The sequence below is a fragment of the Convolutriloba macropyga genome, chromosome 9 (genome assembly GCF_964194025.1).
Source record: "Convolutriloba macropyga chromosome 9, txConMacr16.3, whole genome shotgun sequence".
Classification (NCBI taxonomy): Eukaryota; Metazoa; Xenacoelomorpha; order Acoela; family Convolutidae; genus Convolutriloba; species Convolutriloba macropyga.
Genome location: NC_134476.1, coordinates 58,806,651 through 59,080,016, shown reverse-complemented (window position 1 = coordinate 59,080,016; position 273,366 = coordinate 58,806,651). Strand labels below are relative to the sequence as shown.

Genomic DNA, 273,366 nt, shown 5'->3' with positions numbered 1-273,366 from the left:
CCTAAAGTTTTTTGTATTGGGGCGCCATAAATTGTATTGGGGCGCTGTCTTTTTGTTAAGATCTGTTCAGATTTTCATGAATTTTGAAGTCAAATTGGAGTAGTGATTTTGGTCACGCCAAAAACAGGAAATGGAGCGAAAAAGCGAGTGGGTTTTGCGGCGTGAAATTTTTTCGCTCTAATTTTAAAATAGAGTGAGCAAACGGTGTTTGAATAAAAATTCGCTTTCTCGCTAGTAGTTTTTTGTTCACATGCGGCAATTTCACTTTGGTTTTTAAAGTTTTTTCAATTTTTTTGATCGAATTTTTTTCTAAATGGTTGTTTCAATCCATGCATAGTTATTTGTAGGCCAAATTTTTTTTAGAATCAAATTTAATTTTCTCGTTAGTGGTTTTTGACATTGATTTTCTGTTTTTTTTAATCGGATTTTTTTTCAGAAAAGATTTTCCCAATTCACTCATAGTCCGTTCTAGGTCTGGTTTTTTGTTTAGTCAATGAAAATTCTTTGAATTGTACGTCAGGACTCGTCCTGCTATGTTTTTTTTTACTTCGTCGAATAAAACTTTTTCGCTTTACCTAATTTTTTCGTTTTACCTCATTTTGCCGCCTTTTCGACATTTTTGCCGAAAATTATGGCTGAAATAGTTATTTCGGGATCTCAATTTATGACAAAATTTGATATGACAAAATTTGATCAGATTTTTAATCATATTTTAACAATTTGATTTTCTTGTTTTTTTTTCTTTTTTGTTTTGTGGTTTTGTCTGAAGATAATCATAAACTAGTGGAGGCACGGTTTGTGTGATGAGTAGTTGGATGGAGTGTAAATGGAATTCTACTCCGAGTCGTTTCCGGAATTCTTCCGGCTATGTTTTTAAGATCTGCTCACACATTTTTAAGATTTTTGAAGTCAAATGGTTTTCGCAATTCGCTCATAGTTGATTCTAGGTCTAGTTTTTTGTTTAATCAATGAAAATTCTTTCAATTGTACGTCAGGACTTGTCCTGCTATGTTTTTTTTACTTCGTCTAACAGATTTTTGTTTTGTCTTACCGTGACTTCTTGAAATTGACTTTTTCAATGACTTACCTCACTCAAAAAATGACTTCTGAGCTCGCTTATGAAACTTTTTATTTTATGAACATTTACTGATTAAAGGTCAATAGTGTGCATCTAAGTAGTGCCAAACATATATGCCCTAATTCTTGATTATTAGAGTCTTGAGTTTTTGATTTCGAATATTAATTTTGAAGAGCCCTAATAGGGCCTTCTCCTTATAGAGCTTATGTGTCTCATAAAAATGACAGCCCGAAACTAACCCATTAAGTCTAGTGGTCCATCAAAGGACTGGTGGTCGATCTGTCTATTTGATACGCCACAAGCGTCTATCGCGGCTATTTTCCGGCAACCTGCCGGCTATGTTTATGTTTTTACTTGATCTTTATTCTTCAGGTAATTCCTGGCACCATTGATACACCCAAGAATTTGTGATATTTTTGTGAAGTATGGATTAGGTAAGGCTGCTTGCTTATGTTCTTATTCAGTCCCTTGACTCATGTTATGATATTTTAAATCTGATATTTAGACTATATATTTTTTTAATAGCCACCTCAGCTTCTCCTTGTTTAGCGCTCCTAATTTTTTATACAATTCAAAGAATTTGAATTGTATTGGTGCACTGTTTTTTTTAAGATCTGTTCGCACTTTTTTTGGCTTTTTTACGTCAGTGAGAATTCAAATTAGAGTGGTGATTTTGTTCACGCTGAAATAGTAAAAAAAAGCAAACAAACCCAGTAGCTTTGAGGCGCGACTTTTTCAATACACTTTGAAGGTGGAATCAGAAACTGGAGTTTGAACAATTTTGGTGGTTTTTGAGGTGGATTTTTTCAGATGCGTCAATTTGATTTCTGTTTTCAGAGTTTCCTCTACTTCACTGCCTTTAAGACGTACATATGTGTTCTAATTGTGCATATTTGCCTTTACTTGAACTTTTTGTTGGGCAGCTAAAAACTTTATAACTTTCTCAAACACTTTAAGTGAATTTTACAGTTCTGCAAATGTTTATGTACTTTTTGATGTCTCATCATTTAATCTCATTGGGGACAGGTCTCTCATAATGCTAACATGGTACTTTGCATGCTAACATGGTTCTTTAATGCTAATTTATTGTCTTAACTTAGTTCGAAGAAACAGGTCTTATTGGTTGCTAGAAAATCTTTAATTGAAGGTAGTCCTTTCAGTTCATGGCTTTTGATTTTTTTTTTTGACTTATACGCTTGTTCGTTTTTTAGAAAATCTTAGTGATTTTTTAGTCTTGCTAGTATTTGTTTTCCTCATTGCTGTCTTATCACTTAATCTCATTGATGACAGGTCTCAACGGTGGTCATTGAGGACTCAAACAATTGATGTAAATGTATCCTTCAGTAGCTGTTGCGTTATGTTGCGTTGCATTTTCAAAAATTTTCGGCAGCTTTTTTTGCGAATTTTTGTTATTTTGTCTGATACATTAGTAACAGTATTAGTGAGAGGATTGATCGACATTTAATGACATGTTGCTAATGAAAAACATAGGAATGTATTTGGCAGTTTGAATTGATAGAAGTTGTTCTTTGATGTCTGTAAAAAATAAAAGTTGAGTTTTTAGTCTTGCTCGTTTTTGTTGTTCTCTTGTTGTTTTATTGCCTAGTCTTACCACTAACAGCTCTCAGTTGTCTTTTAGAGCCGAGTTAATGATTGTTATGTCATTAATTGTGACAATTCTTTCGATTGTTTTTCAGGACTTGTCCTGCTGTGTTTTTACAATTCCAAGAATTTGAATTGTATAGGGGCGCTATCTTTTTTTAAGATCTGTTCACACATTTTCATGAATTTTGAAGTCAAATTGGAGTGGTGATTTTGGTCACGCCAAAACAGGAAATGGAGCAAAAAAGCGAGTGGTTTTGCGATGTGAATTTTACTGCTCTAATTTTAAATTAGAGTGAGAGAACGATGTTTGAATAAAAATTCGCTTTCTCGCTAGTAGTTTTTTGTTCACATGCGGCAATTTCACTTTGGTTTTTAATGTTTTTTCAATTTTTTTGATCGGATGTTTAGCGTTTCTGTGACCGGCATTAGGTAGCTTACTAATCGAGAAGAATTTGTAATAGTTTTCCTGGAATAATGATCGAGAAGTTTTATTTTAACTTTTTAAAAGGAATTTTAAAAAGTTTTTTTTAAGATCTGTTCAAACATTTTCATGATTTTTCAAGTCAAATTTGGGTAGTGATTTTGGTCATAACAAAACAGGAAGTGGAGCGAAAAAAACGAGTGGTGATTTTGCGGCGTGAGTTTTTTTTACTCTAATTTTAAAGTAGAATTAGAAAACTGTGTTTGAACAAAAATGCGGTTTCTCGGTAGTGGTTTTTTGTTCACATGCGGCAATTTCACTCTGATGTTTACCGTTTTTTCAATTTTTTGGATCGGATTTTTTTCTAAATGGTTTTCCCAATCCATTCACAGCTCATTTCAGGCCTAGTTTTTTGTTTGAATTAAATTTTCATTAATCGCTAGTGGTTTTTTTTGTTCACATGCGGCATTTTGATATTGATTTTCTGTTTTTTTCTTATTTTTTATCTAGTTTTTTTAAAAATGGTTTTCTCAATTCACTCATAGTCTATTCTAGGTCTAGTTTTTCTGTTTAGTCAATGAAAATTCTTTGAATTATACGTCAGGGCTTGTCCTGCTATGTTTTTTACTTCGTCGAATAAAAATTTTTCATTTTACCTTAGTTCACAGCTTGTTCAGCATTTTGCATGAAATCTTTTTGACTTCTCAAGGCTAATTTTACTATTCTCGCATTATGCTAAACGTGTTTTTAGACAGTAGTTGCTCAGCAAAGCAATTAAAAATGAACAGAGTCAGTATCATAAAACGAAATCAGAAATAGAAACGGAATAAAACCATAAAGCCCAATTTTAGATGCCCGTTACTAGAATTTTGTTCTTAGTTACCATCTCTAATTTTTATTGGTATTAATACTAGCCCATGTGTGGTCTCACTCCGGAACAGAAGTATGTTCAGCTCCAAAATGACATCAAAATAGGTCGCAATTTAAAATTGTTTGTACAAAAATCATTTTTTCCCTAGTTTTTTCTCTTTTTTCAATCCCAATCTTTGTTATGGGAAACAACGGCGGGTATTTTCCGGCTATCTGCCAGGTGTGTTTATTTTTTCTGCTGTGTTATCACCTAGTGTCTTCAATGGCAGTATCACTGGTTGATAACGAGGTATAAATGAACCTCATTAAGTGTTAGAGATCGAGACTGGTGGTTTTATGACCTCTGTATTATTTGTTCTCAAAAGTTATGAGTGTATTCGTTGTGGTTTTTGTTGTCTTATCAATGTATCCCTATAGGAACAGGTCTCTTAGGTTGCTAATATGAATTATTGTAACCGATTTAATTGTTCAACTGATTTAATTATTTTTAACTTGAAAAAATCCAAAGAATTGAATAAAAGTTTTAGAACGACTGTATCTGAGCAGCAGACAAATTGAACACGGACAGCCAAAACGACAGAGTTTTAAAAGTTAAGAGAAACTACATGAATCAAACAAAAAAAAACAAAAATATAGTTATTGCTAAAACTCTTTAACCTTTTACCTTAAGGCCAAATTTGCTCCATTTACATAAACACAATAAGCCTCGCTTAAACTTCGAAATGCGTTTATTGGCCAATGAAGAGGTAAAAAAACTCGAGAAATATTACAAATTTTTTAGAAATAACTGAGAATCGCCATGTTTATTCATAAGTTTATATTTTTGTTTATTTATTCTGTGAATTGTAGGTCCGTTTTAGGTCTAGTTTTTTGTTTAGTCATTGAAAATTCGCTGAACTGTACGTCAGAACTTGTCCTGCTATGTTTTTTTACTTCGTCGAATAAATTTTCTTCGCTTTACCTTAGCTCACAGATTGTTCAACATTTTGCGTGAAATCTTTTTGCTTCACTTTTTCTCATTCTGCTCAAAGTGCTTTTAGACAGCAGTTTCTCAGCAAAGCAATTCAAAATGAACAGAGTCAGTATCTAAAAAACAAAATCAGATATAGAAACGCGATAAACCCATCAAGCCCGATTTTAGATGCCCGTTACTCGAACTTTGTTCTTAGTTACCGTCTCTAAGACTTATTGGTATGTATACTAGCCCCTGTGTGATCTCACTACGAAACTGGAGCATGTTCGGCTCCAAAATGACGTCAAAATAGTGCCCAATCTAAAATTGTTTCTACAAAAATCATTTTTTGAATTGTTTTTTTCTCTTCTTTCAAATCCAATTCTGGTTATGGGAATCAACGGCGGTTTTTTTTCCCGGCAATATGCCGGGTATGTTTTGATTATGCAAACATTTACGTAACCAAAGGCATGTGATCGGTCCCCTTGCGGCGCCTTGTATTTAAACCATGTTTTGATTTCCCCGAGTTACGGCAGTGGTACTGTGCTCTGTCTGGGCTGATCGGGTTTGGTCTAGTTCTTGTGGTACTTAGCTATGGTACTTATTACTATATGAGCTATGGTACTTACTACTATGTGGTATTCATTACTATATGAGTTTTTTGTCGATTGATGAACATGCATTTCGCAATTGGTGGAGTTCTTATACAGATTTCACTAAGTTAATTTATGCGTCGATGGATATAGTTGAGGATATAGTCTTCTTAGGCGTGAGTTTTTTTTTCATCCGCGTTCATTTGGCTTTAGTTTTCTGATATGTCGGATGCTGCACGTTTTTCTAAATGTAGAAGCATGCTTTGGTTTCTCATGCAAACTTTTAGGAACGATTTCTCTATCAGTTTGGGGCAAAATATGACAAGTATGGATTAATTGTATCGATCCGCTAGCTGTTCTTTTTGGTGCCAACGTTGACAATACTATGCTTTATTTGACTATGTTAGACTTTTTAACGCCATATTGGAATTTGTCTACCATCAAAATAGCCGGTGAACAATCGGCGGACTAGTTTAATAGCATAGTGGAGTTTTGACACTGATTCACAAAAGAACACGTTTTTGATCTCATTGGGTTAATAAATTAAATTAATGATAAATGATTTGAGTTAATTGGCTTTGTTTTCGCATTTTCAGTGGTAATTTTTGGATAGGGGATTTTTGATTTGCTTGCAGCCTTTTTGTCAGAGTCATTTTAAATAAACTTTCCATCTTTTTAATCTAACTCTTTCCATCTTTTCAACCTGTTACGACGTCTTTGTCTATTTATATTTAATGAGGGCACTAATTAATGCTTGAACCGTTAAATATCTACCCAGAGAGTGATCTGCAAAAATCTACTGTGGCCCCTTAGCCAATTTCTAAATTATTTCGGTCAAAATTTTAGTTCAGATTTATACAATTTGGACGTGCAGGTCTCACAGGTAATGCAATTGCAAACGTAACACATTCAATGTCAATTCGTTGATTTTAATATTTTTATTCTAAATACAATTTCTAATGACTCTCACTTGTGCATGATATTATAGGGCCGAATAAAAGTTCCCAAAAAGCAACTTGCACTGTCCCTCTAGCAATTAAAGAAATCTGACAAGCCTTTCCAACTGATCTAATTCTGGTAAAGATCTCGTATGCAGCTTATAATATTGGATGGCACTTGAAATCTGTTTAACTTGATAACAAACTTGCTAATGTAATAACTCCTTAAATTGTCGGAGACATGATCAAGTTAAACAGATTTCATGAGAACTGAACTCAGTTTCTGAAAAATGACAATCTTCTATCTGAATTTTCTCCGTTGCTATTTCTGACATAGTCTTACAAATTTAAGTATTTAAAGTTCTCTCCATATACAGTCGATTCATATTAAACTCAAAACAAACGTGTTGTTACCGTAAATTAATGTGTTGGTACTACTTGCATTATGCTGAAAACAGACAATATATATGGTAAATTTTGTGCGTTTATGTTTGTCAATGAGTGTATATGATATAATGAAAGTAATTTGAATTGCAGATGGTTTCTGGCTAGGATTTGTCTATATGCGCCAGACAATTCTTGTCAGTGGCATTCAACTGCAGGATCCTTACTACGGTAGTGTAGAAACATACCTTCCAATGCCTGAAATGACTTGGAATACAAAACATGATGACACCGATTGTGTAGTTGGAGACAGGTACCTAAATAAAGGAATATGGCGCGACCCATGTGGCGAGACAAGAGGATATGTTTGCCAAATGGATTTTGACACATACCAGTAATGAAGCTGAACTGCAATAGTATAAACCAAAGGAACAAATGCTTAATTAACATTCGTCAAAGTTTCATGTTTTCTTTGATAGATAACTCGCATCCAGGAATGAACAACAAAAAATACAGCTAAAATTTCGTTTCTCAATGCTTCTCGGTGGCTATATCAAATTGTCAATGATTTTAGGAAATCTTAGAAGATACTATGACCAAATACAGAAGATACCCGTCAATATCATACTCAATATCATTTACACAATGAATTCTCAATAAACATATATGTGATCAGAATTAAATTAGTGAGTATGAACATTGCACTTCAGTAGGAGTGTTGGTTACTAATCATTTTACTATATCCTTAAATGGCAATTTTTATTTTTATTTTTATTTTTAAAAAAGTAAAACGGAAGAAATCTGATCTCAACAACAATCCAAAGATCTGAGGTATGGGTTGTCATGCAAAGGTCAACAAGGAGGCTCGGTAATGTGCGTATGCACATAACGTTCCGACCCCGTTCATCCACATTCTTGACTTAATTGGCTACCAATTGATGAAGTGATAGAAAACTTTCAAAAACATACATCGTTGAATAAACAACCAATGAAATAAGATAATGCCACGCTAGAGGGCCGACGAAAATTGCTGATAATATGACTACTAGAAAGGACAATAATAAAAATCAAACAACAAAAATTTTTTACAACTAAAACTCGATGTCTATAATAAAAAGATAACAAAGTGACGCTCGCATCAGATAAAAACCAAAACAAAATAAATTAACCTTTACTTCATTTAAAAGAGATGAGATCTGTCCCCAATGCAACTGGTTAACAGGTCGGAAAAAGAGCAAATAGGAGCAAAAAATTTTTTCCACTTTTGAAAACAATTAATTTCAGTTATTAATATCATCAGATTTCAACTAAACCACTAAAATCTACATGGGAAGCAATTGAGACATATCATGAGCCAATTTCCGATTACGCAAAATTTCAAAGGCCAATGGGATCAACGATTATTGTTATAACTTAAACAGAAACCAAAATTAGTTTGAAATGTATAAAATGTACAAGTAAAATCTAACATTATATGAAATCTCGGAGTAACGGTAGTAACAAAGCCGAAACCCAAAATTTGAAGCTAAAACCGTTATAAAGATTAAATTATAGCTCACGGGAAACGGGTTGTGAGCTGTGCTTACAGGGACTGATCTACTAATCCACCGAAGAACTCATTAAAAAGGAAGCTCAAAAACTCAAATTTATTTCTAAAAACATATATTTTCAGAAGGATAAAAAGTTAGGATTACAACAAATAGCAATGCATTAAGTGTCAACACCTCAGGGAGCCAATTGGACCTACTATTAATCAGACTAAGTCACATAACCCACAAAAACAAATACATAAAAAGCCAAAACTTTTAACAATTTTACGACATGACACTGTTCAAGGCACTAAAAGTAAATATAAAATGTTACCTACAAGAACTGTAAATCATTTTTCTACTTTCATCTAAACATCAACGAGACTTCATTATACAATGACTACTTACACATGACAACCAAAAGAAACCCAAAAATTGAACAGTATAGAGATCTCGAAAACTTTATCTGTCGAAGCAATCAGTCACAACGTATAACCAAGCGCCAAAACATTGTTTGAATCCACAAAATTAATTGAGGCTTGTAATGAATGAGATTGAGTTACTTGGCGATGAGTTACGTTGAGTTGTACGTCTTGTGGAAGTAATTAAATTCTATTGATATCTGGTACATGGTGCACAACAACGAGAAGAAAAACAAAAACAGGCAAAATAAAAAAAAACAAAGTTTTGCGTTAAAACTGTTTCCAGCCCAAAGAACATAAACTATTCAACAAAAACAGTTAACATATCCAGATACAACTTTATCTGACGTTGTGATTTCTCCCTACAATGCCTTCCTGTAATTGGACTCTTCAAAAATGTGGTAATTCTACAGGGAAACGAAATGAACTCATAGAGTATGCAATTATGACCAAAAATAAAAGAAGTACCAAAATAAGAAAACGCGTAGTACCAAAATAAGGAAACCATGAGTTGAAGATAAAACCGTTACCGACATTAATCTACAACTCACAGGAATATTTTCAAAGTCAAAACAGACATTAGATAACAACAGAAAAAATGTCTACGTTCTTCTATACTTTCTAAAACCCAACTGGATCTTTGATTGGGGACGCAAAGCCATTGGGCTACAAAAAGTATAAGAATTGAAAACAAAACGAAAGAAATCCATAAAGTTGTTAAGAAAAAAATTTGTCAGAGCCATAAAAACCATATGCTTAACACTGAAACCATAATGTAATCTCGTTAGGTCTTGTTTATTGTAAAGAGTATCTGTCATTAATTGAGCCTTGATTAGAAATTCTTGTCCGTAATTTACATAAAAACCTTTTACTTAGCGGAAATATTTTGAAAAAAATGTCGCGCCCCATTAAAATCTGAGAAGTTTTTTTTTATAAGGATCCATAGTGAGATCAATATCAGCCGCGATGTTGCTGCGCGTCCAACAAGACATTCAATTGTTGAAATGGTTGCAAAATAGATCAATTCTATGCAAAATTTTTTGATTTGTCAAAAAATAAATGATGCGTTTTGTATAATTATCGAGTTTGAATTTGCAAAAAAATAGCAAAATTATATTTCCACAAGACTCTTAAAGCCAGCGGGAGTACAATTATCTCTTTTTTGAGCTTACACAGAATATGGCCGCAGTGTTAAGCTGTCTAGTTCCAACAATTTTAAAGGAAGTGGGCTAAAAATGCAAATTTGGTCCCATTTTTGACGAAAGAAGTCTGATTTTTGAAAAATTTAGCATGAATTCTAGCCAAAAATCCCGGATGCAACAATTCAACAACACTTCTATATCTTTAAAGTTAAAATCTACAACACTAAAGTTAACAATTTTAACATATTTCAGACAAAATTAACAAAAAGTTGGTCAAGATTGACGAAAAAATGGTAAAAATTGTGAATAAAACAGCTGAAGTACGTCTAATATTCAAAAAATTTTAAATCAGGGTAACTCACTTGTAAAAGCGAAAGTTTAGAAAATTGTTTGAAATCCACATTCTACGCTAGAGGGCTTTCTAATGACATCACTCACAACTCTCTATGATTATTATATCGATCGGCCAAAATTGTTTGAACAATAAAAACCCATTTGAGTATTGAACAATTAGATAATTGTTCCATTGTTCCGACTAATTGTTCCGAACCCTCAAGAGAGGTTGGAACAATTAGATTCACAAAGGACATTGCAGTCATGAAAAAGATAAACTTACTATGTATTGAATAAAACGCACAAAATTTAGATGAAATAAACCATTCAGCACGTGTTTAATTCAAATAAAAAGGCATGTTTGCTTGTTTCTGACTTTTTAAGCAGTTAGGCATTGGTTTCGGGTTGTAGAAGAGGAGCAACGTATAGAGATTAGGAATAGAGTAGTAATTGATTAAACAGTAAAAATTTAAGGTTTTTTTTTAATATATCAGAAACTTTTTACTCAATTACTATTTACTATTTTTTTAATATTTAACCGTACAAATGGTAGGAATGACTTAACTTTTACGTTATTCTCAATTGAGTTTTTTACTTAATGAAAAAATTTTTATCTATAGGTTATGCAGAATCATTTCTAAGACTAGGTTTTTCAGTTTCTAATAATGTAAGTCACATGTACTTGAAATTTATCCAGAAAGATTTATTGGTGTAATAAGTGATAAAAAATTGACTTACTATTAGGATTTTCTTTGAATATCTTTTTAAATGATAATGTTTGATTATAGATAACGAAATACCAAAATTTATGTTTTGTTCGTTTCTTTTTAATCATAAAAAGCGCTCAAAGTTTTAATTCTAAGATAATATAAGAATATATGATGAAGGGATATGAAAATTGTAAAAACATACACATCATTGAATAAACAACCAATGAAATACGATACTACCAAGCTAGAGGGCCGATGAAAATTGCTGATAATTTGACTACCAGAAAAAAAACAATAATAAAAATCAAACAACAAACATTATTTACTGCCAAAACTCTATGTCTATAATAAAAAGATAACAAAATCACGCTCGCATCAGATAAAAACCAAAACAAAACAATTTTACCTTTACTTCATTAGGAGAGATGAGATCTGTCCCCAATGCGACTGGTTAACAGGCGGGAAAAAAAGCAAATATGTGCGAAGTTCAAAAAAACTTTTCCACTTTTGAAAACAATTAAATTACACAGTTATTAATCTCATTAGATGTCAACTGAAACCACTATAATGTTCATTTATATCTACATAGGAAGCAATTGAGACATATTATTAGCCAATTTCCGATTACAAATAAATTTCGAAAGCCAATGGGATCAACGACTATTGTTATAACTTAAAAAGAAACCGAAAATAGTTTGAAATGTGCAAACATGTAAAAATCTAACATGATATGAAATTTCGGAGTAACAGTAGTAACAAAGCCGAGAGCCAAATGCTTGAAGCTCAAACCGTTATAAAGACTAATTTATAGCTCACTGGTAACGGGTTGTGACCTGTGTTTACAGGGACTGAGACATATCATTTGCCAATTTCCGATTACGCAAAATTTCAAAAGCCAATGGGATCAACGATTATTGTTATAATTTAAAAAGTAACCAAAAATATTTTGAAATGTACAAACATGTAAAAATCAAAGGAGGCTCAAAAACACAAATTTATTTCTTAAAACATATATTTTCAAAAGCCATAACAGATTAGATTTAGGATTACAACAACAAGCAATGGGTTAAGTGTCAACACCTCAGGGAGCCAAATGAACCTACTAATAATCAGATTAAGTCACGAGCCTACAAAAACAAATACATAAAAAAGACAAAACTTCTAACAATTTTACGACAAGTTACTCTTCAAGGCACTATAATGTAAATATAACATGTTACCTACAAGAACTGTAAATCTTGATTTTACTTTCATCTTAACATCAACAAGTCTTCTCTATATAAGGACTACTTACACATAACAACCAAAAGAAACCTAAAAATTGAGCAGTATAGTAGTCTCGAAAAATTTTTTCTGTCGAAGCAATCAGTCACAACGTATAACCAAGCACCAAAACAGTGTTTGAATCAACAAAAGTAATTGAGACTTGTGAGATTGAGTTACTTGGTGACGAAAAAAAGCAAAAAGGAGAAAGAGGAAAAAAATATTTTTCAAAACTTAAATTGAAAGGTATTAAAACAAACAGGTTTAAAGTGAAATCTTTAACTAGGTTGCGTTATACGCCTTGCGGAACCCGTTAAAATCTTTTGGTGTCGGTTACATGGCGCACAACAACGAAAAGAAAGACAAAAATAGGCAAAACAAAAAAAAACACACAAAGTTTTGCGAGATAACTGTGTCTCAGCCCAAAAAGCACAAACTATTGAACAAACACAGTTAACATGTCAAGATACGACATTTTCTATCGCTTTGATATCTCCCTACAATGCCTTCCGTTAAATTTATTCTTCAAAAAATAATAATTTGACAAGGAAACGAAACAAACTCATAGAAAATGCAATTAGTATCAAAAATCAAAGAAAAACGGAAAACGCGTAGTACCAAATTAAAGAATCCATTAATTGAATATAAAACCGGTACCGATATTAATCAAAAACTCACAGGAAACTCATTTCCTTCTTTTTTTATTAAGAGTGCGCCCGAAGTTTACAGAAATAAGGTAAAATAGTGGCAAAGTTCAGAAATTCACCGATGTTTTCTCAAAACAAATTTATTCCAGGTCATAATGGACATTAGATAACAACAGAAAAAAACCTCTACGTTCTTTTATACTTTCTAAAGTCTAACTGGATCTTTAATTGGAGAGGCAAAGTCATTGGGCTGCAAAAAGTATAGGAAATGAAAGCGAAACGAAAAGAAAATCATAAAGTTTTTAAGAAAAAAAATTTGTCAGAGCCATAAAAACCATGAGCTTAACAGTGAAACCATAAGATAATCTCGTTAGGTCTTGTTTATTGTAAAGAGTATCTGTCATTTATCGAGCCTTGATTTGAAATTTTTGTCCGTAATTTACATAAAAAATATTTACATAGCAGAAATGTTTCGAAAAAAAGATCACGCCATATTAAAATATGAAAATCTTTTGTAATAAGGATCCGTAGTGAGATCAAGATCAAACCCAGATGTTGCTGCGCGTCTAACAAAATACTCAATTGTTAAATGGTCGCAAAATAGTACAATTCTATTCAAAAATTTTCATATCGTCAAAAATTAAATGATGCTTTTTATATAATTCTCGAGTTTGAATTTGCAAAAAATTGGCAAAATTATAATTCCACGAGACTCTTAAAGCTAGCGGGATTTCAACTAGCACTTTTTTTGATCTTACAAAGAATATGGCCGCAGTGTTAAGCTGTCTAGTTCCAACAATTTTAAAGGAAGTGGGCTAAAAAAGCAAATTTGGTCCCATTTTTGACAAAAGAAATCTGAATTTTGAAAAATTTAGCATAAATTCTAGCCAAAAAAACTCGGATCCAACAATTCAACAACCCCTCTCTATCTTTAGAGATAAAATCTATAACACTACAATTAACAATTTTAAAATATTTTAGACAAAAATGCCAAAAAGTTGGTCAAGATGACGACAAACTGGTAAAAATTGTGTATAAAACAGCTGAAGTACGTCTAATATTCAGAAAAATTTAAATCTGGATAACTCACTTGTAAAAGCGAAAGTTGAAAGAATTGTTTTAAATCCATATTCTACGCTGGACGGGCTTTCTAATGACAACACTCACAACTCTCTATGATTATTATATCGATCGGCCAAAATGGTCTGAACAATAAAAACCCATTTGAGTATTGGACAATTAGATAATTGTTCCATTGTTCCGTCTAATTGTTCCGACCCCTCAAGAGGGGTGGGTCGAATCAATTAGATTCACAGAGAACGTTGCAGTCATGATAAAGATAAACTTACTATGTATTAAATAAAACGGATAAAATTTAGATGAAATAAACCATTCAGCTCATGTTGCATGTTGCATCCAGCACAAGTTGAATTATTATAGAATATGTCACTGCAACTATTTTTTTAAAAAATTTACCGCATTTTCCAAGTTTTTGTTTAAAACTCAAAAGGCATGTTTCTAAATGTTTATGCAAGTAAGCGTTGGTTTTGGATTGTAGAATAGGAGTAACGTTTAGAAATTAGGAATGGAGTAGTAATTGATTAAACAATAAAAATTTAATGTTTTTCTTTAATAAATCAAAAACTATTTACTCAATTACTATTTACTATTTTTTTAAGATTAAACTTTTGAAATGGTAGAAATGACTTAATTTTAACGTTTTTCTCAATTGATTTTTTTTATTTTAAAAATCATTTTCATCTATAGGATACGCAGAATCATTTTTTAGACTAGGTTTTTCTGTTTCTAATAATGTAGGTAAAATTTACTTGAAATTTATCCAGAAAGATTTTTTGCTGTTATAAGTGTTAAATTATGAAAAAACTAGAAACACTATCAAAATTAAATAATTTGAAAAAAAGAAACAGATATGCAATAGAAGATAAACTGAAACAACAATAATTTTATAGTTACATACAAGAATTGTCTGATCCATTAACGAAATCATTAATTTCATAAAGTGATACACTAATAGAAAACAATGTCTACGTTCTTATATACTTTCTAAAATCCAACTGGATCTTTGATTGGGGACGCAAAGTCATTGGGCTACAAAAAGTATAAGAATTGAAAACAAAACGAAAGAAATCCATAAAGTTGTTACGAAAACAATTTATCAGAGCCGTAAAAAACCATGGGCTTAACACTGAAACCATAATGTAATCTCGTTCGGTCCTGTTTATTGTAAAGAGTATCTGTCATTAATTGAGCCTTGATTTGAATTTCTTGTCCGTAATTTATATAAAAAACATTTACATAGGGGAAATATTTTGAAAAAAATGTCGTGCCCCATTAAAATCTAAGAAGTTTTTATTATAAGGATCCATAATGAGATCAAGATCAGCCCAGATGTTGCTGCGCGTCCAACAAAACATTCAATTGTTAAAATGGTTGCAAGATAGATCAATTCTATGCAAAACTTTTCAGTTTGTCAAAAAATAAATGATGCGTTTTGTATAATTATCGAGCTTGAATTTGCAAAAAAAATAGCAAAATTATAATTCCACAAAACTCTTAAAGACCACTGGAGTACAAGCTCTTTTTTGAGCTTTGAAAGAATATGGCCGCATTTTTAAGGTGTCTAATTCCAACAAATTTAAAGCAAGTGGGCTAAAAAAGCAAATTTGGTCACTTTTTTGACGAAAAAAGTCTGAAATTTGAAAAATTTAGCATAAATTCTAGCCAAAAAACTCGGATCCAACAATTCAACAATCGTTCTGTATCTTTAGAGATAAAACCTATAACACCACAGTTAACAATTTCAAAGTATATTAGACAAAATTGACGAAAAGTTGCTCAAGGTTGACGCAAAATTGGTAAAAATTTTGTATAAAACAGCTGAAGTACGTCTAATATTCAGAAACCTTTAAATCTGGATAACTCACTTGTAAAAGCGAAAGTTGACAAAAAATTGTTTTAAATCCATATTCTACGCTGGACGGGCTTTCTAATGACACCACTCACAACTCTCTATGATTATTATATCGATCGGCCAAAATGGTCTGAACAATAAAAACCCATTTGAGTATTGCATAATTAGATAATTGTTCCATTGTTCCGACTAATTGTTCCGACCCCTCAAGAGGGGTCGGAAAAATTAGATTCATAATGAACATTGCAGTCATAAAAAAGATAAACTTACTATGTATTAAATTAACTGGATATAATTTAGATGAAAAAAACCATTCAGCTCATGTTGCATGTTGCATCCAGCACAAGTGGAATTATTATAATATTTTCTTACTGAAACTATACCTTTTAAAAATTTACCGCATTTTCAAAGTTTTTATTTAAAACTCAAAAGGCATGTTTCTAAAGGTTTATGCAAGTAAGCATTGTTTTTGGTTTGTAGAATAGGAGTATCGTTTAGAAATTAGGAATAGAGTAGTAATTGATTAAACAATAAAAATTTAATGTTTTTTTTAATAAATCAAAAACTTTTTACTCAATTACTATTTACTATTCGTTTAAGATTAAACCTTTGAAATGGTAGAATTGATTTAATTTAGACGTTCTCTTCAATTGATTTTTTAAATTTAATAATCATTTTCATCTATAGGATATGCAGAATCATTTTTAGATAGGTTTTTTTGTTTCTAATAATGTAGGTAACAATTACTTGAAATTTATCCAGAAAATTTTTTTGCTGTTATAAGTGTTAAATTATGAATAAACTAGAAACACTATCAAAATTAAACAATCTGAAAAAAAGGAAACAGAAGATATGCAATAGAAGAAAAACTGAAACAACGAAAATTTTATAGTAACATACAAGAATTGTCTGATCCATTAACGAAATCATTAATTTCATAAAGTGATACACTAATAGAAAACAATGTCTACGTTCTTCTATACTTTCTAAAATCCAACTGGATCTTTGATTGGGGACGCAAAGCCATTGGGCTACAAAAAGTATGAGAATTGAAAACAAAACGAAAGAAATCCATAAATAGGTTAAGAAAAAAATTTGTCAGAGCCATAAAAACCATATGCTTAACACTGAAACCATAATGTAATCTCGTTCGGTCCTGTTTATTGTAAATAGTATCTGTCATTAATTGAGCCTTGATTTGAATTTATTGTCCGTAATTTACATAAAAAACCTTTACATAGCGGAATTATTTTGAAAAAATTTCGCGCCCCATTAAAATCAAAGAAGTTTTTATTATAAGGATCCATAGTGAGGTCAAGATCGGGCCAGATGTTGCTGCGCGTCCAACAAAACATTCATTTGTTAAAATGGTTGCAAAATAGATCAATTCTATGCAAAATTTTTCAATTTGTCAAAAAATAAATGATGCGTTTTGTATAATTATTGAGTTTGAATCTGCAAAAAATTGGCATATTTATAATTCCACAAGACTATTAAAGAGAGCTGGAGTACAACTAGCTCCTTTTTGAGCTTAGAAAGAATATGGCCGCAGTTTTAGGGCGTCTACTTCCAACAAATTCAAAGCAAGTGGGCTAAGAAAGCAAATTTGGTCCCATTTTTGACAAAAGAAATCTGAATTTTGAATAAATTAGCATAAATTCTAGCCAAAAAAACTCGGATCCAACAATTCGACAACCCCTCTCTATCTTTAGAGATAAAATCTATAACACTAAAGTTAACACTTTTAAAATATTTTAGACAACATTGACAAAAAGTTGGTCAATATTGACGAAAAATTGATAAAAATTGTGTATAAAACAGCTGAAGTACGTCTAATATTCAAAAAATTTTAAATCTGGATAACTCACTTGTAAAAGCGAAAGTTTAGAAAATTGTTTGAAGTCCACATTCTACGCCAGAGGGCTTTCTAATGACATCACTCACAACTCTCTATGATTATTATATCGATCGGCCAAAATTGTCTGAACAATAAAAACTCATTTGAGTATTGAACAATTAGATAATTGTTCCATTGTTCCGACTAATTGTTCCAGCTCCTCAAGAGGGGTCGGAACAAAAAGATTTCTAAAGAACATTACAGTCCTGAAAAAAATAATCTTACTATGTATTAAATAAAACGGATAAAATTTAGATGAAATAAACCATTCAGCTCATATTGCATGTTGCATCCATTACTTGAAATTTATCCAGAAAATTACTTGAAACAATTACTTGAAATTTATCCAGAAAAATTTTTTGCTGTTATAATTGTTAAATTATGAAAAAACTAGAAACACTATCAAAATTAAACAATCTGAAAAAAAAGAAACAGAAGATATGCAATAGAAGAAAAACTGAAACAACGAAAATTTTATAGTAACATACAAGAATTGTCTGATCCAATAACGAAATCATTAATTTCATAAATTGATACACTAATAGAAAACAATGTCTACGTTCTTCTATACTTTCTAAAATCCAACAGGATCTTTGATTGGGGACGCAAAGCCATTGGGCTACAAAAAGTATGAGAATTGAAAACAAAACGAAAGAAATCCAAAAATAAGTTAAGAAAAAAATTTGTCAGAGCCATAAAAACCATATGCTTAACACTGAAACCATAATGTAATCTCGTTCGGTCCTGTTTATTGTAAAGAGTATCTGTCATTAATTCAGCCTTGATTTGAATTTATTGTCCGTAATTTACATAAAAAACATTTACATAGCGGAATTATTTTGAAAAAATGTCGCGCCCCATTAAAATCTAAGAAATTTTTATTATAAGGATCCATAGTGAGGTCAAGATCGGGCCAGATGTTGCTGCGCGTCCAACAAAACAATCATTTGTTAAAATGGTTGCAAAATAGATCAATTCTATGCAAAATTTTTCAATTTGTCAAAAAATAAATGATGCGTTTTGTATAATTATTGAGTTTGAATCTGCAAAAAAAAGCATAATTATAACTCCACAAGACTCTTAAAAAGAGCTGGAGTACAACTAGCTCCTTTTTGAGCTTAGAAAGAATATGGCCGCAATTTTAGGGCGTCTACTTCCAACAAATTCAAAGCAAGTGGGCTAAGAAAGCAAATTTGGTCCCATTTTTGACAGAAGAAGTCTGAATTTTGAAAAAAAATTAGCATAAATTTTAGACAATAAAACTCGGATCCAACAATTCAACAACCCCTCTTTATCTTTAGAGATAAAATCTAAAACACTACAGTTAACAATTTTAAAATATTTTAGACAACATTGACGAAAAGTTGGTCAATATTGACGAAAAATTGATAAAATTTGTGTATAAAACAGCTGAAGTACGTCTAATATCAGAAAAATTTTAAATCTGGATAACTCACTTGTAAAAGCGAAAGTTTAGAAAATTGTTTGAAATCCACATTCTACGCTAGAGGGCTTTCTAATGACATCACTCACAACTCTCTATGATTATTATATCGATCGGCCAAAATTGTCTGAACAATAAAAACCCATTTGAGTATTGAACAATTAGATAACTGTTCCATTGTTCCGACTAATTGTTCCAACCCCTCAAGAAAGTCGGAACAAAAAGATTTCCAAAGAACATTGCAGTCCTGAAAAAGATAATTTTACTATGTATTAAATAAAACGGATAAAATTTAGATGAAATAAACTATTCAGCTCATTTTGCATGTTGCATCCGGCACAAGTGGAATTATTACAGATTATTTCTACTGCAACTATATTCTTTATCGCATTTTCAAAACTTTTATTTAAAATTCAAAAGGCATAATTCTAACTGTTTAAACAAGTAAGCATTGGTTTTGGGTTTTGGGTTGTAGAATAGGAGTAGCGTTTAGAAATTAGGAATAGAGTAAGAATTGATTAAACAATAAAAATTTAATGTTTTTCTTTAATAAATCAAAAACTTTTATTTACTCAATTACTGTTTACTATTCGTTTAAGATTAAACCTTTGAAATGGCAGAAAAAACTTAATTTTGATGTTTTTCTCAATTGATTTTTTAAATTTAAAAATCATTTTCATCTATAGGATATGCAGAATCATTTTTAGACCAGGTTTTTTTGCTTCTAATAATGTAGGTAACAATTACTTGAAATTTATCCAGAAAATTTTTTGCTGTTAAAAATATTAAATTATTAATAAACTAGAAACACTATCTAAATTAAACAATCTAAAAGGAAAAGGAAACAGAAGATCGAAAATAAAGGAAACAGAAGATATGCAATAGAAAATAAACTGAAACAACGAAAATTTTATAGTAACATACAAGAATTATCTGATCCATTAACGAAATCAGTAATTTCATAAATTGATACACTAAAAGAAAACAATGTCCACGTTCTTCTATACTATCTAAAATCTAACTGGATATTTGATTGGGGACGCAAAGTCATTGGGCTACAAAAAGTATAAGAATTGAAAGCAAATCGAAAGAAGACCATAAAGTTTTCACGAAAACGGTTTGTCAGAGCCATAAAACATTGAGCTTAACACTGAAACCATAATGTAATCTCGTTAGGTCTTGTTTATTGTAAAGTGTATCTGTCATTTATTTAGCCTTGATTTGAATTTCTTGTCCGTAATTTACATAAAAAACATTTACATAGCGGAAATATTTCGAAAAAAATGTCGCGCCCCATTAAAATCTAAGAAGTTTTTATTATAAGGATCCATAGCGACATCAAGATCAGTTCAGATGTTACTGCGCGTCCAACAAAACATTCAATTGCTGAAATGGTTGCAAAAAAGATCAATTCTATGCAAAGTTTTTTGATTTGTCAAAAAATAAATGATGCGTTTTGTTTAACTATCGAGCTTGAATTTGCAAAAAATTGGCAAAATTATATTTCCACAAGACTCTTGAAGCCAGCAGGAGTACAATTAGTTCTTGTTTGAGATTAGAAAGAATATGGCCGAAGTGTTAAGGTGTATACTTCCAGCAAATTTAAAGCAAATGCGCTAAAAAACCAAATTTGTCCAATTTTTGACGGAGGAAATCTGATTTTTTAAAAATTTAGCTAAATTGTAGCCAAAGGACCCAGATCAAACAATTCAACAACCCTTCTCTATCCTTAGGTTTAAATTCTATAACACTACAGTTAACAATTTTGACATATTTTAGACAAAATTGACAATAAGTTGGTAAAGATTGACGAAAAATTGATAAAAATTGTGTATAAAACAACTGAAGTACGTCTAATATTCAAAAAACGTTAAATCTGGATAATTCACTTGTAAAAAGGAAAGTTTAGAAAATTGTTTGAAATCCATATTCTACGCTGGAGGGCTTTCTAATGACACCAATCACGATTCTCTATGATTATTATATCGACCGACCAAAATTGTCTGAACAACAAAAAACCCATTTGAGTATTGAACAATTAGATAATTGTTCCATTGTTCCGACTAATTGTTCCAAACCCTCAGGAGGGGTCGGAACAAAAATATTTCCAAAGATCATTGCAGTCCTGAAAAAGATAATCTTACTATGTATTAAATAAAACGGATGAAATTTAGATGAACTAAACCATTCAGCTCATGTTGCATGTTGCATCCAGCACAAGTGGAATTATTATAGAATATTACTACTGCAACTATATTTTTTACCGCATTTTCAATACTTTTATTCAAAATTCAAAAGGCATGTTTCTAACTGTTTAAGCAAATAAGCGTTTGTTTTGGGTTGTAGAATAGGAGAAGCGTTTAGAAATTAGGAGAGCAGCGTTTAGAAGAGTAGCGTTTATGAGTAAAAATTGATTAAACAATAAAAATTAAATGTTTGTCCCTAATAAATCGAAAACTATTTACTCAATTACTATTTACTATTTGTTTAAGATTAAACCTTTGAAATGGAAGAAATGACTTAATTTTGACGTTTTTATCAATTGATTTCTTTATTAAAAAAATTATTTTCATCTATATGATATGCAGAATTATTTTTTAGACTAGGTTTTTCTGTTTCTAATAATGTAGTTAACATTTACTTGAAATTAATCCAGGAGGATTTTTTGCTGTTATAAGTGTTATATTTCGGATAAACTAGAAACACTATCAAAATTAAACAATCTGAAAAAAAGGAAACAGAAGATATGCAGTAGAAGATAATCTGAAACAACGAAAATTTTATAGTAACATACAAGAATTGTCTGATCCAATAACGAAATCATTAATTTCATAAAGTGATACACTAATAGAAAACAATGTCTACGTTCTTATATACTTTCTAAAATCTAACTGGATATTTGATTAGGGACGCAAAGTCATTGGGCTACAAAAAGTATAAGAATTGAAAGCAAATCGAAAGAAGACCATAAAGTTTTCACGAAAACAGTTTGTCAGAGCCATAAAACATTGAGCTTAACACTGAAACCATAATGTAATCTCGTTAGGTCTTGTTTATTGTAAAGTGTATCTGTCATTTATTTAGCCTTGATTTGAATTTCTTGTCCGTAATTTACATAAAAAACATTTACATAGCGGAAATATTTCGAAAAAAATGTCGCGCCCCATTAAAATCTAAGAAGTTTTTATTATAAGGATTCATAGCGACATCAAGATCAGTTCAGATGTTACTGCGCGTCCAACAAAACATTCAATTGCTGAAATGATTGCAAAATAGATCAATTCTATGCAAAGTTTTTTGATTTGTCAAAAAATAAATGATGCGTTTTGTTTAACTATCGAGTTTGAATTTGCAAAAAATTGGCAAAATTATGTTTCCACAAGACTCTTGAAGCCAGCAGGAGTACAATTAGTTCTTGTTTGAGATTAGAAAGAATATGGCCGAAGTGTTAAGGTGTATACTTCCAGCAAATTTAAAGCAAATGCGCTAAAAAACCAAATTTGTCCAATTTTTGACGGAGGAAATCTGATTTTTTAAAAATTTAGCTAAATTGTAGGCCAAAGGACCCAGATCAAACAATTCAACAACCCTTCTCTATCCTTAGGTTTAAATTCTATAACACTACAGTTAACAATTTTGACATATTTTAGACAAAATTGACGATAAGTTGGTAAAGATTGACGAAAAATTGATAAAAATTGTGTATAAAACAACTGAAGTACGTCTAATATTCAAAAAACGTTAAATCTGGATAATTCACTTGTAAAAAAGAAAGTTTAGAAAATTGTTTGAAATCCATATTCTACGCTGGAGGGCTTTCTAATGACACCAATCACGATTCTCTATGATTATTATATCGACCGACCAAAATTGTCTGAACAACAAAAAACCCATTTGAGTATTGAACAATTAGATAATTGTTCCATTGTTCCGACTAATTGTTCCAAACCCTCAGGAGGGGTCGGAACAAAAATATTTCCAAAGATCATTGCAGTCCTGAAAAAGATAATCTTACTATGTATTAAATAAAACGGATGAAATTTAGATGAACTAAACCATTCAGCTCATGTTGCATGTTGCATCCAGCACAAGTGGAATTATTATAGAATATTACTACTGCAACTATATTTTTTACCGCATTTTCAATACTTTTATTCAAAATTCAAAAGGCATGTTTCTAACTGTTTAAGCAAATAAGCGTTTGTTTTGGGTTGTAGAATAGGAGAAGCGTTTAGAAATTAGGAGAGCAGCGTTTAGAAGAGTAGCGTTTATGAGTAAAAATTGATTAAACAATAAAAATTAAATGTTTGTCCCTAATAAATCGAAAACTATTTACTCAATTACTATTTACTATTTGTTTAAGATTAAACCTTTGAAATGGAAGAAATGACTTAATTTTGACGTTTTTATCAATTGATTTCTTTATTAAAAAAATTATTTTCATCTATATGATATGCAGAATTATTTTTTAGACTAGGTTTTTCTGTTTCTAATAATGTAGTTAACATTTACTTGAAATTAATCCAGGAGGATTTTTTGCTGTTATAAGTGTTATATTTCGGATAAACTAGAAACACTATCAAAATTAAACAATCTGAAAAAAAGGAAACAGAAGATATGCAGTAGAAGATAAACTGAAACAACGAAAATTTTATAGTAACATACAAGAATTGTCTGATCCAATAACGAAATCATTAATTTCATAAAGTGATACACTAATAGAAAACAAGGTCTACGTTCTTATATACTTTCTAAAATCCAACTGGATCTTTGATTGGGGACGCAAAGTCATTGGGCTACAAAAAGTATAAGAATTGAAAACAAAACGAAAGAAATCCTTGAAGTTGTTACGAAAACAATTTGTCAGAGCCGTAAAAAACCATGGGCTTAACACTGAAACCATAATGTAATCTCGTTCGGTCCTGTTTATTGTAAAGAGTATCTGTCATTAATTGAGCCTTGATTTGAAATTCTTGTACGTAATTTACATAAAAACCATTTACATAGCGGAAATATTTCGAAAAAAATGTCGCGCCCCATTAAAATCTAAGAAGTTTTTATTATATGGATCCATAGTGAGATCAAGATCAGCCCAGATGTTGCTGTGCGCCCAACAAAAGAATCAATTGCTGAAACGGTTGCAAAATAGATCAATTCTATGCAAAATTTTTCGATTTGACAAAAAATAAATGATGCGTTTTGTATAACTATCAAGTTTGAATTTGCAAAAAAGTGGCTAAATTATATTTCCACAAGACCTTTGAAGCCAGCGCGAGTACAATTAGCTCTTGTTTAAGACTAGAAAGAATATGGCCGCAGTGTTAAGGTGTATACTTCCAGCAAATTTAAAGCAAATGGGCTAAAAAACCAATTTGGTCCATTTTTTGACGGAGGAAATCTGATTTTTTAAAAATTTAGCATAAATGGTTGCCAAAAGACCCGGATCAAACAATTCAACAACCCTTCTCTATCCTTAGGTTTAAATTCTATAACACTAGTTAACAATTTTGACATATATTAGACAAAATTGACGAAAAATTGGTAAAGATTGACGAAAAATTGGTAACAATTGTGAACAAAACAGCTGAAGTACGTCTAATGTTTAGAAAACTTTAAATGTGGATCACTCACTTTTAAGAGCGAAAGTTGAAAAATCGTTTTAAATCCATATTCTACGCTGAACGGGCTTTCTAATGACACCACTCACAACTCTCTATGATTTTTATATCGATCGGCCAATATTGTCTGAACAATAAAAACCTATTTGAGTATTGAACAATTAGATAATTGTTCCATTGTTCCGACTAATTGTTCCGACCACTCAAGAGGGGTCGGAACAAAAAGATTCCCAAACAACATTGCAGTCATGAAAAAGATAATCTTACTACGTATTAAATAAAACAGAAAAAAAATTAGATGAAACAAACCATTCAGCTCATGTTGCATGTTGCATCCAGCACAAGTGGAATTATTATAGAATTTTTCATCTGTAACTATATTTTTTACCTCATTTTTAAAATTTTTATTCAAAATTCAAAAGGCATTGCTTCTAACTGTTTAAGCAAGTAAGCATTGGTTTTGGGTTGTAAAATAGGAGTAGCGTTTAGAAATAAGGAGAGTAGCGTTTAGAAGAGTAGCGTTTATGAGTAGTATTTGATTAAACAATAAAATTTAATGTTTTTCTTTGTTAAATCAAAAACTATTTACTCAATTACTATTTACTATTTATTTAAGATTAAACCTTTGAAATGGAAGAAATGACTTAATGTTGACGCTTTTATCAATTGATTTTTTCAATTAAAAAAATCATTTTCATCTATATGATATGCAGAATTTTTTTTCAGACTAGGTTTTTCTGTTTCTAATACTGTAGTTAACATTTACTTGAAATTTATCCAGAAAGATCTTTTGCTGTTATAAGTGTTAAATTACGAATAATTTAGAAAAACTATCAAAATTAAACACTATCTGACAAAAAGGAAACAGAAGATATGCAATAGAGGATAAACTGAAACAACGAAAATTTTATAATAACATACAAGAATTGTCTGATCCATTAACGAAATCATTAATTTCATAAAGTGATACACTAATAGAAAACAATGTCTATGTTCTTCTATACTTTCTAAAATCTAACCGGATCTTTGATTGGGGACGCAAAGTCATTGGGCTACAAAAAGTATAAGAATTGAAAGCAATTCGAAAGAAGTTCATAAAGTTTTTACGAAAACAATTTGTCAGAGCCATAAAAACATTGAGTTTAACACTGAAACCATAATGTAATCTCATTAGGTCCTGTTTATTGTAAAGAGTATCTGTCATTAATTGAGCGTTGATTTAAAATTCTTGTCCGTAATTTACATGAAAAACATTTACATAGCGGAAACATTTCGAAAAAAAATGTCGCGCCCCATTAAAATCTAAGAAGTGTTTATTATAAGGATCCATGATGAGATCAAGATCAGCCCAGATACTGCTGCCTGTCCAACAAAACATTCAATTGTTGAAATGGTTGCAAAAAAGATCAATTCTATGCAAAATTTTTCGATTTGTCAAAAAATAAATGATGTGTTTTGTATAATTATCGAGTTTGAATTTGCAAAAAAAAATGGCAAAATTATATTTCCACAAGACTCTTAAAGCCAGCGGGAGTACAATTAGCTCTTTTTTGAGATTAGAAAGAATATGGCCGCAGTGTTAAGGTGTATACTTCCAGCAAATTTAAAGCAAATGGGCTAAAAAACCAAATTGGTCCAATTTTTGACGGAGGAAATCTGATTTTTTAAAAATTTAGCATAAATTGTAGCCAAAAGACCCGGATCAAACAATTCTACAACCCTTTTCTATCCTTAGGTTTAAATTCTATAACACTAGTTAACAATTTTGACATATTTTAGACAAAATTGACGAAAAATTGGTAAAGATTGACGAAAAATTGGTAACAATTGTGAATAAAACAGCTGAAGTACGTCTAATAATTAGAAAACTTTAAATGTGGATAACTCACTTTTAAGAGCCAAAGTTGAAAAAATTGTTTTAAATCCATATTCTACGCTGAACGGGCTTTCTAATGACACTACTCACAACACTCTATGATTATTATATCGATCGGCCAACATTGTCTGAACAATAAAAACCTATTTGAGTATTGAACAATTAGATAATTGTTCCATTGTTCCAACTAATTGTTCCGACCCTCAAGAGGGTTTGGAACAAAAAGATTCCCAAACAACATTGCAGTCATGAAAAAGATAATCTTACTACGTATTAAATAAAACGGATAAAATTTAGATGAAATAAACCATTCAGCTCATGTTGCATATTGCATCCAACACAAGTGGAATTATTATAGAATTTTTCATCTGCAACTATATTTTTTACCGCATTTTCAAAACATTTATTCAAAATTCAAAAAGCATGCTTCTAACTGTTTAAGCAAGTAAGCATTAGTTTTGGGTTGTGAAATAGGAGTAGCGTTTAGAAGAGTAGCGTTTATGAGTAGTATTTGATTAAACAATAAAATTTAATGTTTTTCTTTGTTAAATCAAAAACTATTTACTCAATTACTATTTACTATTTGTTTAAGATTAAACCTTTGAAATGGAAGAAATGACTTAATGTTGACGCTTTTATCAATTGATTTTTTCAATTAAAAAAATCATTTTCATCTATATGATATGCAGAATTATTTTTTAGACTAGCTTTTTCTGTTTCTAATAATGTAGTTAACATTTACTTGAAATGTATCCAGAAAGATCTTTTGCTGTTATAAGTGTTAATTTACGAATAAACAAGAAAAACTATCAAAATTAAACACTATCTGACAAAAAGGAAACAGAAGATATGCAATAGAAGATAAACTGAAACAACAAAAATTTTATAGTAACATACAAGAATTGTCTGATCCATTAACGAAATCATTAATTTCATGAAGTGATACACTAATAGAAAACAATGTTTATGTTCTTCTATACTTTCTAAAATCTAACTGGATCTTTGATTGGGGACGCAAAGTCATTGGGCTACAAAAAGTATAAGAATTGAAAGCAAATCGAAAGAGGTTCATAAAGTTTTTACAAAAACAATTTGTCAGAGCCATAAAAACATTGAGTTTAACACTGAAACCATAATGTAATCTCATTAAGTCCTGTTTATTGTAAAGAGTATCTGTCATTAATTGAGCCTTGATTTGAAATTCTTGTCCGTAATTTACATAAAAAACATTTACTTAGCGGAAACATTTTGAAAAAAATGGCGCGCCCCATTAAAATCTGAGAAGTTTTTTTTTATAAGGATCCATAGTGAGATCAAGATCAGCCCAGATGTTGCTGCCTGTCCAACAAAACATTCAATTGTTGAAATGGTTGCAAAAAAGATCAATTCTATGCAAAATTTTTCGATTTGTCAAAAAATAAATGAGGCGTTTTGTATAATTATCGATTTTGAATTTGCAAAACAAAATGGCAAAATTATTTTTCCACAAGACTCTTAAAGCCAGCGGGAGTACAATTAGCTCTTTTTTGAGATTAGAAAGAAAATGGCCGCAGTGTTAAGATGTATACTTCCAGCAAATTTAAAGCAAATGGGCTAAAAAACCAAATTGGTCCAATTTTTGACGGAGGAAATCTGATTTTTCAAAAATTTAGCATAAATTCTAGCCAAAAGACCCGGATCAAACAATTCAACAACCCTTCTCTATCCTTAGGTTTAAATTCTATAACACTAGTTAACAATTTTGACATATTTTAGACAAAATTGACGAAAAATTGGTAAAGATTGACGAAAAGTTGGTTACAATTGTGAATAAAACAGCTGAAGTACGTCTAATATTTAGAAAACTTTAAATGTGGATAACTCACTTTTAAGAGCGAAAGTTAAAAAAATTGTTTTAAATCCATATTCTACGCTGAACGGGCTTTCTAATGACACCACTCACAACTCTCTATGATTATTATATCGATTGGCCAATATTGTCTGAACAATAAAAACCTATTTGAGTATTGAACAAGTACATAATTGTTCCATTGTTCCGACTAATTGTTCCGACCCCTCAAGAGGGTTCGGAACAAAAAGAATCCCAAACAACATTGCAGTCATGAAAAAGATAATCTTGTTACGTATTAAATAAAACGGATAAAATTTAGATGAAATAAACCATTAAGCTCATGTTGCATGTTGCATCCAGCACAAGTGGAATTATTATAGAATTTTTCATCTGCAACTATTTTTTCACCGCATTTTCAAAACTTTTATTCAAAATTCAAAAGGCATGCTTCTAACTGTTTAAGCAAGTAAGCATTGGTTTTGGGTTGTAAAATAGGAGAAGCGTTTAGAAATAAGGAGAGTAGCGTTTAGAAGAGTAGCGTTTATGAGTAGCAATTGATTAAACAATAAAATTTAATGTTTTTCTTTATTAAATCAAAAACTATTTACTCAATTACTATTTACTTTTTGTTTAAGATTAAACCTTTGAAATGGAAGAAATGACTTAATGTTGACGCTTTTATCAATTGATTTTTTCAATTAAAAAAATCATTTTCATCTATATGATATGCAGAATTATTTTTTAGACTAGCTTTTTTTGTTTCTAATAATGTAGTTAACATTTACTTGAAATGTATCCAGAAAGATCTTTTGCTGTTATAAGTGTTAAATTACGAATAAACTAGAAAAACTATCAAAATTAAACAATCTGAAAAAAAGGAAACAGAAGATATGCAATAGAAGAAAAACTGAAACAACGAAAATTTTATAGTAACATAAAAGAATTGTCTGATCCATTAACGAAATCTTTAATTTCATAAAGTGATACACTAATAGAAAACAATGTCTATGTTCTTCTATACTTTCTAAAATCTAACTGGATCTTTGATTGGGGACGCAAAGTCATTGGGCTACAAAATTATAAGAATTGAAAGCAAATCGAAAGAAGTTCATAAAGTTTTTACGAAAACAATTTGTCAGAGCCATAAAAACATTGAGTTTAACACTGAAACCATAATGTAATCTCATTAAGTCCTGTTTATTGTAAAAAGTATCTGTCATTAATTGAGCCTTGATTTGAAATTCTTGCCCGTAATTTACATGAAAAACATTTACATAGCGGAAACATTTCGAAAAAAAATGTCGCGCCCCATTAAAATCTAAGAAGTGTTTATTATAAGGATCCTAGTGAGATCAAGATCAGCCCAGATGTTGCTGCCTGTCCAAGAAAACCTTCAATAGTTGAAATGTTTGCAAAAAAGATCAATTCTTTGCAAAATTTTTTGATTTGTCAAAAAATAAATGATGCGTTTTGTATAATTAAAGAGTTTGAATTTGCAAAAAATCGCAAAATTATATTTCCACAAAACTCTTAAAGCCAGCGGGAGTACAATGTACAATTAGCTCTTTTTTGAGCTTAGAAAGAGTATGGCCGCAGTGTTAAGGTGTATACTTCCAGCAAATTTAAAGCAAATGGGCTAAAAAACCAAATTGGTCCAATTTTTGACGGAAGACCCGGATCAAACAATTCAACAACCCTTCTCTATCCTTAGGTTTAAATTCTATAACACTACAGTTAACAATTTTAACAAATTTTAAACAAAATTGACGAAAAGTTGGTCAAGATGGACGAAAAATCGGTAAAAATTGTGAATAAAACAGCTGAAGTACGTCTAATAAAACTTTAAATTCGGATAACTTACTTTTAAAAACGAAAGTTGAAAAAATTGTTTTAAATCCATATTCTACGCTGGACGGGCTTTCTAATGACACCACTCACAAATCTCTATGATTATTGTATCGATCGGCCAACATTGTCTGAACAATAAAAACCTATTTGAGTATTGAACAATTAGATAATTGTTCCATTGTTCCAACTAATTGTTCCGACCCCTCAAGAGGGGTCGGGACAAAAAGATTCCCAAAGAGCATTGCAGTCATGAAAAAGATAATCTTACTACGTATTAAATAAACCGGATAAAATTTAGATGAAATAAACCATTCAGCTCATGTTGCATGTTGCATTCAGCACAAGTGGAATTATTATAGAATATTTCTACTGCAACTATATTTTTCACCGCATTTTCAAAACTTTAGTTCAAAATTCAAAAGGCATGCTTCTAACTGTTTAAGCAAGTAAGCATTGGTTTTGGGTTGTAAAATAGGAGGAGTAGCGTTTAGAAATAAGGAGAGTAGCGTTTAGAAGAGTAGCGTTTATGAGTAGTAATTGATTAAACAATAAAAATTTAATGTTTTTCTTTAATTAATCAAAAAAACTATTTACTCAATTACTATTTACTATTTGTTTAAGATTAAACCTTTGAAATGGAAGAAACGATTTAATTTTGACGTTTTTATCAATTGATTTTTTTATTAAAAAATCATTTTCATCTATATGATATGCAGAATTATTTTTTAGACTAGGTTTTTCTGTTTGTAATAATGTAGTTAAAATTTACTTGAAATTTATCCAGAAAGATCTTTTGCTGTTATAAGTGTTAAATTACGAATAAACTAGAAAAACTATCAAAATGAAGCAATCTGAAAAAAAGGAAACAGAAAATATGCAGTAGAAGATAAAATGATGAAACAACAAAAATTTTATTGTAACATACAAGAATTGTCTGATCCATTAACAAAAACATAATTTCATGAAGTTATACAATAATAGAAAACAATGTCTACGTTCTTCTATACTTTCTAAAATGTTACTGGATCTTTGATTGGGGACGCAAAGCCATTGGGCTACAAAAATTATAAGAATTGAAAGCAAACCAAAAGAATTCCCTAAAGTTTTCACGAAAACATTTTGTCAGAGCCATAAAAACATTGAGCTTAACACTGAAACCATAATGTAATCTCATTAAGTCCTGTTTATTGTAAAGAGGATCTGTCATTAATTGAGCCTTGATTTGAAATTTTTGTCCGTAATTTACATGAAAAACATTTACATAGCGGAAACATTTCGAAAAAAAATGTCGCGCCCCATTAAAATCTAAGAAGTGTTTATTATAAGGATCCATAGCGAGATCAAGATCAGCCCAGATGTTGCTGCCTGTCCAACAGAACATTCAATTGTTGAAATGGTTGCAAAAAAGATCAATTCTATGCAAAATTTTTTGATTTGTCAAAAAATAAATGATGCGTTTTGTATAAATATTCAGTTTGAATTTGCAAAAAAGGGCAAAGTTATATTTCCACAAGACTCTTGAAGCCAGCGGGAGTACAATTAGCTCTTGTTTGAGATTAGAAACAATATGGCCGCAGTGTTAAGGTGTATACTTCCAGCACATTTAAAGGAAATGGGCTAAAAAACCAAATTGGTCCAATTTTTGACGGAGGAAATCTGATTTTTTTTTAAATTTAGCATAAATTGTAGCCAAAAGACCCGGATCAAACAATTCAACAACCCTTCTCTATCCTTAGGTTTAAATTCTATAACACTAGTTAACAATTTTGACATATTTCAGACAAAATTGACAAAAAATTGGTGAAGATTGACGAAAAATTGGTAACAATTGTGAATAAAACAGCTGAAGTACGTCTAATATTTAGAAAATTTTAAATGTGGATAACTCACTTTTGAGAGCGAAAGTTGAAAAAATCGTTTTAAATCCATACTCTACGCTGAACGGGTATTCTAATGACACCACTCACAACTCTCTATGATTATTATATCGATCGGCCAATATTGTCTGAACAATAAAAACCTATTTGAGTATTGAACAATTAGATAATGGTTCCATTGTTCTAACTAATTGTTCCGACCCCTCAAGAGGTGTCGGAACAAAAAGACTCCCACAGAACATTGCAGTCATGAAAAAGATAATCTTACTACGTATTAAATAAAACGGATAAAATTTAGATGAAATAAACCATCGAGCTCATGTTGCATGTTGCACCCAGCTTAAGTGGAATTATTATAGAATATTTCTACTGCAACTATATTTTTTACCGCATTTTCAAAACTTTTATTCAAAATTCAAAAGGCATGCTTCTAACTGTTTACGCATGTAAGCATTGGTTTTGGGTTGTAAAATAGGAGTAGCGTTTAGAAATAAGGAGAGTAGCGTTTGGAAGAGTAGCGTTTATGAGTAGTAATTGATTAAACAATAAAAATATAATGTTTTTCTTTAATAAATCAAAAACTGTTTACTCAATTACTATTTACTATTTGTTTAAGATTAAACCTTTGAAATGGAAGAAATGACTTAATTTTGACTTAATTTCTTTAATAAATCAGAAACTTTTTACTCAATTACTTGTTACTATTTTTTTAAGATTTAACCCTACAAATTGTAGAAATGACTTAACTTTTACGTTATTCTCAATTGAGTTTTTTTTAGAAGAAAACATTTTTATCTACAGGTTATCATTTCTCTATGATTATTATATCGATCGGCCAATATTGTCTGAACAATAAAAACCTATTTGAGTATTGAACAATTAGATAATGGTTCCATTGTTCTAACTAATTGTTCCGACCCCTCAAGAGGTGTCGGAACAAAAAGACTCCCACAGAACATTGCAGTCATGAAAAAGATAATCTTACTACGTATTAAATAAAACGGATAAAATTTAGATGAAATAAACCATCGAGCTCATGTTGCATGTTGCACCCAGCTTAAGTGGAATTATTATAGAATATTTCTACTGCAACTATATTTTTTACATTTTCAAAACTTTTATTCAAAATTCAAAAGGCATGCTTCCAACTGTTTACGCATGTAAGCATTGGTTTTGGGTTGTAAAATAGGAGTAGCGTTTAGAAATAAGGAGAGTAGCGTTTGGAAGAGTAGCGTTTATGAGTAGTAATTGATTAAACAATAAAAATATAATGTTTTTCTTTAATAAATCAAAAACTGTTTACTCAATTACTATTTACTATTTGTTTAAGATTAAACCTTTGAAATGGAAGAAATGACTTAATTTTGACGTTTTTATCAATTTATTTCTTTATTAAAAAATTATTTTCATCTATATGATATGCAGAATTATTTTTTAGACTAGGTTTTTCTGTTTCTAATAATGTAGTTAACATTTTCCTGAAATTTATCCAGAAAGATCTTTTGCTAATATAAGTGTTAAATTACGGATAAACTAGAAAAACTATCAAAATGAAACAATCTGAAAAAAAGGAAACAGAAGATATGCAGTAGAAGATAAACTGAAACAACAAAAATTTTATTGTAACATACAAGAATTGTCTGATCCATTAACAAAATCATTAATTTCATGAAGTTATACACTAATAGAAAACAATGTCTACGTTCTTCTATACTTTCTAAAATCCAACAGGATCTTTGATTGGGGACGCAAAACCATTGGGCTACAAAAAGTATGAGAATTGAAAACAAAACGAAAGAAATCCATAAATAAGTTAAGAAAGAAATTTGTCAGAGCCATAAAAACCATATGCTTAACACTGAAACCATAATGTAATCTCGTTTGGTCCTGTTTATTGTAAAGAGTATCTGTCATTAATTGAGCCTTGATTTGAACTTATTGTCCGTAATTTACATAAAAAAATTTACATAGCGGAATTATTTTGAAAAAATGTCGCGCCCCATTAAAATCTAAGAAATTTTTATTATATGGATCCATAGTGAGATCAAGATCAGCCCAGATGTTGCTGTGCGTCCAACAAGACCTTCAATTGCTGAAATGGTTGCAAAATAGATCAATTCTATGCAAAATTTTTTGATTTGTCAAAAAATAAATGATACGTTTTGTATAGTTATCGAGTTTGAATTTGCAAAAAATGGCAAAATTATAATTCCACAAGACTCTTATAGCCAGCGGGAGTACAATTAGCTCTTTTTTGAGCTTAGAAAGAATTTGGCTGCAGTGTTAAGGTGTATACTTCCAGCAAATTTAAAGCAAATGGGCTAAAAAACCAAATTTGTCCAATTTTTGACGGAGGAAATCTGAATTTTTAAAAATTTAGCATAAATTGTAGCCAAAGGACTCGGATCAAACAATTCTACAACACTTCTCTATCCTTAGTTTTAAATTCTATAACACTACAGTTAACAATTTTAACATATTTTAGACAAAATTGACGAAAAGTTGGTCAAGATGGACGAAAAATTGGTAACAATTGTGAATAAAACAGCTGAAGTACGTCTAATATTTAGAAAACTTTAAATGTGGATAACTCACTTTTAAAAACTAAAGTTGAAAAATGGTTTTAAATCCATATTCTACGCTGGACGGGCTTTCTAATGACACCACTCACAAATCTCTATGATTATTGTATCGATCGGCCAAAATTGTCGGAACAATAAAAACCCATTTGAGTATTGAACAATAAAATAATTGTTCCATCGTTCCGACTAATTGTTCCAAACCCTTAAGAGGGGTCGGAACAAAAAGATTCCCAAAGAACATTGCAGTCATGAAAAAGATAAACTTACTATGTATTAAATAAAACGCACCAAATTTAGATGAAATAAACCATTCGGCACATGTTTATTTAAAATAAAAAGGCATATTTATGACTGTTTAAGCAGGTAAGCATTGGTTTTGGGTTTTAGAAGAGGAGCAACGTATAGAGATTAGGAATAGAGTAGTAATTGATTAAACAGTAAAAATTTAAGGTTTTTCTTTAATAAATCAGAAACTTTTTACTCAATTACTTGTTACTATTTTTTTAAGATTTAACCCTACAAATTGTAGAAATGACTTAACTTTTACGTTATTCTCAATTGAGTTTTTTTTAGAAGAAAACATTTTTATCTACAGGTTATGCAGAGTCATTTTTTAGACTAGGTTTTTCTGTTTCTAATAATGTAAGTCACATGTACTTGAAATTTATCCAGAAAGATTTATTGGTGTTATAAGTGATAAAAAATTGACTTAATATTAAGATTTTTTTGAATGGCTTTTTAAATGATCATTTTTGATTATAGATTACAAAATATCAAAATTTTTGTTGTGTTTGTTTCTTTCTAATCATAAAAAGCGCTCAAAGTTTTAATTGTAAGATAATTTAAGAATATATGATGAAGGGATAGAAAAACTTCAAAAACATACACATCGTTGAATAAACAACCAATGAAATAAGATACTACCACGCTAGAGGGCCGATGAAAGTTGCGGATAATATGACTACCAGAAAAAACAATAATAAAAATCGAACACCAAACATTATTTACTACCAAAACTCGATGTCTATAACAAAAAAGATAACAAAATCAAGCTCGCATCAAATAAAAATCAAAACAAAACAATTTAACCGTTACTTCATTAGGAGAGATGAGATCTGTCCCCAATGCGACTGGTTAACAGGTGGGAAAAAAAGCAAATAAGTGCCAAGTTCAAAAAAACTTTTCCACTTTTGAAAACAATTAAATTACAGTTATTAATCTAATTAGATGTCAAATGAAAACACTGAAATATTCATTTATATCTACATAGGAAGCATTTGAGACATATCATTAGCCAATTTCCGGTTACAGAAAATTTCAAAAGCCAATGCGATCAACGAATATTGTTATAACTTAAAAAGAAACCAAAAATAGTTTGAAATGTACAAACATGTAAAAATCTAACATTATATGAAATCTCGGAGTAACAGTAGTAACAAAGCCGAGAGCCAAATGTTTGAAGCTAAAACCGTTATAAAGATTAATTTATAGCTCACTGGAAACGGGTTGTGACCTGTGTATACAGGGACTGATCTACCAATCAACCGAAAAACCAATTAAAAAGGAAGCTCAAAAACACAAATTTAATTCTAAAAACAGATATTTTCAAAAATCATAACCGAGTTACAATTACAACAAAAAGCAATGGATTAAGTGTCAACACCTCAGGGAGCCAATTGGACCTACTATTAATCAGACTAACTCACGAGCCCAAAAAAACAAATACATAAAAAAGCCAAAACTTCTAACAATTTTACGACATGACACTGTTCAAGGCACTATAAAGTAAATATAATATGTTACCTACAAGAACTGTAAATCATCATTTTACTTTCATCTTAACATCAACGAGTCTTCCTTATATAAGGACTACTTACACATGACAACCAAAAGAAACCTAAGAATTGAGCAGTATAGAAATCTCGAAAAATTTTTCTGTCGAAGCAATCAGACACAACGCATAACCAAGCGCCAAAACAGTGTTTGAATCAACAAAAGTAATTGAGACTTCTAATGAGTGAGATTGAGTTACTTGGCGACGAAAAAAATCAAAAAGGAGAAAGAGGAAAAAAAATATTTTTTAAAACTTAAATTGAAAGTTATTAAAACAAACAGGTTTAAAGTGAAATCTTTAACTAGGTTGAGTTATACGCCTTGGGGAACCCGTTAAAATTTTTTGGTATCGGTTACATGGCACACAACAACGAAAAAAAGACAAAAATAGGCAAAACAAAAAAACACAAAGTTTTGCGAGATAACTGTGTCTCAGCCCAAAAAGCATAAACTATTGAACAAACACAGTTAACTTATCAAGATACTACATTTTCTATCGTTTTGGTTTCTCCCTTCCGTTAATTTTATTCTTCAAAAAATAATAATTTGACAAGGAAACGAAACGAACTCATAGAAAATGCAATTAGTATCAAAAATAAAAGAAAAACGGAAAACGCGTAGTACCAAATTAAAGAATCCATTAATTGAATATAAAACCGGTACCGACATTGATCAAAAACTCGCAGGAAATTCATTTCCTTCTGTTTTTATTAAGAGTGCGCCCGAAGTTTACAGAAATAAGGTAAAATAGTGGCAAATTTCAGAAATTCACCGATGTTTTCTCAAAACAAATATATATTCAACGTCATAACAGACATTAGATAACAACAGAAAAAATGTCTACGTTCTTCTATACTTTCTAAAACCCAACTGGATCATTGATTGGGGACGCAAAGTCATTGGGCTACCAAAAGCATAAGAATTGAAAGCAAAACGAAAGAAGTTCATAAAGTTTTTTATAAGAAAACAATTTGTCAGAGCCATAAAAACAATAAGCTTAACACTGAAACCATAATGTAGTCTCGTTAGGTCCCGTTTATTGTAAAGAGTATCTGTCATTAATTGAGCCTTGATTAGAAGTTCTTGTCCGTAATTTACATAAAAAACAATTATATAGCGGAAATATTTTGAAAAAAATGTCGCGCCCCATTAAAATCTGAGAAGTTTTTTTTTATAAGGATCCATAGTGAGATCAATATCAGCCCCGATGTTGCTGCGCGTCCAACAAAACATTCAATTGTTAAAATGGTTGCAAAATAGATCTATTCTATGCAAAATTTTTCGATTTGTCAAAAAATAAATGATGCGTTTTGTATAATTATCGAGTTTGAATTTGCAAAAAACTGGCAAAATTATAATTCCACGAGACTCTTAAAGCCAACGGGATTTCAACTAGCTCTTCTTTGAGCTTAGAAAGAATCTGGCCGCAGTTTTATGGTGTCTAGTTTCATCAAAATAAAAGGAAGTGGGCTAAAAAAAGCAATTTTTGTCCCATTTTTGACGAAAGAAGTCTGAACTTTTAAAAATTTAGCATGATTTCTAGCCAAAAAACCCGGATCCAACAATTCAACAACCCTTCCCTATCTTTGAAGATAAAATCTATAACACTACAGTTAACAATTTTGAAATATTTTAGACAAAATTGACGAAAAATAGATAAAAATTGTGTACAAAACAGCTGAAGTACGCCTATTCCGAAAAATTTAAATCTGGATAACTCACTTTAAAAAGCAAACGTTGAAAAAATTGTATTAAATCCATATTCTACGCTGGATGGGCTTTCTAATGACACCACTCACAACTCTCTATGATTATTATATCGATTGGCCAAAATTGTCTGAACCATAAAAACCCATTTGAGTATTGAACAATTAGATAATTGTTTCATTGTTCCGACTATATGTTCCGACCCCTCAAGAAGGGTCGGAACAATTAGATTCACAAAGAACATTGCAGTCATGAAAAACATAATTGTACTACGTATTAAATAAAACGGATAAAATTTAGATGAAATAAACCATTCAGCTCATGTTGCATGTTGCATCAAGCACAAGTGGAATTATTATAGAATATTCTTACTGCAACTATATTTTTTTAAAAAAATTTACTGCATTTTCAAAGTTTTATTTAAAATTCAAAAGGCATGTTTCTAACTGTTTAAGCATGTAAGCATTGGTTTTGGGTTGTTGAATAGGAGTAACGTTTAGAAATTAGGAATAGAGTAGTAATTGATCAACAAAAATTTAATGTTTTTCTTTAATAAATCAAAAACTATTTACTCAATTACTATTTACTATTTGTTTAAGACTAAACCTTTGAAATAGCAAGAAATGACTTAACTTTGACGTTTTTCTCAATTGATTTTTTATTTAAAAATAATTTTCATCTATAGGATATGCAGACTCATTTTTTAGACCAGGTTTTTCTGTTTCTATTAATGTAGGTAACATTTACTTGAAATTTATCCCAAAAGATTTTTTGCTGAGATAAATGTTAAATTATGAATAAACTAGAAACACTTGTTATCGACATCGATAATCTTCTTATTGATTGGCGCTAATTATTTTACCGCAAAATTGTCATAATCCTTGTAAACTAACAAACATTGATTCATAACACAAGAAATTTGAACCCAAAGGGGCACGTGACAACAATGTAATTAAGGTAATTTTGAGGACTAAGGTTTTGAAACATCAAAGAACAGAGTAGAAAAATCCGAAAGAAGGCAAGTCGACGCCCCCCAACCGAGCACCAAACGATCCCCCCAGGAGGCATCGACATTGTCATTTGGCGCTTCAAACGAACAGATCCTACCCGAACAGCAGAGCAACCTCCTCTGTGGACAAGTTGGTCAACACAGATGCTAAAGAGGGTGAAAAGGAAGCTACATTGAAAAAGAAATACGTGGAATGTTGGCATTATGGAAGTGTCTCGTGCAGGTGTTCTGTGAGAAGAAATGACAAATCAGATAAGCTTTGAGAACTTATATATTTTTTATATCACTCCATTTATTGGTTCTCGGGGCAAATAACACCCCCCCCCCCTCCCTGAAGAGGCGTAGTCACCAATTATCAACAGGGTTTGCGTAACTATAACTCAGGATTTCTCCTTTCTTTGAAAAAAAACAGGTTCTCAGCTAAGCGATTGTTAAAATTATTAGCAGTTCAAATTGTTATATTATAAAACTCGGGTCCGGTGAAACTTTTGCAAAGATTACATTAACCCAGCAGCCAGCCAGCGCGATCCGGCCAACCGGAAGTCTCTACAGCCTCAACCAGCCGACTTCATTGTTCCACCAGTGGAACATCCAAGCCGTAGACGACAACTACACCAACCCAGCAGCCAGCCAGTGCAATCCGGCCAACCGGACAACTCTGCAGCCTCAACCAGCCGACTTCATCGTTCAGCCATTGGAACATCCAAGCCGTAGTCGACATCTACACCACCCCAGCAGCCAGCCAGTGCAATCCGGCCAACCGGACATCTCTGCAGCCTCAATCAGCAGACTTCATTGTTCCACCAGTGGAACATCCAAGCCGTAGACGACATCTACACCAACCCAGCAGCCAGCCAGTGCAATCCGGCCAACCGGACTTCTCTGCAGCCTCAACCAGCCGACTTCATCGTTCCGCCAGTGGAACATCCAAGCCGCAGTCAATATCTACACCAACCCAGCAGCCAGCCAGTGCAATCCGGCCAACCGGACATCTCTGCAGCCTCAACCAGCCGACTTCATTGTTCCACCAGTGGAACATCCAAGCCGTAGACGACAACTACCCCAACCCAGCAGCCAGCCAGTGCAATCCGGCCAACCGGACATCTCTGCAGCCTCAACCAGCCGACTTCATCGTTCAGCCATTGGAACATCCAAGCCGTAGTCGACATCTACACCACCCCAGCAGCCAGCCAGTGCAATCCGGCCAACCGGACATCTCTGCAGCCTCAACCAGCCAACTTCATTGTATCACCAGTGGAACATCCAAGCCGTAGTCAACATCTACACCAACCCAGCAGCCAGCCAGTGCAATCCGGCCAACCGGACATCTCTGCAGCCTCAACCAGCCGACTTCATCGTTCACCCAAGGTCATAAAAGGGCCCCCCAACGTCGCCCAAAGACCCAAGGTCGCCAAAAGTGCCCCAACGGTCACCAAGAGTGCCCCCCAAGGTCACAAAAAGGCCATCAAACGTCGCCCAAAGGCCCCCCAAGGTCACCAAAAGTGCCCCAAAGGTCACCAAGAGTGCCCCCCAAGGTCACAAAAAGGCCCCCCCAACGTCGAAAAAAGGCCCCCCATAGTCATCAAAAGTGTCCCAAAGGTCACCCAGAGTGCTCCCCAAGGTCACACAAAGTGCCCCAAAGGTCACCCAAAGTGCCCCCCAAGGTCATCAAAAGTGCCCCAAAGGTCACCAAGAGTGCCCCCCCAAGGTCACAAAAAGGCCCCCCAACGTCGCTCAAAGGCCCCCAAGGTCACCAAAAGTGTCCCAAAGGTCACCCAGAGTGCCCCCCCAAGGTCACACAAAGTGCCCCAAAGGAAACCCGAAGTGCCCCCAAAAGTCACACAAAGTTCCCCAAAGGTCAACCAGAGTGCCCCCAAGGTAAAAAAAAGGCCCCCCAACGCCGCCCAAAGGCCCCCCAAGGTCACCAAAAGTGCCCCAAAGGTCACCAAGAGTGCCCCCCAAGGTCACAAAAAGACCCCCCAACGTCGCTCAAAGGCCCCCCAAGGTCACCAAAAGTGTCCCAAAGGTCACCCAGAGTGCCCCCCAAGGTCACACAAAGTGCCCCAAAGGTCACCCAAAGAGCCCACCAAGGTCATCAAAAGTGCCCCAAAGGTCACCAAGAGTGCCCCCCAAGGTCACAAAAAGGCCCCCCAACGTCGCTCAAAGGCCCCCCCAAGGTCACCAAAAGTGTCCCAAAGGTCACCCAGACTGCCCCCCAAGGTGACACAAAGTGCCTCAAAGGTCACCCGAAGTGCCCACAAAGGTCACACAAAGTTCCCCAAAGGTCAACCAGAGCTCCCCCCAAGGTCACCAAAAGTGCCCCAAAGGTCACCAAGAGTGCCCCCAGAGGTCACCAAAAGTACCCCAAAGATCACCCGGAGTGCCCTCTAAGGTCACACAAAGTGCACCAAAGGTCACCCAAAGTGCACACAAAGGTCACACAAAGTGCCCAAAAGGTCAACAAGATTAACCCCCAAGGTCACAAAGGCCCCCATGGTCACCCAAAGTGCCCCAAAAGGTCACTCAGAGTGCCCCAAGGTCACAAAAGGGCCTCCCAACGTCGCCCATAGGCCCCTCCAAGGTCACCAAAAGTGCCCCAAAGGTCATTCAGAGTGCCCGCCAAGGTCACACAAAGTGCCCCAAAGGTCACCCAAAGTGCCCCCAAAGGTCACACAAAGTGCCCCAAAAGGTCACTCAGAGTGCCCCAAGGTCACAAAAGGGCCTCCCAACGTCGCCCATAGGCCCCTCCAAGGTCACCAAAAGTGCCCCAAAGGTCATTCAGAGTGCCCGCCAAGGTCACACAAAGTGCCCCAAAGGTCACCCAAAGTGCCCCCAAAGGTCACACAAAGTGCCCCAAAGGTCACCAAGAGTGCCCCCCAAGGTCACAAAAAGGCCCCCCAACGTCGCTCAAAGGCCCCCCCAAGGTCACCAAAAGTGTCCCAAAGGTCACCCAGACTGCCCCCCAAGGTGACACAAAGTGCCTCAAAGGTCACCCGAAGTGCCCACAAAGGTCACACAAAGTTCCCCAAAGGTCAACCAGAGCTCCCCCCAAGGTCACCAAAAGTGCCCCAAAGGTCACCAAGAGTGCCCCCAGAGGTCACCAAAAGTACCCCAAAGATCACCCGGAGTGCCCTCTAAGGTCACACAAAGTGCACCAAAGGTCACCCAAAGTGCACACAAAGGTCACACAAAGTGCCCAAAAGGTCAACAAGATTAACCCCCAAGGTCACAAAGGCCCCCATGGTCACCCAAAGTGCCCCAAAAGGTCACTCAGAGTGCCCCAAGGTCACAAAAGGGCCTCCCAACGTCGCCCATAGGCCCCTCCAAGGTCACCAAAAGTGCCCCAAAGGTCATTCAGAGTGCCCGCCAAGGTCACACAAAGTGCCCCAAAGGTCACCCAAAGTGCCCCCAAAGGTCACACAAAGTGCCCCAAAGGTCACCCAGAGTGCCCCCAAGGTCACCAAAAAGTGCCCACAAAGGTCACACAAAGTGCCCAAAAGGTCATCAAGATTACCCCCCAAGGTCACAAAAAGGCCCCCCAACGTCGCCCAAAGGCCCCCCCAAGGTCAGCAAAAGTTCCCCAAAGGTCATCCAGAGTGCCCGCCAAGGTCACACAAAGTGCCCCAAAGGTCACCCAAAGTGCCCCCAAAGTCACCCAAAATACCAACTACGATCACCCAAAGCCCCCCAAAGGTCACCCAGAGTCCACTTAAGGCCAATAAAAGCTCTTCAAGGAGCCCCCGAGTTCACTCAAGTTGATCTCACTCAACCCTCGAAGAAACGCAAGGTGCCCTCCAAGCTCACCCCAAAATTCGCCACAAAACTATCCGTGTGTCCACCAACGTCATCCAAATTGACATATATCAACCCCCTAAGGTCAGCAATTTATCTCCTTAAGCCCCCAATAACATCCTATATTATTGGATTAAGAATTCTAAATTTACGAACTTACCCCTCAAACAGACCAAAAGATATAAAGAGCAACAAAAAATGAAGACAACACTAACAAAGAAATCAAAATTCGGAAATAGCAAGCAAAGCATAAATAGCACTGTCAAGCTTTTCCACCAACGCTTTAAAAACGCGCAACTGCTTGAGAGTGAAATAAGGAGGCAAATATCAGACAATCTTGATTCAGAAAAAGTTTCTCAGACGTTTCAGGAATTCATCCGAAATGTCGAACAAACAGAAAAAATCGTGGAGGTAATGGCCCAGTCCGAAAGCAGTCAAGTCTTGGAACCTCTTGAAGAGGCAGAGAAGCTAACTACAACGAAAATTGAAATAATGCAAATTGTCAAGCAACACGAAATTTCGATGAGAAAAGAAACCTCCAGAGCAAGTAGCAGATCATCACTTAGAAGTCGAATGTCAGCTGTTTCAAGCACTTCGAGGAAAAATCAGCAAAAAACCACTGGAAGCAGGCATGTTGACAACCAAAACAACACACTTTTTTCTTCGAAAGACACTGCTGAATCCTCAGGAGGAACGAAAATCCAAACCAAAGAAACTGAAACAACAACAACGATTGGCAAACACAATTTGCGGAACAGAAGCATACCAAAATTGGGCGCATGCACGGGTGGAGAAGCAGATTTTGACCCACAAACAGCTCTCCCAAGTCAGAACGTCATTTCACAAGAAGAGGAATCTGATAACAACGATGTAAATCATCTAGGCGGATCTGGTGATCATAATTGGACAACCGAAAATCCCATTTCCATTGTTCCTAATAACCTAAGAAAATACGACGTGCAGCCCAACTACACACGAAACCCTGAGGGAATATACTTGCCTTCTAGGCAGAAAATGCTACAAATTAAGACGCAGAATTGTCTGAATAGTCAGCAACAACGAGAATCCTATAACATATTGCGTCAAAAGACACCAGAACCTTGTCTCCTACCGAAAGAGGGCCGTGGAATCACGGAGATGGTGGCAAGCTTACAAGAAAGTCAAAACGTTGCATGCCAATTCAGAGAAATCTTAACAATATCACACGCCAATAGCAATGCATATCCTCAACAAATCGGTTCAACCCAACTTTCTACATCAATCCCATTATCAACTCCTGACATAAACCAGCATTGTAGCTATTCGCAACCAATCGGCAGCCTCAGCAGCAACCTGGGTTTTTCAATTATGAACCCCGAAACAAATGGTCCTTTAATTCATCATCGCGTTGCGCAAAACATCCTTCCTGCACAAAGCCATACACATTTTCAACCGCGCCACAGCACACAGCATCTCACAAAGTGGAAGGAAAAAAATCGCTCAACTCACTTGGCGTCGTAAATAACTGGCCTGAAAGTCTTGGCCAAAACCACTTGGCCTGAAAGTCTTGGCCAATAAACCAAAATTACTGCCAAGAGGGTTTCGTACCCCCTGCAACTCAGCAGATGATACATCCACCAGGCCTCCATCAGCAACTGCCAACGGCACGTGAACAATATGTTCAACCTAATAACTGTACAAACCGTCAACAACCCTCTTCGGAAAATGTAAATGGTCACCAACAACCAATCCACAATGGAAATAATGCTAATCAGCAAACTGCGCGTCCACAATACTCCGACAGCTGTCATCATCAGCCATTCTTTCGAAACAACTATCGCTCAGTGAAGCTGCCAGACATACGAATACAAAAGTTCGATGGAGACCTACTGAAGTGGAATGAATGGTCCTGCATGTTTTCCTCAGCTATTCATCAAAACCGTGACATAACTGACATTGAAAGAATGAGCTACCTGCAAACATTGGTGGTTGGACCAGCAAGAGAAGCCATTTCGGGATATCTCTGTAACCCCGGATTCTATCATGATGCCTTATCGGAACTTGAAAGACGCTTTGGAAATCCTCAACACGTTGTCGCCGCCCTCACCAAAGAACTCGAACTTTGGCAGAGACCACAAGCAAGCGACCACGCAACATTGATAAGCTACGCTTCTTTCCTGAGAAAACTAGTCCAGACATTTAATGCACATGGTTTTTACGCAGACTTGAATTCTACCTATTTAGTCCGGATCGCCCGAGATAAGCTACCATGGTCATTGAAAAAGAAATGGAGTGAACACCTAGTCGACAATGGAAGTCCTTTTCCAGGATTGGAGGACCTCTCGATATGGATGGATAAACAGGCTAGAGCCTGTGAATATTTACAGGACAACAGCTTTTCCAGCAACGAAACGAGCAACGGAAATCACGACAAGAACGACCGCAATAGAGGTAAATTTAACCATAAATCTACTTTCAGGCACAAAGAAAGAAACGGAAACCAAAAATTTAGCCAATCCGGCTACAACAAGAACCACCACAACCAAAACCCGAACAATAATAACCAGAACGCAAACGAACATCATAACAACAACGCTAACAGAGCAAAAACATTTGAAAGCAACAACAGTAGTTTTGTTCACAAACCATTCAATCCAAAGAAACACGAGTCTCAACAAAACAGAAGTACAAACTGTCCGGTCGATCAAGGAGACCATTACATAGGGAAGTGTCCAAAATTTCTGCAAATGTCACCGTCTGAACGTAATGCTGAAGTCAAGAAGAATTTTCTTTGCTACAATTGTCTTAGCTCAACCCATACCGCAAAAACATGTCCATCAAAAGTTTCATGCAGACATTGTTCACGGAAACACCACTCAATGCTACATGACAACAATTACGTCTCACAGCAAAAAACAAACGCTACTCAACACGAATTATCACTATGCGAGTCCTTTGACGAGATCAGCAAAGAAACGAAATCACCAAACTACACGCCAGTTTTCCCTCGAAAAACTAAAAATCAGCTTCCAATGGTTCCCATTAAACTTTACGGTCCCAACGAAACATGCGAATGTTATGCTTTACTTGACAGCTGCAGCACGATATCTTATATTTTCGATCCCATGGTAACCAAACTCAATGCTGCACGAAAGAGCCCAGAATCAACTCTGAGCGTTTCAACAGCCTTTGGTGATTCCTCAATGGAAGCCAAACTTGTACAACTTGATATTGGACTCTTTAACAGCAACAAACCACTGTTTCGCTTGAATTACGTTTATTCAATTAACAATTGGCATTTTGATGGTGCCCCTGTTTCAGAACTGAATGATGTTTGCAGCAAACATCCCCATTTGCAACACATCAGTTTTCCCCAACTGGAAAACAATCGCATCCAAGTATTACTTGGAATTGACGCAAAACAGTACATCCTCGAAAGAGAGTTTTTACAGGGACCCAAAAACACGCCATTTGCAATCAGAAATCTGTTAGGCTGGACTATAACTGGTCCAATCAAATTCGGCCATGAGGAACAACAAAGAACCAACTTCCTTTCTCTTAGCTATGAAGCATTCGACAGAGAATTGACGCTCACAACAATCGAAGATCCTCTGGCAGATTATATAACCAGCTTCTGGAAGATAGATTCATCGGGAACGGAAAATGAAAATGAAACGCCTTTGTCAAAAGATGACACCAGAGCACTTAAAATACTGAATGATACAGTGCGTCACACAGGCGAGAGGTACGAGATCGGTCTTCTCTGGAAAGAAAAAGTAAATTTGGAGAACAACTATCCTGTAGCCAAGGCACAAATTCAAAGCCTCGAAAAGAAACTAAGCAAAGATCAGCTGCCTAAAGAGATGTATCAGAAGACACTCGATACAGACATCGAGAAGGGATATGTCAAGCCAGTTATTTTTTCGAGCATCGCCCCTAGCCGCGTATGGTACCTACCACATCACCCACCCAGTCACCAACCCCAATAAGCCTGGAAAGGTACGGCGAGTTTCAAATGCTGCATCTGATTTTAAAGGGAATTCTCTGAACAGTAACCTTTTGAAAGGCCCAGACCTGATCAACAATCTGGTTGGTCTCCTGCTTCGTTTCAGAGAAAATCCAGTTGCAGTCAGCGCCGATATTGAGGCGATGTTTATGCAAGTAGGTATAATTGAGAAAGACCAGCCTTCAATGAGATTTCTCTGGCCCACCAATCACAGTGTGAAGCAATTCCAGTACACCCGTCTCATTTTTGGCGCTCGATGCTCACCATCAACAGCTATTTTCGTCCTCCAGAAAACGACAGCAGATTTTGCGCCGAACCAAACGATTCAAAATCTTGTTAAAAATAGTTTTTACATGGACAATTTTGTACATTCTTTCGAAACGGTGGAGATTGCACAAGAAGCCGCAGTGTCGCTGAAGAATACCCTCATGAGAGCCGGTTTTAACTTGACAAAGATTGTCTCCAATGAGCAAACAGCCATAGACAATGTCAGCGATGCTGAAGAAAATAGCGAGGACTGTCACCGCGTACTTGGTGTTCAATGGAATAAATCAACTGACAAAATTTTTCCATCAGAAACCATCAAAATTTGAAACCAACGCAGAGAATTACACGGTTCGAAAACTACTATCTCTAATCGCATGCCTTTTTGACCCACTAGGGATTATAGCGCCCGTAATCATCACTCTGAAAACTATACTACAAGAGATATGGAAAGAGGGTCTAGCATGAGATGACAGCCTGCCAAAGGAGAAGATTAAATCAATTCAAACATGGATAGACAATTACATCTGCTCTCCCCCAATTGAAATCCCTCGCTGCCTAACACTAGACGTAGCGACCAGAAAAGCCTATGAACTACACGTTTTTACGGATGCTTCTCAACTAGCCTATGGTGCCGTTGCTTATGCCCGAATTATCTCTGAAAACGGCGTATCTTGTAGTTTCCTAATGAGCAAAGCCAAAGTTGCTCCAATCAAGCAGCTAAGTATCCCAAAACTCGAACTTCAAGCCGCCGTCCATGGAACCCGTTTATCTCACTTCATCAAGAAACACCATACTATAGAGTTCAAAGATACCACATTTTGGTGTGACAGCATGGCTGTCCTGGCTTGGATCAAAAACTCAGAAAAACTTAAAGTTTTCGTGGGCAACCGAGTAAGCGAAATTCAAAGTCAATCGCCAACCAGCAGCTGGAGACATATCAGTGGGGAGAGCAATACAGCCTATCACGTTTCTCGAGGTATTCTTCCTGCTGTCATTAAAGAGCATTGGCTAAGCCCACCAGCATTTTTGTTCAAACCGAAAGAAAGCTGGAGCACTTTTCTCAACACCGAGAAGACAAACACCACAATGGCACGACAAACAATTCAGCCAGTGGTTGCAGCAAAAAATTTCTCAAAATGGACGAAGTTGCTAAAAGCAACAGCCCAAGTGTTTCGGTTTATCGAAATCTTGCAAACTAAATCCAAAAGAGCACTCAACATCAACGATGTAGAAAACGCCAGGAACCACCTTATTCAAGTATCTCAGCAGAATTCATTCGGTCCCTCAATCGCTCTCTTGAATAAAAACAAGAATTTGCCATCCAAAGACAAACTTCTGCCGCTCTCACCCTTTCTGAAGGATAATATTTTAAGAGTTGGTGGCAGAACAAAGAAAAGTACTTTGGGATATAACACAAAGCATCCAATTGTCCTTAACGCAAAGGAATCAATCGCCCGACTATTCCTGGAGAAGTGCCATGAAATCTGCATGCACTTTGGAACAGAGTATGTCATAAACTTTGTACAGCAAAGTTACTATGTTTTCGCCTAAGAGACTCCTTACGCAGCATTTCATACAAGTGATTTGAATGTAGACGTTTTAAAGGACAAGGTCTTCAGCCACCTATGGCAGATCTGCCTGATGCCCGATTTCCAGAAATCGAATCACCCGTAACCTTCACGAATGTAGGACTTGATTATATTGAGCCCTTCACCGTTATTCAAAGAGGCAAAGAAGAGAAGGCCTATATCTGTCTTTTCAACTGCTTAGTGACTCGAGCAGTACACCTGGAAGTGACAGAAGATCTGACAACATCAACTTGTATGACAGCCATCCGCAGATTCATTGCTCGACGGGGACAACCACGGCTCTTACTCAGTGATAACGGAAGCAACTTCCTGGGAGCCAGAAAACAAATCAGAAGACAAAATCTGCAGTTGGACCACGACTTTATCAAGAACAACTTGTTGAACCAGTCAGTTGAATGGCGCCTCAACCCTCCATCTGCTCCTCACTTTGGAGGCGTGTGGGAGAGGCTCGTACAGATAGTAAAACGAGCTCTTCTTCTGAACTTGGGTTCTGCCAAATTGACTTGGGACGTCTTCACAACAATTGTCGCAGAAGCAGAATGCTTAGTTAATGCACGCCCCTTGACCCACGTCAGAAGCGACAACGAAGACGAAGATCATTTCCTTATTGGTCGAGCTTTCCCTAACATACCAGCCTGTGTGTTCAATGAGAACCCTTCACTGAAGACGAAAAGTTGGACGCAGATCAGACAACGATTGGAAGCAATATGGAAGAGGCTGGTTCGAGAATACTTGCCTACCCTGAACACCCGAAGGAAGTGGACCAACCCAGAATCAAAGCTTGAAGTCAACGATATTGTTTGGGTACTGGAAGAGTGGACTCCCAGAGGAATTTGGCCCCTAGGACGCGTGACAAGGACGTTCACCGGCCCCGACCAAACTGCTAGATCTTGTGAAGTAAAAGCCGCTCTAGGTCTTCTAACCCGTCCAGCTGTGAGATTAGCACATGTTTTCCCGAAACCAATCCAACCAGGTTAAGTAAGGCAGGCCCCGAGAATGTTATCGACATCGATAATCTTCTTATTGATTGGCGCTAATCATTTTACCGCAAAATTGTCATAATCCTTGTAAACTAACAACCATTGATTCATAACACAAGAAATTTGAAACCAAAGGGGCACGTGACAAGAATGTAATTAAGGTAATTTTGAGGACTAAGGTTTTGAAACATCAAAGAACAGAGTAGAAAAATCCGAAAGAAAGCAAGTCGACGCCCCCCAACCGAGCACCAAACGATCCCCCCAGGAGGCATCGACACTGTCAACACTATCAAAATTAAACAATCTGAAAAAAAAGTAAAGAGAAGATATGCAATAGAAGATAAACTGAAACAACGAAAATTTTATAGTAACATACAAGAATTTCATTTATTAATTTCATAAAGTGATACACTAATTGAAAACAACAGAAAAATTATCTGAAGCTGTACAATGAAATGCTGATTCAATTTATGCACCAGCTTTTAAAGACACCTTATCAAACGGTAGAATATTTAACAAAAGCAAACTCTCAGAACAATAGTCAAATGAGGATAATACCAACAAGAGGTATTTGCGAAGGTAAAGGTGTAATAATGGCGTTGAAGCTCAACTATTGTCAGAAGGGAATCATGATAACAGGTAATTGTTATATATTCATACAAAAACTTACCATATTTTTATCTTGTAATAGTTTGAAACTTGATTATGCAAAAGGAGAAAAAGATAATAATGCAAACTTCCTTATAGATAGGAAATGTAATTACAATACAGGTGATAGGAAAACCAATAGACGCAAACCAATAAAACTGTTTTAAAGAAACCTATGGTATTAGCATCAGGGTTGACCAATCCATTTGACTCAGCAGAAGGACCAGCGTTTTATACTGGAAAAACCCTTGGAGATGATGGATTAAACAATGGCATAATCCAAACGAATAATACCAACAAAAAATATCCCTCAATACAACTAGATAATTTTGTTTTTATTTATGTTAAATGACACTCCAACAACAACAATAAAGAGCAAACGAAGTGCTCTTTCCATAAATAAAAAAGTTTAGAAGTGAAAAAATTAAACCATTATATAAAGATGAAACACTGTCTGCCGAAACATTGTCGGATCACAAATCAACTTTGAGGTAAACAATAATTCTCAAAGAATATAATTATGATTTAAAGATATTTCCAACAAATATGTTTGGACTATACTTTTTGTGAACAAACCTGCTATATCTATAAATAATTGTTTTGAAATATTTTTTCTACCAACACGCAGCGAGCATTTATTAAATGATAAAATTAAAGCACGAAAAAAATTATAACTATTTTTTCCATATTAATGATATTATAATCTATCATCAAACTGAAACATTGACCTCAAAAAAAGACATCGAGTAGATATCAAACTTATAATAAATTAGCCGATATAACCGTATTTGTTTCAACATCAATAGCAACGACAGCAACATTAGCATCAGTTGCACTAACAGGTATGGGCTTACCTTATTAAATACCTGGAAAAACCATTGGAGATGATGGATCCTTTTTATACTGGAAAAACCATTGGAGATGATGGATTGAACAATGGCATAATCCAAACAAATAATACCAACGAAAAATATCCTTCAATACAACTAGATAATTTTGTTTTTATTTATGTTAAATGACACTCCAACAACAACAATAAAGAGCAAACGAAGTGCTCTTTCCATAAATAAGAAAGTTTAGAAGTGAAAAAAATAAACCATTGTATAAAGATGAAACACTGTCTGCCGAAACATTGTCGGATCACAAATCAACTTTGAGGTAAACAATAATTCACAAAGAATATCATTATGATTTATAGATATTTTCAACAAATATGTTTGGACTATACTTTTTGTGAACAAACCTGCTATATCTATAAATAATGGTTTTGAAATATTTTTTCTGGAAGGTAAAACCCGAGAAAAAATTAGAGTGGATAGAGTTACAGAAAATTTAAAAAAAAAAACAAATAAATTGTTATTTAGATAACATAAAATGGAAGTATGCTCGACATATTGCGACCTAAATGCAAAGATTATAAAAAGATTTAATAGAACATTACCACGCATGACTAAAAAATATGTTTATGAAGGTTGATTGTAATTAAATAACGGATGGTTCTGTATAATATAACATAGATATACTCAACAATCAGCCGGTTTATGCATCAATCCTGAAAATGTTATATAAGTTGTTACATATAATAAAAAACAAAAGCTAAGTTGGTGATTACGTAAGAAATTCTAATAAACTTAATATATTTTCAAAGGGATATACATCTGATTGGACTAGAGAATCATTTAGATTTAAAGAAGTTCTATGAAAAATGACTCAACCAACAGCACCAAGTGATACTTTACTATACTGAAATCTACCAACACGCAGCGAGCATTTATTAAATGATAAAATTAAAGCACGAAAAAAAATTATAACTGTTTTTTCCATATTAATGATATTATAATCTATCATCAAACTGAAACATTGACCTCAAAAAAAGACATCGAATAGATATCAAACTTATAATAAATTAGCCGAGATAACCGTATTTGTTTCAACATCAATGGCAACGACAGCAACATTAGCATCAGTTGCACTAACAGGTATGGGCTTACCTTATTAAATACCTAGGAGCATATGCAATGGCAGCTGTTCGTGAATCACTATTAAAACATATCAATAGTAAAGCAAGAAATAAAATTGTAAAGTATTTGTAGATCTACATTCTAACTAAATACTGTAGTGGCAAGTTTAATAGCTATACACTGTCAATGATTATACAAGTCAATGATTGATGATGAAATAGATAATAATTAGTGTGGTGGAGGATTCCATCTAAAGCAACCAAGCATACCAACTACTATTATAAACACTGTTAAACTATATACATATTTATTTACATCTTGTTACCTCCAACCGGAGATCATACTTCTTTAGTTTCATATTGCTACTTGATGCTTGTTAACACCTCACCATTTAGAGAGGATTTGTAGATCTTGAGTGTTAGCTTTGTTAGCCGTTAAACACAAACCCAGCACGACAAAACCCATGGTTCGAGAAAATACAACTTATAAAACACCAAAATAGAGTGCGCATTCTCCCAACACCACAATCTGGACAAATACAAGACTGCCGACGATGTGGAAATAAATTCCTACCGGGCCACCTAAATGTATGCCCCGCAAAGAACGAAGCCTGCAGAATATGCAAAAAGATCGGCCACTTTGCAAAACTCTGTAGATCAGAGATGCCCCCACGATCACAATACAATGCACAACAAAGACGACAACAAAACTACACGAGCCAACAAAACTACTCAGGCCATCAACAACAAAATAGAAACAACCAACTGGTTACAAGAAAAACAACACAAAGAATGCGAAACATAAACGAAGAGGAATTCGAAGACGCACCTGAAACAGCAGAAGAAACAATCGACCCAGAATCGACTTGCTATATCAGGGAAATGATGGAAGATTGGCAAAATACAACCTATTTTTTTCAATCAATCAACTTCACAAATGAAAAAGTCACCGACATTAAAAAGACCAGAAGAGGAGAATTTTGGCTGAAAACAAACACCAACAAAAATCAAACATATTGGTTAGCAGACACAGGAAGCCCCAGGAGCTTCATGAACTTACAAACTGCCCGTAGCCTACTGGTCGATAACAACACAAAAATCCAACAGCCCAACAAATCACTAGGAGAATTCAGATGTTTCAACAACAACAAGATCAATATACTCGGCACGATCCAAGAAGTGGACATTACCTCAGGTACATGTACCGCGAAAAACTGCAACGTACTACTGGTAGACACAAACACAATAAACATCATGGGAAGAGACATTATGGACAAACTTGGACTACGCCTCACAATGACACCCCCACATTCACAAGGTGAGAAAAAATTACTCAATATATCCAATACACACCAAAGAATATCCAAATGGATATTCCAAAAATACCCACACCTATCTACGAGACTAGGTAGATCAAGAAATGACGTAGCAAAATCAACATTCAAAAATGATTTCATCCCAACACAACACAAGGGTAGACGAATACCACTCCATTTAACAGAAAAAGTAGAGAATGAACTCAAAAAATTAATTGAAGAAAAACAAATTAAAAAACTAACTTCATGTTCAGACGAATACTTCATAAGTCCAGTAGTAATAACAGTCAAATCAGATCAATCTATCAAGATAGCATTGGACTCAAAAATACTCAACGACGCAATACACAAGAACAAATATCAAATGCAAAGTATAGACCACCTATTGGACAAAATAGCAATGAAAATATCTGACCTCAAAACAACTGAAGGAACACTATATTTCAGTAAAATAGACCTCAAATACGCATACAGTCAACTACCATTACACCCCGACACACAAAAACACTGCAACTTCAACATTTTAGGAGGCAACGCAACCGGAATGTACAGATTCCTTAACGGCTTTTACGGCCTAACAGACCTCCCAGCAACATTTCAGAAAATGATAGACACAACACTAAACGGAATAAACTCAACAAACGCATTTCTAGACGACAAAATAATAATTTCTAAAGGAACTTTAGAAAAACATGAAAACGAAATAGACAAAACATTAAAGAGATTAGACAGAGAAAATCTAGCAATCAGCTTGCACAAATGCGAATTTGGCCTAACAGAATTTACATGGTTAGGATGCAAAATTAACTCTGAAGGAATCACACCAACAAAACGCAAAACAGACGCAATAATCCAACTGGAAAACCCAAAAACACTAAAACAACTGAGATCATTCATGGGAAGCATTCACCACTTGGTTAAATTCATACCAAACCTAGCGACATTAAGTGCACTCCTTCGACCACTACTAACAAAATCTACACAAAACACACCCAAAAAACTAGAATGGGAGGATAAACACACCTCTGCATTTAACAGAATAAAAGAAGCGATTAAAACAATAGTGGAAAAACACTTCAATATTAAATGCCAGACAAGAGTAAAAAGTGACGCAAGCAAAGAAGGCCTAGGCGCATGCCTAGAACAAAAACAAAATAACACATGGCAACCTATCGCGTATGCCAGCAGATCTTTAAACACAATTGAACAAAGGTACAGCATAAATGAATTAGAATTACTAGCCGTCGTTTGGTCACTTGAACATTTCAAATACTACCTCTTTGGATCACATTTCACTCTCCAAACGGATCACCAAGCACTATTATCAGCCCTGAAAAACAGCAGAGGCAATAAAACAAACCAGAGTAGATTAACAGATGGGTAGACAGACTACTACCATTTCATTTTAAAGTAGAACACATCGCTGGCAAAAACATGGGATTCGCGGAATATCTGAGCTGCCATCCGAGCTCACAACCAAGTGTTGAAAATATTGACAAGAATCACGTTATAAATACTATTGAAGCAATACACTACACATTACACACAACGCACAGAAAATTAACCAATCAAATCGCACGCAAGCGAAGGACATTAAATGACGTCACAAATCATTCCAATCTGAACAAAACAAAACAAAACTCTTTTTGCCATTTACACGCCACCAAACAGTTGTCTTCTCTTACGTTGAATAAATCAAACAATACACAATTAATCCAAAATCATATCACCCCAAATTCAATCAATACAAATCATCTTTATAAATCATCCAAATCCTATTTTCCACATCATTCATTTAAATCATTATCCATTAGAAAAAATTCTTTATTTAACAATTTATTTAGCAGAAAGGTACACGTCACAACAAGAAATAAACCCCAATTAAACACTTATACAGTCCCAATCAAAAAACGTCATCGAGGACCAAACAGAAAGAAAACAGAAAACATGTCAACCCCACAAGAAACAAACACCATTGCCACACAAACTGAAGAAACATCCAACATAGGACAAGGACGAAAACCCCTCACAGATATGGAACACTTTAACCCCCTTCCAGAAATAAACCACGAAAACTCTCCCGACTATTTGAAACAACTATACAGAGTATTCGGAGAAAACTTTATAGCAGAAGCCACCAGGAGCGATCCGCAGAGCAAAAACTTATTCCAAATAATTGATGAAAAGAACTGGGACACATTAAAGTTTTTCAGTAGATACTGGCACTCCCTCAAAAGCGACCTCAGCACGACACCAACTGGTTGTATACTCTACAATGGAAAACTTTTCATACCCACACAATTACGCAAATTTTTTATGAATTCAATACACCGCAACCACCCTGGACAATCGGGAATGATGCATCTCGCAAATCTCATATGGTTTCCGAGAATCCATAGAGAAATCGTTACTTTGACACAGAACTGCCAACCGTGCATCAAAATCGGTAAGAACTTAAAACCAATAATTCCCAAATCAAAAATAGCAAACCTACCACCACTCTATGAACCAAATGAAGAAATCCAATTGGATTTCGCCGGTCCCATAACTGACGAACAACAGAAGGACTCATACATATTAGCAACAGTTGACAGATTCTCACGATATCCACACGCAAAAGTCTACCACAATTGGGACACAGACACAGCAATAGAATACTTAGAAAAATGCATAAAATTTCATGGAATACCTAGAAACATAAGATGCGACCAAGCCCAAGCGTTTAAATCCAGACAATTCGAAATTTTTGTAACAACCATAATATTAGACTTATTCTAGCTCCAGCTGGAGACCACAGAGCAAACGGTATGATAGAACGGTTAATGCAAACAATGGAACGACGCCTCTCAGTTCTAAACACCGACCCCAAGCGGTCAAAAATTAAACTTGCTGATAAAATAGCCGAAAAAATTCAAGAAATAAAAATAACCCCAAACACTACAACAAATATATCACCATTCACTGCACACTTCGGCAGAAAACACACTACACCGTTATCAAACATCACTACACAAACTTCAACAAAAAACCTATCATACAACGATATAACAAAATTCTATTTAGATAAGAAGAGAAGACTGAAGCAACCGATGCTGAAAGCAGACACCATCTGGAACCTTGAATCAGACTCAGAACCAGAACTAGACATCCAATTACACCCGCCAATCGAAGGAGAAGAATCATCAGACCAGTCAACTTTACAAAACGAAAAGCCATCAAACGTAAGAATACTTCACCAATAAAGATAATACCTGATAAATTAATGCTCACATTTGGTGATAAAACAAAAACAATAACAAACACCAGAAAACAAGTAGCACGAAAAACACTCGCATGAAGAGCACCTGAACCACTTGGCACATTAAAACCATTATGGAATATTATACCCGACGGTACTATCACTAACTACTCACCTACAACATTAACACTTGACACAAACACCAGAAAAAAACACAGTAATAAGAAAAAATGATTTGGCAATAGTAAACGAAACCAAACCAAGACTAATGCAATTCGTAGCACGTAAAACCGTACGAGAGTACAATAGAAACCAAGAAAAAATAAAACAATTTTTTTAACAGAAAAAAAGCAAGCCAAACAATCACAGCAGAAACACCAACTGGAGAGACCCAGATGAAGAGACAACGTGAATGACATACACTACAACCCACAACCATGACCGTCGCACCAACCGGACATCCCAGGACCCAACAAGATGAAACCACAAATACGCAAACGAAAACAGAAGCCCATCAAACGACCCCAAAAACCCATCAGCGATTTCGAGAAAAAATCAAAGGAAGCAGCAATCGCCCAATCAAAACTCAATAAAGCCAAGGAACGCCAACGCCAATTGTCTCAATCCCCAAGGATCCAACTGGACACAACAAAGTTACAAGCAAACAAATCAATAGAGGTCATAATTTTGATCTCAGACTCCTCGCAAGGCAGCACCATTAAGATCTACACCTCGAACGATCCAACGGCCTTCATGACAACTCCAGCAACAAAAAATACAAAGATCCCGGAACGAGTGAACAGAAAGATAGACAAAATCATCCACCGTATAACCCACTCACCAAAGAAACAAAACCAGGAACATGAACCACAACTTATCTCCATCACCCCAGCGGACAATACGAGCCCACGCACTGACCTCATATCTATAATCCCAGCACACCAATCAAACCCCAGTAGAACCACAACTACACATCATAGCGACCACCTCACAAGATAACCCAAAAGACGACACTGCAAACAACAACCAACTGGTAACAAACAAACAACCAATCAACATTGACTCTGACACACCATCCGGAGTTTGCCAACTGGTAGAGCAACCAACAAGAGACTTAAACAAAAAAATTAAGATAGACAACCAAGATAAGCACAAAGACATGCCGGAAGAACGCGACAACATCGACGAACCCGTCGAAATAGTACACATGGAAGAAGACAACTGCGACTCCGCGACAATTAGCTCGATATCTTTTCTGAATACGGAAGATATAGCCGTCCCCGATAAACTCTTTGGTTAAAGCCAAAGAATAGCAGAGGATTCCACCTAAAGCAACCAAGCATACCAACTACTATTATAAACACTGTTAAACTATATACATATTTATTTATATCTTGTTACCTCCAACCGCAGATCATACTTCTTTAGTTTCATATTACTACTTGATGCCTGTTAACACCTCACCATTTGGAGAGGATTTGTAAATCTTGAGTGTTAGCTTTGTTAGCCGTTAAACACAGTACCATTTGGTACTAGTCATTGACCGATAGGTGTAAAAACACACAATCGCAGATCTGCCTGAACGTGATAAAAAACAGTTGCGTAGAAATTCAAGATTCTCTCTTGCTCTTTTTACTTCTAAACATTCTCTATACAACAATTAGTATAAGGACTTAACTAATATATTTGAAAATTATAAAAAGAATAGGAATAATAAAATTAGCGCTTCTTTAAACTAAACAAGTTGGTATTTTGTGAACAAAATAGTTTTAGTCTCACTAAAATAGTAATAAAATTGTTAGATAATCTAATACCAATATATAGGTCTAACAAAATATGCAAAGAAAATATAAAAAAGATAAATAAAACCGTATTTGTTCTACGTATTTGTAGGTAGAATTAAACCGCTACATGATTGTACGGCCTAATATATTCACCAGTAGTGAAAAACTTACTGAAATCAAGGGTTGATTATAAGACACTGCTTGTTTGATGCTATTGATATACCAATTTTACTAGCTCACTCTAATATTTTGCTGAATTTTTAGCAACTTTCTTGCCAAAGTTAAAAGCTGCTGTGCCAACAGTTTTAAAGAAATTGTTATACCTTGTGCTTCAATAACAGTATCAGATACTGTCACTGAGTGGTCTCCTTTACTTTGTGTTCATGCATTTTTAGCATTTTGGTACATTAAACTGAAGCATTAACATGAATACTAGTAGTACCAGACTAACGTCTACCAGCAACAATACTTGAATTTTGGCTCTTGTTTAAACGAAATCTACATTTTGACGAATCCTAAATCTAAATCCAACCCTTACCCTCACCCCATTTTTGATTTATCTCTGATCTTGTTTCTAAACCTAGTCCTCATTCTATTACTATTCTTAAATTCACTCCGTCTAATGAACAGAAACTTGATGTTATTTATTCTGAAAGTTTTGTTTAACTAGCTTTTAGTACAAAAACCGAAAGATAACCCTATAATCGTTTATACCCATGCCATCAAATGGATCTATATAAATTTTACTTTGTTCGTTTGTTTCATTATCATGTTTACTGTTATCAATAATTTAGTTAGTCAGATACTGTTCCTTCAAATTTTTTATAGCTTTCTCATAGGCATCAAACGGAACCTGTTGCCTCTTTGAAGTCTTAGTTATATATTTTATTTTTTCTCAATGGTTTTTTCAACAGTGAATTAACAATAGGGTTAAGTTCTATTGAAATATGCAATTATTATATAATCATCTGTTATCTTTTTTTTCATTTTACTTAAATTTTAATACGTGAAATGCCATCAATATTTTCTATCGCTTTTTCATTAGTGCCACCAATCAAAATCATAATATTTATAAACAAACTACTGTCATTAGTAATTTGATAAATACAATCTAATTATCTCTCAAGTAGTCATTAATAGCTTTATACATAAACAACTTAGCTTTTTCTTGAATTACAAAACCTATATATTTGTTTTTACCTAACTTTAACATTACCTCATGTTTTAGGTAAAGCAACAAAATGGTACATTATACTTAAACTAATATTCTCAATTAATTTATTATATCTATTATATATTATAGAAGCATTAACATTTTCTAGAGCTTGACTGCTATATTTATTCTCAATAGTTTAACCCTAAAGTGCTATATTCTTTAACTTAACAAATACATCACTAAATATATCACCTCTAGCTTCATTCATTTTTAACTCTTTTCTGAAGTTCCAACCTAATAAAAAATTTTAAACTATCCCTGTTTTCATGTATTATTATTTCGCTGATTGTTTTAATTTCTAATGTTATTCGATGATCTAAATACCAATCTAACATCTCATTGTCAATAACTTAATCAAATTTATTTGTCATTTTTAACGTTTAATTTATATTAGGTTTGTAATTACTCATATCTAGTATCTGATACTCAGTAAATTGACTCTACTAGATGTATTCCTATCAACAGAGAGATAATACATATAACCAGTGTTAATAATCGATTGCATAATTTCTAAGCTATCAAAAGCATATATGTCAGCAGAAGCTAAACACTGAAACATACATGATGAATTTAATTAGTAGAATTTTGAAGATTTGAGAAAACTTTCTTCACCAGTATACCCTGGTAATACATTCATCAATATCTTGTTTATAATCACTATCAGTGATATGACTTTCTTTCAATTTAGGATAAAAACTCTCTTTATCAAGTAAGGGTTTATCATTCAATTTACCTACATTATCAAACCATTCAGAAAGAAATATAAATTCTCCTCCTTTTAACCCATGTCTTGTTTTATCAGACATTCATTATCGCTTAATGTCTTACTAAACAAAGTGAATGGAGGGTGTGATACGTATGGATACCTAAATATATATTGAAACCTTTATATGTACTAAATTATTTATCCTCTATATCTATAATTATATCATGTGTTTTTATAACTAAAAGTTATGACTTCTAGTTATTCACCTATATTAATATTCCCGTTAGTCTACTAAATTATTTCATATTTTGTTCATGCTAATTTATTATAAGTATTCATAATTTCATTTAGTCAATCTGAATTCAAGTTACTCTGCAAACGCTCTTCATATTTCTGAGTTAGACTTAGCAGCGGATTCGCACCGCGTTTCCAATAATCAGAATTCGTAATACACAATTAGTTGTGTATTCGCTCAGCAATTCCTAACACATTCTTGAGACAAAGTATTCGCAACGCGAATCCTAAACTATTCAATAAGATAGAGTATAACATGGCGCAGTCAGCGACAAAGGACAGCGGCAAATCCCCACTTGGAATTCAACCCTTTTGGGAAAAGGCGACACTAGAACCCCCAATTCGCTGGGAGTTTTGGAGAATACAATTGAAATTCGCAATACTCGCCCGAGAAGGAATTGAAGTGGACCTCCTCTTAGTGGACCCTCCAGAACATGTTCTCTTACCTCCTGAACCAACATATGAGGACGCAGTTGACAACCCGACGGCACAATCAGAGCGAGATCGACGTACCCGCAATGAGCAGGCAAAAACAGCGTGGAAAAATCAATGTCAACGTGTTATAGCAGTCGGTATACTTTGCGGTGACAAACCGTGGAAGTTATGTGATCGGAAAGCATCTTCTTTGATGTACTTGAGCTTAGGCATGGAAGGGCGGTGCGTATTCAACTCAAAGAATTCAACCGTCAATCTCGAAACAATCTCAACGAAGGATCATTGGGATGTTCTAATTACAATTTTCATTCGGATCCATAATATAACCTTCGATAGATACCTCTTCCTCACACGAAAACAGCAAAAGGGAGAACCTATTGAGAAGTTCTATGGACACCTCAAAGAACTTTCAGAAAACTGTGATCTAGAAGATAAAAGAGACACTATCATCCGGGACCTCTTTATCGCGAACATGCAAAATGAAGACATTCAAAAGGTGCCTCTTAAAGAAACAGTAGACCCAGAAAAAGCATTGGCAATAGCAATTAATATCGAGATGGGTACGCTCAACCAACTAAAAATGAATGCAAGTAAAACCGAGTCACATTCAACTGTTAACCAAGTACAACGGATGCGCATCGCGAATGCTACCCTTTTCTCCAATATGAATACAACAGCACGGAAAAAGCCTACAACCTGTCATTTCTGTGGATCTAGTTGGACCTCTGACCACCGTAATAAATGTCCCGCTCGAGGAAAAAGATGCAATAACTGTGGTATTGAAAACCACTTCGCAAAGGTTTGTCGCAAACCTAAAGATCCCAATTCGTACCCAAAACCTAAGCCGCGGGTCAATAATGTAGAAAAAGATGATCAAAATGAAGATGTCAATCAAATTTCGGCCAATTTTGATCCTGATTTGGAGTCAAACTATTCTTCAGATGAAGATAATTGTGGAGCAGTACTATCTTCAACAGATTCCACAACTTCGGTGGACGCAATCAATCTTCCTGTAATTTTCGGCAATACATCACCAATTTTTTTGGTGGATTCGGGCAGCGTATGCACAATAATAAATGAATCCTTGGCGAACTCCATCATTTCCCATGACTCAAAATCGAAGTGGATACGCGAAGCGAATCCTAAACAATTGAAAACATTTTCAAACGAGCCTATTCATACGGTTGCCATTCTCCAAACTTCAATTCAAAGCAGCAATTGGTACGCAAATCCAATAGAAATCCAAGTAGTGGCGGATGGACATCGTTCTCTATTGGGTAGAGATTTGTTTCCAGCTCTTGGACTCTCAATACATCAATCAAATAATCATATAACAATCAATCAGCTAGATCAAGAATATTGCCCAATCAAAAAACAGATTGCTATTGATTATCCTGACGTAATCTCCAGAATTGGTAAGTCCAAAATACATACAGTTCGTTTAAAATTCCACAAACATTATACTCCATCACACCAAAAAGGCCGCCGTGTTCCTATAAATTTATTAGACAAAGTATCCACTGAGCTAAAGAAACTTTCTGAACAAGGACACATTGAAAAACTACAAGAATGTTCGGATAAAAACTTCAGTTCTCCCATTGTAATTACGGTCAAAAAGGACAAATCTGTAAAATTAGCTCTTGATTCGAAAATATTAAATAAAACGATTCACAAAAACAAGTATCAAATGCCAAATATAGAGAGTCTTATCGATTCAATTTCACAACATATTAATAATTCAAATCTGGGATATAACGGCTATTTTTCAATGATCGATCTAAAATATGCCTATAGCCAACTAAAGCTGCATCCGGATACCGCACGTCATTGTAATTTTAATATCATTTGCGGCGAAGCAACAGGAACGTATCGTTTTAAAACAGGATTTTATGGCCTTACGGATATGCCGGCCGAGTTTCAAAAGGCAATGGATTACACATTGGTTGGGCTGACTAACACATACTGTTTTCTGGATGACATACTTGTACTTAGCAAAGGCACCAAGGAATCGCACCTCAAATACGTGTACAAATGTCTCCAAAAACTCGAAGCGGATAACCTTAGAATTAATTTAAGCAAATGTCACTTCGCAAAACATCAAATAAATTGGCTTGGCTTCACATTCTCACAAAGTGGTGTTAAACCTATAGAATCTAAAACAGCGGCAATTGCGGAAATCAAAGCTCCAAAAACATTGAAACAATTACGGTCATTCTTAGGTAGCGTTCATCATTTAAGCAAATTTATACCTAATCTTGCCAAAAAATGCCACCCTCTTCGGCCTTTATTAAAGGAAAACGAAAAATTTATTTGGAATGAAAATCATCAATTACATTTTGAACACATCAAAACTGTTATTGCAAACGCCACAGAAAATACTCATTTTAACCCAACACTGGAAACGCGAATCAAATGCGACGCATCCTGCCATGGCTTAGGCGCTGCGCTTGAACAATTAGATTGTGAAGGGTGGAAAACAGTAGCTTTTGCATCTCGTTTTCTTAATAGTAATGAAGAACGCTATAGTATAAATGAACTCGAATTACTTGGAGTGGTTTGGGCCATTGAATATTTTAAATATTATCTATTTGGGAAAACTTTCACAGTTTTAACAGATCACAGAGCACTTCTTTCAGTCTTAAAATCACACCGTTCTAATAAATCCTACAATAGTAGATTAACACGATGGATTGACCGTTTGTTACCATTTGATTTTAACATCGAACATATTCCTGGTACTAGAATGGGCTTATTGATTATATTTCGCGACAACCAAATCAAAACGCTAAAAGTGTCAATCAATACGATGAGGAATTCATGGTAGCAACAATTTCCCGTATTCGCGACGCAATTACATCTTTATTTAGTCACGCGAATAAAATTCCTTTCCAAAAGCGGCACATAACCAGTAATTACAAGCAACAAGAAAATAAGACGCGCGTCCACTTTTGCAAAACTGCTAAAATTAAAACGAATTATTCAAATGCCTCAATTAATACACTCATTCCTCGAGCCCAAGTAAACAATTACAATTCTGAATTCATTTCTAACTTTAATTGCCGTGCAAATCAATTGCTTAAATCTGATACCACATTCGCATCGCGAATCCAGTCGCAAAATTTTAATTGTCATTTAATAGCTAAGTCCAAACAGCAAATACTCCACAAAAAAATGTCAGCAAAAGAGGCACCACAAAATAATCCACCCACTTCACCACAAACCCCAAGAGTGACATTCGGTACTCAGTCTACCCCCATCTCATCTACAAGAGCCGGATCCAGCAACACCCAAGCATCATCATCACCCGAGGAATATGACATCGAGCTATCCCGGGAAGAGGTATTTGAAAATAACCTCAACCAGCTCTTCACCAAATCCTTTCTGGCGGTCCTCACTAGTAAGGACGCGGTGTTGAAAGAGATCCGCGACTGTGTACTACAGGATGATGAGGCCCGTTGTAAAGAAGTGAGCACGTACATCCACTCCTTTTGGAAGGACCTACATGTGAAATCTGGGTGTCTGTGTGTTGATCAACGCGTGGCCATTCCAAACTCTATTAAGGAGGCGGTGCTCGAATCCATCCACATGACGCACCCGGGTAGTTGGGGGATGATCTCTCTCTCCCAATATGCATGGTGGCCCTACATGCATAGGGAAACTTTAGCAAAAACATCTGATTGCGTCCCGTGTACAGATATTGGTAAGAATCTGAAACCTATCATACCAAAGTCTAAATGACACCCACACAAAGCTTGTTAAAGAACCAAACGAAGAAACACAGATTGATTTTGAGGGTCCGATAATTAATGATAAAGATAAAGATATTTATTTCTTAACATGTGTTGACCGTTATTCCAAATATCCAACAGTTAGAATATTCGACAATGCTAATGGGGTAAATGTAGTAAAATTTCTTCGTGATTATGCATATACTCATGGAATCCCGCGAACAATACCCTTAGACCAAGCAACTTGTCTTGTAGGTAAACAAGTTACAAACTACTGTAACGAAAATAATATCGACATTCTCGACGCTCCGGTCGGTGATCATAGAGCTATTGGATTAGTGGAGCGAATGATCCAAACAATTAAAAGACGTTTATCTTGCATGAAAGCCGAAAATAAAGATACATTTTCCACAACTAAAGCGATTAAACAAATAGTCTCTGATTTACGATTAACTAAACAGAAAACAACAAAGATAACACCTTTTGAAGCTCATTTCGGTCGTCCCGCAAATACTCCTTTAAGGAATATTAGCACACTTCCATCAAGTCTAAATCTAACTTATGAAAAAATTGTAAATCACTATTTAGATGCTGAAACAGTTTCTTCGGAGGACTTGCTGGACGAAGCTGGATGGATCAGTGCCAACAGAAGCGATATCGAAATCGAACAAAAGATGTGTCAGGCCTCTTTAGATGCAAGTCAGCGCTATCGGGAATCAGACAACAAAGAGTCCCGTTTCATTACACATCCGCAGATTACGGATCCTATACCGAGGACAGAACAGTCCCTTAAAGTCAAACTGGCCCGAAAACTACCACCCAAGAAACGAGCAAAACGACAGTTGGCGGGTCTGTACGAAGTACTTAAGCCTGGATCTTTCGTTACAAAGTCGTCACTAACAACGACGATCATCAACGAGCCTTGCAGAGCCCCAGTAAAGGTTCGAGATAGTGATCTCGCAAAATTTGGGACAAAAGCTGAAAGATCCACCAATTTGTGGGTATACGCTCAACGACGCCCTGCTCCTTACGAAAAGACCACAGAATTTAAGATCGCAAAACATAGTAATGATCTTAAGAAACAGAAGAGGGGCGAAATAAAAATCAGACACCGCCAACGGGATACTACATCGGTAGTATCATCTGTAAATTCGAATGTATCGCGTGCGCTAACGGTACGCAAACAGACAAAACCGCAGCTCAAAAGACGCCAGAATGTTATCGCAGATGATCTGCACGAAGATGTGTCAGCTCAAGACCAACCATTAATTTCGATTGTACCGGCTCCACCTGCACCTGCATCACAAAAACCCCCCGCACAGGACGATCAAACAACAGGCCGCAAGCGCAATCGACCCCAATTTTACGGATTCACAGATGCGGATATTTCCCCAACAAGTTTCCTGGCTTCATCAAGTTCAGCTAAACCAAAGAAGCGAAAGAATAAAAAAGACGAGAAAGCATCAAAACAAGCAGATTCGGTAGTAGCTCTTATCCAAAATGCCGAACAATCAAGAATCCCGTCACCACCCCGAACCGACTTTCAATTGGGGCAAGTTTCACCACCGGACCACAGAATTAGATATTTCGAATATGAGCAAGAACGGGAAATGTCGGTTTGGGATGCAGAAAAGGAAATTTAAGCTAAAAACTCAGCAAAACTGCCATAAACTACAATCACTTATTTAGTCTTGTCCCCGCTTCTTTAATCTAATTTTAATGTTAACTTTGCTTTTAATTTATTACAGTTGCTCTTCAATTGTCAGTTTTAAATTCATTCAAGTATTCGCCTTGCGAATCCATTTATTACTGTGTGTGCACTTAAATTATTCAGTGTAATGTATTCAATTTACATGTTGAGAATTTGAAGCGTATTCGCTTTACGATTCCAAAATTATTGGACAATTAGAATTTTATGTGCTGTAATTGTCTGTCAAGTGGTGATAATTTACATTCATTAGCATACACAACCCATGTGCAATTGAAAGTCCTCAGACTCATAAGCCTCGCATATACTTAAATTTTGATCGTCGTTATTCTTAAATTTAACACTTGGAGTACCTCTACAATTTTGAGTTAAGTTATGTTCATCCCACTCGTTTGCATGTTTTGTGTTGATTCTAAAAAATTGTAAAAACATTAAAATTTTTTTTGTCACGAGGGAAATGTGATACGTATGGATACCTAAATATATATTGAAACCTTTATATGTACTAAATTATTTATCCTCTATATCTATAATTATATCATGTGTTTTTATAACTAAAAGTTATGACTTCTAGTTATTCACCTATATTAATATTCCCGTTAGTCTACTAAATTATTTCATATTTTGTTCATGCTAATTTATTATAAGTATTCATAATTTCATTTAGTCAATCTGAATTCAAGTTACTCTGCAAACGCTCTTCATATTTCTGAGTTAGACTTAGCAGCGGATTCGCACCGCGTTTCCAATAATCAGAATTCGTAATACACAATTAGTTGTGTATTCGCTCAGCAATTCTTAACACATTCTTGAGACAAAGTATTCGCAACGCGAATCCTAAACTATTCAATAAGATAGAGTACAACAGAGGGATCGAAACATATATAAACTATACAATTATGTTTCACGTCAATTTTGGCTTACATTTTCATCTTTTTATTTTTTTAACGAGGTGCTTTATATAAGTGATCATCACAATTAGACCCATTTAGGAGTAAAATGGTAAAAACAAGTTCTGGGCCAGTAGATTACATTTATTGTAAGAAAATCCTCTAAACTCATTTTTAATTTCATCGTGATCTTTAGCACAGTTACGGCCCACTGTTTGTTTTCAATAAAAACATTCATCACTGGTAATTTCCGAACAGTACTCCCATCTAATGGTACAATTTTTAAAATAAAACTTTACTAGATCTTTGTAATGATTAATTCTTTCAACAAATTTTCGAACTCTATTAACGAAGTTGCCACTACACGAATCAATGCAACAATTCTGATATTTATCTTCTGGAACCTTTTCATAATTATCCATAACATAAATTCCATCAAGAGTAGCTTCATTTTCTTTATCGTAGTCTAAAAATCACAAACTAGCAAGAATGGTACTCTAATCTTGAAACGGTACTCTAGCAAGAGGGATACTAAGGGTTAAGGCAAATTCTGAGTTTCCCTAAAAATACAAGAACAAGGACAACATCGAAAAATCCGGAATAGGAATTTTTGAAAAAGAAATTGATACCAGACGTAAATATGAGTTGTTATTGGCTGAATATTGTATATACGGAAAAAAGTTTTGGGATTTAATTTTTAAGATGATATCTAGAATTGTTAAAATTGTGGTCTCAAACAAATGTATACATATTCATTTTTATCCTTTAACAATGTGTGAAACCCGAAGACAAAAATATTTATTTTAAATATTAGAATAAATTTTAGTTTGACAAATTAGTTTCTTCTACGTCGATCAGAGACTTGCTCTATAAACTTCAATGATACCGTCATTTTGTTTTCGTGGAGTAAGAGCTAATAAATGCAACCAACATTAACAATGGAGTTGTTATGTATATACACCACAGTATTTCATTTGAAGGGATTCAGGAAGGACATAATGCTTTTAGTAGTATAATCTTCAAAATCAAACGTTTATAAAAGCATGCCCAGGTCGAGGTGGCCAGACTGAAGTGACCCATGTCTGCGCTCGAATTATCTGGGCTCGGTCTGGAAGTTTTCTGATCAGGGGTCACTTCGGTCTGGGACGGTCTCATCAGAGGCATTTTCGAACGCACTTTAGTCTGATCAGAGGACGTTCCGAACACACTTTTGTCTGATCAGAGAGACGTTTCGAGCGCACTTTAGTTTGATCAGGGACGTTTCGAGCGCACTTTAGTCTGATCCGTATGGAAAAATTCCGTATGAAAACCCAACCATTTTCCTAGGCAAGCTATACCAAAAATTCTTCTTGTTTTACACTCTAATTACACTGGTGATACTCCATAACGAGTTTGGTTTGGTTTGGACTACTCCTTGACCCGATAAAAAAGACCTACACAAGCTATACCAAAAAAAATTTTTTGATTCACACTCTAGCTACACACGGGATAATGCATAACGAGTTTGGATTGATTTGGACAACACCTTGACCCAATGAAAAAGACCTATTTGTGAAATTCGCCAAACTTATATCAAAAAATGTTACAACTTCTTAACAACAAAAGAATTGAGGTATTTAAAGAATCTTGATTTTTTCGTGAGTCCTCATAAGCTTCTTAAACTACAAGGAAAAACAGTTTTGACTGTTTTTCTTGCCGAATAAGCAAAAACGGAGGCTCTTTTTTTCCAAGACATGATTTATATAGTTAAAATCCCAGATAGGCCAGGAATAAAATAGCACATCATGAAAGCAAAGACACAAAGCACAATTAAAATGTATGGGTAACATTGTAGAACTCCTTGACTCTGAAGGACCCCTTACATTTTTTAAACAAGTTTGACATTTTGAGAAATACTTGACTAATTTGCAAATACTGACTTGATATATAACTAATCTTGATTCTCTTTAAATCATGGCCAACGTTAGCCTTTCACAAGTTTGTTTCATCACTTTGAGCCGCCTAGACCCAATAGTCGAGAAACCAGAAGACATTTTACATAAAAAGCAGACGAATTTTTTGCGTTTCCGAACTTTAATTTTTGTTGTTTCACTTCTTCAAGTATTGATCCCAAAGCAAAAATTTCCGGTTTATAACCATCCAGTTGAATGGTAGATTCTTCGAAATTAGTAAGGACAACATTCAACAACTCCTCGGCCCATAGGGTCACATCCTATTTTTGAAATACGAAACGACTTTAGAGAAACATTTGAAGAAATGGCAAAACAGGACTTCATTTATCACTAACCTTGAATTTCTTCAAACCATGGCCCACATTAGTCCACCACATGTTTGTTTTATCACTTTGAGCCTCCTAGACCGATTAGTCAAGAAATAAGAAGACAATTTACATAAAAACAGACGAATTTTTTGCGTTTTCGAACTTTACATTTCTAATGTTTCACTTTTTGAAGTACTGACCCCGAGGCAAAAATTTCCAGTTTAATAAAATTTATTTGAATAGTAGATACTACGAAAATAGTATGAGCAACATTCAACAACTCCTGGACTCATAGGCTCACATCATATTTTTGAATTACGAAACGACTTTAGAGAAACATTTGACAAAATTGCAAAACTTGACTTCATATATCCCTTATCTTGCATTTCTTGAAATCATGGCCGACATTAGCCTAAAACTTTTTTGTTTTATTACTTTGAGCCACCCAGATTTGATAGCCAAGAAATAAGAAGACATTTTACTTAAAAAACACAATTTTTTGCGTTTCCGAACTTTACGTTTTTAATGTTTCAACTTTTCAAGTTTTGACCCCAAAGCAAAAATTTCCAGTTTAAAAAAATCCATTTGAATATTAGATCCTACAAAAATAGTTTGAGCAACCTTCAACAACTCCTCAACTCATAGGGTCGTATCATATTTTTGAAATACGAAACGACTTTAGAGAAACATTTGACGAAATTTCAAAACTTGACTTCATAAATCACTAATCTTGAATTTCTTTAAATCATAGTTAACGTTAAATTGCTGCACGTTTGTTTTTTCAATCTGAGTCGCCTCGGCCCAATAGCCGAGTAATAAGAAGATATTTTACATAATAAGAATACGAATTTTTTGCGTTTCCGAACTTTACTTTTTATGTTTCACTTTTTCAAGTATGGATCCCAAAGCAAAAATTTCCTGTTTATAACAATCCATTTGAATGGTAGATTCTACGAAAAGAGTATGAGCAACATTTAACAACTCCCCGACTCATAGGCTCACTTCATATTTTTGAAATACGAAACGACTTTAGAGAAACATTTGAAGAAGTTGCAAAACTTGACTTCCTGTATCACTAATCTTGAATTTCTTTGAATCATGGTTAACGTTAGCCTTCCGCATGTTTGTATTTTTCACTTTGAGCCACCTCAACTCAATAGCCGAGAAATAAGAAAACATTATACATAAAAAGAAGACGATTTTTTGCGTTTCCGAACTTTACTTTTCTAATGTTTCACTTTTTCAAGTATTGACCCCAAGGCAAAAATTTCCGGTTTAATAAAATCCGATTGAATAGTAGATACTACAAAAAACTTATGAGCAACATTCAACAACTCCTCGCCCGACAGGGTCACATCTTTTTTTGAAATACGAAACAACTTTAGAGAAACAATTGAAGAAATTGCAAAACTTGACTACATAAATCACTAATCTTGAAATTCTTTAAATCATAGTTAACGTTAAATTGCCGCACGTTTGTTTTTTCAATCTGAGCTACCTCGACCCAATAGCCGAGAAATAGGAACACATTTTACATAATAAGAATACAAATTTTTTGCGTTTCCGAACTTTATTTTAATGTTTCACTTTTTCAAGTATTGATCCCAAAGCAAAAATTGCCTGTTTATAACAATCCATTTGAATGGTAGATTCTACGAAAATAGTATGAGCAACATTTAACAACTCCTCGAGTCATAGGGTCACTTCATATTTTTGAAATACGAAACGGCTATAGAGAAACAATTGAAGAAATTGCAAAACTTGACCTCATATATCACTAATCTTGAATTTCTTCAAACCATGGCCAAAGTTCAAGCCTGCCATACGTTTGTTTTAGCACTTTGAGCCGCCCAGACTCAATAGCCGAGAAATAAGAAGACATTTTACTTAAAAAGCAGGAGAATTTTTTGCGTTTTCGAACTTTACTTTTCTAATGTTTCACTTTTTCAAGTATTGACCCCAAGTCTCCTCGACTCATAGGGTCACATCATATTTTTGAAATACGAAACTACTTTAGAGAACCATTAGACGAAATTGCAAACCTTGACTTCATATGTCACTAATCTTGAATTGCCTTAAATCATGGGCAACATTAGCTTGCCACACGTCTGTTTTATCACCTCGAGCATTCTAGACCCAATAGACGAGAAATAAGAAGACATTTTACTTTAAAAACAGGCGAAGTTTTTGCGTTTTCGAACTTTACTTTTTTAATGTTTCACATTTTCAAGTATTGATCCCAAAGCAAAAATTTCCTGTTTATAACAATCCATATGAATGGTAGATTCTACGAAAACAGTATGAGCAACATTTAACAACTCCCCGACTCATAGGCTCACTTCATATTTTTGAAATACGAAACGACTTTAGAGAAACATTTGAAGAAGTTGCAAAACTTGACTTCATGTATCACTAATCTTGAATTTCTTTGAATCATGGTTAACGTTAGCCTTCCGCATGTTTGTATTTTTCACTATGAGCCGCCTCAACTCAATAGCCGAGAATTAAGAAGACATTTTACATAATAAGAATACGAATTTTTTGCGTTTCCGAACTTTACTTTTAATGTTTCACTTTTTCAAGTATTGATCCCAAAGCAAAAATTTCCTGTTTATAACAATCCATATGAATGGTAGATTCTACGAAAACAGTATGAGCAACATTTAACAACTCCTCGACTCATAGGGTCACTTCATATTTTTGAAATACGAAACTACTTTAGAGAAACATTTGAAGAAATTGCAAAACTTGACTTCATGTATCACTAATCTTGAATTTTGTTGAATCATGTTTAACGTTAGCCTGTCGCATGTTTGTTTTTATCACTTTGAGCCGCCTCGACCCAATAGCCGAGAACAAAGAAAACATTTTACATAAAAAGAAGACGATTTTTTGCGTTTCCGAACTTTACTTTTCTAATGTTTCACTTTTTCAAGTATTGACCCTGTGATACCTGATGGTATATTTATTCATTTTATTTAATCATTGCAGTAAAATTTATTTGATGCCTTAAACTAGTTCAATTACTTTCACCTCCATTAATTTGTTCAATTTGTTTATCTTATCATTTCATTCCGTTGTCTGATAGTTTCCCGCTTCGTGATCAGACATGTCTGATCACGTATTCATGCTGTGCCCAAGTGGCTCCAATCTGTTTAATTCATTCCTCTCAATTTATGCAATTCAATTCAGTTTGCAAAACTGCTTCATGTTCTCCCGCTCCGCAAGTAAGCGAAACAAAAGTTAAAGTAGATTTCGCTCCGCAAATCGATCATAAACATTCCGTCTGCATACTCGCAACGCGAATCACCACAGCAAAATAATAAAGTACGACATGGCGCAGTCAGCAACGAAAAGAACACCTCTTGGAATCGACCCCTTCTGGGACAAACCGACACCGGACCCACCACTTCGCTGGGAGAAGTGGAGAGTTCAATACAAATTAGCGCTCTTAGCCAAGGAGAATATCATCTTGGACACACTACTCGGCCCGAAGCCTGAAATGGTGGAGCTACCCTTGGAACCCATCTATGAAGAGACGATTGTGGGTGCATCTGCACAATCAGAAAGAGAACGGAACGCGCGCAACGCGCAACAAAAAATGAATTGGCAAAACAAATGCCAAAGACTCATCGAGATAGGCATAATGTGTGGCGATAAACCGTGGTCGTTGGCGGATCGAAAATCAGTATCCCTCCTCTACTTGAGTATTGGAATAGAGGGACGCCGTATCTTGAATTGTAAGAACCCACACATTATGATAGATACACTATCAACTCTTAACTTCTGGAAAATCGTAGAAGAAGCATTTATTCGGCCGCGTAACATAACATTTGATAGACACGTCTTTCTGATCACAAAACAACTCAGGGGGGAAACTGTCGAACATTTCTACGGCAAACTAAAAGAACTGGCAGAAAACTGCGACTTCGAGAACAAAGAAGAAACTCTGATACGCGATGTGTTCATCACAAATCTGATCGACCCTGAGATCCAAAAAGAGCTACTAAAACAAACTGTGGAACCGCGTCAAGCATTGGATTTGGCAATCAATATGGAACTCGGGATGCGAAATCAACACCAAATTCAACAACATAATAAAATTGTTGTCCCGGCGAACGTAAATGCCGTACAGTTCAATAACAATTCACGAAGGCCGTATTGGCAGAACAACAACAACAATGCTGCAAGACAGAATAATAGATCAACACTCAACTGTTCCAATTGTGGTGGAGTTTGGCTCCCAAATCATCGCGAAAAATGCATCGCAAAAGGAAAGACGTGCAATAATTGCGGATTATTAAACCACTTTGCGAAGGTCTGCCGCAAACAACAAAAGATCATCAACTCAAAACCACAAGATCCCAAGAAAAAGATGGTTCGGGTGGTGGAAGATGACCCACACCCAGAGGACTCAGTAAACTTTGTTCAACCGCCAAAACTCTATGAATCTGATTACAGCAGCGGCGAAGAAGACAACACAGTTGCCATGATTGACTCCACAGTAGAGAAAGTTGAACCCCTCAATATGCCACTCAAGATTGGAAACATTAATACAACTCTACTCGTGGACTCCGGGAGTGCTTGTAGTATATTGCATGATTCACTCGCGTCGCAAGTAGTTCAGAACAGCCCCCGCGCTTTCTGGATCCACGAATCATCACCAACACAATTACGAAACTTCTCCAACGAGCCAATACAGGTACTGGGAAAAATCCAAGCTCCGATCACAAGCAAAGGATGGGTATGCAACACAGCAATCTTCACTGTTGTTGCTGACGGCTTAAAGTCCTTAATTGGTCGTGATTTGTTCGACCAACTTGGACTTGCAGTAACGCAATCAACACTTCAAAAAGGTAATTCTGTCAATAACATTGCGTCATCGGAATTTAAAGAGCAAATAGCCACAAAATTCCCTGGGTTGGTATCACGCATCGGAAGATCAAAAAGTCATGTAGCAAAATCTAAATTTCACAAGAACTTCCAAGCTAGACACCAAAAAGGTAGACGAATTGCTATCAATCTCCAAGACAAAGTTAATACAGAACTTCGGAAATTACTAGCCAAAAAACATATCATAAAATTGTCGAGTTGCCCAGATAATTATTTCATTTCACCTATTGTGGTAACTGTTAAAAAAGACCAAACGATAAAGCTTGCATTGGATTCAAAAATTTTGAATAAAGCTATCCACAAAAACAAATATCAAATGCCGAATATTGATACGCTCATTGAATCAATCTCTCAACAAATAAGCGCTCCCGCCTCGCAAAACACAACTTATTTTTCTACGATCGATCTGAAATACGCTTACAGTCAATTGAATTTAGATGTTAACACAGCTAATCATTGCAATTTTAATATAATTAGTGGTGATATGACTGGCACATATAGATTTCAAACAGGATTTTACGGACTTACAGACATGCCAGCAGAATTTCAAAAAGCTATGGATTATACTTTAATTGGATTGGAAAATACATATTGCTTTTTGGATGATATCTTAATTGTTAGCAAAGGTTCTCTGAATAGTCACAAAAATTACGTCATGAAGTGCTTACAACGTTTAGATGATGAAAACCTTAGGATAAATTTACCTAAATGTCACTTTGGAAAACTGGAAATTGACTGGCTTGGGTATCATATATCACAAGAGGGTATCTCGCCGCTCGAATCTAAGACTGCGGCAATTTTGGCTCTTGATGCACCGAAAACATTAAGGAAACTCCGTTCATTTCTGGGATCCGTTCATTATATTGGTAAATTTATCCCAAACTTAGCCCAAATAAGCCACCCCCTTCGTCCGCTATTGAGAAAGTCTTCCAAATTTATTTGGACGACCGAACATGAAAATTGTTTTCAAGAAATAAAAACCCGCATAGCGAACGCTACGGCGAATAGTCACTACAACCCGCAACTCGAAACACGCGTGAAATGCGACGCATCTCGGTCAGGTCTTGGTGCGGCTCTTCGAGCAACTAACTGTAGATGGGTGGAAACCGATTGCGTTCGCGTCTAGATTCCTAAACTCATGTGAGGAGCGCTATAGCGTAAATGAACTTGAACTTTTGGGTGTAGTCTGGTCTACAGAATATTTCAAAAATTATTTGTATGGAAAACAATTTAAAGTAATCACTGATCACAGAGCACTTCTCTCAATTATGAAAGAACACCGATCTAATAAATCCTACAACAGTAGATTAACCCGATGGGTAGATCGTCTTCTTCCTTTTCAATTTGATATTGAACACCTTCCGGGGGCAAAAATGGGTTTGGTAGATTATATTTCTCGCAATTCATCTCAAAAAGCTAAAAAGGTCTCCACATACGATGAAGAATTTATAGTCGCAAAGTTGAAACTCATCTCGAGTTCAATTAACACATTAGAATTAAAAACTAAACACCCCACATCACGTTTACACCAGTTACTAACAAATCATTCACTTGACCCGCAAAACACACCTAAAATTGAGACACATATCTCTGCACACAAATTTACACCAAAATTTGAGTCCATTAATAGGTCAATAAATTCAATTAGCACACGCGCTACGCAAGTATGCGAACATGTATTTAGCCATTCACTCGCCCCGCGAGATCATACCTCAAATAGTAGTTACCAATTAAACAATTTAAAATATGCACCACTCGCGTCTCAAAATCCACTTAGCACTTCTCTCGCTCTGCAAAACACCAGTAATAACAAACAATTAATCCAAATTAGGAATAAAGTGGCATACGCACAGCACAAGCATCAAATTACTCAATTACAAATCCCGCCAATCGAATCACATTCCGCAAATAACTCAAAAAGTCACCACCCAGAAATCAAATCAGTGCTTTTTGCCCCTTGTCGATCCAGAATTCAGTTGCATTCTTCTACTCTCAAAAACTCAACTAAAACATCATCCATAATTAAAGATATCAATTTAATAGCTAACAGTATGCCGTCAAAGAAAAGGATAACCCGAGTGCGATTCAATGATACACCCCGCGCAGCGGATCAACCATCAACTAGTGAAAACGTCACGCGCACCGCGAGTACGCGATCAAATTCAACTTCTACACCCCGCTCAGCAAATCAACGCCCGCAAAACATTAGTAGTCCGCCGACAACAAGCATGGCCCACAACATAACCCCAACATCCCCTACCCATTCTTCAAACGCTAGTACACCGTTAACGCCGAGCCCGCACGTCCCCACGTTTGATTACATAGTATCAAAGATCTTCAGTAAATCTCTCATCGCTTCCCTCACTAGTAAAGATGCCGTCCTAAAAGAAGTCAGGGATTGTATACTGACAAATAACGAAGCCCGATTAAAAGCCATCAACCCGTATATACATTCGTACTGGAGGGACCTTCACGTGCGCTCGGAGTGCGTATGCATAGACGAGAAGGTAGCTATCCCCAACGTACTTCACGAAGCACTTACAGATGACATTCATGCCAGTCATCCAGGTACATGGGGCATGATTTGTATGGCAACACATTGCTGGTGGCCTTACATGCATCGGGAGCTAATAGTCAAGGCCACTGAGTGTAAACCGTGCACAGCAATTGGTAAGAATCTGATTTTGGGGGACCAATTTTTGATGAAAAGAACAATGAAGTATATTTTTTGGCAGCAATTGATCGTTTTTCTAAATATCCAACTGCATATGTGTATGAAAAAGCTAATGGACCCAATGTTCTAAAATTTTTGGATATGTACATCGAAACTCACGGAATACCAAGATCTATTCGTTTAGACCAAGCTAAATGCTTAATTGGACATCAAGTAAAGACTTTTTGCAATAAAAACAACATTGAAATTATTGAAGCGCCTGTAAATGATCACCGTGCTATTGGGTTGGTGGAACAATTAATTCAAACAATTAAGAATAGACTTGCATGTATCAAAGAAGAGAAATTAGCTGCACACGCCTTTCATGTAAAGCATGCATTAAAGATAATCATTCACCAATTGCGAATATGTAAACAAAGAACAACAAAGATCTCGCCCTTCGAAGCACATTTTGGGAGAAAACCTAATACTCCGCTAAGCGTGATTACAACTAAACCGAATTTAATGAATTTGTCGTATAAGGGTATTATAAACCACTATTTAGACGAAGAAACAGTGATGCCGGAGGAAATATTGCCCGATGACAAATGGATCAGTGGATACAGAAGCGACATAGAAGTTGAAAAGGGCATGACACGCGCCACAACGGAAGCAAACGCAAGAGAGATAGAGAGCACGGATGGCGAATCCCGATTTCTGAAAACGAAAGCAATCCGCCCCATTCCCCTAAAAGAACGATCGGTCGAGCTAAACTTGGCTCGCAAAATCCACGGCAAAAGACGATCCAAGAAGAAACTTGAAGGCCTCTATGAAGTTCTCGCCCCAGGATCGCACATCTTAAAAGTAAGCCCGACTACATCGACCATCAAGGAGCCGGGCAAACAAATTGTCACCGTCCGCAATAGCGATATTGCCAAATTCGGCACCCATCAGGAGAGACAGACTCCATTAAAAGTTTATGCCGACAGACGCGGGCCACGTGCTGGGGAGAAGATAGTTGAAGAGCTGATCCACAGCCATATTAAGGAGTTCACCCGAAAGCAAAAGGGTGATAAAAAGATGAAGCATAGGAAGAGAGAGCCGGGCAGCGGAGTATCTTCACAACGCTCCAACATTTCTCGCGCAATGCGGGGGCGCGTCCCAAAATTACCAAACTTCGCTGCGATCCGAAACGCTCAACCTCCACCCGAAATCATCGAACCAACTACAAACGCGCCCACTGATCCACCCGCAACAGCATCTTCCAAACGATCTTCTGACCGTAATAGGCGAAGCCCGTCATATTACGGTTTTGAAACGTCACCCCAAGGATCAGACATTCTACCACCACCTAAACGACCCCGACGAGCGGGTGATGTCGAAAATTTTGCACCCCCTGTCACCGTTATCGAATCGGTGCAACAAATTTTGGAGACACAACCCGAAGAGCGAAACGTGTCACCACAAATTGGTTCTGTCTCGCCTCCCGCGGTACGAAATGTACCTTTACTAGAAACGGACACCCCGACATTGGCTAGATCTATGACTGCTCATGATGCAGAAGAACAAGATCAGGAAAATGACGATTGGACCATGTAAAACTCAAAAAACTGAAAAGACACTTTATATTGTATTAATCACCGTATTTTTAGTTATGATAACCAGCAAATATATTGATATTATCTATTTAACCGGGGACCTTGTATTAATTTGTAAATATTGTTATTATTAGGTATATTTGAAAAATTGTATATTACAATTTTTCTTCTTGCTGCGAAGGGTATGTGATACCTGATGGTATATTTATTCATTTTATTTAATCATTGCAGTAAAATTTATTTGATGCCTTAAACTAGTTCAATTACTTTCACCTCCATTAACTTGTTCAATTTGTTTATCTTATCATTTCATTCCGTTGTCTGATAGTTTCCCGCTTCGTGATCAGACATGTCTGATCACGTATTCATGCTGTGCCCAAGTGGCTCCAATCTGTTTAATTCATTCCTCTCAATTTATGCAATTCAATTCAGTTTGCAAAACTGCTTCTTGTTCTCCCGCTCCGCAAGTAAGCGAAACAAAAGTTAAAGTAGATTTCGCTCCGTGAATCGATCATAAACATTCCGTCTGCATACTCGCAACGCGAATCACCACAGCAAAATATTAAAGTACGACAGACCCCAAGGCAAGACTTTCCAGTTTAATAAAATCCGTCTGAATAGTAGATACTATAAAAATATTATGAGCAACATTCAACAACTCCTCGACCCACAGGGCCATTTTTTGAAATACGAAAGGACTTTAGAGAAACATTTGACAAAATTGCAAAACTTGAATTCATATATCACTAATGTTGAATGTCTTTAAATCCTGGCCTACGTTAGCCTGCCACAGGTTTGTTTTATCACTTTGAGCCGCCTAGATCCTATAGTCGAGAAATAAGAAGACATTTTATTTAAAACAAAGACGAAGTTTTTGCGTTCCCGGACATAACCTCTCTAATGTTTCACTTTTTCAAGTATTGACCCCAAGTCTCCTCGACTCATAGGGTCACATCATATTTTTGAAATACGAAACGACTTTACAGAATTATTTGACTAAATTGCAAAACTTGACTTCATATATCACTAATCTCGAACTTCTTTAAATCATGGCCAATAATAGTCTGCCACAATTTTGTTTTATCACTTTGAGCCGCCTAGATCGAATAGTTGAGAAATAAAAAAACAATTTACTTAAAAAACAGACGAACTTTTGCGTTTCAGTAATTTACATTTCTAATGTTTCACTATTTCAAGTATTGACCCCAAGGGAAAAATTTCCGGTTTAATAAAATCCGGTTGAATTGTAGATACTACAAAAACATTATGAGCAACATTCAACAACTCCTCGACCCACAAGGTCACATCTTTTTTTTGAAATACGAAACGACTTTAGAGAAACAATTGAAGAAATTGCAAAACTTGACTTCAAAAATCACTAATCTTGAATTTCTTTAAATCATAGTTAACGTTAAATTGCCGCACGTTTGTTTTTTTAATCTGAGCCAACTCGACCCAATAGCCGAGAAATAAGAAGACATTTTATTTAATAAGAATACAAATTTTTTGCGTTTCCGAACTTCACTTTTAATTTTTCGCTTTTTCAAGTATTGATCCCAAAGCGAAAATTTCCTGTTTATAAAATTCCATATGAATGGTAGATTCTACGAAAATAGTATGAGCAACATTTAACAATTCCTCGACTCATAGGGTCACTTCATATTTTTGAAATACGAAACGACTTTAGAGAAACATTTGAAGAAATTGCAAAACTTGACTTCATGTATCACTAATCTTGAATTTCGTTGAATCATGGTTAACGTTAGCCTGTCGCATGTTTGTTTTTTTCACTTTGAGCCGCCTCGACTCAATAGCCGAGAATTAAGAAAACATTTTACAAAAAAAGAAGACGATTTTTTGCGTTTCCGAACTCTACTTTTCTAATGTTTCACTTTTTCAAGTATTGACCCCAAGGCAAGATTTTCCAGTTTAATAAAATCCGTTTGAATAGTAGATACTATAAAAACATTATGAGCAACATTCAACAACTCCTCGACCCACAGGGCCACATCTTATTTTTGAAATACGAAAGGACTTTAGAGAAACATTTGACGAACTTGCAAAACTTGACTTCATATATCACTAATGTTGAATGTCTTTAAATCCTGGCCTACGTTAGCCTGCCACACGTTTGTTTTTTCACTTTGAGCCGCCTAGATCCTATAGTCGAGAAATAAGAAGACATTTTACTTAAAACAAAGACGAATTTGCGTTTTCGAACTTTACTTTTTTAATGTTTCACTTTTTCAAGTTTTCAACTCAAAGCCAAAGCAAAAAATTTCCAGTTTATTTCAAACCATTTGAATAGTAGACACTACGAAAAGTGTAGGAGCAACATTCAACAACTCATCGACTCATATGCTCACATCATATTTTTGAAATACGAAACGACTTTACAGAAACATTTGACTAAATTGCAAAACTTGACTTCATATATCACTAATCTCGAACTTCTTTAAATCATGGCCAATGATAGCCTGCCACAATTTTGTTTTATCACTTGGAGCCGCCTATATCGAATAGTCGAGAAATAAGAAAACAATTTACTTAAAAAACAGACGAACTTTTGCGTTTCAGTAATTTACATTTCTAATGTTTCACTATTTCAAGTATTGACCCCAAGGCAAAAATTTCCGGTTTAATAAAATCCAGTTGAATTGTAGATACTACAAAAACATTATGAGCAACATTCAACAACTCCTCAACCCACAAGGTCACATCTTTTTTTTGAAATACGAAACGACTTTAGAGAAACAATTGAAGAAATTGCAAAACTTGACTTCAAAAATCACTAATCTTGAATTTCTTTAAATCATAGTTAACGTTAAACTGCCGCACGTTTGTTTTTTTAATCTGAGCCAACTCGACCCAATAGCCGAGAAATAAGAAGACATTTTATATAATAAGAATACAAATTTTTTGCGTTTCCGAACTTCACTTTTAATTTTTCACTTTTTCAAGTATTGATCCCAAAGCAAAAATTTCCTGTTTATAAAAATCCATATGAATGGTAGATTCTACGAAAATAGTATGAGCAACATTTAACAACTCCTCGACTCATAGGGTCACTTCATATTTTTGAAATACGAAACGACTTTAGAGAAATATTTGAAGAAATTGCAAAACTTGACTTCGTATATCACTAATGTTGAATGTCTTTAAATCCTGGCCTACGTTAGCCTGCCACACGTTTGTTTTATCACTTTGAGCCGCCTAGATCCTATAGTCGAGAAATAAGAAGACATTTTATTTAAAACAAAGACGAAATTGCGTTTTCGAACTTTACTTTTTTAATGTTTCACTTTTTCAAGTTTTCAACTCAAAGCCAAAGCAAAAAATTTCCAGTTTATTTCAATCCATTTGAATAGTAGACACTACGAAAAGTGTAGGAGCAACATTCAACAACTCATCGACTCATATGCTCACATCATATTTTTGAAATACGAACCAACTTTACAGAAACATTTGACTAAATTGCAAAACTTGACTTCATATATCACTAATCTCGATCTTCTTTAAATCATGGCCAATGATAGCCTGCCACAATTTTGTTTTATCACTTGGAGCCGCCTAGATCGAATAGTCGAGAAATAAGAAAACAATTTACTTAAAAAACAGACGAACTTTTGCGTTTCAGTAATTTACATCTCTAATGTTTCACTTTTTCATGTATCGACCCCAAGGCAGAAATTTCCTGTTAAATAAAATCCAATTGAATAAAAGATGCTACGGAAAAAGTTTGAGCAACATTCAACAACTCCTCAACTCATAGGGTCGTATCATATTTTTGAAATACGAGACGACTTTAGAGAAGCATTTGAAGAAATTGCAAAACTTGACGCCATGTATCACTAATCTTGAATTTCGTTGAATCATGGTTAAAGTTAGCCTGCCGCATGTTTGTTTTTTTCACTTTGAGCCACCTCGACTCAATAGCCGAGAATTAAGAAAACAAATTACATAAAAAGAAGACAATTTTTTGCGTTTCCGAACTTTACTTTTCTAATGTTTCACTTTTTCAAGTATTGACCCCAAGGCAAAAATTTCCGGTTTAATAAAATCCGTTTGAATAGTAGATACTACAAAAACATTATGAGCAACATTCAACAACTCCTCGACCCACAGGGCCATTTTTTGAAATACGAAAGGACTTTAGAGAAACATTTGACAAAATTGCAAAACTTGACTTCATATATCACTAATGTTGAATGTCTTTAAATCCTGGCCTACGTTAGCTTGCCACACCTTTGTTTTATGACTTTGAGCCGCCTAGATCCTATAGTCGAGAAATAAGAAGACATTTTATTTAAAACAAAGACAAATTTTTTGCATTCCCGGACATTACCTTTCTAATGTTTCACTTTTTCAAGTATTGACCCCAAGTCTCCTCGACTCATAGGGTCACATCAAATTTTTGAAATACGAAACTACTTTAGAGAACCAATTGACGAAATTGCAAACCTTGACTTCATATATCACTAATGTTGAATTCCCTTAAATCATGACCAACATTAGCTTGCCACACGTCTGTTTTATCACCTCGAGCATTCTAGACCTAATAGACGAGAAATAAGAAGACATTTTAATTTAAAAACAGGCGAACTTTTTGCGTTTCCGAACTTTACTTTTCTAATGTTTCACTTTTTCAAGTATTGACCCCAAGGCAAAAATCTCTGGTTTAATAAAATCCGTTTGAAATACGAAAGGACTATAGAGAAACATTTGACGAAGTTGCAAAACTTGCCTTCATATATCACTAATGTTGAATGTCTTTAAATCCTGGCCTACGTTAGCTTGCCACACGATTGTTTTATGACTTTGAGCCGCCTAGATCCTATAGTCGAGAAATATGAAGACATTTTATTTAAAACAAAGACGAATTTTTTGCATTCCCGGACATTATTTTTCTAATGTTTCACTTTTTCAAGTATTGACCCCAAGTCTCCTCAACTCATAGGGTCACATCATATTTTTGAAATACGAAACCACTTTAGAGAACCAATTGACGAAATTGCAAACCTTGACTTCATATATCACTAATCTTGAATTCCCTTAAATCATGGCCAATATTAGCTTGCCACACGTCTGTTTTATCACCTCGAGCATTCTAGACCCAATAGACGAGAAATAAGAAGACATTTTACTTTAAAAACAGGCGAACTTTTTGCGTTTTCGAACTTTACTTTTCTAATGTTTCACTTTTTTAAGTTTTCAACTCAAAGCCAAAGCAAAAAATTTCCGGTTTATTTCAAATCATTTGAATAGTAGACACTACGAAAAGTGTAGGAGCAACATTCAACATTTCAACGACTCATATGCTCACATCATATTTTTGAAATACGAAACGACTTTACAGAAACATTTGACTAAATTGCAAAACTTGACTTCATATATCACTAATCTCGAACTTCTTAAAATCATGGCCAATGATAGCCTGCCACAATTTTGTTTTATCATTTTGAGCCGCCTAGATTGAATAGTCGAGGAATAAGAAAACAATTTACTTAAAAAACAGACGAACTTTTGCGTTTCAGTAATTTACATTTCTAATGTTTCACTATTTCCAGTACTGTCCCAGCGCAAAATGTCCGCATTTTTAAAATCCACTTGAATAGTAGATGTTACGAAAATAGTATCTGCAGCATTCAACAACTCCTCGACTCCAAGGGTCACATCATATTTTTGAAATACGAAACGACTTAGAGAAACATTTGACAAAATTGCCAAACTTGACTTCATATATCACTTATATTGAACTTCTTTAAATCATGGCCAACTTTAGCCTGCCACATCTTTGTTTTACTACTTTGAACCGTCTAGAACCAATAGTTGAGAAATAAGAAGACATTTTACATTAAAAAGACGAATTTTTGCGTTTCCGAACTTTATATTTTTCATGTTTGACTTTTTCAAGTATTGGCCTCAAAGCAAAGATGTCTGCTTTCTTACTTTGCATTTGAACAGTAGATACCGCGAAAATGGTATGAGCAATATTCAACAACTCCTCGAATCATAGAGTCACATCATGTTTTTGAAATACGAAACGACTTTAGAGAACCATTTGAAGAAATTACAAAACTTGACTTCATATATCACTAATCTTGAATACCCTTAAATCATAGCCAACATTAGCTTGCCACACGTCTGTTTTATCACCTCGACCATTCAAGACCCAATAGACGAGAAATAAGAAGACATTTTACTTTAAAAACAGGCGAACTTTTTGCGTTTTCGAACTTTACTTTTCTAATATTTCACTTTTTCAGGTATTCAACTCGAAGCCAAAGCAAAAACTTCCGGTTTATTTCAAATCATTTGAATAGTAGACACTACGAAAAGTGTAGGAGCAACATTCAACATTTCAACGACTCATATGCTCACATCATATTTTTGAAATACGAAACGACTTTACAGAAACATTTGACTAAATTGCAAAACTTGACTTCATATATCACTAATCTCGAACTTCTTAAAATCATGGCCAATGATAGCCTGCCACAATTTTGTTTTATCATTTTGAGCCGCCTAGATCGAATAGTCGAGGAATAAGAAAACAATTTACATAAAAAACAGACGAACTTTTGCGTTTCAGTAATTTACATTTCTAATGTTTCACTATTTCAAGTACTGTCCCAGCGCAAAATGTCCGCTTTTTTAAAATCCACTTGAATAGTAGATGTTACGAAAATAGTATCTGCAGCATTCAACAACTCCTCGACTCCAAGGGTCACATCATATTTTTGAAATACGAAACGACTTAGAGAAACATTTGACAAAATTGCCAAACTTGACTTCATATATCACTTATATTGAACTTCTTTAAATCATTGCCAACTTTAGCCTGCCACATCTTTGCTTTACTACTTTGAACCGTCTAGAACCAATAGTTGAGAAATAAGAAGACATTTTACATTAAAAAAGACGAATTTTTGCGTTTCCGAACTTTACATTTTTCATGTTTGACTTTTTCAAGTATTGGCCTCAAAGCAAAGATGTCTGCTTTCTTACTTTGCATTTGAACAGTAGATACCGCGAAAATGGTATGAGCAATATTCAACAACTCCTCGAATCATAAAGTCACATCATGTTTTTGAAATACGAAACGACTTTAGAGAACCATTTGAAGAAATTACAAAACTTGACTTCATATATCACTAATCTTGAATACCCTTAAATCATAGCCTACATTAGCTTGCCACACGTCTGTTTTATCACCTCGACCATTCAAGACCCAATAGACGAGAAATAAGAAGACATTTTACTTTAAAAACAGGCGAACTTTTTGCGTTTTCGAGCTTTACTTTTCTAATATTTCACTTTTTCAGGTATTCAACTCGAAGCCAAAGCAAAAACTTCCGGTTTATTTCAAATCATTTGAATAGTAGACACTACGAAAAGTGTAGGAGCAACATTCAACAACTCATCGACTCATAGGTTCACATCATATTTTTGAAATACGAAACGACTTTAGAGAAACAATTGAAGAAATTGCAATACTTGACTTCATATATCACTAATCTTGAATTTCTTCAAACCATGGCCAACGTTCAAGCCTGCCATACGTTTGTTTTTTCACTTTGAGCCGCCTCGACTCAATAGCCGAGAATTAAGAAGACATATTACATAAAAAGAAGACAATTTTTTGCGTTTCCGAACTTAACTTTTCTAATGTTTCACTTTTTCAAGTATTGACCCCAAGGCAAAAATTTCCGGTTTAACAAAAATCCGTTTGAATAGTAGATACTACAAAAACATTATGAGCAACATTCAACAACTCCTCGACCCACAGGGCCACATCTTATTTTTGAAATACGAAAGGACTTTAGAGAAACATTTGACGAAGTTGCAAAACTTGACTTCATATATCACTAATGTTGAATGTCTTTAAATCCTGGCCTACGTTAGCCTGCCACACGTTTGTTTTATGACTTTGAGCCGCCTAGATCCTATAGTCGAGAAATAAGAAGACATTTTATTTAAAACAAAGACGAATTTTTTGCATTCCCGGACCTTACCTTTCTAATGTTTCACTTTTTCAAGTATTGGTGCCAAGTGTCCTCGACTCATAGGGTCACATCATATTTTTGAAACACGAAACGACTTTAGAGAACCATTTGAAGAAATTACAAAACTGGACTTCATATATCACTAATCTTGAATACCCTTAAATCATGGCCAACATTAGCTTGTCTGTTTTATCACCTCGACCATTCAAGACCCAATAGACGAGAAATAAGAAGACATTTTACTTTAAAACAGGCAAACTTTTTGCGTTTTCGAACTTTACTTTTCTAATATTTCACTTTTCCAGGTATTCAACTCGAAGCCAAAGCAAAAACTTCCGGTTTATTTCAATCCATTTGAATAGTAGACACTACGAAAATAGTAGGAGCAACATTCAACAACTCATCGACTCATAGGTTCACATCATATTTTGAAATACGAAACGACTTTACAGAAACATTTGACGAAATTGCAAAACTTGTCTTCATATATCACTAATCTCGAAATTCTTTAAATCATGGCCAATGCTAGCCTGCCACAGTTTTGTTTTATCACTTTGAGCCGCCTAGATCAAATAGTCGAGAAATAACAAAACATTTTAATTGAAAAACAGACTAACTTTTTGCGTTTCAGTCATTTACCTTTCCAATGTTTCACTATTTCAAGTACAATCCCCAAAGCAAAAATGTCCGCATTTTTACAATCCACCTGAATGGTAGATGTTACGAAAAAAGTATGTGCAGCATTCAACAACTCCTCGACTCATAGGGTCACATCATATTTTTGAAATACGAAACTACTTTAGAGAACCATTTGACGAAATTGCAAACCTTGACTTCATATATCACTAATCTTGAATTCCCTTAAATCATGGCCAACATTAGCCTGCCAAACGTCTGTTTTATCACCTCGAGCCTTCTAGACCCAATAGACGAGAAATAAAAAGACATTTTACTTTAAAAACAGGCAAACTTTTTGCGTTTTCAAACTTTACTTTTCTAATGTTTCACTTTTTCAAGTATTCACCACAAAGCCAAAGCAAACATTTCCAACTTATTACCATCAATTTGAATAGTAGACACTACGAAAATAGTAGGAGCAACATTCAACAACTCCTCGACCCACAGGGTCACATCATATTTTTGAAATACGAAACGACTTTAGGGAAACATTTGATGAAATTGCCAAACTTGTGCGTTTCCGAAAATTTACATGTCCGAACCTTACATTTCTAATGTTTCACTTTTTTAAGTATTGGACCCAATGCAAAAGTGTCTGTTTTCATACAATGCATTTGAATAGTAATACCGAGAAATTGGAGTGAGCAATATTCAACAACTCCTCGACTAATGTCTCCCTCGACTAATGTCAGATCATATTTTTGAAATACGAAACGACTTCAGAGAAACAATTGACAAAATTGCCAAACTTGACTTCATATATCACTTATAATGAATTCCTTCAAATCATAGCCAACGTTAGCCTGCCACATTTTTTTGTTACTTTGAGCCAACTAGATCCAATAGTCGAGAAATAAGAAGACGTTTTAGTTGAAAAACAGACGAATTTTTCCGTTTCCGAACTTTACATTTCTAATGTTTCGCTTTTTCAAGTATTGGCCCCAACTCAAATGTTTCTGCTTTCTTACAATGCATTTGAATAGTTGATAACGAGAAAATAATGTGAGCCACATTCAACAACTCCTCGACTCCTAGGGTCACATCATTTTTTTGAAATACGAAACGACTCTAGAGAAATATTTGACGAAATTGCCAAACTTGACTTCATATATAACTGACATTAAATTTTTTAAATCATAGCCAACGTTAGCCTGCCACATTTTTTTTATTACTTTGAGCCGCCTAGGTCCAATAGTCAAGAAATAAGAAGACGTTTTAGTTGAAAAACAGACGAATTTTTCCGTTTCCGAACTTTACATTTCTAATGTTTCACTTTTTCAAGTATTGGCCCCAATGCAAAAGTGTCTGCTTTCTTACAATGCATTTGGATAGTTGATAACGAGAAAATATTATGAGCCACATTCAACAACTCCTCGACTCCTAGGGTCACATCATTTTTTTGAAATACGAAACGACTTTAGAGAAACATTTGACGAAATTGCCAAACTTGACTTCATATATAACTGATATTGAATTTTTTAAATCATAGCCAACGTTAGCCCGTCACATCTTTGTTTTATTACTTTGAGCCGCCTAGATCCAATAGTCGAGAAATAAGAAGACATTTTGCTTAAAAACAGACGAAATTTTGCGTTTTCGAACATTAATTTTCTAATGTTTCACTTTTTCAAGTATTGGCCCCAAAGCAAAAATGTCTGCTTTATTACAATGCGTTTGAATAGTAGATACCACGAAAATGTTATGAGCAATCTTCAACAACTTCTCGACTCATAGTGTCAGATCATATTTTTGAAATACGAAACGTCTTTAGAGACACATTTGATGAAATTGCAAAACCTGACTTTATATATCACTAATCTCAAATTTTTTTAAATCATGGCTAACGTAAGCCTGCCGCATGTTTCTTTTATCACTTTGAGCCGCCTAGGTCCAATAGTCGACTATTAACTCAAAAAACCGACGAATTTTTGCGTTTCCGAACTTTACTTCTCTAATGTTTCAATTTTTCAATTACTGGCCCCAAAGCAAAAATGTCCGCTTTATTACGATTCATTTGAATAGCGGATACTACGAAAAGAGCATTAGCAACATTCAATAACTACTCGACTCCTAGGGTCACATCATATTTTTGAAATACGAAACGACTTTAGAGAAACATTTGACGAAATTTCCAAACATGACTTCATATCTCACTTATATTGAATTTCATTAAATGATGGCCACTTTCAGCCTGCCACATCTTTGTTTTATTACTTTGAGACGCCTAGATCCAATAGTCGAGAAATAAGAAGACATTTTACTTAAAAAACAGACGAATTTTTGCGTTTCCGTAATTTAATTTTCTAAAGCTTCAATTTTTCAAGTACTAACCCCAACGCAAAAATGTCCACAATATTACAATCCGTTTGAATAGTAGTTATAAAGAAAATAGTATGGGCAACATTCAACAACTCGACTCCCGGGGTCACATCATATTTTTGAAATACGAAACGACTTTAGAGAAACATTTGACGAAACTACCAAACTTGACTTCATAAACCACTTATATTGAATTTCTTTAAATCATGGCCAACGTTAGCCTAACAAATCTTTGTTTTATTACCTTGAGTCACCTAGATCCATTAGTCGAGAAATAAGAAGACATTTTACTTAAAAAACAGACGAAATTTTGCGTTTTCGAACATTAATTTTCTAATGTTTCACTTTTTCAAGTATTGGCCCCAAAGCAAAAATGTCTGCTTTATTACAGTGCGTTTGAATAGTAGATACCACGAAAATGTATGAGCAATCTTCAACAACTTCTCGACTCATAGTGTCAGATCATATTTTTGAAATACGAAACGTCTTTAGAGACACATTTGATGAAATTGCAAAACCTGACTTTATATATCACTAATCTCAAATTTTTTTAAATCATGGCCAACGTAAGCCTGCCGCATGTTTCTTTTATCATTTTGAGCCGCCTAGATCCAATAGTCGAGAAATAAGAAGACATTTTGCTTAAAACAGACGAAATTTTGCGTTTCCGAACATTAATTTTCTAATGTTTCACTTTTTCAAGTATTGGCCCCAAAGCAAAAATGTCTGCTTTATTACAATGCGTTTGAATAGTAGATACCACGAAAATGTTATGAGCAATCTTCAACAACTTCTCGACTCATAGTGTCAGATCATATTTTTGAAATACGAAACGTCTTTAGAGACACATTTGATGAAATTGCAAAACCTGACTTTATATATCACTAATCTCAAATTTTTTTAAATCATGGCCAACGTAAGCCTGCCGCATGTTTCTTTTATCATTTTGAGCCGCCTAGATCCAATAGTCGACTATTAACTCAAAAAACCGACGAATTTTTGCGTTTCCGAACTTTACTTCTCTAATGTTTCAATTTTTCAATTATTGGCTCCAAAGCAAAAATGTCCGCTTTATTACGATTCATTTGAATAGCGGATACTACGAAAAGAGCATTAGCAACATTCAATAACTACTCGACTCCTAGGGTCACATCATATTTTTGAAATACGAAACGACTTTAGAGAAACATTTGACGAAATTTCCAAACATGACTTCATATCTCACTTATATTGAATTTCATTAAATGATGGCCACTTTCAGCCTGCCACATCATTGTTTTAATACTTTGAGACGCCTAGATCCAATAGTCGAGAAATAAGAAGACATTTACTTAAAAAACAGACGAATTTTTGCGTTTCCGTAATTTAATTTTCTAAAGCTTCAATTTTTCAAGTACTAACCCCAACGCAAAAATGTCCACAATATTACAATCCGTTTGAATAGTAGTTATAAAGAAAATAGTATGGGCAACATTCAACAACTCGACTCCTGAGGTCACATCATATTTTTGAAATACGAAACGATTTTAGAGAAACATTTGACAAAACTACCAAACTTGACTTCATAAACCACTTATATTGAATTTCTTTAAATCATGGCCAACGTTAGCCTAACAAATCTTTGTTTTATTACTTTGAGTCACCTAGATCCATTAGTCGAGAAATAAGAAGACATTTTACTTAAAAAACAGACGAAATTTTGCGTTTCCTTAATTTACTTTTCTGAAGTTTCACTTTTTCAATTACTAGCCCTAAAGCATAGATGTCCATATTGTTACAATCCGTTTGAATAGTAGTTATTACGAAAACATTATGGGCAACATTCAACAAGTCCTCGACTCCTAGGGTCACATATTTTTGAAATACGAAACGACTTTAGAGAAACATTTGACGAAACTACCAAACTTGACTTCATATATCACTAATCTTGAGTTTCTTTAAATCATGGCCGACGTTAGCCTGCCACATTTTGGTTTTATTACTTTGAGCCGCCTAGATCCAATAGTCGAGAAATAAGAAGACATTTTGCTTAAAACAGACGAAATTTTGCGTTTCCGAACATTAATTTTCTAATGTTTCACTTTTTCAAGTATTGGCCCCAAAGCAAAAATGTCTGCTTTATTACAATGCGTTTGAATAGTAGATACCACGAAAATGGTATGAGCAATCTTCAACAACTTCTCGACTCATAGTGTCAGATCATATTTTTGAAATACGAAACGTCTTTAGAGACACATTTGATGAAATTGCAAAACCTGACTTTATATATCACTAATCTCAAATTTTTTTAAATCATGGCCAACGTAAGCCTGCCGCATGTTTCTTTTATCATTTTGAGCCGCCTAGATCCAATAGTCGACTATTAACTCAAAAAACCGACGAATTTTTGCGTTTCCGAACTTTACTTCTCTAATGTTTCAATTTTTCAATTATTGGCTCCAAAGCAAAAATGTCCGCTTTATTACGATTCATTTGAATAGCGGATACTACGAAAAGAGCATTAGCAACATTCAATAACTACTCGACTCCTAGGGTCACATCATATTTTTGAAATACGAAACGACTTTAGAGAAACATTTGACGAAATTTCCAAACATGAATTCATATCTCACTTATATTGAATTTCATTAAATGATGGCCACTTTCAGCCTGCCACATCATTGTTTTATTACTTTGAGACGCCTAGATCCAATAGTCGAGAAATAAGAAGACATTTTACTTAAAAAACAGACGAATTTTTGCGTTTCCGTAATTTAATTTTCTAAAGCTTCACTTTTTCAAGTACTAACCCCAACGCAAAAATGTCCACAATATTACAATCCGTTTGAATAGTAGTTATAAAGAAAATAGTATGGGCAACATTCAACAACTCGACTCCTGGGGTCACATCATATTTTTGAAATACGAAACAACTTTAGAGAAACATTTGACGAAACTACCAAACTTGACTTCATAAACCACTTATATTGAATTTCTTTAAATCATGGCCAACGTTAGCCTAACAAATCTTTGTTTTATTACTTTGAGTCACATAGATCCATTAGTCGAGAAATAAGAAGACATTTTACTTAAAAAACAGAAAAAAATTTTGCGTTTCCTTAATTTACTTTTCTGAAGTTTCACTTTTTCAATTACTAGCCCTAAAGCATAGATGTCCATATTGCTACAATCCGTTTGAATAGTAGTTATTACGAAAACATTATGGGCAACATTCAACAAGTCCTCGACTCCTAGTGTCACATATTTTTGAAATACGAAACGACTTTAGAGAAACATTTGACGAAACTGCCAAACTTGACTTCATATATCACTAATCTTGAGTTTTTTTAAATCATGGCCGACGTTAGCCTGCCACATTTTTGTTTTATTACTTTGAGACGCCTAGATCCAGTAGTCGAGAAAAAAAAGACATTTTACTTAAAAAACAGACGAACTTTTGCGTTTCCGTAATTTACATTTCTAATGTTTCACTTTTTCAAGTACTGGCTCCAAAGCAAAAATGTCCACATTATCACAATCCATTTGAATAGTAGATATTACGATAATAGTACGGGCAACATTCAACAACTCCTCGACTCCTAGTGTCACATATTATTTTTGAAATACGAAACGACTTTAGAGAAACATTTGACGAAATTTCCAAATCTGACTTCATATATCACTTATATTGAATTTCTTTAAATGAAGGCCAATTTTAGCCTGCCACATCTTTGTTTTATTACTTTGAGACGCCTAGAACCAATAGTCGAGAAATAAGAAGACATTTTACTTAAAAAACAGACGAAACTTTGCGTTTCCGTAATTTATTTTATAAAGCTTCACTTTTTCAAGTACAAGCCCCAACGCAAAAATGTCCACAATATTACAATCCGTTTGAATGGTAGTTATAATGAAAATAGTATGGGCAACATTCAACAACTCCTCGACTCCTGGGGTCACATCATATTTTTGAAATACGAAACGACTTTAGAGAAACATTTGACGAAACTACCAAACTTGACTTCATAAACCACTTATATTGAATTTTTTTAAATCATGGCCAACGTTAGCCTGCCACATCTTTGTTTTATTACTTTGAGACGCCTAGATCCAATAGTCAAGAGATAAAAAGACATTTTAATTAAAAAACAGACGAATTTTTGCGTTTCCGTAATTTACATTTCTAATGTTTCACTTTTTCAAGTACTAGCCCCAAAGCAAAAATTTCCACTTTATTACAATCCGTTTTAATAGTAGTTATTACGAAAATAGTATGGGCAACATTCAACAACTCCTCGACTCCTAGGGTCACTTATTTTTGAAATGCGAAACGACTTTAGAGAAACATTTGACGAAATTGCTAAACTTGACTTCATATATGACTTATATTGAACTTCTTTAACTCATGGACAACGTTAGCCTGCCACATTTTTGTTTTATTTCTCTGAGCCGACTAGATCCAATAGTCGAGAAATAAGAAGAAATTTTACTTGAAAAACAGACAAATTTTTGCGTTTCCGAACTTTACATTTCTAATGCTTCACTTTTTCAAGTATTGGCCCCAAAGCAAAAAGGTCTGCTTTCTTACAATGCATTTTAATATTAGATACCGCGAAAATGGTATGAGCAATATTCGACAACTCCTCGACTCCTAGGCTCACATCATATTTATGAAATACGAAACGATTTTGGAGAAACATTTGACGAAATTGCAAAACTTGACTTCATATATCACTGATCTTGAATTTCCTTACATCATGGCCAACGTACGCCTGCCACATTTTTCTTTCAATACTTTGAGACCCCTAGATCCAATAGTCGATAAATAAGAAGACATATTACTCAAAAAACAGACAAACTTTTGCGTTTCCGTAATTTATTTTTCTAATGTTTCATTTTTTCAAGTATTGACCCCAAGGCAAAAATTTCCAGTCTAATAAAATCCATTTGAATAATAGATGTTACGAAAAAAGTTTGAGCAACATTCAACAACACCTCAACTCATAGGGTCGTATCATATTTTTGAAATACGGAACGACTTTAGAAAAACATTTGACGAAATTGCAAAACCTGACTTCATGTATCACTAATCTTGAATTTCGTTGAATCATGGTTAACATTAGCTTGCCACACGTCTGTTTTATCACCTCGAGCATTCTAGACCCAATTGACGAGAAATAAGAAAACATTTTACATAAAAAGAAGACGAGTTTTTGCGTTTCCGAACTTTACTTTTAATGTTTTACTTTTTCAAGTATTGATCCCAAAGCAAAACCTTCCTGTTTATAACAATTCATTTGAATGGCAGATTCTACGAAAATAGTATGAGCAACAATTAACAACTCCTCGAGTCATAGGGTCGTATCATATTTTTGAAATACGAAACGACTTTAGAGAAACATTTGACGAAATTTCAAAACTTGACTTCATGTATCACTAATCTTGAATTTTTTTTGAATCATGGTTAACGTTAGCCTGCCGCATATTTTTTTGTCACTTTGCGCCGCCTCGACTCAATAGCCGAGAAATAAGAAAACTTTTTACATAAAAAGGAGACGATTTTTTGCGTTTTCGATTTTTACTTTTCTAATGTTTCACTTTTTCAAGTATTTACCTCAAGGCAAAAATTTCCGGTTTAATAAAATCCGTTTAAACAATAGATACTACAAAAACATTATGAGCAACATTCAACAACTCCTCGACCCACAGGGTCACATCTTATTTTTGAAATACGAAACGACTTTAGAGAAACAATTGAAGAAATTGCAAAACTTGACTTCATATATCACTAATCTTGAATTTATTCAAACCATGGCCAACGTTCAAGCCTGCCATACGTTTGTTTTATCACTTTGAGCCGCCCAGACCCTATAGCCGAGAAATAAGAAGACATTTTATTTAAAAAGCAGGAGAATTTTTTGCGTTTTCGAACTTTACTTTTCTAATGTTTCACTTTTTCAAGTATTGACCCCAAGGCAAAAATTTCCAGTTTAATAAAATCCATTTGAATAATAGATGCTACGAAAAAAGTTTGAGCAACATTCAACAACTCCTCAACTCATAGGGTTGTATCATATTTTTGAAATACGAAACGACTTTAGAGAAGAATTTGACGAATTTGCAAAACTTGACTTCATGTATCACTAATCTTGAATTTCGTTGAATCATGGTTAACTTAGCCTGCCGCATGTTTGTTTTTTTTCACTATGAGCCGCCTCGAATCAATAGCCGAGAATTGAAAAGACATTTTACATAATAAGAATACGAATTTTTTGCGTTTCCGAACTTTACTTTTATTGTTTCACTTTTTCAAGTATTAATCCCAAAGCAAAAATTTCCTGTTTATAACAATCCATATGAATGGCAGATTCTACGAAAATAGTATGAGCAACATTTAACAACTCCTCGACTCATAAGGTCACTTCATATTTTTGAAATACGAAACGACTTTAGAAAAACATTTGAAGAAATTGCAAAACTTGACTTCATGTATCACTAATCTTGAATTTCTTTGAATCATGGTTAACGTTAGCCTGCCGCTTGTTTGTTTTTTTTCACTCTGAGCCGCCTCGACTCAATAGCCGAGAATTAAGAAAACATTTTACATTAAATGAAGACGATTTTTTGCGTTTCCGAACTTTACTTTTCTAATGTTTCACTTTTTCAAGTATTGACCCCAAGGCAAAAATTTCCAGTTTAATAAAATCCATTTGAATAATAGATGCTACGAAAAAAGTTTGAGCAACATTCAACAACTCCTCAACTCATAGGGTCGTATCATATTTTTGAAATACGAAACGACTTTAGAGAAGAATTTGACGAAATTGCAAAACTTGACTTCATGTATCACTAATCTTGAATTTCGTTGAATCATGGTTAACTTAGCCTGCCGCATGTTTGTTTTCTTTTACTATGAGCCGCCTCGAATCAATAGCCGAGAATTAAAAAGACATTTTACATAATAAGAATACGAATTTTTTGCGTTTCCGAACTTTACTTTTATTGTTTCACTTTTTCAAGTATTAATCCCAAAGCAAAAATTTCCTGTTTATAACAATCCATATGAATGGCAGATTCTACGAAAATAGTATGAGCAACATTTAACAACTCCTCGACTCATAAGGTCACTTCATATTTTTGAAATACGAAACGACTTTAGAAAAACATTTGAAGAAATTGCAAAACTTGACTTCATGTATCACTAATCTTGAATTTCTTTGAATCATGGTTAACGTTAGCCTGCCGCTTGTTTGTTTTTTTTCACTCTGAGCCGCCTCGACTCAATAGCCGAGAATTAAGAAAACATTTTACATTAAATGAAGACGATTTTTTGCGTTTCCGAACTTTACTTTTCTAATGTTTCACTTTTTCAAGTATTGACCCCAAGGCAAAAATTTCCAGTTTAATAAAATCCATTTGAATAATAGATGCTACGAAAAAAGTTTGAGCAACATTCAACAACTCCTCAACTCATAGGGTCGTATCATATTTTTGAAATACGAAACGACTTTAGAGAAGATTTTGACGAAATTGCAAAACTTGACTTCATGTATCACTAATCTTGAATTTCGTTGAATCATGGTTAACTTAGCCTGCCGCATGTTTGTTTTCTTTTACTATGAGCCGCCTCGAATCAATAGCCGAGAATTAAAAAGACATTTTACATAATAAGAATACGAATTTTTTGCGTTTCCGAACTTTACTTTTATTGTTTCACTTTTTCAAGTATTAATCCCAAAGCAAAAATTTCCTGTTTATAACAATCCATATGAATGATAGATGCTACGAAAAAAGTTTGAGCAACATTCAACAACTCCTCAACTCATAGGGTCGTATCATATTTTTGAAATACGAAACGACTTTAGAGAAGAATTTGACGAAATTGCAAAACTTGATTTCATGTATCACTAATCTTGAATTTCGTTGAATCATGGTTAACGTTAGCCTGCCGCATGTTTGTTTTTTTTCACTATGAGCCGCCTCAACTCAATAGCCGAGAATTAAGAAGACATTTTACATAATAAGAATACGAATTTTTTGCGTTTCCGAACTTTACTTTTCAAATGTTTCACTTTTTCAAGTATTGACCCCAAGGCAAAAATTTCCAGTTTAATAAAATTCGTTTGAATGGTAGTTATTACAAAAACCTTATGAGCAACATTCAACAACTCCTCGACCCACAGGGCCACATCTTATTTTTGAAATACGAAAGGACTTTCCGAATAAGAAGACATTTTATTTAAAACAATGACGAAGTTTTAGCGTTCCCGGACATTACTTTTCTAATGTTTCACTTTTTCAAGTATTGACCCCAAGTCTCCTCGACTCATAGGGTCACATCATATATTTGAAATACGAAACTACTTTAGAGAACCATTTGACGAAACTGCAAACCTTGACTTCATATATCACTAATCTTGAAGTGCCTTAACTCATGGGCAACATTAGCTTGCCACACGTCTGTTTTATCACCCCGAGCATTCTATACCCAATAGACGAGAAATAAGAAGACATTTAACTTTAAAAACAGCAAAAGGGTGATAAAAAGATGAAGCATAGGAAGAGAGAGCCGGGCAGCGGAGTATCTTCACAACGCTCCAACATTTCTCGCGCAATGCGGGGGCGCGTCCCAAAATTACCAAACTTCGCTGCGATCCGAAACGCTCAACCTCCACCCGAAATCAGCGAACCAACTACAAACGCGCCCACTGATCCACCCGCAACAGCATCTTCCAAACGATCTTCTGACCGTAATAGGCGAAGCCCGTCATATTACGGTTTTGAAACGTCACCCCAAGGATCAGACATTCTACCACCACCTAAACGACCCCGACGAGCGGGTGATGTCGAAAATTTTGCACCCCCTGTCACCGTTATCGAATCGGTGCAACAAATTTTGGAGACACAACCCGAAGAGCGAAACGTGTCACCACAAATTGGTTCTGTCTCGCCTCCCGCGGTACGAAATGTACCTTTACTAGAAACGGACACCCCGACATTGGCTAGATCTATGACTGCTCATGATGCAGAAGAACAAGATCAGGAAAATGACGATTGGACCATGTAAAACTCAAAAAACTGAAAAGACACTTTATATTGTATTAATCACCGTATTTTTAGTTATGATAACCAGCAAATATATTGATATTATCTATTTAACCGGGGACCTTGTATTAATTTGTAAATATTGTTATTATTAAGTATATTTGAAAAATTGTATATTACAATTTTTCTTCTTGCTGCGAAGGGTATGTGATACCTGATGGTATATTTATTCATTTTATTTAATCATTGCAGTAAAATTTATTTGATGCCTTAAACTAGTTCAATTACTTTCACCTCCATTAACTTGTTCAATTTGTTTATCTTATCATTTCATTCCGATGTCTGATAGTTTCCCGCTTCGTGATCAGACATGTCTGATCACGTATTCATGCTGTGCCCAAGTGGCTCCAATCTGTTTAATTCATTCCTCTCAATTTATGCAATTCAATTCAGTTTGCAAAACTGCTTCTTGTTCTCCCGCTCCGCAAGTAAGCGAAACAAAAGTTAAAGTAGATTTCGCTCCGTGAATCGATCATAAACATTCCGTCTGCATACTCGCAACGCGAATCACCACAGCAAAATATTAAAGTACGACAGACCCCAAGGCAAGACTTTCCAGTTTAATAAAATCCGTCTGAATAGTAGATACTATAAAAATATTATGAGCAACATTCAACAACTCCTCGACCCACAGGGCCATTTTTTGAAATACGAAAGGACTTTAGAGAAACATTTGACAAAATTGCAAAACTTGAATTCATATATCACTAATGTTGAATGTCTTTAAATCCTGGCCTACGTTAGCCTGCCACAGGTTTGTTTTATCACTTTGAGCCGCCTAGATCCTATAGTCGAGAAATAAGAAGACATTTTATTTAAAACAAAGACGAAGTTTTTGCGTTCCCGGACATAACCTCTCTAATGTTTCACTTTTTCAAGTATTGACCCCAAGTCTCCTCGACTCATAGGGTCACATCATATTTTTGAAATACGAAACGACTTTACAGAATTATTTGACTAAATTGCAAAACTTGACTTCATATATCACTAATCTCGAACTTCTTTAAATCATGGCCAATGATAGTCTGCCACAATTTTGTTTTATCACTTTGAGCCGCCTAGATCGAATAGTTGAGAAATAAAAAAACAATTTACTTAAAAAACAGACGAACTTTTGCGTTTCAGTAATTTACATTTCTAATGTTTCACTATTTCAAGTATTGACCCCAGGGGAAAAATTTCGGGTTTAATAAAATTCGGTTGAATTGTAGATACTACAAAAACATTATGAGCAACATTCAACAACTCCTCGACCCACAAGGTCACATCTTTTTTTTGAAATACGAAACGACTTTAGAGAAACAATTGAAGAAATTGCAAAACTTGACTTCAAAAATCACTGATCTTGAATTTCTTTAAATCATAGTTAACGTTAAATTGCCGCACGTTTGTTTTTTTAATCTGAGCCAACTCGACCCAATAGCCGAGAAATAAGAAGACATTTTATTTAATAAGAATACAAATTTTTTGCGTTTCCGAACTTCACTTTTAATTTTTCACTTTTTCAAGTATTGATCCCAAAGCGAAAATTTCCTGTTTATAAAATTCCATATGAATGGTAGATTCTACGAAAATAGTATGAGCAACATTTAACAATTCCTCGACTCATAGGGTCACTTCATATTTTTGAAATACGAAACGACTTTAGAGAAACATTTGAAGAAATTGCAAAACTTGACTTCATGTATCACTAATCTTGAATTTCGTTGAATCATGGTTAACGTTAGCCTGTCGCATGTTTGTTTTTTTCACTTTGAGCCGCCTCAACTCAATAGCCGAGAATTAAGAAAACATTTTACAAAAAAAAGAAGACGATTTTTTGCGTTTCCGAACTCTACTTTTCTAATGTTTCACTTTTTCAAGTATTGACCCCAAGGCAAGATTTTCCAGTTTAATAAAATCCGTTTGAATAGTAGATACTATAAAAACATTATGAGCAACATTCAACAACTCCTCGACCCACAGGGCCACATCTTATTTTTGAAATACGAAAGGACTTTAGAGAAACATTTGACGAACTTGCAAAACTTGACTTCATATATCACTAATGTTGAATGTCTTTAAATCCTGGCCTACGTTAGCCTGCCACACGTTTGTTTTTTCACTTTGAGCCGCCTAGATCCTATAGTCGAGAAATAAGAAGACATTTTATTTAAAACAAAGACAAATTTGCGTTTTCGAACTTTACTTTTTTAATGTTTCACTTTTTCAAGTTTTCAACTCAAAGCCAAAGCAAAAAATTTCCAGTTTATTTCAAACCATTTGAATAGTAGACACTACGAAAAGTGTAGGAGCAACATTCGAAACGACTTTACAGAAACATTTGACTAAATTGCAAAACTTGACTTCATATATCACTAATCTCGAACTTCTTTAAATCATGGCCAATGATAGCCTGCCACAATTTTGTTTTATCACTTGGAGCCGCCTATATCGAATAGTCGAGAAATAAGAAAACAATTTACTTAAAAAACAGACGAACTTTTGCGTTTCAGTAATTTACATTTCTAATGTTTCACTATTTCAAGTATTGACCCCAAGGCAAAAATTTCCGGTTTAATAAAATCCGGTTGAACTGTAGATACTACAAAAACATTATGAGCAACATTCAACAACTCCTCAACCCACAAGGTCACATCTTTTTTTTGAAATACGAAACGACTTTAGAGAAACAATTGAAGAAATTGCAAAACTTGACTTCAAAAATCACTAATCTTGAATTTCTTTAAATCATAGTTAACGTTAAACTGCCGCACGTTTGTTTTTTTAATCTGAGCCAACTCGACCCAATAGCCGAGAAATAAGAAGACATTTTATATAATAAGAATACAAATTTTTTGCGTTTCCGAACTTCACTTTTAATTTTTCACTTTTTCAAGTATTGATCCCAAAGCGAAAATTTCCTGTTTATAACAATCCATATGAATGGTAGATTCTACGAAAAGAGTATGAGCAACATTTATCAACTCCCCGACTCATAGGCTCACTTCATATTTTTGAAATACGAAACGACTTTAGAGAAACATTTGAAGAAGTTGCAAAACTTGACTTCATGTATCACTAATCTTGAATTTCTTTGAATCATGGTTAACGTTAGCCTTCCGCATGTTTGTATTTTTCACTTTGAGCCACCTCAACTCAATAGCCGAGAAATAAGAAAACATTATACATAAAAAGAAGACGATTTTTTGCGTTTCCGAACTTTACTTTTCTAATGTTTCACTTTTTCAAGTATTGACCCCAAGGCAAAAATTTCCGGTTTAATAAAATCCGATTGAATAGTAGATACTACAAAAACCTTATGAGCAACATTCAACAACTCCTCGCCCGACAGGGTCACATCTTTTTTTGAAATACGAAAGGACTTTAGAGAAACATTTGACGAAGTTGCAAAACTTGACTTCATATATCACTAATGTTGAATGTCTTTAAATCCTGGCCTACGTTAGCCTGCCACACGTTTGTTTTATCACTTTGAGCCGCCTAGATCCTATAGTCGAGAAATAAGAAGACATTTTATTTAAAACAAAGACGAAATTGCGTTTTCGAACTTTACTTTTTTAATGTTTCACTTTTTCAAGTTTTCAACTCAAAGCCAAAGCAAAAAATTTCCAGTTTATTTCAATCCATTTGAATAGTAGACACTACGAAAAGTGTAGGAGCAACATTCAACAACTCATCGACTCATATGCTCACATCATATTTTTGAAATACGAAACAACTTTACAGAAACATTTGACTAAATTGCAAAACTTGACTTCATATATCACTAATCTCGATCTTCTTTAAATCATGGCCAATGATAGCCTGCCACAATTTTGTTTTATCACTTGGAGCCGCCTAGATCGAATAGTCGAGAAATAAGAAATTAATTTACTTAAAAAACAGACGAACTTTTGCGTTTCAGTAATTTACATTTCTAATGTTTCACTTTTTCATGTATCGACCCCAAGGCAGAAATTTCCTGTTAAATAAAATCCAATTGAATAAAAGATGCTACGGAAAAAGTTTGAGCAACATTCAACAACTCCTCAACTCATAGGGTCGTATCATATTTTTGAAATACGAGACGACTTAAGAGAAGCATTTGAAGAAATTGCAAAACTTGACGCCATGTATCACTAATCTTGAATTTCGTTGAATCATGGTTAAAGTTAGCCTGCCGCATGTTTGTTTTTTTCACTTTGAGCCACCTCGACTCAATAGCCGAGAATTAAGAAAACAAATTACATAAAAAGAAGACAATTTTTTCCGTTTCCGAACTTTACTTTTCTAATGTTTCACTTTTTCAAGTATTGACCCCAAGGCAAAAATTTCCGGTTTAATAAAATCCGTTTGAATAGTAGATACTACAAAAACATTATGAGCAACATTCAACAACTCCTCGACCCACAGGGCCACTTCTTATTTTTGAAATACGAAAGGACTTTAGAGAAACATTTGACGAAGTTGCAAAACTTGACTTCATATATCACTAATGTTGAATGTCTTTAAATCCTGGCCTACGTTAGCTTGCCACACCTTTGTTTTATGACTTTGAGCCGCCTAGATCCTATAGTCGAGAAATAAAAAGACATTTTATTTAAAACAAAGACGAATTTTTTGCATTCCCGGACATTACCTTTCTAATGTTTCACTTTTTCAAGTATTGACCCCAAGTCTCCTCGACTCATAGGGTCACATCATATTTTTGAAATACGAAGCTACTTTAGAGAACCAATTGACGAAATTGCAAACCTTGACTTCATATATCACTAATGTTGAATTCCCTTAAATCATGACCAACATTAGCTTGCCACACGTCTGTTTTATCACCTCGAGCATTCTAGACCTAATAGACGAGAAATAAGAAGACATTTTACTTTAAAAACAGGCGAACTTTTTGCGTTTCCGAACTTTACTTTTCTAATGTTTCACTTTTTCAAGTATTGACCCCAAGGCAAAAATTTCCGGTTTAATAAAATCCGATTGAATAGTAGATACTACAAAAACCTTATGAGCAACATTCAACAACTCCTCGCCCGACAGGGTCACATCTTTTTTTGAAATACGAAACAACTTTAGAGAAACAATTGAAGAAATTGCAAAACTTGACTACATAAATCACTAATGTTGAATGTCTTTAAATCCTGGCCTACGTTAGCTTGCCACACGTTTGTTTTATGACTTTGAGCCGCCTAGATCCTATAGTCGAGAAATAAGAAGACATTTTATTTAAAACAAAGACGAATTTTTTGCATTCCCGGACATTACCTTTCTAATGTTTCACTTTTTCAAGTATTGACCCCAAGTCTCCTCAACTCATAGGGTCACATCATATTTTTGAAATACGAAACCACTTTAGAGAACCAATTGACGAAATTGCAAACCTTGACTTCATATATCACTAATCTTGAATTCCCTTAAATCATGGCCAACATTAGCTTGCCACACGTCTGTTTTATCACCTCGAGCATTCTAGACCCAATAGACGAGAAATAAGAAGACATTTTACTTTAAAAACAGGCGAACTTTTTGCGTTTTCGAACTTTACTTTTCTAATGTTTCACTTTTTTAAGTTTTCAACTCAAAGCCAAAGCAAAAAATTTCCGGTTTATTTCAAATCATTTGAATAGTAGACACTACGAAAAGTGTAGGAGCAACATTCAACATTTCAACGACTCATATGCTCACATCATATTTTTGAAATACGAAACGACTTTACAGAAACATTTGACTAAATTGCAAAACTTGACTTCATATATCACTAACCTCGAACTTCTTAAAATCATGGCCAATGATAGCCAGCCACAATTTTGTTTTATCATTTTGAGCCGCCTAGATTAAATAGTCGAGGAATAAGAAAACAATTTACTTAAAAAACAGACGAACTTTTGCGTTTCAGTAATTTACATTTCTAATGTTTCACTATTTCAAGTACTGTCCCAGCGCAAAATTTCCGCATTTTTAAAATCCACTTGAATAGTAGATGTTACGAAAATAGTATCTGCAGCATTCAACAACTCCTCGACTCCAAGGGTCACATCATATTTTTGAAATACGAAACGACTTAGAGAAACATTTGACAAAATTGCCAAACTTGACTTCATATATCACTTATATTGAACTTCTTTAAATCATGGCCAACTTTAGCCTGCCACATCTTTGTTTTACTACTTTGAACCGTCTAGAACCAATAGTTGAGAAATAAGAAGACATTTTACATTAAAAAAGACGAATTTTTGCGTTTCCGAACTTTACATTTTTCATGTTTGACTTTTTCAAGTATTGGCCTCAAAGCAAAGATGTCTGCTTTCTTACTTTGCATTTGAACAGTAGATACCGCGAAAATGGTATGAGCAATATTCAACAACTCCTCGAATCATAGAGTCACATCATGTTTTTGAAATACGAAACGACTTTAGAGAACCATTTGAAGAAATTACAAAACTTGACTTCATATATCACTAATCTCGAACTTCTTAAAATCATGGCCAATGATAGCCTGCCACAATTTTGTTTTATCATTTTGAGCCGCCTAGATCGAATAGTCGAGGAATAAGAAAACAATTTACTTAAAAAACAGACGAACTTTTGCGTTTCAGTAATTTACATTTCTAATGTTTCACTATTTCCAGTACTGTCCCAGCGCAAAATGTCCGCATTTTTAAAATCCACTTGAATAGTAGATGTTACGAAAATAGTATCTGCAGCATTCAACAACTCCTCGACTCCAAGGGTCACATCATATTTTTGAAATACGAAACGACTTAGAGAAACATTTGACAAAATTGCCAAACTTGACTTCATATATCACTTATATTGAATTTCTTTAAATCATGGCCAACTTTAGCCTGCCACATCTTTGTTTTACTACTTTGAACCGTCTAGAACCAATAGTTGAGAAATAAGAAGACATTTTACATTAAAAAAGACGAATTTTTGCGTTTCCGAACTTTACATTTTTCATGTTTGACTTTTTCAAGTATTGGCCTCAAAGCAAAGATGTCTGCTTTCTTACTTTGCATTTGAACAGTAGATACCGCGAAAATGGTATGAGCAATATTCAACAACTCCTCGAATCATAGAGTCACATCATGTTTTTGAAATACGAAACGACTTTAGAGAACCATTTGAAGAAATTACAAAACTTGACTTCATATATCACTAATCTTGAATACCCTTAAATCATAGCCAACATTAGCTTGCCACACGTCTGTTTTATCACCTCGACCATTCAAGACCCAATAGACGAGAAATAAGAAGACATTTTACTTTAAAAACAGGCGAACTTTTTGCGTTTTCGAACTTTACTTTTCTAATATTTCACTTTTTCAGGTATTCAACTCGAAGCCAAAGCAAAAACTTCCGGTTTATTTCAAATCATTTGAATAGTAGACACTACGAAAAGTGTAGGAGCAACATTCAACATTTCAACGACTCATATGCTCACATCATATTTTTGAAATACGAAACGACTTTACAGAAACATTTGACTAAATTGCAAAACTTGACTTCATATATCACTAATCTCGAACTTCTTAAAATCATGGCCAATGATAGCCTGCCACAATTTTGTTTTATCATTTTGAGCCGCCTAGATCGAATAGTCGAGGAATAAGAAAACAATTTACTTAAAAAACAGACGAACTTTTGCGTTTCAGTAATTTACATTTCTAATGTTTCACTATTTCAAGTACTGTCCCAGCGCAAAATGTCCGCATTTTTAAAATCCACTTGAATAGTAGATGTTACGAAAATAGTATCTGCAGCATTCAACAACTCCTCGACTCCAAGGGTCACATCATATTTTTGAAATACGAAACGACTTAGAGAAACATTTGACAAAATTGCCAAACTTGACTTCATATATCACTTATATTGAACTTCTTTAAATCAAGGCCAACTTTAGCCTGCCACATCTTTGTTTTACTACTTTGAACCGTCTAGAACCAATAGTTGAGAAATAAGAAGACATTTTACATTAAAAAAGACGAATTTTTGCGTTTCCGAACTTTACATTTTTCATGTTTGACTTTTTCAAGTATTGGCCTCAAAGCAAAGATGTCTGCTTTCTTACTTTGCATTTGAACAGTAGATACCGCGAAAATGGTATGAGCAATATTCAACAACTCCTCGAATCATAGAGTCACATCATGTTTTTGAAATACGAAACGACTTTAGAGAACCATTTGAAGAAATTACAAAACTTGACTTCATATATCACTAATCTTGAATACCCTTAAATCATAGCCAACATTAGCCTGCCACACGTCTGTTTTATCACCTCGACCATTCAAGACCCAATAGACGAGAATTAAGAAGACATTTTGCTTTAAAAACAGGCGAACTTTTTGCGTTTTCGAACTTTACTTTTCTAATATTTCACTTTTTCAGGTATTCAACTCGAAGCCAAAGCAAAAACTTCCGGTTTATTTCAATCCATTTGAATAGTAGACACTACGAAAATAGTAGGAGCAACATTCAACAACTCATCGACTCATAGGTTCACATCATATTTTTGAAATACGAAACGACTTTAGAGAAACAATTGAAGAAATTGCAATACTTGACTTCATATATCACTAATCTTGAATTTCTTCAAACCATGGCCAACGTTCAAGCCTGCCATACCATACGTTTGTTTTTTCACTTTGAGCCGCCTCGACTCAATAGCCGAGAATTAAGAAGACATATTACATAAAAAGAAGACAATTTTTTGCGTTTCCGAACTTAACTTTTCTAATGTTTCACTTTTTCAAGTATTGACCCCAAGGCAAAAATTTCCGGTTTAACAAAAATCCGTTTGAATAGTAGATACTACAAAAACATTATGAGCAACATTCAACAACTCCTCAACCCACAGGGCCACATCTTATTTTTGAAATACGAAAGGACTTTAGAGAAACATTTGACGAAGTTGCAAAACTTGACTTCATATATCACTAATGTTGAATGTCTTTAAATCCTGGCCTACGTTAGCCTGCCACACGTTTGTTTTATGACTTTGAGCCGCCTAGATCCTATAGTCGAGAAATAAGAAGACATTTTATTTAAAACAAAGACGAATTTTTTGCATTCCCGGACATTACCTTTCTAATGTTTCACTTTTTCAAGTATTGGTGCCAAGTGTCCTCGACTCATAGGGTCACATCATATTTTTGAAACACGAAACGACTTTAGAGAACCATTTGAAGAAATTACAAAACTGGACATCATATATCACTAATCTTGAATACCCTTAAATCATGGCCAACATTAGCTTGTCTGTTTTATCACCTCGACCATTCAAGACCCAATAGACGAGAAATAAGAAGACATTTTACTTTAAAAACAGGCGAACTTTTTGCGTTTTCGAACTTTACTTTTCTAATATTTCACTTTTCCAGGTATTCAACTCGAAGCCAAAGCAAAAACTTCCGGTTTATTTCAATCCATTTGAATAGTAGACACTACGAAAATAGTAGGAGCAACATTCAACAACTCATCGACTCATAGGTTCACATCATATTTTGAAATACGAAACGACTTTACAGAAACATTTGACGAAATTGCAAAGCTTGTCTTCATATATCACTAATCTCGAAATTCTTTAAATCATGGCCAATGCTAGCCTGCCACAGTTTTGTTTTATCACTTTGAGCCGCCTAGATCAAATAGTCGAGAAATAACAAAACATTTTAATTGAAAAACAGACTAACTTTTTGCGTTTCAGTCATTTACCTTTCCAATGTTTCACTATTTCAAGTACAATCCCCAAAGCAAAAATGTCCGCATTTTTACAATCCACTTGAATGGTAGATGTTACGAAAAAAGTATGTGCAGCATTCAACAACTCCTCGACTCATAGGGTCACATCATATTTTTGAAATACGAAACTACTTTAGAGAACCATTTGACGAAATTGCAAACCTTGACTTCATATATCACTAATCTTGAATTCCCTTAAATCATGGCCAACATTAGCCTGCCAAACGTCTGTTTTATCACCTCGAGCCTTCTAGACCCAATAGACGAGAAATAAAAAGACATTTTACTTCAAAAACAGGCAAACTTTTTGCGTTTTCAAACTTTACTTTTCTAATGTTTCACTTTTTCAAGTATTCACCACAAAGCCAAAGCAAACATTTCCAACTTATTACCATCAATTTGAATAGTAGACACTACGAAAATAGTAGGAGCAACATTCAACAACTCCTCGACCCACAGGGTCACATCATATTTTTGAAATACGAAACGACTTTAGGGAAACATTTGATGAAATTGCCAAACTTGTGCGTTTCCGAAAATTTGCATGTCCGAACCTTACATTTCTAATGTTTCACTTTTTCAAGTATTGGACCCAATGCAAAAGTGTCTGTTTTCATACAATGCATTTGAATAGTAGATACCGAGAAATTGGAGTGAGCAATATTCAACAACTCCTCGACTAATGTCTCCCTCGACTAATGTCAGATCATATTTTTGAAATACGAAACGACTTCAGAGAAACAATTGACAAAATTGCCAAACTTGACTTCATATATCACTTATAATGAATTCCTTCAAATCATAGCCAACGTTAGCCTGCCACATTTTTTTATTACTTTGAGCCGCCTAGATCCAATAGTCGAGAAATAAGAAGACGTTTTAGTTGAAAAACAGACGAATTTTTCCGTTTCCGAACTTTACATTTCTAATGTTTCGCTTTTTCAAGTATTGGCCCCAACTCAAATGTTTCTGCTTTCTTACAATGCATTTGAATAGTTGATAACGAGAAAATAATGTGAGCCACATTCAACAACTCCTCGACTCTTAGGGTCACATCATTTTTTTGAAATACGAAACGACTCTAGAGAAATATTTGACGAAATTGCCAAACTTGACTTCATATATAACTGACATTAAATTTTTTAAATCATAGCCAACGTTAGCCTGCCACATTTTTTTTATTACTTTGAGCCGCCTAGATCCAATAGTCAAGAAATAAGAAGACGTTTTAGTTGAAAAACAGACGAATTTTTCCGATTCCGAACTTTACATTTCTAATGTTTCACTTTTTCAAGTATTGGCCCCAATGCAAAAGTGTCTGCTTTCTTACAATGCATTTGAATAGTTGATAACGAGAAAATATTATGAGCCACATTCAACAACTCCTCGACTCCTAGGGTCACATCATTTTTTTGAAATACGAAACGACTTTAGAGAAACATTTGACGAAATTGCCAAACTTGACTTCATATATAACTGATATTGAATTTTTTAAATCATAGCCAACGTTAGCCCGTCACATCTTTGTTTTATTACTTTGAGCCGCCTAGATCCAATAGTCGAGAAATAAGAAGACATTTTGCTTAAAACAGACGAAATTTTGCGTTTTCGAACATTAATTTTCTAATGTTTCACTTTTTCAAGTATTGGCCCCAAAGCAAAAATGTCTGCTTTATTACAATGCGTTTGAATAGTAGATACCACGAAAATGTTATGAGCAATCTTCAACAACTTCTCGACTCATTGTGTCAGATCATATTTTTGAAATACGAAACGTCTTTAGAGACACATTTGATGAAATTGCAAAACCTGACTTTATATATCACTAATCTCAAATTTTTTAAATCATGGCCAACGTAAGCCTGCCGCATGTTTCTTTTATCACTTTGAGCCGCCTAGGTCCAATAGTCGACTATTAACTCAAAAAACCGACGAATTTTTGCGTTTCCGAACTTTACTTCTCTAATGTTTCAATTTTTCAATTACTGGCCCCAAAGCAAAAATGTCCGCTTTATTACGATTCATTTGAATAGCGGATACTACGAAAAGAGCATTAGCAACATTCAATAACTACTCGACTCCTAGGGTCACATCATATTTTTGAAATACGAAACGACTTTAGAGAAACATTTGACGAAATTTCCAAACATGACTTCATATCTCACTTATATTGAATTTCATTAAATGATGGCCACTTTCAGCCTGCCACATCTTTGTTTTATTACTTTGAGACGCCTAGATCCAATAGTCGAGAAATAAGAAGACATTTTACTTAAAAAACAGACGAATTTTTGCGTTTCCGTAATTTAATTTTCTAAAGCTTCAATTTTTCAAGTACTAACCCCAACACAAAAATGTCCACAATATTACAATCCGTTTGAATAGTAGTTATAAAGAAAATAGTATGGGCAACATTCAACAACTCGACTCCTGGGGTCACATCATATTTTTGAAATAAGAAACGACTTTAGAGAAACATTTGACGAAACTACCAAACTTGACTTCATAAACCACTTATATTGAATTTCTTTAAATCATGGCCAACGTTAGCCTAACAAATCTTTGTTTTATTACTTTGAGTCACCTAGATCCATTAGTCGAGAAATAAGAAGACATTTTACTTAAAAAACAGACGAAATTTTGCGTTTTCGAACATTAATTTTCTAATGTTTCACTTTTTCAAGTATTGGCCCCAAAGCAAAAATGTCTGCTTTATTACAGTGCGTTTGAATAGTAGATACCACGAAAATGTATGAGCAATCTTCAACAACTTCTCGACTCATAGTGTCAGATCATATTTTTGAAATAAGAAACGTCTTTAGAGACACATTTGATGAAATTGCAAAACCTGACTTTATATATCACTAATCTCAATTTTTTTTAAATCATGGCCAACGTAAGCCTGCCGCATGTTTCTTTTATCATTTTGAGCCGCCTAGATCCAATAGTCGACTATTAACTCAAAAAACCGACGATTTTTTGCGTTTCCGAACTTTACTTCTCTAATGTTTCAATTTTTCAATTATTGGCCCCAAAGCAAAAATGTCCGCTTTATTACGATTCATTTGAATAGCGGATACTACGAAAAGAGCATTAGCAACATTCAATAACTACTCGACTCCTAGGGTCACATCATATTTTTGAATTACGAAACGACTTTAGAGAAACATTTGACGAAATTTCCAAACATGACTTCATATCTCACTTATATTGAATTTCATTAAATGATGGCCACTTTCAGCCTGCCACATCTTTGTTTTATTACTTTGAGACGCCTAGATCCAATAGTCGAGAAATAAGAAGACATTTACTTAAAAAACAGACGAATTTTTGCCTTTCCGTAATTTAATTTTCTAAAGCTTCAATTTTTCAAGTACTAACCCCAACGCAAAAATGTCCACAATATTACAATCCGTTTGAATAGTAGTTATAAAGAAAATAGTATGGGCAACATTCAACAACTCGACTCCTGGGGTCACATCATATTTTTGAAATACGAAACGACTTTAGAGAAACATTTGACAAAACTACCAAACTTGACTTCATAAACCACTTATATTGAATTTCTTTAAATCATGGCCAACGTTAGCCTAACAAATCTTTGTTTTATTACTTTGAGTCACCTAGATCCATTAGTCGAGAAATAAGAAGACATTTTACTTAAAAAACAGACGAAATTTTGCGTTTCCTTAATTTACTTTTCTGAAGTTTCACTTTTTCAATTACTAGCCCTAAAGCATAGATGTCCATATTGTTACAATCCGTTTGAATAGTAGTTATTACGAAAACATTATGGGCAACATTCAACAAGTCCTCGACTCCTAGGGTCACATATTTTTGAAATACGAAACGACTTTAGAGAAACATTTGACGAAACTGCCAAACTTGACTTCATATATCACTAATCTTGATTTTCTTTAAATCATGGCCGACGTTAGCCTGCCACATTTTTGTTTTATTACTTTGAGCCGCCTAGATCCAATAGTCGAGAAATAAGAAGACATTTTGCTTAAAACAGACGAAATTTTGCGTTTCCGAACATTAATTTTCTAATGTTTCACTTTTTCAAGTATTGGCCCCAAAGCAAAAATGTCTGCTTTATTACAATGCGTTTGAATAGTAGATACCACGAAAATGGTATGAGCAATCTTCAACAACTTCTCGACTCATAGTGTCAGATCATATTTTTGAAATACGAAACGTCTTTAGAGACACATTTGATGAAATTGCAAAACCTGACTTTATATATCACTAATCTCAAATTTTTTTAAATCATGGCCAACGTAAGCCTGCCGCATGTTTCTTTTATCATTTTGAGCCGCCTAGATCCAATAGTCAACTATTAACTCAAAAAACCGACGAATTTTTGCGTTTCCGAACTTTACTTTTTAATGTTTCAATTTTTCAATTATTGGCTCCAAAGCAAAAATGTCCGCTTTATTACGATTCATTTGAATAGCGGATACTACGAAAAGAGCATTAGCAACATTCAATAACTACTCGACTCCTAGGGTCACATCATATTTTTGAAATACGAAACGACTTTAGAGAAACATTTGACGAAATTTCCAAACATGACTTCATATCTCACCTATATTGAATTTCATTAAATGATGGCCACTTTCAGCCTGCCACATCATTGTTTTATTACTTTGAGACGCCTAGATCCAATAGTCGAGAAATAAGAAGACATTTTACTTAAAAAACAGACGAATTTTTGCGTTTCCGTAATTTAATTTTCTAAAGCTTCACTTTTTCAAGTACTAACCCCAACGCAAAAATGTCCACAATATTACAATCCGTTTGAATAGTAGTTATAAAGAAAATAGTATGGGCAACATTCAACAACTCGACTCCTGGGGTCACATCATATTTTTGAAATACGAAACGACTTTAGAGAAACATTTGACGAAACTACCAAACTTGACTTCATAGACCACTTATATTGAATTTCTTTAAATCATGGCCAACGTTAGCCTAACAAATCTTTGTTTTATTACTTTGAGTCACATAGATCCATTAGTCGAGAAATAAGAAGACATTTTACTAAAAAAACAGACAAAATTTTGCGTTTCCTTAATTTACTTTTCTGAAGTTTCACTTTTTCAATTACTAGCCCTAAAGCATAGATGTCCATATTGTTACAATCCGTTTGAATAGTAGTTATTACGAAAACATTATGGGCAACATTCAACAAGTCCTCGACTCCTAGGGTCACATATTTTTGAAATACGAAACGACTTTAGAGAAATATTTGACGAAACTGCCAAACTTGACTTCATATATCACTAATCTTGAGTTTTTTTAAATCATGGCCGACGTTAGCCTGCCACATTTTTGTTTTATTACTTTGAGACGCCTAGATCCAGTAGTCGAGAAAAAAAAGACATTTTACTTAAAAAACAGACGAACTTTTGCGTTTCCGTAATTTACATTTCTAATGTTTCACTTTTTCAAGTACTGGCTCCAAAGCAAAAATGTCCACATTATCACAATCCATTTGAATAATAGATATTACGATAATAGTTCGGGCAACATTCAACAACTCCTCGACTCCTAGGGTCACATATTATTTTTGAAATACGAAACGACTTTAGAGAAACATTTGACGAAATTTCCAAATCTGACTTCATATATCACTTATATTGAATGTCTTTAAATGAAGGCCAATTTTAGCCTGCCACATCTTTGTTTTATTACTTTGAGACGCCTAGAACCAATAGTCGAGAAATAAGAAGACATTTTACTTAAAAAACAGACGAAACTTTGCGTTTCCGTAATTTATTTTATAAAGCTTCACTTTTTCAAGTACAAGCCCCAACGCAAAAATGTCCACAATATTACAATCCGTTTGAATGGTAGTTATAATGAAAATAGTATGGGCAACATTCAACAACTCCTCGACTCCTGGGGTCACATCATATTTTTGAAATACGAAACGACTTTAGAGAAACATTTGACGAAACTACCAAACTTGACTTCATAAACCACTTATATTGAATTTTTTTAAATCATGGCCAACGTTAGCCTGCCACATCTTTGTTTTATTACTTTGAGACGCCTATATCCAATAGTCAAGAGACAAAAAGACATTTTAATTAAAAAACAGACGAATTTTTGCGTTTCCGTAATTTACATTTCTAATGTTTCACTTTTTCAAGTACTAGCCCCAAAGCAAAAATTTCCACTTTATTACAATCCGTTTTAATAGTAGTTATTACGAAAATAGTATGGGCAACATTCAACAACTCCTCGACTCCTAGGGTCACTTATTTTTGAAATGCGAAACGACTTTAGAGAAACATTTGACGAAATTGCTAAACTTGACTTCATATATGACTTATATTGAACTTCTTTAACTCATGGACAACGTTTTTCTGCCACATTTTTGTTTTATTTCTCTGAGCCGACTAGATCCAATAGTCGAGAAATAAGAAGAAATTTTACTTGAAAAACAGACAAATTTTTGCGTTTCCGAACTTTACATTTCTAATGCTTCACTTTTTCAAGTATTGGCCCCAAAGCAAAAAGGTCTGCTTTCTTACAATGCATTTTAATATTAGATACAGCGAAAATGGTATGAGCAATATTCGACAACTCCTCGACTCCTAGGCTCACATCATATTTATGAAATACGAAACGATTTTGGAGAAACATTTGACGAAATTGCAAAACTTGACTTCATATATCACTGATCTTGAATTTCCTTACATCATGGCCAACGTAAGCCTGCCACATTTTTTTTCAATACTTTGAGACCCCTAGATCCAATAGTCGATAAATAAGAAGACATATTACTCAAAAAACAGACAAACTTTTGCGTTTCCGTAATTTATTTTTCTAATGTTTCATTTTTTCAAGTATTGACCCCAAGGCAAAAATTTCCAGTCTAATAAAATCCATTTGAATAATAGATGTTACGAAAAAAGTTTGAGCAACATTCAACAACACCTCAACTCATAGGGTCGTATCATATTTTTGAAATACGGAACGACTTTAGAAAAACATTTGACGAAATTGCAAAACCTAACTTCATGTATCAGTAATCTTGAATTTCGTTGAATCATGGTTAACATTAGCTTGCCGCACGTCTGTTTTATCACCTCGAGCATTCTAGACCCAATTGACGAGAAATAAGAAAACATTTTACATAAAAAGAAGACGAGTTTTTGCGTTTCCGAACTTTACTTTTAATGTTTTACTTTTTCAAGTATTGATCCCAAAGCAAAACCTTCCTGTTTATAACAATTCATTTGAATGGCAGATTCTACGAAAATAGTATGAGCAACAATTAACAACTCCTCGAGTCATAGGGTCGTATCATATTTTTGAAATACGAAACGACTTTAGAGAAACATTTGACGAAATTTCAAAACTTGACTTCATGTATCACTAATCTTGAATTTTTTTTGAATCATGGTTAACGTTAGCCTGCCGCATATTTTTTTGTCACTTTGCGCCGCCTCGACTCAATAGCCGAGAAATAAGAAAACTTTTTACATAAAAAGAAGACGATTTTTTGCGTTTTCGATTTTTACTTTTCTAATGTTTCACTTTTTCAAGTATTTACCTCAAGGCAAAAATTTCCGGTTTAATAAAATCCGTTTAAACAATAGATACTACAAAAACATTATGAGCAACATTCAACAACTCCTCGACCCACAGGGTTACATCTTATTTTTGAAATACGAAACGACTTTAGAGAAACAATTGAAGAAATTGCAAAACTTGACTTCATATATCACTAATCTTGAATTTATTCAAACCATGGCCAACAATCAAGCCTGCCATACGTTTGTTTTATCACTTTGAGCCGCCCAGACCCTATAGCCGAGAAATAAGAAGACATTTTATTTAAAAAGCAGGAGAATTTTTTGCGTTTTCGAACTTTACTTTTCTAATGTTTCACTTTTTCAAGTATTGACCCCAAGGCAAAAATTTCCAGTTTAATAAAATCCATTGGAATAATAGATGCTACGAAAAAAGTTTGAGCAACATTCAACAACTCCTCAACTCATAGGGTTGTATCATATTTTTGAAATACGAAACGACTTTAGAGAAGAATTTGACGAAATTGCAAAACTTGACTTCATGTATCACTAATCTTGAATTTCTTTGAATCATGGTTAACGTTAGCCTGCCGCTTGTTTGTTTTTTTTTTCACTTTGAGCCGCCTCGACTCAATAGCCGAGAATTAAGAAAACATTTTACATTAAATGAAGACGATTTTTTGCGTTTCCGAACTTTACTTTTCTAATGTTTCACTTTTTCAAGTATTGACCCCAAGGCAAAAATTTCCAGTTTAATAAAATCCATTTGAATAATAGATGCTACGAAAAAAGTTTGAGCAACATTCAACAACTCCTCAACTCATAGGGTCGTATCATATTTTTGAAATACGAAACGACTTTAGAGAAGAATTTGACGAAATTGCAAAACTTGACTTCATGTATCACTAATCTTGAATTTCGTTGAATCATGGTTAACTTAGCCTGCCGCATGTTTGTTTTTTTTCACTATGAGCCGCCTCGAATCAATAGCCGAGAATTAAAAAGACATTTTACATAATAAGAATACGAATTTTTTGCGTTTCCGAACTTTACTTTTATTGTTTCACTTTTTCAAGTATTAATCCCAAAGCAAAAATTTCCTGTTTATAACAATCCATATGAATGATAGATTCTACGAAAATAGTATGAGCAACATTTAACAACTCCTCGACTCATAAGGTCACTTCATATTTTTGAAATACGAAACGACTTTAGAAAAACATTTGAAGAAATTGCAAAACTTGACTTCATGTATCACTAATCTTGAATTTTTTTGAATCATGGTTAACGTTAGCCTGCCGCTTGTTTGTTTTTTTTTCATTTTGAGCCGCCTCGACTCAATAGCCGAGAATTAAGAAAACATTTTACATTAAAAGAAGACGATTTTTTGCGTTTCCGAACTTTACTTTTCTAATGTTTCACTTTTTCAAGTATTGACCCGAAGGCAAAAATTTCCAGTTTAATAAAATTCGTTTGAATGGTAGTTACTACAAAAACCTTATGAGCAACATTCAACAACTCCTCGACCCACAGGGCCACATCTTCTTTTTGAAATACGAAAGGACTTTCCGAATAAGAAGACATTTTATTTAAAACAATGACGAAGTTTTAGCGTTCCGGGACATTACTTTTCTAATGTTTCACTTTTTCAAGTATTGACCCCAAGTCTCCTCGACTCATAGGGTCACATCATATATTTGAAATACGAAACTACTTTAGAGAACCATTTGACGAAACTGCAAACCTTGACTTCATATATCACTAATCTTGAAGTGCCTTAACTCATGGGCAACATTAGCTTGCCACACGTCTGTTTTATCACACCGAGCATTCTAGACCCAATAGACGAGAAATAAGAAGACATTTAACTTTAAAAACAGGCGAATTTTTTGCGTTTTCGAACCTTACTTTTTTAATGTTTCACTTTTTCAAGTTTTCAACTCAAAGCCAAAGCAAAAAATTTCCGGTTTATTTCAATCCATTTGAATAGTAGACACTACGAAAAGTGTAGGAGCAACATTGAACAACTCATCGACTCATATGCTCACATCATATTTTTGAAATACGAAACGACTTTAGAAAAACAATTGACGAAATTGCAAAACTTGACTTCAAAAATAACTAGTCTTGAATTTCTTTAAATCATGGCCAACGTTCAAGCCTGCCATACGTTTGTTTTATCACTTTGAGCCGCCCAGACCCAATAGCCGAGAAATAAGAAGACATTTAACTTTAAAAACAGGCGAATTTTTTGCGTTTTCGAACTTTACTTTTTTAATGTTTCACTTTTTCAAGTTTTCAACTCAAAGCCAAAGCAAAAAATTTCCGGTTTATTTCAATCCATTTGAATAGTAGACACTACGAAAAGTGTAGGAGCAACATTGAACAACTCATCGACTCATATGCTCACATCATATTTTTGAAATACGAAACGACTTTACAGAAACATTTGACTAAATTGCAAAACTTGACTTCATATATCACTAATCTTGAACTTCTTTAAATCATGGCCAATGATAGCCTGCCACAATTTTGTTTTATCACTTTGAGCCGCCTAGATCAAAAAGTCTAGAAATAAGAAAACAATTTACTTGAAAAACAGACGAACTTTTGCGTTTCAGTAATTTACATCTCTAATGTTTCACTATTTCAAGTATTGACCCCAAGGCAAAAATTTCCGGTTTAATAAAATTCGGTTGAATAGTAGATACTACAAAAACATTTTGAGCAACATTCAACAACTCCTCGACCCACAGGGTCACATCATATTTTTGAAATACGAAACGACTTTAGAGAAACAATTGAAGAAATTGCAAAACTTGACTTCAAAAATAACTAGTCTTGAATTTCTTTAAATCATGGCCAACGTTCAAGCCTGCCATACGTTTGTTTTATCACTTTGAGCCGCCCAGACCCAATAGCCGAGAAATAAGAAGACATTTTACTTAAAAAGCAGGAAAATGTTTTGCGTTTTCGAACTTTACTTATCTAATGTTTCACTTTTTCAAGTATTGACCCCAAGGCAAAAATTTCTAGTTTAATAAAATCCATTTGAATAATAGATGCTACGAAAAAAGTTTGAGCAACATTCAACAACTCCTCAACTCATAGGTTCGTATCATATTTTTGAAATACGAAATGACTTTACAGAAACATTTGACTATATTGCAAAACTTGACTTCATATATCACTAATCTTGAACTTCTTTAAATCATGGCCAATGATAGCCTGCCACAATTTTGTTTTATCACTTTGAGCCACCTAGATCCTATAGTCGAGAAATAAGAAGACATTTTATATAAAAAAAGACGAAATTTTTGCGTTCCCGGACATTACCTTTCTAATGTTTCACTTTTTCAAGTATTGACCCCAAGTCTCCTCGACTCATAGGGTCACATCGTATTTTTGAAATACGAAACTACTTTAGAGAACCATTTGACGAAATTGCAAACCTTGACTTCATATATCACTAATCTTGAATTCCCTTAAATCATGGGCAACATTAGCTTAACACACGTCTGTTTTATCACCTCGAGCATTCTAGACCCAATAGACGAGAAATAAGAAGACATTTTACTTTAAAAACAGGCGAATTTTTTTCGTTTTCAAACTTTACTTTTTTAATGCTTCACTTTTTCAAGTTTCCAACTCAAAGCCCAAAGCCAAAGCAAAAAATTTCCGGTTTATTTCAATCAATTTGAAGAGTAGACACTACGAAAAGTGTAGGAGCAACATTCAACAACTCATCGACTCATATGCTCACATCATATATTTCAATACGAAACGAATTTACAGAAACTTTTGACTAAATTGCAAAACTTGACTTCATATATCAGTAATCTCGAACTTCTTTAAATCATGGCCAATGATAGCCTGCCACAATTTTGTTTTATCTTTTTGAGCCGCCTAGATCGAATAGTCGATAAATAAGAAAACAATTTACTTAAAAAACAGACGAACTTTTGCGTTTCACTAATTTACATTTCTAATGTCTTACTATTTCAAGTACTGTCCCAGCGCAAAAATGTCCGCACTTTTAAAATCCACTTGAATAGTAGATGTTACGAAAATAGTATGTGCCGCATTCAACAACTCCTCGACTCCAAGGGTCACATCATATTTTTGAAATACGAAATGACTTAGAGAAACATTTGACGAAATTGCCAAACTTGACTTCATATATCACTTATATTGAGCTTCTTTAAATCATGGCCAACTTAAGCCTGCCACATCTTTGTTTTACTACTTTGAACCGTCTAGTTCCAATAGTTGAGAAATAAGAAGACATTTTACTTTAAAAAGACGAATTTTTGCGTTTCCGAACTTTACTTTTTTCATGTTTGACTTTTTCAAGTATTGGCCTCAAAGCAAAGATGTCTGCTTTCTTACTATGCATTTGAACAGTAGATACCGCGAAAATGGTATGAGCAATATTCAACAACTCCTCGAATCATAGAGTCACATCATATTTTTGAAATACGAAACGACTTTAGAGAACCATTTGAAGAAATTACAAAACTTGACTTCATATATCACTAATCTTGAATACCCTTAAATCATGGCCAACATTAGCTTGCCACACGTCTGTTTTATCACCTCGACCATTCTAGACCCAATAGACGAGAAATAAGAAGACATTTTACTTTAAAAACAGGCGAACTTTTTGCGTTTTCGAACTTTACTTTTCCAATATTTCACTTTTTCAGGGATTCAACTCAAAGCCAAAGCAAAAACTTCCGGTGTATTTCAATTCATTTGAATAGTAGACACTACGAAAATAGTAGGAGCAACATTCAACAACTCATCGACTCATAGGTTCACATCATATTTTTGAAATACGAAACGACTTTACAGAAACTTTTGACGAAATTGCATAACTTGTCTTCATATATCACTAATCTCGAACTTCTTTAAATCATGGCCAATGCTAGCCTGCCACAGTTTTGTTTTATCACTTTGAGCCGCCTAGATCAAATAGTCGAGAAATCACAAAACATTTTAATTGAAAAACAGACGAACTTTTTGCATTTCAGTAATTTACTTTTCTAATGTTTCACTATTTCAAGTTGTGTCCCCAGAGCAAAAATGTCCGCTTTTTTACCATCCAATTGAATAGTAGATGTTACGAAAAAAGTATGTGCAGCATTCAACAACTCCTCGACTCCTAGGTCACAGCATATTTTTGAAATACGAAACTACTTTAGAGACCCATTTGACGAAATTGCAAAACTTGACTTCATATATCACTTATATTGAACTTCTTTAAATCGTGTTCAACTTTAGCCTGCCACATCTTTGTTTTAATACTTTGAGCCGCCTAGATCCAATAGTCGAGAAATAAGAAGACATTTTATTTAAGAAAAGACGAATTTTTGCGTTTCCGAACTTTACATTTTTAATGTTTCACTTTTTCAGGTATTGGCCCCAAAGCAAAGATGTCTGATTCCTTACTATGCATTTGAACAGTATTACCGCGAAAATGGTATGAGCAAAATTCAACAACTCTTCGAATCATAGGGTCACATCATATTTTTGAAATACGAAACGACTTTAGAGAACCATTTGACGAAATTGCAAAACAAAACTTCATATATCACTAATCTTGAATTCCCTTAAATCATGGCCAACATTAGCCTGCCACACGTTTGTTTTATCACCTCGAGCCTTCTAGACCCAATAGACGAGAAATAAGAAGACATTTTACTTTAAAAACAGGCAAACTTTTTGCGTTTTCAAACTTTACTTTTCTAATGTTTCACTTTTTCAAGTATTCACCCCAAAGCCAAAGCAAAAATTTCCGATTTATTACCATCAATTTGAATAGTAGACACTACGAAAATAGTAGGAGCGACATTCAACAACTCCTCGACCCACAGGGCCACATCATATTTTTGAAATACGAAACGACTTTAGAGAAACATTTGACGAAATTGCCAAACTTGTGCGTTTCCGAAAATTTGCATTTCCGAACCTTACATTTCTAATGTTTCACTTTTTCAAGTTTTGGCCCCAAAGCAAAAATATCTGCTTTATTACAATGCGTTTGAATAGTAGATACCACGAAAATGGTATGAGCAATCTTCAACAACTTCTCGACTCATAGTGTCAGATCATATTTTTGAAAAAAGAAACGTCTTTAGAGACACATTTGATGAAATTGCAAAACTTGACTTTATATATCACTAATCTCAAATTTCTTTAAATCATGGCCAACGTAAGCCTGCCGCATGTTTCTTTTATCACTTTGAGCCGCCTAGATCCAATAGTCGACTATTAACTAAGAAAACCGACGAATTTTTGCGTTTCCGAACTTTACTTCTCTAATGTTTCAAATTTTCAATTATTGGCCCCAAAGCAAAAATTTCCGCTTCATTACAATTCATTTGAATAGTGGATACTACGAAAAGAGTATGAGCAACATTCAACAACTCCTCAACTCCTAGGGTCACATCATATTTTTGAAATACGAAACGACTTTAGAGAAACATTTGACGAAATTGCCAAACTTGACTTCATATATCACTAATCTCAAATTTCTTTAAATCATGGCCAACGTAAGCCTGCCGCATGTTTCTTTTATCACTTTGAGCCGCCTAGATCCAATAGTCGACTATTAACTAAAAAAAACCGACGAATTTTTGCGTTTCCGAACTTTACTTCTCTAATGTTTCAATTTTTCAATTATTGGCCCCAAAGCAAAAATGTCAGCTTTATTACAATTCATTTGAATAGTGGATACTACGAAAAGAGTATGAGCAGCATTCAACAACTCCTCGACTCCTAGGGTCACATCATATTTTTGAAATACGAAACGACTTTAGAGAAACATTTGACGAAATAACCAAACTTGTGTTCATATATCACTTATTTTGAATTTCTTTAAATCATGGCCAACGTTAGCCTGCCACATCTTTGTTTTATTACTGTGAGCCGCCTAGGTCCAAAAGTCGAGAAATAAGAAGACATTTTACTTTAAAAAAGACGAATTTTTGCGTTTCCGAACTTTACTTCTCTAATGTTTCATTTTTTCAAGTCTTAACCCCAAAGCAAAAATATTACCTTTATTACAACCCATTTGAATAGTGGATACTACGAAAAGAGTATGAGCAGCATTCAATAACTCGTCGACTCCTAGGGTCACATCATGTTTTTGAAATGCGAAACGACTTTAGAGAAACATTTGACGAAATTGCAAAACTCGACTTCATATATCACTAATTTTGAGTTTCTTTAAATCATGGCCAACGTTAGCCAGCCAAATCTTTATTTTATCACTTTGAGTCGCCTAAATCGAATAGTCAAGAAATAAGAAAACATTTTACTTAAAAAACAGACGAACTTTTGCGTTTCCGTAATTTACATTTCTAATGTTTCACTTTTTCAAGTCCTGGCCCCAGAGCAAAAATGTCCACGTTATCACAATCCATTTGAATAGTAGATTTTATGAAAATAGTACGGGCAACATTCAACAACTCCTCGACACCTAGGGTCACATCATATTTTTGAAATACAAAACGACTTTAGAGAAACATTTGACGAAATTTCCAAATCTGACTTCATACATCACTTATATTGAATTTCTTTAAATGATGGCCAATTTTAGCCTGCCACATCTTTGTTTTATTACTTTGAGACGCCTAGATCCAATAGTCGAGAAATAAGAAGACATTTTACTTAAAAAACAGACGAAATTTTGCGTTTCCGTAATTTACTTTTCTAAAGCTTCACTTTTTCAAGTACTAGCCCCAACGCAAAAATGTCCACAATATTACAATCCGTTTGAATGGTAGTTATAATGAAAATAGTATGGGCAACATTCAACAACTCCTCGACTCCTGGGGTCACATCATATTTTTGAAATACGAAACGACTTTAGAGAAATATTTGACGAAACTACCAAACTTGACATCATAAACCACTTATATTGAATTTCTTTAAATCATGGCCAACGTTAGCCTGCCACATCTTTGTTTTATTACTTTGAGAAGCCTAGATCCATTAGTCGAGAAATAAGAAGACATTTTATTTAAAAAACAGACGAAATTTTGCGTTTCCGTAATTTACTTTTCTAAAGTATCACTTTTTCAAGTACTAGCCCCAAAGCAAAAATTTCCACTTTATTACAATCCGTTTGAATAGTAGTTATTACGAAAAAAGTATGGGCAACATTCAACAACTCCTCGACTCCTAGGGTCACTTATTTTTGAAATGCGAAACGACTTTAGAGAAATATTTGACGAAACTACCAAACTTGACATCATAAACCACTTATATTGAATTTCTTTAAATCATGGCCAACGTTAGCTTGCCACATTTTTGTTTTATTTCTCTGAGCCGACTAGATCCTATAGTCGAGAAATAAGAAGACATTTTACTTGAAAAACAGACGAGTTTTTGCGTTTCCGAACTTTACATTTCTAATGTTTCACTTTTTCAAGTATTGGCCCCACAGCAAAAAAAAGTCTTCTTTCTTACAATGCATTTTAATATTAGATACCGCGAAAATGGTACGAGCAATATTCGACATTTCCTCGACTCCTAGGCTCACATCATATTTATGAAATACGAAACGATTTTAGAGAAACATTTGACGAAATTGCAAAACTTGACTTCATATATCACTGATCTTGAATTTCTTTACATCATGGCCAACATTAGCCTGCCACATTTTTCATTCAATACTTTGAGACCCCTAGATCCAATAGTCGATAAATAAGAAGACATATTACTCAAAAGCAGACGAACTTTTGCGTTTCCGTAATTTATTTTTCTAATGTTTCACTTTTTCAAATACTGACCCAAAAGCAAAAACGGCACATTATTACAATCCATTTGAATAGTAGTCATAACGAAAATCGTATGGGCAACATTCAACAACTCCTCGACTCCTAGGGTCAAATCATATTTTTGAACTACGAAACGAATTTAGAGAAAAATTTGACGAAATTGGCAAACTTGACTTCATATATCTTTTTTATTGAATTTCTTTAAATCATGGCCAACCCTAGCCTGCCACATCTTTCTTTGAATACTTTGAGCCGCCTAGATCAAATAGTCGAGAAATGAGAAGTCATTTTACTTAAAAATCAGACGAATTTTGCGTTTCCGAACTTTACATTTCTATGGTTTATCTTTTTCAAGTTTTGAACCAAAGCAAAAATGTCTGCTTTATTACATTATCTTTGAATAGTAGATAATAAGAAAATAGTATGAGCGACATTCAACAACTCCTCGACTCCTAGGGTCTCATCATATTTTAAAAAAAAAACAAAACAACTTTACAGAAACATTTGACGAAATTGCAAAACTTGATTTCTTATATCACTAATATTGAATTTCTTTAAACCATGGCCAACGTTAGTCTACCACATTTTTGTTTTATCACTTTGAGCCGCCTAGATCAAATAGTCGAGAAATAAGAAAACATTTTACTTAAAAAACAGACGATCTTTTGCGTTTCCGGAATTTACCTTTCTAATGTTTCACTTTTTCAAGTACCGGCCCCGAAGCAAAAATCTCCACTTTATTAGAGTCCATTTGAATATTAGATATTACGAAAATACTATTAGCAATAATCAACAACTCCTCGACTCCTAAGGTCACATCATATTTTTGAAATACGAAACGACTTTAGAGAATTATTTGACGAAATTGACAAACTGGACTTCATATATCACTTATATTGAATTTCTTTAAATCATGGCCAACGTTAGCCTACCACATCTTTGTTTCAATACTTTGAGCCGCCTAGATCAAATAGTCGAGAAATGAGAAGTCATTTTACTTAAAAATCAGACGAATTTTGCGTTTCCGAACTTTACATTTCTATGGTTTAACTTTTTCAAGTATTGAACCAAAGCAAAAACGTCTGCTTTATTACATTGCCTTTGAATAGTAGATAATAAGAAAATAGTATGAGCGACATTCAACAACTCCTCGACTCCTAGGGTCTCATCATATTTTAAAAAAAAACGAAACAAGTTTACAGAAACATCTGACGAAATTGCAAAACTTGATTTCTTATATCACGAATATTGAATTTCTTTAAACCATGGCCAACGTTAGTCTACCACATTTTTGTTTTATCACTTTGAGCCGCCTAGATCAAATAGTCGAGAAATAGGAAAACATTTTACTTAAAAAACAGACGAACTTTTGCGTTTCCGGAATTTACATTTCTAATGTTTCACTTTTTCAAGTACCGGCCCCGAAGCAAAAATCTCCACTTTATTAGAGTCCATTTGAATATTAGATATTACGAAAATAGTATTAGCAATAATCAACAACTCCTCGACTCCTAAGGTCACATCATATTTTTGAAATACGAAACGACTTTAGAGAATTATTTGACGAAATTGACAAACTGGACTTCATATATCACTTATATTGAATTTCTTTAAATCATGGCCAACGTTAGCCTACCACATCTTTGTTTCAATACTTTGAGCTGCCTAGATCCAATAGTCGAGAAAAAAGAAGACATTTTACTTATAAATCAGACGAATTTTGCGTTTCCAAACTTTACATTTCTAAGGTTTAACTTTTTCAAGTATTGAACCAAAGCAAAAATGTCTGCTTTATTACAATGCCTTTGAATAGTAGATAATAAGAAAAAAGTATGAGCGACATTCAACAACTCCTCGACTCCTAGGGTCTCATCATATTTAAAAAAAAAACAAAACAAGTTTACAGAAACATCTGACGAAATTGCAAAACTTGATTTCTTATATCACTAATATTGAATTTCTTTAAACCATGGCCAACGTTAGTCTACCACTTTTTTGTTTTATCACTTTGAGCCGCCTAGATCAAATAGTGGAGAAATGAGAAAACATTTTACTTACAAAACAGACGAAATTTTGCATTTCCGTAATTTACATTTCTAATGTTTCACTTTCTCAAGTACTAGCCCCAAAGCAAAAATTTCCACTTTATTAGAGTCCATTTGAATTTTAGATATTACGAAAATAGTATGAGCAATAGTCAACAACTCCTCGACTCCTAAGGTCACATCATATTTTTGAAATACGAAACGACTTTAGAGATTTATTTGACGAAATTGACAAACTTGACTTCATATATCACTTATATTGAATTTCTTTAAATCATGGCCAACGTTAGCCTACCACATCTTTGTTTCAATACTTTGAGCTGCCTAGATCCAATAGTCGAGAAATAAGAAGACAATTTAATTAAAAAATAGACGAATTTTTGCGTTTCCGAACTTTACTTTTCTAATGTGTCACTTTTTCAAGTATTGGCCCCAAAGCAAAAATGTCTGCTTTATTACAATCCATTTGAATAGTGGATATTACGAAAAAAGTATGAGCAGCATTCAGCAACTCCTCGACTTCGAGGGTCACATCATATTTTTGAAATACGAAACGACTTTGGAGAAACAATTGACGAAATTGCCCAGCTTGTCTTCATATATCACTAATACTAATCTCAAATTTCTTCAAATCATGGCCAACGTTAGCCTGACAAATCTTTTTTTTATTACTTTGAGACTCCTAGATCCAATAGTCGATAAATAAGAAGACATTTTACTTAAAAAACAGACGAACTTTTGCGTTTCCGTAATTTACTTTTCTAATGTTTCACTTTTTCAAGTACTGGCCCAAAAGCGAAAACGCCACAGTATTACAATCCATTTGAATAGTAGTTATTACGAAAATCGTAAGGGAAACATTCAACAACTCCTCGACTCCTAGAGTCATCTCATATTTTTGAAATACGAAACGAATTTAGAGAAGCATTTGACGAAATTGGCAAACTTGACTTCATATATCTTTTATACTGAATTTCTTTAAATCATAGCCAACCTTAGCCTGCCACATCTTTCTTTGATTACTTTGAGCCGCCTAGATCAAATAGTCGGGAAAAAGGAAGACATTTTACTTAAAAAACAGACGAATTTTGCGTTTCCGAACTTTATATTTCTTATGCTTAACTTTTTCAAGTATTGACCCAAAGCAAAAATGTCTGCTTTATTACAATGCCTTTTAATAGTAGATAATAAGAAAATAGAATGAGCGACATTCAACAACTCCTCGACTCCTAGGGTCTCATCATATTTTTAAAAAAAACGAAACAACTTTACAGAAACATTTGACGAAATAGCAAAACTTGACTTCTTATATCACTAATATTGAATTTCTTTAAACAATGGCCAACGTTAGTCTACCACATTTTTGTTTTATCATTTTGAGCCTCCTAGATCAAATAGTCGAGAAATAAGAAAACATTTTACTTAATAAACAGACGAACTTTTGCGTTTCCGGAATTTACATTTCTAATGTTTCACTTCTTCAAGTACCGGCCCAGAAGCAAAAATGTCCACTTTATTAGAACTCATTTGAATAGTAGATAATACGAAAAAAGTATGAGCAATAATCAACAACTCCTCGACTCCTAAGGTCACATCATATTTTTGAAATACGAAACGACTTTAGAGAATTAATTGACGAAATTGACAAAACTTGACTTCATATATCACTTATATTGAACTTCTTAAAATCATGGCCAACGTTAGCCTACCACATCTTTGTTTTAATACTTTGAGCTGCCTAGATCCAATAGTCGAGAAATAAGAAGACATTTTACTTAAAAAACAGACGAAACTTTGCGTTTCCGAACATTAATTTTCTAATGTTTCACTTTTTCAAGTACTGGCTCCAAAGCAAAAATGTCTGCTTTATTACAACCCATTTGAATAGTAGATAATACGAAAACAGTACGAGCAATATTCAACAACTCCTCAACTCCTATGTTTACATCATATTTTTGAAATACGAAACGACTTTAGAGAAACATTTGAGGAAATTGCTAAACTTGACTTCATATATCACTTATATTGAATTTCTTTAAATCATGGCCAACGTTAGCCTACCACATCTCTGTTTTATTACTTTGAGCCGCCTAGATCCAATAGTCGGGAAATAAGAAGACACTTTACTTAAAAAACAGACGAACTTTTGCGTTTCCGTAATTTACTTTTCTAATGTTTCACTTTTTCAAGTACTGGCCCAAAAGCGAAAACGCCACATTATTACAATCCATTTGAATAGTAGTTATTACGAAAATCGTAAGGGAAACATTCAACAACTCCTCGACTCCTAGAGTCATCTCATATTTTTGAAATACGAAACGAATTTAGAGAAACATTTGACGAAATTGGCAAACTTGACTTCATATATCTTTTATACTGAATTTCTTTAAATCATAGCCAACCTTAGCCTGCCACATCTTTCTTTGATTACTTTGAGCCGCCTAGATCAAATAGTCGGGAAAAAGGAAGACATTTTACTTAAAAAACAGACGAATTTTGCGTTTCCGAACTTTACATTTCCTATGCTTAACTTTTTCAAGTATTGACCCAAAGCAAAAATGTCTGCTTTATTACAATGCCTTTGAATAGTAGATAATAAGAAAATAGAATGAGCGACATTCAACAACTCCTCGACTCCTAGGGTCTCATCATATTTTTAAAAAAAAACGAAACAACTTTACAGAAACATTTGACGAAATAGCAAAACTTGACTTCTTATATCACTAATATTGAATTTCTTTAAACCATGGCCAACGTTAGTCTACCACAATTTTGTTTTATCATTTTGAGCCTCCTAGATCAAATAGTCGAGAAATAAGAAAACATTTTACTTAATAAACAGACGAACTTTTGCATTTCCGGAATTTACATTTCTAATGTTTCACTTCTTCAAGTACCGGCCCAGAAGCAAAAATGTCCACTTTATTAGAACCCATTTGAATAGTATATAATACGAAAATAGTATGAGCAATAATCAACAACTCCTCGACTCCTAAGGTCACATCATATTTTTGAAATACGAAACGACTTTAGAGAAACATTTGAGGAAATTGCTAAGCTTGACTTCATATATCACTTATATTGAATTTCTTTAAATCATGGCCAACGTTAGCCTACCACATCTTTGTTTTAATACTTTGAGCTGCCTAGATCCAATAGTCGAGAAATCAGAAGACATTTTACTTAAAAAACAGACGAAACTTTGCGTTTCCGAACATTAATTTTCTAATGTTTCACTTTTTCAAGTACTGGCTCCAAAGCAAAAATGTCTGCCTTATTACAACCCATTTGAATAGTAGATAATACGAAAATAGTACGAGCAATATTCAACAACTCCTCAACTCCTATGGTCACATCATATTTTTGAAATACGAAACGACTTTAGAGAATTAATTGACGAAATTGACAAACTTGACTTCATATATCACTTATATTGAACTTCTTTAAATCATGGCCAACGTTAGCCTACCACATCTTTGTTTTAATACTTTGAGCTGCCTAGATCCAATAGTCGAGAAATAAGAAGACATTTTACTTAAAAAACAGACGAAACTTTGCGTTTCCGAACATTAATTTTCTAATGTTTCACTTTTTCAAGTACTGGCTCCAAAGCAAAAATGTCTGCTTTTTTACAACCCATTTGAATAGTAGATAATACGAAAATAGTACGAGCAATATTCAACAACTCCTCAACTCCTATGGTCACATCATATTTTTGAAATACGAAACGACTTTAGAGAAACATTTGAGGAAATTGCTAAGCTTGACTTCATATATCACTTATATTGAAATTCTTTAAATCATGGCCAACGTTAGCCTACCACATCTCTGTTTTATTACTTTGAGCCGCCTAGATCCAATAGTCGGGAAATAAGAAGACGTTTTAGTTGAAAAACAGACGAATTTTTCCGTTTCCGAACTTTACATTTCTAATGTTTCGCTTTTTCAAGTATTGGCCCCAACTCAAATGTTTCTGCTTTCTTACAATGCATTTGAATAGTTGATAACGAGAAAATAATGTGAGCCACATTCAACAACTCCTCGACTCTTAGGGTCACATCATTTTTTTGAAATACGAAACGACTCTAGAGAAATATTTGACGAAATTGCCAAACTTGACTTCATATATAACTGACATTAAATTTTTTAAATCATGGCCAAATTTAGCCTGCCCGATTTTTTTTGTTACTTTGAGCCGCTTAGAACCAATAGTCGAGAAATAAGAAGACCTTTTACTTAAAAAACAGACAAATTTTTGCTTTTCCGAACTTTACACTTCTAATGTTTCAGTTTTTCAAGTATTGACCCAAAGCAAAATGTCTGCTTTATTACAACCCATTTGAATAGTAGATAATACGAAAATAGTACGAGCAATATTCAACAACTCCTCGACTCCTAGGGTCACATCATATTTTTGAAATACGAATCGACATTAGAGAAACATTTGACGAAATAGCCAAACTTGACTTCATATATCACTAATCTCAAATTTCTTTAAATCATGGCCAACGTAAGCCTGCTACAGCTTTTTTTTATCACTTTGAGCCGTCTAGATTCAATAGTCGATAAATAAGAAGACTATTAACTATAAAAAAAATGACGAATTTTTGCGTTTCTGAAATTTAATTTTCTAATGTTTCATTTTTTCAAGTGCTGGCCCCAAAGCAAAAATGTCCACATTATTACAATTCATTTGAATAGTAGATATTTCGAAAATAGTAGGAGCAATATTCAACAACTCCTCGACTCCTAGGGTCACATCATATTTTTGAAATACGAAACGACTTTAGAGAAACATTTGACGAAATTGCCAAACTTGACTTCATATATCACTTATATTGAATTTCTTTAATTAATGGCCACTTTTAGCCTGCCACATCTTTGTTTTACTACTTTGAGACGCCTAGATCCAATAGTCGAGAAATAAGAAGACATTTTACTTAAAAAACAGAAGAAATTTTGCGTTTCCGTAATTTACTTTTCTAAAGCTTTCCTTTTTCAAGTACTAACCCCAACGCAAAAATGTCCACAATATTACAATTCGTTTGAATAGTAGTTATAAAGAAAATAGTATGGGCAATATTGAACAACTCCTCGACTCCTGGGGTCACATCATGTTTTTGAAATACGAAACGACTTTAGAGAAACATTTGACGAAACTACCAAACTTGACTTCATAAACCACTTATATTGAATTTCTTTAAATCACTGATATTGAATTTCACTTATATTGAATTTCTTTAAATTATGGCCACTTATATTGAACTTCACTTATATTGAAGTTCTATAAATCTTGGCCAACGTTAGCCTACCACATCTTTGTTTAATTTTTTGAGCCGCCTAGATCCAATAGTCGAGAAATAAGAAGACATTTTACTTAAAAAACAGACGAAATTTTGCGTTTCCGAACTTAACCTTTCTAATGTTTCACTTTTTCAAGTATTGGCCCCAAAGCAAAAGGTCTCCTTTATTACAATCCATTTGAATAGTAGATTTTACGAAAATAGTATGAGCAACATTCAACAACTCCTCGACTCCTAGGGTTGCATCATATTTTTGAAATACGAAACGACTTTAGAGAAACATTTGACGAAATTGCCAAACTTGACTTCATATATCACTTATCTGAAATTTCATTAAATCATGGCCGACGTAAGCCTGCTAAATCTTTTTTTTATCACTTTGAGCCGTCTAGATCCAATAGTCGATAAATAAGAAGACTATTATCTATAAAAACGACAATTTTTTGCGTTTCCGAAATTTACTTTTCTAATGTTTCACTTTTTCAAGTACTGGCCCCAAAGCCAAAAATGTCCACATTACTACAATTCATTTGAATAGTAGATATTACGAAAATAGTTTGAGCAGCATTCAACAACTCCTCGACCCCTAGGGTCACATCATATTTTTGAAATACGAAACGACTTTAGAGAAACATTTGACGAAATTGCAAAACCTGACTTCATGTATCACTTATATTGAATTTCTTTAAATCATGGCCAACGTTAGCCTACCACATTTTGGTTTTAGTTTTTTTGAGCCGCCTAGATCCAATAGTCGAGAAATAAGAAGACATTTTACCTAAAAAACAGACGAATTTTTGCGTTTCCGAACTTTACTTTTCTAATGTTTCGCTTTTTCAAGTATTGGCCCCAAAGCATAAGGGTCTGCTTTATTACAAACCTTTTGAATAGTAGATTTTACGAAAATAGTATGAGCAGCATTCAACAACTCCTCGACTCCTAGGGTCACATCATATTTTTGAAGTACGAAACGACATTAGAGAAACATTTGACGAAATAGCCAAACTTGACTTCATATATCACTAATCTCAAATTTCTTTAAATCTTGGCCAACGTAAGCCTGCTACATCTTTTTTTTATCACTTTGAGCCGTCTAGATTCAATAGTCGAGAAATAAGAAGACATTTTACTTGAAAAACAGGCGAATTTCGGCGTTTCCGAACTTTGTTTTTCTAATGTTTCACTTTTTCAAGTATTGGCCCCAAAGCAAAATGTCTGCTTTATTACAATCCATTTGGATAGTAGATTTTACGAAAATAAGAAGACTATTAACTATAAAAAACAGACGAATTTTTGCGTTTCCGAAATTTAACTTTCTAATGTTTCATTTTTTCAAGTGCTGGCCCAAAAGCAAAAATGTCCAAATTAAAACATTTCATTTGAATAGTAGATATTACGAAAATAGTATCAGCAACATTCAACAACTCCTCGACTCCTAGGGTCACATCATATTTTTGAAATACGAAACGACTTTAGAGAAACATTTGACGAAATTGCCAAACTTGACTTCATATATCAATTATATTGAATTTCTTTAAATCATGGCCAACGTAAGCCTGCTACATCTTTTTTTATCACTTTGAGCCGTCTAGATTCAATAGTCGATAAATAAGAAGACTTTTAACTATAAAAGACAGACGAATTTTTGCGTTTCCGAAATTTAATTTTCTAATGTTTCATTTTTTCAAGTGCTGGCCCAAAAGCAAAAATGTCTAAATTATTACAATTCATTTGAATAGTAGATATTACGAAAATAGTATGAGCAACATTCAACAACTCCTCGACTCCTAGGGTCACATCATATTTTTGAAATACAAAACGACATTAGAGAAACATTTGACGAAATTGCCAAACTTGACTTCATATATCACTTATATTGAATTTCTTTAAATCATGGCCAACGTGAGCCTACCAAATCTTTGTTTTGAATTTTTGAGCCGCCTAGATCCAATAGTCGAGAAATAAGAAGACATTTTACTTGAAAAACAGGCGAATTTCGGCGTTTCCGAACTTTGTTTTTCTAATGTTTCACTTTTTCAAGTATTGGCCCCAAAGCAAAATGTCTGCTTTATTACAATCCATTTGGATAGTAGATTTTACGAAAATAGTATGAGCAACATTCAACAAGTCCTCGACTCCTAGGGTCACATCATATTTTTGAAATACGAAACGACATTAGAGAAACATTTGACGAAATAGACAAACTTGACTTCATATATCACTAATCTCAAATTTCTTTAAATCATGGCCAACGTAAGCCTGCTACATCTTTTTTTTATCACTTTGAGCCGTCTAGATTCAATAGTCGATAAATAATAAGACTATTAACTATAAAAACCAGACAAATTTTTGCGTTTCCGAAATTTAATTTTCTAATGTTTCTTTTTTTCAAGTGCTGGCCCAATAGCAAAAATGTCCAAATTATTACAATTCATTTGAATAGTAGATATTACGAAAATAGCATGAGCAACATTCAACAACTCCTCGACTCCTAGGGGCACATCATATTTTTGAAATACGAAACGACTTTAGAGAAACATTTGACGAAATTGCCAAACTTGACTTCATATATCTATTATATTGAATGTCTTTAAATCATGGCCAACTTGAGCCTACCACATCTTTGTTTTAATTTTTTGAGCCGCCTAGATCCAATAGTCGAGAAATAAGAAGAAATTTTACTTAAAAAACAGACGAATTTTTGCGTTTCCGAACTTTACATTTCTAATGTTTCACTTTTTCAAGTATCGGCCCCAAAGCAAAAATGTCCACATTATTAAATTTCATTTGAATAGTAGATATTACGAAAATAGTTTGAGCAACATTCAACAACTCCTCGACTCCTAGGGTCACATCATATTTTTGAAATACGAAACGACTTTAGAGAAACATTTGAAGAAAATGCCAAACTTGACTTCATATATCACTTAAATTGAATTTCTTTAAATCATGGCCAACGTTAGCCTACCACATCTCTGTCTTACCACTTTGAGCCGCCTAGATCGAATAGTCGAGAAATAAGTAAACATTTTACTTAAAAAACACACGAATTCTTGCGTTTCCGTAATTTACTTTTCTAATGTTTCACTTCTTCAAGTACCGGCCCAGAAGCAAAAATGTCCACTTTATTAGAACCCATTTGAATAGTAGATAATACGAAAATAGTATGAGCAATAATCAACAACTCCTCGACTCCAAGGGTCACATCATATTTTGGAAATACGAAACGACTTTAGAGAAACATTTGAGGAAATTGCTAAACTTGACTTCATATATCACTTATATTGAATTTCTTTAAATCACGGCCAACGTTAGCCTACCACAACTCTGTCTTACCACTTTGAGCCGCCTAGATCAAATAGTCGAGAAATAAGTAAACATTTTACTTAAAAAAGAGACGAATTTTTCCGTTTCCGAACTTTACTTTTCTAATGTTTCACTTTTTCAAGTATTGGCCCCAAAGCAAAATTTCTGCTTTATTACAATCCATTTGAATAGTAGATTTTACGAAAATAGTATGAGCAACATTCAACAATTCCTCAACTCCTAGGGTCAAATCATATTTTTGAAATACGAAACGAATATAGAGAAATATTTGACGAAATTGCCAAACTTGACTTCATATATCACTAATCTCAAATTTCTTTAAATCAAGGCCAACGTAAGCCTGTCACATCTTTCTTTTATTACTTTGAGCCACCTAGACCCAATAGTCGATAAATAAGAAGACTATTAACTATAAAAAACAGACGAATTTTTGCGTTTCCGAAATCTACTTTTCTAATGTTTCACTTTTTCAAGTACTGGCCCCAAAGCCAAAAATGTCCAGATTATTGCAATCCATTTGAACAGTAGATATGACGAAAGTAGTTTGAGCAACATTCAACAACTCCTCAACTCCTAGGGTCATATCATATTTTTGAAATACGAAACGACTTTAGAGAAACATTTGAAGAAATTGCCAAACTTGACTTCATATATCACTTATATTGAATTTCTTTAAATCATGGCCAACGTAAGCCTACCACATCTTTGTTTTAAATTTTGGAGCCGCCTAGATCCAGTAGTCGAGAAATAAGAAGATATTTTACTTAAAAAACAGACGATTTTTTGCGTTTCCGAACTTTACTTTTCTAATGTTTCACTTTTTCAAGTATTGGCCCCAAAGCATAAAGGTCTGCTTTATTACAAACCTTTTGAATAGTAGATTTAACGAAAATAGTATGAGCAGCATTCAACAACTCCTCGACTCCTAGGGTCACATCATATTTTTGAAATACGAAACGACATTATAGAAACATTTGACGAAATAGCCAAACTTGACTTCATATATCACTAATCTCAAAATTCTTTAAATCATGGCCAACGTAAGCCTGCTACATCTTTTTTTTATCACTTTGAGCCGTCTAGATTCAATAGTCGATAAATAAGAAGACTATTAACTATAAAAAACAGACAAATTTTTGCGTTTCCGAAATTTAATTTTCTAATGTTTCATTTTTTCGAGTGCTGCCCCAAAAGCAAAAATGTCCAAAGTAATACAATTCATTTGAATAGTAGATATTACGAAAATAGTATGAGCAACATTCGACAACTCCTCGACTCCTAGGGTCACATCATATTTTTGAAATACAAAACGACTTTAGAGAAACATTTGACGAAATTGCCAAACTTGACTTCATATATCACTTATATTGAATTTCTTTAAATCATGGCCAACGTGAGCCTACCAAATCTTTGTTTTAAATTTTTGAGCCGCCTAGATCCAATAGTCGAGAAATAAGAAGACATTTTACTTGAAAAACAGGCGAATTTTGGCGTTTCCGAACTTTGTTTTTCTAATGTTTCACTTTTTCAAGTATTGGCCCCAAAGCAAAATGTCTGCTTTATTACAATCCATTTGGATAGTAGATTTTACGAAAATAGTATGAGCAACATTCAACAACTCCTCGACTCCTAGGGTCACATCATATTTTTGAAATACGAAACGACACTATAGAAACATTTGACGGAATAGCCAAACTTGACTTCATATATCACTAATCTCAAAATTCTTTAAATCATGGCCAACGTAAGCCTGTTACATCTTTTTTTATCACTTTGAGCCGTCTAGGTTCAATAGTCGATAAATAAGAAGACTATTAACTATAAAAAACAGACGAATTTTTGCGTTTCCGAAATTTAATTTTCTAATGTTTCTTTTTTTCAAGTGCTGGCCCAATAGCAAAAATGTCCAAATTATTACATTTGAATAGTAGATATTACAAAAATTGTATGAGTTACATTCAACAACTCCTCGACTCCTAGGGTCACATCATATTTTTGAAATACGAAACGATTTTAGAGAAACATTTGACGAAATTGCCAAACCTGACTTCATATATCACTAATCTCAAATTTCTTTAAATCATGGCCAACGTAAGCCTGCCACATCTTTTTTTATCACATTGAGCCGCCTAGATCTAATAGTCGATAAATAAGAAGACTATTAACTAAAAAAACGACAAATCTTTGCGTTTCCGAAATTTACTTTTCTAATGTTTCACTTTTTCAAGTACTGGCCCCAAAGCCAAAAATGTCCACATTACTACAATCCATTTGAATAGTAGATATTACGAAATTAGTTTGAGCAACATTCAACAACTCCTCGACTCCTAGGGTCACATCATATTTTTGAAATACGAAACGACTTTAGAGAAACATTTGAAGAAAATGCCAAACTTGACTTCATATATCACTTGTATTGAATTTCTTTAAATCATGGCCAACGTTAGCCTACCACATCTCTGTCTTACCACTTTGAGCCGCCTAGATCGAATAGTCGAGAAATAAGTAAACATTTTACTTAAAAAAGAGACGAAATTTTGCGTTTCCCAACTTTACTTTTCTAATGTTTCACTTTTTCAAGTATTGGCCCCAAAGCAAAATGTCTGCTTTATTACAATTCATTTGAATAGTAGATTTTACGAAAATAGTATGATCAACATTCAACAATTCCTCAACTCCTAGGGTCAAATCATATTTTTGAAATACGAAACGAATTTAGAGAAATATTTGACGAAATTGCCAAACTTGACTTCATATATGACTAATCTCAAATTTCTTTAAATCAAGGCCAACGTAAGCCTGTCACATCTTTCTTTTATTACTTTGAGCCACCTAGACCCAATAGTCGATAAATAAGAAGACTATTAACTATAAAAAACAGACGAATTTTTGCGTTTCCGAAATTTACTTTTCTAATGTTTCACTTTTTCAAGTACTTGCCCCAAAGCCAAAAATGTCCAGATTATTACAATCCAATTGAACAGTAGATATGACGAAAGTAGTTTGAGCAACATTCAACAACTCCTCCACTCCTAGGGTCACATCATATTTTTGAAATACGAAACGACTTTAGAGAAACATTTGACGAAATTGCCAAACCTGACTTCATATATCACCAAACTCAAATTTCTTTAAATCATGGCCAACGTAAGCCTGCCACATTTTTTTTATCACATTGAGCCGCCTAGATCCAATAGTCGATAAATAAGAAGACTATTAACTAAAAAAACGACAAATTTTTGCGTTTCCGAAATTTACTTTTCTAATGTTTCACTTTTTCAAGTAATGGCCCCAAAGCCAAAAATGTCCACATTACTACAATCCATTTGAATAGTAGATATTACGAAAATAGTTTGAGCAACATGCAACAACTCCTTGACTCCTAGGGTCACATCATATTTTTGAAATACGAAACGACTTTAGAGAAACATTTGAAGAAAATGCCAAACTTGACTTCATATATCATTTAAATTGAATTTCTTTAAATCATGGCCAACGTTAGCCTACCACATCTCTGTCTTACCACTTTGAGCCGCCTAGATCGAATAGTCGAGAAATAATTAAACATTTTACTTAAAAAACAGACGAACTCTTGCGTTTCCGTAATTTACTTTTCTAATGTTTCACTTCTTCAAGTACCGGCCCAGAAGCAAAAATGTCCACTTTATTAGAACCCATTTGAATAGTAGATAATACGAAAATAGTATGAGCAATAATCAACAACTCCTCGACTCCAAGGGTCACATCATATTTTGGAAATACGAAACGACTTTAGAGAAACATTTGAGGAAATTGCTAAACTTGACGTCATATATCACTTATATTGAATTTCTTTAAATCATGGCCAACGTTAGCCTACCACATCTCTGTCTTACCACTTTGAGCCGCCTAGATCGAATAGTCGAGAAATAAGTAAACATTTTACTTAAAAAAGAGACGAATTTTTGCGTTTCCGAACTTTACTTTTCTAATGTTTCACTTTTTCAAGTATTGGCCCCAAAGCAAAATGTCTGCTTTATTACAATCCATTTGAAGAGTAGATTTTACGAAAATAGTATGATCAACATTCAACAATTCCTCAACTCCTAGGGTCAAATCATATTTTTGAAATACAAAACGAATTTAGAGAAATATTTGACGAAACTGCCAAACTTGACTTCATATATCACTAATCTCAAATTTCTTTAAATCAAGGTCAACGTAAGCCTGTCACATCTTTCTTTTATTACTTTGAGCCACCTAGACCCAATAGTCGATAAATAAGAAGACTATTAACTATAAAAAACAGACGAATTTTTGCGTTTCCGAAATTTACTTTTCTAATGTTTCACTTTTTCAAGTACTTGCCCCAAAGCCAAAAATGTCCAGATTATTACAATCCAATTGAACAGTAGATATGACGAAAGTAGTTTGAGCAACATTCAACAACTCCTCAACTCCTAGGGTCATATCATATTTTTGAAATACGAAACGATTTTAGAGAAACATTTGACGAAATTGCCAAACTTGGCTTCATATATCACTTATATTGAATTTCTTTAAATCAGGGCCAACGTTAGCCTGCCAGATTTTTGTTTTATTACTTTGAGCCGCCTAAATCCAATAGTCAAGAAATAAGAAGACAATTTACTTAAAAAAAAAGCGAATTTTTGCGTTTGCGAACTTTACATTTCTAGTGTTTCATTTTTTCAAGTACTGACCCCAAAGCAAAAATGTCTGCTCCTATAACAATGCATTTGAATAGTAGATACTACCAAATTGGTATGATTAACATTCAACAACTCCTCGACTCCTAGGGTCAAATCATATTTTTGAAATACGAAACGAATTTAGAGAAATATTTGACGAAATTGCCAAACTTGTCTTCATATATCACTAATCTCAAATTTCTTTAAATCATGGCCAACGTAAGCCTGTCACATCTTTCTTTTATTACTTTGAGCCACCTAGACCCAATAGTTGATAAATAAGAAGACTATTAACTATAAAAAACAGACGAATTTTTGCGTTTCCGAAATTTACTTTTCTAATGTTTCACTTTTTCAAGTACTGACCCAAAAGCCAAAAATAAATGTCCAGATTATTACAATCCATTTGAATAGTAGATAATACGAAAGTAGTTTGAGCAACATTCAACAACTCCTCAACTCCTAGGGTCATATCTTATTTTTTTGAAATACGAAACGACTTTAGAGAAACATTTGACGAAATTGCCAAACTTGACTTCATATATCACTTATATTGAATTTCTTTAAATCAGGGCCAACGTTAGCATACCACATCTTTGTTTTAATACTTTGAGCCGCCTAAATCCAATAGTCGAGAAATAAGAAGACATTTTACTTAAAAAAAGACGAAATTTTGCGTTTGCGAACTTTACATTTCTAGTGTTTCATTTTTTCAAGTATTGACCCCAAAGCAAAAATGTCTGCTCCTATAACAATGCATCTGAATAGAAGATACTACCAAATTGGTATGAGCAACATTCAACAACTCCTCGACTCCTAGGGTCACATCATATTTTTGAAATACCAAACGACTTTAGAGAAATATTTGACGAAATTGCCAAACTTGACTTCATATATCACTTATATTGAATTTCTGTAAATCATGGCCAACATTAGCCTGCCACATCTTTGTTTTATTACTTTGAGCCGCCTAGATCCAATAGTCGAGAAATAAGAAGACATTTTACTGAAAAAACAGACGAATTTTTGCGTTTCCGAAATTTACTTTTCTAATGTTTCACTTTTTCAAGTACTGACCCGCAAGCCAAAAATAAATGTCCAGATTATTACAATCCATTTGAATAGTAGATAATACGAAAGTAGTTTGAGCAACATTCAACAACTCCTCAACTCCTAGGGTCATATCTTATTTTTTTGAAATACGAAACGACTTTAGAGAAACATTTGACGAAATTGCCAAACTTGACTTCATATATCACTTATATTGAATTTCTTTAAATCATGACCAACATTAGCCTGCCACATCTTTGTTTTATTACTTTGAGCCGCCTAGATCCAATAGTCGAGAAATAAGAAGACATTTTACTGAAAAAACAGACGAATTTTTGCGTTTCCGAAATTTACTTTTCTAATGTTTCACTTTTTCAAGTACAGACCCGAAAGCCAAAAATAAATGTCCAGATTATTACAATCCATTTGAATAGTAGATAATACGAAAGTAGTTTGAGCAACATTCAACAACTCCTCAACTCCTAGGGTCATATCTTATTTTTTTGAAATACGAAACGACTTTAGAGAAACATTTGACGAAATTGCCAAACTTGACTTCATATATCACTTATATTGAATTTCTTTAAATCAGGGCCAATGTTAGCATACCACATCTTTGTTTTAATACTTTGAGCCGCCTAAATCCAATAGTCGAGAAATAAGAAGACATTTTACTTAAAAAAAGACGAAATTTTGCGTTTGCGAACTTTACATTTCTAGTGTTTCATTTTTTCAAGTATTGACCCCAAAGCAAAAATGTCTGCTCCTATAACAATGCATCTGAATAGAAGATACTACCAAATTGGTATGAGCAACATTTTATTTAAAACAAAGACGAAGTTTTTGCGTTCCCGGACATAACCTCTCTAATGTTTCACTTTTTCAAGTATTGACCCCAAGTCTCCTCGACTCCTAGGGTCACATCATATTTTTGAAATACCAAACGACTTTAGAGAAATATTTGAAAAAATTGCCAAACTTGACTTCATATATCATTAATCTCAAATTTCTTTAAATCAAGGCCAACGTAAGCCTGTCACATTTTTTTTTATCACTTTGAGCCACCTAGAACCAATAGTCGATAAATAAGAAGACTATTAACTATAAAAAACAGACGAATTTTTGCGTTTCCGAAACTTACTTTTCTAATGTTTCACTTTTTCAAGTACTGGCCCGAAAGCCAAAAATAAATGTCCAGATTATTACAATCCATTTGAATAGTAGATAATACGAAAGTAGTTTGAGCATCATTCAACAACTCCTCAACTCCTAGGGTCATATCTTATTTTTTTTGAAATACGAAACGATTTTAGAGAAACATTTGACGAAATTGCCAAACTTGACTTCATATATCACTTATATTGAAATTTTTTAATTCAGGGCCAACGTTAGCCGACCACATTCTTGTTTTAATACTTTGAGCCGCCTAAATTTAATAGTCGAGAAATAAGAAGACATTTTACTTAAAAAACAGACGAATTTTTGAGTTTCCGAACTTTACATTTCTAGTGTTTCATTTTTTCAAGTATTGGCCCCAAAGCAAAAATGTCTGCCCCTATAATCAAATGCTTTTGAGAAGTAGATACTACCAAATTGGTATGAGCAACATTCAACAACTCCTCGACTCCTAGGGTCACATCATATTTTTGAAATACCAAACGACTTTAGAGAAGCAATTGACGAAATTGCCAAACTTGAATTCATATATCACTTATATTGAATTTCTTTAAATCATGGCCAACGTTAGCCTGCCAGATTTTTGTTTTATTACTTTGAGCCCCCTAGACCCAATAGTCGATAAATAAGAAGACTACTAACTAAAAAAACAGACTAATTTTTGCGTTTCCGAAATTTAATTTTCTAATGTTTCACTTTTTCAAGAACTGGCCCCTGAGCAAAATGTCCGCATTTTTAAAATCCACTTGAATAGTAGATGTTACGAAAAAAAGTATGTGCAGCATTCAACAACTCCTCGACTCCTAGGGTCACATCATATTTTTGAATACGAAACTACTTTAGAGAACCATTTGACGAAATCGCCAAACTTGTTTTCATATATCACTTATATTGAATTTCTTTAAATCATGGCCAACGTAAGCCTGCTACATCTTTTTTTATCACTTTGAGCCGTCTAGATTCAATAGTCGATAAATAAGAAGACTTTTAACTATAAAAGACAGACGAATTTTTGCGTTTCCGAAATTTAATTTTCTAATGTTTCATTTTTTCAAGTGCTGGCCCAAAAGCAAAAATGTCTAAATTATTACAATTCATTTGAATAGTAGATATTACGAAAATAGTATGAGCAACATTCAACAACTCCTCGACTCCTAGGGTCACATCATATTTTTGAAATACGAAACGACTTAGAGAAACATTTGACAAAATTGCCAAACTTGACTTCATATATCACTTATATTGAACTTCTTTAAATCATGGCCAACGTTAGCCTGCCACATGTTTGTTTTATTACTTTGAGCCGCCTAGATCCAATAGTTGAGAAATAAGTAGACATTTTACTTAAAAAACGGACTTTTTGCATTTCCGAACTTTATATTTTTAATGTTTCATTTTTTCAAGTATTGGCCCCATTGCAAAAATGTATGCTTTATTACAATGACTTTGAATAGTAGATACTACGAAAATGATATGAGCAACATTCAACAACTCCTCGACTCATAGTGTCAGATCATATTTTCGAAATACGAAACGTCTTTAGTACCACATTTGATGAAATTGCAAAACTTGAATTTATATATCACTAATCTAAAATTTCTCTAAATCATGGCAAACTTAAGACTGCCACATATTTTTTTCATCACTTTGAGCAGCCTAGATCCAATAGTTGAGAAATAAGTAGACATTTTACTTAAAAAACGGACATTTTGCATTTCCGCACTTTACATTTCTAATGTTTCATTTTTTCAAGTATTGGCCCCAAAGCAAAATGTCTGCTTTATTGCAATGCATTTGAAGAGTAGATACTATGAAATTGGTATGAGCAACATTCAACAACGCCTCGACTCATAGTGTCAGATCATATTTTTGAAATACGAAACGACTTTAGAGAAACATTTGACGAAACAGACAAACTTGACTTCATATATCACGAATCTCAAATTTTCTTAAAACCTGGCCAACATAAGCCTGCCACATCTTTCTTTTATCAATTTGAGCCGCCTAGATCCAATAGTCGATAAATAAGAAGACTATTAACTATAAAAAACATACGAATTTTTGCGTTTCCGAAATTTACTTTTCTAATGTTTCGCTTTTTCAAATATTGGCCCCAAAGCCATAAAGGTCCACATTATTACAATCCATTTGAATAGTAGATATTACGAAAGTAGTTTGAGCAACATTCAACAACTCCTCAACTCCTAGGGTCATATCATATTTTTGAAATACGAAACGACTTTAGAGAAACATTTGAAAAAATTGCCAAACTTGACTTCATATATCACTTATATTGAATTTCTTTAATTCAGGGCCAACGTTAGCCGACCACATCTTTGTTTTAATACTTTTAGCCGCCTAAATCCAAAATTCGAGAAATAAGAAAACATTTTACTTAAAAAACAGACGAATCTTTGTGTTTCCGAACTTTACAATTCTAGTGTTTCATTTTTTCAAGTATTGGTCCCAAAGCAAAAATGTCTCCCCCTATAACAATGCTTTTGAAAAGTAGATACTACCAAATTGGTATGAGCAACATTCAACAACTCCTCGACTCCTAGGGTCACATCATATTTTTGAAATAGCAAACGACTTTAGAGAAGCAATTGACGAAATTGCCAAATTTGAATTCATATATCACTTATATTGAATTTCTTTAAATCATGGCCAACGTTAGCCTGCCAGATTTTTGTTTTATTACTTTGAGCCCCCTAGACCCGATAGTCGATAAATAAGAAGACTACTAACTCAAAAAACAGACTAATTTTTGCGTTTCCGAAATTTCCTTTTCTAATGTTTCACTTTTTCAAGAACTGGCCCCTAAGCAAAATGTCCGCATTTTTACAATCCACTTGAATAGTAGATGTTACGAAAAAAGTATGTGCAGCATTCGACAACTCCTCGACTCCTAGGGTCAAATCATATTTTTGAAATACGAAACGAATTTAGAGAAATATTTGACGAAATTGCCAAACTTGACTTCATATATGACTAATCTCAAATTTCTTTAAATCAAGGCCAACGTAAGCCTGTCACATCTTTCTTTTATTACTTTGAGCCACCTAGATCCAATAGTTGAGAAATAAGTAGACATTTTACTTTAAAAACGGACTTTTTGCAATGTATGCTTTATTACAATGACTTTGAATAGTAGATACTACGAAAATGATATGAGCAACATTCAACAACTCCTCGACTCATAGTGTCAGATCATATTTTCGAAATACGAAACGTCTTTAGTACCACATTTGATGAAATTGCAAAACTTGAATTTATATATCACTAATCTAAAATTTCTCTAAATCATGGCAAACTTAAGCCTGCCACATATTTTTTTCATCACTTTGAGCCGCATAGATCCAATAGTTGAGAAAAATAAGTAGACACTTTACTTAAAAAACGGACTTTTTGCATTTCCGCACTTTACATTTCTAATGTTTCATTTTTTCAAGTATTGGCCCCAAAGCAAAATGTCTCCTTTATTGCAATGCATTTGAATAGTAGATACCACAAAATTGGTATGAGCAACATTCAACAACTCCTCAACTCCTAGGGTCACATCATATTTTTGAAATCCCAAACGACTTTAGAGAAGCAATTGACGAAATTGCCAAATTTGACTTCATACGTCACTTATATTGAATTTCCTTAAATCATGGCCAACGTTAGCCTGCCAGATTTTTGTTTTATTACTTTGAGCACCCTAGACCCAATAGTCGATAAATAAGAAGACTACTAACTAAAAAAACAGACTAATTTTTGCGTTTCCGAAATTTAATTTTCTAATGTTTCACTTTTTCAAGAACTGGCCCCTGAGCAAAATGTCCGCATTTTTAAAATCCACTTGAACAGTAGATGTTACAAAAAAAGTTTGTGCAGCAATCAAAAACTCCTCGACTCCTAGGGTCACATCATATTTTTGAAATACGAAACTACTTTAGAGAACCATTTGACGAAATTGCCAAACTTGACTTCATATATCACTTATATTGAATTTCTTTAAATCATGGCCAACGTTAGCCTGCCACATCTTTGTTTTATTACTTTGAGCCGCCTAGATCCAATAGTTGAGAAATAAGTAGACATTTTACTTAAAAAACGGACTTTTTGCATATCCGAACTTTACATTTCTAATGCTTCATTTTTTCAAGTTTTGGCCCCAATGCAAAAATGTATGCTTTATTACAATGACTTTGAATAGTAGATACTACGAAAATGGTATGAGCAACATTCAACAACTCCTCGACTCATAGTGTCAGATCATACTTTCGAAATACGAAACGTCTTTAGTACCACATTTGATGAAATTGCAAAACTTGAATTTATATATCACTAATCTAAAATTTCTCTAAAGCAAGGCAAACTCAAGCCTGCCACATATTTTTTTTTATCACTTTGAGCCGCCTAGATCCAATAGTTCAGAAATAAGTAGACATTTTACTTAACAATCGGACTTTTTGCATTTCCGCACTTTACATTTCTAATGTTTAATTTTTTCAAGTATTGGCCCCAAACCAAAAATGTCTGCTTTATTGCAATGCATTTGAATAGTAGATACTACGAAAGAGGCATGAGCAACATTCAACAACGCTTCGACTCATAGTTCCAGATCAAATTTTTGAAGTACGAAACGTCTTTAGAGACACATTTGATGAAATTGCAAAACTTGACTTTATATATCACTAATCTCAAATTTCTTTAAATCATGGCAAACCTAAGATTGCTACAAATTTTTTTTATCACTTTGAGCCGCCTAGATCCAATAGTCGAGAAATAAGAAGACATTTTACTGGAAAAACAGACGAATTTTTGCGTTTCCGAACTTTACTTTTCTAATGTTTACTTTTTTCAATTATTGGCCCCAAAGCAAAAATGTCTGCTTTATTACCAATCATTTGAACAGTAGATATTACGAAAAAGTATGAGCAACATTCAACAACTCCTCGACTCCTGGGGCCACATCATATTTTTGAAATACGAAACGACTTTAGAGAAACATTTGAGGAAATAGCCAAACTTGACTTCATAAACCACTCATAATGAATTTCTTTAAATCATGGCCAACCTTAGCCTGCCACATCTTTGTTTCATTACTTTGAGCCACCTAGATCCAATAGTCGAGAAATAAGAAGACATTTTACTGGAAAAACAGACGAATTTTTGCGTTTCCGAACTTTACTTTTCTAATGTTTACTTTTTTCAATTATTGGCCCCAAAGCAAAAATGTCTGCTTTATTACCAATCATTTGAACAGTAGACATTACGAAAAAGTATGAGCAACATTCAACATCTCCTCGACTCCTGGGGCCACATCATATTTTTGAAATACGAAACGACTTTAGAGAAACATTTGACGAAATTGCCAATCTTGTCTTCATATATCACTAATACTAATCTCAAATTTCTTCAAATCATGGCCAACATAAACTTGTCACATCTTTCTTTTATCACTTTGAGCAGCCTAGATCCAATAGTAGATAAATAAGAAGACTATTAACTATAAAAAACATACGAATTTTTGCGTTTCCGAAATTTACTTTTCTAATTTTTCACTTTTTCAAGAACTGGCCCCGTAGCAAAAATGTCCGCATTTTTAAAATACACTTGAATAGTAGATGTTACGAAAAAAAAATATGTGCAGCATTCAACAACTCCTCGACTCCTAGGGTCACATCGTATTTTTGAAATACGAAACTACTTTAGAGAACCATTTGACGAAATTGCCAAACTTGACTCCATATATCACTTATATAAAATTTCTCTAAATCATGGCAAACTTAAGCCTGCCACATAATTTTTTAATCACTTTGAGCCGCTTAGATCCAATAGTTAAGAAATAAGTAGACATTTTACTTAAAAAACGGACTTTTTGCATTTCCGCACTTAACATTTCTAATGTTTCTTTTTTTCAAGTATTGGCCCCAAAGCAAAAATGTTTGCTTTATTGCAAGGAATTTGAATAGTAGATACTACGAAAATGGCATGAGCAACATTCAACAACGCCTCGACTCATAGTGTCAGATCATATTTTTGAAATACGAAACGACTTTAGAGAAACATTTGACGAAATTGCCAAACTTGTCTTCATATATCACTAATACTAATCTCAAATTTCTTCAAATCATGGCCAACCTAAACCTGCCACATCTTTTTTTATCACTTTGAGCAGCCTAGATCCAATAGTCGATAAATAAGAAGACTATTAACTATAAAAAACATACGAATTTTTGCGTTTCCGAAATTTACCTTTCTAATGTTTCACTTTTTCAAGAACTGGCCCCATAGCAAAAATGTCCGCATTTTTAAAATCCACTTGAATAGTGGATGTTACGAAAAAAGTATGTGCAGCATTCAACAACTCCTCGACCTCTAGGGTCACATCGTATTTTTGAAATACGAAACTACCTTAGAGAACCATTTGACGAAATTGCCAAACTTGACTCCATATATCACTTATATTAAATTTCTTTAAATCATGGCCAATTTTAGCCTGCCACATCTTTGTTTCATTACTTTGAGCCACCTAGATCCAATAGTCGAGAAATAAGAAGACATTTTACTGGAAAAACAGACGAATTTTTGCGTTTCCGAACTTTACTTTTCTAATGTTTCATTTTTTCAAGTATTCGCCCCAATGCAAAAATGTATGCTTTATTACAATGACTTTGAATAGTATATACTACCAAAATGGTATGAGCAACTTTCAACAACTCCTCGACTCATAGTCTCAGATCATATTTTCGAAATACGAAACGTCATTAGTACCACATTTGATGAAATTGCAAAACCTGAATTTATATATCACTAATCTAAAATTTCTCTAAATCATGGCAAATTTAAGCCTGCCACATATTTTTTTATCACTTTGAGTTGCCTAGATCCAATAGTTGAGAAATAAGTAGACATTTTACTTAAAAAACGGACTTTTTGCATTTCCGCACTTAACATTTCTGATGTTTCATTTTTTCAAGTATTGGCCCCAAAGCAAAAATGTTTGCCTTATTGCAAGGAATTTGAATAGTAGATACTACGAAAATGGCATGAGCAACATTCAACAACGCCTCGACTCATAGTGTCAGATCATATTTTTGAAATACGAAACGTCTTTAGAGAACCATTTGACAATATTACAAAACTTGACTTCATATATCACTTATCCTGAATTTCTTCAAATCATGGCCAACGTTAGCCTGCCAAATTTTTGTTTTAATACTTTGAGCCGCCTAGATCCAATAGTTGAGAAATAAGTAGACATTTTACTTAAAAACGGACTTTTTGCAATTCCAAACTTTTTATTTCTAATGTTTCATTTTTTCAAGTATTGGCCCCAAAGCAAAAATGTTTGCTTTATTGCAATGAAATTGAATAGTAGATACTACGAAAATGGCATGAGCAACATTCAACAACGCCTCAACTCATAGTGTCAGATCATATTTTTGAAATACGAAACGTCTTTAGAGAACCATTTCTTCTGAATTTCTTCTAATCATGGCCAACGTTAGCCTGCCACATCTTTGTTTTATCATTTTTACCCGCCTAGATCCAATAGCCAAGGAGTAAGAAGACATTTTACTTAAAAAAACAGACGAACTTTTTGCGTTTCCGAATTTTAATTTTTAATGTTTCACTTTTTTCAAGAACTATACCAAAAGCAAAAATTTCAGGTTTATAACAATCCACTTGATTGGTAGATTGTACGAAATGAGTATGGGTAACATTCAACAACTCTTCGACCCATAGAGTCACATCCTATTTTTGAAATACGAAACAACTTTAGAGAAACATTTGAAGAAATTGCCAAACTTGACTTCATAAAACACCTATATTGAATTTTTTTAAATCATGGCCAACAATAGCCTGCTACAAATTTTTTTTATCACTTTGAGCCGCCTAGATCCAATAGTCGATAAATAAGAAGACTATTAACTAAAAAAAACAGACTAATTTTGTGTTTCCGAACTTTACTTTCCTAATGTTTCACTTTTTCAAGTACTGGCCCCAATGCAAAAAATTCCACAATATTACAGTCCATTTGAACAGTAGATATTACAAAATTAGTATGAGCAACATTCAACAACTCATCGACTCCTGGGGTCACATCATATTTTTGAAATACGAAACGATTTTAGAGAAACATTTGACGAAATTGCCAAACTTGACTTCATAAACCACTTATAATGAATTTCTTTAAATCATGGCCAACGTTAGCCTATCACATCTTTGTTTTAATTTTTTGAGCCGCCTAGATCCAATAGTTGAGAAATAAGTAGACATTTAAAATTAAAAAAAGAATTTTTGAATTTCCGAACTTTATATTTCTAATGTTTCATTTTTTCATGTATTGGCCCCAATGCAAAAATGTATGCTTTATTACAATGATTTTGAATAGTAGATACTACGAAAATGGTATGAGCAACATTCAACAACTCCTCGACTCATAGTGTCAGATTATATTTTCGAAATGCGAAACGTCTTTAGTACCACATTTGACGAAACGGCAAAACTTGAATTTATATATCACTAATCTAAAATTTCTCTAAATCATTGCAAACTTAAGCCTGCCACATATTTTTTTAATCACTTTGAGCCGCCTAGATCCAATAGTTGAGAAATAAGTAGACATTTTACTTAAAAAACGGAATTTTTTGCATTTCCGCACTTAACATTTCTAATGTTTCGTTTTTTCAAGTATTGGCCCCAAAGCAAAAATGTCTGCTTTATTGCAATACATTTGAATAGTAGATACCACGAAAATGGCATGAGCAACATTCAACAACGCCTCGACTCATAGTGTCAGATCATATTTTTGAAATACGAAACGTCTTTAGAGAAACATTTGACGAAATTGCCAAACTTGACTTCATAAACCACTTATAATGAATTTCTTTAAATCATGGCCAAGGTTAGCCTATCACATCTTTGTTTTAATTTTTTGAGCCGCCTAGATCCAATAGTTGAGAAATAAGTAGACATTTAAAATTAAAAAAAGAATTTTTGAATTTCCGAACTTTATATTTCTAATGTTTCATTTTTTCAGGTATTGGCCCCAATACAAAAATGTATGCCTTATTACAATGACTTTGAATAGTAGATACTACGAAAATGGTATGAGCAACATTCAACAACTCCTCGACTCATAGTGTCAGATTATATTTTCGAAATGCGAAACGTCTTTGGTACCACATTTGATGAAACTGCAAAACTTGAATTTATATATCACTAATCTAAAATTTCTCTAAATCATTGCAAACTTAAGCCTGCCACATATTTTTTATTCACTTTGAGCCGCCTAGATCCAATAGTTGAGAAATAAGTAGACATTTTACTTAAAAAACGGACTTTTTTGCATTTCCGCACTTAACATTTCTAATGTTTCATTTTTTCAGGTATTGGCCCCAATGCAAAAATGTATGCTTTATTACAATGACTTTGAATAGTAGATACTACGAAAATGGTATGAGCAACATTCAACAACTCCTCGACTCATAGTGTCAGATTATATTTTCGAAATGCGAAACGTCTTTAGTACCACATTTGATGAAATTGCAAAACTTGAATTTATATATCACTAATCTAAAATTTCTCTAAATCATGGCAAACTTAAGCCTGCCACATATTTTTTCATCACTTTGAGCAGCCTAGATCCAATAGTTGAGAAATAAGTAGACATTTTACTTAAAAAACGGACATTTTGCATTTCCGCACTTTACATTTCTAATGTTTCATTTTTTCAAGTATTGGCCCCAAAGCAAAATGTCTGCTTTATTGCAATGCATTTGAATAGTAGATACTACGAAATTGGTATGAGCAACATTCAACAACTCCTCGACTCATAGTGTCAGATTATATTTTCGAAATGCGAAACGTCTTTAGTACCACATTTGATGAAACGGCAAAACTTGAATTTATACATCACTAATCTAAAATTTCTCTAAATCATTGCAAACTTAAGCCTGCCAAATATTTTTTTATCACTTTGAGCCGCCTAGATCCAATAGTTGAGAAATAAGTAGACATTTTACTTAACAATCGGACTTTTTGCATTTCCGCACTTTACATTTCTAATGTTTCATTTTTTCAGGTATTGGCCCCAAAGCAAAAATGTCTGCTTTATTGCAATGCATTTGAATTGTAGATACTACGAAAGAGGCATGAGCAACATTCAACAACGCCTCGACTCATAGTGTCAGATCATATTTTTGAAATACGAAACGTCTTTAGAGACACATTTGATGAAATTGCAAAACTTGACTTTATATATCACTAATCTCAAATTTCTTTAAATCATGGCAAACTTAAGATTGCTACAAATTTTTTTATCACTTTGAGCCGCCTAGATCCAATAGTCGATAAATAAGAAGACTATTAACAAAAAAAACAGACTAATTTTTGTGTTTCCGATATTTAAATTCCTAATGTTTCACTTTTTCAAGTACTGGCCCCAAAGCAAAAGTTTCCACAATATTACAATCCATTTGAACAGTAGATATTAGGAAAAAGTATGAGCAACATTCAACAACTCCTCGACTCCTGGGATCACATCATATTTTTGAAATACGAAACGACTTTAGGGAAACATTTGACAAAATTGCCAAACTTGTCTTCATATATCACTAATACTAATCTCAAATTTCTTCAAATCATGGCCAACATAAACCTGCCACATTTTTTTTGTCACTTTGAGCAGCCTAGATCCAATAGTCGATAAATAAGAAGACTATTAACTATAAAAAACATACGAATTTTTGCGTTTCCGAAATTTACTTTTCTAATTTTTTACTTTTTCAAGAACTGGCCCCATAGCAAAAATGTCCTTATTCTTAAAATTCACTTGAATAGTAGATGTTACGAAAAAAGTATGTGCAGCATTCAACAACTCCTGGACTCCTAGGGTCACATCGTATTTTTGAAATACGAAGCTACTTTAGAGAATCATTTGACGAAATTGCCAAACTTGACTCCATATATCACTTATATTAAATTTCTTTAAATCATGGCCAATGTTAGCCTGCCACATTTTTGTTTTAATACTTTGAGCCGCCTAGATCCAATAGTCGAGAAATAAGTAGACATTTTACTTAAAAAACGGACTTTTTGCATTTCCAAACTTTATATTTCTAATGTTTCATTTTTTCAAGTATTCGCCCCAATGCAAAAATGTATGCTTTATTACAATGACTTTGAATAGTATATACTACGAAAATGGTATGAACAACTTTCAACAACTCCTCGACTCATAGTCTCAGATCATATTTTCGAAATACGAAACGTCTTTAGTACCACACGTGATGAAATTGCAAAACCTGAATTTATATATCACTAATCTAAAATTTCTCTAAATCATGGCAAACTTAAGCCTGCCACATATTTTTTTTATCACTTTGAGCCGCCTAGATCCAATAGTTAAGAAATAAGTAGACATTTTACTTAAAAAACGGACTTTTTGCAATTCCGCGCTTAACATTTCTAATGTTTCATTTTTTCAAGTATTGGCCCCAAAGCAAAAATGTTTGCTTTATTGCAAGGAATTTGAATAGTAGATACTACGAAAATGGCATGAGCAACATTCAACAACGCCTCGACTCAAAGTGTCAGATCATATTTTTGAAATACGAAACGACTTTAGAGAAACCTTTGACGAAATTGCCAAACTTGTCTTCATATATCACTAATACTAATCTCAAATTTCTTCAAATCATGGCCAACATAAACCTGCCACATCTTTCTTTTATCACTTTGAGCAGCCTAGATCCAATAGTCGATAAATAAGAAGACTAATAACTATAAAAAAACATACGATTTTTTGCGTTTCCGAAATTTACTTTTCTAATGTTTCACTTTTTCAAGAACTGGGCCCATAGCAAAAATGTCCGCATTTTTAAAATCCAGATGTTACAAAAAATAGATGTTACGAAAAAAGTATGTGCAGCATTCAACAACTCCTGGACTCCTAGGGTCACATCTTATTTTTGAAATACGAAAATACTTTAGAGAACCAGTTGACGAAATTGCCAAACTTGACTCCATATATCACTTATATTAAATTTCTTTAAATCATGGCCAACTTTAGCCTGCCACATTTTTGTTTTAATACTTTGAGCCGCCTAGATCCAATAGTTGAGAAATAAGTAGACATTTTACTTAAAAAACGGACTTTTTGCATTTCCAAACTTTATATTTCTAATGTTTCTTTTTTTCGAGTATTCGCCCCAATGCAAAAATTTATGCTTTATTACAATGACTTTGAATAGTATATACTACCAAAATGTTATGAGCAACTTTCAACAACTCCTCGACTCATAGTCTCAGATCATATTTTCGAAATACGAAACGTCTTTAGTACCACATTTGATGAAATTGCAAAACCTGAATATATATATATATCACTAATCTAAAATTTCTCTAAATCATGGCAAACTTAAGCCTGCCACATATTTTTTTTATCACTTTGAGCCGCCTAGATCCAATAGTTAAGAAATAAGTAGACATTTTACTTAAAAAACGGACTTTTCGCATTTCTGCACTTAACATTTCTAATGTTTCATTTTTTCAAGTATTAGCCCCAAAGCAAAAATGTTTGCTTTATTGCAAGGAATTTGAATAGTAGATACTATGAAAATGGCATGAGCAACATTCAACAACGCCTCGACTCATAGTGTCAGATCATATTTTTGAAATACGAAACGTCTTTAGAAAACCATTTGACAAAATTACAAAACTTGACTTCATATATCACTTATCCTGAATTTCTTCAAATCATGGCCAACGTTAGCCTGCCACATCTTTGTTTTATCATTTTAACCCGCCTAGATTCAATAGCCGAGGAGTAAGAAGACATTTTACTTAAAAAAACAGACGAATTTTTTGCGTTTCCGAATTTTAATTTTTAATGTTTCACTTTTTTCAAGAACTGACCCAAAAGCAAAAACTTCCAGTATATAACAATCCACTTGATTGCTAGATTGTACGAAATGAGTATGGGCAACATTCAACAACTCTTCGACCCATAGGGTGACATCCTATTTTTGAAATACGAAACAACTTTAGAGAAACATTTGAAGAAATTGCCAAACTTGACTTCATAAACCACGTATATTGAATTTCTTTAAATCATGGCCAACATTAGCCTGCCACATCTTTGTTTCATTACTTTGAGCCGCCTAGATCCAATAGTCGAGAAATAAGAAGACATTTTACTGAAAAAACAGACGAATTTTTGCGTTTCGAACTTTACTTTTCTAATGTTTCACTTTTTTCAATTATTGGCCCCAACGCAAAAATGTCTGCTTTATTAGCAACCATTTGGACAGTAGATATTACGAAAATAGTGTGAGCAACATTCAACAACTCCTCGACTCCTGGGGTCACATCATATTTTTGAAATACGAAACGACTTTAGAGAAACATTTGAGGAAATAGCCAAACTTGACTTCATAAACCACTTATATTGAATTTCTTTAAATCATGGCCAACATTAGCTTGCCACATCTTTGTTTTATTACTTTGAGCCGCCTAGATCCAATAGTCGAGAAATAAGGAGACATTTCACTTAAAAAACGGACTTTTTGCGTTTCCGAACTTTCCATTTCTAATGTTTCATTTTTTTAAAGTGTTGGCCCCAAAGCAAAAATGTCTGCTTTATTGCAATGCATTTGAATAGTACATACTACGAATATGGCATGAGCAACATTCAACAACGCCTCGACTTATAGTGTCAGATCATATTTTTGAAATACGAAACGTCTTTAGAGAAACATTTGACAAAATTACAAAACGTGACTTCATATATCACTTATCCTGAATTTCTTCAAATCATGGCCAACGTTAGCCTGCCACATCTTTGTTTTATCATTTTAACCCGCCTAGATTCAATAGCCGAGAAGTAAGAAGACAAAAAAACAGACGAATTTTTTGCGTTTCCGAATTTTAATTTTTAATGTTTCACTTTTTTCAAGAACTGACCCAAAAGCAAAAATTTCCAGTTTATAACAATCCACTTGATTGGTAGATTGTACGAAATGAGTATGGGCAACATTCAACAACTCTTCGACCCATAGGGTGACATCCTATTTTTGAAATACGAAACAACTTTAGAGAAACATTTGAGGAAATTGCCAAACTTGACTTCATAAACCACTTATATTGAATTTCTTTAAATCATGGCCAACATTAGCCTGCCACATCTTTGTTTTATTACTTTGAGCCGCCTAGATCCAATAGTCGAGAAATAAGAAGACATTTTACTGAAAAAACAGACGAATTTTTGCGTTTCCGAACTTTACTTTCCTAATGTTTCACTTTTTCAAGTACTGGCCCCAATGCAAAAATTTCCGCAATATTACAATCCATTTGAACAGTAGATTTTACGAAAATAGTATGGGCAACATTCAACAACTCTTCGACCCATAGGGTGACATCCTATTTTTGAAATACGAAACAACTTTAGAGAAACATTTGAGGAAATTGCCAAACTTGACTTCATAAACCACTTATATTGAATTTCTTTAAATCATGGCCAACATTAGCCTGCCACATCTTTGTTTTATTACTTTGAGCCGCCTAGATCCAATAGTCGAGAAATAAGAAGACATTTTACTGAAAAAACAGACGAATTTTTGCGTTTCCGAACTTTACTTTCCTAATGTTTCACTTTTTCAAGTACTGGCCCCAATGCAAAAATTTCCACAATATTACAATCCATTTGAACAGTAGATTTTACGAAAATAGTATCAGCAACATTCAACAACTCATCGATTCCTGGGGTCACATCATATTTTTGAAATACGAAACGACTTTAGAGAAACATTTGACGAAATTGCCAAACTTGACTTCATAAACCACTTATAATGAATTTCTTTAAATCATGGCCAACTTTAGCCTGCCACATCTTTGTTTCATTACTTTGAGCCACCGAGATCCAATAGTCGAGAAATAAGAAGACATTTTACTGGAAAAACAGACGAATTTTTGCGTTTCCGAACTTTACTTTTGTAATGTTTACTCTTTTCAATTATTGGCCCCAAAGCAAAAATGTCTGCTTTTTACCAATTATTTGAACAGTAGATATTACGAAAATAGTGTGAGCAACATTCAACAACTCCTCGACTCCTGGGATCACATCATATTTTTGAAACACGAAACTACTTTAGAGAAACATTTGAGGAAATAGCCAAACTTGTCTTCATAAACACCTTATATTGAATTTCTTTAAATCATGGCCAACATTGGCTTGCCACATCTTTGTTTTATTACTTTGAGCCGCCTAGATCCAATAGTCGAGAAATAAGGAGACATTTCACTTAAAAAACGGACTTTTTGCGTTTCCGAACTTTCCATTTCTAATGTTTCATTTTTTAAAGTGTTGGCCCCAAAGCAAAAATGTCTGCTTTATTGCAATGCATTTGAATAGTAGATACTACGAAAATGGCACGAGCAACATTCAACAACGCCTCGACTCATAGTGTCAGATCATATTTTTGAAATACGAAACGTCTTTAGAGAAACATTTGACAAAATTACAAAACGTGACTTCATATATCACTTATCCTGAATTTCTTCAAATCATGGCCAACGTTAGCCTGCCACATCTTTGTTTTATCATTTTAACCCGCCTAGATTCAATAGCCGAGGAGTAAGAAGACATTTTACTTAAAAAAACAGACGAATTTTTTGCGTTTCCGAATTTTAATTTTTAATGTTTCACTTTTTTCAAGAACTGACCCAAAAGCAAAAATTTCCAGTTTATAACAATCCACTTGATTGGTAGATTGTACGAAATGAGTATGGGCAACACTCAACAACTCTTCGACCCATAGGGTGACATCCTATTTTTGAAATACGAAACAACTTTAGAGAAACATTTGAGGAAATTGCCAAACTTGATTTCATAAACCACTTATATTGAATTTCTTTAAATTATGGCCAACATTAGCCTGCCACATCTTTGTTTTATTACTTTGAGCCGCCTAGATCCAATAGTCGAGAAATAAGAAGACATTTTACTGAAAAAACAGACGAATTTTTGCGTTTCCGAACTTTACTTTCCTAATGTTTCACTTTTTCAAGTACTGGCCCCAATGCAAAAATTTCCACAATATTACAATCCATTTGAACATTAGATTTTACGAAAATAGTGTGAGCAACATTCAACAACTCCTCGACTCCTGGGATCACATCATATTTTTGAAATACGAAACTACTTTAGAGAAACAATTGAGGAAATAGCCAAACTTGACTTCATAAACCACTTATATTGAATTTCTTTAGATCATGGCCAACATAAGCTTGCCACATCTTTGTTTTATTACTTTGAGCCGCCTAGATCCAATAGTCGAGAAATAAGGAGACATTTCACTTAAAAAACGGATTTTTTGCGTTTCCGAACTTTCCATTTCTAATGTTTCATTTTTTAAAGTGTTGGCCCCAAAGCAAAAATGTCTGCTTTATTGCAATGCATTTGAATAGTAGATACTACGAAAATGGCATGAGCAACATTCAACAACGCCTCGACTCATAGTGTCAGATCATATTTTTGAAATACGAAACGTCTTTAGAGAAACATTTGACAAAATTACAAAACGTGACTTCATATATCACTTATCCTGATTTTTTTCAAATCATGGCCACCGTTAGCCTGCCACATCTTTGTTTTATCATTTTAACCCGCCTAGATCCAATAGCCAAGGAGTAAGAAGACATTTTACTTAAAAAAACAGACGAATTTTTTGCGTTTCCGAATTTCAATTTTTAATGTTTCACTTTTTTCAAGAACTGACCCAAAAGCAAAAATTTCCAGTTTATAACAATCCACTTGATTGGTAGATTGTACGAAATGAGTATGGGCAACATTCAACAACTCTTCGACCCATAGGGTGACATCCTATTTTTGAAATACGAAACAACTTTAGAGAAACATTTGAGGAAATTGCCAAACTTGACTTCATAAACCACTTATATTGAATTTCTTTAAATCATGGCCAACTTTAGCCTGCCACATATTTGTTTTATTACTTTGAGCCGCCTAGATCCAATAGTCGAGAAATAAGAAGACATTTTACTGAAAAAACAGACGAATATTTGCGTTTCCGAACTTTACTTTCCTAATGTTTCACTTTTTCAAGTACTGGCCCCAATGCAAAAATTTCCACAGTATTACAATCCATTTGAACAGTAGATATTACGAAAATAGTGTGAGCAACATTCAACAACTCCTCGACTCCTGGGATCACATCATATTTTTGAAATACGAAACTACTTTAGAGAAACATTTGAGGAAATAGCCAAACTTGACTTCATAAACCACTTATATTGAATTTCTTTAAATCATGGCCAACATTAGCTTGCCACATCTTTGTTTTATTACTTTGAGCCGCCTAGATCCAATAGTCGAGAAATAAGAAGACATTTTACTGAAAAACAGACGAATTTTTGCGTTTCCGAACTTTACTTTCCTAATGTTTCACTTTTTCAAGTGCTGGCCCCAATGCAAAAATTTCCACAATATTACCATCCATTTGAACAGTAGATTTTACGAAAATAGTATGAGCAACATTCAACAACTCATCGATTCCTGGGGTCACATCATATTTTTGAAATACGAAACGACTTTAGAGAAACATTTGACGAAATTGCCAAACTTGACTTCATAAACAACTTATAATGAAATTCTTTAAATCATGGCCAACCTTAGCCTGCCAAATCTTTGTTTCATTACTTTGAGCCACCTAGATCCAATAGTCGAGAAATAAGAAGACATTTTACTGAAAAAACAGACGAATTTTTGCGTTTCCGAACTTTACTTTTCTAATGCTTCACTTTTTTCAATTATTGGCCCCAAAGCAAAAATGTCTGCTTTATTACCAATCATTTGAACAGTAGATTTTACGAAAATAGTGTGAGCAACATTCAACAACTCCTCGACTCCTGGGATCACATCATATTTTTGAAATACGAAACTACTTTAGAGAAACATTTGAGGAAATAGCCAAACTTGACTTCATAAACCACTTATATTGAATTTCTTTAAATCATGGCCAACATTAGCTTGCCACATCTTTGTTTTATTACTTTGAGCCGCCTAGATCCAATAGTCGAGAAATAAGGAGACATTTCACTTAAAAAACAGACTTTTTGCGTTTCCGAACTTTCCATTTCAAATGTTTCATTTTTTAAAGTGTTGACCCCAAAGCAAAAATGTCTGCTTTATTGCAATGCAATTCAATAGTAGATACTACGAAAATGGCATGAGCAACATTCAACAACGCCTCGACTCATAGTGTCAGATCATAGTTTTGAAATACGAAACGTCTTTAGAGAAACATTTGACAAAATTACAAAACGTGACTTCATATATCACTTATCCTGAATTTCTTCAAATCATGGCCAACGTTAGCCTGCCACATATTTGTTTTATCATTTTAACCCACCTAGATTCAATAGCCGAGGGGTAAGAAGACATTTTACTTAAAAAAACAGACGAATTTTTTGCGTTTCCGAATTTCAATTTTTAATGTTTCCCTTTTTTCAAGAACTGACCCAAAAGCAAAAATTTCCAGTTTATAACAATCCACTTGATTGGTAGATTGTACGAAATGAGTATGGGCAACATTCAACAACTCTTCGACCCATAGGGTGACATCCTATTTTTGAAATACGAAACAACTTTAGAGAAACATTTGAGGAAATTGCCAAACATGACTTCAATAAACCACTTATATTGAATTTCTTTAAATCATGGCCAACATTAGCCTGCCACATCTTTGTTTTATTACTTTGAGCCGCCTAGATCCAATAGTCGAGAAATAAGAAGACATTTTACTGAAAAAACAGACGAATTTTTGCGTTTCCGAACTTTATTTCCTAATGTTTCACTTTTTCAAGTGCTGGCCCCAATGCAAAAATTTCCACAATATTACAATCCATTTGAACAGTAGATTTTACGAAAATAGTATGAGCAACATTCAACAACTCATCGATTCCTGGGGTCACATCATATTTTTGAAATACGAAACGACTTTAGAGAAACATTTGACGAAATTGCCAAACTTGACTTCATAAACAACTTATAATGAAATTCTTTAAATCATGGCCAACCTTAGCCTGCCAAATCTTTGTTTCATTACTTTGAGCCACCTAGATCCAATAGTCGAGAAATAAGAAGACATTTTACTGAAAAAACAGACGAATTTTTGCGTTTCCGAACTTTACTTTTCTAATGTTTCACTTTTTTCAATTATTGGCCCCAAAGCAAAAATGTCTGCTTTATAACCAATCAATTGAACAGTAGATATTACGAAAATAGTGTGAGCAACATTCAACAACTCCTCGACTCCTGGGATCACATCATATTTTTGAAATACGAAACGACTTTAGAGAAACATTTGACGAAATCGCCAAACTTGACTTCATAAACCACTTATATTGACTTTCTTTAAATCATGGCCAACATTAGCTTGCCACATCTTTGTTTTATTACTTTGAGCCGCCTAGATCCAATAGTCGAGAAATAAGGAGACATTTCACTTAAAAAACGGACTTTTTGCGTTTCCGAACTTTCCATTTCTAATGTTTCATTTTTTCAAGTATTGGCCCCAAAGCCAAAAATGTCTGCTTTATTACCAATCACTTGAACAGTAGATATTACGAAAATAGTGTGAGCAACATTCAACAACTCCTCGACTCCTGGGATCACATCATATTTTTGAAATACGAAACTACTTTAGAGAAACATTTGAGGAAATAGCCAAACTTGACTTCATAAACCACTTATATTGAATTTTTTTAAATCATGGCCAACATTAGCTTGCCACATCTTTGTTTTATTACTTTGAGCCGCCTAGATCCAATAGTCGAGAAATAAGGAGACATTTCACTTAAAAAACGGACTTTTTGCGTATCCGAACTTTCCATTTCTAATGTTTCATTTTTTCAAGTATTGGGCGCAAAGCAAAAATGTCTGCTTTATTACAATGCATTTGAATAGTAGATACTACGAAAATGGCATGAGCAACATCCAACAACGCCTCGACTCATAGTGTCAGATCATATTTTTGAAATACGAAACGTCTTTGGAGAAACATTTGATGAAATTGCAAAACTTCACTTTATATATCACTAATCTCAATTTTCTTTAAATCATGGCCAACGTAAGCCTGCCACATGTTTCTTTTATCACTTTGAGCCGCCTAGGTCCAATAGTCGAGAAATAAGAAGACTATTAACTAAAAAAACATTCGAATTTTTGAGTTTCCGAACTTTATTTTTCTGTTTCACTTTTTCAAGTATTGGCCCCAAAGCCAAAAATGTCCACATTATTACAATCCATTTGAATAGTAGATATTACGGATATAGTTTGAGCAACATTCAACAACTCATCGACTCCTGGGGTCACCTCATAATTTTGAAATACGAAACGACTTTAGAGAAACATTTGACGAAATTGCCAAACTTGACTTCATAAAACACTTATATTGAATTTTTTTAAATCATGGCCAACATTAGCTTGCCACATCTTTGTTTTATTACTTTGAGCCGCCTAGATCCAATAGTCGGGAAATGAGAAGACCTTTTACTTAAAAAACAGACGAATTTTTGCGTTTCCGAACTTTACTTTTCTAATGTTTCACTTTTTTCAATTATTGGCTCCAAAGCAAAAATGTATGGTTTATTACAATGACTTTGAATAGTAGATACCACGAAAATGGTATGAGCAACATTCAACAACTCCTCGACTCACAGTGTCAGATCATATTTTCGAAATGCGAAACGTCTTTAGTACCACCTTTGATGAAATTGCAAAACTTGAATTTATATATCACTAATCTCAAATTTCTCTCAATCATGGCAAACTTAAGCCTGTCACATATTTTCTTATCACTTTGAGCCGCCTAGATCCAATAGTCGATAAATAAGAAGGTTATCAACTTAAAAAAACAGACTAATTTTTGTGTTTCCGAACTTTACTTTCCTAATGTTCACTTTTTCAAGTACTGGCCCCAAAGCAAAAATGTCCACAATATTATAATCCATTTGAACAGTAGATATTACGAAAAAAGTATAAGCAACATTCAACAGCTCCTCGACTCCTGGGTTCACATCATATTTTTGAAATACGAAACGACTTTAGAGAAACATTTGACGAAATTGCCAAACTTGACTTCATAAACCACTTATATTGAATTTCTTTAAATCATGGCCAACATTAGCTTGCCACATCTTTGTTTTATTACTTTGAGCCGCCTATATTCAATAGTCGAGAAATAAGGAGACATTTTACTCAAAAAACGGAATTTTTGCGTTTCCGAACTCTCCATTAATAATGTTTCATTTTTTCAAGTATTGCCCCAAAACAAAAATGTCTGCTTTATTGCAATGCATTTGAATAGTAGATACTACGAAAAAGGCATGAGCAACATTCAACAACGCCTCGACTCATAGTGTCAGATCATATTTTTGAAATACGAAACGTCTTTAGAGAAACATTTGACAAAATTGCAAAACTTGACTTCATATATCACTGATCCTGAATTTCTTTAAATCATGGCCAACGTTAGCCTGCCACATATTTGTTTTATTACTTTGAGCCGCCTAGATGCAATAGTCGAAAAATAAGATGACTATTAACTAATAAAAAACAGACGAATTTTTGATTTTCCGAACTTTAATTTTCTTGTGTTTCAATTTTTCAAGTATTGGCCCCAAAGCAAAAATGTCTGCTCTATTACAATAATTTTGAATAGTAGATACTACGAAAATAGTATGAGCAACATTCAACAACTACTCGACTCCTAGGGTCACATCATTTTTTTGAAAAACGAAATGACTTTGGAGAAACATTTGATGAAATTGCAAAACTTGACTTCATATATCACTCATCCTGAATTTCTTCAAATCAAGGCCAAGGTTAGCCTGCCACTTCTTTTTTTTATAATTTTAACCCGCCCAGACCCGATAGCCGAGGAATAAGAAGACATTTTACTTAAAAAACAGACGAAATTTTTGCGTTTCCGAATTTAACTTTTTTAATGTTTCACTTTTTTCAAGTATTGACCCCAAGGCAAAAATTTCCAGTTTATTAAAACCGATTTGAATATTAGATACTACGAAAATAGTATGCGCAACATTCAACAACTCCTCGACTCATAGGGTTGCATCATATTTTTGGAATACGAAACGACTTTAGAAAAACATTTGAAGAAAGTGCAAAACTTGGCTTCATATATCACTAACCTTGAGTTTCTTTTGAACCTTGGCCAACATTAGCCTATAACATCTTTGTTTTTTACTTTGAGCCATCCAGATCCGATAGTCAAGAAATAAGAAGACATTTTACATAAAAAACAGACAAATTTTTGTGGTTCTGAACTTTACGTTTTTATTGTTTCACTTTTTCAAGTATTGACCACGAAGCAAAATTTTCCGGTTTACAACAATCCACTTGAATTGTAGATTCTACGAAATTAGTATGGGCAACATTCAACAACTCCTCGGCCCATAGTGTCTCCTCATATTTTTGAAATACGAAACGACTTTAGAAAAACATTTGAAGCAACTGCAAAACTTGACTTCATTTATCACTAATCTTAAATTTCTTTAAACCATGGCCAGCGTTAGCCTGCCACATCTGTGTTTTATCACTTTGAGCCCCCTAGACCGGTTAGTCGAGAAAAAAGAAGACAATTTACATAAAAAACAGACGAATTTTTGCGTTTCCGAACTTTACTTTTCTAATGTTTGACTTTTTTCAATTATTGGCTCCAAAGCAAAAATGTATGCTTTATTACAATGACTTCGAATAGTAGATATCACGAAAATGGTATGAGCAACATTCAACAACTCCTCGACTCACAGTGTCAGATCATATTTTCGAAATGCGAAACGTCTTTAGTACCACCTTTGATGAAATTGCAAAACTTGAATTTATACATCACTAATCTCAAATTTCTCTCAATCATGGCAAACTTAAGCCTGTCACATATTTTCTTATCACTTTGAGCCGCCTAGATCCAATAGTCGATAAATAAGAAGGTTATTAACTTAAAAAAAAACAGGTTAATTTTTGTGTTTCCGAACTTTACTTTCCTATTGTTCACTTTTTCAAGTACTGGCCCCAAAGCAAAAATGTCCACAATATTATAATCCATTTGAACAGTAGATATTACGAAAAAAGTATGAGCAACATTCAACAACTCTTCGACTCCTGGGTTCACATCATATTTTTGAAATACGAAACGACTTTAGAGAAACATTTGACGAAATTGCCAAACTTGACTTCATAAACCACTTATATTGAATTTCTTTAAATCATGGCCAACATTAGCCTGCCACAACTTTGTTTTATTACTTTGAGCCGCCTATATTCAATAGTCGAGAAATAAGGAGACATTTTACTTAAAAAACGGACTTTTTGCGTTTCCGAACTCTCCATTAATAATGTTTCATTTTTTCAAGTATTGCCCCCAAAACAAAAATGTCTGCTTTATTGCAATGCATTTGAATAGTAGATACTACGAAAAAGGCATGAGCAAAATTCAACAACGCCTCGACTCATAGTGTCAGATCATATTTTTGAAATACGAAACGTCTTTAGAGAAACATTTGACAAAATTGCAAAACTTGACTTCATATATCACTGATCCTGAATTTCTTTAAATCATGGCCAACGTTAGCCTGCCAAATATTTGTTTTATTACTTTGAGCCGCCTAGATGCAATAGTCGAAAAATAAGATGACTATGAACTAATAAAAAACAGACGAATTTTTGATTTTCCGAACTTTAATTTTCTTGTGTTTCAATTTTTCAAGTATTGGCCCCAAAGCAAAAATGTCTGCTCTGTTACAATAAATTTGAATAGTAGATACTACGAAAATAGTATGATCATATGATCACAGCATCATATTTTTGGAATACGAAACGACTTTAGAAAAACATTTGAAGAAAGTGCAAAACTTGGCTTCATATATCACTAATCTTGAGTTTCTTTTGAACCTTGGCCAACATTAGCCTATAACATCTTTGTTTTTTACTTTGAGCCATCCAGATCCGATAGTCAAGAAATAAGAAGACATTTTACATAAAAAACAGACAAATTTTTGTGGTTCTGAACTTTACGTTTTTATTGTTTCACTTTTTCAAGTATTGACCACGAAGCAAAATTTTCCGGTTTACAACAATCCACTTGAATTGTAGATTCTACGAAATTAGTATGGGCAACATTCAACAACTCCTCGGCCCATAGTGTCCCCTCATATTCTTGAAATACGAAACGACTTTAGAAAAACATTTGAAGAAACTGCAAAACTTGACTTCATATATCACTAATCTTAAGTTTCTTTGAACCATGGCCAACGTTAGCCTGCCACATCTGTGTTTTATCACTTTGAGCCGCCTAGACCGGTTAGTCGAGAAAAAAGAAGACAATTTACATGAAAAACACACAAATTTTTTGCGTTTCTGAACTTTATTTATTAATGCTTCACTTTTTCAAGAATTGACCCCAAGGCAAAAATTTTCCAGTTTAATGAAATTGATTTGAATAGTAGATACTACAAAAATAGTATGAGCAACATTCAACATTTGAATTGTAGATTCTACGAAATTAGTATGGGCAACATTCAACAACTCTTTGGGGTCTATACTTCAAAAAAGTGAAACATTAAAAAATTAAAATTCGGAAAGGCAAAAAAATCGTCTGTTTTTTAACTAAAATGTCTTCTTATTTCTCGGCTATTGGGTCTTGGCAGGCCAAAGTGATAAATCAAAAATTTGGCATAGTAACTATGGCCATGATTTAAAGAAATTCAGGATTATTGATATATGAAGTCAAGTTTGGCAATTTCGTCAAATGTTTCTCTGAAGTCGTTTCGTATTTCAAAAATATGATGTGAGCATAGGAGTCGAGGAGTTGTTGCTCATTAACCATGTTTCAAAGAAATTCAAGATTAGTGATACTTGAAGTCAAGTTTTGCAAGTTCGTCAAATATTTCTCTAAAGTCGTTTCGTATTTCAAAAACATGATGAGACCCAAGAGTCGAGGAGTTGTTGAATGTTGCTCATATTATATTCGTTCTAGCAACAAATTTTTTCTTTGGGGTCTATACTTGAAAAAAGTGAAACATTAAAAAATTTGTTGCTAGAACGAATATAATATGAGCAACATTCAACAACTCCTCGACTCTTGGGTCTCATCATGTTTTTGAAATACGAAACGACTTTAGAGAAATATTTGACGAACTTGCAAAACTTGACTTCAAGTATCACTAATCTTGAATTTCTTTGAAACATGGTTAATGAGCTACAACTCCTCGACTCCTATGCTCACATCATATTTTTGAAATACGAAACGACTTTAGAGAAACATTTGACGAAATTGCCAAACTTGACTTCATATATCAATAATCCTGAATTTCTTTAAATCATGGCCATAGTTACTATGCCAAATTTTTGATTTATCACTTTGGCCTGCCAAGACCCAATAGCCGAGAAATAAGAAGACATTTTACTTAAAAAACAGACGATTTTTTTGCGTTTCCGAATTTTAATTTTTTAATGTTTCACTTTTTTCAAGTATAGACCCCAAAGCAGAAATTTCTGGTTTATGAAAATCCACTTGAATGGTAGATTGTATGAAATGAGTATCGGCAAAATTCAACAACTCCTCGACCCATAGGGTTACATCTTATTTTTTAAATACGAAACGACTTTAGAGACACATTTGAAGAAATTGCAAAACTTGACTGCATATATCACTAGTCTTGAATTTTTTGAATCATGGTTAACGTTAGCCTGCCGCACGTTTGCCTTTTCACTTTGAGCCTTATAGATCCAATAGCCGAGAAATAAAAGACAATTTACATAAAAAGCAGACGGATTTTTGCGTTTCCGAACTTTACCTATTGTAGTGTTTCACTTCTTAAGTATTTGCCCAAAAGAGAAATTTTCCAACTTATTAAAATTCGTTTGAATAGTGGCTAGAACGAAAAGAGTATGAGCAACATTCAACAACTCCTCGACTCATAGGGTCATATCATGTTTTTGAAATACGAAACGACTTTAGAGAAATATTTGATGAAATTGCAAAACTTGACTTCTTATATCACTAAACCTGAATTTTATTAAATCATGGCCAACGTTAGCCTGCCACATTTTTGTTTCATCACTTTGACCCGCCAAGACCCAATAGCCGAGAAATAAGAAAACATTTTACTTGAAAAACAGACAAATCTTTTGCGTTTCTGAACTTTACCTTTTTAATAATTCACTTCTTCAAGTATTGGCCCAAAAACAAAAATTTCCAACTTATTAAAATCCATTTGAGTAGTAGCTAGAACGAATATAATATGAGCAACATTCAACAACTCCTCGACTCTTGGGTCTCATCATATTTTTGAAATACGAAACGACTTTAGAGAAACATTTGACGAAATTGCAAAACTTGACTTCTTATATCACTAATCCTGAATTTCTTTATATAATGGCCAAAGTTACTCAGCCACATTTTTGATTTATCACTTTGACCCGCCAAGACCCAATAGCCGAGAAATAAGAAGACATTTTACTTAAAAAACAGACAATTTTTTTGCGTTTCCGAATTTTACTTTTTTAATGTTTCACTTTTTTCAAGTATTGACCTCAAAGCAGAAAATTTTGGTTTATAACAATCCACTTGAATGGTAGATTGTATGAAATGAGTATGGGCAACATTCAACAACTCCTCGATCCAAAGGTCACATCTTGTTTTTGAAATACAAAACGACTTTAGAGAAACGTTTGAAGAAATTGCAAAACTTGACTTCATATATCACTAATCTCGAATTTCTTTGGATCATGGTTAACGTTAGCCTGCCACACGTTTGTTTTTTCGTTTTGAGCTACCTAGACCCAATAGCCGAGAAATAAGAAGACATTTTACATAAAAAGCAGACGGATTTTTGCGTTTCCCAATTTTAATTTTTAATGTTTCACTTCTTCAAGTATTGGCCCAAAAGCAAAATTTTCCAACTTATTAAAATTCGTTTGAATAGTGGCTAAAACGAAAATAGTATGAGCAACATTCAACAACTGCTCGACTCATAGGGTCAAATCATGTTTTTGAAATACGAAACGACTTTAGAGAAATATTTGACAAAATTGCAAAACTTGACTTCTTATATCACTAAACCTGAATTTTATTAAATCATGGCCAACGTTAGCCTGCCACATTTTTGTTTCATCACTTTGACCCGCCAAGACCCAATAGCCGAGAAATAAGAAAACATTTTACTTGAAAAACAGACAATTTTTTTGCGTTTCCGAATATTATTTATTTAGTGTTTCACTTTTTTCAAGTATTGACCCCAAAGCAAAAATTCCCAGTTTACTACAATCACTTTGAATAGTAGATACTACGAAAATATTATGAGCAACATTCAACAATTACTCGACTTCTAGGGTCACATCATATTTTTGAAATACGAAACGACTTTAGAGAAACTTTTGAAGAAATTGCAAAACTTGACTTCATATATCAATAATAATGAATTTCTTTAAATCATCGCCATAGTTACTCTGCCAAATTTTTGATTAATCACCTTGGCCCGCCAAGACCCAATAGCCGAGAAATAAGAAGACATTTTACTTAAAAAACAGACGATTTTTTTGCGTTTCCGAATTTTACTTTTTTAATGTTTCACTTTTTTCAAGTATTGACCCCAAAGCAGAAATTTTTGGTTTATGACAATCCACTTGAATGGTAGATTGTATGAAATGAGTATGGGCAACATTCAACAACTCCTCGATCCATAGGTCACATCTTATTTTTGAAATACGAAACGACTTTAGAGAAACATATGAAGAAGTTGCAAAACTTGACTTCATATATCACTAATCTCGAATTTCTTTGAATCATGGTTAATGCATGTTTGTTTTTTCTTTTTGAGCCACTTAGACCCAATAGCCGAGAAATAAGAAGACATTTTACATAAAAAGCAAAAGGATTTTTGCGTTTCCCAACTTTAATTTTTAATGTTTCACTTCTTCAAGTATTGGCCCAAAAGCAAAATTTTCCAACTTATTAAAATTCGTTTGAATAGTGGCTAAAACGAAAACAGTATGAGCAACATTCAACAACTCCTCGACTCATAGGGTCAAATCATGTTTTTGAAATACGAAACGACTTTAGAGAAATATTTGACGAAATTGCAAAACTTGACTTCTTATATCACTAAGCCTGAATTTTATTAAATCATGGCCAACGTTAGCCTGCCACATTTTTGTTTCATCCCTTTGACCCGCCAAGACCCAATAGCCGAGAAATAAGAAAACATTTTACTTGAAAAACAGACAAATCTTTTGCGTTTCCGAATATTATTTTTTTAGTGTTTCACTTTTTTCAAGTATTGACCCCAAAGCAAAAATTCCCAGTTTACTACAATCACTTTGAATAGTAGATACTACGAAAATATTATGAGCAACATTCAACAATTACTCGACTTCTAGGGTCACATCATATTTTTGAAATACGAAACGACTTTAGAGAAACATCTGACGAAATTGCAAAACTTGACTTCAAAAATCATTAACCCTGAATTTTTTTAAATCATGGCCAACGTTATCCTGCCACATTTTTGTTTCATCACTTTGACCCGCCAAGACCCAATAGCCGAGAAATAAAAAAACATTTTACTTGAAAAACAGACAAATTTTTTGCGTTTCCGAATATTATTTATTTAGTGTTTCACTTTTTTCAAGTATTGACCCCAAAGCAAAAATCCCAGTTTACTACAATCACTTTGAATAGTAGATACTACGAAAATATTATGAGCAACATTCAACAACTACTCGACTTCTAGGGTCACATCATATTTTTGAAATACGAAACGACTTTAGAGAAACATCTGACGAAATTGCAAAACTTGACTTCAAAAATCATTAACCCTGAATTTTTTTAAATCATGGCCAACGTTATCCTGCCACATTTTTGTTTCATCACTTTGACCCGCCAAGACCCAATAGCCGAGAAGTAAGAAAACATTTTACTTGAAAAACAGACAAATTTTTTGCGTTTCCGAATATTATTTTTTTAGTGTTTCACTTTTTTCAAGTATTGACCCCAAAGCAAAAATCCCAGTTTACTACAATCACTTTGAATAGTAGATACTACGAAAATATTATGAGCAACATTCAACAACTACTCGACTTCTAGGGTCACATCATATTTTTGAAATACGAAACGACTTTAGAGAAACATCTGACGAAATTGCAAAACTTGACTTCAAAAATCATTAACCCTGAATTTTTTTAAATCATGGCCAACGTTATCCTGCCACATTTTTGTTTCATCACTTTGACCCGCCAAGACCCAATAGCCGAGAAATAAAAAAACATTTTACTTGAAAAACAGACAAATTTTTTGCGTTTCCGAATATTATTTATTTAGTGTTTCACTTTTTTCAAGTATTGACCCCAAAGCAAAAATCCCAGTTTACTACAATCACTTTGAATAGTAGATACTACGAAAATATTATGAGCAACATTCAACAACTACTCGACTTCTAGGGTCACATCATATTTTTGAAATACGAAACGACTTTAGAGAAACATCTGACGAAATTGCAAAACTTGACTTCAAAAATCATTAACCCTGAATTTTTTTAAATCATGGCCAACGTTATCCTGCCACATTTTTGTTTCATCACTTTGACCCGCCAAGACCCAATAGCCGAGAAGTAAGAAAACATTTTACTTGAAAAACAGACAAATTTTTTGCGTTTCCGAATATTATTTACTTAGTGTTTCACTTTTTTCAAGTTTTGACCCCAAAGCAAAAATTCCCAGTTTACTACAATCATTTTGAATAGTAGATACTACGAAAATATTATGAGCAACATTCAACAATTACTCGACTTCTAGGGTCACATCATATTTTTGAAATACGAAACAACTTTAGAGAAACTTTTGAAGAAATTGCAAAACTTGACTTCATATATCAACAATAATGAATTTCTTTAAATCATGGCCATTGTTACTCTGCCAAATTTTTGATTAATCACTTTGGCCCGCCAAGACCCAATAGCCGAGAAATAAGAAGACATTTTACTTAAAAAACAGACGATTTTTTTGCGTTTCCGAATTTTAATTTTTTAATGTTTCACTTTTTTCAAGTATTGACCCCAAAGCAGAAATTTTTGGTTTATAACAATCCACTTGAATGGTAGATTTTATGAAATGAGTATGGGCAACATTCAACAACTCCTCGATCCATAGGTCACATCTTATTTTTGAAATACGAAACGACTTTAGAGAAACATATGAAGAAGTTGCAAAACTTGACTTCATATATCACTAATCTCGAATTTCTTTGAATCATGGTTAATGCATGTTTGTTTTTTCTTTTTGAGCCACTTAGACCCAATAGCCGAGAAATAAGAAGACATTTTACATAAAAAGCAAAAGGATTTTTGCGTTTCCCAACTTTAATTTTTAATGTTTCACTTCTTCAAGTATTGGCCCAAAAGCAAAATTTTCCAACTTATTAAAATTCGTTTGAATAGTGGCTAAAACGAAAATAGTATGAGCAACATTCAACAACTCCTCGACTCATAGGGTCAAATCATGTTTTTGAAATACGAAACGACTTTAGAGAAATATTTGACGAAATTGCAAAACTTGACTTCTTATATCACTAAGCCTGAATTTTATTAAATCATGGCCAACGTTAGCCTGCCACATTTTTGTTTCATCACTTTGACCCGCCAAGACCCAATAGCCGAGAAATAAGAAAACATTTTACTTGAAAAACAGACAAATCTTTTGCGTTTCCGAATATTATTTTTTTAGTGTTTCACTTTTTCAAGTATTGACCCCAAAGCAAAAATTCCCAGTTTACTACAATCACTTTGAATAGTAGATACTACGAAAATATTATGAGCAACATTCAACAATTACTCGACTTCTAGGGTCACATCATATTCTTGAAATACGAAACGAATTTAGAGAAACATCTGACGAAATTGCAAAACTTGACTTCAAATATCATTAATCCTGAATTTTTTTAAATCATGGCCAACGTTATCCTGCCACAACTTTTTTTTATCACTTTGACCCGCCTAGACCCAATAGCCGAGAAATAAGAAGACATTTTACTTAAAAAACAGACGAATTTTTCGCGTTTACGAAATTTACATTTGATAATTCACTTCTTCAAGTATTGGCCCAAAATTTAAATTTTCCAACTTATTGAAATCCACTTGAATAGTAGCTAGAACGAATATAGTATGAGCAACATTCAACAACTCCTCGACTCTTGGGTCTCATCATGTTTTTGAAATACGAAACGACTTTAGAGAAGTATTTGACGAAATTGCAAAACTTGACTTCAAATATCACTAATCTTGAATTTATTTGAAACATGGTTAATGTTAGCTTACCGCACGTTTGTTTTTTCACTTTGAGCCGCCTAGATCCTATAGTCGAGAGATAAGAAGACATTTTACTTAAAAAACGAACGAATTTTTTGCGGTTTCCGAACTTTACATTTCTAATGTTTCACTTTTTCAAGTATTGCCTCCAGAGCAAAAATGTCCAGTTCATTACACTCCATTGTAGTATTAGATACTACAAAAATAGTTTGAGCAAGATTCAACAACTCCTCGGCTCCTGGCTCACATCATATTTTTGAAATACGAAACGAATTTAGAGAAACATCTGACGAAATTGCAAAACTTGACTTCAAATATCATTAATCCTGAATTTTTTTAAATCATGGCCAACGTTATCCTGCCACAACTTTTTTTATCACTTTGACCCGCCTAGACCCAATAGCCGAGAAATAAGAAGACATTTTACTTAAAAAACAGACGAATTTTTCGCGTTTACGAAATTTACATTTGATAATTCACTTCTTCAAGTATTGGCCCAAAATTAAAATTTTCCAACTTATTGAAATCCACTTGAATAGTAGCTAGAACGAATATAGTATGAGCAACATTCAACAACTCCTCGACTCTTGGGTCTCATCATGTTTTTGAAATACGAAACGACTTTAGAGAAGTATTTGACGAAATTGCAAAACTTGACTTCAAATATCACTAATCTTGAATTTATTTGAAACATGGTTAATGTTAGCTTACCGCACGTTTGTTTTTTCACTTTGAGCCGCCTAGATCCTATAGTCGAGAGATAAGAAGACATTTTACTTAAAAAACGAACGAATTTTTTGCGGTTTCCGAACTTTACATTTCTAATGTTTCACTTTTTCAAGTATTGCCTCCAGAGCAAAAATGTCCAGTTCATTACACTCCATTGTAGTATTAGATACTACAAAAATAGTTTGAGCAAGATTCAACAACTCCTCGACTCCTGGCTCACATCATATTTTTGAAATACGAAACGACTTTAGAGAAACATTTGACGAAATTGCAAAACTTGACTTCTTATATCACTAATCCTGAATTTCTCTAAATCATGGCCAAAGTTAGCGTGCCAAATCTTTGTTTTATCCCTTTGAGCCACCTAGACAGATTAGTCGGGAAATAAGAAGACAATTTACATAAAAAAAGACGAATTTTTTGCGTTTCCGAATTTTACTTTTTTAATGTTTCACTTTTTTCAGGTATTGACCCCAAAGCAAAACTTTCCGGTTTATAACAATCCAATTGAATGGTAGATTGTATGAAATGAGTATGGGCAACATTCAACAACTCCTCGACCCATAGGGTCACAACCTATTTTTGAAATACGAAACGACTTTAGAGAAACATTTGAAGAAATTGCAAAGCTTGACTTCATATATCATTAATCCTGAATATATTTGAATCACGGCCAACGTTATCCTGCCACATCTTTGTTTCACCACTTTGACCCGCCAAGACCCAATAGCCGAGAAATAAGAAAATATTTTACTTGAAAAACAGACAAATCTTTTGCGTTTCCGAATATTATTTTTTTAGTGTTTCACTTTTTCAAGTATTGACCCCAAAGCAAAAATTCCCAGTTTACTACAATCACTTTGAATAGTAGATACTACGAAAATATTATGAGCAACATTCAACAATTACTCGACTTCTAGGGTCACATCATATTCTTGAAATACGAAACGAATTTAGAGAAACATCTGACGAAATTGCAAAACTTGACTTCAAATATCATTAATCCTGAATTTTTTTAAATCATGGCCAACGTTATCCTGCCACAACTTTTTTTTATCACTTTGACCCGCCTAGACCCAATAGCCGAGAAATAAGAAGACATTTTACTTAAAAAACAGACGAATTTTTCGCGTTTACGAAATTTACATTTGATAATTCACTTCTTCAAGTATTGGCCCAAAATTAAAATTTTCCAACTTATTGAAATCCACTTGAGTAGTAGCTAGAACGAATATAGTATGAAGAAGTTGCGACTTTAGAGAAACATATGAAGAAGTTGCAAAACTTGACTTCATATATCACTAATCTCGAATTTCTTTGAATCATGGTTAATGCATGTTTGTTTTTTCTTTTTGAGCCACTTAGACCCAATAGCCGAGAAATAAGAAGACATTTTACATAAAAAGCAAAAGGATTTTTGCGTTTCCCAACTTTAATTTTTAATGTTTCACTTCTTCAAGTATTGGCCCAAAAGCAAAATTTTCCAACTTATTAAAATTCGTTTGAATAGTGGCTAAAACGAAAATAGTATGAGCAACATTCAACAACTCCTCGACTCATAGGGTCAAATCATGTTTTTGAAATACGAAACGACTTTAGAGAAATATTTGACGAAATTGCAAAACTTGACTTCTTATATCACTAAGCCTGAATTTTATTAAATCATGGCCAACGTTAGCCTGCCACATTTTTGTTTCATCACTTTGACCCGCCAAGACCCAATAGCCGAGAAATAAGAAAACATTTTACTTGAAAAACAGACAAATCTTTTGCGTTTCCGAATATTATTTTTTTAGTGTTTCACTTTTTCAAGTATTGACCCCAAAGCAAAAATTCCCAGTTTACTACAATCACTTTGAATAGTAGATACTACGAAAATATTATGAGCAACATTCAACAATTACTCGACTTCTAGGGTCACATCATATTCTTGAAATACGAAACGAATTTAGAGAAACATCTGACGAAATTGCAAAACTTGACTTCAAATATCATTAATCCTGAATTTTTTTAAATCATGGCCAACGTTAACCTGCCACAACTTTTTTTTATCACTTTGACCCGCCTAGACCCAATAGCCGAGAAATAAGAAGACATTTTACTTAAAAAACAGACGAATTTTTCGCGTTTACGAAATTTACATTTGATAATTCACTTCTTCAAGTATTGGCCCAAAATTTAAATTTTCCAACTTATTGAAATCCACTTGAATAGTAGCTAGAACGAATATAGTATGAGCAACATTCAACAACTCCTCGACTCTTGGGTCTCATCATGTTTTTGAAATACGAAACGACTTTAGAGAAGTATTTGACGAAATTGCAAAACTTGACTTCAAATATCACTAATCTTGAATTTATTTGAAACATGGTTAATGTTAGCTTACCGCACGTTTGTTTTTTCACTTTGAGCCGCCTAGATCCTATAGTCGAGAGATAAGAAGACATTTTACTTAAAAAACGAACGAATTTTTTGCGGTTTCCGAACTTTACATTTCTAATGTTTCACTTTTTCAAGTATTGCCTCCAGAGCAAAAATGTCCAGTTCATTACACTCCATTGTAGTATTAGATACTACAAAAATAGTTTGAGCAAGATTCAACAACTCCTCGGCTCCTGGCTCACATCATATTTTTGAAATACGAAACGAATTTAGAGAAACATCTGACGAAATTGCAAAACTTGACTTCAAATATCATTAATCCTGAATTTTTTTAAATCATGGCCAACGTTATCCTGCCACAACTTTTTTTTATCACTGTGACCCGCCTAGACCCAATAGCCGAGAAATAAGAAGACATTTTACTTAAAAAACAGACGAATTTTTCGCGTTTACGAAATTTACATTTGATAATTCACTTCTTCAAGTATTGGCCCAAAATTAAAATTTTCCAACTTATTGAAATCCACTTGAATAGTAGCTAGAACGAATATAGTATGAGCAACATTCAACAACTCCTCGACTCTTGGGTCTCATCATGTTTTTGAAATACGAAACGACTTTAGAGAAGTATTTGACGAAATTGCAAAACTTGACTTCAAATATCACTAATCTTGAATTTATTTGAAACATGGTTAATGTTAGCTTACCGCACGTTTGTTTTTTCACTTTGAGCCGCCTAGATCCTATAGTCGAGAGATAAGAAGACATTTTACTTAAAAAACGAACGAATTTTTTGCGGTTTCCGAACTTTACATTTCTAATGTTTCACTTTTTCAAGTATTGCCTCCAGAGCAAAAATGTCCAGTTCATTACACTCCATTGTAGTATTAGATACTACAAAAATAGTTTGAGCAAGATTCAACAACTCCTCGACTCCTGGCTCACATCATATTTTTGAAATACGAAACGACTTTAGAGAAACATTTGACGAAATTGCAAAACTTGACTTCTTATATCACTAATCCTGAATTTCTCTAAATCATGGCCAAAGTTAGCGTGCCAAATCTTTGTTTTATCCCTTTGAGCCACCTAGACAGATTAGTCGGGAAATAAGAAGACAATTTACATAAAAAAAGACGAATTTTTTGCGTTTCCGAATTTTACTTTTTTAATGTTTCACTTTTTTCAGGTATTGACCCCAAAGCAAAACTTTCCGGTTTATAACAATCCAATTGAATGGTAGATTGTATGAAATGAGTATGGGCAACATTCAACAACTCCTCGACCCATAGGGTCACAACCTATTTTTGAAATACGAAACGACTTTAGAGAAACATTTGAAGAAATTGCAAAGCTTGACTTCATATATCATTAATCCTGAATATATTTGAATCACGGCCAACGTTATCCTGCCACATCTTTGTTTCACCACTTTTACCCGCCAAGACCCAATAGCCGAGAAATAAGAAAACATTTTACTTGAAAAACAGACAAATCTTTTGCGTTTCCGAATATTATTTTTTTAGTGTTTCACTTTTTCAAGTATTGACCCCAAAGCAAAAATTCCCAGTTTACTACAATCACTTTGAATAGTAGATACTACGAAAATATTATGAGCAACATTCAACAATTACTCGACTTCTAGGGTCACATCATATTCTTGAAATACGAAACGAATTTAGAGAAACATCTGACGAAATTGCAAAACTTGACTTCAAATATCATTAATCCTGAATTTTTTTAAATCATGGCCAACGTTATCCTGCCACAACTTTTTTTTATCACTTTGACCCGCCTAGACCCAATAGCCGAGAAATAAGAAGACATTTTACTTAAAAAACAGACGAATTTTTCGCGTTTACGAAATTTACATTTGATAATTCACTTCTTCAAGTATTGGCCCAAAATTAAAATTTTCCAACTTATTGAAATCCACTTGAATAGTAGCTAGAACGAATATAGTATGAGCAACATTCAACAACTCCTCGACTCTTGGGTCTCATCATGTTTTTGAAATACGAAACGACTTTAGAGAAGTATTTGACGAAATTGCAAAACTTGACTTCAAATATCACTAATCTTGAATTTATTTGAAACATGGTTAATGTTAGCTTACCGCACGTTTGTTTTTTCACTTTGAGCCGCCTAGATCCTATAGTCGAGAGATAAGAAGACATTTTACTTAAAAAACGAACGAATTTTTTGCGGTTTCCGAACTTTACATTTCTAATGTTTCACTTTTTCAAGTATTGCCTCCAGAGCAAAAATGTCCAGTTCATTACACTCCATTGTAGTATTAGATACTACAAAAATAGTTTGAGCAAGATTCAACAACTCCTCGGCTCCTGGCTCACATCATATTTTTGAAATACGAAACGAATTTAGAGAAACATCTGACGAAATTGCAAAACTTGACTTCAAATATCATTAATCCTGAATTTTTTTAAATCATGGCCAACGTTATCCTGCCACAACTTTTTTTTATCACTTTGACCCGCCTAGACCCAATAGCCGAGAAATAAGAAGACATTTTACTTAAAAAACAGACGAATTTTTCGCGTTTACGAAATTTACATTTGATAATTCACTTCTTCAAGTATTGGCCCAAAATTAAAATTTTCCAACTTATTGAAATCCACTTGAATAGTAGCTAGAACGAATATAGTATGAGCAACATTCAACAACTCCTCGACTCTTGGGTCTCATCATGTTTTTGAAATACGAAACGACTTTAGAGAAGTATTTGACGAAATTGCAAAACTTGACTTCAAATATCACTAATCTTGAATTTATTTGAAACATGGTTAATGTTAGCTTACCGCACGTTTGTTTTTTCACTTTGAGCCGCCTAGATCCTATAGTCGAGAGATAAGAAGACATTTTACTTAAAAAACGAACGAATTTTTTGCGGTTTCCGAACTTTACATTTCTAATGTTTCACTTTTTCAAGTATTGCCTCCAGAGCAAAAATGTCCAGTTCATTACACTCCATTGTAGTATTAGATACTACAAAAATAGTTTGAGTAAGATTCAACAACTCCTCGGCTCCTGGCTCACATCATATTTTTGAAATACGAAACGAATTTAGAGAAACATCTGACGAAATTGCAAAACTTGACTTCAAATATCATTAATCCTGAATTTTTTTAAATCATGGCCAACGTTATCCTGCCACAACTTTTTTTTATCACTTTGACCCGCCTAGACCCAATAGCCGAGAAATAAGAAGACATTTTACTTAAAAAACAGACGAATTTTTCGCGTTTACGAAATTTACATTTGATAGTTCACTTCTTCAAGTATTGGCCCAAAATTAAAATTTTCCAACTTATTGAAATCCACTTGAATAGTAGCTAGAACGAATATAGTATGAGCAACATTCAACAACTCCTCGACTCTTGGGTCTCATCATGTTTTTGAAATACGAAACGACTTTAGAGAAGTATTTGACGAAATTGCAAAACTTGACTTCAAATATCACTAATCTTGAATTTATTTGAAACATGGTTAATGTTAGCTTACCGCACGTTTGTTTTTTCACTTTGAGCCGCCTAGATCCTATGGTCGAGAGATAAGAAGACATTTTACTTAAAAAACGAACGAATTTTTTGCGGTTTCCGAACTTTACATTTCTAATGTTTCACTTTTTCAAGTATTGCCTCCAGAGCAAAAATGTCCAGTTCATTACACTCCATTGTAGTATTAGATACTACAAAAATAGTTTGAGCAAGATTCAACAACTCCTCGACTCCTGGCTCACATCATATTTTTGAAATACGAAACGACTTTAGAGAAACATTTGACGAAATTGCAAAACTTGACTTCTTATATCACTAATCCTGAATTTCTCTAAATCATGGCCAAAGTTAGCGTGCCAAATCTTTGTTTTATCCCTTTGAGCCACCTAGACCGATTAGTCGGGAAATAAGAAGACAATTTACATAAAAAAATACGAATTTTTTGCGTTTCCGAATTTTACTCTTTTAATGTTTCACTTTTTTCAGGTATTGACCCCAAAGCAAAAATTTCCGGTTTATAACAATCCAATTGAATGGTAGATTGTATGAAATGAGTATGGGCAACATTCAACAACTCCTCGACCCATAGGGTCACATCCTATTTTTGAAATACGAAACGACTTTAGAGAAACATTTGAAGTAATTGCAAAGCTTGACTTCATATATCATTAATCCTGAATATATTTGAATCACGGCCAACGTTATCCTGCCACATCTTTGTTTTACCACTTTGACCCGCCCAGACCCAATAGCCGAGAAATAAGAAGACATTTTACTTAAAAAACAGACGAATTTTTTGCGTTTCCGAATTTTAATTTTTTAATGTTTCATTTTTTTCAATTGGGACCCTCAAGCAAAATATCCTGGTTTACTACAATCAATGTGAATAGTAGATAATACGGAAATTTTATGATCAACATTCAACAACTCCTCGACTCATAGAGTCACATCATATTTTTGAGATACGAAACGACTTTAGAGAACCATTTGACGAAACTGCAAAACTTGACTTCATATATCACTAATCTTGAATTTCTTTGAATCATGGTTAAAGATAACCTGCCGCACGTTTCTTTTTTCACTTTCAGCCGCTTAGACCCAATAGCCGAGAAATAAGAAGACATTTTACATAAAAAGCAGACGGATTTTTGCGTTTCCCAACTTTAACTTTTTAGTGTTTCACTTCTTCAAGTATCGGCCCAAAAGCAAAATTTTCCAACATATTAAAAATTGTTTAAGTATTGGCTAGAAAAAAATTAGTATGAGCCACATTCAACAACTCCGGGACACATAGGGTCAAATCATGTTTTTGAAATACGAAAAGACTTTAGAGAAATATTTGACAAAATTGCAAAACTTGACTTCTTTTATCACTAATCCTGTATTTATTTAAATTATGACCAACTTTAGCCTGCCAGATTTTTGTTTCATCACTTTGACCGGCCAAGACCCAATAGCCGAGAAATAAGAAAACATTTTACTTATAAAACAGACGAATTTTTTGCGTTTCCGAATATTATTCTTTAGTGTTTCACTTTTTTCAAGTATTGACCTCAAAGCAAAAATTCCCAGTTTACTACAATCACTTTGAATAGTAGATACTACGAAAATATTATGAGCAACATTCAACAATTACTCGACTTCTAGGGTCACATCATATTTTTGAAATACGAAACGACTTTAGAGAACCATTTGACGAAACTGCAAAACTTGACTTCATATATCACTAATCTTGAATTTCTTTGAATCATGGTTAAAGATAACCTGCCGCACTTTTTTTTTCACTTTCAGCCGCTTAGACCCAATAGCCGAGAAATAAGAAGACATTTTACATAAAAAGCAGACGGATTTTTGCGTTTCCCAACTTTAACTTTTTAATGTTTGACTTCTTCAAGTATCGGCCCAAAAGCAAAATTTTCCAACTTATTCAAATTTGTTTAAATATTGGCTAGAACAAAAATAGTATGAGCCACATTCAACAACTCCTCGACTCATAGGGTCAAATCATGTTTTTGAAATACGAAACGACTTTAGAGAAATATTTGACGAAATTGCAAAACATGACTTTTTATATCACTAATCCTGTATTTCTTTAAATTATGACCAACGTTAGCCTGCCACATTTTTGTTTCATCACTTTGACCCGCCAAGACCCAATAGCCGAGAAATAAGAAAACATTTTACTTAAAAAACAGACGAAATTTTTGCGTTTCTGGATATTATTCTTTAGTGTTTCACTTTTTTCAATTATTGACCCCAAAGCAAAAATTCCCAGTTTACTACAATCACTTTGAATAGTAAATACTACGAAAATATTATGAGCAACATTCAACAATTACTCGACTTCTAGGGTCACATCATATTCTTGAAATACGAAACGACTTTAGAGAAACTTTTGAAGAAATTGCAAAACTTGACTTCAAAAATCATTAACCCTGAATTTTTTTAAATCATGGCCAACGTTATCCTGCCACATTTTTGTTTCATCACTTTGACCCGCCAAGACCCAATAACCGAGAAGTAAGAAAACATTTTACTTGAAAAACAGACAAATTTTTTGCGTTTACGAAATTTACATTTGATAATTCACTTCTTCAAGTATTGGCCCAAAATTAAAATTTTCCAACTTATTGAAATCCACTTGAATAGTAGCTAGAACGAATATAGTATGAGCAACATTCAACAACTCCTCGACTCTTGGGTCTCATCATGTTTTTGAAATACGAAACGACTTTAGAGAAGTATTTGACGAAATTGCAAAACTTGACTTCAAATATCACTAATCTTGAATTTATTTGAAACATGGTTAATGTTAGCTTACCGCACGTTTGTTTTTTCACTTTGAGCCGCCTAGATCCTATAGTCGAGAGATAAGAAGACATTTTACTTAAAAAACGAACGAATTTTTTGCGGTTTCCGAACTTTACATTTCTAATGTTTCACTTTTTCAAGTATTGCCTCCAGAGCAAAAATGTCCAGTTCATTACACTCCATTGTAGTATTAGATACTACAAAAATAGTTTGAGCAAGATTCAACAACTCCTCGGCTCCTGGCTCACATCATATTTTTGAAATACGAAACGAATTTAGAGAAACATCTGACGAAATTGCAAAACTTGACTTCAAATATCATTAATCCTGAATTTTTTTAAATCATGGCCAACGTTATCCTGCCACAACTTTTTTTTATCACTTTGACCCGCCTAGACCCAATAGCCGAGAAATAAGAAGACATTTTACTTAAAAAACAGACGAATTTTTCGCGTTTACGAAATTTACATTTGATAATTCACTTCTTCAAGTATTGGCCCAAAATTAAAATTTTCCAACTTATTGAAATCCACTTGAATAGTAGCTAGAACGAATATAGTATGAGCAACATTCAACAACTCCTCGACTCTTGGGTCTCATCATGTTTTTGAAATACGAAACGACTTTAGAGAAGTATTTGACGAAATTGCAAAACTTGACTTCAAATATCACTAATCTTGAATTTATTTGAAACATGGTTAATGTTAGCTTACCGCACGTTTGTTTTTTCACTTTGAGCCGCCTAGATCCTATAGTCGAGAGATAAGAAGACATTTTACTTAAAAAACGAACGAATTTTTTGCGGTTTCCGAACTTTACATTTCTAATGTTTCACTTTTTCAAGTATTGCCTCCAGAGCAAAAATGTCCAGTTCATTACACTCCATTGTAGTATTAGATACTACAAAAATAGTTTGAGCAAGATTCAACAACTCCTCGGCTCCTGGCTCACATCATATTTTTGAAATACGAAACGAATTTAGAGAAACATCTGACGAAATTGCAAAACTTGACTTCAAATATCATTAATCCTGAATTTTTTTAAATCATGGCCAACGTTATCCTGCCACAACTTTTTTTATCACTTTGACCCGCCTAGACCCAATAGCCGAGAAATAAGAAGACATTTTACTTAAAAAACAGACGAATTTTTCGCGTTTACGAAATTTACATTTGATAATTCACTTCTTCAAGTATTGGCCCAAAATTAAAATTTTCCAACTTATTGAAATCCACTTGAATAGTAGCTAGAACGAATATAGTATGAGCAACATTCAACAACTCCTCGACTCTTGGGTCTCATCATGTTTTTGAAATACGAAACGACTTTAGAGAAGTATTTGACGAAATTGCAAAACTTGACTTCAAATATCACTAATCTTGAATTTATTTGAAACATGGTTAATGTTAGCTTACCGCACGTTTGTTTTTTCACTTTGAGCCGCCTAGATCCTATAGTCGAGAGATAAGAAGACATTTTACTTAAAAAACGAACGAATTTTTTGCGGTTTCCGAACTTTACATTTCTAATGTTTCACTTTTTCAAGTATTGCCTCCAGAGCAAAAATGTCCAGTTCATTACACTCCATTGTATTATTAGATACTACAAAAATAGTTTGAGCAAGATTCAACAACTCCTCGACTCCTGGCTCACATCATATTTTTGAAATACGAAACGACTTTAGAGAAACATTTGACGAAATTGCAAAACTTGACTTCTTATATCACTAATCCTGAATTTCTCTAAATCATGGCCAAAGTTAGCGTGCCAAATCTTTGTTTTATCCCTTTGAGCCACCTAGACCGATTAGTCGGGAAATAAGAAGACAATTTACATAAAAAAGACGAATTTTTTGCGTTTCCGAATTTTAATTTTAATGTTTCACTTTTTTCAGGTATTGACCCCAAAGCAAAACTTTCCGGTTTATAACAATCCAATTGAATGGTAGACTGTATGAAATGAGTATGGGCAACATTCAACAACTCCTCGACCCATTGGGTCACATCCTATTTTTGAAATACGAAACGACTTTAGAGAAACATTTGAAGAAATTGCAAAGCTTGACTTCATATATCATTAATCCTGAATATATTTGAATCACGGCCAACGTTATCCTGCCACATCTTTGTTTTACCATTTTGACCCGCCCAGACCCAATAGCCGAGAAATAAGAAGACATTTTACTTAAAAAACAGACGAATTTTTTGCGTTTCCGAATTTTAATTTTTTAATGTTTCATTTTTTTCAATTGGGACCCTCAAGCAAAATATCCTGGTTTACTACAATCAATGTGAATAGTAGATAATACGGAAATTTTATGATCAACATTCAACAACTCCTCGACTCATAGAGTCACATCATATTTTTGAGATACGAAACGACTTTAGAGAACCGTTTGACGAAACTGCAAAACTTGACTTCATATATCACTAATCTTGAATTTCTTTGAATCATGGTTAAAGATAACCTGCCGCACGTTTCGTTTTTCACTTTCAGCCGCTTAGACCCAATAGCCGAGAAATAAGAAGACATTTTACATAAAAAGCAGACGGATTTTTGCGTTTCCCAACTTTAACTTTTTAGTGTTTCACTTCTTCAAGTATCGGCCCAAAAGCAAAATTTTCCAACATATTAAAAATTGTTTAAGTATTGGCTAGAACAAAATTAGTATGAGCCACATTCAACAACTCCGGGACACATAGGGTCAAATCATGTTTTTGAAATACGAAAAGACTTTAGAGAAATATTTGACAAAATTGCAAAACTTGACTTCTTATATCACTAATCCTGTATTTATTTAAATTATGACCAACTTTAGCCTGCCAGATTTTTGTTTCATCACTTTGACCGGCCAAGACCCAATAGCCGAGAAATAAGAAAACATTTTACTTATAAAACAGACGAATTTTTTGCGTTTCCGAATATTATTCTTTAAGGTTTCACTTTTTTCAAGTATTGACCTCAAAGCAAAAATTCCCAGTTTACTACAATCACTTTGAATAGTAGATACTACGAAAATATTATGAGCAACATTCAACAATTACTCGACTTCTAGGGTCACATCATATTTTTGAAATACGAAACGACTTTAGAGAACCATTTGACGAAACTGCAAAACTTGACTTCATATATCACTAATCTTGAATTTCTTTGAATCATGGTTAAAGATAACCTGCCGCACTTTTTTTTTCACTTTCAGCCGCTTAGACCCAATAGCCGAGAAATAAGAAGACATTTTACATAAAAAGCAGACGGATTTTTGCGTTTCCCAACTTTAACTTTTTAATGTTTGACTTCTTCAAGTATCGGCCCAAAAGCAAAATTTTCCAACTTATTCAAATTTGTTTAAATATTGGCTAGAACAAAAATAGTATGAGCCACATTCAACAACTCCTCGACTCATAGGGTCAAATCATGTTTTTGAAATACGAAACGACTTTAGAGAAATATTTGACGAAATTGCAAAACATGACTTTTTATATCACTAATCCTGTATTTCTTTAAATTATGACCAACGTTAGCCTGCCACATTTTTGTTTCATCACTTTGACCCGCCAAGACCCAATAGCCGAGAAATAAGAAAACATTTTACTTAAAAAACAGACGAAATTTTTGCGTTTCTGGATATTATTCTTTAGTGTTTCACTTTTTTCAAGTATTGACCCCAAAGCAAATATTTCCAGTTTATTAAAATCACTCTGAATAGTAGATACTACGAAAATATTATGAGGAACATTCAACAATTACTCGACTCCTAGGGTCACATCATATTTTTGCAAATTCGAAGAGAGTTTAGAGAAACATTTGACGAAATTGCAAAACTTGACTTCATATATCATTAATCTTGAATTTCCCTAAATCCTGGCCAAGATTAGCCCACGTTTGTTTTATCACCTTGAGTTTTCTAGACTCAATAGACGAGAAAAAAGATGACATTTTATATTAAAAACAGGCGAACTTTTTGCTTTTCCGAACATTACTTTTCTAATGTTTCCCTTTTTCAAGTGTTGAACCCAAAGTAAAAATTTTAGGTTTATTACAGTTCATTTGAATAGTGAAAACTACGAAAATATTATGGGCAACATTCGACAACTCCTCGATTCATAGGGTCTCGTCATGTTTTTGAAAAACGAAACGACTTTAGAGAAACATTTGATGAAATTGCAAAACTTGGCTTCATTTATCTCTAATCTCAAAATTCGTTAAATTTTGGCCAACCTTAGTCTGCCACACGTTTGTTTCATCACTTTGACCCGCCAAGACCCAATAGCCGAGAAATAAGAAAACATTTTACTTAAAAAACAGACGAAATTTTTGCGTTTCTGGATATTATTCTTTAGTGTTTCACTTTTTTCAAGTATTGACCCCAAAGCAAATATTTCCAGTTTATTAAAATCACTCTGAATAGTAGATACTACGAAAATATTATGAGGAACATTCAACAATTACTCGACTCCTAGGGTCACATCATATTTTTGCAAATTCGAAGAGAGTTTAGAGAAACATTTGACGAAATTGCAAAACTTGACTTCATATATCATTAATCTTGAATTTCCCTAAATCCTGGCCAAGATTAGCCCACGTTTGTTTTATCACCTTGAGTTTTCTAGACTCAATAGACGAGAAAAAAGATGACATTTTATATTAAAAACAGGCGAACTTTTTGCTTTTCCGAACATTACTTTTCTAATGTTTCCCTTTTTCAAGTGTTGAACCCAAAGTAAAAATTTTAGGTTTATTACAGTTCATTTGAATAGTGAAAACTACGAAAATATTATGGGCAACATTCGACAACTCCTCGATTCATAGGGTCTCGTCATGTTTTTGAAAAACGAAACGACTTTAGAGAAACATTTGATGAAATTGCAAAACTTGGCTTCATTTATCTCTAATCTCAAAATTCGTTAAATTTTGGCCAACCTTAGTCTGCCACACGTTTGTTTCATCACTTTGAGCCGCCTAGACCAGATAGGTAAGAAATAAGAAGACATTTAACTTCAAAAAACAAACGAATTTTTTTTCCGAAATTTTACATAAAGACGGTGTTATCCTGACCGCCTCCCCCGTCCGATGTGCTATGCACTGTGAGCATAGGTTTATATAAAGAAAAAGAACGCGTTATCTGCGATCGATGTAAATCTAAATGTGTTCATGGATCGTGCCTTGGAATGGCTCAGACAAACAACAAGTTTCCTTGAATGATTTTTTAGGTCTTGTCCGAGTCGTTTGCCAAATTTTACAACAGAGTTATCAGCCCTTGATAAAATATCAGCCCTTGAAATCAGATTAGAGAAAGTGGACTCACTGATTTCTAAATTTCAATCACTGAAGCTGGAGATAAATTCTCTGAAGAAACCGGATTACCCGTATCATAGAGCTGCTTTAAGAAATTGGACTGACATTACTGCTAGCGATCGTAATTCAAAGAAACAAAAAGCTGAAAGCAACGGAACCGGCAAAGATTCTTTAGACAGAAAACCAAAATTTTCAAAACGGGCACAAAGATTAATCATCAGACGACAGTCAGTGCAATTAAAAGACCACTGAAGACGCAGAATCTCTACATTGGTTGTTTAGGCAACTCTGTCCCTACGGATGATTTAAGAGAATATAGCAAGAACAAGGGATCTGATCTACTGTGTATCCGTGAAATATCTAGAGAAGATTCTCGTCTGAAACCTTTCCACCGTGTATTCAAATTCGATAATGATCATGTTGAATCTCCCGAATTCTGTCCCGAGAATGCTTCAATTTTTGGATTTTTTTTTAATCGGAAACCCAGAGAATGGCTGGCCTCTTTTGACACATGACTGTCTAATTTTAAATCTGTCAATGACCTGGTAAAAGTGTGTTAACATAATGCAAGATCAGTTCACAACAAGACCTCGCAAATAAGAAATCTGATTGAAGCTAAAGATTTCAACCTCATAGTTTCAACAGAAAGGTGGATCAAATATAACGCAAATGATGAGTTTTATCTGCAGCAGTGTTGCCCAATTAGCTATTATTACATAAGAGCAAACAGAAAAGAAAAAAGTGGCAGTGTTATATGATGGAACTTTACGTATCGATAATTAATTTAAAGTGTTTTACAAACGCGGAGGTGGCTTTTCTTGATATTACGCTGGAAAAAACAGTGCATCTTTTGCTTCGTATATAGCGTCGAGTAAATGCTAATGTACTTGTCTTTATATGTACGTATACTTTTATGTACGTATAAGTGAGTTAACATCTTTTATTGAGGAGAAACTGCTGTTCTTCAAAAAATTAATATTTGTAGGCGATATCAATATTTCTATGCTGTTATCAAATGGTGCGTCAACAATTCAGAATTAGTTTTTGGATGATATTGGTTTGCAACAGCAATTTACTCGGCCTACTCACAAAACTGGTGGAATTTTAGACTGGGTTATTATATCCGAGGAGTTTGAACTATCAGAACCTCTTGAAAATTTTTGAAACTTTGTTTTAATGAACAAAATCAGCTATGTCGATAAGATTGATCCGCTGAAAACTAAATTGGTTAGAAATCAAACGATCCTTTGCTTTGACGATGAGCTAAGAACGATGAAAAGATTGAGAACAAAATTTGAGAAAACTTACCGAAAAAATTGTAATTCTTGAGCCAAAAGCCGGTTTCTTAATTCACTATTGGAGTTTTTTGAGCTGTTTACGAAAAACAAAAGTGATTACCTCGAAAAATGTGTCGCTTGTGAATATAAGCGTTTTAGGTATTCTATGCTGCAGCAACTCTCAGGGAAAAAAGGATGTGTGCCGCAGTCACTGAGGTAGCCTGAATGTCTAGCAAAGAAGTTAAAAGCTTTCTCTGTAAACAAAATAGAAACCGTATTCGTTTCACTTCCTCTAACGAATGGTTCATTCTAAAATTGAATGATTCACATACAATCACCCCGGACAATTTTCAATTTTTAACACTGAGCGATTTGAAATTACTTCTACCAAAAATTTCGAACAGTACCGCACCGATTGGTGTAATACCAACAAGGTTGATTTGTTTCACAAATTCTCCAGACTAGTTCATTAATTTAACTCTCCGGACAGGATACTTCCCAAAACCTTTCAAACAGGGAGTCATGAGGCCGCTCTTAAAGAACTCTATACTTAAACATGAGTTGTTGTCCGAGTTATCGCGCTGTGACAAATCTAAGATTCATGTCAAAGGTTATTGAAAGAGTTGTTTTAGCAGAGCAAAAAATTGGATTCCAGAAGAGCAAAATAATCTCTATTTAGGATCCAATAATCTCATGAGCAAGGAACAGAGTGCTTTTCATTGCTCGCATTAACTTAAATGGGAACAGTTTTGCTTAAAGTCTTTAACGATCTTTTTTGCAATCTAGACGAGTCGCGCTCCGTGATGTATATTGGGATAGAATTGTCCGCAGCGTTTACTATTACCGATCATCAATTTTTATTTGAAATATTTGCGACAGGGATTGGTTTGCAATCGGTTAAAGTACTGTTTCTTCAGAATTGTCTTCGCATCGTTGGCAACAATTTATCATAAATGGAACTCTTTCTGGTGATGTTAAAGTTAAGACGGATGTGCCACAAGGGTCGGTTCTTGGTCCTTTGCTTTTTTCCTGCAAAATGCTGCCTTTAAAAGATAGGCTGAAAGAACTGCAAATAAAGTCTCGTTTCTACGCTTATGATACAGTTCTTCATTTTGTATTCGGTTGGGCGCGCAGTCTATGCATGTGTGATGATATTTTGACCTCAATTCAACGTTGGTTCAGCAAGGCAAAATTGAAATAGAATGCAGATAAGAGTGAGTATCTTTTTATTCTGAAATGTAAAACTGTTAAGCATAGTCTTTTACGTCTGCCAGAAGATGGTGACTACACTGAACAGGTAAAAGTTCTAGGTTGTTATATTGATTGTCAACTTACTCTGCAACGACAGGCCAACTTCGTTTGTTCGAATTCATTTTATTATCTCCGTAAAAAATTGTGGTCAATTCGTGATCAAGTTAAACATCAGTCCTAATTGAGTTATTTAGAGTTTTAGTGCTATCACGTGTTGACTATTGTAATTCTCTTTATTATGGTCTGCCAAACTTTTTGTTAGCAAAACTTCACTGAGTAATGAAATCTGCCACGCGTTTGATTTTTCGATTGACACCTTCGACACCAACCTCGTCGTACCCGAAGCGGCTACACTGGTTGCCAATTAGCCAACGCATTGTGTTCAAAATCCTATTGTATGCGCATCGCTTTGTACATCAGCCTGGCAAACGCCCACTATATTTATAGGAACTAATGAAACGAAACACGATGGTTACAAGGTCTCAATTTAGTTTACAATTTACTTTAAGTAAACTGTTAATATGTGATCTAATTTAGACTTTTACTTACACATTCTTTAAAAAAATAACTTATTCCCAAATTTCGCTCTAATTTTGGAAGACGTTCGTTCTCGCATGCTGTCGCTTTTGAGTGGAATAAACTGTCATCTGATTTGAAACTTATGCCATCGGAATTTTTTTTTCAGGCAAAAACTCAAAATTTATCTGTTTTAGTTTTACTGCACTTTTATTGAGATTTTAAATGGTGCTTAAGCCAATAATAATAACAGGTCGGTCTTTGTTGTCTCAGATTTTTTCAGGGTCCACTTCGGTGTTTTCATTAATGTATTCTTTTGTTTTTCTTTCGCCTGTACTCTATAATGCATCAAAGAAATAAACAATTCTATTCAGAAACCGGATCTTTTCCGTTTGCGTCACGTGCGTCGGGGGCGCAAATAATATGCACCCACTACGCTGGGGGCACAAAGATCACAGACACCTTAAAAACCAATACTCGGCCGACAGCCGTTTTTTAGAATACTGATCTGAAGGAATTTCAATTCTGAGGGCTGATGATTTTTAAGTATCAATGTTTAATGTGGGTTAGATATGGCGGCTAACGATCTGTTCAATGAATATACCGCAATCCCTATTGTAACAAGACTTTATACGACAGCTTGTGTGGGGACTACAATAGCTGTTCAGTTGGATGTTGTCAGCCCTTTTCAATTGTATTTCAATCCGGAACTCATCATTTATCGTTATCAGGTAGCCAACTTGATACCAGTGACTACATTGTCAAGTCAAATTTTGAAAATTGATCTCATTGAACCGCAAATGAAATGAGGATTGGAAACTCTGATCTAAGTATAAAAGTTCTGAACATCTGAGAAACAAAAATGTTTAGTGTTAAACTGCGACTTGACATAAGCCCAATCTTCTATTTTACATCCCCAATCAGACGATAGAATCAAAAATTATCTCAAAACTTTTTCCATGCCACAGCAAATACATGGAACAATGTACCTAAACCCTTACTAATGTTAGCTTTAAAATAACAAAACTGAAAGAGCGTTGAAAAAGCTTTTTTCTCGACTGGAATCTTCCCGGAGTTAACGGGAATTTTGGGCTAATTGCATCAACTCGGGAACTGAAAATCGAGCCGCCTGAGGGCAGATAAAAATTGAACGAGCAAAATTGATAAAATTTGTGTAAGAAGTAATGTTTTATTGGTGTAGTTCTGGCGTTTGTTCACCAACTTCCTGTTCTTTGGGACTCTGGGCTTCACATTCCTGTTTAACATCATATTCATCTACCGTTACTGCCGCATGTTGGAAGAGAACTCATTCAGAGGTAGAACCGGTGACTTCGTCTTCATGTTCGTTTTCGGAGCCACTCTTATGATGGTACGTTTTTAATTAAAATACACTTCAATTGAAATAAAAAACAAATTGAATTGAAATTATTGTGCACATGCTAATCCAACTATGGCAGTTTTTAACTAATTTTTCTGTTTTTTGTATTCATTTTGGTTTTAGTTACTAGAAAAGGTCTTTTATTCTCCATCAGGAATGTTAATTTTGTTTTATTATTAGCCGCCGTCAGCCTCTCAACGGCTATTAATTAGGCGCTCTCCTTTTTACAAACCAAAAATTGGCGTTCTGTCTTTTTTGTTAGATGTTTCCCCACATTTTTAATGACTTTGATGTTTCAAACAGGTAAGACCCAGCAGGCTTTAAGTTTCATTAGAGGCTCAAAGCTGACTTGAGTAGTTCTTCAAGTGCCTAGAGTGTTTCAGCTGCTGGAAATGCCTTATTTGAGGGCTAAAAGGTCATTTCAAGGAGTTCTCGAACCCAAGGAGTTTTTATTGTGTGATTAGTCTTAAATTGACGTTTGTCAAAGTTGATAATGGTCTTATGCAAAATAACATGATCATTTTTCTTTTTAATTGTTCTGGGACGAAGTTTAAAAGGTTAAAAGATCCTTTTTAGGAGTTTTTGAGCCCAAAATGTTGTAATTTTTTTTGTCATTTTTCAAATTTTGTTAGACCAATCATCTAAAATTAAGGCTGGTTAAAGTTGATAATGGTCTTTTGCAAGACATAAGTTCTTATGACCATTTCAAGAGCTAGATGTTCTAGTAATCTAAACAAATACACGCAAATTTATACTAATTTTCACAATTTTTTTCAGGCCTTTGTCATTTTTTAGCCCTAGGTGTCAAGGAACCTCCTTTAGGGTTTTATAATAGATAACTGCACAGTTTCTAGGGGTAATGGAATGGTTTTCAACAGTTTAACGTCACGAATTTTAGCGTTTTTGACAATTATTGTCCTTATCCAAACTTTTTCAGACCGGGGCTCAGAAGACATCCTTAAAGGTTTTATAATAAGTTAATAAAATTTTCTTTTTGGCCATTGTATAGTTTTCAACTTTTCAATATCGTAAATTTTTGCAGTTTGATAAAATTTGCAAACTTTTTGTCATTTCTTAGGTGTCTCCAGCCTCAAGAGCCAACAAATCTCCGCTAGGTTTTGATAATAGGTTACTGTATAGCTTCTAGATCTACTAGATTTTAATTTCACGATTTTTAGCATTTTTTGTCAAAATTTGATTTTTTTTCATATTTTGGGCATTTGTCATTATTCAGGTTTTTCCAGCCTCCGTTAGGGTTTGATAATAAGTTAGTACGACTTTTTATTAGCTATTGATTAGTTTTCAAATTTTAGTACCACAAATTTCAGCAGTTTTTTGATAAAATTTGTTCCCTCATAGTGTTTGTTGATAGGTTACTGCATAATTGTTAGATGTAATGGAATGTTTTTCAAGATTTTAATATCACGAGTTTTAGCAATTTTTTAAAAATTTTTGCATGTTTTTCAAATTTGTGGATATTTTTGATTTTTTTCTGGGCCCAGAGAGCTTCTCCAAGGTTTGATAATAAGCTGCTGCATAGTTTGGAGTTAATGGAATGGGTATCAATATTTAAGTGGCTCGAGTTTTAGCATTTTTTGAGGAAATTCAATTTTATTTACTGGGAAATTATTATCATTTTTACAAGTTTATGGATTTTTATGAACCAGTGAAACTAATTAAGGCTTGGAATAGGGATACTGGATAGTCTCATGAGACAGTGAAATGGTTCTGAAAATATTAATATCACAGTTTTTAGCAATATTTTGTTAAAATTTGCAATTGTTTTTAAAAATTTTTGACAATTTTTGTACTATTCTGAGTTTAAAGGCCGCTAAATCGTTTCTAGTTACTGACGAAGCCAAAAGTTTGGCGATCATTTGAGAGCAATTCGGCCGACGTTAGTTGGTTATGTTTACCTTGTTTTGCTCACTAAGACAAAGACTGTCAATGTGTACCTTTTGTTCCTTCCTTGTTCTTTCAAAACCCGATAGGCGTCAAGGTGGCTAACTGGTACTTTTTCCAAAAATTTGGCGGTTACGTTGAGAAGTTTCTGTTCAGAATCGTAACATAATATTTTGACGGAAAGCGCTAAAATTTTCTCACATTTTTGCCTCAGGGGCTTCAAAACTTTGTCTAAGGTGTGATGATATGTTACTGCATAGTTTTTATTGGTAATTAACTTGGTATCAACATTTTAATATCAAAAGTTCTGGCAATTGTTTTATAAATTTTTGCAATTTTTCTGATTTTTTTTCAAATAGTTTGTCTTCTCTCCAGTGTTTCTTGGCTCAACGACCATCCTCTGGGGTTTGATTGTTTAGTACCGCATAGTTACTAGGGGCATTAGAATGATGTTCAAAGATTTTAGTATCACGAATTCTTGCTTTTTTGATAAAATTTGCTTTTTTTCAATTGAAAAAGAATTGTCTTATTCCTACTTTTAGTTGATCTGAGCCAATGAAATATTTAAAGGTTCAATTTGTTATACTGGAGGACCTCTGGAAACAATGAAATGGTTTGGAAGATGTTTTTGACGAGGTTTTGCAACACTTTATTAAAATTTGCTGTTTTCAAATTTTTTGAAATTTTGTCATTGTATTGATCTGAGTTTAAGGGCCAATGAAACTTCTTTAGTTCTTTTAGATTTTAGATGGATATCTGGTGAAATTCCAGAGGCAAAAATCGTGTTGTAATGTTTAAAATTTGCGAAATTGAGAAACATTATTTAATTTCAGCAATTCTCATGTTTCTTTGTAAGATGTTTTCACACATTTTTCATGACTTTGATATTTCAACATGGGATAAACAGGAAAGGATCAGAAGGCATAAGTTTTATTAGAAGCCCATAGTTGGCTTTAGTATTTCATCAAATGTTTGGAGTGGAGCAAATGCTGGCAATGCCCTGTTTCAAGGTTAAAGGGTCATTTTTAGGAGTTTTCGAGAACAAATGGCTTAATTTTTGACGTTTTTTTGTCATTTTCCGTGTTTTTTGTTTGATCAGTTTTGATTTGGTGTTTGTCAAAGTTGATAGAGTTTTGCAAGACATAGTTACGTTATTGATCATTTTGAGCCATGTGTGAGGGTAGTTCAAAGATAAACAAGCAAACTGTTACTTATTTTTGCAATTTTTTCCACGTTTTTGAAAGTTGTTGTCATTTTGTTTTGCAGCCTCAGGGGTCAGGGAAACTCCTCGGGGGTTGATAATAGGCTGGTGTCAACATGATCTTTTAAGATTTAAATATCACTTTTAGCAATTTTCTTGTAAAACTTGCAATTTTCAAGTTTTTTTTGTAAATTTTTGTAGTTTTTCGAGTATTTTTTTACCCAGTTTCCAGGGAACTTCATTCAGGGTTTGATTGTTTTCTACTGCATAGTTGTTTTGGGGACTGGTATGCTTTTCAAGATTTTAATGTCCCGACTTCTGGTATTTTTGATACAACTTCAAATTTTTCAGGTTATTTTAAACTGTTTGTAATTTTCTGATGCAACTTGAATTTTTCAAGTGATTTTAAAGTTTCGAGCAATTTTTTTTATTTTCTCGAGCCTCGGCTTCCCAAAAACCTCCTTTAAAGTTTCATAATAGTTTACGGCATAGCTTTTGGCGGCAATACAAGTGTTCAACATGTGCTGTTTTTTGTTTTTTTTTTGAAAGATTGTCTTTTTGAGTTTCTCCAGCCTTGCAACCTCCTCCAAAAGTTCAAAAATAGGTTATTAGTTTATAGTGTCAATGCAATGGTTTTTAACAATTTGTTAAGGCAACCTCCTCCAGGGTTTGATAGTTTGTTACTGCTTAGATCTTTTGGGGCAATGGGATGGTTTTCGAGATCTTAATATCACGAATTTTACTAGAAAATTTTAGAAAATTTTTTTACTTTTTAAGAAAAATTGATAATTTAGATTTACTCGAGCCTCGCCACCCCGACAGCCTCTAAAAATTGATAATAGGTTACTGTATAGTTTTGCGTGGCCGTGGAACGGTTTTCAACATTTGTACTTGATTGGACGTCGCAAATAAAAAACCTTGACAATCTATTACGAAGGTAACCCGAACTGCGGAAGCTGTTCGAATCTGCACAAAGAAAATCCTGTTCGTAGTTGAAATCATTACCTTTTGTCTTAAAACATTAACTCTTTATCTCAACAGATTTGACTAAATTTAAAGTTTTGGCAATTTTTTATTTTCTCGAGTCTCGGCGCCCCATAAACTTCCTCAAACCTTCTTGTCTCAGCGGCCATCCTCTAGGATTTGATTGTTTGTTAGTGCATAGTTATTAGGGGCAATAGAATGATGTTCAAAGGTTTTAGAATCACAAATTCTTGCTTTCTTTGATATAATTTGCAGTTTTTTTCAATTGAAAAAGAATTGTCTTATTCCTAGTTAATTGATCTTTTGGCCAGCAAAATCTTTAAGGGTTGAAGTTGTTATACTGAATAGCCTCTGGAAACAATGAAATAGTTCTGAAGATATTTTTGGCGAGGTTTTGCAACACTTTATTAAAACTTGCTATTGTTTTCAAATTTTTTGAAATTTTTGTCATTTCATTGATCCGAGTTTACAGGCCAATGAAAATTCTTTTGGATTTCAAATACGTATCTGGAAAAATTCCAGGGGCAAAAATTGGGTTCGAATGTCTAAAAGTTACGAAATTAATAAACTTTTTTTAAATGTTGCAATTCTCATATTTGCTATGTTTCTTCGTAAGATGTTCTCACACATTTTTCATGACTTTGATATTTCAAAACGGGATAAACGGGAAAGGCTCAGAAGGCATAAAGTTTTATCAGAAAGACACAGTTGGGTTTAGTCTTCTATCAAATGTTTGGAGTGGAGCGGTTGCCGGAAATGCCCTATTTCAGGGTTAAAAGGTCATTTTTAGAGTTACCGAGAACGAAATGGTGCAATTTTTCAGTTATTTTTGTCATTTTCAGTGTTTTTTGTTCGATCAGTTTTTCAAAGATGATAAAGGTCTTCTGCAAGACATAATTACATTTTTGATCATTTTATGAGCCATATGTGATGGTACCTCAAAGATAAACACGCAAACTGTTCCCTTTTTTGCAATTTTTTTTCCACGTTCTTGAAAATTGTTGTCATTTTTTTGCAGCCTCAGGGGTCAGCGAAACTCCTCGGGGGAATGATAATAGGCTGGTGCATTTCTAGTGCCAACACGATCTTTTCTGTTTTTTAATTTCTCGAGGCTCGTCGCCCCAAAAACCTCCTCTAAAAATTGATAATAGATTACTGCATAACTTTTGGTGGCAAGGTCTTTTTTGAGTTTCTCCAGCCTCAGGAGTCTTGCAACCTCCTCCAAAAGTTCAAAAATAGGTTATTAGTTTATAGTGTCAATGCAATGGTTTTTTTTTTGTCATTTTCCGTGTTTTTTGTTCGATCATTTTGACTTGATTTTTGTCAAAGTTGATAGAGTTCTCTTGCAACACAATTACATTTTTGATCATTTTATGAGCCATATGTGATGGTACTTCAAAGATAAACACGCAAACTGTTACTTATTTTTGCAATTTTTTTCACGTTCTTGAAAATTGTCGTCATTTTTTGTTTTGCACCCTCAGGGGTCAAGGAAACTCCTCGGGGGGTTGATAATAGGCTGGTGCACAATTTTAAGTGGCAACATGACCTTTTCAGATTTTAATATCACCACTTTTAGCATTTTTTTTGTTGAAACTTGCAACTGTCAAAATTTTTGTAGTTTTTTTGATTATTTTTTACCCAGTTTCAAGTGAAATTCATCCAGGGATTGATAGTTTATTACTGCATAGTTGTTTTGGGGCAATAGCATGCTTTACAAGATTTTAATATCCCGATTTTTTGTAATTTTTCAAGTTATTTTAAACTTTTTGTAATTTTTTGATGCAACTTGAATTTTTCAAGTGATTTTATTTTTTGAGCATTTTTTTATTTTCTCGAGCCTCGGCTTCCCAAAAACCTCCTTCAAATTTTATAATAGGTTACGGAATAGTTTTTGGTGGCAATGCAAGTGTTCAACATTTTTAAATGTGCTGTTTTTGTTTTTTTTTTGAAAGATTTTGTCTTTTTGAGTTTCTCCAGCCTCAGGGGCCTTGCAGCCTCCTCCAAAGTTCAAAAATAGGTTAATAGTTTATAGTGGCAATGCAATGGTTTTTAACAATTTAATAAGACCAATCTTACTCATTTTCATAAAAACCTGTTTTTATGAGATTTTTTGTTTTTAAACCTTGTCCTTTTTTAGTTTTTCAGGCGCAGGGGCCAGAGAAACTCTTTCAGGGTTTGATGAAATATTAGCGCATATTTTTTAGTTGCAATGTATTGTTCTCAACATTTTACATCAGTCACTGTTTTCATATTTGACTTAACTCACTGTTTCAACTGAACGGATTTTAATTCCTTTCTTGCATTAAATTACATAAGTTCAAAGTCAAAACAGCAATATCAAAAGAAGCAGAATAAGCATATAAAGCCTGGTCATTAAGTCCTAGTGCATTAGGTTATCAAAATTCTGTAAGCAACCGGGAGCTAGCATTAATATTATGATTAATAGCTTTAGTTTAGAAAGCTGAATTGAGCTTAATTTTAGAATCTAACCAAATATTCATTAAAATTTAGAAAAGTTTTAGAAAAGTTATGCAAATATCTTTTTTTCTTTTCCAATCCAAATCTGCGTCAAGCGGGTCAACGCAGGATGTTTTTCGGCAATTTGCTGGCTATGTTTGATAATTGATTTTTTGGCGTAATAAAGTTTTTGAACTTCATTGCAAATATACATAAAAAATACATACACAAATACATATATGTATATACATACATAGAAAGTTTTTTCATAAAGGCATTTTTAAAGTTTCTTTTGCAGTATATTTCAATGTTTCGAATCTTTGATTGTTGTTTTCACTTTTTTATCTGTACGGGAGAAGTGCCATTTAATTTTTCCGAATGCCAATGGCAAATAATGCAATGTTTCTGCTGTTGCTTATCACAGTTTTCTAGTTTGATTTCTTAACTGTCAAAAATCAAGAAGTTGTCTTTTAGTTTTTTTTGCAAATGTTCTATATTCTCCACGTTCTGGCATTTATCATTCTAGCTCTCTCAGAATGATAAATGCTCGAAATTAGGCTTGTTCTCAGCTTTTGTCATTTGGTTAGCAATTATTTTTAAACAAAACAGCAGTGAGAATTTGCTAGAGTTCCGTTTTCAAATTTATTACATTTTATTGCATTCTGCGAATATTCTTGGGGCCTCAGTTTTACTTTTAAACGATTTGATTTCGACTATTATTGTTTCTTTTGTCTTTTAAAAAAATTAATTTAATTTCGCGATATGAATTAATTTTGTATGTCATATCTCCAACAAAAAACAAGTTAATTTTGTTATTATCTTAATTGCAGTGACTTCAAAACAATAAACGTAATAGTTTATTGATTCCTAATTTATAGTATTTTCTTTCAAAGTTCATTTTGGTTTCTAACAATATCTTCCTTATGCTTTCACCTTGTCTTTTTGGGTATTACAGAGTCCTATTGATTGCAGAGTCCTATTTTTTTCAAGTCGAGAGTCATGAGTTATTTCGCGACAGTTTTTAGCCCTGTCATTCCAAAAGTTTTGGTCATTTTTGGGAATTGCATAATGCGGTTTTAAAATCAAGTTTAACGGTTTCCAGATTTCGGTGAATTGATCTGTCAAAATTGCTCTCTACTTTTTAAATATTTTTATAGCATCAAAACTGAATGATGCAGTAATCGTTTTTACTTTAAATTGCTACCTTGATGTTGTGCAAATTTTTGGTGGTGAAAACGATGTAGATTTTAGCAATTTTTTAGTCAAATCTGTTGAGATAAAGAGTCAATATTTTAAGACAAAAGGTAATGATTTCAACTGCGAACGGGATTTTCTTTGTGCAGATTTCTATAGCTTCCGGAGTTCGGGTTATCTTTCTAATTCATTGTAAAGGTTTTTTTTACGACAATATGACGTCCAATCAAGTACAAATGAGGTCCAACGACATTCAAATATGATTTTTATTCATGCGCGTGATTTTTTAAATTATGTTGAAAACCGTTCCATGGCCACCAAAAACTATACAGTAACCAATTATCAAACCTTAGAGGAGGCTGTCGGGTCGGTGAGGCTCGATTAAATCTATAAATTATAAATTTTTCTTCAAAAGTTGTATAAAAATAGTAAAATTTTTCAGAGGATGGCCGTTGAGACAAGAACATTTATTGGAGGTTTTTGGAGCGCCGAGGCTTGATAAAATCGAAAAATTGCCAAAAGTATTAAATTAACTTAAAAAAATTTTAAGTTTTATCAAAAAATTAAAAATATTTTAAAATAACTTGAAAAATTTCAAGTTGTATAAAAAAATTACAAAAGTTCGGGATATCAAAATCTTTCAAGCATGCCATTGCCCCAAAACAACTATGCAGTAATAAACTATCAAACCCTGGATGAAGTTCCCTTGAAACTGGGTAAAAAAATAATCAAAAAACTACAAAACTTTTTAAAAAAATTGAAAGTTGCAAGTTTCAACAAAAAATTGCTGAAAGTCGTAATATTAAAATCTGAAAAGATCATGTTGCCACTTGAAATTATGCACCAGCCTATTATCAACCCCCGAGGAGTTTCCCTGACTCCTGAGGGTGCAAAACAAAAAATGACGACAATTTTCAAGAACGTGAGAAAAATTTCAAAAGAAGTAACAGTTTGCGTGTTTATCTTCGCAGTACCATCACATATGGCTCATAAATTGATCAAAAATGTAATTATGTCTTGCAAAATACCTCTATCAAATTTGACAAAATTCATTTCAAAACTGATCAAATAAAAAACACGGAAAATGACAAAAACGTGAAAATCTCCCTTTTCTCGAAAACTTCTAAAACTGACCTTTTAACCTTGAAATAGGGCATTCAAAGCAACTGCTCCACTCCTGATTTGATGAAAGACTAAAGCCAACTGTTGGCTTCTAATAAAACTTTATGTCTTCTCGGCCTTTCCTGTTAATCCCGTTTTGAAATATCAAAGTCATGAAAAATGTGTAAAAACATCTTAGAAAGAAACATAGCAAAAAAATGAAATTCCGAGAATTTAAAAAAGTTTTTTAATTTCGCAACTTGTAAACGTTCGATCCCAATTTTTGACTCTGGAATTTCTCTAGACATCTGTCTAAAAGAACTAAAGAAGCTTCATTGGCCCGTAAACTCAGATCGATAAAATGACAAATTTTCATAAAATTCAAAAACAATAGCAAATTTCGATAGTGTTGCGAAACCTCGCCGAAAAAATCTTCAGAACCATTTCATTGTTTCCAGGGGCTATTCAGTATTACAACTTGAACCTTTAAAATTTTAATTGGCTCCAAGACCAATTAACTAGGATCAAGACAATTCTTTTTCAATTGACAAGAAACTGCATATTTTATCAAAAAAAGCAAAAATTTGTGATACTAAAACCTTTTAACATCATTCTATTGCCCCTAATAACTATGCACTAACAAACAATCAAATCCTAGAGGATGGCCGCTGAGACAAGTAGGTTTGAGGAAGTTTATGGGGCGCTGAGGCTCGAGAAAATAAAAAAGTGCTCAAAACTTTCAAATAACTTGAAAAATTCAAGTTGCATCTGAAAATTACAATTATTTTAAAATAACTTGAAAAGTTTCAAGTTGTATTAAAATAATTACAAAAATTTGAGATACTTAAATCTTGTACAGTATGCCATTGCCCCCAGACAACTATGCAGTGATACACTATCAAACCCTGGATGAAGTTCCCTTGAAACTGGGTAAAAAGATAATCGAAAAAACTACAAAAGTGTACAAAAAAATTTTGAAAGTTGCAAGTTTTAACAAAAATTTGCTAAAAGGCGTGATATTAAAATCTGAAAAGATCATGCTGCCACTAGAAATTATGCACTAGCCTATTATCAACGCCCCGAGGAATTTCCCTGACACCTGAGACTGCAAAACAAAAAATGACAACATTTTTCAAGAACGTGAAAAAAATTTCAAAATAAGTAACAGTTTGCGTGTTTATCTTCGCAGTACCATCACATATGGCTCATAAATTGATCAAAAATGTAATTTTGTCTTGCAAAATACCTCTATCAAATTTGACAAACATCATTTCAAAACTGATCAAATAAAAAACACGGAAAATGACAAAAACGTGAAAATTGCTCCCTTTTCTCGAAAACTTCTAAAACTGACCTTTTAACCTTGAAATAGGGCATTCACAGCAAATGCTCCACTCCTGATTTGATGAAAGACTAAAGCCAACTGTTGGCTTCTAATAAAATTTTATGTCTTCTCGGCCTTTCCTGTTTATCCCGTTTTGAAATATCAAAGTCATGAAAAATGTGTAAAAACATCTTACAATGAAACATAGCAAAAAGATGAAATTCCGAGAATTTAAAAAAGTTTTTTAATTTCGTAACTTGTAAACGTTCGATCCCAATTTTTGCCTCTGGAATTTCTCTAGACATCTGTCTAAAAGAACTAAAGAAGCTTCATTGGCCCGTAAACTCAGATCGATAAAATGACAAAATTTCAAAATTCAAAAACAATAGCAAATTTCGATAGTGTTGCAAAACCTCGCCGAAAATATCTTCAGAACCATTTCATTGTTTCCAGGGGCTATTCAGTATTACAACTTGAACCTTTAAAATTTTAATTGGCTCCAAGACCAATTAACTAGGATCAAGACAATTCTTTTTCAATTGACAAGAAACTGCATATTTTATCAAAAAAAGCAAAAATTTGTGATACTAAAACCTTTTAACATCATTCTATTGCCCCTAATAACTATGCACTAACAAACAATCAAATCCTAGAGGATGGCCGCTGAGACAAGTAGGTTTGAGGAAGTTTATGGGGCGCTGAGGCTCGAGAAAATAAAAAAGTGCTCAAAACTTTCAAATAACTTGAAAAATTCAAGTTGCATCTGAAAATTACAATTATTTTAAAATAACTTGAAAAGTTTCAAGTTGTATTAAAATAATTACAAAAATTTGAGATACTTAAATCTTGTACAGTATGCCATTGCCCCCAGACAACTATGCAGTGATACACTATCAAACCCTGGATGAAGTTCCCTTGAAACTGGGTAAAAAGATAATCGAAAAAACTACAAAAGTGTACAAAAAAATTTTGAAAGTTGCAAGTTTTAACAAAAATTTGCTAAAAGGCGTGATATTAAAATCTGAAAAGATCATGCTGCCACTAGAAATTATGCACTAGCCTATTATCAACGCCCCGAGGAATTTCCCTGACACCTGAGACTGCAAAACAAAAAATGACAACATTTTTCAAGAACGTGAAAAAAATTTCAAAATAAGTAACAGTTTGCGTGTTTATCTTCGCAGTACCATCACATATGGCTCATAAATTGATCAAAAATGTAATTTTGTCTTGCAAAATACCTCTATCAAATTTGACAAACATCATTTCAAAACTGATCAAATAAAAAACACGGAAAATGACAAAAACGTGAAAATTGCTCCCTTTTCTCGAAAACTTCTAAAACTGACCTTTTAACCTTGAAATAGGGCATTCACAGCAAATGCTCCACTCCTGATTTGATGAAAGACTAAAGCCAACTGTTGGCTTCTAATAAAATTTTATGTCTTCTCGGCCTTTCCTGTTTATCCCGTTTTGAAATATCAAAGTCATGAAAAATGTGTAAAAACATCTTACAATGAAACATAGCAAAAAGATGAAATTCCGAGAATTTAAAAAAGTTTTTTAATTTCGTAACTTGTAAACGTTCGATCCCAATTTTTGCCTCTGGAATTTCTCTAGACATCTGTCTAAAAGAACTAAAGAAGCTTCATTGGCCCGTAAACTCAGATCGATAAAATGACAAAATTTCAAAATTCAAAAACAATAGCAAATTTCGATAGTGTTGCAAAACCTCGCCGAAAATATCTTCAGAACCATTTCATTGTTTCCAGGGGCTATTCAGTATTACAACTTGAACCTTTAAAATTTTAATTGGCTCAAAGACCAATTAACTAGGATCAAGACAATTCTATTTCAATTGACAATAAACTGCATATTTTATCAAAAAAAGCAAAAATTTGTGATACTATAATGTTGAACATCATTCCAAGGCAAAAATGTGAGAAAATTTTTTTGCTTTTCGTCAAATTATTATGTTAGGATTCTGAACAGAAATTTCTCAACGTAACCGCCAAATTTTTGGAAAAAGTACCAGTTGACGACCTTGACGCCTCTCGGGTTTTGAAAGAACAAGGAAGGAAAAAAAGGAAAGGTAAACATTGACAGTCTTTTTTGTCTTAGTGAGCAAAAAAAATAAACATAACTAACTAACGTCGGCTGAATTGCTCTCAAATGGTCGGCAAGCGTTTGGCTTCGTCAGTAGCTAGCCACGGTTTAGCGATCGCTGAACCCAGAATAGAAACCATAAGAAACCCCGTGTACCATACGAAACACTGGAGAGAAGACAAAGTATTAGGAAAAAACTTCAAAATCACATAAATTTAACGATTGCCAGAGTTGTTCAACAATCAAAATGTTAATAACAAATTAATTACGACAAAAAACTTTGCAGTAACACATCATTACACCTTAGAGAAAGTTTTGAGGATCCTGAGGCTGTAAAAGCTCAATGCAAAAATCTGAGAAAACGCTTTCCGCCAAATTGTTATATGATTCTGAACAAAAACTTCTCAACGTAACCGCCAAATTTTGGGAAAAATTACCTACCTGATAACCACCTTGACTTGACGCCTATCGGGTTTTGAAAGAGAACAAGGAAGGAAAAAAATGCACCTTGACAGTCTCTTTGTCTTATTGAATAAAAAAAGTTAGAAAAGTAATCAACTAACGTCGGCCGAATTGCTCTCAAATGGTCGGCAAGCGTTTGGCTTTATCAGTAGCTAGCCACGGTTTAGCGATCCTTAAACCCAGAATAGGACAAAAATAATCACAATTTAAAAACAATTGCAAATTTCAACAAAATCCTGCTAAAAACCGTGATAATAATATCTTCAGAACCATTTCATTGTCTCATGAGGCTAACCAGTATCCCTATTCCAAGCCTTAATTAGTCTCACTGGTTCATAAAAATCCATAAACTTGTAAAAATGATAATAATTTCCCAATAAATAAAATTGAATTTCCTCAAAAAAAACTCGAGCCATTTAATAATTGATAACCATTCCATTCCATTAACTCTAAACTATTAAGCAGCTTATTATCAGAACTTGGAGAAGCTCACTGGGCCCAGAAAAAATCAAAAATGTTCACAAACTTGAAAAACATGCAAATATATTTTTTAAAAAATTGCTATAGTTCGTGATATGAAAATCTTCGAAAAATATTCCATTACATCCATTACATAATAAAAAGTCTTCAGTAACTTATTATCAAACCCTAACAGAGGCTGAAAAGACCCCGAAAAATAACAAATGCCACAAAATATAAGATGAAAAAATCAAATTTGTGAAATTAATGGCCTAAAAAACATTCCAGTACATCAAGAAACTATACAGTAGCCTACTCTCAGAATCTAGAGGAGATTCGTTGGCTCTTGAGGCTGTAGACACCTGAGAAATGACAAAAAGTTTGCAAGTTTCATAAAAAAAACTGCAAAAATTGACGGTATTGAAAAGTTGAAAACTATTCAATGGTCAAAACGAAATTTTTACTAACTTATTATCAAAACTTAAGGAAATTATGGAGGTTTTCAAAAAATTAAGGAGGTTTTCGGGTCCTGGGTCGCTAAAATTCGTGACCTTTATTCGTCTAAAATTCGTCTAAAATTATTGAAAACCCATTCCAGTACCCCTAGAAACTGTGCAGTAATCTAGTGAAAAACTCTGGAGGAGGTTCCTTGACACCTAGGGCAAAAAAACTTTAAAATGACCAACATTTTCAAAAAGTTTGAAAAAAAATGTGAAAATTATAAATTTTCGTGTTTTTGTCTAGATTACTAGAACCTTTGGCTCTTGAAATGGTCATTAAAAGTAATGTCTTGCATAACAATTTGAACCTGTAAAAACTTTATTAGCTCAAAGATCATTTAACTAGGAATAAGACTATTCTCTTTCAATTGGAAAATGCATATTTTATCAAAAAAGCAAGAATTCGTGATACTAAAATCTTTGCTTGCCCCTAGTAACTATGCAGTAACAAACAATCAAAATCTATAGGATGGCCGTTTAGACAAGAAGGTTTAGAGGAGGTTCTTGGGGCGCCAAGGCTCGAGAAAATCAAAAAATTGACAAACATTTAAAATTTGAAAAAATTTAAGTTGTATTAAAAAAATACAACTTAAAGTTGTATTTTAAAATAACTTGAAGACATTCAAATTGTATCAAAAAATTACAAAAATTCGGGATATTAAAATCTTGAAAAGCGTAATCTTGCCCCAAAGCAACTGTGCTGTAATAAACTATCAAGCCTGGATGAAGTTCCCTTAAAACTGGGTAATGAATACTCAAAAAAACTACAAACATTAAAAATTTGAAAGTTGCTAAAAGTCGTAATATTAAAATCTTAAAAGATCATGTTGCCACTAGAAAAAAGTGAAATTCCGAGAATTTAAAAAAGTTTTTTAATTTCGTTACTTGTAAACGTTCGATCCCAATTTTTGCCTCTGGAATTTCTCTAGACATCTGTCTAAAAGAACTAAAGAAGCTTCATTGGCCCGTAAACTCAGATCGATAAAATGACAAAATTTCATAAAATTTAAAAACAATAGCAAATTTCGATAGTGTTGCAAAACCTCGCCGAAAAAATCTTCAGAACCATTTCATTGTTTCCAGGGGCTATTCAGTATTACAACTTGAACCTTTAAAATTTTAATTGGCTCAAAGACAATTAACTAGGATCAAGACAATTCTTTTTCAATTGACAAGAAACTGCATATTTTATCAAAAGAGCAAAAATTTGTGATACTATAATGTTGAACATCATTCCAAGGCAAAAATGTGAGAAAATTTTTTTGCTTTTCGTCAAATTATTATGTTAGGATTCTGAACAGAAACTTCTCAACGTAACCGCCAAATTTTTGGAAAAAGTACCAGTTAACGACCTTGACGCCTCTCGGGTTTTGAAAGAACAAGGAAGGAAAAAAAGGAAAGGTAAACATTGACAGTCTTTTTTGTCTTAGTGAGCAAAAAAGTTAAACATAACTAACTAACGTCGGCTGAATTGCTCTCAAATGGTCGGCAAGCGTTTGGCTTCGTCAGTAGCTAGCCACGGTTTAGCGATCGCTGAACCCAGAATAGAAACCATAAGAAACCCCGTGTACCATACGAAACACTGGAGAGAAGACAAAGTATTAGGAAAAAACTTCAAAATCACATAAATTTAACGATTGCCAGAGTTGTTCAACAATCAAAATGTTAATAACAAATTAATTACGACAAAAAACTTTGCAGTAACACATCATCACACCTTAGAGAAAGTTTTGAGGATCCTGAGGCTGTAAAAGCTCAACGCAAAAATCTGAGAAACGCTTTCCGCCAATTCGTTATATGATTCTGAACAAAAACTTCTCAACGTAACCGCCAAATTTTGGGAAAAATTACCTACCTGATAACCACCTTGACTTGACGCCTATCGGGTTTTGAAAGAGAACAAGGAAGGAAAAAAATGCACCTTGACAGTCTCTTTGTCTTATTGAATAAAAAAAGTTAGAAAAGTAATCAACTAACGTCGGCCGAATTGCTCTCAAATGGTCGGCAAGCGTTTGGCTTTGTCAGTAGCTAGCCACGGTTTAGCGATCCTTAAACCCAGAATAGGACAAAAATAATCACAATTTAAAAATTGCAAATTTCAACAAAATCCTGCTAAAAACCGTGATAATAATATCTTCAGAACCATTTCATTGTCTCATGAGGCTAACCAGTATCCCTATTCCAAGCCTTAATTAGTCTCACTGGTTCATAAAAATCCATAAACTTGTAAAAATGATAATAATTTCCCAATAAATAAAATTGAATTTCCTCAAAAAAAACTCGAGCCATTTAATAATTGATAACCATTCCATTCCATTAACTCTAAACTATTAAGCAGCTTATTATCAGAACTTGGAGAAGCTCACTGGGCCCAGAAAAAATCAAAAATGTTCACAAACTTGAAAAACATGCAAATATATTTTTTAAAAAATTGCTATAGTTCGTGATATGAAAATCTTCGAAAAATATTCCATTACATCCATTACATAATAAAAAGTCTTCAGTAACTTATTATCAAACCCTAACAGAGGCTGAAAAGACCCCGAAAAATAACGAATGCCACAAAATATAAGATGAAAAAATCAAATTTGTGAAATTATTGGCCTAAAAAACATTCCAGTACATCAAGAAACTATACAGTAGACTACTCTCAGAATCTAGAGGAGATTCGTTGGCTCTTGAGGCTGTAGACACCTAAGAAATGACAAAAAGTTTAAGTTTCATAAAAAAAACTGCAAAAATTGACGATATTGAAAAGTTGAAAACTATTCAATGGTCAAAACGAAATTTTTACTAACTTATTATCAAAACTTAAGGAAATTATGGAGGTTTTCAAAAAATTAAGGAGGTTTTCGGGTCCTGGGTCGCTAAAATTCGTGACCTTTATTCGTCTAAAATTATTGAAAACCCATTCCAGTACCCCTAGAAACTGTGCAGTAATCTAGTGAAAAACTCTGGAGGTTCCTTGACACCTAGGGCAAAAAAACTTTAAAATGACCAACGTTTTCAAAAAGTTTGAAAAAAAATGTGAAAATTATAAATTTTCGTGTTTTTGTCTAGATTACTAAAACATTTGGCTCTTGAAATGGCCATTAAAATTAATGTCTTGCATAACAATTTGAACCTGTAAAAACTTTATTAGCTCAAAGATCATTTAACTAGGAATAAGACTATTCTCTTTCAATTGGAAAATGCATATTTTATCAAAAAAGCAAGAATTCGTGATACTAAAATCTTTGCTTGCCCCTAGTAACTATGCAGTAACAAACAATCAAAATCTATAGGATGGCCGTTTAGACAAGAAGGTTTAGAGGAGGTTCTTGGGGCGCCAAGGCTCGAGAAAATCAAAAAATTGACGAAAATTTAAAATTTGAAAAAATTCAAGTTGTATTAAAAAATTACAAACATTTTAAAATAACTTCATTCAAGTTGTATCAAAAAATTACAAACATTTTAAAATAACTTCATTCAAGTTGTATCAAAAAATTAAAAAAAAACGGGATATTAAAATCTTGAAAAGCGTAATCTTGCCCCAAAGCAACTGTGCTGTAATAAACTATCAAGCCTGGATGAAGTTCCCTTAAAACTGGGTAATGAATACTCAAAAAAACTACAAAAATTAAAAACTTGAAAGTTGCTAAAAGTCGTAATATTAAAATCTGAAAAGATCATGTTGACACTAGAAATTATGCACTAGCCTATTATCAACGCCCCGACGAGTTTCCCTGGCACCTGAGACTGCAAAACAAAAAATGACAACAGTTTTCAAGAACGTGAAAAAAATTGCAAAAATAAGTTAGTTTCGGTGTTTATCTTTGAAGTACCATCACATATGTGTCATAAATTGATCAAAAATGTAATTATGTCTTGCAGAAGACCTTTATCATCTTTGACAAACATCAATTCAGAATTGATCAAATAAAAAACACGGAAAATGACAAAAAACGTGAAAATTGCTCCCTTTTCTTGAAAACTTCTAAAAATGACCTTTTAACCTTGAAATTCGGCATTCACAGCAACTGCTCCACTCCAAACATTTGATGAAGGACTAAAGCCAACTGTTGGCTTCTAATAAAACTTTATGTCTTCTGAGCTTTTGCTGCTTATTACGTTTTGAAATATCAAAGGGATGAAAAATGTGTAAAAACATCTTACAAAGAAACATAGCAAAAAAATGAGAATTGCTGATTTTAAAGAGTTTTTTTAATTTCGCAACTTCTAAACCTCCAAAACCAATTTTTGCCTCTGATATTTCTCCGGGTATCGGTCTAAAAAACTAAAGAAGTTTCTTAAATAATATCTTAAATAAAAAAAATATCTATAATAAAAAATATCTTCAGAACCTTTTCATTGTCTCCAGGGCTGGGCTATTCAGTATAGCAACTTGAACCTTGACAAATTTTCTTTAGCTTGAAGATCAATTAACTGGGAACAAGACAATTCTTTTTGAATTGAAAAAAAACTGCAATTTTTTTTTAAAAAAGCAAGAATTCGTGATACTAAAATGTTGAACATCATTCCATTGCCCCTAGCAACTATGCAGTAGCAAACAATCAATCCCTAGAGGATGGCGGTTGAGACAAGAAACAATGTATAGAAGGCAAACTATTTTAGAAAAATTTCAACAGAGTTGCAAAAATTTAACAATTGCCAAATTTTTGTTATCAAAATGTTTATAACAAATTTTTTGTGGCCAAAAACTATGCAGAAACATATCATCACACCTTTGAGAAAGTTTTGACGCCCCTGAGGAAAGAAATAAGAGACATTTTTAGCGCTTTCCGTCAAATTATTATGTTACGATTCTGAACAGGAACTTCTCAACGTAACCGCCAAATTTTTGGAAAAAGTACCAGTTAACCACCTTGACGCCTATCGGGTTTTGAAAGAACAAGGGAGGAAAAAAAAGGAAAGGTACACATTGAAAGTCTTTTTTGTCTGAGTGAGCAAAAAAAGTTAAACATAAACAACTAACGTCGGCTGAATTACTCTCAAATGGTCGGCAAGCGTTTGGCTTCGTCAGTAGCTAGCCACGGTTTAGCGATCGTTAAATCCAGAATAGGACAAAAAGAATCGAATAGTTTAAAAACAATTGCATATTTAACAAAATTATGCTAAAAACCGTGATTTTATTATCTTCAGAACCATTGCATTGTCTCATGAGACTATCCAGTATCCCTATTCCAAACCTAAAAATAGTCTCACTCGTTCATAAAAGTCCTTGAACTTGGAAAAAGATAATGATTTCCCAAAAAATAAAATTTTCCTCAAAAACTGCTAAAACTCGAGAAATTTAATTGATATTCATTCCATTCCATTAACTCTAAACTATGCAGCAGCTCATTATCAAACCTTGGAGAATATCACTGGGCACAGAAAAAAAAATCAAAAAATCCAAAAACTTGAAAGACATGCTAATATTTTAAAAAATTGCTAAAACTCGTGATTTTGAAAAATATTCCATTACATTGAACAATTATGCAATAACCTATCAAAAAAGACTAGGATGAGGTTCCGTGGCTCTTGACTCTGGAGAAACCAAAAAATGAGCCAAAATATTTCGAAAAACTTGAAAAAGTTGCATATTTTTATCAAAAAAACTGCTAAGATTTGAAATGAAAACCAATCAATGGCTAATAAAAAGTCTAACTTATTATCAAACCCTAACGGAGGCTAAAAGAACCTGAATAATGACAAATGCACAAAAAATGAAAAAAAATTCAAATTTCGTCAAAAAAGTTCTAAAATTTGTGAAATTGAAATCTTAAAAAACATTCCAGTACATTTAGAAACTGAACAGTAACCTATTATCGAAACCTAGAGGAGATTCGTTGGCTCTTGAGGCTTGAGACACCAAAGAAATGACAATAAGTTTCAAAAAAATTGCAAGTTTTATCGAAAAATTGCAAAAACTTAAGATAATGAAAAGATGAAAATTATTCCGTGGCCAAAAGAATTTTTTTTTTATTTGCCTGTAGATGTTTAGTTTACTAGAAGATATAGCTTTTGAAATAGTAATTAAAAGTAATTATGTCTTGCAAAAAGACCATTATCAACTTTAACGATACATAATTTCAAAAGAGTCACGACTGACAATTTGCAATCATTCGAAAACATAAAATTTAAGTAGAAATGTACAAAAAATATCAAACTGTGTTCTGCAACTTGCTGATCTCTTATAGTGTTTTAAAAATAATCAACATTATTTTCTCTTCGAGTCGAGAAAGAGAAAAGCTTGAATAATTGCCTTTGAGATCTTGACGGAGGCTATTAATCTTATGAAGACGAGCTGAGATCAATTTGTTACCACTCGCAGAAACATCAGCCTAGCAATTGCTACTTTTCAAGCGGTTTGCTTTTCTCGATAGAAACAGGAAAGTACAATACACGGTTAGATATAAGAATTTTGTTCAATGGGGAATACCTTGAATTTAAATTATTGCTTTTTCAATGTAGGGGATTTGCTAGTATTAACGCGGTCAGATCTGTGAGGCACATGGTCCCATTATCTACCCTTTTGCGAGTCTCATCAAAATTTGTAATCTGGTGTGTAAAGGCTTGTATCTTTGAAAAAATTTTTGTTTCAAATAGTTTGTTCTTAACTCGTTTAAAAGCATGTCACTGTGACCGACTAAGATAAGTTTTCTGTGTATGTTAACAATTTACACTCAGCTCGTATACCTAACAATAATAGCCAGCGTCAACATCGAAAAGTCTACTCTCAATCGGTTTGCTTTTTGATTTGTTTCCTTCATAGAAACAGAAAAGTACAATACACGGTTAGATCAGAATTTTTTTCAATGGGGAATACCTTGAATTTAAATTTGTGCTTTTTCATTGTAGGTGATTTGCTAGTATTGACGCGGTGCAGACCTCTAAGGCGCATGGTCTCATAATTTAACGTTTTGCGAGTCTCATCAAAAATTGTAATTTCGTGTAACAATTGACTTTCAAATTATCAGATGCTCCTTGGCTTGTGTTAAGTAAATACGTTCATTCAATGATTTTTCTATTGACGTTGCTATGTACATTTCACTCAAGTTTCGGTTTCAAATAGTTGGTTCTTACCTCATTTAAAAGCATGTTACTGTGACCGACTAAGATAAATTTTCTGTGTATGGTAACAATTTACACTCAGCTCGTATTCCTGTGAATAATAGCCAGCGTCAACCTGGCAAAGGCTACTTTTCAAGCGGTTTGCTTTTCTCGACTCGAAGAGGAAAATATAGTGAACTATTTTTTGAAGACGAAAAGAGAGAAAGATAAATAAAAATTACAAACGGTCAGGTGTAAAAAATTTTGTTCAAAAGGAAAACCTTGAATTTTATTTGATAGCGTTTTCTTTATGGGAGATTTGCTAATATTGAAGCGGTGCTGAACTTTGAAGAGCACGATCCTAATATATATCGTTTTCCGAGTCTCATCAAAAATTGTGCTTCAAGGCAAAAATTGATTTTGTGATCATCAAGTGCTTCTTGGCTTGTTTAGTTAATACGGTCATGTTATAATTTTGGTAAAGTCAAAAATTGTAATTTCGTGTAACAATTGACTTTAAAATTATCAGATTCTCCTTGGCTTGTGTTAAGTAAATACGTTCATTCAATGATTTTTCTATTGACGTTGCTATGTACATTTCACTCAAGTTTCGGTTTCAAATAGTTGGTTCTTACCTCATTTAAAAGCATGTTACTGTGACCGACTAGGATAAATTTTCTGTGTATGGTAACAATTTACACTCAGCTCGTATTCCTATGAATAATAGCCAGCGTCAACCTGGCAAAGGCTATTTTTCAAGCGGTTTGCTTTTCTCGACTCGAAGAGGAAAATATAGTGAACTGTTTTTTGAAGACGAAAAGAGATAAATAAAAATTACAATAAACGGTCAGGTGTAAAAAATTTTGTTCAAAAGGAAAACCTTGAATTTTACTTGATAGCGTTTTCTTTATGAGAGATTTGCTAATATTGAAGCGGTGCAGAACTTTGAAGAGCACAATCCTAATATATATCGTTTTCCGAGTCTCATCAGAAATTGGGCTCAAGGCAAAAATTGATTTTGTGATCATCAAATGCTTCTTGGCTTGTTAAGTTAATACAGTCATGTTATAATTTTGGTAAAGTCAGAAATTGTAATTTCGTGTAACAATTGACTTTGAGATTATCAGATGCTTTTTGGCTTGTGTTAAGTAAATAAGTTCATTCAATGATTTTTCTATTGACGTTGCTATGTACATTTCACTGAAGTTTCGGTTTCAAATAGTTGGTTCTTACCTCATTTAAAAGCATGTTACCGTGACCGACTAAGATAAATTTTCTGTGTATGGTAGCAATTTACACTCAGCTCGTGTTCCTATGAATAATAGCCAGCGTCAACCTGGCAAAGGCTACTTTTCAAGTGGTTTGCTTTTCTCGACTCGAAGAGGAAAATATAGTGAACTGTTTTTTGAAGACGAAAAGAGATAAATAAAAATTACAATAAACGGTCAGGTGTAAAAAATTTTGTTCAAAAGGAAAACCTTGAATTTTACTTGATAGCGTTTTCATTATGAGAGATTTGCTAATATTGACGCGGTGCAGAACTTTGAAGAGCACGATCCAAAGATCTATTGTTTTCCGAGTCTCATCAAAAATTGTGCTTGAAGGCAAAAATTGATTTTGTGATCATCAAGTGCTTCTTGGCTTGTTAAGTTAATACGGTCATGTTATAATTTTGGTAAAGTCAAAAATTGTAATTTCGTGTAACAATTGACTTTAAAATTATCAGATGCTCCTTGGCTTGTGTTAAGTAAATACGTTCATTCAATGATTTTTCTATTGACGTTGCTATGTACATTTCACTCAAGTTTCGGTTTCAAATAGTTGGTTCTTACCTCATTTAAAAGCATGTTACTGTGACCGACTAGGATAAATTTTCTGTGTATGTTAACAATTTACACTCAGCTCGTATTCCTATGGATAATAGCCAGCGTCAACCTGGCAAAGGCTATTTTTCAAGCGGTTTGCTTTTCTCGACTCGAAGAGGAAAATATAGTGAACTGTTTTTTGAAGACGAAAAGAGATAAATAAAAATTACAATAAACGGTCAGGTGTAAAAAATTTTGTTCAAAAGGAAAACCTTGAATTTTACTTGATAGCGTTTTCTTTATGGGAGATTTGCTAATATTGAAGCGGTGCAGAACTTTGAAGAGCACGATCCTAATATATATCGTTTTCCGAGTCTCATCAGAAATTGGGCTCAAGGCAAAAATTGATTTTGTGATCATCAAATGCTTCTTGGCTTGTTAAGTTAATACAGTCATGTTATAATTTTGGTAAAGTCAGAAATTGTAATTTCGTGTAACAATTGACTTTGAGATTATCAGATGCTTTTTGGCTTGTGTTAAGTAAATACGTTCTTTCAATGATTTTTCTATTGACGTTGCTATGTACATTTCACTCAAGTTTCGGTTTCAAATAGTTGGTTCTTACCTCTTTTAAAAGCATGTTACTGTGACCGACTAAGATAAATTTTCTGTGTTTGGTAGCAATTTACACTCAGCTCGTATTCCTATGGATAATAGCCTGCGTCAACCTGGCAAAGGCTATTTTTCAAGCGGTTTGCTTTTCTCGACTCGAAGAGGAAAATATAGTGAACTATTTTTTGAAGACGAAAAGAGAGAGAAGGATAAATAAAAATTACAATAAACGGTCAGGTGTAAAAAATTTTGTTCAAAAGGAAAACCTTGAATTTTACTTGATAGCGTTTTCTTTATGGGAGATTTGCTAATATTGAAGCGGTGCAGAACTTTGAAGAGCACGATCCTAATATATATCGTTTTCCGAGTCTCATCAGAAATTGGGCTCAAGGCAAAAATTGATTTTGTGATCATCAAATGCTTCTTGGCTTGTTAAGTTAATACAGTCATGTTATAATTTTGGTAAAGTCAGAAATTGTAATTTCGTGTAACAATTGACTTTGAGATTATCAGATGCTTTTTGGCTTGTGTTAAGTAAATACGTTCTTTCAATGATTTTTCTATTGACGTTGCTATGTACATTTCACTCAAGTTTCGGTTTCAAATAGTTGGTTCTTACCTCTTTTAAAAGCATGTTACTGTGACCGACTAAGATAAATTTTCTGTGTATGGTAGCAATTTACACTCAGCTCGTGTTCCTAAGATTACTAGCCGGCGTCAGCCTAGCAAAGGCTAATTTTCAAATGGTTTGCTTTTCTCCATAGAAACAGGAAAGTACAATACATGTTTAGATCAGAATTTTGTTCAATTGGGATTACCTTGAATTGAAATTATTGCTTTTTCATTGTAGGGGATCTGCTAGTATTGACGCGGTCAGATCTGTGAGGCGCAAGGTCCCATTATCTACCGTTTTGCGAGTCTCATCAAAGATTGTTATTTCGTGTAACAATTGATTTTGAGGTTGTCAGATGCTTCTCGGCTTAGTGCTCAGTAAATACTGCGTTCATTTAAAAATTTTGCTATTTTTTTGTTGATTTCCACTCAATTTTTCAAAATATTGCAGATTGTTGGTCCTAACTCTTTTTAAAGCTTGTCTCTTGGAACAAATTTCGGTTTCAAATGGTTGGTTCTTAACTCGTTAAGCATTTCACTGTGACCGATTAAGATAAATTTTCTGTGTATGGAAACAATTTACTCAGCTCGTATTCCTATGAATAATAGCCAGCGTCAACCTGGCAAAGGCTACTTTTCGATTCGAGCGGTTTGATTTTCTCGACTCGGATAGGAAAATATAGTGAACTATTTTTTGAACACGAAGAGAGAGAGAGAGAGAGAGAGAGAAATAAAAATTACAATACACGGTCAGGTGTAAAAAATTTTGTGCAAAAGGAATACCTTGAATTTTACCTGATAGCGTTTTCATTATGAGAGATTTGCTAATATTGAAGCGGTGCAGAACTTTGAAGAGCACGATCCAAAGATCTATTGTTTTCCGAGTCTCATCAAAAATTGTGCTTCAAGGCAAAAATTGATTTTGTAATCATCAAGTGCTTCTTGGCTTGTTTTGTTAATACGGTCATGTTATAATTTTGGTAAAGTCAAAATTGTAATTTCGTGTAACAATTGACTTTCAAATTATCAGATGCTCCTTGGCTTGTGTTAAGTAAATACGTTCATTCAATGATTTTTCTATTGACGTTGCTATGTACATTTCACTCAAGTTTCGGTTTCAAATAGTTGGTTCTTACCTCATTTAAAAGCATGTTACTGTTACCGACTAAGATAAATTTTCTGTGTATGGTAACAATTTACACTCAGCTCGTATTCCTATGAATAATAGCCAGCGTCAACCTGGCAAAGGCTACTTTTCAAGCGGTTTGCTTTTCTCGACTCGAAGAGGAAAATATAGTGAACTATTTTTTGAAGACGAAAAGAGAGAGAGAAAGAGAAATAAAAATTACAATACACGGTCAGGTGTAAAAAATATTGTTCAAAAGGAATACCTTGAATTTAATTGATAGCGTTTTCTTTATGGGAGATTTGCTAATATTGAAGCGGTGCAGGACTTTGAAGAGCACGATCCTAATATATATTGTTTTCCGAGTCTCATCAAAAATTGTGCTCTAAGGCAAAAATTGATTTTGTGATCATCAAGTGCTTCTTGGCTTGTTTTGTTAATACGGTCATGTTATAATTTTCCTAAAGTCAAAATTGTAATTTCGTGTAACAATTGACTTTCAAATTATCAGATGCTCCTTGGCTTGTGTTAAGTAAATACGTTCATTCAATGATTTTTCTATTGACGTTGCTATGTACATTTCACTCAAGTTTCGGTTTCAAATAGTTGGTTCTTACCTCATTTAAAAGCATGTTACTGTTACCGACTAAGATAAATTTTCTGTGTATGGTAACAATTTACACTCAGCTCGTATTCCTATGAATAATAGCCAGCGTCAACCTGGCAAAGGCTACTTTTCAAGCGGTTTGCTTTTCTCGACTCGAAGAGGAAAATATAGTGAACTGTTTTTTGAAGACGAAAAGAGATAAATAAAAATTACAATAAACGGTCAGGTGTAAAAAATTTTGTTCAAAAGGAAAACCTTGAATTTTACTTGATAGCGTTTTCATTATGAGAGATTTGCTAATATTGAAGCGGTGCAGAACTTTGAAGAGCACGATCCAAAGATCTATTGTTTTCAGAGTCTCATCAAAAATTGTGCTTCAAGGCAAAATTTGATTTTGTGATCATCAAGTGCTTCTTGGCTTGTTTTGTTAATACGGTCATGTTATAATTTTGGTAAAGTCAAAATTGTAATTTCGTGTAACAATTGACTTTCAAATTATCAGATGCTCCTTGGCTTGTGTTAAGTAAATACGTTCATTCAATGATTTTTCTATTGACGTTGCTATGTACATTTCACTCAAGTTTCGGTTTCAAATAGTTGGTTCTTACCTCATTTAAAAGCATGTTACTGTGACCGACTAAGATAAGTTTTCTGTGTATGGTAACAATTTACACTCAGCTCGTATTCCTATGAATAATAGCCAGCGTCAACCTGGCAAAGGCTACTTTTCAAGCGGTTTGCTTTTCTCGACTCGAAGAGGAAAATATAGTGAACTTTTTTTTCAAGACGAAAAGAGAGAAAGAGAAAGAGAAATAAAAATTACAATAAACGGTCAGGTGTAAAAAATTTTGTTCAAAAGGAAAACCTTGAATTTAATTGATAGCGTTTTCTTTATGGGAGATTTGCTAATAGTGAAGCGGTGCAGAACTTTGAAGAGCACGATCCTAATATATATCGTTTTCCGAGTCTCATCAGAAATTGAGCTCAAGGCAAAAATTGATTTTGTGATCATCAAATGCTTCTTGGCTTGTTAAGTTAATACGGTCATGTTTTAATTTTGGTAAAGTCAAAAATTGTAATTTCGTGTAACAATTGACTTTCAAATAATCAGATGCTTCTTGGCTTGTGTTAAGCAAATACGTTCATTCAATGATTTTTCTATTGACATTGCTATGTACATTTCACTCAATTCGTTCTTACCTCATTTAAAAGCATGTTACTGTTACCGACTAAGATAAATTTTCTGTGTATGGTAGCAATTTACACTCAGCTCTTGTTCCTAAGATTACTAGCCGGCGTCAGCCTAGCAAAGGCTAATTTTCAAGTGGTTTGCTTTTCTCCATAGAAACAGAAAAGTTTAATACACGGTTAGATCAGAATTTTTTTCAATGGAGAATACCTTGAATTTAAATTAGTGCTTTTTCATTGTAGGTGATTTGCTAGTATTGACGCGGTGCAGACCTCTAAGGCGCATGGTCTCATAATTTAACGTTTTGCGAGTCTCATCAAAAATTGTAATTTCGTGTAACAATTGACTTTAAATTATCAGATGCTCCTTGGCTTGTGTTAAGTAAATACGTTCATTCAATGATTTTTCTATTGACATTGCTATGTACATTTCACTCAATTCGTTCTTACCTCATTTAAAAGCATGTTACTGTTACCGACTAAGATAAATTTTCTGTGTATGGTAGCAATTTACACTCAGCTCTTGTTCCTAAGATTACTAGCCGGCGTCAGCCTAGCAAAGGCTAATTTTCAAGTGGTTTGCTTTTCTCCATAGAAACAGAAAAGTTTAATACACGGTTAGATCAGAATTTTTTTCAATGGAGAATACCTTGAATTTAAATTAGTGCTTTTTCATTGTAGGTGATTGTCTAGTATTGACGCGGTGCAGACCTCTAAGGCGCATGGTCTCATAATTTAACGTTTTGCGAGTCTCATTAAAAATTGTAATTTCGTGTAACAATTGACTTTCAAATTATCAGATGCTCCTTGGCTTGTGTTAAGTAAATACGTTCATTCAATGAATTTTCTATTGACATTGCTATGTACATTTCACTCAATTCGTTCTTACCTCATTTAAAAGCATGTTACTGTTACCGACTAAGATAAGTTTTTTGTGTATGGTAGCAATTTACACTCAGCTCGTGTTCCTAAGATTACTAACCGGCGTCAGCCTAGCAAAGGCTATTTTTCAAGTGGTTTGCTTTTCTCCATAGAAACAGAAAAGTTTAATACATGTTTAGATCAGAATTTTGTTCAATGGGGATTACCTTGAATTGAAATTATTGATTTTTTAATTGTAGGGGATCTGCTAGTATTGACGCGGTCAGATCTGTGAGGCGCATGGTCCCATTATCTACCGTTTTGCGAGTCTCATCAAAAATTGTTATTTCGTGTAACAATTGATTTTGAGGTTGTCAGATGCTTCTCGGCTTAGTGCTCAGTAAATACTGCGTTCATTTAAAAATGTTGCTAATTTTTTGTTAATTTCCACTCAATTTTTCAAAAGATTGCAGATTGTTGGTCCTAACTCTTTTTAAAAGCTTGTATCTTTTGGACAAACTTCGGTTTCAAATAGTTGGTTCTTAACTCGTTAAGCATGTCACTGTGACCGACTAAGATAAATATTCTGTGTATGGTAACACTCAGCTCGTATTCCTATGAATAATAGCCAGTGTCAACCTCGCAAAGGCTACTTTTCAAGCGGTTTGCTTTTTTTGACTCGAAGAGAAAATATAGTGAACTATTTTTTGAAGACGAAGAGAGAGAGAGAGAGAGAGAGAGAGAGAGAGAGAAATAAACATTACAATACACGGTAAGTTGTAAAAAATTTTGTTCAAACGGAATACCTTGAATTTAATTGATAGCGTTTTCATTATGAGAGATTTGCTAATATTGAAGCGGTGCAGAACTTTGAAGAGCACGATCCAAAGATCTATTGTTTTCCGAGTCTCATCAAAAATTGTGCTTCAAGGCAAAAATTGATTTTGTGATCATCAAGTGCTTCTTGGCTTGTTTAGTTAATACGGTCATGTTTTAATTTTGGTAAAGTCAAAAATTGTAATTTCGTGTAACAATTGACTTTCAAATAATCAGATGCTTCTTGGCTTGTGTTAAGCAAATACGTTCATTCAATGATTTTTCTATTGACGTTGCTATGAACATTTCACTCAAATTTCGGTTTCAAATAGTTGGTTCTTACCTCATTTAAAAGCATGTTACTGTGACCGACTAAGATAAATTTTCTGTGTATGGTAACAATTTACACTCACCTCGTATTGCTATGAATAATAGCCAGCGTCAATCTGGCAAAGGCTACTTTTCAAGCGGTTTGCTTTTCTCGACTCGAAGAGGAAAATATAGTGAACTATTTTTTGAAGACGAAGAGAGAGAGAGAGAGAGAGAGAATTAAAAATTACAATAAACGGTCAGGTGTTAAAAATTTTGTTCGAAAGGAATACCTTGAATTTAATTGATAGCATTTTCTTTATGGGAGATTTGCTAATTTTGAAGAGGTGCAGAACTTTGAAGAGCTCAATCCTAATATATATTGTTTTCCGAGTCTCAAAAATTGGGCTCAAGGCAAAAATTGATTTTGTGATCATCAAATGCTTCTTGGCTTGTTAAGTTAATACAGTCATGTTATAATTTTGGTAAAGTCAGAAATTGTAATTTCGTGTAACAATTGACTTTGAGATTATCAGATGCTTTTTGGCTTGTGTTAAGTAAATACGTTCATTCAATGATTTTTCTATTGACGTTGCTATGTACATTTCACTCAAGTTTCGGTTTCAAATAGTTGGTTCTTACCTCATTTAAAAGCATGTTACTGTGACCGACTAAGATAAATTTTCTGTGTATGGTAGCAATTTACACTCAGCTCGTGTTCTTAAGATTACTAGCCGGCGTCAGCCTAGCGAAGGCTAATTTTCAAGTGGTTTGCTTTTCTCCATAGAAACAGAAAAGTTTAATACACGGTTAGATCAGAATTTTGTTCAATGGACAATACCTTGAGTTTGAATTAGTGCTTTTTAATTGTAGGTGATTTGCTAGTATTGACGCGGTGCAGACCTCTAAGGCGCATGGTCTCATAATTTAACGTTTTGCGAGTCTCATCAAAAATTGTAATTTCGTGTAACAATTGACTTTCAAATTATCAGATGCTCCTTAGCTTGTGTTAAGTAAATACGTTCATTCAATGATTTTTCTATTGACGTTGCTATGTACATTTCACTCAAGTTTCGGTTTCAAATAGTTGGTTCTTACCTCATTTAAAAGCATGTTACTGTTTCCGACTAAGATAAATTTTCTGTGTATGGTAACAATTTACACTCAGCTCGTATTCCTATGAATAATAGCCAGCGTCAACCTGGCAAAGGCTACTTTTCAAGCGGTTTGCTTTTCTCGACTCGAAGAGGAAAATATAGTGAACTATTTTTTGAAGACGAAAAGAGAGAGAAAGAGAAATAAAAATTACAATACACGGTCAGGTGTAAAAAATTTTGTTCAAACGGAATACCTTAAATTTAATTGATAGCGTTTTCTTTATGGGAGATTTGCTAATATTGAAGCGGTGCAGAACTTTGAAGAGCACGATCCAAAGATCTATTGTTTTCCGAGTCTCATCAAAAATTGTGCTTCAAGGCAAAAATTGATTTTGTGATCATCAAGTGCTTCTTGGCTTGTTTAGTTAATACGGTCATGTTTTAATTTTGGTAAAGTCAAAAATTGTAATTTCGTGTAACAATTGACTTTCAAATAATCAGGTGCTTCTTGGCTTGTGTTAAGCAAATACGTTCATTCAATGATTTTTCTATTGACGTTGCTATGTACATTTCACTCAAGTTTCGGTTTCAAATAGTTGGTTCTTACCTCATTTAAAAGCATGTTACTGTGACCGACTAAGATAAATTTTCTGTGTATGGTAGCAATTTACACTCAGCTCGTGTTCTTAAGATTACTAGCCGGCGTCAGCCTAGCGAAGGCTAATTTTCAAGTGGTTTGCTTTTCTCCATAGAAACAGAAAAGTTTAATACACGGTTAGATCAGAATTTTGTTCAATGGACAATACCTTGAGTTTGAATTAGTGCTTTTTAATTGTAGGTGATTTGCTAGTATTGACGCGGTGCAGACCTCTAAGGCGCATGGTCTCATAATTTAACGTTTTGCGAGTCTCATCAAAAATTGTAATTTCGTGTAACAATTGACTTTCAAATTATCAGATGCTCCTTAGCTTGTGTTAAGTAAATACGTTCATTCAATGATTTTTCTATTGACGTTGCTATGTACATTTCACTCAAGTTTCGGTTTCAAATAGTTGGTTCTTACCTCATTTAAAAGCATGTTACTGTTTCCGACTAAGATAAATTTTCTGTGTATGGTAACAATTTACACTCAGCTCGTATTCCTATGAATAATAGCCAGCGTCAACCTGGCAAAGGCTACTTTTCAAGCGGTTTGCTTTTCTCGACTCGAAGAGGAAAATATAGTGAACTATTTTTTGAAGACGAAAAGAGAGAGAAAGAGAAATAAAAATTACAATACACGGTCAGGTGTAAAAAATATTGTTCAAAAGGAATACCTTGAATTTAATTGATAGCGTTTTCTTTATGGGAGATTTGCTAATATTGAAGCGGTGCAGGACTTTGAAGAGCACGATCCTAATATATATTGTTTTCCGAGTCTCATCAAAAATTGGGCTCAAGGCAAAAATTGATATTGTGATCATCAAATGCTTCTTGGCTTGTTAAGTTACTACAGTCATGTTATAATTTTGGTAAAGTCAAAAATTGTAATTTCGTGTAACAATTGACTTTCAAATTATCAGATGCTCCTTGGCTTGTGTTAGGTAAATACGTTCATTCAATGATTTTTCTATTGACGTTGCTATGTACATTTCACTCAAGTTTCGGTTTCAAATAGTTGGTTCTTACCTCATTTAAAAGCATGTTACTGTGACCGACTAAGATAAATTTTCTGTGTATGGTAACAATTTACACTCAGCTCGTATTCCTATGAATAATAGCCAGCGTCAACCTGGCAAAGGCTACTTTTCAAGCGGTTTGCTTTTCTCGACTCGAAGAGGAAAATATATAGTGAACTATTTTTTGAAGACGAAAAGAGAGAGAAAGAGAAATAAAAATTACAATACACGGTCAGGTGTAAAAAATATTGTTCAAAAGGAATACCTTGAATTTAATTGATAGCGTTTTCTTTATGGGAGATTTGCTAATATTGAAGCGGTGCAGGACTTTGAAGAGCACGATCCTAATATATATTGTTTTCCGAGTCTCATCAAAAATTGGGCTCAAGGCAAAAATTGATATTGTGATCATCAAATGCTTCTTGGCTTGTTAAGTTACTACAGTCATGTTATAATTTTGGTAAAGTCAAAAATTGTAATTTCGTGTAACAATTGACTTTCAAATTATCAGATGCTCCTTGGCTTGTGTTAAGTAAATACGTTCATTCAATGATTTTTCTATTGACGTTGCTATGTACATTTCACTCAAGTTTCGGTTTCAAATAGTTGGTTCTTACCTCATTTAAAAGCATGTTACTGTGACCGACTAAGATAAATTTTCTGTGTATGGTAACAATTTACACTCAGCTCGTATTCCTATGAATAATAGCCAGCGTCAACCTGGCAAAGGCTACTTTTCAAGCGGTTTGCTTTTCTCGACTCGAAGAGGAAAATATAGTGAACTATTTTTTGAAGACGAAAAGAGAGAGAAAGAGAAATAAAAATTACAATACACGGTCAGGTGTAAAAAATTTTGTTCAAACGGAATACCTTAAATTTAATTGATAGCGTTTTCTTTATGGGAGATTTGCTAATATTGAAGCGGTGCAGGACTTTGAAGAGCACGATCCTAATATATATTGTTTTCCGAGTCTCATCAAAAATTGGGCTCAAATCAAAAATTGATATTGTGATCATCAAATGCTTCTTGGCTTGTTAAGTTACTACAGTCATGTTATAATTTTGGTAAAGTCAAAAATTGTAATTTCGTGTAACAATTGACTTTCAAATTATCAGATGCTCCTTGGCTTGTGTTAGGTAAATACGTTCATTCAATGATTTTTCTATTGACGTTGCTATGTACATTTCACTCAAGTTTCGGTTTCAAATAGTTGGTTCTTACCTCATTTAAAAGCATGTTACTGTGACCGACTAAGATAAATTTTCTGTGTATGGTAACAATTTACACTCAGCTCGTATTCCTATGAATAATAGCCAGCGTCAACCTGGCAAAGGCTACTTTTCAAGCGGTTTGCTTTTCTCGACTCGAAGAGGAAAATATATAGTGAACTATTTTTTGAAGACGAAAAGAGAGAGAAAGAGAAATAAAAATTACAATACACGGTCAGGTGTAAAAAATATTGTTCAAAAGGAATACCTTGAATTTAATTGATAGCGTTTTCTTTATGGGAGATTTGCTAATATTGAAGCGGTGCAGGACTTTGAAGAGCACGATCCTAATATATATTGTTTTCCGAGTCTCATCAAAAATTGGGCTCAAGGCAAAAATTGATATTGTGATCATCAAATGCTTCTTGGCTTGTTAAGTTACTACAGTCATGTTATAATTTTGGTAAAGTCAAAAATTGTAATTTCGTGTAACAATTGACTTTCAAATTATCAGATGCTCCTTGGCTTGTGTTAAGTAAATACGTTCATTCAATGATTTTTCTATTGACGTTGCTATGTACATTTCACTCAAGTTTCGGTTTCAAATAGTTGGTTCTTACCTCATTTAAAAGCATGTTACTGTGACCGACTAAGATAAATTTTCTGTGTATGGTAACAATTTACACTCAGCTCGTATTCCTATGAATAATAGCCAGCGTCAACCTGGCAAAGGCTACTTTTCAAGCGGTTTGCTTTTCTCGACTCGAAGAGGAAAATATAGTGAACTATTTTTTGAAGACGAAAAGAGAGAGAAAGAGAAATAAAAATTACAATACACGGTCAGGTGTAAAAAATTTTGTTCAAACGGAATACCTTAAATTTAATTGATAGCGTTTTCTTTATGGGAGATTTGCTAATATTGAAGCGGTGCAGAACTTTGAAGAGCACGATCCAAAGATCTATTGTTTTCCGAGTCTCATCAAAAATTGTGCTTCAAGGCAAAAATTGATTTTGTGATCATCAAGTGCTTCTTGGCTTGTTTAGTTAATACGGTCATGTTTTAATTTTGGTAAAGTCAAAAATTGTAATTTCGTGTAACAATTGACTTTCAAATAATCAGGTGCTTCTTGGCTTGTGTTAAGCAAATACGTTCATTCAATGATTTTTCTATTGACGTTGCTATGAACATTTCACTCAAATTTCGGTTTCAAATAGTTGGTTCTTACCTCATTTAAAAGCATGTTACTGTGACCGACTAAGATAAATTTTCTGTGTATGGTAACAATTTACACTCAGCTCGTATTCCTATGAATAATAGCCAGTGTCAACCTCGCAAAGGCTACTTTTCAAGCGGTTTGCTTTTTTTGACTCGAAGAGAAAATATAGTGAACTATTTTTTGAAGACGAAAAGAGAGAGAAAGAGAAATAAAAATTACAATACACGGTCAGGTGTAAAAAATTTTGTTCAAACGGAATACCTTGAATTTAATTGATAGCGTTTTCATTATGAGAGATTTGCTAATATTGAAGCGGTGCAGAACTTTGAAGAGCACGATCCAAAGATCTATTGTTTTCCGAGTCTCATCAAAAATTGTGCTTCAAGGCAAAAATTGATTTTGTGATCATCAAGTGCTTCTTGGCTTGTTTAGTTAATACGGTCATGTTTTAATTTTGGTAAAGTCAAAAATTGTAATTTCGTGTAACAATTGACTTTCAAATAATCAGATGCTTCTTGGCTTGTGTTAAGCAAATACGTTCATTCAATGATTTTCCTATTGACGTTGATATGAACATTTCACTCAAATTTCGGTTTCAAATAGTTGGTTCTTACCTCATTTAAAAGCATGTTACTGTGACCGACTAAGATAAATTTTCTGTGTATGGTAACAATTTACACTCAGCTCGTATTCCTATGAATAATAGCCAGCGTCAACCTGGCAAAGGCTACTTTTCAAGCGGTTTGCTTTTCTCGACTCGAAGAGGAAAATATAGTGAACTGTTTTTTGAAGACGAAAAGAGAGAGAAAGAGAAATAAAAATTACAATACACGGTCAGGTGTAAAAAATATTGTTCAAAAGGAATACCTTGAATTTAATTGATAGCGTTTTCTTTATGGGAGATTTGCTAATATTGAAGCGCTGCAGGACTTTGAAGAGCACGATCCTAATATATATTGTTTTCCGAGTCTCATCAAAAATTGGGCTCAAGGCAAAAATTGATATTGTGATCATCAAATGCTTCTTGGCTTGTTAAGTTACTACAGTCATGTTATAATTTTGGTAAAGTCAAAAATTGTAATTTCGTGTAACAATTGACTTTCAAATTATCAGATGCTCCTTGGCTTGTGTTAAGTAAATACGTTCATTCAACGATTTTTCTATTGACGTTGCTATGTACATTTCACTCAAGTTTCGGTTTCAAATAGTTGGTTCTTACCTCATTTAAAAGCATGTTACTGTGACCGACTAAGATAAATTTTCTGTGTATGGTAACAATTTACACTCAGCTCGTATTCCTATGAATAATAGCCAGCGTCAACCTGGCAAAGGCTACTTTTCAAGCGGTTTGCTTTTCTCGACTCGAAGAGGAAAATATAGTGAACTATTTGTTGAAGACGAAGAGAGAAAGAGAAATAAAAATTACAATACACGGTCAGGTGTAAAAAATTTTGTTCAAAAGGAATACCTTAAATTTAATTGATAGCGTTTTCTTTATGGGAGATTTGCTAATATTGAAGCGGTGCAGAACTTTGAAGAGCACGAACCTAATATATATTGTTTTCCGAGTCTCATCAAAAATTAGGCTCAAGGCAAAAATTGATTTTGTGATCATCAAATGCTTCTTGGCTTGTTAAGTTAATACAGTCATGTGATAATTTTGGTAAAGTCAGAAATTGTAATTTCGTGTAACAATTGACTTTGAGATTATCAGATGCCTTTTGGCTTGTGTTATGTAAATGCGTTCATTCAATGATTTTGCTATTTTTTGTACATTTCACTCAAATTTCGGTTTCAAATAGTTGGTTCTTACCTCATTTAAAAGCATGTTACTGTGACCGACTAAGATAAATTTTCTGTGTATGGTAGCAATTTACACTCAGCTCGTGTTCCTAAGATTACTAGCCGGCGTCAGCCTAGCAAAGACTAATTTTCAATTTGTTTGCTTTTCGCCATAGAAACAGAAAAGTTTAATACACGGTTAGATCAGAATTTTTTCAATGGAGAATACCTTGAATTTAAATTAGTGCTTTTTCATTGTAGGTGATTTGCTAGTATTGACGCGGTGCAGACCTCTAAGGCGCATGATCTCATAATTTAACGTTTTGCGAGTCTCATCAAAAATTGTAATTTCGTTTAACAATTGACTTTCAAATTATCAGATGCTCCTTGGCTTGTGTTAAGTAAATACGTTCATTCAATGATTTTTCTATTGACATTGCTATGTACATTTCACTCAATTCGTTCTTACTTCATTTAAAAGCATGTTACTGTCACCGACTAAGATAAATTTTCTGTGTATGGTGACAATTTACACTCAGCTGGTATTCCTATGAATAATAGCCAGCGTCAACCTGGCAAAGGCTACTTTTCGAGCGGTTTGCTTTTCCTTCGACTCGAAGAGGAAAATATAGTGAACTATTTTTTCAAGACGAAGAGAGAGAAATAAAAATTACAATACACGGTCAGGTGTAAAAAATTTTGTTCAAAAGGAATACCTTGAATTTAATTGATAGCGTTTTCATTATTGGAGATTTGCTAATATTGAAGCGGTGCAGAACTTTGAATAGCACGATCCGAAGATCCATTGTTTTCCGAGTCTCATCAAAAATTGTGCTCTAGGCAAAAATTGATTTTGTGATCATCAAATGCTTCTTGGCTTGTTTAGTTAATACGGTCATGTTATAATTTTGGTAAAGTCAAAAATTGTAATTTCGTGTAACAATTGACTTTGAGATTATCAGATGCTTCTTGGCTTGTGTTATGTTAATGCGTTCATTCAATGATTTTGCTATTTTTTGTACATTTCACTCAAATTTCAGTTTCAAATAGTTGGTTCTTACCTCATTTAAAAGCATGTTACTGTGACCGACTAAGATAAACTTTCTGTGTATGGTAGAAATTTACACTCAGCTCGTGTTCTTAAGAGTACTAGCCGGCGTCAGCCTAGCAAAGGCTAATTTTCAAGTGGTTTGCTTTTCTCCATAGAAACAGAAAAGTTTAATACACGGTTGGTTAGATCAGAATTTTTTTCAATGGAGAATACCTTGAATTTAAATTAGTGCTTTTTCATTGTAGGTGATTTGCTAATATTGAAGCGCTGCAGGACTTTGAAGAGCACGATCCTAATATATATTGTTTTCCGAGTCTCATCAAAAATTGGGCTCAAGGCAAAAATTGATATTGTGATCATCAAATGCTTCTTGGCTTGTTAAGTTACTACAGTCATGTTATAATTTTGGTAAAGTCAAAAATTGTAATTTTGTGTAACAATTGACTTCAAATTATCAGATGCTCCTTGGCTTGTGTTAAGTAAATACGTTCAGTCAATGGTTTTTCTATTGACATTGCTATGTACATTTCACTCAATTGGTTCTTACCTCATTTAAAAGCATGTTACTGTGACCGACTAAGATAAATTTTCTTTGTATGGTGACAATTTGCACTCAGCTCGTATTCTTATGAATAATAGCCAGCGTCAACCTGGCAAAGGCTACTTTTCGAGCGGTTTGCTTTTCTCGACTCGAAGAGGAAAATAAAGTGAACTATTTTTTGAGGACGAAGAGAGAGAGAGAGAGAGAAATAAATTTTACAATACACGGTCAGGTGTAAAAGATTTTGTTCAAAAGCAATACCTTGAATTTAATTGATAGCGTTTTCATTATGGGAGATTTGCTAATATTGAAGCGGTGCAGAACTTTGAAGAGCACGATCCGCGGATCCATTGTTTTCCGAGTCTCATCAAAAATTGTGCTCAAGGCAAAAATTGATTTTGTGATCATCAAATGCTTCTTGGCTTGTTTAGTTAATACGGTCATGTTATAATTTTGGTAAAGTCAAAAATTGTAATTTCGTGTAACAATAGACTTTGAGATTATCAGATGCTTCTTGGCTTGTGTTAAGTAAATACGTTCATTCAATGATTTTGCTACTTTTTGTACATTTCACTCAAATTTCGGTTTCAAGTAGTTGGTTCTTACCTCATTTAAAAGCATGTTACTGTGACCGACTAAGATAAATTTTCTGTGTATGGTAGCAATTTACACTCAGCTTGTGTTCTTAAGATTACTAGCCGGCGTCAGCCTAGCAAAGGCTAATTTTCAAGTGGTTTGCTTTTCTCCATAGAAACAGAAAAGTTTAATACACGGTTAGATCAGAATTTTTTTCAATGGAGAATACCTTGAATTTAACTTAGTGCTTTTTCATTGTAGGTGATTTGCTAGTATTGACGCGGTGCAGACCTCTGAGGTGCAAGGTCTCATAATTTAACGTTTTGCGAGTCTCATCAAAAATTGTAATTTCGTGTAACAATTGACTTTCAAATTATCAGATGCTCCTTAGCTTGTGTTAAGTAAATACGTTCATTCAATTATGTTTCTATTGACATTGCTATGTACATTTCACTCAATTCGTTCTTACCTCTTTAAAAGCATGTTACTGTTACCGACTAAGAAAAATTTTCTGTGTATGGTAACAATTTACGCTCAGCTCGTATTCCTATGAATAATAGCCAGCGTCAACCTGGCAAAGGCTACTTTTCAAGCGGTTTGCTTTTCTCGACTCGAAGAGGAAAATATAGTCAACTATTTTTTGAAGACGAAAAGAGAGAGAGAAAGAGAAATAAAAATTACAATACACGGTCAGGTGTAAAAAATATTGTTCAAAAGGAATACCTTGAATTTAATTGATAGCGTTATTTTATGGGAGATTTGCTAATATTGAAGCGGTGCAGGACTTTGAAGAGCACAATCCTAATATATATTGTTTTCCGAGTCTCATCAAAAATTGTGCTCTAAGGCAAAAATTGATTTTGTGATCATCAAGTGCTTCTTGGCTTGTTTAGTTAATACGGTCATGTTATAATTTTGGTAAAGTCAAAAGTTGTAATTTCGTGTAACAATTGACTTTCAAATTATCAGATGCTCCTTGGCTTGTGTTAAGTAAATACGTTCAGTCAATGATTTTTCTATTGACATTGCTATGTACATTTCACTCAATTGGTTCTTACCTCATTTAAAAGCATGTTACTGTGACCGACTAAGATAAATTTTCTGTGTATGGTGACAATTTACACTCAGCTCGTATTCTTATAAATACTAGCCAGCGTCAACCTGGCAAAGGCTACTTTTCGAGCGGTTTGCTTTTCTCGACTCGGAGAGGAAAATATAGTGAACTATTTTTTGAAGACGAAGAGAGAGAGAGAGAGAGAGAGAGAGAGAGAGAGAGAGAGAGAGAGAGAATAACAATTACAATACACGGTCAGGTGTAAAAAATTTTGTTCAAAAGGAATACCTTGAATTTAATTGATAGCGTTTTCATTATGAGAGATTTGCTAATATTGAAGCGGTGCAGAACTTTGAAGAGCACGATCCGAAGATCTATTGTTTTCCGAGTCTCATCAAAAGTTGTGCTTCAAGGGAAAAATTTATTTTGTGATCTTCAAATGCTTCTTGGCTTGTTTAGTTAATACAGTCATGTTATAATTTTGATAAAGTCAAAAATTGTAATTTCGTGTAACAATTGACTTTGAGATTATCAGATGCTTCTTGGCTTGTGTTAAGTAAATACGTTCATTCAATGATTTTGCTACTTTTTATACATTTCACTCAAATTTCGGTTTCAAATAGTTGGTTCTTACCTCATTTAAAAGCATGTTACTGTGACCGACTAAGATAAATTTTCTGTATATGGCAGCAATTTACACTCAGCTCGTGTTCCTAAGATTAATAGCCGGCGTCAGCCTAGCAAAAGATTTATTTACAAGTGGTTTGCTTTTCTTCATAGAAACAGGAAAGTACAATACACCTTTAGATCAGAATTTTGTTCAATGGGGAATACCTTGCATTGATATTATTGCTTTTTCATTGTAGGGGATCTGCTAGTATTCACGCGGTCAGATCTGTGAGGCGCATGGTCCCATTATCTTCCGTTTTGCGAGTCTTATCAAAAATTGTTATTTCGTGTGACAATTGATTTTGAGGTTGTCAGATGCTTCTCGACTTAGTGCTCAGTAAATACTGCGTTCATTTAAAAATTTTGCCAATTTTTTGTACATTTCCACTCAATTTTTCAAAAGATTGCAGATTGTTGGTCCTAACTCTTTTTAAAAGCTTGTATCTTTTGGACAAACTTCGGTTTCAAATAGTTGGTTCTTAACTCGTTAAGCATGTCACTGTGACCGACTAAGATAAATATTCTGTGTATGGTAACACTCAGCTCGTATTCCTATGAATAATAGCCAGTGTCAACCTCGCAAAGGCTACTTTTCAAGCGGTTTGCTTTTTTGACTCGAAGAGAAAATATAGTGAACTATTTTTTGAAGACGAAAAGACAGAGAATTAAAAAATTACAATATGCGGTCAGGTGTAAAAAAAATTGTTCAAAAAGGAACACCTTGATTTTAAGTGATGACGTTTTCATTATGAGCGATTTGCTGATATTGAAGCGGTGCAGAACTTTGAAGAGCACGATCCGAAGATCTATTGTTTTCCGAGTCTCATCAACAATTGTGCTTCAAGGCGACAATTGATTTCGTGATCATCAAGTGCTTCTTGGCTTGTTTAGTTAATACGTTCATGTTATAATTTTGGTAAAGTTTTGTAGCTTTGCGCTTAATTTTATGGTTTCAATTGATTCAAAATTTTTAATCTTATAATGGACTGTATCAGTTCCACGACAGAATGTTTTTTTAGTGTTAACAGCTTTTTGTCAGCTCGTCTTCCTGTGATTAATAACCGCCGTCAGCCTGTCAAAAGCTATTATTCAGACTGTCTCCGTTTTAGACTCAAGAAGTTGTGGTATTTTTTTCGGTTTAGTGTACATTACTTGGTTAGGTATCAGAAATTGTATTCAGTAGGGAATACCTTTTGCCTTATCAGCGAGTTGCGTGTTTTGATGCTGTACAGGAGTTTGAAGCGCATGATCTCATTATCTGCCGTTTTTTGAGTCAACTTGTAATGCTGAGCAATTGAGTTTGCGGTCATCAGAGGCTTCTCGGTTTATATGCTTAGTAAATGCATCATTTATAACTTCGCTGTTTTTTCCATTTTTTTTTGGTTTATGTGTGTTTGCAAATTGTGGAGCATGTAACTCCACAATTTAGAGCATGTAACTGTGAACGACATTTTTAAGAGCATGTAACTCACTCTTTTAAGAGCATATAACTGTGAACGACATTTTTCTGCGAGTGGTAACAATCTATACTCAGCTCGTCTTTCTTAAGATTAACAACCGCTGTCAGCCTCTCAAGGCTATTATTCAATTGGTTTCCCTTTCACGACTCAGAGAAGTTATGGTGAACTTTTTAAACTTTTGTTCAGTAGGGAATTTTTGTGTTTTTCGGGTAAAAAGCGTGTCGTTTTTAAGCTAGTGAAAAGAAGCATAAACTTACAGGTTGGTGAAGAAATAGAAAGGGACGAAAATAAAGTAGGCAATAAACCTATGACTTTATTCTAAGAACATGCTTTATATATGCATATAATTGTATGTGCATGTTTCAGTTGGGTGAGGACGCAAATGTGCACGTTCATCTTTGTTTTGTAAATGAAATCTTTTGAAAGATTTAATATGATAACTCTAGACTATTAATCATTTCCTAGCATTTTCTTTATTAGAAAAAAATGGAGAGTTATCATTTTAAAGCTTTTAAAAGATTTTGTTTACAAAAAAAGCAGATATATCCTGGAGATATATTTTGAACAATGACTATAAATTTGAAATGATGGAATTTTTATTTATTGTTTTTCTGACCGATGCTCGACTGAATTTTGTTAAGCTGATCTGCAGCCTAGTTCACTTAGAGAGTTATATTGCACAATGGAACTGTCTTGTTTCAGATTCTGGGTTATTTCTTTAACTTGCTATTCTTCGGCACAGCTTTCACCATAATGCTAGTCTACATCTGGTCGAGGAGAAATCCCTATGTCCGAATGAGTTTCTTTGGAATTCTCAACTTCCAAGCTCCTTACTTGCCCTGGGTGCTGCTTGGCTTCTCTCTCCTCATGGGAAACTCAATACAAGTCGACCTCATAGGTTAGAAATTAGCAAGCAGTCAGAGTGCGTTTTATGCTGTTGGTTTCTCCATTAAAGAGATTGAAACCCCGTAAATTCTATTCTGCTTGTTGAATTTCTGCATCTTTTCCGTTTGTCCCCCCCCCCCCACCACAAACGGAAAACATTCCTCGGAAAACAAGAGTGAAAATGTGTTTTCGATGCAATTAGTTAAAAACCTGAAATTTTTCTTTTTTCCCAGTCTTTTCTAAATATCCCAGCTATTTTCTGGCAATCTGTCTGCCTGCTATATTCCTTTCAATGGTTTTACAGGCATTGCAGTTGGACATGTTTACTTCTTCCTAGAAGACGTGTTCCCGTATCAACCGGGTGGATTCAGACTATTGAAAACACCCCGCATTTTGTGAGTAATCGATTTTTTTGCTAGTTTAAATAAGATTTAGAAATCAATCCTTGAGGCTTATCAGCTAGTCTACAAATGTGGTTCACCCCGCATGAAAATTGGTTTCTCATATCCGATGTATTTATTTAGCGTTTTGTTATGAAATCGCATGTGATATTAATATTACAGATAGTAATAGTTCTTGCTTGCTTCTGAAAACAGTTGTTGAGAAATTCATCTGTCCCGTTTTAGCAATCTTTTGTTCGACCCCATTCCAGAGCACGACAACTATGACCCAGCGCCAGAGGACAGGCCGGGTGGATACAACTGGGGCGAGACTTGACACAATTAGCTATTCGAACCCCGTCATCACCCTATGTGGATATTATTTGATTGGAACCCATCTCGTGCAGTACATAACCAGCTGTACTCACTCGATAGAAGCTGAACAGTGCTAGGGATATAATTTTAACAACCTTTATAGGCACTCAAATATGCTTGAGGAGCTAAAGGTGATATAAGAAGACAAAGATCGGATTGGCCGACTTACTGTATTTGCAATTTAATTTCAAAAAATGTTAATTAGATATAAAAGTTCTGTTCGGCCGAGGAATCTATCGCTCTACGTGCCTTCTCAGTTAAACTATGTACTTTACCAGAAACGTATCGTATTAATAATTAGTTTGGGAGTTAAAATATTAGTTGAACTACGTTGTTTTACTAGGTGTCATTCTGGTTGAACTAGGTGTCATTCTGGTTTTAAAGCTGGGAAAAGATTGTCGAGCAAAGAATTTCGGTTGTAATGTTTTGTATGACTCGAAGAATAGCGCTTTTCATTTTTTCACTCGACGATTGACTTTTTTTAGTGATTTTCCATACTCTTGGTAGTTGGAATGGACATTTGGACGATTGATGAAAATTGCAGGCGCACGTACGAAACCGAATGAGAATAACGTTATAGCCGCACAGCGATAGCTGGGGCTATTATTGGCCTTCTCTTGTTTTTTTACGACTCAAGAGGAGTATTGAGATTCTACAGGTTTTTACGACTCGAAGAGGAGTATTGAGATTCTACAGGTTTTTTTTTAGCAGAAAGCAAGTTTGTTCATGACTTGAATTTTGACTTCTTTCTGTTCGAGCATTTGCCTCCGTTTTTGACTGTTGACTTCTGTTTTCGAATATTGGACTTTAACAGTAGCTTCGTTTGTAATGTATAGTAATTAGGAACTGGTGGTAATGTTCAAGGTGAAGAGGTAATTTAGAGATTTTTTATAGCTGCAAAGCTGTAAGCTGAGCGTAGCTATATTGCGGTGCTCTTGGTTTTTTTTGTTTCGTCGTCTGACGCTCTTTTTTCGTTTTACATTTGTTCACACAGCAAAGCTGAAAAAGTCAAATTTTCTGAATGACTTCTTCCTCTCACTAACGGCATTTGCGCGAGTGACGTCATTTCTCACTCGCTTTAGCGAAAGTTTTTAGGTTATTTGCGTGATTAGATTATGATCATACGTGACTTACCTCACTCAATAAAATGACTTTTGCACTTTAAAACTTAAGTTTAATTTGAGTTTGTTTAAGGTCAAAGGAACTCATATGTGTAATAACGGTTCCTAACGTGAGGCTTCTGTGGAATGATTTTTAACAACCTTTATTGATTTATCGCTGAATGTTTTTTAGCCCAATTTTTTAAACGGCGTCGATTTTTTTCAATTTAGATCTGTATCTGTTTCTATCTCTATTATATGGCACGCAGGTCTATTCTTTCGCAGCTATTCCGGCAATCTCCCGGCTATGTTTGTTCAGATATAATTTATCTCTAATTATCTAAACTACACCGCACACCTATCTGCCCCTCAACATCTACCTACCCCCACCGCCCCCGCACCCCCCAACTTACTTCCCACCTACACCCCTACCCCCTCCCTTCACCTAGCTACCCCCAACTACCCCAGCACTTCCCACCTCCGCAACCTATCTACCCACCCATCCACCTACCTACCCCCCCCCCCCCACCACCACCTACGTACCCCCACCACCTACCTACCTACCCCCCCCCCCTCCACCGCCCCCGCACCCCCCCCCCACTACCCCTACCCGCTCCTTTCACCTAGCTAACCCCACCTACCCCTCCTCCCACTACCCCAGCACTACCCACCTCCCCAACCTATCTACCCACCCACCTACCTACCCCTCTCCACCGCCGCAACTTACCCCCCCCCCCCCCCAACTACACCTACCCCCCAAACTAACCCCCTCCCTCTATCTGACTACCCTGCCCCACCTATCCCCCCCGTCCAACTACCCCAGCGCTACCCACCTCCCCAACCTATCTACCCACCCACCGCACCTAGCTTCCCCTTGCACCTAAAAAATTGTCGGCATTTTTGAAACACTTTAATGTGATTTGTTGGGCTGCTTTTGTTTTTTCTCTTGTCTATTTTGATGTTTTGATTTCAGAAAGGTTAGATGAGAGATTATAGTGAACGACGATTCGAGTCGTTTCCGGTATTCTACCGGTTATGTTTTTTTTTACCGGAAGTACTATTCGTTCAGACGTCGTTTTGACCTAAAATCGAAACAGAGTAAAATTGCCTTTTGAACTGATTTTTTCTGAGTGAGAGAAGTTTTTTGATCATGCTCTTCGATCAGTGAATGACTTCTTTTCGACTTTGAAAAGTCTTTTTCGTCTTTTTCGACAGAATCATTTATTCTTGGCTTTTTTTAAAATTGATTTCTTCTTTTTTGGATCTTAGTGTTTTTTTTCAAAAATTAGTGCATTTGATCAATTGATCTTTGATATTTCATGCATTGATTTCCTCTTTATAACGTGAGGTATTTTTGTTTTACATGCGATTTTAGAATTGTACACACGATTTTGGCAGTTTTTTGTCCAATTTTTCTCAATTTTGTTTTTTTTATTTAGCTACTAAAAAAGGTATTTTCGTGAACTGTCAGGGATCTCATTTTCCCCCTAAATTTTGAACGATTTTACGTCGTTCAGCATTTAAAATCTGCAGACAATTTTTTCATTTTGGAAAAGTTTTTTGACAATTTTTTTGCCAAATGTTTTCTGATTTTCGTTCTTTGAACCCTGTTTCTACTTTTTTATCTATACAGGAGGATAATGAGTTTTTTTAATGAGTTTTGAAGTTTTTTGACAATTTTTTTTGCAAAATGAAATCTTGCATATATAATTTTTTGCGTATAATCTTTTCTAGCCTTTTTTTCGTCTAAGTGCCCCCATTTTGTTGCTTGTAATTTGGTTTTTTCGCAGAAATAATTTTTATTCAATGCTATATTCAAATTTCAACCGCGGAAATTGATACCACAGTGTTTTGCAAAGCATGAAAATGCGTCTCAAATTCAAAATTGGCCCATATTTCTTGATTTCTAGTTAATTTTTGGCTTTTTTCTATTAGTTTCTTCGTTTTTGGATCTTTCCGCCGTCTTTTTTTCAAAAGTTAATAACATGGCAACTTCGGTTTGATTATTCATATACTCAACCCCTGTTTTTACTTCGATATACTTTTGTTTTTTGAAATTGTTTTATAAAATACATATGCTAATCCGATTTTGTTGTTTTTTTTTCAATTTTTGACAGTCTGTTGTATGTATTTCGGTTTTAATTACTAGAGTCTTTTTGTGCAACATGAGTACTTTAATTTCGTTTCAATAAAAATTCAATTTTTTTGGGGTTAAGTTTTTGAAAAACTTTTTTTTTCAAAAATGCAGTCTTAAAAAATTTGACCTTTTTTCTGCAAAATGTTGCAATGTTTCTTATGACTGAATTCTTATGACTGAATTTGCTTTCTTTTTTCGTTTTGTTCAGCAAGATAGATCTTAGTCTCGGATGGCTCGTTGCCTTTTCTATGCCTCGAATGCTGAACAATGGAATGTATTCGTTTTTCTTGATTTTTTCAATTTGATTTTTAGCTTTCAAAAATCAAGAATTAGTGTTTTTGTTACGGCGTTCCTTACATTGTGTCCTTATTCGTCACATTCTAGTTTGTATCAGTCTAGCTTTGTCCTGGAACCTACATTTAATTAACGTTTCATTGATTTTTCCAGTTGTTAAAAAAATGAATTATTTCAGCTTATTCTTAGATTTTCTTCATTTCTTTGGCTTGCAATTGATTTTGTTTAACCTAAGGCAGTACTGAGTCTTCTAGAACGCCTTTTTCAAAATTTCTACGTATACTGTTTATTAATTTAAATGATTTTTTTGCCTTTGAATATTATCCTATTGCTTATGTCTTTTTTATGATTTATTTAATTTTGATATAGTATGAAATCTAGCATATGTACAACAAGGAAGAAGTCTGTGTTGTTTTTTCTTAATTGCAGTGATTAGAAATCTAACTGCAATGGTTTTCTGGTTCTTAAATTTGAGCATTCTTTTTTGAAAAATTCAACTTAGTTTCAAAGATAATTATCTGCCGTTTGCTTTCGCAATGTTTTTGAGATTAGAATCATGAATTATTTGAGGGCAATTTTCAATGAAATTATTATTTTCTGAATTTTGTTTCTCTTGGTGACAGTGGTTTAAATTTTACCATTTTTTTGATCAGACCCCGGGAGGTAGTGAGTTAATGGGTTAACACAATAGCTAACGGTTTCCGCTGCAATTACGGTTTTGTGAAATTTTGACAGTAGTTTATAAAACAAGGAAACCAGCCACCAGTAAAATTTGACCCTTTCTCCTAACGCTAATCGCGCATGTCGAATCGGGTCAAATTTTACTGCTTGTTGGTTTCCTTGTTTTATCCACTACTACATATTCACTCTAAGTCTAACATTAAATTATGAAATGGCTTAATTCTAGAAAATAATAAGCTCGCTTACAAATTCAACCTTTTTTTCGTTTTTTCACACTTTTGTTTAATCTTTCAGCATATTCCTCGAATCTATCTTTGGTATGTGTATATCTATATCTATGTAAATAAATACATAATCTACACTTAAAATTTTTAAATCTAAATCCGCTGATGTGTTGATTTTCATTACACATAATACAAGTTTTATATATAGACTAGGATCATTATAATGTATATTCATATGATTAATATAATTTCTATTCTTAAAGTAACCCTTACAGATATAACATTCAAATAAACTATCTAAACATTCATCACAACATTTTCTCCATGATTTATCTTTACAACCACCACATTTTACTGATGTAGACATATTTAATTTGAGAAATGATTTTGTCTATAAAAATAAAAATGTCTAAAGTAGAAAGCGTAAACTTCTGTTAAATTTGTGATTTGGCCTTTGAAACAATGAAACAATTTATCGAACACAATTTAAGTGATGAACACTTAAACACAGAGAAAGGAGTATGAGGATGAAGTGGAAGATGAAACTAGGGAAAGGGTCTATGATCCACGAAGTGGTTTCACCAATGCGGAAGAAGATGATTACATCCTCAAACCTAAAACTATTGCTAAAGATAACACTAAAGATATTATTAAATCTAAACCCGGTACTAAAGCTAAAACTAAAACAGAAGATACTATCTACACCAGAAATAAGTATGAGTGTAAAGAATGTCATGAAGAATTTAGGAATAAAATAGCTCTTACTAATTCATTTAGTCATAATCGCAATTATCTAGAAAACACAGAATACTTTGATATAAACTCTAGCCAGAACATGAAAGAATTTTATATTACTGATAAAGCTGGAAATTACATTGAAGATAGAGATGAAGCCATTAATAACTCATTAGAAGAAATTAAAAACTGTTACCAATCGGCGAAGCCGTTTAAATATAAGAGTTTTAAATATAAGATCACAGCTGAGTGTGAGTACAAGAAGAGAACCAAAGAAGAAGTGAAAACTGCTAAAATAGTTTTCAACACTTACTATACTATTAATAACGCAAGATATGAAAATGGAGACTTCACTCAATCGGCAAAGCCGTTTCACGGATGGTTAAACTTTGAAAAGGAAATATATGAGGGTTATGGCCATGACTTTGAGTTTATCGGATTAAGTATTCAGATAAATATTGAACCAACTAAAGCATCTATTGGTAGTTATATAGATTTACCCCCGATCTCAAAAACTCTAAATCAATATTGAATATACGCAATTCCAAATATAACTGCTTGCAACTGGCTATAACTGCTTGGCTACATCCTGCTATGGATCCACGATGTGGCTTTGCCAATCACGCAACACGCGAGAGTAAATATGTAAATAATCTAATTGAAGCGCGACAACAACATGAAGATGACTTCGGATATATATTAAGAATACAAAAATAGTACAATAGTAATATTTGGATATACACACCTTGTGGTGGGGCTAAAGTAGAATTGTTAAACCAGTGGATGATTTTGATAAAGATAGAAAAGATGTCAGAATATTGGTTTGGGGAGAAGGTACTACAGAACACTGTGCTCTAATTAAAAACATAGAAACCTTGTTAGAACGACCAAATAAAAATAACATTAAATATTATTATTGTGATAGATGAACATATTGGTTTGATTCACAAATTAAATACGACAAACATGAATCTAGCCACACTTTCAAACCCGAGGTTGTTTGTCCTAAGAAAAAGAAAATTACTTTTATAAATGAACATAAGCGTCAGAATATAAAAAATGTTATAACTGCTTATATAGAATGTTTCAATGTTGAAGTCGCAACTAATGACTGTAAATATTTAATAGCTGAACACACACCAATAAGTACCCATCAATAAGTACCCACCAATAAGTACCCACAAATAACACACACCCATCATATCTGGCAGGGTAATTTCAAATACTACTTCGGTCTTGATTGTATCAAAAGATTTGCTAGTGATCTATTAGAAATAGAAACTGAGAATAACTTCAAGCACAACAAACAATTGATTTTCAATGAAGAAGATAAATTATATCATGAAACTAATAACACTTGTCATATGTGCAGTAAAACATGTATTAATAAAGTAAGAGATCATTGTCTTGAAATGGTAAATATAGAGGACCAGCATGTAAAATATGTAATCTGAGGTATAAACAACAAAACTTCATTCCTGTAATTTTCCACAATGGCTCTGGCTATGACTTCAACCTACTATACAGTAAACTCTTCAATCAGAATAATGATAAAAGAAAAGTAGATAACATACCACTAGCCGCTGGTAAGTCTAAGATGTTTAGCATTGGTTGTCTAAAATTCTTGATAGTTATAACTTCTTAGCTATGCCTCTAGATCAAATGGCAAAGATTTACGGGTGTAAAACTAAACATTATATCCATATGAATACTTGGGTTTAGAGTCGTATGATATTCTTATAGGTAGTCTAAATATAGAAAACTTCAAATCCTCTCTATCTTACTAACACAAGAAGAAGTCGATAGCTTTAATAAAGACAACAGTCATAAAACTGGTAAAGATCTAACTATAGTATTTACAGAATGATGTGGAAATATTAGACTACTGCATGAATGAATATGTCAAATTAAGTACGAACGAATTTGGACTCAACGCACTACATTACGTTAGTCTCCCGGGTTATAGTTTTGATTGTTGATTTATGTCAAGCGGTGTTACATTAGATACATTACAAGATAAGCAAATGCTAGATGATTTCATTGAAGCAAAAAGAGGTGGCACATGCGGTATAATGGTTGATAGGTATATTAATAGTAATGAAAGTAACAATACCATATGGTACATAGACGCGAATAACCTATACGGCTATGCAATGATGCAAAAGCTACCTTATAAGGATTTCGAGTTTACTACTACTCTAACTTTAGACGAATTATTAAATACTCCAGATGATAGTGATCGCGGTTACTATATTGTTTGTGATATTGATTAAACTAATAGTTGTAAAGATAGAACAGAGACACTAGCACTAATGCCCAATAAGAGAAAGATAAATGATCATGAATTGGGATACCGAGAAAGAGAGAAAAGTAAAACAAAAACAGAGAAATTAATCTCAGACCAAAACAACAAAACAGAGTACATGGTTCATTATAGGATGTTAAAATTCTATGTTAAGATGGGTGTAAAAGTTGATAAAATACATAGTAATTAAATTTAAACAAGATTATATATGTAGAGATTATATACAAAACAACACTAATAAAAGAGCAACAGCTAAAACTGAAGCAGAAAAGGATGTAAGGAAATTAATGAACAATTCACTATATGGAAGAATGTGCATGAATCCCCTGCACTTCCTTCAAAGTAAGTTCTTACATGATGAAGATAATGAAAAGTATAAGTAAACCAACATTTAAGAATATAACTAGATATAAGGATTATAGCCAAATCGAATATATAAAGAAAAAAATAGAATATGATTCTCAGTATATGTAGGTGTAACTATCTTAGAACTAAGTAAATTACACATGTATAATGTATTTTGTAATATTCAACCATCTCTCAAAGATCTACAACTCCATTATATGGATACTGATAGTTTTGTATTAAGTTTTACTGAAGGTAATGTTGACGATGAACATATGGACTTAAGTAATTTAGATCCGCGAAGCTGGTTCCCCGATCCACCAATCAAAACTAATAATAGAGTTTATAGCCCAGTCACCAAAGACATACAGTTTCAAAGACTATTCTAAGAATACTAAAGAGAAAGAACTAAAGAATTGTAACAATGCTAAACATGAAGAATATTACAATGCACTAATGTATAACACAGAGAGAACTGTAGATGAATGTAGAATACAAAAAGTTGGTGATAACATGACAACAACAAAAACAAGTAAGATTAGTCTAAACACATTTGATGATAAAAGATTTTATGTAAATAACATTAAAAGCTATCCTCATGATGAGAATCTATATCTATTCAAAAGCGATTTAGTAAAAAAAGATTAATACTACTCCAATAGAGCTATTAATAAAATTAGGGTTAGATGTAAGTAAAGAATCGTTAGAATCATTAATCTGGGAACCAGTCCGCTGATAAATAATATTAAAGAGCTAACCATTAATGATGATAGAAAGTTAATCCTTGCTGCAATTAGACTATATAATGATTTATTATAATTATAAAAAATGACTAAACTAGAAACACTTATAAAATTAAACAATCTAGAAAAACAAAACAGAAGAAATAGATCAGAAGATAAATTAAAAAAACAAGAATGTTATGGTGAAATAGAGGAGTTATTTGATCCTTTAACTAAAACACTAAATGCAAACAGTAAGCACAATCTAGCATTAAGTGAACAAACATTAAGAGCAATAGATTGGCAAAATCCAGAGTTAGATAAACAAACAACGATGATCCAGCAAGCTGGTTTCCAGATCGGTGAAACCGCTTCACGGATCCAGGAAGCTGGTTCCCAGATCAGTGAGAACACTTCTAAGATTAATGAAACGTGAAAGGGGACCATAAATGAAACTCAAGATATAGCACCGGTTTTTGTTGATACAAAGACAGCCAATATTCTTCATAAAATGGGGGGGTCAAACTAATCCTCAATTAAAAGTAAATCTTGTAGGTTTGCCTACTAGAAGATACAAAATGAATGATGTTGATATATTTCTGGAACAGGGTGCAATTTTAGTTAAGGATAATATATATGAATTCTCAGAAGGATTTACTGACTTACTAAATCAAATGTATTATATGATGATATCGAGCAAGATGAAAACAAAATTAAAAAGGTTTTTAAAGGATATTAGATATGATGTAGGAAAAGGGGATAAGAAAAGAGAAAAGTGCTAGATATAGAACAATAAAACGTATAACGGGGGTAAAAGATGATGTATTTGGCAGGGGTTTAATTAGCAACCCTAACCCAAATAATCAGGGAACCCGTCATGTAAATGATTTAGTAGAAAGACTTGAATTATTAATACTGGAAACAAAAGCTGGTCATGATGGATTATATGATGAAATGCTAGATATATCTAAGCAACTATTATCTATGAATATTATTAATCAAGAGCAACTAGATAATTTTGTTTTTAACTATGGTAAATAAAGGGTAAACCTGGCTACGCCCATAATGATGGAAAAACAACAACAACAAATCCTAGCTAGAGAAGTATTCAGTCCACAAATAACAAAGTTTAGAAGAGAAAGGGTAATACCATTATATAAAGATGAAACATGGTCAGCTGATTTAATTGATAAGTCATCTCTAAGTAAATACAATAATAATTATAATTTTATTTTAACAGTTTTAGGTTTATTCACAAAATATCCATGGGCTATTCCATTAAAGAACAAATCTGGTTTATCTATAACTAATGGTTTTAAAATAGTATTAGGCGAAAATCCACAGGGTGGCTCTGAAAGTCGAAAACCAGAAAAGTTATGGGTAGATAGGGGTAGCGAGTTTTACAATAAAACATTTAAATCTTTACTTAAAGAATATGAAACAAAACTATATTCTACATTTAAAGGGTGTGTTTTAAGAGATATTCAATAGAACTTTATTACATATAATAAATAAACCAATGTTCATCAATGGTGATGGCAATTGGGTAAATATAATAAATGATGCAGTCATAGCATATAACAATAACATTCCTTCAACAATTAATATGACACCAGTTGATGCTTCTAATAATCCTGATAAAGTTAGATATATCAGGGAACCCGCTACTAAGATTGAACCAAAACTTAAAGTTGGTGATTATGTTAGAAATGCAGATAAACGTAATATATTTTCTAAAGGTTACACTTCTAATTGGAATAGAAAACTATTTAAAGTTAATGAAGTTTTGAACACACAACCACTAACATATAAGATAGAAGACATGAATGGAGAGATAATAGAAGGTAAATATTACGAACAGGAATTATTAAAATCTGAGTTTGATTTGGAATCTAATAATAAAGTTTTAGAATCATTAAATAAAGACCTACGGTCCTAAGCCAGCACGCCGGATTTATTTCTTATTATAAACAATGACAAGAAACAGATTCAATCAGGCTAAACATCAAGGGGCATCGGGGAACCCGCTTCATGGATCAACAGTCAACCTAACACTAAGTAAGGCTCGTGGGTGTTTCCTAGAAGATAATGATAATATTGATATGAAGGATACCTGTAAAATTACAAATGTTCATCCTCCAATAGATGAAAAAGATGTTGTTAATAAAGAGTATTATGACAACAACTTATTATCTTCTAATAATAAAATAGATATTTTAAGTAAAAACATAACTGAGCTAAGAAAAGGTGAATCTGATAAAGTCACAACTAAAACATTACAACTAAATGAAGCACAAGTTAATGATGAACTAATTAATGAGTTTATTGAATCAGCAAATGAAGTCACAAATACTGTTAACTTTTGTAATAAAAGTGCTGCTGATACTATATCTAAATGTAGTCAATTAAAACAAGAATTTGATAATAATAAGTTTAATCAAAATATTACTAACATACATTTAGATGATATGTTTACTAACTGTCTAAGAGAATTGAAAGAATACAATAAATCTCTTAGAGGTGTTATAGTACAATATACAATTGCTATACTTTTTTGAAGTGCGTTAGTTGATAATAAAAAGAAAGAAAGACTTGAGATGCATTATAGTTTTAAACAAGAAGATATAACGAAAGAAATAGAAAGAATTTTTACTAATGAAAATAAACAAAGCCATGACCAATTCAAGAGCACCGAGTGAGAGATTACTATATCGAGATTTATTATCAGTATGAGAACGATTAATAAATGAAAAGATTCAACCCAATATTAAATTTAACATCAATATTAACATTATCAAGGATAATGGAAATTATTATGAAACTGAAACTAATAACTATAATAAGAATTTAAGTAGATATAAAAATTATATAAACGTAGCTGAGATAACAGAAATACTGTTATCATCAATCGCAACAACGGCAACAACAACATCAGTTGCATTAACAGGTATAGGATTACCTTATTCTATACCAACAGCTTTTGCTACAGCAACTGTTTGTGGTTCATCAATAATTAACACTAAAATAAGAAATAAAATTATAAAGTATTCACAAATGTATATTTCAAGTAAACAGTTTAGTGATAAGTTTAATAAACTATATACTAAATCAATGAATGATAATAAAAATAGATAATGGCGAATATAATGAATTAGTCAAGGTATATGAAGAATATAAGAACAAGAAAAATAAGTTAAGTGTTTTTTTAGATTAAAGCTATTAGTGCTCAGTAATAACAATGTTTTTTAGTAATAATTATATTAGTATTAATATTTATAGTTAGATTTAGAGTTTTAACTGAAACTATAGTCTTTGTCTTGGCCGTAACTAAATTATCTTTTCTTTGTACCTAAGTATAACCCTCTTCCTTTTTGTACTACCTTTATGCCTTCACCAGTAGTTGCCAATTTAATTAAATCAGATGTGGCTGATAAAGCAGCTCTAGGGTTTCTAGATGCAGCTGCACTTCCTATTTTACTTGCTATTTCTAATGCTCTTACTGGATTATTAGCAACTTTCTTTCCAAAGTTAACTGTAGCTCCACCAATACTTTTAAAGAAATCTTTCAATCCCTCTGCTTTTATTGTTGCATCACTGACAGTCATTGACTTATTTTTCTTACACTTAACACAATTACCCTTTAACATTTTAGTACCTTTTGAAGTAATAAAACCTCTTATGTTATTAGTACCACTATAATGTCTACCACCAACACAATATGAATTAGTTTTAAATTTCTGTAAAAGACTCATTTCTATATATAAAAAATAATGGAAGTTAAAAAGTATAATCCTTTTGTTGTTAAGCCTAAATCCTCATCTTAGACTTATTTGATTCTCAGTATATGTAGGTGTAACTATCTTAGAACTAAGTAAATTACACATGTATGATGTATTTTGTAATATTCAACCATCTCTCAAAGATCTACAACTCCATTATATGGATACTGATAGTTTTGTATTAAGTTTTACTGAAGGTAATGTTGACGATGAACATATGGACTTAAGTAATTTAGATCCGCGAAGCTGGTTCCCCGATCCACCAATCAAAACTAATAATAGAGTTTATAGCCCAGTCACCAAAGACATACAGTTTCAAAGACTATTCTTAGAATACTAAAGAGAAAGAACTAAAGAATTGTAACAATGCTAAACATGAAGAATATTACAATGCACTAATGTATAACACAGAGAGAACTGTAGATGAATGTAGATTACAAAAAGTTGGTGATAACATGACAACAACAAAAACAAGTAAGATTAGTCTAAACACATTTGATGATAAAAGATTTTATGTAAATAACATTAAAAGCTATCCTCATGATGAGAATCTATATCTATTCAAAAGAGATTTAGTAAAAAAAGATTAATACTACTCCAATAGAGCTATTAATAAAATTAGGGTTAGATGTAAGTAAAGAATCGTTAGAATCATTACTCTGGGAACCAGTCCGCTGATAAATAATATTAAAGAGCTAACCATTAATGATGATAGAAAGTTAATCCTTGCTGCAATTACACTATATAATGATTTATTATAATTATAAAAAATGACTAAACTAGAAACACTTATAAAATTAAACAATCTAGAAAAACAAAACAGAAGAAATAGATCAGAAGATAAATTAAAAAAACAAGAATGTTATGGTGAAATAGAGGAGTTATTTGATCCTTTAACTAAAACACTAAATGCAAACAGTAAACACAATCTAGCATTAAGTGAACAAACATTAAGAGCAATAGATTGGCAAAATCCAGAGTTAGATAAACAAACAACGATGATCCAGCAAGCTGGTTTCCAGATCGGTGAAACCGCTTCACGGATCCAGGAAGCTGGTTCCCAGATCAGTGAGAACACTTCTAAGATTAATGAAACGTGAAAGGGGACCATAAAGGAAACTCAAGATATAGCACCAGTTTTTGTTGATACAAAGACAGCCAATATTCTTCATAAAATGGGGGGGTCAAACTAATCCTCAATTAAAAGTAAATCTTGTAGGTTTGCCTACTAGAAGATACAAAATGAATGATGATATATTTCTGGAACAGGGTGCAATTTTAGTTAAGGATAATATATATGAATTCTCAGAAGGATTTACTGACTTTCTTACTAAATCAAATGTGTTATATGATGATATCGAGCAAGATGAAAACAAAATTAAAAAGGTTTTTAAAGGTTATTAGATATGATGTAGGAAAAGGGGATAAGAAAAGTGCTAGATAGAGAACAATAAAACGTATAACGGGGGTAAAAGATGATGTATTTGGCAGGGGTTTAATTAGCAACCCTAACCCAAATAATCAGGGAACCCGTCATGTAAATGATTTAGTAGAAAGACTTGAATTATTAATACTGGAAACAAAAGCTGGTCATGATGGATTATATGATGAAATGCTAGATATATCTAAGCAACTATTATCTATGAATATTATTAATCAAGAGCAACTAGATAATTTTGTTTTTAACTATGGTAAATAAAGGGTAAACCTGGCTACGCCCATAATGATGGAAAAACAACAACAACAAATCCTAGCTAGAGAAGTATTCATTAATAATATTCAGATTAATAATATGAATATTATTAATCAAGAGCAACTAGATAATTTTGTTAACTATAGTAAATAAATAATGATGGAAAAACAACAACAACAACAACAACGATTAGCTAAAGAAGTATTCAGTCCTCAAATAACCAAGTTTAGAAGAGAAAGAATAATACCATTATATAAAGATGAAACATAGTCAGCTGATTTAATTGATAAGTCATCTCTAAGTAAATACAATAATAATTATAAGTTTATTTTAACCGTTTTAGGTTTATTCACAAAATATCCATGGGCTCTTCCATTAAAGAACAAATCTGGTTTATCTATAACTAATGGTTTTAAAATAGTATTAGGCGAAAATCCACAGAGTGGCTCTGAAAGTCGAAAACCAGAAAAGTTATGGGTAGATAGGGGTAGCGAGTTTTACAATGAAACATTTAGATCTATACTTAAAGAATATGAAACAAAACTATATTCTACATTTAAAGGCTGTGTTTTTAGAGATATTCAATAGAACTTTATTACATATAATAAATAAACCAATGTTCATCAATGGTGATGGCAATTGGGTAAATATAATAAATGATGCAGTCATAGCATATAACAATAACATTCCTTCAACAATTAATATGACACCAGTTGATGCTTCTAATAATCCTGATAAAGTTAGATATATCAGGGAACCCGCTACTAAGATTGAACCAAAACTTAAAGTTGGTGATTATGTTAGAAATGCAGATAAACGTAATATATTTTCTAAAGGTTACACTTCTAATTGGAATAGAAAACTATTTAAAGTTAATGAAGTTTTGAACACACAACCACTAACATATAAGATAGAAGACATGAATGGAGAGATAATAGAAGGTAAATATTACGAACAGGAATTATTAAAATCTGAGTTTGATTTGGAATCTAATAATAAAGTTTTAGAATCATTAAATAAAGACCTACGGTCCTAAGCCAGCACGCCGGATTTATTTCTTATTATAAACAATGACAAGAAACAGATTCAATCAGGCTAAACATCAAGGGGCATCGGGGAACCCGCTTCATGGATCAACAGTCAACCTAACACTAAGTAAGGCTGGTGGGTGTTTCCTAGAAGATAATGATAATATTGATATGAAGGATACCTGTAAAATTACAAATGTTCATCCTCCAATAGATGAAAAAGATGTTGTTAATAAAGAATATTATGACAATAACTTATTATCTTCTAATAATAAAATAGATATTTTAAGTAAAAACATAACTGAGCTAAGAAAAGGTGAATCTGATAAAGTCACAACTAAAACATTACAACTAAATGAAGCACAAGTTAATGATGAACTAATTAATGAGTTTATTGAATCAGCAAATGAAGTCACAAATACTGTTAACTTTTGTAATAAAAGTGCTGCTGATACTATCTCTAAATGTAGTCAATTAAAACAAGAATTTGATAATAATAAGTTTAATCAAAATATTACTAACATACATTTAGATGATATGTTTACTAACTGTCTAAGAGAATTGAAAGAATACAATAAATCTCTTAGAGGTGTTATAGTACAATATACAATTGCTATACTTTTTTGAAGTGCGTTAGTTGATAATAAAAAGAAAGAAAGACTTGAGATGCATTATAGTTTTAAACAAGAAGATATAACGAAAGAAATAGAAAGAATTTTTACTAATGAAAATAAACAAAGCCATGACCAATTCAAGAGCACCGAGTGAGAGATTACTATATCGAGATTTATTATCAGTATGAGAACGATTAATAAATGAAAAGATTCAACCCAATATTAAATTTAACATCAATATTAACATTATCAAGGATATTGGAAATTATTATGAAACTGAAACTTATAACTATAATAAGAATTTAAGTAGATATAAAAATTATATAAACGTAGCTGAGATAACAGAAATACTGTTATCATCAATCGCAACAACGGCAACAACAACATCAGTTGCATTAACAGGTATAGGATTACCTTATTCTATACCAACAGCTTTTGCTACAGCAACTGTTCATCAATAATTAACACTAAAATAAGAAATAAAATTATAAAGTATTCACAAATGTATATTTCAAGTAAACAGTTTAGTGATAAGTTTAATAAACTATATACTAAATCAATGAATGATAATAAAAATAGATAATGGCGAATATAATGAATTAGTCAAGGTATATGAAGAATATAAGAACAAGAAAAATAAGTTAAGTGTTTTTTTAGATTAAAGCTATTAGTGCTTAGTAATAACAATGTTTTTTAGTAATAATTATATTAGTATTAATATTTATAGTTAGATTTAGAGTTTTAACTTAAACTATAGTCTTTGTCTTGGCCGTAACTAAATTATCTTTTCTTTGTACCTAAGTATAACCCTCTTCCTTTTTGTACTACCTTTATGCCTTCACCAGTAGTTGCCAATTTAATTAAATCAGGTGTGGCTGATAAAGCAGCTCTAGGGTTTCTAGATGCAGCTGCACTTCCTATTTTACTTGCTATTTCTAATACTCTTACTGGATTATTAGCAACCTTCTTTCCAAAGTTAACTGTAGCTCTACCAATACTTTTAAAGAAATCTTTCAATCCCTCTGCTTTTATTGTTGCATCACTGACAGTCATTGACTTATTTCTCTTACACTTAACACAATTACCCTTTAAAATTTTAGTACCTTTTGAAGTAGTAAAACCTCTTATGTTATTAGTACCACTATAATGTCTACCACCAACACAATATGAATTAGTTTTAAATTTCTGTAAAAGACTCATTTCTATATATAAAAAATAATGGAAGTGAAAAAGTATAATCCTTTTGTTGTTAAGCCTAAATCCTCATCTTAGACTAAGCCTAAACCACTACCTAAAGCTAAGACTAAGCCAAAGCCCAAGACTTAACTTGAAGCAAGAGATCTAACTCTAGAAAACAAAAAAAAACTAGATACTATTTATGCTAAAGGTTTTGTTAAGACTAGTAGGAAATAGTTTGATTGAGATAATAACTAGAGTATTGACTAAGATATAATACGCCTCTGGCTATTAATCTCCACGAGATTATATCAATCATCTTATTACCATCATTATTAACACTAATAACCTTTCTAGTTAATACTAATGCATGACATATAACATCGGCAACTGTAGCACTAAATTTGATATTAAGTTGTATTGGTTGTGGACCTATATGATCACTTTGATATCTAGTATCGAATACATATATTCTATAATTACTTTTGAATGTTCTATGATTTATATATGGTTTTTTATTATGTGGTAGCCCATTATAGTCTTTATTAAAGCTAACAATCTCTTTAAAAGCCTCATTATAATTATTAGTGCCATAATTAATATTCATTCTATCCTCGGGATAAAACTCACTACCAATCTTACAATAACATTCAGTAACATTCATTATATCAAATGTAATTGCATCATGAGTTTGTTCATTAACATTATTATTTTCAAAACCAACTATTATATATTGCGGTCTTTTTACATACCACTTTCCATACCTAGATCAAACAAGAAGTTAGTAGCATTGGGTACATTCTTATAAAATGTCTTTCTTTCATAATAGCTAAAGTCTACATTATTCTTTTTACTTAAACCCTTTTGCACAATATTTCTATTGTCATTACTAGGATCAATACTGGGCACACACCATATATCTCTAATTTCTATATTACCATCATTAGCCACCCGGCCAGGATCAGCATTAACTCTAAATAGAGCTCTATCATTATTATTTCTTTTTAATATTAGTTTAAATCCTAAACCATATATAATCTTTTCTAAATCATTTACAAAACCAAATAGATCACTCATCTTAACTATCATATACATATGACGTCGTTCTGAAGCAATATGGTCACCTTTAAGTTGACTATCTCTATCACCTTGATTTCTAACAAAACAACTCTCATATTCTTCATCAGTAGTAGTGAATAACTTATACATCAATAGATTAGGATGGCAATGATCTATATATTCAATAGTTCTACCACCACTAGTTTCAAGTTTAACTGAACTAAACAATGCCATCATACCATAATTAACTAATCTAATATTAGCATTTTTTGCAAATACACCCCCAGCATCATCTGATACAACAAACTCTATCTCTAGATACGAATCATGTATATTTAAATGATTCTCTTCTCTATTCAGTATGATATTAATATTAGTATTAACCGTATTCATTGTTGCTAGATTATTAGGTTTATATTTTATAATCTTACTTTTGTGTATATCATTATTATAGCCATAAGTTGTATCCAAATTAAAGTTCATTTTTTTTAGATAAAAAAATGACAGACAATTTAATCTTAAGGGAACTACAAAATATACATGAAGCTTTAACTAAAACTAAAGAAGAACACACACTTAACTTCAGAATGATAAAGTCAACAGAAAAGTTCAACTAAGTGAACCTATACTTAATACAACAAAATTAGGTTTAATTAGATTATCAGTCTATAACTCAGTGTTTAATGTGAATAGAAGTAATTATCAATTTTTATATGCTGGTACGGTTATAGATGGTGAAGAAACTTCTATGGAAAATCTTAGCTCTAATTCTAATTCCAACACCAACTCTATCAATAGTTCTAACATTACATCTGCTCTCATTATAATTATAAAGGAATCCCATTATTATATTCAACTATTACACCGGGTGAATATGAGTTAACCGACATAGCAGAATTAATAAAAGAAGAAACTGATGGTAATGTTATAATAGAACCTGATAAGAATACAATAAAAAGTTTAATGGAAATCAAACAAGGAGCACTTAGCTTTGATGTAGAAAACTCAATAGCCTCATAACTAGGTTTTAGGGAAGTAGTTTAAAAAAGGTAAATTTACATCTCATAAAATTGTTGATATTATGGGTTTTAGTACTATTAACATTCCTTGTAATGTGATATCTGGTGTTAAAGATAATGGGAATAACACAGACATACTATATACTTTTACTCTAACAGAACCTCCAGGTTACTTGATATTTATTATACCAACTAATATCTTGTATCAAATTGTAACTAGAGATAGAAAAGAATATAGAGTTTCATATTAAAGATGAGCATGGAAGGCCTATAGACTTTAATGGTGATGTATTAAGTTTTACTTTACATCTGTGTTAAAACAGCAACTCCGTTGGCCTGGTGTAACCAGCAACGTCGTTGATCTGGTGTAACCATCAACTTCTTGATCTAGTCTAGATATAAACTTAAACTAAAATACAAAACTCTCCGATCCCAATTAATTCTTAGTTTACCATTAATATTTTTATTCAATGACAGTTATAGCAATGACAATGTAATTATAAGGCTCTTTCCATACCTTATTACATATATTAGCAAAATCATTATAACTAAGTTCAACGTTATTAGAGAAATCTTGATATATAGATGTGAGGACTTTACCTCTTTGTTCAAATAAAATAAATAGATTACAATTCTCTCTAACACTCTGTCTATCTATTGTGAATAGATTTTAGTTAAGATAAATCATATTGAAATTATTGTGTCTGCCCCTACAAAAGTATGGTTCTTTGGCTCTAACATCATCGAATATCATTAGTTTCTTTAAGCCTTTAGGTAGTTGATCAGGAGAGAGTATATCTTTTATACCTTATACAAACTCGATCCGGGAACCGGCTTCGTCGATATCTGCTTTATGATCAATTCTCTCTACACCCTCATATTGATCACCAGTAGGACCAATAATGTATAGCTTATCGAAGTATATTCTAGCCAGAATTAGTTTTTTAATAAGAATGTCTTGTCACATTCACTAGGACCAGATATTATCCATCTTAAGTTCTCTGGGAGTGTAGCTTCTGTAATTATATTATCATCATTTAGCCATGATTGTATATCTTCATTTATATTAATGGCAATATGTTTTGATTGGATTATTTTATTTCTTGGGGGTGATATATCCCCTTGATGAGGGAACCTGCTTTGCAGATTATAACTAAATCGTAGGTTAGGACTACTTCTCAGATAGATAATCTCATCATTATCATTATCATTAACATTATGATTATCATTGACATTGACATTGTCATTATCATTAACATTATCATTATCTTTATCATTAAAATTATCATTATTAGCAAAGCTACTTCGTAGATCTTTACTACAACCTAAACAAAAACACTCGTTATATATTCCTGGATATTTACATTGATTAAGTAGAATATTCAAAGCATTGTTAATTCTAAATCCTCTATCAATAAGATAGATCATATAACAATAAGCCCCACAATAAGATTCATCATTTTGTTGTATTCTTTCATTAGAGCCTAGATCAACATATTCTTCTAAAAATAATGGTGGGGTCTCAACACCAAAACTGTCATAGTAATACACAGGACCACCTTCTCTTCTTATAACTAAAACCCAATGTGTACCATCAGTTGGACGTAGATTGACAATAATGTTGGCGTTAGGTTCACTTGTGTTATCTGGAGTTTGATCTCTCATTACAATTTCAATTGGTGTTAGACTTATATCTTCTCCTATATCTTTTATTCTGATATCACTCATAGCATTATTATCAATATTAATTTTATTATTGAATTCCTCAAAAGTTAGGATAAGCATTTTTTATTTAAAAATTATTAATGTTTAATTATAGGTCTGAGTCTAAGTTTAATTATAGGTCTGAGTCTAAGTTTAATTATAGATCTATATTTATCTACGTTTTCATATATAAAAATGGAGACAGGTAGCGCAGTTATAATTTTTCTTTTCTTAATTGCAATTTGTTATATAATATATGATTCAATGCCAAGTAAATATAGAAAACTAGAAGAAAACTTTGAATAAAAACTTTGGATTTATGAATAAAAGTTTTGTTAGATTTGAATACGAAAAGTCACCATTACATACTATTGTTTATGGTGGAACTGGTACAGGCAAAACATATTTTATTAGACAATACTTAAAGTTATACTTAGATCAGGAAAGTGTTAGACTGATCCACAAAGCAGTTACACCAATCCACAAAGCGGTTACACCGATCAGGAAAGCAGTTATACCAATCAAGCTTAAAATATAATCATAGTATGTAAAGATGATACATATTGGATAGATCCTGAGACTGGTGAGTTTTATTTTGGGTTTAATAAATGTGATATAAATATGATCACATCAAAAAATAAGTCTAAATTCAAAGATAGTGTAATTGTTCTTGATGATATGGGTGATAAAATAAATTAGGATATAGCTTATTATTTCACAGAAGGAAGACATTATAATATTCAAATGATTGTAATGTGTCATAAATCAGCTCAAATAATTAATACAGCAAGAATGAGTTGTGATACTATTTATTTATTATGGAGGTGTGATCTATTTAAAAATTTTAATGAAATATTTAAATGTGAACATCACTTCAATAAAATAATTAGTGAGTTAAATAGTAACTATTATAATTGTACAGACGGAATGTCAGATGAACTTCGTTATGGTATAACTAAATATAATAGGAAAGAGAATACTTTTATTTTTATTGATAAGAATAGAACTATGATATATGACTCGAGAGTTGGTTTCTTTGATTTAAAAGCTCTTAGTTTAAAAGATGAATTAGAAAGTGAAGACAAAAATAAACCTATAGCATACATGAAACCACTCATGATAAATGCTACAGATAGAAAAACTATTAATCATGATAATTATCAGTTCTACTTTAATAAACTTCTTACATTAAAAGGTATTAAAATACAGAATGATGTTTTAACAAAAGACATGATTAAAGCAGATGATTTTAGGTTATCATGAGCAATTTTAGGCATTATAGGTACATGTTTTATGATATATAATTATATGAGTCCTGATACGACAGTAAAAACTGCCGCACATGTAGCAACAGGTGCAAGCCATATGTTAAATAGAACAAGTACATTTTTGAACTATGCTTATGGGACTTCGTCCGTGTTGGGGAACCAAGACCGGAGGTCCTTTCACAATGGGGTAGAGTCCAAGAGTGAGGGTCGGGATCAAGGATGGGATCGGGATCAGGAGCATGAACAGGAAGAATATATAGACGAAGAGACTGGAATTTTAAATAAAGAAGGATGAAATAATTTAAACAGGTTATATGCAAATAATGAAGAATTTAGAGATGAAATTATAAAATTTGTTAAAAATAAAATGCAATTGGACCTTGATGCGATTTTAGAAAGAAGATATACAACTAATGCACTCAATATGATAGGAAAGATTTATTTAACAGAGTTTGTCGCGTCTAAAGATAATACTAAAGATGTAATTGAAATCTTGGCTAAATATGTTAGGTATAATTGAAATTTGACCAATTATAAATGGTTATAAAATGTTTAGAGTGTAAACATAAATGTGGACTCCCTTTTAAATTAACTTTTCATTATTCAATATATCATGAAGATAACTTTAGTAAATGTATATGTGGTGATAAAACATTGAGTGTTATTTTTATCAAGAAATTTGTCGTGGATCAGGGAACCTGCTTCGCAGAAGGAGTATGTTCACCAATGAAAACTGATTGTTCTTTTAAAGATGAATCAGAATGCAACTCTAGCTCTAGCATTTACTCTAACTCTAGCATTAACTCTAACTCTAGCTCTAACTCTATCTCAAACTCTAACTCTATCTCTAACTCTAGCTCTAACTCTAACACCAAAGTCTTAACTAGAAATTATAATGAATGTCTTTCTGTAAAATCACTAACTGATTTTGATGAGAGTAAGTAAACTTGTAGAAATTGTACTTCAGCTAAAGTTAATTGTCTATATTGTCCTTCTGTTGTGAGATATGATGGGATAAGAGCTCATGTAAAGAAACAACATCCAGATGTAGACTCAACTAGAGGATTTAGTAGAAATTTAACTGAAAGAAGTGTTAATACTCAAACTATGGAAAGTTGTTCGTGTAAAAATTATAATTTTGTATCATTTCTTATTAATAACGGAATAAATATAGAAAAAGTAAAAGAATATAAATTTATTGAAGACTATAGATAATTTAAAATAAAAAGAGGCAAATCACTCTTTAAGCGTGAAAAATAGTGATTTTGTACTGGGGCATCAGTCCGATAGGGGCGATTTCGCTCTTATAGAGTGATTCGTAAAATATTAGAAAAATTTAATAGAGTTAAGCTGGGTTTTTTTGTTCAAGTTATCCACGAAGTGGATACATCAATTTTCGCAAGTTGGTTTAAATGCTATATATGGGGGTGTAAGTAAATATGTAACTAATTATACTATTGATAGCAAAAGGCATCATTTAGAAACTAAGGAATAGTATAAGATAGATATAGATCCATTTGATGATAAAGGAATTAGAGGTGGTAATGGTGAATTTAGATTCTATGGGTCTTCGACCATGTTTCACCATCAGTGAAAAAAACACTTATCACTGTGTTTCAACCGATCTCAGTGTTTTTGACTGTGTACCCATCACAGTGTGTCCCATATACAGTCTCACAGCAGGGATCATCCTTTTTAAGAACTGTGAATTTGGTTTTTTTTATCTCACTTAGTTTCATAGTATTTCATCAGAATCGGGGGACGTTCACTGGAGTCAGTGAGCAAGGAACCTCAAACCTTCTGTTTGCTAAAGCAACTTAACTCGACTCGATGATTTAACCACTACGCCAAGTGAGACAAGAAAGTTTTAGTTTTAGATTGATTAAATATTGATTAGGAGAATATATGAAAATTTTAATTATTTTAATTTTTTCAATTTTTTGTTCAAGTTTTCTTTTTTTATTCAAGGATTTTTCGCAAGTTGGTTTTACGTGCTTGTTACAGGGTCTCACTAGTTTTATACTAGTATCTGGGGACGTCCGCTGGAGTCAGTGGGGATAGAACCCAAACTATCCGTCTGATAACGGTTAATTACCAGCTTAACTCTGTACTAGTGGATTGCACTAAGTGAGACAAGAAACGATAGTTTTTAATTGTATAAGAAGTGAATATATAGAGTAGATATATAAAGGGAATTACAGTAATGTTTATATTGGTACCGTATCGCGGCTCTGAGGGAATATAAAGGGAAATAGTGAATAAGACAAAAGGTTATATGTAGTAGTGGGGAAAAGGTGCATTTATCCAGTCAAAAACGAATATCCGTTAGGATGAGTTTTTGGTCTGGATAGCACCTTTTCCCCACTGCTTTTGACGCTTCGATTCGCTTCCGGAATTCTTCCGGCTGTTTTTTTGGTAGTCGAAGACTTTTTTACGACCATATGATGTTACAACCACTTCAAATCTGCTTTTTGTTCATTCGTTCGTGCAATTTCAACTGAAGTGCGTGCGTGACGTCATTGTGGCTCTTAGTGCAGCGAGTTTTTTTGTCATTCGTATGATTAAATTTTTGGTCACACGACTTTCCTCACTCTCAAAAATGACTTTTATTTGCTTCAATTAAAAACGCTAAGGTCAAATGGTTGTGTTACTCTAATTGAAGGTGATTTGAGAGCAGCTAATATAGGCAACTTATTTTGTCGTTTTTGGCTTTACAAAATATCACATCCTCGTGGAATTTTGCATTGCGAGTTTTTGTAATCTTGTAATTTCCTTGTTCGACTGGAATAGCTATAACAAACGTTTTGCTATTATTTGAAAATCCCAGAAAAATACCTTCTTGAGCACGATTGTCAAGTTTTCACCGAAACTGTTTTTCGATGTAGCTAAAGGCCTTAGAGACAAAAACCTTTACAAAAACGTTTGGTTTGAATCCATACATTTTTTCGGAAGGTGTTTCTCCAATTACCGAGTGAAAACATTAGTTTTTGATGTAAAAGGCGTAGTTCATTGCATAGGTCCAGTATTCTTTTCCGAATACTGCGTTATCCAACAAACATCTTGTCATGCCGGTAGTAGTCCCCCATTTTCTCTCTACTTTGCTATTTTCCTCCGGCGTATAAGGTGCTGAATTTTCAAGTCTCACCTTATTTTTACGACAGAACCTGGAAAACTGCGTAAAGGAAAACTCTCTTGCGCCGTCACTTACAAATGTTCGAGGTGTACCTAAATCTGGGCAAAACTGTTGAAAATACTGGAGGCATTCGTCACGAGTTTTCATAAAGTAAACTTTAGAATATCTGGAAAAACTGTCAACAAATGAAATTGCATATCTATGATTGTCAACTGATACAGGTGTTACTGGTCCTAAAAAATCAACATGAACAATATTAAGCGCATTCTTTGCTCTGTCAACACTATCTTTTGGAACCGCTTTACGTTTTGCTTTGTTTAATTCACAAGTGCCACACATCAATTCACTGCTATCATTTTTGTCAATTTGCATTCCACCAACGTGGTTTTGAAGTTTTATCAAATCCTGAAAATCATTATGACCTAATCTGTCATGCCAAAGTTTCAAGTTTGAAGAAGCTAAGCATTGCTCGTTGCAAAGATTATTTTCTTGAGTCTCATGATTAATAAACTTGGCACTCCATCGGAATAGATATTTCTCTTGCATCAATGGAAAAACAGTGCCATCTGTTGTTACTATTTGATAGTTGTCTCCAAATTCCACTTTATTACCACAATTTTTCAATTTGCTCACTGAAACTAAATTCTTCCCGTAGTCGGGAACAAAAACGGCTTCTGACAGCGTTATTTTTGCTGTCTTTCCTTACCTTTAATTTCGGATTCAGAATTGTTTGCACTGCCAACAGATCCCAAAAAAATTTCATCTAATGTAGCAAACAGTTCGCGATCTTCCAACATGTAATTTGTACATGCTGAATCAATTATTATATCAACTTCATTCGTAGCTAAAACATTGTTATCACATCTTGCGAAAAAGCAAAAACCTGTTTCATCAGCTGACTTCATTTCACGAAGTAAATTAGCTGATTCATTGTTACTGGTACCATTTTTAAATTTACGGCATTCGCTGCGGCCATGGTTGTTCATTTTGCAGAAAGAACAGTACTTTTTGTTTTGGTTTGCTATGTGACCTGAAGTACCACAATTATGACATTTCATATTTCTTTTGTTAGAATCTTTTGCAAAACAAAACTAGTGCATATGATCAATTGATCTTTGATATTTCATGCATTGATTTCCTCTTTATAACGTGAGGTATTTTTGTTTTACATGCGGTTTTAGAATTGTACACATTTTGGCAGTTTTTTGTCCAATTTTTCTTTTTTTGGATTTAGCTACTAGAAAAAGTATATTTGTGAACTGTCAAGGATCTCTTTTCCCCCTTAAAATTTGAACGGTTTTACGTCTTTCAGCATTTAAATTCTGCAGAAAATTTTTTCATTCTGAAAAGTTTTTTGACAATTTTTTTGCCAAATGTTTTGTGATTTTCGTTCTTTGAACCCTGTTTCTACTTTTTAATCTATACAGGAGGATAATGAGTTTTTGTAATGAGTTTTGAAGTTTTTTGACAATTTTTTTTGCAAAATGAAATCTTGCATATATAATTTTTTGAATCTTTTCTAGCCGTTTTTTTGTCTAAGTTCCACCATTTTGTTGCTTGTAATTTGGTTTTTTGCAGCAATTATTTTTATTCGATGCTAAATTCAAATTTCAACCGCGGAAATTGATACCACAGTGTTTTGCAAATCATGAAAATGCGTTTCAAGTTCAAAATTGGCCCATATTTCTTGATTTCTAGTTAGTTTTGGGCTTTTTTCTATTAATTTCTTCGTTTTTGGATCTTTCCGCCGTCTTTTTTCAAAAGTAGTTAACATGGCAACTTCGGTTTGATTATTCATATACTCAACCCCTGTTTTTACTTCGATGTACTTTTGTTTTATAAAATTGTTTTATAAAATACATATGCTATTCCGATTTTGTTGTTTTTTCCAATTTTTGACAGTCTGTTGTTTTTATTTCGGTTTTAATTACTAGAAGGAGTCTTTTTGTGCAAAATGAGTACTTTAATTTCGTTTCAATAAAAATTCATTATTTTTTTGGGATTAAGTTTTTCGAAAAACTTAAATTTTTTTCATAAATGCAGTCTTAAGAAATGTAACCTTTTTTCTGCAAAATGTTGCAATGTTTCTTATGACTGAATTTGCTTTCTTTTTTCGTTTTGGTCCGGAAGATAGATCTTTGTCTCGGATGGCTCGTTGCCTTTTCTATGCCTCGAATGCTGAACAATGTAATGTATTCGTTTTTCTTGATTTTTTCAATTTGATTTTTAGCTTTCAAAAATCAAGAATTAGTGTTTTTGTTACGGCGTTCCTTACATTGTGTCCTTATTCGTCACATTCTAGTTTGTATCAGTCTAGCTTTGTCCTGGCACCTACATTTAATTAACGTTTCATTGATTTTTCCAGTTGTTAAAAAAATGAATTATTTCAGCTTATTCTTAGATTTTCTTCATTTCTTTGGCTTGCAATTGATTTTGTTGAACCTAAGGCAGTACTGAGTCTTCTAGAACGCCTTTTTCAAAATTTCTACGTATACTGTTTATTAATTTAAATGATTTTTTTGCCTTTGAATATTATCCTATTGCTTATGTCTTTTTTATGATTTATTTAATTTTGATATAGTATGAAATCTAGCATATGTACAACAAGGAAGAAGTCTGTGTTGTTTTTGTCTTAATTGCAGTGATTAGAAATCTAACTGCAATGGTTTTCTGGTTCTTAAATTTGAGCATTCTTTTTTGAAAAATTCAACTTAGTTTCAAAGATTATTATCTGCCGTTTGCTTTCGCGATGTTTTTGAGATTAGAATCATGAATTATTTGAGGGCAATTTTCAATGAAATTATTATTTTCTGCATTTTGTTTCTCTTGGTGACAGTGGTTTAAATTTCACCAATTTTTTTATCAGACCCTGGGAGGTAGTGAGTTAACGGGTTAACACAAAAGGCAACGGTTTCCGCTGCAATTACGGTTTTGTGAAATTTTGTCGCTTCGATTCGCTTCCGGAATTCTTCCGGCTGTTTTTTTTAAGACCATATGACGTTATAACCACTTCAAATCTGCTTTTTGTTGATTCTTTTGTGCAATTTCAACTGAAGTGCAGGGTCTTAGTGCAGCGAGTTTTTTGTCATTCGTGTGATTAAATTTTTGGTCACACTTCACTTTCCTCACTCTCAGAAATGACTTATTTACTTAATTGAAAGAGATAAGGTCAAATGGGTGTGTTACTCTAAATGAAGGTGATTTGAGAGCAGCTAATATAGGCAACCTTTTTTGTCGTTTTTGGCTTTACAAAATATCACATCCTCGTGGAATTTTGCATTGCGAGTTTTTGTAATCTTGTAATTTTCTTGTTCGACTGGAATAGCTATAATAAACGTTTTGCTATTATTTGAAAATCCCAGAAAAATACCTTCTTGAGCACGATTGTCAGGTTTTCCCCGAAGCTGTTTTTCGATGTAGCTAAAGGCCTTACAGCCAAAAGCCTTTGCAAAAGAAACGTTTGGTTTGGATCCATACATTTTTTCGTAAGGTGTTTCTCCAATTGCCGAGTGGAAACAGTAGTTTTTGATGTAAAAGGCGTAGTTCATTGCATAGGTCCAGTATTCTTTTCCCATTCCTGCGTTATCCAACAAACATCTTGTCATGCCCGTAGTAGTCCCCCATTTTCTCTCTACTTTGCCATTTTCCTCCGGCGTTTAAGGTGCTGAATTTTCGAGTCTCGCCTTATTCTACGACAGAACCTGGAAAACTGAGTAGAAAAAAACTCTTTTGCGCCGTCACCTACAAGTGTTTGAGGTGTACCTAAATTTGCGCAAAACTGTTGAAAATACTGGAGGCATTCGTCACGAGTTTTCATAAAGTAAACTTTAGAATATCTGGAAAAACTGTCAACAAATGAAATTGCATATCTATGATTGTCAACTGTTACAGGTGTTACTGGTCCTAAAAAATCAACATGAACAATATTAAGCGCATTCTTTGCTCTGTCAACACTATCTTTTGGAACCGCTTTACGTTTTGCTTTGTTTAATTCACAAGTGCCACACATCAATTCACTGCTATCATTTTTGTCAATTTGCATTCCACCAACGTGGTTTTGAAGTTTTATCAAATCCTGAAAATCATTATGACCTAATCTGTCATGCCAAAGTTTCAAGTTTGAAGAAGCTAAGCATTGCTCGAAGTAAATTAGCTGATTCATTGTTACTGGTACCATTTTCAAGTTAACGGCATTCGCTGCGGCCATGGTTGTTCTTTCTGTAGAAAGAACAGTACTTTTTGTTTTGGTTTGCGACAATCTTTTGCTATGGGACCTGAAGTACCAAAATTATGACATTTCATATATCTTTTGTTCGAATTTTTTGCAAAACAAAACGCTTCCTCATGACCCATTTTCCCACAAAAATTACATTTCCATTTTGGTTTCTGTCTAATACTGCCAAAAAAGTAGACTCTCGACGCTCATCATTGCTACGTTGCCTTTTGTCATATTCAAAATTCACTAAATCTCTTTTAATACTATCCAGGTTTTGTTCGTCCTTACTGAATTTGCATATTGTTACAAAGTTATCAAAATCATCTGTCAGACCTTTCAAAATAATGGAAATAAGCATGGGCTCACTGACTTGTTCATCAACCTCTCTTAAATTACTTTGCAACTCTTCAGCCCGTGTGATATAATCAATGACACTTTCATTTGCTACCATTTTCAAATTTGTCAATTTTTCAATCAATTGCTGTAGACGAGGCAGTTCACAACTTTTATATCTATCACACATTACGGCCCAAGCCTTTGGACCATCCTCTTTGTAAGGTCTCAAAAACATTGCAGAACATTTGTCAAGTGATTGTATGATCTCACACCAAACACGCATCTTTAACTCATCAATTTTTTCCCGAGCTTGATGTTTATTTCTAAGTTTAGCTTCCTCGGAAGCATTAGGTTTCAAATTTTTCTCAAACTGTTTCATCACATTGCCCTTTAAAAACTCTCAAAACTTCACCTTAATCATCTTTGCTTCAAATTGATCCTGAAAATAAGCAAAATCCTCCTCTTTTCCAGAGAAATAAACACCTTTACTTCTACACGACTGATCACACATTTTTGTATCGCACTGTTAAAAGAAACTTTTAATGTTATGTTAATATTCCAAATGACTATCGCAATAGTTAGAACATGTTCCGAAAAACAAATTTCGCTTGAATGTTATACATCGGAACCAAAAATCAGAAAATTTGAAATTGTTGGAGTGACTGGTGTTTTCTACCTGTTAGAAATCCCCTTAACTCTTGTGGGTTTTAGACAGAAAAGGCAAACACTACTTTCATTCATACTGCGAAACTCGTCAATATTAAACAAAAACTTGCTGCATGAATACTCCAAGAATTGTTTGTATCCGAGATGAGTAGTTGTCAATATTCTTCTGACAATTGTTTGTTTATATTAAAAGAATGTCAATATAAAAAAAATCTTCATATCCCCAACTTCAACTTGCAATATATTCTGTGATTACAACAAATACTGTGTATCCTGAGTTGCATTGGTGTTGGTAGAATATCTTCTCGTTTTTATGTTTCCAAATATTTTCTGTTAAAAAAAATTTTTGGTCAGTCACAAAAAAAATTGACATATCTCAACCAATGAATATCTTAAATACCTTCAATTTGCAGTTTCAAGTTCGACTTTCAACATTTTGAATACTGCAGAATACAATGTTGGCAGAATATCTTCGAATAAAAGTTGGCAGAATTCCTGACAAAAAAATTTTGTGCTTTTCAGATTCAAAAAAGTCGCGCATGCAAAAGATCAAAAATTTTTCCCTTTTTGATGGTTAATCGTAAGGATTTTAATTTCCTGGGCCCATAACCTGTCAAGGTTATGCGACGGTAGGGCCCAGGAATCTTATGTGCGTGTAAAACATTTCAATCAAAATTTTACTGATTAGGTATGGTATAATATCAAGATATAACTGAGACGATCACAGAATTCAGAAGCACATGTTTTTCCTGTAAGTCACTGATTTCTTTTTATATCTTGAAACTGGTTGACTATTCGCGGATTATTGTTGAAACTGTGTGAACATGTATCCAAAACAAACGGATGTATTTTGCTGTATGACTTCTGACATTCGAATAAAAATAGGCTAAAAGTTTAGTGGTTCGTATTAAGGTGACTGTTTCAACCAATTCGGCAATATAAGATTTTCTCAATACAAAATTTAGGTTATGTGAACGTGTAAATTTTGGAAAAACAATCAGATTTTGTAGCTATTTTGCTATTTGTTTCCATTCCCTTTTGACGCAATTTGTAGTGTGTATGGTTCATTTTATTTTTCTATTATGCTTAACTTAATCACTTTATTGGCTGCACAAAAACAGCATTACAAACTCTGATCAACATAAGTGGTTTGGATCTGCAACTTCGTAATAATTTTTTAGAAAGATTGTTTTTTTTCCATTTTGTTTTACCCTGTTTTTCTTGCTTAGGTAAAAAGAGACCTCTATTGTGTAGTGATCAACGCTTGGCTGGGTTCTCAAACGATTTTTTAACTCGGGTCGATATTGGAGTCTTCAGCTTGTTTTTTTTTCATTTTGTGCTTCTGTTTTCCGTTTGATCGTTAATTCACATGTTCAACATGTTTTTCAACTTTAAATGCTTATAAAGACGATAACCTTAAACAGCTCGAGAGCATTAATTTGCTGAGAAGTTCTCTAAGAGCTTTACTAGACTCTATTAATTGCTCTTGAACGCAGTTCATAGCAATTATTGTAAACGTGTGTCTTTTTTTATGCAAATTTTTTGCTTGACAATTTTGCTCTATTCTAGAACATTCTTTGACTTCTCAAGTGACTTTTTCACGCTTTCTTCGTTCATCATTTTGAGTGATCTCTAGTGCTCCGAAGTAAAGCTCGTTGCTAATATAAAATCGGTTGCAGCAGGAAAATTTAGTAACTCGTAGAGCAGTGGGTAGTGCGGGTGGTCATGGATCGGGAGGGCAGTGGTTCGAATCCCGGTGGTTTTGAAGTTTTTTGCACCCATAAAGAAAAATTGATCTATACTAAAGACCATGAATTAAATTGCCTCGCCTGTCGTTCAAGTGCAATTCTTCCGACATTTGTCGGTTTATGTTTTATACGTTTTACCTAAACTGCTGAGAAGACAGTACGTCATAGTATCCAGTAAAGTTCTTTGGGAATTCTGGAGCACCCCCCACATGTTGATGTCCCGGTGACGATAAGCTTAAGATAACGAGTGAAGATGCGTTTAAGTGTTTTTTATTGCCATCTTCCTCCGTTAAAGCACTGGTGCGTGACTGTTTTTACTCTTTACTTTTTCATAAAAATGCGCTTTTGGGAGTACCCCAAATGTAGAAGGATCGGCAAACAAAAACATTTCTTTGCCATTTCTTTACCGAGTGAGTAGCTTCCCTTAATTAAGTCCGCGATTGTGTTCTCTCTCAATTTTCTGCTTGCGGTTTTTCATTGCTCTCAGACGATGTGTAATGTGTATATTGGTACCTCCGCACCATAGAGCCGCGATACGGTACCAATATACACATTACTCTATTTCCATTTACATTTATTTCACTCTATATTCCAATTCTAATACAATTAAAAACTTATCATTTCTTGTCTCACTTAGTGCAATCCACTAGTACAGAGTTAAGCTGGTAATTATCCATCATCAGACGGATAGTTCGAGTTCTATCCTCACTGACTCCAGTGAACGTATCCCAGTACTAGTGTAACTAGAGAGACCGTGTAAAAAGCACGTAAACCGACTTGCAAAAATTGATGTAGCCACTTCGTGGATAACTTAAACAAAAAAACCAGCTTAACTCTTTTATAAATTTTTAAATTTTTCTAATATTTTGTGAATCACTCTTTAAGAGCGAAATCTCCCCTATCGTAGTGATGCCCCAGTACACAATCACTATTTTTCACGCTTAAAGAGTGATTTCCTTCTTTTTATTTTAAATTATCTATACTCTTCAGTAAATTCATATTCTCTTTTACTTTTTCTATATTCATTCCATTATTAATAAGAAATGATACAATATTAAAATATTTACACGAATAAGTTTCCCCAATTTGGTTGATAGCTCTTTCAGTTGAATGTCTACTAAATCCTCTAGTTTAGTCTACATCTAGATGTTGTTTCTTTACATGAGCTCTTATCCCATCATATCTCACAACAAAAGGACAATATATACAAATAACTTTAGCTGAAGTACAATTACTACAAGTATACTTACTCTCATCAAAATCAGTTAGCGGTTTTACAGAAATACATTTTTTACAATTTCTAGTTAAGACTTTGGTGTTAAAGTTAGAATTAGAGTTAGAGCTAATGCTAGAGTTAGAGTTAGAATTATAGTTAATGCTAGAGCTAGAGTTAATGCTAGAGTTAGAGATAGAGTTAGAGTTACAGTTAGAGTTATAGATATTACTAGAGCTAGAGCTAGTACTAGAGCTTGAGTTATATCCAGATTCATCTTTAAAAGAACAACCAGTTTTCATCGGCGAACGAACTCCGTCCGTGGCATACCAAGCAAGTTCTTTGATACAAATACCACTTAATGTTTTATCAACACATGCACATTTACTAATTTCATCTTCATGATATAATGAATAATGAAAAGCTAAATTAAAAGGGAGTCCACATTTGTGTTTGCACTCTAAACATTTTATAACCATCTATAATTGGTCAAATTTTAATTATACCCAACATATTTAGCCAAGATTTCAATTACATCTTTAGTATTATCTTTAGACGCGACACACTCTGTTAAATATTTCTTCCCCGTCGTATTGAGTGTATTAGTTTTATATCTTCTATCTAAAATCACTTCAAGGTCTAATTCCGTTTTATCTCTAACAAAAATTATAATTTCATCTCTAAATTCTTCTTTATTTCCGTATAGTCTGTTTAAATACCTTCGTCCCTCTTTATTTAAAATTCCAATCTCTTCATCTATATATTCTTCTTGTATCTTTTCGATAAACTGATTTCTTTGCTCTTCTTCTCCATATCCAATGTTAACCAATGTATTTGCTCTATTCAATATTTTACTTGCACTCGTTGCCACATGTCCAGCAGTTTTTACTGTTGTATCAGGACTCATATAATTATATATCATAAAACATGTACCTATAATTCCTAAAATATTTGATGTTAACCTAAAACCATCTGCTTTAATCATTTCTTGTGTTAAAACATCATTCTGTATTTTAAAACCTTTTAATGTAAGAATCTTAATAAAGTAGAACTGATGATTATCATGATTAATAGTATTTCTATCTGTATCATTTATCATGAGTGGTTTCATATATGCTGTAAGTTTATTTTTGTCTTCACTTTCTAATTTATCTTTTAAACTAAGAGCTTTTAAATCAAAGAAACCAACTCTCGAGTCATATATCATAGTTCTATTCTTATCAATAAAAATAAAAGTATTCTCTTTCCTATTATATTTAGTTATACCATAACGAAGTTCATCTGACATTCCGTCTGTACAATTATAATAGTTACTATTTAACTCACTAATTTTTTTAGTGAAGTTATGTTCAGATTTATATATTGCATTAAAATTTTTAAATAGATCAGCTCCATTATAAGTTGTTAAATAAATAGTAGCACAACTCATTCTTGCTGTATTAATTATTTGGGCTGGTTTATGACACATTACAATCATTTGAATATTATAATGTCTTCCTTCTGTGAAATAATAAGCTATATCCTTATTGAACTTATCACCCATATCATCAAGAACAATTACACTATCTTTGAATTTAGACTTATTTTTTGATGTGATCATATTTATGTCTCATGTATTAAACCCAATATAAAACTCGCCAGTCTCAGGATCTATCCAATCTCTATCATCTTTACATACTATGATTATATTTTTAGCTTGATCAGTAAAACTGCTTTGCGGATCGGTGTAACCGCTTTGCGGATCAGTGAAACTGCTTCTCGGATCTAAGTATAACTTTAAGTTTTGTCTAATAAAATATGTTTTGCCTGTACCAGTTCCACCATAAACAATAGTATGTAGTGGTGACTTTTCATATTCAAATCTAACTAGACTCCTATAAATCCACCAAAGCTTTCTTCTAGTTTTGTATATTTACTTGGTATTGAATCATCTATTATATAAAAAATTCCAATTAAGAAAATAAAAATTATAACTGCGCTACCTGTCTCCATTTTTATACCTATTAAAAATGCTTGTCCTAACTTTTGATGATTTCAATAATAAATTTAATCTTGATAATAATGCTATGAGTGATATCAAATTAAAAGATATAGGAAAAGATATAAGTCTAACGCCAATTGAAATAGTGACGAGAGAACAAACTCCAGATAACACAAGTGAACCTAACGTCAACAATATTGTCAATCTACATCCAACTGATGGCACACATTGGGTTTTAGTTATAAGAAGGTAAGGTCGTCCTGTGTATTACTCTGATAGTTTTGGTGTTGAGACCCCACCATTATTTTTAGAAGAATATGTTGATCTAGGCTCTAATGAAAGAATACAACAATATGATGAATCTTATGGTGGGGCTTATTGTTTATATATGATCTATATTATTGATAGAGGATTTAGAATGAACAATGCTTTGAATATTCTAGTTAATCAATGTAAATATCCGGGAATATATGAGTGTTTAGGTTGTAATGTTAATGATAAATATAATGTTTACCAGGGAACCTGCTTTGCAGATGATAATGTTAATGATAATGATAATGATCTACGAAGTAGCTTTGCTAATAATGATAATGCTAATGATCTACGAAGTAGTTTTGCTAATAATCATAATGATAATGATAGTTTGATATATCTATTTGATGTAAAACATCAAAGGCATAAACCTATAATTCATAGTAGTTATACTGATCCACGTAGTTTGTTGATTCATGTAGTGGCAACTTCGTTGATCCTAGTAACAATATCTCTGCAGATATAAATGAAGATCTACAATCATGGCTAAATGATGATAATACGATTACAAAAGCTACACTCCCAGAGAACTTTAGATGTATAATATCTGGTCCTAGTTAAGGCGGCAAGACATTCTTATTAAAAAAACTAATTCTGGCTAGAATATACTTTGATAAGCTATACATATTGGCCCTACTGGTGATCAATATGAATGTGTAGAGAGAATAAATCATACAGCAGATGTCGAGTTTGTTAAAGATATAAAAGATTTACCCTCTCCTGATAAACTACCTAAAGACTTAGAAACTAATGTTATTCATGGCTAAATGATGATAATATAATTACTGAAGCTACACTCCTAATTCTGGCTAGTATATATTTTGATAAGCTTTACATCATTGGACCTAATGGTGATCAATATATAGGTTTAGAGAGTTATAGTCGACGAAGTCGCAACTCTGTTGACCCGAAAGCAGATATTGAGTTTGTTAAAGATATAAAAGATTTACCATCTCCCGATAAACTACCCAAAGACCCAAAGGAACTAATGATATTTGATGATGTTAGAGCCAAAGAACCATTTATTAATGAATACTTTTGTAGGGGTAGACATAATAATTGTAATATGATATATCTTAATCAAAATCTATTCACAATAGATAGACAGAGTGTTAGAGAGAATTGTAATCTATTTATTTTATTTGAACAAAGAGGTAAAGTCCTCATATCTATATATTAAGATTTCTTTAATAATGTTGAACTTAGTTATAATGATTTTGCTTACATATTTAATAATGTATGGAAAGAGCCTTATAATTACATTGTCATTGATATAACTAAAAATAAAAATTTTAATGGTAAGAATTAATTGGGATCGGATAGTTCTATAATTAAGTATTAGTAAAAGTATGAGTATAAGTCTAAGTAAAGTGTAAGTGTAAGTCTAAGTCTATGGTTATCAGGAACTGCTTCGCAGATAACTATGACAATGACTAAGTCTATCTATGACTAAGTCTAAGTCTATGGTTATGACTATGACAATGACTATGACTAAGTATAAGTCTAAATCAGATGTAAAGTAAAACTCAACACATCACCACTGAAATCAATTGGTCTTCTATGCTCATCTTTAATATGAAATTCAATATATTCTATTCTATCCTTTGTTACATTTTGTTATAAGATATTAGTCGGTATAATATTTATTAGATAACCTGGTGGTTCTGTTAGAGTAAAAGTTTATAA

General features: G+C 33.6%; 3 protein-coding genes across 5 annotated transcripts in view; all 3 read left to right on the top strand.

The window, feature by feature from the left end:
- Positions 1-7,305, top strand: part of LOC142345498 (uncharacterized) — a 189,448-nt gene extending 182,143 nt beyond the window's left edge. The window contains exons 4-5 of one of the 2 annotated variants that reach the window (XM_075397568.1): positions 6,508-6,596; positions 6,995-7,132. In XM_075397568.1, the coding sequence (XP_075253683.1) occupies positions 6,508-6,569 (62 nt within the window). In that variant the 3' untranslated portion in view covers positions 6,570-6,596; positions 6,995-7,132. Of the gene's footprint in view, positions 1-6,507; positions 6,597-6,994 lie in introns of both variants that reach the window. The other variant, XM_075397567.1, reaches the window with a different exon arrangement.
- Positions 7,306-49,010: 41,705 nt separating this feature from the next.
- Positions 49,011-49,952, top strand: LOC142346282 (uncharacterized). Its single transcript, XM_075398795.1, has one exon. It carries the CDS (start codon positions 49,011-49,013, stop codon positions 49,950-49,952), a length of 942 nt encoding a protein of 313 aa, XP_075254910.1.
- A 2,639-nt stretch (positions 49,953-52,591) lies between these two features.
- On the top strand, positions 52,592-236,521 carry LOC142345496 (derlin-2-like). Of its 2 annotated transcripts, XM_075397566.1 has the most exons (6): positions 52,592-52,604; positions 192,743-192,927; positions 193,398-193,565; positions 235,255-235,450; positions 235,742-235,832; positions 236,064-236,521. In XM_075397566.1, exons 2-6 carry the CDS (start codon positions 192,769-192,771, stop codon positions 236,152-236,154), a joined length of 705 nt encoding a protein of 234 aa, XP_075253681.1. In that variant the 5' UTR covers positions 52,592-52,604; positions 192,743-192,768; the 3' UTR covers positions 236,155-236,521. The 2 variants fall into 2 exon arrangements, with proteins under 2 accessions (XP_075253681.1, XP_075253680.1); XM_075397565.1 differs by lacking the exon at positions 235,742-235,832.
- Positions 236,522-273,366: the final 36,845 nt, after the last annotated feature.

Bases quoted from the DNA above. Each gene is read 5' to 3' on its own strand.
- LOC142346282 (XM_075398795.1), top strand. From the start codon at position 49,011: ATGGCAGATCTGCCTGATGCCCGATTTCCAGAAATCGAATCACCCGTA.
- LOC142345496 (XM_075397565.1), top strand. From the start codon at position 192,769: ATGGCGGCTAACGATCTGTTCAATGAATATACCGCAATCCCTATTGTA. The intron at 192,928-193,397 runs GTAGCCAACTTG...TTATTGGTGTAG, and splicing joins TCATCATTTATCGTTATCAG to TTCTGGCGTTTGTTCACCAA. The intron at 193,566-235,254 runs GTACGTTTTTAA...GTCTTGTTTCAG, and splicing joins TCGGAGCCACTCTTATGATG to ATTCTGGGTTATTTCTTTAA.